At 40.1% G+C, this 240943-nt stretch overlaps 5 protein-coding genes and 1 pseudogene across 5 annotated transcripts; 3 read left to right on the top strand and 3 right to left on the bottom strand.

The window, feature by feature from the left end:
* The first annotated feature begins 1735 nt into the window (after positions 1 to 1735).
* On the top strand, positions 1736 to 2418 carry LOC128061779 (hypoxanthine-guanine phosphoribosyltransferase-like; annotated as a pseudogene).
* Positions 2419 to 12858: 10440 nt separating this feature from the next.
* LOC128061580 (histone H3.3C-like) lies at positions 12859 to 14879 on the bottom strand. Its single transcript, XM_052653952.1, has 2 exons — positions 14577 to 14879; positions 12859 to 12966 (listed from the first exon to the last, which is right to left on the bottom strand). The coding sequence occupies exons 1-2, from the start codon at positions 14877 to 14879 to the stop codon at positions 12859 to 12861; spliced, it is 411 nt and encodes a 136-aa protein (XP_052509912.1).
* Positions 14880 to 63578: 48699 nt separating this feature from the next.
* SCCPDH (saccharopine dehydrogenase (putative)) lies at positions 63579 to 92726 on the top strand. Its single transcript, XM_052653867.1, has 12 exons — positions 63579 to 63859; positions 65740 to 65852; positions 70914 to 70994; positions 73102 to 73231; positions 75680 to 75729; positions 81360 to 81490; positions 82430 to 82547; positions 83318 to 83437; positions 83529 to 83585; positions 89194 to 89305; positions 90751 to 90832; positions 92087 to 92726. The coding sequence occupies exons 1-12, from the start codon at positions 63670 to 63672 to the stop codon at positions 92190 to 92192; spliced, it is 1290 nt and encodes a 429-aa protein (XP_052509827.1). The 5' UTR covers positions 63579 to 63669; the 3' UTR covers positions 92193 to 92726.
* A 1094-nt stretch (positions 92727 to 93820) lies between these two features.
* Positions 93821 to 161655, bottom strand: LOC128061778 (kinesin-like protein KIF28P). The gene is made up of 23 exons (XM_052654146.1): positions 161403 to 161655; positions 153235 to 153429; positions 146266 to 146469; positions 143228 to 143263; positions 138039 to 138263; positions 135236 to 135390; positions 127618 to 127729; positions 126413 to 126480; positions 123872 to 123981; positions 120685 to 120791; positions 119454 to 119544; positions 117882 to 117936; positions 116263 to 116386; positions 114113 to 114257; positions 109908 to 110026; positions 109154 to 109261; positions 104116 to 104390; positions 102085 to 102219; positions 101073 to 101239; positions 100732 to 100838; positions 100325 to 100466; positions 99550 to 99743; positions 93821 to 93973 (listed from the first exon to the last, which is right to left on the bottom strand). The coding sequence occupies exons 1-23, from the start codon at positions 161607 to 161609 to the stop codon at positions 93821 to 93823; spliced, it is 3234 nt and encodes a 1077-aa protein (XP_052510106.1). The 5' UTR covers positions 161610 to 161655.
* Positions 161656 to 162711: 1056 nt separating this feature from the next.
* Positions 162712 to 236927, bottom strand: AHCTF1 (AT-hook containing transcription factor 1). Its single transcript, XM_052653496.1, has 35 exons — positions 236807 to 236927; positions 233394 to 233647; positions 229950 to 230130; positions 225245 to 225452; positions 223388 to 223504; positions 222002 to 222086; positions 220513 to 220663; positions 218595 to 218727; positions 218327 to 218508; positions 217865 to 217926; positions 217257 to 217385; positions 210924 to 211014; positions 209774 to 209863; positions 208476 to 208616; positions 207722 to 207826; positions 206762 to 206855; positions 205174 to 205297; positions 204962 to 205018; positions 203925 to 204071; positions 203186 to 203373; positions 194076 to 194220; positions 193864 to 193995; positions 193046 to 193196; positions 192436 to 192586; positions 191998 to 192105; positions 186046 to 186238; positions 183972 to 184175; positions 182898 to 183312; positions 177926 to 178049; positions 175927 to 176024; positions 174756 to 174964; positions 171425 to 173264; positions 166688 to 166821; positions 165540 to 165622; positions 162712 to 162901 (listed from the first exon to the last, which is right to left on the bottom strand). Exons 1-35 carry the CDS (start codon positions 236925 to 236927, stop codon positions 162712 to 162714), a joined length of 6837 nt encoding a protein of 2278 aa, XP_052509456.1.
* On the top strand, positions 187714 to 188527 carry LOC128061218 (ras-related protein Rap-1A-like). The gene is given in 2 exon segments (XM_052653497.1): positions 187714 to 187737; positions 187739 to 188527. Coding segments are annotated over 2 exon segments (561 nt in total). The 3' UTR covers positions 188276 to 188527.
* Positions 236928 to 240943: the final 4016 nt, after the last annotated feature.

Here is a 240943-nt window from a genome sequence, read left to right as displayed (position 1 = left end):
GGCCCCCAATCCCTCCCAGCATCAGAGTCTTTTCCAATGAGTCAACTCTTCACATGAGGTGGCCAGAGTACTGGAGTTTCAGCTTGAGCATCATTCCTTCCAAAGAAATCTCAGGGCTGATCTCCTTCAGAATGGACTGGTTGGATCTCCTTGCAGTCCAAGGGACTCTCAAGAGTCTTCTCCAACACCACTGTTCAAAACCATCGATTCTTCAGCGCTCAGCCTTCTTCACAGTCCACCTCTCACATCCATACATGACCACAGGGAAAACCATACCCTTGACTAGATGGACCTTAGTCGGCAAAGTAATGTCTCTGCTTTTGAATAAGCTATCTAGGTTGGCCATAACTTTCCTTCCAAGGAGTAAGTGTCTTTTAGTTTCATGGCTGTAATCACCATCTGCAGTGACTTTGGAGCCCCCCCAAAATAAAGTCTGACACTGTTTCCACTGTTTCCCCATCTATTTCCCATGAAGTGATGGGACCAGATGCCATGATCTTCGTTTTCTGAATGTTGAGCTTTAAGCCAACTTTTTCACTCTCTTCTTTCACTTTCATCAAGAGGCTTTTTAGCTTCTCTTCACTTTCTGCCATAAGGGTGGTGTCATCTGCATATCTGAGGTTATTGATATTTCTCCCGGCAATCTTGATTCCAGCTTGTGTTTCCTCCAGTCCAGCGTTTCTCATGATGTACTCTGCATAGAAGTTAAATAAGCAGGGTGACAATATACAGCCTTGATGTACTCCTTTTCCTATTTGGAATCAGTCTGTTGTTCCATGTCCAGTTCTAACTGTTGCTTCCTGACCTGCATACAGATTTCTCAAGAGGCAGGTCAGGTGGTCTGCTATTCCCATCCCTCTCAGAATTTTCCACAGTTTATTGTGATCCACACAGTCAAAGACTTTGGCATAGTCACTAAAGCAGAAATAGATGTTTTTCTGGAACTCTCTTGCTTTTTCGATGATCCAGTGGATGTTGACAATTTGGTCTCTGGTTCCTCTGCCTTTTCTGAAACCAGCTTGAATATCAGGAAGTTCACGGTTCACGTATTGCTGAAGCCTGGCTTGGAGAATTTTGAGCATTACTTTACCAGCGTGTGAGATGAGTGCAATTGTGCAGTAGGTTGAGCATTCTTTGGCATTGCCTTTCTTTGGGATTGGAATGAAAACTGACCTTTTGCAGTCCTGTGGCCACTGCTGAGTTTTCCAAATGTGCTGGCATATTGAGTGCAGCACTTTCACAGCATCATCTTTCAGGATTTGAAATAGCAACTATTTAAAAAATTATAGTTGGTTTATAATGTTGTGTTAATTACTGCTGTCTACCAGAGTGACTCAGTTATTCACACACATTTATATGTTATTTTCCATATTCTTTTACTGTATAGCACAGGGAAAGCAATTACTTTCTAAAACCGCAAAACCCCATTGAGGGAGGGAATATCCCCAGGGGTGCTCAGAAAAAGCAAATACAGAGTTGTTGGGAGAATACACATTTATGCAAATATTTTGGCTCATAATTTGATAAAATAACAAATGCCTGAAAAATGTTGACATACTCCCTTAGTTATATTTCTATGAATTTATTCCCATAAATAATAAAGATGGCCACAGTTAAGCCAGCAGAAAACAGTAGACACTAGGAAGAGAGCCGGGTGGGCCCTCTGGCTTCCCCCGCGCTGCCCCGCTGCCCCCTCGCCAGGTTGCCCTTGGCCCGCGCACCAGCCAACTCCGTTATGGCGTGCTGCAGCCCCTGCGTCATGATTAGTGATGAGGAGCCAGGTTATGACCTAGATCTATTTTGTGTACCTAACCATTATACTGAGGATTTGGAAAAGGTGTTTATTCCTCATGGACTCATTCTGGACAGGACGGAAAAGCTGGCCCGAGATGTGATGGAGGATATGGGAGGCGACCACATCGTGGCCCTCTGTGTGCTCAAGGCAGGCTATACATTCTTTACGGACCTGCTGGACTACATTAAAGCGCTGAACAGAAATAGTGATAGGTTCATTCCTATGACTGTAGATTTTATCAGACTAGATTTTTTAAGAGCTACTGTAATGACCAGTCAACAGGTGCCATCAAAGTCATTGGTGGAGATAATCTCTCAACTTTAGCTGGAAAGAATGTCTTGATTGTTGAAGATATAATTGACATGGGCAAAACAATGCAAATCTTGCTATCCTTGGTCCAGCAGCATAATCCAAAGATGGGTGAGGTTGCCAGCTTGCTGGTGAAAAGGACCCCTCGAAGCACTGGCTGTAGACCAGATTTTGTTGGATTTGAAATTCCAGAAAAGTTTGTAATAGGGTATGCCCTTGACTATAATGAATACTTCAGGGATTTGAGTCATGTTTGTATCATTAGTGAAACTAGAAAAGCAAAATACAAATCCGAAGCTGAGAGTTCAGGCTGAGTTTGGTAACATCTGGAATCCCATGGAAATCATCAGTAAAATTACTAAATCTTCTAGTTCTGTGGCCAGCTGCTTAGCAGAGCTTATTGCATGTATTTTCTAAGAATTTTATCTGTTTTGTATTTTAGAAATGTCTGTTGCTGCATTCCTGAATTCTTTTATTTGCAGTGAGCTTATAGACTGTCAGTTCCCTTTGAGGTGGATTGTTGTTGGACTCATGAATGAAAAATCTCTTAAACCACACCACTATTGAATAAAAATATTGAAGTTGTATCTGTGAGAAGCATTTAAAGAGGAGGATATGTTCATTTTTAATTGATATTTTAATTTTTATATACTGATAAAGAATAGAAGTGATTGAATATTATTATACCATTGTGTGTTTAGAAAAGTGAGAACCAGTGTTTTATATCAGTGACAGTATTTAAAGGTGTTATTATATCAGATAAACTGTATGTCCTGGAATTATCTTTGTAGGTTTCAGTTCAGTTGAGTTCAGTTGCTCAGTCGTGTCCAACTCTTTGCGATCCCATGAATCGCAGCACTCCAGGCCTCCCTGTCCATAACCATCTCCTGGATATCACTCAGACTCACGTCCATCGAGTCAGTGATGCCATCCAGCCATTGCATCCTCAGTCGTCCCCTTCTCCTCCTGCCCCCAATCCCTCCCAGCATCAGAGTCTTTTCCAATGAGTCAACTCTTCACATGAGGTGGCCAGAGTATTGGAGTTTCAGCTTGAGCATCATTCCTTCCAAAGAAATCTCGGCTGATCTCCTTCAGAATGGACTGGTTGGATCTCCTTGCAGTCCAAGGGACTCTCAAGAGTCTTCTCCAACACCACTGTTCAAAACCATCGATTCTTCAGCGCTCAGCCTTCTTCACAGTCCAACTCTCACATCCATACATGATCACAGGGAAAACCATAGCCTTGACTAGATGGACCTTAGTCGGCAAAGTAATGTCTCTGCTTTTGAATATACTATCTAGGTTGGTCATAACTTTTCTTCCAAGGAGTAAGCGTCTTTTAATTTCATGGCTGTAATCACCATCTGCAGTGACTTTGGAGCCCCCCCAAAATAAAGTCTGACACTGTTTCCACTGTTTCCCCATCTATTTCCCATGAAGTGATGGGACCAGATGCCATGATCTTCGTTTTCTGAATGTTGAGCTTTAGGCCAACTTTTTCACTCTCCTCTTTCACTTTCATCAAGAGGCTTTTTAGCTCCTCTTCACTTTCTGCCATAAGGGTGGTGTCATCTGCATATCTAAGGTTATTGATATTTCTCCTGGCAGTCTTGATTCCAGCTTGTGTTTCTTCCAGTCCAGCGTTTCTCATGATGTACTCTGCATAGAAGTTAAATAAGTAGGGTGACAATATACAGTCTTGACATACTCCTTTTCCTATTTGGAACCAGTCTGTTGTTCCATGTCCAGTTCTAACTGTTGCTTCCTGACCTGCAAACAGATTTCTCAAGAGGCAGGTCAGGTGGTCTGGTGTTCTCATCTCTTTCAGAATTTTCCACAGTTTATTGTGATCCACACAGTCAAAGGCTTTGGCATAGTCACTAAAGCAGAAATAGATGTTTTTCTGGAACTCTCTTGCTTTTTCAATGATCCAGCAGATGTTGGCAATTTGGTCTCTGGTTCCTCTGCCTTTTCTGAAACCAGCTTGAACATCAGGAAGTTCACGGTTCACGTATTGCTGAAGCCTGGCTTGGAGAATTTTGAGCATTACTTTACCAGCATGTAAGATGAGTGCAATTGTGCGGTAGTTTGAGCATTCTTTGACATTGCCTTTCTTTGGGATTGGAATGAAAACTGACCTTTTCCAGTCCTGTGGCCACTGGTGAGTTTTCCAAATGTGCTGGCATATTGAGTGCAGCACTTTCACAGCATCATCTTTCAGGATTTGAAACAGCTCAACTGGAATTCCATCACCTCCACTAGCTTTGTTCATAGTGATGCTTTCTAAGGCCCACTTGACTTCACATTCCAGGATGTCTGGCTCTAGATTAGTGATCACATCATCATGATTATCTGGGTCGTGAATATCTTTTTTGTGCAGTTCTTCCATGTATTCTTGCCACCTCTTCTTCATATCTTCTGCTTCTGTTAGGTCCATACCATTTCTGTCCTTTATCGAGCCCATCTTTGCATGAAATGTTCCCTTGGTATCTCTAATTTTCTTGCAGAGATCTCTAGTCTTTCCCATTCTGTTCTTTTCCTCTATTTCTTTGCATTGATCACTGAAGAAGGCTTTCTTATCTCTTCTTGCTATTCTTTGGAACTCTGCACTTATATCTTTCCTTTTCTCCTTTGCTTTTCGCCTCTCTTCTTTTCTCAGCTATTTGTAAGGCCTCCCCAGACAGCCATTTTGCTTTTTTGCATTTCTTTTCCATGGGGATGGTCTTGATCCCTGTCTCCTGTACAATGTCACGAACCTCATTCCATAGTTCATCAGGCACTCTATCTATCAGATCTAGGCCCTTAAATCTATTTCTCACTTCCACTGTATAATCATAAGGGATTTGATTTAGGTCATACCTGAATGGTCTAGCGGTTTTCCCTGCTTTCTTCAATTTGAGTCTGAATTTGGCAATAAGGAGTTCATGATCTGAGCCACAGTCAGCTCTTGGTCTTGTTTTTGTTGACTGTATAGAGCTTCTCCATCTTTGGGTGCAAGGGATATAATCAATCTGATTTCAGTGTTGACCATCTGGTGATGTCCATGTGTAGAGTCTTCTCTTGTGTTGTTGGAAGAGGGTGTTTGCTATGACCAGTGCATTTTCTTGGCAAAACTCTATTAGTCTTTGCCCTGCTTCATTCCGCATTCCAAGGCCAAATTTGCCAGTTACTCCAGGTGTTTCTTGCCTTCCTACTTTTGCATTCCAGTCCCCTATAATGAAAAGGACATCTTTTTTGGGTGTTAGTTCTAAAAGGTCTTGTAGTTCTTCATAAAACCATTCAACTTCAGCTTCTTCAGCGTTACTGGTTGGGGCATAGACTTGGATAACTGTGATATTGAATGGTTTGCCTTGGAGACGAACAGAGATCATTCTGTTGTTTTTGAGATTGCATCCAAGTACTGCATTTTGGACTTTTGTTGACCATGATGGCTACTCCATTTCTTCTGAGGGATTCCTGCCCACAATAGTAGATATAATGGTCATCTGAGTTAAATTCACCCATTCCAGTCCATTTTAGTTCGCTGATTCCTAGAATGTCGACGTTCACCCTTGCCATCTCCTGTTTGACCATTTCCAATTTGCCTTGATTCATGGATCTGACATTCCAGGTTCCTATGCAATATTGCTCTTTACAGCACCAGATCTTGTTTCTATCACCAGTCACATCCACAACTGGGTATTGTTTTTGCTTTGGTTCCATCCGTTCATTCTTTCTGGAGTTATTTCTCCACTGATCTCCAGTAGCATATTGGGCACCTAATGACCTGGGGAGTTCCTCTTTCGGTATGCTATCATTTTGCTTTTTCCTACTGTTCATGGGGTTCTCACGGCAAGAATACTGAAGTGGCTTGCCATTCCCTTCTCCAGTGGACCACGTTTTGTCAGGTTTCAGTAGTAATAACTATTCTCCTGTTTGTTCAGATTATTTCCAGTGAATCTTTGTCAAATGTTCCTTTTAAATACAGATCAATAAATGTAAAAAAACCTACCACTTTTTGATGGGCTTCCCTGGTGGCTCAGACAGTGAAGAATCTGCCTGCAGTGCAAGAGACATGGGCTTGATCCCTGCGTCAGGAAGATTCCCTGGAGTAGGAAATGGCAACCCACTCTAGTATTCTTGCCTGGAGAACCCCATGAATGGAGAAACCTGGCAGGCTATAGTCCAGGAGGTCGCAAAGAGTTTAACATGACTAAAGGAGTAACACTTTCACCTCTTTTGAACTCTTCAGTATAAAAATTCTTAAAATAATAACTATATCTTTAAAAGAAAAAAGATAGAAACATTTAATATCTAATAAAAATTGGTTAAATACAGACATTTTGAGATAGCAATCATAAAATATATATTTTAACAATATCATATGACAAAATGTCCAAGATACATTAAATGGGAAATTATTTTATAACATAGTGAATGCAAGAGGCCACCAAGTTTAGTTTGTACACACACAGGAATTTAGGCTTCAACAGGACTGTTCATTTAAAAGTGGTTGTCTCATGGTTGTGGAATAATAGGTAATCTTTTTCCTTCCGATACCTTTTTGTATTTTCCAAATTTCTCTAATATACAGATAATGCTTTTCAAACAGAAAAAAGTAAGTTTGAAATTAAAAAGAAAGAGGAGGTAACTGGAAGGAACAGCAAGGTCAAGAGAAGTGTGCAGATAAGAGAAGGTGTATGGGGAGGAGGGAGGAGGATGAGGGAGAGGAATGATTCATGGCTTGTGCTCCCCAGAAGAGGAGGGAGAGAGACCAAGGGCTCTGGGGCAGGCACCGACTTCTGCAGAGAAGAGCGGTGAGGGTGAGGGGACAGAGAAGAAAGGTTAGAAGGTGCCGGAGGTCATTCTGAGTGACCTAGTTCTTCTCCATCAAGTCAGTGGCTGAACAGGTGACCAGGAGGGGAAGAAAGTAGGTGAAATATGGGAGTCTTCCAGATATGGCTCAGCAATTGACCAAGAATCCCCCGAACCCTCAGGAAAGCAAGTAGACCCAGTTATGCAAATGTATGACCTGAGTCACCCCTTCCCCCAGAAAGATCACCTCCCCAGTGAGTGCCTGTGGGTAGCCCTGGGAGTTCATTAATCAGCATTTTAAATTGGACAATTTCTGTCTACACCAGTTAGAGTAGCTCAGCTTTTCACTGAAGTTGGGGTCCCAGAGGGCCGAGATGTTACCCCAGAGGGTCCTCCTCCAGGGCCATCTGCGTCTGGGATATGTGTAATGAGACTCTCTATCCACTAGAGGACAGAATTAACTTGAAGCACAGGTATGGCTAAGGAATAGGATGGTCTACAATTTATGGAACAAACTAGGATACTTTGGAGCTGTTCTACTTACTCCAGGACAGTAGATGCAAACAGGCGTTGTCCCAGGCAAACTGGGACATGTGGTCACCTTACTAATGAATCGAAGGGCCTAGAAGAAAGAAAATGATTGTTTTGAGGGAGGTAGAAATCTGAGGGCTGCTCATTTGCACAGGAGTGACCCCTGGGGGCCTTCCAAATAGCTTACAGTTACCCAAGGGCCTGAAATCACAGGGAGGATGTCAGGCTGTAAATACAAACGTTTGAATAGTTTCTCACAGAGGAATACACAGCTCTTTGTGTTTACCATCTCATCTTTCCTCTTGTTGTCCGCGGCAATAGGAGTGTTGCAGATAGGATCATTATAAGGCTTTTCAGGCTGTGCAGACATAAGCCCTGGAGTACTTGTGGGGAACAGTGTATGCCAACAAAGGTGTCCCAGTCTCCAGACAATGGCTTGGAAATATTAATAGTTTACATAAACATACCTGCCCATCCAGGGCAAGGATGGGTATGCTCTGAGGCTGGGCCAGGGTTGGGAGCTCTGCCTGCTGCATTCTCTCAGTGCAACAATAAGCTCCACTGGTCCTGGAACATGTGAGTTCCAGGCTTCCCACTGCACCCGAGATTGACCCTTCTTGGCTATTGTTTAAAACGCTGCAATGAACAGGTAATGACAGTTCCCTGGATCACCAGGGAAGTCCCATGGCTTCCTCTTTATTATCATCTTCCTCCACATGTTTCAAGAAGCATCCTAGGATTTTAGAGTGCTTAATATGCTCAATCACACGTCACTTCTCTTGGCCAGAATCTTGCCCTTGTTTGTTTATTACAATGCCAATAGCATTCCGGGTAACATTGTAGACTTCCAGATTTGCTGTGGTGACATTTGTGGGGCATTCCTTTTTGAACAATGCCCATTCCCTTGATGTCTGCAATATCAGCTTTCTTGTAGACTCACATGTATGTGGCCAAAGGAGCAATTCCATGTTTTCTGAAGGCCTAGGGTTTCCCAGGTGTCTCAGTGGTAAAGAATTTGCCTGCCAATGCAGGAGATGTGGGTTCCGTCTCTGGATTGGGAAGATTCTCCTGGAGAAGATGACAATCCACTCCAGTATTCTTGCTGGGAAATCCCATGGACAGAGGAGCCTGGTGGGCTACAGTCCATGAGGTCACAAAGAGACACGGCTGAGCAGCTGAGCACACACAGAACACACAGCAGGTGCTTCCCCTTCTTCCCTTTGTTTCGGTCATTTTGGTGAATCACTGGAAGATGGTGGTTCCAGCTGAAAGGCCAGAACTGTGTGCTTTCCTCTAAGTGAGGGTTCGGGGTCTTTCCCCACCCATAATCAAAATTGGGTTATTTCTCATGCACTTGCCTGGCTTTATAAGGCAGGAGTAGCAATGGTGACAATATCTTGACAAAGTGGTGAGGTGAAGTGAAGTGAAGCATTAGCCGCTCCCTCGTGTCCAACTGTCTGTGACCCCATGGACTGGAGCCCACCAGGCTCTTCTATCTGTGGAATTCTTCAGGCGAGAATACTGGAGTGGGCAGTCATTTCCTTCTCCAGGGGGAATCTTCCTGACCCAGAGTTCAAACCCAGGTCTCCTGCAATTCAGACAGATTCCTTACTATCTGAGGCAACAGGGAAGCCCCAAAACTCATGAGTAAAATTTGAAACCTATAAATTCTCCCCTTGGCTTTTAATTCTTTAGTACCTAAACAATTTTCTAAGTGTCTGATTCCCTATATTTGATACCTTTGACTTGAAAACCTGTGAATATGTCTTTTTCTACAGTAAGTACTGATTGATTCAAGTGGCCAATTGGCCAGTAACTCAGACAGTCTCTCAGTAAAGATCAACATTTTTGAAATTTGGAATATGAGGTTGTATTTCTAAAATCTATACCACTTACATGCATATATGACTGAATTACATATGAAAATACAACATATATTTATCTGAATATTTAATGTTACCAATTATATTTGTTCCATGGGGAAAATTTAGGTTCTATAAAATATTTATTGTTGTTGCTCTATTGCTAAGTTGTATCCAACTCTTTGTGACCCCACGGGCTGCAGCACACCAGGCTTCCCTGTCTTTCGCTACCCACTAGAGTTTGCTTAAATTCATGTCCTTTGATGCTATCCAACCATCTCATCCTCTGCTGCTCTCATTTCCTCTTGCCTTAAACATCTCTAGAAAATATATATTACCATAATCCTTAAAATATCAAATGAGGATTTTTTTTCCTGTAGTTTGCATCTGTGAGCATTGATCTCAAGGGAACAGTCAGCTATGCCTCTGCCAATTTGAGCTTTTTAATTGGCTAATTACTGATTCACTCATATTAGACAAATAAAATAAAGTAGAAGTTTCATTAGACAGTAATATAAAAAAATAATCATGCAAAACCATTGAATTAAAAATTAAAACAGGTTTATAGTTAATAAGTAAATGCATAGATACATGCATCTTTGTATAAGCTTCAACAGTACATGAACTGAGAACTTCCAGATGTCCAAGCTGGATTTAGAAAAGGCAGGGGAACAAGAGATCAAATTGCTAACATCTGTTAGATCATAGAAAAAGCAAGAGAATTCCAGAAAAACATCTACTACTTCTTCATTGACTATGCTAAAGCCTTTAATTGTGTGGATCACAACAAACTATGGACAATTCTTAAAGAGATGGGAATACCAGAGCACCTGACCTGCCTCCTGAGAAATCATTATGGAGGTCAAGAAGCAACAGTTAGAACCGAACATGGAACAATGGACTGGTTCCAAATTGGGAAAGGAGTATGTCAAGGCTGTATATTGTCAGTCTCCTTATTTAACTTCTATGCAGAGTACATCATGCAAAATGCTGGGTTGGATGAAGCACAAGCTGGAATCAAGATTGCTGGGAAAGTGAAAATGAAAGTTGCTCAGTCGTATTCGACTCTTTGCAATCCCATGGGCTAAACAGTCTATGGCATTCTCCAGACCAGGATACTGGAGTGGGTAGCTATTCCCTTCTCCAGGGGATCTTCCCAACCCAGGGATTGGAGCCAGGTCTCCCGAATTGCAGGCAGATTCTCTGTTAGCTGAGCCACAAGGGAAGCCCAAGAATACTGGAGTGGGTAGCTTATCCCTTCTTCAGTGAATGTTCCTGACCCAGGAATCAAACTGCATTGCAGGCGGATTCTTCACCAACTATCAGGACTGCTGGGAGAAATATCAATAACCTCAGATATGCAGATGACACCACCCTTATGGCAGAAAGTGAAGAGGAACTAAAGAGCCTCTTGATGAAAGTGAAAGAGAAGAGTGAAAAAGCTGGCTTAAAACTCAACATTCAGAAAATGAAGATCATGGCATACGGTCCCATCACTTCATGGCAAATAGATGGGGGAACAGTGGAAACAGTGACAGACTTTATTTTCTTGGGCTCCAGGATCACTGCAGATGATGACTGCAGCCATGAATTTAAAAGACGCTTGGTCCTTGAAAGAACAGTTATGACCAACCTAGACACAATTAAAAAGCAGAGATACTACTTTGCCAGCAAAGGTCTGTCTAGTCAAAGCTTTGGTTTTTCCAGTGGTCATGTATGGATGTCAGAGTTGGACCATAAAGAAAGCTGAGCGCCAAAGAATTGATGCTTTTGAACTGTGGTGTTGGAGAAGACTCTTGAGAGTCCCTTGGACTTCAAGGAGATCCAACCAGTCCATTCTAAAGGAAATCAGTGTTGACTATTCACTGGAAGGACTGATGCTGAAGTGAAGTACCAATCCTTTGGCCACTGGATGGGAAGAACTGACTCAGTGGAAAAGACCCTGATGCTGGTGAAAAAAAATGAAGGCAGGAGGAGAAGGGGATGACAGAGGATGAAATGTTGGATGGTATCACTGACTTGATGGACATGAGTATGAGCAAGCTCTGGGAGTTGGTGATGGACAGGGAAGCCTGGCGTGCTGTGAGTCCATAGAGTCACAAAGAGCTGGACACGACCAAGCGACTGAACTGAACTGATATCCTAAATACTTTCTGAGCATCTCCACGTGGCTCTCTGAGAAACTTCTCAAACTTAACATGCCTAAAATCTTACTTCTGATCTCTTTCTCTCCACTTCAACCAAAAATCAGCTGCGACCTTCTCTTACCTATCTTTTTAGCTGTTTAGGATAAAACAAACTTGGTCTCATGCTGAGGTAGGAGGTAGCTGGGCCCCTGGATTGAATAACTGGAGTTCGTCAAGTAGAGTGAACTTGGAGTTTTGTTTTCTCTGATACCTCAAGGACAAAGTTAATGGCAGGAGCTGAGCTCTGCTGGAGCACAGAGATGAGATGACCACATCTATCACTCCTGAGGTTAAGGAGATGTCCAAGACTGCACGTGTGTTTCCTCTGTTTAGACACCTTTCTCAGAACTATTCGTATGGCTAGTAACCTCACCTATGCTGTGCTATGCTTAGTTGCTCAGTCATGTCTGACTCTTTGTGACCCCATGGACTATATAGCCTGCCAGGCTCCTCTGTCCTTGGGGATTCTCCAGGTAAAAATACTAGAGTGGGTTGCCATGCCCTCCCCCAGGGGATCTTCCCAACCCAGGGATCAAACCGAGGTCTCCCACATTGCAGGCAGATTCTTTACCATCTGAGCCACCAGGGAAGCCGAAGAATACTGGAATGGGTAGCCTCTCTCTTCTCCAGGGCATCTTCCCCACCCAGGAATCGAACCAGGATTTCTTCCATTGCAGGTGGATTCTTTACCAGCTGGGCTACCAGGGAAGCCCCAGTAACCTCACCTACTTTATGTCTATTTTTTAAGTTCTGTATTCAGTTAGTTTTGGCTGTGCTGGGTCTTTGTTGCTGTGAGGGCTCTTTTCCAGCTGTGGTAGGTGGGGGCTACTCTCTAGCTGTGGTGCATGGGCTGCTCACTGGGGTGGCTTCTCTTGTGGAGCACAGACTCTGGAGCACAGGCTCAGCAGTTGTGGCACACGAGCTTAGCTGCTCTGTGGCATGTGAGGCCTTCCTGGATCAGGGATCAAACCCATGCCTCCTGCATTGGCAGGCAGATTCCTTACCACTGAGCCACCAGGAAAGTCTACGTCTATTTTTAAATGTACAGTTTTTACTGATTCAACCCAGACTTTACTTTTAAATGTTTCAATTTTCTAATAATAGCAAATTCAATTTCCTGCTTTATTCTTCCCTGTCACACTTATTCCTCACTAATGTCATCTGCTTTCATTATTTATTAACCATCTGCTTCCTCTCCACTCCCATTAGAACATAAATACCACAGAGACAGGGATTCCTGTTTATTTTTTACTTTTCTGTTTGTGTTTTGAGACAGTACTTGTTTCACAGTAAACTCAGGGATGTGAATGAGCACTTCCATCATAGGCTCAGGGCTACTCCAGCAGCGTCCCAGAGCTCTTCTCAGGCCCCCGTTCTCATCTTACATGGGTTGTGGCTGTCTCCTTTTTCCTACAAGCCATGGGAAGCTCTTATTCTGGGAGTACATTCTTGCCAGATTACTGTGCTGCTTGGACTCAAGGAATACAACCTGTTGAGTGGAAAGAAAATAGATTAAAAAATAATCAAGAAACTTCATCTAAGCCAGTACTCATTTAAGAAATCTTACAGAATGTTACAGGATGAGGCTGCTTTAGTAGTGCCCACTAGCCACAAGCGCTTCCTAGATGGCACACTGCTAAAGAATCCCCCTGGCAATACAGAAAATGCAAGAGACACAGGTTCAATCCCTGGGTGCAGGAAGATCCCCTGGAGTAGGAAATGGCAGCCCGTTCCAGTATTATTGCCTGAAAAATTCCCTGGATGGAGAAGCCAGCTGGGCTATGGTTCATGGGGGCGCAAAGAGATGGACTTGACTAAGCACACACACACACAAGCACAAGCACATACTGAATCACAGCCCTAAGAAAGAGCCTGAAGAAAGTAATGCGAAAGAAGAGCAGAGTCCAATCTGAAGACACCTTTACACTTTGCAAGGTCTTGACCTTTTCTCATTTCAGTAGCTCAATATCACTAAAATGACAATCCTTCTAGGCAGTTGCACAGCTTCTCTATCCTTAAAGTAAAACACAATGAAATAAAATCATACAAAGCCACCTTAAATTTTTAACATAGGAAATGAACTATTTGACCATGCAAAAGCCAAAACCAGGTCATCCCTCAGAAAAATATGTTTGTATTTTGTAATATCAATCAGCAAATACAAAAGAGTGAACAAAGACAGCATTATCATTTTATAATAGTAACCTAATTATTCATGGCATAACTTGTTTAAAAATTATCTATTAGAAGACAAATAACTTCTGTTCTACATTTTAAATTTCATTTTATTTTACATTTGGGTAAACTATTTTTTATCATAGCTTCAAATTTTACAAAGAAATAAAATTTAAAAATCAGTATTTACAAAAATGTGTTATAGCCGTTTCAGTATCATGTCAATATCTAATTATTGATGAGATAATCTTATGTTGTCAGTTAATGCCTGATGCTGCTGCTAAGTCGCTTCAGTCGTGTCCAGCTCTATGCGATCCCATAGATGGAAGCCAACCAGGCTCCCCAGTCCCTGGGATTCTCCAGGCAAGAGTACTGGAGTGGGTTGCCATTTCCTTCTCCAATGCATGAAAGTGAAAAGTGAAAGGGAAGTCGCTCAGTCGTACCCGACTCTTAGCGACCCCATGGACTGCAGCCTACCAGGCTCCTCTGTCCATGGGATTTTCCAGGCAAGAGTACTGGAGTGGGTTGCCATTGCCTTCTCCAAAACCTACAGAAAACATGCATCATGAGAAGCAAGAAATATCACTCGTCCCTTTTGCATATTAATAACTTGCCTTTTCTGAGTAACAGTGCTCATATTAACTGAGGTCTGTGAACGGCCACTTTTCCCATTCATCCTGAGTGAAAGATGGAACGACTTAAGCACAAACGCAACATATTATAAACAATTTCCTACCAAAAAAAGTCACAAACTAAGCCAAAGTATTTTACAGAATTCACTACAAAACACCATAAAAACTGTCTTCACTGAAAGCTCCTCTCCTGCCCCCTGCCCACTCCAGCGAGCCAACTGGGCGTCTTTGGGGCGTGATGGTGAAACTGCGCATGGATGGCGCACAGATTACTATCTTCAGACAAACCCACCAGGTACGCTTCGCTAGCCTCCTGCAGCGTACGGATGGCGGCACTCTGGAACTTCAAGTCGGTTTTGAAATCCTGGGCGATCTCCCTCACCAGTCTCTGGAAAGGCAGCTTCCGAATCAGAAGATGGGTGGACTTCTGGTAAGGACGGATTTCTCGGAGGGCGACGGTCCCGGGCCTGTAGCGATGAGGTCTTGTCATCCCGCTGGTAGAGGGGGCGCTTTTCCCGGCTGCTTCACTGACCAGCTGTTTGCGGGGCACTTTCCCACCCGTGGACTTGTAAACTGTCCTCTTGGTCCGGGCCATTTTCCTTGAGACCGCTGCCCAAGTCTTAGGCCACTTCTTCGAATGCGGCGCAGCGTCTGCTGCCCAACGGAGAGCCGAGCGAGGAGCGGAACCCCCTCCAACGAACGACCAAACTGCTTCACCGGGGTGTTCTTCCTAAGTAAATACTCTAGCCTTACTTACCCTGATGGACTGGCAGTTTTTTAAAGGTCAGACAAAACAAAAATCTTGAAGAGTATGAAATACTTTAGAAAGACTATGTATTCATAGATAGTGGATTGGGCTTAAAATATCATTGTCTTAAAATACAGTTATTTTATTGACAAAATTTTCTAAGACAGGTATCACTGAATGCCATTTGGGCATACCTTTTATGTGTAAAATACATTTCATCAATACATTTTATCTGTCACTTCAGTAAATAACAAAATAATAAAATACAGATTATTATTTGTTTCATGCAAAACAAATACTACACTTGCTTTCCATAGAAGTTTTTCTCAGTTTTCAAAATATTTTCCCAAGTTCAGTGGTTACAACAACTCTTTCTTGTTATTTTAAATATATACATGTGAAAATTGAGATTCAGATTAAGCAAATGTCTTGCCAGAGTTTTCACAACCATTTCTACAGAGCTAGTATGTAAGTTTGTATCAATTCACCATCAAATCTTATTTTCCATTTTGTTTTCAACTTCTGTTCTTATCAGAAAGTCTGGATCAAATTGGTCTCAGTAAATATGAAGTGTATTTCTTGGTTTGGTTATGTTTTTAGAGAATAAATTATGACTAAGCTAATGACTGAAAAAAAGCCAGTGACAAGATCTTAAATCTTATTCTTTGAATTTTATTTATTAATAAATCTATAATTTCAGCTTTGCTAAAGCATAATTGACATAAAATTGTAGAATATTTAAAGTGTATGTCATGGTGGTTTGACATACGTATACATGGTAAAAGAATTCTCATCTATCACTTCAAATATTTACCTTTTTTTGTATTTTTTTATTTGAAAATACAAATTCTACTCTTAACAAATTTCAGTTACAAATACAGTGTTATCAACTATAGTCACCATGTTTTACATCAGATCCTGAAACCTTATTAATCTCGTCACTGTAATCTAGTCACTGTAACATTTACCACCCTCTTGTTATTGCCCAGCCTCTAGCCCATGAAAATCATTTTTTCTACTCTCTATTTCTATGAATTTGACACTCCACCCCCCTCCCAGATTCCACATATATGTGATAGCATGTAGTCTGGCTTGTTTATTTTGTACAATGTCCCCAAATTCCATCAGTGTTTTTGAAAATGGAAGGATTTCCTTCTTTTTCATGGCTGGTTAATATTCCATTGAGTATGTGTGTGTGGCTTTTTATTCATTCATCCTTTGATGGACATTTAGGTTGCTTCTATAAAGAACCCTCCTGCCAATGCAGGAGACATAAGAGACAAGTGTTCGATCCCTGGGTCAGGAAGATCCCCTGGAGGAGGGCACAGCAACCCAGTATTCTTGCTGGAGAATCCAATGGACAGAGGCGTCTGGCAAGCTGCAGTCCACAGGGTCGCACAGAGTTGGGCACGAGGGCCTTACAAAGCATCACTATGAACAAAGCTAGTGGAGGTGATGGAATTGCAGTGAACCTGTTTCCAATCCTGAAAGATGATGCTGTGAAAGTGCTGCACTCAATATGCCAGCACATTTGGAAAACTCAGCAGTGGCCACAGGACTGCAAAAGGTCAGTTTTCACTCCAATCCCAAAGAAAGGCAACGCCAAAGAATGCTCAAATTACCGCACAATTGCACTCATCTCACACGCTAGTAAAATAATGCTCAAAATTCTCCAAGCCAGGCTTCAGCAATACGTGAACCGTGAACTTCATGATGTTCAAGCTGGTTTTAGAAAAGGCAGAGGAACCAGAGATCAAATTGCCAACATCTGCTGGATCATGGAAAAAGCAAGGGAGTTCCAGAAAAACATCTATTTCTGCTTTAGTGACTATGCCAAAGCCTTTGACTGTGTGGATCACAACAAACTGTGGAAAATTCTGAGAGGGATGGGAATAGCAGACCACCTGACCTGCCTCTTGAGAAATCTGTATGCAGGTCAGGAAGAAACAGTTAGAGCTGGACATGGAACAACAGACTGGTTCCAAATAGGAAAAGGAGTGTGTCAAGGCTGTATATTGTCACCCTGCTTATTTAACTTCTATGCAGAGTACATCATGAGAAACGCTGGACTGGAAGAAGCACAAGCTGGAATCAAGATTGCCAGGAGAAATATCAATAACCTTAGATATGCAGATGACACCACCCTTATGGCAGAAAGTGAAGAGGAACTAAAAAGCCTCTTGATGAAAGTGAAAGAGGAGAGCGAAAAAGTTGGCTTAAAGCTCAACAATCAGAAAACGAAGATCATGGCATCTGGTCCCATCACTTCATGGGAAATAGATGGGGAAACAGTGGAAACAGTGTCAGACTTTATTTTTGGGGGGCTCCAAAATCACTGCAGATGGTGACTGCTTACTCCTTGGAAGAAAAGTTATGACCAACCTAGATAGTATATTCAAAAGCAGAGACATTACTTTGCCGACTAAGGTCCGTCTAGTCAAGGCTGTAGTTTTTCCTGTGGTCATGTATGGATGTGAGAGGTGGACTGTGAAGAAGGCTGAGTGCTGAAGAATTGATGCTTTTGAACTGTGGTGTTGGAGAAGACTCTTGAGAGTCCCTTGGACTGCAAGGAGATCCAACCAATCCATTCTGAAGGAGATCTGCCCTGGGATTTCTTTGGAAGGAATGATGCTGAAGCTGAAACTCCAATCCTTTGGCCACCTGATGTGAAGAACCGACTCATTTGAAAAGACCCTGATGCTGGGAAAGATTGAAGGCGGGAGGAGAAGGGGATGATAGAGGATGAGATGGTTGGATGGCATCACTGACTCAATGGACATGAGTTTGAGTAAACTTTGGGAGTTGATGATAGACAGGGAGGCCTGGTGTGCTGCAGTCCGTAGGGTTGCAAAGAGTCGGACACGGCAGCTGAACTGAACTGAACTGAGGTTCTCATTAGTTACCTATTTTATACATGGTTCAGTTCAGTTCAGTTCAGTCACTCAGTCGTGTCCAACTCTTTGCGACCCCATGAATCGCAGCACGCCAGGCCTCCCTGTCCATCACCAACTCCCGGAGTTCACTCAGACTCACGTCCATCGAGTCGGTGATGCCATCCAGCCATCTCATCCTCTGTCGTCCGCTTCTCCTCCTGCCCCCAATCCCTCCCAGCATCAAAGTCTTTTCCAATGAGTCAACTCTTCGCATGAGGTGGCCAAAGTACTGGAGTTTCAGCTTCAGCATCATTCCTTCCAAAGAAATCCCAGGGCTGATCTTCAGAATGGACTGGTTGGATCTCCTTGCAGTCCAAGGGACTCTCAAGAGTCTTCTCCAACACCACAGTTCAAAAGCATCAATTCTTCAGTGCTCAGCCTTCTTCACAGTCCAACTCTCACATCCATACATGACTACTGGAAAAACCACAGCCTTGACTAGACGGACCTTAGTCGGCCAAGTAATGTCTCTGCTTTTGAATACGCTGCCTAGGTTGCTCATAACTTTTCTTCCAAGAAGTAAGCGTCTTTTAATTTCATGGCTGCAGTCACTATCTGCAGTGATTTTGGAGCCCCCCAAAATAAAGTCTGACACTGTTTCCACTGTTTCCCCATCTATTTCCCATGAAGTGATGGGACCGGATGCCATGATCTTCGTTTTCTGATTGTTGAGCTTTAAGCCAACTTTTTCACTCTCTTCTTTCACTTTCATCAAGAGGCTTTTTAGTTCCTCTTCACTTTCTGCCATAAGGGTGGTGTCATCTGCATATCTGAGGTTATTGATATTTCTCCTGGCAATCTTGATTCCAGCTTGTGTTTCTTCCAGTCCAGCGTTTCTCATGAGGTAGCAGCACATATATTTGGAGAAGGCAATGGCAGCCCACTCCAGTACTCTTGCCTGGAAAATCCCATGGATGGAGGAGCCTGGTTGGCTGCAGTCCATGAGGTCACTAAGAGTCGGGCATGACTGAGCGACTTCACTTTCATTTTCACTTTCCACTTTCATGCATTGGAGAAGGAAATGGCAATCCACTCCAGGGTTCTTGCCTGGAGAATCCCAAGGACGGGGGAGCCTGGTGGGCTGCCTGCTGTCTGTGGGGGTCGCACAGAGTAAGACACGACTGAAGCGACTTAGCAGCAGCAGCAGCAGCACATATATTATTTTCTACCAAGCTGGGAAGCAATAAAATTCTTAATTTAGAAATGTATTATTTTACCTCTTCTTTTGCGTCCTTGTTCAATCACTCTGAGAAACAGCAATTGGGATAGGGCAATCCTGAAGAAACTATGACACCATCTATAGTCTTGTTATACCTCACCAATGATCCATTTGCTTTCTTGCAGATTTTTGTGGTACATCAACAGTGATAGACATTTGTACTACAGCATTCCAAAACTCGAACATTACCTGCTTGTTTTAAACATGGCAATTCTCTCATCTTCTAGAATTTTCACTTGTACCAACGCTGGAGGTGGTGGTGGGGGGGGGGGGGGGGGGGGCGGCTGCTACTTACCTTTTCATAGCTAGATTTCATGACCTAACACAAGAATGGTGTGATTAGGTGTTAAATTTTGAGCCAGAACATATATTTAATCCTACAGTTTGGGGGTATCTAAAATTCTTTGTATAGGAAAGATTTAATTATATACTTTTACTCAACCCACTGGTGAAAATACACTATTATTTTAGCTCATTGACTACACACTCTTGGGTATACACAATGACAGGGACTTCTTTTAATGAAGACACGGAGACTGAGACATAATCAAGTCTACAAAGTTAGTTGCATTCAGAGAAAAAGAAAGTGAAAATGAATAAGACAAGGATTAATGTAATTTGATAGGTATATGCTCAGAGAGAGAATGTCACATTTTACAGTTGAATTCCTATTATTGCTGCTTTTCATCTGGAAAAAAATTTTAGTTGTTTGATAAACAAATGTCTGCTGCTGCTAAGTCACTTCAGTTGTGTCCAACTCTGTGCGACCCCATAGATGGTAGCCCACCAGGCTCCTCTGTCCCTGGGATTCTCCAGGCAAGAATACTGGAGTGGGTTGCCATTTCCTTCTCCAATGCATGAAAGTGAAAAGTGAAAGTGAAGTCGCTCAGTCATGCCCAACTCTTCGCGACCCCATGGACTGCAGCCAACCAGGCTCCTCCGTCCATGGGATTTTCCAGGCAAAAGTACTGGAGTGGGGTGCCATTGCCTTCTCCAAAACAAAGGTCTACTGACTCAGAAATAGTAAAAATGGTATTTCCACCAAGAATGAAACTTCTTTTTTTTCTCAACATATTCGTTTTTTTCTTCACTCTGAAAATTTCAATAGCAACTCTATTTGGGGAGGTCTTTTTTTCTCATATAACTTGTTTTCTTAATCAGAGAGTAATAATGTGTGGTCCTGGGATTCAATTTTTGAAGTAAAATGTTGACTCTGAAATGCCACACTTGTCCATGAAAACACACAACAGTCTGCACAGAGCAGGGCTGCCTTCACTCTGAAAGTTCTATGATGACTGGTTTCCATGGTAATGCGATGATGCACATCCTACCTTCCATTCCAACTGTCACTCCGTGAGCTGAGAGATTCAAATTTGGTGACAGATGAGAAGCTGTCACCCTCACACCTCGAGTGTTTGAGAATGGGAAATCTGAATTGTTATTTTGGAGGTACGTTTATATCAATACTCTAAAGGCAGGTTATTTCTTCAAATGGATAATTAACTTTGAGTGAAAATACATTTTTTTCTCACCTTTTTTTCCCATTTCTGCCACTGTAATTTTTCTATAGACTTATAAGTCTATTATACAGCTTTGTTGTATTACTTAAGGTATTTTTACAATTCTGCTGTCAAGCTGGCTGCCTCAAATATTTTCCTAAATTTAGAAAAATATGCTATTCCTAGTGCCAATTTTGTACACACTCTTGTAGAGCACAGACACAAAAAACATCACACAGCTCTCATCAAAGCAGGGGAATCTTGATGCTACCCCTGCGATAGACAGAAAAGGGGAATTACTGCTCAACTCTCCTGAGTGTAGATGTCAAAATCTGAAACCAAATATTAGCAGGAGAAATGTAAAAAGGAAAGCAACTGGACTTTGCAGGCAGGATTTCCATGGGTTAATAAGGACAAGATCACAGGCTGCTTGGGTGTTACCTGGGAGTGTGGTAAGAAGGGACAGTGCCATTGAATTTAGGAATGAACATTTGGCAACTGGTTCAGGGAAGGAGTGTCTGTCTGCAGTACTCAAAGATGAGTCCTGGGATGAGGTGTTCAGGCTGAGGATATGGAGGGAATGCTCAAAGGGAATATAGGACTGTGTCCCTGTTACTACAGGGTCTATAGAAGGATGAGTTTATAGAAACTGGATTTTGGTGAAGAAAGACTTGAGCCTCTGCCCATTCTCAGACAGGCCTTGGTCCAGGCTACTCAAACATATACCTAGATCTAAAGTCAGTGAGACATTCAGCATCACAGACTAGATTTCCTGAACGACCAAAGCACCTACCCAGACGGCCACCTCCCCAGTGAGTTCACATTAACAGCTCATCCAGGGTTGGTCAGCTAAAGGAAGCTAATTCTTGGCAGAGCCATCATATGGCATTTAGTTTAGCCTGTTCTGAACTCTGAGCCATCTTGAGAGCCAAATTGACCACTGGTGACTGGAGGTAGTCACCTGGTCATTGTGAAGGTGTCCTGGGAGAGAGCTGACGATGTGTAAATGCTGGGGAGGATAGCAGCTGTGGCAGCTGTCTTTCCCCTGGTTCTTCAGAGGGGCTTTGTCTGAAGGAAACTCCTCTATCATTGATCAGGGATTGAAAGATGGATGAAAATGCTGGATGAGATTTTGCATGGTTATCTTGGCTCAGACATCTCCGTAGGGTATCAACACTCACCAGAAGGAGGATTTGAGGGAGAGAGTGAGGGGGACTCTTGATTCAAGGCTCTAGGTCATGATCTCAGCTCTGGGTGGATATCAGGGGTTCAGAGATCTCTGTCCTCAAGGAACCAAGAACATTCCTGTCCTAGATCCACTCATTGTTGTGACTCTTGGAAAGTTATTCTAAACTGTGAAGTCTTCCACTGAAAAAATATGGATTATAGCCCCTGCTTTGCATTTGTCTTCCCCTGCAACTGGGCTGTCGCAGGGATCAGATGAGAAGATAATAGATATTCTCCATGAGCAGTAAAGCATCCTTCCTATGTAAAGTCTTCCCCATGTTTTGTTCCTCCTCATCCTAAAATTTTGACTTATCAATGGTATTTGGGGAGGTCTTTTCCTCTCACATAACTTGTTTTCTTAATCAGAGAGCAATAATGTGTGAGGCTGGGATTCAATTTTTGAAATGAAATGTTCACTCTGAAATCCCACACTTGTCCATGGGAACACACACTAGTCTAGACAGAGCAGGTGGACTCAGAGTGGGCAGAGATGCCTTCACTCTGAAAGTTCTATGATGACTGGTTTCCATAGTAATGTGATGATGCCCATCCTGTCTTCCATTCCAGCTGTCAGTCTATGAGCTGAGAGGTTCAAATTTGGTAACAGGTGAGAAGCTCTCACCTTCACACCTCTAGTGTTTGAAAATGGGAAATCCAAATTGTTATTTTTAGGTACATTATATTGATCCTCTAAAGGCTGTTCCTTCAAATGGGAGATTAACTTTGAGTGAAAATATTCTCCTCACCATTTTTTCATTTCCACCACTCTACATATAAACTTATTGATATAAATCTATTATTTAACTTTGTTGTATTACTTAAGGTACTTTTTAATTCTGCTGTCAAGAAAAAATTCTGTGTCTTAATTCATCAATTTTGTGCACACTCTTCTGGAGCAGAGACACAGGAACTGTATCACACAACTCTCATTGAAGCAGGAGAATCTTGATGCCACCCCTGCAATAGACATCGCAGGAAAGGGGAACAGCTCAGCTCTTTTGAATGTAGATGTCAAAATCTGAAACCAAATAATGGCAGTTGAAATACAGAAATTTTTAGAATGGAAAGCAACTGGGATTTCCAGGCAGGCTTTCCATGGTTTGATGAGGGCAGGATCATAGACTCCTTGGGTGTTGCCTGAGAGTGTGGTAAGGGACAGTGCCATCAAATTAAGGAATGAATATTTGGCAACTGAAGGAGGGAAGGTTTGACGTGGGGCAGGGTGTTCAGGCTGAGGACATGGAGGGGAATGTGGTACATTCCTGCCTCTACAGGATCTATAGATGGAGGAAATGTTTATAGAGTAGAGACTGGATTTTGGTGAAGAAAGACCTGATCTCCTTCCCATTCTCAAACAGGCCTTTGCTGGTCAACATGTACCTAGATAGAAAGTCAGTGAGACATTCAGCATCACAGACTAGATTTCCTAAACCACCAAAGCACCAGCCCGGATGGCCATCTCCCTAGGGAATTCACATTAACTGCTCACACAGCTTGCTCAGCTGAAGGGAGGATAATTCTTGGCAGAGTGGGGCACTTGGCTTAGGCCATTATGAAGCCATCTGATGGCTGATCTGAAGCCCTCTGATGCTCAGAAGCCATCTTGAGAGCCCTTCAGACCAAACAGACCACTCACTGGTCACTTGAGGCAGTCACCTGGTCATTGTGAAGGTACCATGTGAGACAGTGACAATGTGGAGACGCTGGGGAGGATGGCCACAGCTGGACTTCCTCTGGTCCCTTGTTGCTGTTCAGTCACTAAGTCAAGTCCGACTCTTTGTGACCCCATGGACTGCAGCACACCAGGCCTCCCCGTCCTTCACCATTTCCCAGAGTGTCCATTGAATCAGTGATGTTGGTCCGTTAGAGGGGATTTACTTGGAGGAAACTCCTGTATATGGATCAGGGATTGAAACATGGAGGCAACATACTGGAAGAGGATGTAGACAGTCATCTTGGCTTAGACATCTCCTCGGGGCTTCAAGTCTCACCTGCCGTAAACCTGGGGCGGGAGGATTTGAGAATGAGATCCCCTGGACGAGGAAATGGCAACCCACTCTACTACTCTTGCCTAGAGAATTCCATGGATGGAGGAGCCTGCTGGGCTACAGTCCATGGGGTCGCAAAGAGTCGGACATGACTGAGCGACTTCACTCACTCCACTCAAGGGGAGGGGAGCTCTTGATTCAAAGGTGCAGCACATTATCTCAGTCTTGGGTGCTTCTCAGGGATTCAGGGAACTCTGTCATCCGCAAGCAAGTACATTCCTGTCCCAGATCCATCACTCATCATAATTGTGACTCTTGAAAAGTTTCTCTAAATTTCAGTGTCTACCACTGAAAACATGGATTACAGCACCTGCTTTTTATGGCTTTCACCTGAAACTGGACTGATGTGGGGACCAGAGGAGACAGTAATAGATGTTCTTTGTGAGCTGTAAAGCATCCTTCCTGTGCCTAGGCTGGAGCGAAAGCTTCCCTCCTCCCTTGCTCTGGCGCCATCCAAATCACCTCTCTGGATTCAACCACTAGCACATGCCTAGCTTATTCTTGCAGGCATTCAATAAGTGAATACCCATAAAACAATCATGAAGCAGCCGTCCTTTATTTTTCTTAAGGCTTTACCTGTAATGAATCATTTTTGGCCACTTTACACAATATGAATATGTGGGTCATATTAACATTTCTACATCTCAGAGCAGGGAATTGGGGTACAGAGAAATCTGCATCACTTTCTCAGGTATGTGCTTCTAATAAAGGGGATTAGAAATCAGGTCGTCAGGCATGGTCACTGTGCTTTGCCGTATATCTAGAATGTCTCTGCTACACAAGGGTGTTTGCCCACAAAACCTAAAAGGCAAGATCTTCCTAAGTTCAACTTTGACTCTGGAGGCTCTGCTGGGCTGTCCGTTAATAAGGGATCAAAGACTGGCCTGTGAGCCAATTACTAGCAATTTCATTGTCATCTTCTGAAATCAAGGTAGTAGTTCTGTCTGCTATAATTCATTTTCCAGGATCTTGCTTCAGGAATGAAAGAAGAAATATTCATCTAATGTCAAGAAAATCACCCACTAGCTGGGCCAGAATAATCCACTTCTGGCCACATAAGAGGGTGCACCCTATCAATGACTCAGAAGAAGGTACTGTGAAAAGTGACTCTAAGTTCATTCAAGAGCGATTATTCTAGTTCATTCAGTGTTCCATATTTAAGAAAGAACCATACAAATTCTAAGCCATATTCTTCTTTTAGATTATTTGAAACTTCAAATTGACTGACTCAGTCGGTAATTTTATAACTATAAAGTGATGATGAATTTAAAACTCAAAATGCAGTTTATGTTTAATAGTTAAGATGGCCTCAGTCATGCTTAGACCTTAGCTGGTTTTTGAATATTAGCTGAAATAGATTTATCCCTGAAGCCACATTTCCAGATTTTTAAATGTTATTAGATATTATTTAGCACCAAATCATACTAAAATAAAAGTTGAACAGATAAAACAGAAAGTTCCCATATTCAGTCCCTCCAGATTCCCCTATTAACTATATTGAACATTACTGTAGTACATTTGTTAAAATCAGCAAAACAATGCTGGTACATTATTAATGAATTATACTGTAGTACATTTGTTAAAATTAGCAAACAATGCTGGTACATTATTAATTAAAAGTCCAAGTTTACATTAAAATTCACTCATTGTGCTGTGACATTGGGTGAGTTCTGACAAATATATAATGTCAGGTGTCACCATACAGATATCTGTACACCACTGTTCACAGAAGCATCAAAAGATGGAACCTACCCCAAATTTCACTGTGATCAATGGATAAATAAAATGAAATATATACTTGCAGTTAAATAATATTCAGCCAGAAGGAGGAAGTAAATTTTGAAATATGTTACATATTCAAACATAGATAGACTATATATATATATCAGTCGTGACATCAAGCAGGCACAGAAAAACAAAGTATTATTCCATATATACGAGGTAAACAGAATAGCCAGATAATCAAAGACAGAAAGCAGTGAGCACTAAACGTGGAACCATGGGTGAAGGCGGAGTTATTTCTGAATGGGTACAGAGGTTGTATAAGATATTATGAAAAAATTATGTACAGACAGTAGTGAAGGATGCATTGCATTGTGAAGGTAAGATCACTGAACTGACTACCTACAAATTATTACAAGGATAAATATTATGTATATTTCAAATATATATAAGAAGTAAAAAAAAAAATCCAATCAATAGATGAGGAACATAGTAGCAGCATGTGTGAAACTATCCTGTAATATTTCAGGAAAAATGGAAATTTGGCTGAGCTTTAAAATGGGCAGGAGGAGCCATGAGACACTCACACTGAAACAGCCTGCATTTTAGTGTGCCCTTTTTGAGACTGACTCTATTCAATTGAATATGTTCCCATGAACTTGAAAGCTGAAGGCTCAGTTGCTCATTTTTTTTTTCCAAGTTCCTCTCTTCTGTGAAAGTGTGAAAGTGTTGGTTGCTCAGTTGTGTCCAACTGTTTGTGACCTCATGGACTGTAGCCCACCAGGTTCCCCTGTTCATGTGATTTCCCAAAGAATACTAGCGTGGGTTGCCATTTCCTTCTTCCAGGGATCTTCCCGACCCAGGAATTGAACCCAGGTCTGTTGCCTTGCAGGCAGATTCTTTACGATCTGAGCCACCACTTAGCCTTCCTTCAGTCCACCTAGGAGGAGGCCTAATAGCAGCTCAGTCCATACTTCTCGCATCCACACACACCCTCCCCACGTCCATTCAGATAAGGCTTGCTGAGTAATTCCTGAGCAGCACCACCGACATCCTGACTCTTACTCTATGTCCTCTTAGCTCCCACTGAGTCCCTGTTGGAAGACCTGAACCTGCCCAGTGACAGGGCAGACGAGAAGGCCCCGCCTACCCCCAAGGTAAGTTCGCCTTTCTTTATCTGAGATAAAAATTTGCTTTGTTTCTTTTTAACTAATTCAGACATGAAATTGTGACACTGTACGTTAGAGATGACATATACAAACGCCTTGTTTGGGGAAATGCTGGATAAAAGTTTGTTATCAACAAATAACTGATTCAAAGAACATTTGAAAGATTGCCAGGATCAGTTACAAACTGAGCAGAGTGAGCATTTTCTTCTGCAGACAATATTCCTTCTTTTTTTAAATATAATTTCTATTTATTTATTTGTTTTTAGCTATGCTGGGTCTTCACTGCTGCGCAGGCTTTTCTCTAGCTGCAGAGAGCAGGGGCCGCTCTCCAGTTGCGGTGTGGGGGCCTCTCATTGCGGTGGCTTCTCTTGCTGCGGAGCACAGGCTCTAGGGCTCGCTGGCTTCAGTGCTTGCAGCTACCAGGCTCCAGAGCGTAGGCTCAATAGTTTTGGCGCCCGGCCCCAGCTGCTCTGCGGCATGCAGGATCTTCCCCGACCAGGGATTGAACTCGTGTTTCCTGCATTGGCAGGCAGATTCTTTACCACTGAGACACCAGGGAAGCCTGAAAATATTCCTTCTTGATAAGGATTTTTTATTTTTTTTCTGGTCAGCATGGACTTACTTGGAAAATCTTCCATGAAAAGCTCAAGCCTTTTCCAGAAGAGTCTTCACAGTTCTCTTTTGAGGAAACTGACTCAACTGTGGCTTTACAGACGGTTTCCTAAGGTCACCAATAGAGGGCAGACCTGAGCCCGCAGTGCAGAGGATGCTGTGACCTTCACAGCGTTCTCTTTTCTCTAACTGCAGGTGGATGGGACAAACGATGAAAATGCTACATGTGTTGGAACCACTCCTCTGCTGATAGGAAATCTAGCTGATGCTGACGAAGAAGGTGGGACTTGCCTGGCTGCTGGAATTGGAGAGACACTCAGCCCATTCTGGGTTGCTACAGGGAATGAGGGGTGGGGATGCAGTGAATGAAATTGATTTCCCACTGGGAATTGCAACGCACTCCCATATTCTTGCCTGGGGAACACCATGGACAGAAGAGCCTGGTGGGCTACAGTGCATGGGGTTGCAACTGAGCCTGCATGCAGCAAAGAGCAACCCCATGTTGCACAGTCCCTGGAAACTACGAGAATGGTTATCGGCTGTGGGTTTGTGTCTATAAAAACTGAGTGTCCCTGTGTGAGCCTGTTGGTGTGATTGTGAATCTGTGTGTGTGGAAGAGTGCCTGTTTCCTCAGGAGCTATTTCCCACTCACGCAGCACGATACACCTGTCAAGGTTCTGTTAAAAAAAAAAAAATCTCATCACCACTGCTCACTGTCTGTACAGTCACTCATTCTTCCCTCACACAGATGTTCCTGGAAATGTGGATAATATTCTCTCTCCTCGGATGGAGATGGGGCAGAAGATAAATGGCCCAAGCTCTTGACCTCTTAAAAGGAAAAGTCAAAATGGGAACCCAGGCAAGGGTTCCAGTGTGGACACTCTGGAACACTGACCTGTGCTTATCACTCAGCCACAGGATCATCAGTCCTGGGTCAAGAGGGGTCCTTGATTTTCAGACTATTTCATATTGAGCATGATCCCCATAGCTAGAAAACCAAAGGCTTCTTTTTTTCACTTTTTTCCTTTCTTCTCGCCTTTGCCTTCTTTCAGTCCACCAACATAATGCCAAACCACAGTTCAGTCTGTATTTATTAACCATCCTCACCCACACACACCCATCCCACTTGCACAGCAGTGAACTCTCTCTAGCTCCTGAGCACCACCACCAGCATGCTGATATTTACTCTGTGTTCTCTTAGCTCCCCCTGCGGACCTGTTGGAGGACCTGACTGACGACAGGACAGAGGAAGAGATCCCACTTACTGCCAAGGTAAGCTCCCCTTTCTTTACCTGAGATGAAAATGTTGGTTAATCTCTTTTTCCTTCCCAATCAAATTCAGACATCTGACAATGTTCAATATAGATGATACTTACAATTTCCTTGATCGGGGGAATGTTGAATGAAAGTCTATTACCAACAGATACTTGGTTGAAAGGACATTTCAAAAATGACAGCATCACTTACAAACTGGAAGATAGTGAGCTTTTTCCCCGAACATAATATTTTCCCACTGGAAAAAAAAAGTTTGTATTTGCCTGTCAACATGGACTTGGGAAGTTCTTCCATGAAAAGTCAAAGAGTTTTCTGCAGGTGTCTTCACTGTTTTCACTGGGGCCATAAACTCAACAACCTGTTTCCAATCTGGTTTCCCAAAGTCACCCAAAGAACTAACTGTACCCAAGTTCACAGGTTGCTGCCATCCCCAGAGGTCTAAATTTTTTTAATTGAATTATAGCTGATTTTGGAGAAGGAAATGGCAACCCATTCCATTATTCTTGCCTGGAAAATCCCATGGACAGAGAAGCCTGGTGGGCTACAGTCCATGGGGTAGCAAAGAGTCAGACACGACTGAGCGACTTCACTTTCACTTTCTATAGTTGATTTACAATATTATATTAGTTTAAATGTATAGCATAGTGGTTACGTGTTTTTCCAATTATACTGCATACAAAGTTGTTAGAAAATAATGGCTCGGGCTTCCCTGATGGTCTAATGGTGAAGAATCCACCTGCCAATGCAGGGGACATGGGTTCAATCCCTGGTCTGGGAAGATCCCACATGCTGCAGAGCGACTAAGCCCATGTGCCTCAACTACTGAGCCTGCACTATAGCGCACAGGAGCTGCTAATACCGAGCCCGTGAGCCGCAACTAGTGACGCAAACCCTCCTAGAGCCTGCGGTCCACAACAAGAATACCACCACAGGGAGAAGCCCACGCACCACAATGAAGAGAAGCCCTCACTCGCCACAAATAGAGAAAGCCTGCACATAGCAGTGCAGACCCAGCATAGCCAAAAATTAAATAAACAAATCTTTTAAAAAAGAAAAAGATAATGGCTCTAATTATCTGAGCTCTACAATACATCCCGGTTGCTCCTCTATTTTATACAAAGTAGTTTGTACCCTTTAAATTTGTACAACACTTGTGGCCCTGAGGAAAGGGGAACCTTTCCTTCTCCGCATCGGTAACCTCGTTTGTTCTCTGTTCTCTGTGAATCCTCACAGTGTCCTCTCCTCTCTCTTCCCAGGAGGATGCAAGAGCTGGTGAAAACCGTACGTATTCTGAAACCACTCCTCTTCAGAGGAGAAAGCTAAGTGATGAAGAGTGTGGGGCTGTCTTGCCCGCTTTGCTTGGAGAAACACCCTGATTCTGGGTTCCCACTAGGAAAGAGAGTGAAGGATTTAGTGAAATAAATGAATTTCCCGCAAAAAAGCGTTGAACTTGTGTAGTCCCCGGAAGCTGTGAGGTCACTTAGATGATGTTTGCTTGTGTGTATGAGGACTAACAGGCTCTCCACGTGTGAGGTTACGGGTATGATTGTCAATCTGTGTGTATAAATGTGTTGATTCCCCAAGAGCTATTTCCCACTTGCACAGAACACTCCTGTCAACTTTCTGTTTAAAAAAAAAAAAGCAACACCTCATTCTTCCTTCACTGCAGCTGTTCCCAGAGGTTTGGATAATATTCTCTCTCCTCAGAGAGAGATGGGACAGAGATAAACAGCCCAAACTCTTGACTTCCTAAAGCGAAAAGTCAAAATGGGAACCCAGATGAGGGTCCCAATGTGATGCTCTGGACCACTGACCTGTACTTATCACACAGCCACAGGATCATCAGTCCTGAGACAAGGGGGTCTCTGCTCCGTGTACATGCCTGGCAGCACTAGACTCTCCAGAGGTCCCAGACACTGCCCATCACTCTAAGGTGGCTCACAGAACCCAGGACAGCTGTCGGTACATTCAACAGCCAACTTGGGCAGAGTCAAGCATGTGAAACATACCCAGAAAGCCAGCACACTGTGCTCAGCTCACAGATTCTGAGAGGTGTGAGGTTCCACATAGGACAATGCAGGTCAACATCTTTCAGTGTTGGGGTCATTGTTTAGCATTTGACCAAACACAGCAAGAATGAGGGAGGTATTTATTGCATTGGATAATACTAGCACAAGCCCTAGAAATGCTAGAATCCTGTAAACACTCACCGATGGCACAGTGGCAAAGAAGTCTAAATGAATTTGTTAGTCCTGGTGCCCATCAGCTGTTTTACAAACCTCCTGCACAGCTGGGTTAGAGACATCAGCACTCACTCCAGCCTTCCTTTCTGTAATGAACTGTTCCTCTGGTTGGACGGCACATTGGGAGTGTGAACTGCCACCAACTCAGCGGACATGCACACATTGTTTACAAAAAGAAGACGGGGAAGAAAATGGCACATGGTTGATAGTGTCAATTTTTAAGCAGTAGGATCTTAGTATTTTTGAACATTTATATTTGATTTTCCTTCACTTCAGTTCAGTCGCTCAAGTTGTGCCCGACTCTTTGCGACCCCATGAACTACAGCATGCCAGGCCTTCCTGTCCTTCACCAACTCCCGGAGTTTACTCAAACTCATGTCCATTGAGTCGGTGATGCCATCCGACCATCTCATCCTCTGTCATCCCCTGCTCCTCCTGCCCCCAATCCCTCCTAGAATCAGGGTCTTTTCCAATGAGTCAGCCCTTCACATCAGGTGGCCAAAGTATTGGAGTTCCAGCTTCAACATCAGTCCTTCCAAATGACTGATCTCCTTTAGGATGGACTGGTTGGATCTCCTTGCAGTCCAAGGGACTCTCAAGAGTCTTCTCCAACACCACAGTTCAAAAGCATCAATTCTTCAGTGCTCAGCTTTCTTTATAGTCCAACTCTCACATCCATACATAACTACTGGAAAAACCATAGCCTTGACTAGACGCACCAATGTTGGCAAAGTAATGTCTCTGCTTTTTAATATGCTGTCTAACTTTCCTTCCAAGGAGCAATCGTCTTTTAATTTCACGGCTGCGATTACCATCTGCAGTGATTTTGGAGCCCCCCAAAATAAAGTCAGCCACTGTTTCCACTGTTTCCCCATCTATTTGCTATGAAGTGATGGGACCAGATGCCATGATCTTCGTTTTCTGAATGTTGAGCTTTAAGCCAACTTTCTTGCTCTCCTCTTTCACCTTCATCAGGAGGCTCTTTAGTTCTTTGCTTTCTGCCATAAGGGTGGTGTCATCTGTACATCTGAGGTTATTGATATTTCTCCCAGCAATCTTGATTGCAGCTTGTGCTTCTTCCAGCCCAGCAGTTCTCATGATGTACTCTGCATATAAGTTAAATAAGCAGGGTGACAATATACAGCCTTGATGTACTCCTTTTCCTATTTGGAACCAGTCTGTTTTTCCATGTCCAGTTCTAACTGTTGCTTCCTGACCTGCATACAGATTTCTCAAGAGGCAGGTCAGGTGGTCTGCTATTCCCATCTCTTTCAGAATTTTCCACAGTTTATTGTGATCCACACAGTCAAAGGCTTTGGCATAGTCAATAAAGCAGAAATAGATGTTTTTCTGGAACTCTCTTGCTTTTTTCATGATCCAGCGGATGTTGGCAATTTGATCTCTGGTTCCTCTGCCTTTTCTAAAACCATCTTGAACATCTGGAAGTTCATGGTTCACGTATTGCTGAAGCCTGGCTTGGAGAATTTTGAGCATTACTTTACTAGCATGTGAGATGCGTGCAATTGTGCAGTAGTTTGAGCATTCTTTGGCATTGCCTTTCTTTGGGATTGGAATGAAAACTGACGTTTTCCAGTCCTGTGGCCATTGCTGAGTTTTCCAAATGTGCTGGCATATTGAGTGAAGCACTTTCACAGCACCATCTTTCAGGATTTGAAATAGCTCCACTGGAATTCCATTACCTCCACTAGCTTTGTTTGTAGTGATGCTTCCTAAGGCCCACTTGACTTCACATTCCAGTATGTCTAGCTCTAGGTGAGCGATCATACCATCATGATTATCTGGGTCGTGAAGATCTCGTTTGTACAGTTTCATGTATTCTTGCCGCCTCTTCTTAATGTCTTCTGCTTCTGTTAGGTCCATACCATTTCTGTCCTTTATCAAGCCCATCTTTGCATGAAATGTTCCCTTGGTATCTCTAATTTCCTTGAAGAGATCTCTAGTCTTTCCCATTCTATTGTTTTCCTCTATTTCTTTGCATTGATTGCTGAGGAAGTCTTTCTTATCTCTCCTCACTATTCTTTGGAACTCAAATGGGTATATCTTACCCATTCAAATGGGTATATCTTTCCTTTTCTCCTTTGCTTTTCACTTCTCTTCTTTTCATAGCTATTTGTAAGAAATTTCTCAGACAGCCATTTTGCTTTTTTGCATTTCTTTTTCTTGAGGATGGTCTTGATACCTGTTTCCTGTACAATGTCATGATCCTCCGTCCATAGTTCATCAGGCACTCTGTCTATCAGATCTAGGCCCTTAAATCTATTTCTCACTTCCACTGTATAATCATAAGGGATTTGATTTAGTTCATACTTGAATGGTCTAGTGGTTTTCCCCACTTTCTTCAATTTAAGTCTGAATTTAGCAATAAGGAGCTCATGATCTGAGCCACAGTCAGCTCCCAGTCTTGTTTTTGCTGACTGTATAGAGCTTCTCCATCTTTGGCTGCAAAGAATATAATCAGTCTTATTTCGGTGTTGACCATCTGGTGACGTCCATGTGTAGAGTCTTCTCTTGTGTTGTTGGAAGAGGGTGTTTATCATAACCAGTGTGTTTTCTTGGCAAAACGCTATTAGCCTTTGCTCTGCTTCATTCTGTACTCCAAGGCCAAATTTGCCTGTTACTCCAGGTGTTTCTTGACTTTCGACTTTTGCATTCCAGTCCCTTATAATGAAAAGGACATCTTTTGGGGATGTTAGTTCTAAAAGGTCTTGTAGGTCTTCATAGAACCATTCAAATTCAGCTTCTTCAGCATTACTGGTCAGGGCATAGACTTGGATTACCATGATATTGAATGGTTTGCTTTGGAAACAAACAGAGATGATTCTGTTGTTTTTTGAGATTGCATCCAAGTACTGCATTTCGGACTCTTTTGTTGACTATGATGGCTACTCCATTTCTTCTAAGGGATTCCTGCCCACAGTAGTAGATATAATGGTCATCTGAGTTAAATTCACCCATTCCAGTCCATTTTGGTTTGCCGATTCCTAGAAGGTCGACATTCACTCTTGCCATCTTCTATTTGACCACTTCCAATTTGCCTTGATTCATGGACCTAACATTCCAGGTTCCTATGCAATATTGCTCTTTACAGCATTGGACCTTGCTTCTATCACCAGTCATATCCACAATGGGTGTCGTTTTTTATTTTCCTTATGACAAGCTAAAAGTGAATAAATATAATAGCGTGATTTGCCTCACATGGAATTCGGCTCCCCAGTGACGTTTGCTTTTAATCAAGTACAAAATCTTCTAGATGTGGTTATAAATACAGTAGCAGCAACTGTGAATCCAGGAGGAAAAAGTGATCTTGGAAGAAGATAAGGAGACAGTGGCATTTAGTTCAGCTGTGAAGCAGACAGCAGGAGTCACGGGATTCTGTCAGTGAAACAGAGCATGCGTTTTAGTGCTTCCTCTTTTACAGACTATTTCACGTGATTAGGTTCTCCAGAGATGGAAAGGCAGTGGCTCAGTTTTCATTTTTTTACTCTTTTGTCTTCATCATCCAAATTCCCCAAAGGCAGCTTAATCTAAACATATTAACCACCTGCACGCGCACAATCAGGGCTTCCCCGGTAGCTCAAAGGAAAAAATCCCCCTGCAATGCAGGAGCCACAGAAGACACAGGTTCAATCCCTGGGTTGGAAAGATCCTCTGGAGGAGGACGTGGTAACCCACTCCAGTTTTCTTGCCTGGAGAATCCCATGTACAGAGGAGCCTGGCAGGCTACAGTCCGTAGGGTCACAAAGAGTTGGATGTGACTGAAGTGACTGAGCATGCACGCACGCACGCATGTCCACACGATCCCAGCCCTTGTCCACATCAAGCCAAACTACTTGAGTAGCTTCTGATGAACACAACTAAGGTGCTGACAGTTTCTCTGTGTCCTCTTAGCTCCCCCGGAGGATTTGTTGAAGGACAGAGCAGAGGAGGAAGCTTCACCCATCTCTAAGGTAAGCTCACCTTTCTTACCCTGAGATAGAAAGGTTAATCTATATCTCTTTCCGTGGAATTAAGATACAGAAAACTGAGCATGCGCATCCCGGATGATGCATACAATTTCCTTGGGTGGGAGAATATGGAGTGGGAGTCTATTACCAACTCATGGTACTGGATTCCAAGGGGAATTAACAAATCAACAACATCAGCTGCACACTGTACAGTAGTGAGTTCTTATTCTTGCAGCAATTTTTCCTACTGGGAAAACAATCTTGTCACAGCCAAGACAAATGAACTTGGGAGACACATCCTCCAGGAAAAGTTCATGCCTTTTGGCCTGAGGAGGTTCGCTCTGTTGCTGGGTTCCCTTGACTTTGCTAGTCTTTCCCACCTGGTTTCCCACTGTCACCAAATGAACAAAACCCTGGGCAAATGGGCTGCAGCGTGATCTGATCCTCACAGTGTTTTCTCTGTAATTGCAGGTGGTCTCAGTAGAAAGTGAAAACGGTATGTATCCTCAACTCACTCGGGGAGAAAAGTTTAGAAGGTGTGAAAGATGGGGCTTTCTTGCAGGTTTTCCTGTGGAGAGCCACCTGATTCCAGTTTCCTGCTGGGACTGGGAATATGGGACCTGGGGATGGAATGTGATTTTCCAGGTAAAGAACTGAGGCCAAGAATTAGCATCCCAGGAGGCAGCTGTATAAATGGCTAGGTGATGTCAGTCTGTGTACATAGGTGTGAGAGTGTCTGTATATGAATTCATGTGCTGTGACTCTGTTGATGGGCACTTGCATTGCTTCCATATCTTATCTTTGTAAATAAGAACTCAAAGATGAAGCTAGTGGTCTCAGGTGTGGAAACAGCATCAAGATCCTTGGGCATGACTTGAAGAGGAAACACTTTAGAGGAGCAGAAGGAAGACAGAAGAAGGCACCCAGGCCCGGTGGTGATCAGGTGTTTGGTTTCAAGATCAGGAATCGGGGGACAGCACCTGAGCCCAGTCAGGCCCTCACGTAGGATGCTCTTTGGGATCCTTCTTGATTGGGGATGAGAAAGCACAGGGCCGTCTTGTTGGAGTGAACACTGGACAGGCATTTTCTCTAAGACGTGCGAGAGGAACTTTCTCCTGTTCTGTCCTTGTCTCCAGCTGCCTTTGTGACACGCCAGACACCTTCCATTTTCCTCTTTCCTTCCTTCCCCCCTCTTTCTTTTCTTTGCATTTTATTTTCCCTTATTTTTAATTGTGATTTAAAACACATAACATGAACTCTAACATCAAGCTGTTCGTGTACCGTACATTGTTTTTAACTATATGCACATTTTCGTACAGCAGATATTTAGAACATTTTCATCCTGCAGGACTTAACACTCCCATTTCCAGTTCCTCCTGCTGCTGGCAACCACCCTTCTACAACCTGCTTAGGAGTGTTCTTTCAGATACCCCATTTCAATGCCTCATACAGTATCCGTCCTTCTGTGAGTGGCTTATTTCGCTTCAAATAGTGTCCTCTCTGTTCATGATGCTGCAAATGACAGGATCTCCATCTTCCATGAAGGCTGAATGGCACCTCATTGTATATATTCTCCACATTTTCTTCCTTAATACATCTGCCTACGGACCTGGGGCTGGATTTCTACCTCAGATATCATGTATAGTATATAGCGTATAGTGCTTCAGTGATCATGAGATTGCAGATCTGTCTTCTGGATGCTGACTTCTCTTCCTCTGGATATATACCACAATTGGGATTCCTGGATCATATGATAGGGTCTGTTTGTAGTTTTTTGAGGAAACTTCATACTGTCTTCCATAATGGCTGTATCATTTTATATTCCCTCCAACAGTGTATGAAATTTCCAATTAACCACATCTTCACCAATTTTATTTTCTTAAAAAAATTTTTTTAACTCACACGCACATCTGAATGAGTGTGAGGTGATACCTCACTGTGGTTTAGATTTGCATTTCCAGGATGATGAGTGATGTTGAGCACCTTTTCATATGTGTGTTGGCTATTCATATATCTTCTTTGGAGGAATGTTTATTCAAGTTTGTAGCCCATTTTAAAACAGAATTATGTGTCCCTTATGATGCAATTGAGTTCTAGTAGTTTATTATATATTTTGGATATTAGCTCCTTTCTCAAATATTAGATTTGCAAATATTTTCTCCCATGCTGTAGGATGTCTTTTCATTCTGTTGATTGCTGAAGAGACTATTCTTTCTCCATTGTACAGTCTTAGAACATCAGTGAAGGTCCTTGTTTCAGTATGTAAGAATGTTTTTGAAAGCTGTTCTTCTGGTCCATGGGTCTGTCTGCCTGTTTTGATGCCATTACCCCCACTCTTTTGATTGCTTCGACTTTGCATATATGTTTTGAATTCAGGAAGTGTGAAGCCTCCATCTCTGTTCTTGCTATCAAGATTGCCTTGGTTCTTTGGGGTTCTCTGTGGTTCCCTACATATTTTAAGAAAAAAAATTCCCCTTTCTATAAAATGCCATTGGATTTCTGTTAGCTGTTGCAGTGAATCTGTACATCACTTTGGGTGGTATGGAAATCTCAACAATATCAGCTTCCAGTGTATGAACTTGGCATTTCATTCCAACTTCGTTTTCTGTTCAGTTGCTAAGTTGGGTCTGACTCTTTGCAACCCCAAGGGCTGCAGTGCACCAGGCTTCCCTGTCCTTCACCATCTCCTGGAGTTTGCTCAAATTCATGGCCATCGAATTGATACTATGATTCCAGTTAGTGGCTCTTATTTAATTCTTCCAGCAATGTTTTGAAGTTTTCTGTATACAAGTTGTTTACCATCTTAGAACCTTTGTCCTTGACCTCCTGACCCTTCCAGAGCTGGGGTGAGAAGGATGGGTTCGTGATTCAAGGGAAGTGTCCACCCTCCCCCTGCCCCTCCTCTTGGATTATGTCCAGCACAGGTGCACCGGGCAAACTCCAGCACCTCAGCTTATATGCTCCCTGCTAGGAATTCATCTACAACCTAGGTGTTGACATTACTGTTTGAGTGTGCCCCCAAGGCCTCAAATGGGGCTTCCCCAGGGCTCAGCAGTAAAGAACCCGCCTGCAATGCAGGAGACATGGCAGGAGCTGCGAGTTTGATCCCTGGGTCAGGAAGATCCCCTGCAGAAGGAAATGGAAACCCACTCCAGTATTCTTGCCTGGAAAATCCCATGCACAGTCCATGGGGTCGCAAAAGAGTCAGCATGACTTAGTGACTAAACAACAACAACACAAAGGCCTCACATAATTCCTGGCACATGTGGATGAAAGCAGGAAATATAAATGAATGTTCAGATCAGACCAACCAACTACTCTGCAACAAGGAAAAAAACAGGAGAGGGGTGGATGCCCCTTCCTCATCAGTGTATTTCACAGTTCAGTTCATCTCAGTCGCTCAGTCGTGTCTGACTCTTTGTGACTCCATGGACCGCAGTATGCCAGGCCTCCCTGTCCATCACCAACTCCCAGAGTTCACTCAGACTCATGTTCATTGAGTCAGTGATGCCATCCAGCCATCTCATCCTCTGTCGTCCCCTTCTCCTCCTGCCTTCAATCTTTCCCAGCAGGAGGGTCTTTTCAAATGAGTCAGTTCTTCACATCAGGTGGCCAAAGGATTGGAGTTTCAGCTTCCACATCAGTCCTTCCAATGAATAGTCAGGACTGATTTCCTTTAGGATGGACTGGTTGGATCTCCTTGCAGTCCAAGGGACTCTCAAGAGTCTTCTCCAACATCACAGTTCAAAAGCATCAATTCTTCGGTGCTCAGCTTTCTTTATAGTCCAACTATCACATCCATACATGACTACTGGAAAAACTATAGCTTTGACTAGACAGATCTTTGTTGGTAAAGTAATGTCTCTGCTTTTTAATATGCTGTCTAGGCTGGTCATAACTTTTCTTCCAAGGAGCAAGTGTCTTTTTATTTCATGGCTACATTCACCATCTACAATGATTTTGGAGTCCAAAAAAATAAAGTCTCTCACTGTTTCCACTGCTCCCCTCATCTATTTGCCATGAAGTGATGGGACCAGATGCCATGATCTTCGTTTTCTGAATGTCAAGTTTTAAGTCAACTTTTTCACTCTCCTCTTTCACTTTCATCAAGAGGCTCTTTGAACTAACCTCTTCACTTTCTGCCATAACAGTGGTGTCATCTGCATATCTGAGGTTATTGATATCTCTCCTGGCAATCTTGATTCCAGCTTGTGCTTCATCCAGTCCAGCATTTCTCATGATGTACTTATAAGTTAAAAAAGCAGGGTGGCAATATACAGCCTTGACATACTCCTTTCCCTATTTGGAACCAGTCTGTCGTTCTATGTCCAGTTCTAACTATTGCTTCTTGACCTGCATACAGATTTCTCAGGAGGCAGGTCAGGTGGTCTGCTATTCCCATTTCTTTAAGTTTTTCCCATTTTCCACAGTTTGTTGTGATCCACACAGTCAAAGGCTTTGGCATAGTCAATAAAGCAGAAATAGATGTTTTTCTGGAACTCTCTTGCTTTTTCAATGATCCAGTGGATGTTGGCAATTTGATCTCTGGGTTCCTCTGCCTTTTCTAAATCCAGCTTGAACATCTGGAAGTTCACAGTTCATGTACTATTGAAGCCTGGCTTGGAGAATTTTGAGCATTATTTTGCTAGTGTGTGAGATGAGTGCAGTTGTGCAGTAGTTTGAGCATTCTTTGGCATTGTATCTCTAGAGCTGCTCTATTCAATGGCAGCCACTAGGTGGGTGTACCTGTTCACAATTAATTTAATTCCATCAATAACTAATCCAATCTATTAAAGGGAAACAAAACATCCAATTACTTAGTCATACTAGTCACATTTCAAATGCTGGAATTTCTGGTTTGTAAACTTGAAGGTAAGAACTACAGATGAATTCCTGGAAGTGAGACGTTGAAGGGTTATTCTTCAGCTTCTCCCTATTTTTGAAGGTTTACAACTGTGCCCAATGTCTTACTGAAGATCACTGAGTTCACAGAGCTCAGGGAAGATCTCAGAACCTGGAGGAAACCACAGGGTTTCTCTGTGTGATCCAGAATAACATCAAGTTAAGCAGGAGAAATGGGTGGGCCATCCTTCCTGATAACTTTTCTACTCATATTTTTGTTTCTCAGAATGCATTTTGGAAAGCATATATGACAGTGGAAATGAATGCAACACAGGTAGGGAATGACATTCAGGTAGGATACAACTTGAAAGAGCTCCCGGGAACACTTGGGTTACACTTGCTGTTGAGGAAGACGTAGACAACATTGAAAAACAGGAAATATATGTAGAAATGTCCATTTCATATTTTAATATTAAAAGTAAGAAGGATTCTCGCCACGAGCTCTGTCTGTGCTGTGATTATAATTGCTTATCTTCCTTTGTGGACTTCCCTGATGGCTCAGTGGTAAAGAATCCATCTGCAAGGCAGGAGACGAGGGTTCGATCCCTGGGTGAGGAAGATCCCCTGGAGGAGGAACTGGCAGTCCAGTCCAGGACTCTAGCCTGGAAAATCCCACGGACAGAAGTGCCTGGCTACTTAGAACCCATAGGGTCATAAGTAGTTGGAACATGACTGAAGTGACTTACCACACACGCACATCTTCCTTTGTATGCAAAAACCATCTTTTCTATAAGGACTGCTCTTTCCTTTTGGTCACTGCCAATTTGAAAGACTGGTGTCTGATGAGTACCCAAAGGGTATCGTGCACAAGAGATTGTGGTTTTGTGTTTATCACTGGCCTATGTGGCATATAATCTGCTGGGACACAAAACTCCTGTAGGTACTTGCCCCTGGACACCAGGTTCTTCTACTGAGTGTCAGCTGTTGGACCAGAATAAATTCTCTCCCTCTACAATTTGAGAATTTGTGACTTGTATGCATGAGCTCAGGAAATACTTACAAATGAATGATCATATCAGACCAGCACACTACTCTGCAATAGGGAACAATCACAGGAAGAGCAATAATAGCTCCTTCATCTTTGATACTCTAGATCTGTGTTATACAGTGTGATAGCCATTAGCCAGAGGTACCTGTTCACAGTTGTCTACTTCAATCAATAATTAACTCACTCTATTAATATAAAACATGAAACTCATCCAATTGCTCAGTTCCACTAGGCACATTTCAAGTTTGTTCATACAGTTGGAATTTCAGATTTGTAAATTTAGAGGGAAGAGCTCTCATGGGGTCTGTAGAAGTGAGAAGTTCTGAGGTGCATCTTCAGAATCTTTTTCTCATATGGACTTTTCAACTGTGAGCAATGTCTTGTCGAGTGGTCTGACTCCATGGAACCTAAGGAGGACATGAGAACCTGGAGGGAAAAATCAGGGTGATGCTCTGAGACCCACAGTAACCTCAAGTGAAGTAGGAGAAACGGGTTGGTCACACTTTCTAACAACTTCATCACTCATGTTTGGGTTTCTACAGACCAGATGCTGGACAGCTCATGGAGCAACCAGGATGAAGATGCTACAGGTAAGGAACAACACTCAGGTAGGGTCTGAGAGGAGAGGGGTCCTGGGAACACTTGGGCTACACCTGCTTGTTTGGAGACTGAGGAAGGTGGATGTGAAATGGGGGGAAATGTTAAAATATGGGTAGAAATCAGATTTGGTGTGGGTTTTTTTTTTTTGTATTTTAAATGAAAAGTGAAAGTGTTAGTCACTCAGTTGTGCCTGACTCTTTGTGACCCCATGGTGTGTAGCCTGCCAAGCTCCTCTGTCCATGGAATTCTCCAGGCAAGAATACTGGAGTGGGTTATCATTTCCTTCTCCGGGGAATCTTCCCAACCCAGGGATTGAATCCAGGTCTCCTGCATTGCAGGCAAATTCTTTACCAACTGAGCCACCAGGGAAGCCCTTTGTATTTTAAATATGTCAGAATAAATGGAAATGTGTCCATGGTCTTTGACTGTGCTGTGTCTACAATCATCTTTTCTGCCTTTGGTATGCAAAAAGTATTTACCTATGATTTTTCCTGCTTTTGTTACTGCCCATTGTGATTGGCACCCTGAGGGTATTATGCATGAGAGATTTTGGTTTTCTTTGTTGGTCTATGATGCACATAATCTGCTGGGACACAAAACTCTCATTGGCACTTGAACCTGGACACCAAGTTCTGCTGAGTGTGAGGAGGTGGACGAGAAGTCTCTCTCTCTGTACTTTTGTGGCATCACATTCTTGTTCTGCCCTCACTGTTCCTCACGTAGGATCCATCCTCTGGGGTTACTGCGTATGCTCCAGTATCCTTGATCTCATCTCCGCCTCCTCACCTCACCCAAGGCTTGTGTCATGAATGTTCATCCATTTCTGGGATGTCCATATTCAGTGGCCCCTAGAGACACTCCCTGGCAGGCAGGAATTCTGGTGGACTGTGTGCAGAGGCTGCTGCTTGCTTCGCACACTGCCGACCTTTGTCGCCTGTGACTGTCTAGGTCTCAGGACAGAGCTTCAGGATAGCAAAGCCAGAGAGGGCCCTGCTGATCTTAGATCCCTCTGCTCCAACCAGACATACCTCTGTAGAGGCCCCAGCCTCTGTTACGCTCATCCTGTGACCTCTCCTCAGGCCTGCCCTGCTCTGTCCCCTCCGTCTCTGAGGTTCAGGGCCAACATGGGCAGGAACGGTGTATTTGTGCAGGACCTGTGTTGAATCATTTTCATGTTAAGGGAATTTGGACTACTAACTTTCCCTCTGATTTGACTCTCATCTTCTGTAAGGGGCTAGGAGATCTATGGGGTTGGTATGAGGATTAAGTATCTCCCAGGTGCCTACAGTCACCCCAAGCACAGGACAGTCGCTTCTTATGTGGACTTAGTTGCGCTTCCCTCCCATAGGGACCAACACAGTATCAGGCCCATGCCTGCTACTCCATGGAGAGGATGGATTGCCTAGTTGATCCAACCATCCTAGCTGATCCTAGTTGAAACACCCTGATTGAAGAGGGTGGCGGTATACCCATGGACATTCCTCCAATGTGCCCGTACTGGAGAACTATATGATTGATGGAGGGGGACAGGAGAAAGGAAAGAAGCACTAATTTTTAAGAGAGAAATAAGGAAAGGGAGGAGTGAGGAGGAGGATGGAGAGAGAGGATGGCAACTTCATGCACAGAGTTGCTGAACACAGTGGCTGCCTGAAGGAGGAACAGGATGACACAGGCCTTCATTTGTGGTCACATGTAGGGAATCTGAGGGCTGCAAAAATATGTGAGAGGTCAGAGACCCACTCCTTCATTGCAGGGGAGAAACAATTGATGCCTTGGGAGGACCATGGACATAAGAACAGAAAGGATTCTGAGAGCAGGCTACATGATCCCAGGAGCATCAAGGCCCCTAGTTCTCATATTGACTCTAATTCTCTGCTTTCTTTTCTCTTGGCCACCACATCGTTGCTGCCCTCGGACACTAGAATACTACTTCGAGTCTAATGAAGAATCAGATCAGGAGAGCAACAGTCTGCATGTAATTTATTTCTTTCATCTCTTTTCCATTTTCTCTTTTTTTCTAATCATAAGCTCCTCTTTGTAGCGCTTTCTCATCCCCACTTTGGATGATTCTTGTCCTGAAGGATCTGGTCTCATGCAGGCACATGTGTCCTGGGGTCTTTTATAAAATCTCTCTGCAGCCCTCCTCCCCTACTTTCCTAGCATCCCCCTGGCTCCTGACCCCACTTCTGCACCATTGAATCTGATGGAGCTACTCTGAGTGGTCCAGGCAGGAAGCTGGCTTTGAGTCAGACTCCTTTGAAATCTGGCCCTGCCCTGGGGTCCCCAACATGGGTATTCTGCTGCCCTGGACAGCTCTGGACACGTGCAACCATTTTCTTCCCTCCAGATGTCAAGATATCCTCTGCTTCTCCTCTTAAGAGAAGCTGTTGGGTCTGCAGTCAGTGAAGAAGAGGACAGGGAGGAGGAGACATAAATATGGAGGGTGGGGATGAAAGGTAAGGTACACAAGTTCTCCGTCAAGTCCCTAACTTACTGGATGGCATTTTGGGAAGACAAGCACAAACACTGAGGCCGCTGCTACTGCGAGTGACACAAACATGGAGAGAAGAGGATTGTAATGATTCATGCAGACAAGCGGAGAATGCTGTGAGCTGAGCATATCTCCTAGGGGGATTGGTATCCTTTCACAGAAGACCCCGAGGTTCCTAGGTGTTGTTCTCCAGTAGCTCTCACTTTGGAGGGGAGGAGCCAGCGTGTGTGTGACTCCAGGAGATGCAGTTCAAACTGTTTCTTTGTGAAGAGCACCACTGGAGTGGTGCATCATCGCCACCTGCAGGACCTCGTCCTGCCCTTTCAAGCCCCCAGTGTCGGCAGCCCAGAGCACCCCACTTAATCACTAGGTGACGGCATTGACTTCCTCAATTCCAAAGGTATGGAAAAAAAAAAGAGTGAAGAAGACAGAGGCACCCCAGCGCTCAGAAAGCGGGACAGCCCCACCTGCCCAGCCTGGCATCCCTGTGGTGCTTAGTAGGCCCGGCATCAAGTAGAGGACACTGAAGGATCTCAACCTGAGTGGCAGCTGTCCAAGCCTCTGGGGAGGCCCGGGGAGTGCTTAGGTCACCCTGGGGGACCATTTCTCAAACTGGAGTTTGCAGTTCTGTAGATTCTGGTCTATGTGTCAAATCGCCACTAAACACCTGAGAGCAATTCAAATCAGGGTTCACCTGGGATGAGTTACAGGGCAGGATTCAAGTTACTTTGTGTTCCTTTTATTTATTTGTATTTATTTTAACGTGAATATCACTTGTTTTATTACACTTTAAAAAGTAGTGTCTTCTATAAATTTTTCATGTTGCAATATAGCACTGAGATAAATCCATGTTTTTATTACCACAACTTAATGATTTTTTAAATTAAAAGCACAGGCAAAGCTTTGCTGGGGGCTAAGAATCATTGTCCTTTTGTTGCTAAGTTGTGTCCAACTCTTTGCGACTCCATGGACTGTAGCCCACCATGCTCCTCTGTTCATGGGATTCTCCAGGCGAGAAAACTGGAGTGGGTTGCCACTTCCTTCTCCAGCGGATCTAGAAGGAATGATCAGGGATAAAGGGAGCTGCCCGTGTCTCTGCCATTTCCACTGGGCAGATCTCACAATTGGTGGTATTGAGTGTGGGCTGGAGGGGCAGGGTCACCCCTCCCACCTGTGTCATCAGACCCCCTGCTCCTCACAGGTTCCAGGGGAGAGGCGCCCAGCTCTCTTGCCCCAGAGCCCCAGGCCTTCCCCTTTCCTCTGCACCAGTTTCACTGTCCAGGGACTTGAAGGCTACCCAGACAAACGACCAATTCAATTGCTCCCACGGGACATTCATATTCCCTCTCTGCTGACAGACAACACCTTCAGCAAAGAGCAGCAAAGAGACCCCAGTGCCCTGTGGATCTGACCTCTGGGGAGGTCAGGACCCGAAGCTACTCACCCGGCCTGCGGAGTCTGCTGGCTCCTGCACGCTCACTACACACACAGCCCAGGGAGCCTTCTTCCATTTGTCTGTGAGCCTCCTCAGTGATTCCAACCCTCGTGTTTGTGTTGCAGGTTCTGCTCTGACACCTGTGAAGGCCTTGACCTTGGGGCCTCATCCTGGGCCTCAGAGGGGAAGGAAGCAGTACAGAGTCAGGAGGTTTCCAACTGGACAAGGAACAGGGTCGGCCTCACTGCTCATCTCCTAAGGAACCTAATTTAGTACAGCTTAGTGTTTTTTTTTATTGTATAGCTTTAGTATTATGTTCAGACATATGTTTTATATATGCTGTGGAAGCTTTCTCTATTAAATGACATTCATCTATCTAGTTGCTTTTCACATATTTTCCTATAAAAATCACCCTAATCCGAGGTAGCTCTAAATGAATTGCTGTCTTGCATTCACCCTCGTGTCCACCACCAAGGTCACCCCCTCTCTTATGTCACCGTCATTCAGTCTTCATTATATCAGGTGACTATGAATTTAGTCCATACCATCCGTCCTGATGTGTCTTTCTAAGGATTCTGTTTTCTGAAGTCTGTTCATTCCTTTGATCATGGGAACAGTATTTCCCTAGATCTTTCATGATGACTTGAATGACAGGGCCTTTGATACCCAGTTACTTGCCTGCTAGAAAATTCATGACTCATCATTTCTCTCCTTGAGCAGTTCAAATACATTGCTCTACTTTTTTTCTGGCACAGAGTATTTCTCTCCAAAAAGTTTCATTGAATTCTGAATTTTGTTCCGTTATATGTCACGTGCTGTCTTGTTCTAGATGCCCAAAAGATTTTTGTTTTTCTTTAAAGCCCTGTAAGTTTGTTAGAATATCATCTGCCTTTAGTCATTACAAGTGAATGCACATTGTTCTCTTCAAAAGACAATTTAAAAGTTGTTTTTAAAATTATCAGAAAAATTTGGACAATAATGCCTAGTATTTGCTTTGCATCTTTTATTGATTTTTCTCTTTCCGGTCCTTGAATCTTGCAAATGTCAGATCTCTTATGATTATATTTCACTTTTAACACACTCATGAAATATTTTATAAATTTTTGCTTAATTTCTTTTCCAGAAGTGTTTTTAAACAGTGTTTAAGCTCTACCTCCTTACTGTTTCATTTCTTACAAGGCATTATTTGACAGCAGGTTTCTGTTTAAATTTCATTTACGTGTGCTTTTCAATATTTTCTTATTCTTTCGGGAGTTTCATGTCTTCGTTTCTGAGTTTTCTTAATTCTGATCTATGATGTACTTTTAGTGTTCATTATTAATTCATAGCATCACCAATGAAAAGAGAATGGTCACACCCATGAAGAATTGCTAAGCATTTGTGTAGGGGTTCATTACTCCAAGTCCTTTTTTGTTTGTTAACTGAAGTACAGTTGACATACATCCAGATACTTTCAGCTGTGCAACACAGTGGCTCCCTATTGCTGTACAGAACAAAATGATCAAGCAACAGGACTAGTTACCATGTGCTGTGATACAAAATTACCACAATATTACTGACTACATTCCCCATGTTGTATATTTCATCCCCTTGACTCATTTCTTTGGGAACTGGAAGTTTGCAGCTCTTAATCTCTTTCAACAATTTCTTTATCACTCAATCCCACTTCCCCTTGGCAACCAGTTGTTTGTTCTCTGTATCTATGAGTCTGTCTTGTTGTGTTTCTTCATTTATTTTGTTTTTTAGATTCTCACACATAAGTCACATCATATGCTATTCATCTGTATCCATCTGACTTATTTCACTTTGCATAGTACTTTCTAGTTTCATCCATGTTGTAGCAAATGGCAAGATTTCATTCTCTTTTATGGCTGAATATCATTCCATTCCATGAGTAACCACATCCTCTTTATCCATTCATCTATCAATGGACACTGATTGCTTCCTTATCTTGGCCAGTAAAATGATGCTGCAATGAACACAGAGCTAAATATATCTTTTCAAATTATTTTTTTTTCTTCAGAATACCCAGGATGGAATTGGTGGACTGTATTGTAGTTCTATTTTTAATTTTTTTGAGAAAACTTTATACTTGATATGTTACTTAAGATATTGCCTAATAATGCAGCCTACTATACTTCACCTCATTCTGTAGCTCTTAATGAATATTTCCTTTTTTTCTTTACTATTATATTTTTTAAAAGTAGAAAAAATTTTAGGACATATTTTTTAACCTGATTCATACACATAATTTGCTGAAACTAGGAATGAGTTCATGAATTTTTTTGAAGTTCTGATGTTTCTTTACATTCCTATACCTAAAGTTGGTATTTTTTATAACTATGATTTATTGAGAGTGACACTGAATGGTACACATATACAAACTCTAAAACCAACTTTAATAAAAAATTTACATGTTGATTGCAAACCAAATTTGTTTCTGTGTTAATGGATTGACTGAGAGGATAAAGGCTGTAATGCAGAATTATAGAGAAAAGAAAGAAAATGTTGGAATGCATGGAAAGGCAGATTTCTTTGCAAAAGAACAGAGAGAAAAAATTTTTTGTATAAAGAAGGAAAATATCCTGCTGTAGCATTTGGTGGAAAGAGTATTTTCCCCATCTTAAAAATCTGCAATTTAATCCCAAGAATTAACAAATCTGGGCTTCCCTGATGCTCAGTGGTAAAGAATCTGCCTGCAGTGCAGGAAATCTAAAAGACGTGGATTTGATCCCTGCGTTGGGAAGATCCCCTGGAGGAGGGACGGCAACCCACTCCAGTATTCTTGCTTGGAGAATCCCATGGACAGAGAAGCCTGGCAAGCTACAGTCCATTGATTGCAAAGGGTCGGACATGACTGAAGTGACTGAGCATGCGTCACACGCCAAGAAATCTATAAATTTATATTTAGTTTCTGACTTTGTTTTTCTCTTTAAAGAATATTAAATATTAAAACTTATCTGTATATTTGATGTCAATAAACTTATACTGGCTCAGATATAACAACGTGACTCACAAACTTCTTTGGAACTAATTGTGTTGTCATCTTGTTATCCAAGCTGCTATGAACAATGTATTTTCAAAGAAGACAAAATACACATAGATATTATTATAGCTGAAAAAAATGAGAATCATTCTTGCATTGTATTTAGTAGATAATTCTAAATTATACTCTCTATTATGGACTAAAATTACAATTAAACCTGAATTTGTGATGATTTCAGCACTGACCAAAATGACTAGCTCACTGAGGTCACAGTGGGTTGTGTTTTGGTCAGGATACATATGTGTGACTATAAAGAAGCAATGTCTGGGTAAGGGTTATAATAATTAACATGGAAACATTGTTTGAAGGGTTCTGTTGGCTTGTTTGGTCTCTGATCTAATGCCTTTTTGCTAAAGGCGTATGTGTGTTGACAGAGTTAAAAGTCATAACCCTGTTGATAACTTTTTATCATTGATGTTTGGCAACTTTTAAGCATTTTTACACTTCTCAGTGGGCATTGGGATGGAGCAACCTGCTTTGTCTGGTACTTAATGCTCATCAATTGTACAAAACGCCTTGTTTTTTCCTTTCTCATGGTGTGTTCTACTTCACTCTGTCCTGTGAATCCCACAATCCTAAACGTTTTCAATGCTGACACTCATGTCCTCATGATTCAATCTTACCTTATTTCCTGAAGGAATATGTTGGGGAGGCAGGGGAGCACTTGGCCCCCAGAGTTTTCTCTTGCTGTCTCTTGACTCCTTATAAACACTGTAACAAATATCAAAAATAGCATTCGCTATTGTACAATGAATCTTGCCAAGTAATAGGAAATATTAAACTTTGGAGGAAAACATAAGCAAAATATCTCCTTACTTTACCATAGAAATATTTTACATATCTTGGTAGTCTCATTTAGAATTTTTTTAAAAATTGAAATATAATTCTCATATCATGAAGTTCACCATTTTAAAGTGTACAGTTCAATGGTTTTTAGAATATTCATTAGGTCCGACGTTAAAAAAAATTTATTTTTCTGCTTCATTTTCATTTTGCCTAATTTTATCTTCATATTTCTGTGCTTGCATGTAGTTTTTACATTTATCATTTTAATTTGGTGTTACCACATCTTCAGTTACATAGCCATTCTCTATTCATTGGACATGTGGGCATTCTATTTCTAAAATTATTACAATTATTAATCTCATGAATTTACAATAGTTATAACATTAATTTTTTCAATATATTACTAAAATATTAAGTTTAAATTAATATTTTGTATAATTATTAATAATGATAATACTACCTTAAACAGATAAATCTTTATTTTGAATCATTTCTGTAAGAATATACTCAGAGGTATTAGTTATTGAATAAAGGAATGTGATTATTTTTAAATTCTTTAAATTCTTTTCCTTAACTCTTGCAATAAACTGAAGATGCTAACAATGTTTGCGTATATCCGTATTCGATACCTGACCAGTATTAGGTTTCATTATCTCATTTGTTTTGCCAAATAAAGTGGTATAAAATGGTACAGTAAACTAATTTTAAACGTAATTGCTTTAATTACGAGAGAGGAAGCACTCTTCTGTACAATGATTGTAGGTATCTAAGAATTGCCCACATGTGATAGAACTGTTCCCATCATATCACACTGCTGCTCAATAACCTACAATGCCTAATCTAAACACAGCACGTAAAAGACTGACGGGCTGCCTTATTGCTTCTAAATCCAAATCTAAGTTAATATTTCCCCAGCACAAAGTCATTATTTTGGGTATTGTGTCACTTACGGATTGAGTGATTCTCAGTTCCACATTATTCATGGTTTGGGACTAGCCTGTGAAGCCATGAAATTAAAAGAGTCTTACTCCTTGGAAGGAAAGTTATGACCAACCTAGATAGCATATTCAAAAGCAGAGACATTACTTTGCCAACAAAGGTCCGTCTAGTCAAGGCTATGGTTTTTCCTGTGGTCATGTTGGACATGAGAGTTGCACTGTGAAGAAAGCTGAGCACTGAAGAATTGATGCTTTTGAACTGTGGTGTTGGAGAAGACTCTTGAGAGTCCCTTGGACAGCAAGGAGATCCAACCAGTCCATTCTGAAGGAGATCAGCCCTGGGATTTCTTTGGAAGGAATGATGCTAAAGCTGAAAGTCCAGTACTTTGGCCACCCGATGCGAAGAGTTGACTCATTGGAAAAGACTCTGATGCTGGGAGGGATTGGGGGCAGGAGGAGAAGGGGACGACAGAGGATGAGATGGCTGGATGGCATCACTGACTCGATGCACGTGAGTTTGAGTGAACTCCGGGAGTCGGTGATGGACAGGGAGGCCTGGCGTGCAATTCATGGGGTTGCAAAGAGTCGGACACAACTGAGCGACTGAACTGAACTGAACTGAACTGAGCTGTGAAAATGGATCCTGGTCTTTAATTTTTCGTGAGGCGCTGGCGCTGAAGTTTTGTCAATAGAGGGGGCCAGAGAGACAATACAGAAGAAAAAGGACTTCCCCGGTGGCTCAGACGGTAAAGCGTCTGCCTGCAATGCAGGACACCCGGGTTCGATCCCTGGATTGAGAAGATCCCCTGGCGAAGGAAATGGCAACCCACTCCAGTACTCTTGCCTGGAAAACCCCATGGACAGAGAGCCTGGTAGGCTATAGTCCATGGGGTCGCAAAGAGTCGGACACGACTGAGCGACTTCACTTCCACTTTCTTCAGGGTGCTTACTCAGCAGCTTTCCGGCACCTGCGGGGACATTGTGCACTGGGCCCCTCCCTGCTCTGCCCCGCAGCCAGCAGCCCCCACAGACCCCACCTCCCCAACTCCATCCTAGGTGTCTCCACACTCCCATGCAGTTTTATAGTAGAGTGCCTCTAGTGATCAAGACAACTGCCCATGAACACTTTTCCTTCACACTTCAGAGTGTAGCTTTCTAGAAACTTCCACTGACTGGCACCAACAATAACTTCTCTACCATTTGGTGAGTCACAGCTGCACAGATCTGGGAGGGGAAGCTCTTCCTTGGATGCTGCTTCTCTTCCTATGGGTACTGGCTGTTCTTTATATCTGTTATTTCTATACTGGTTAACGTTCTCTTTATTTGTTACTAGTCAATCCCTCATTGGCCACCTGATGCAAAGAACTGACTCATTTGAAAAGACCCTGATGCTGGGAAAGATTGAGGGAAGGAGAAGAAGGGGATGACAGGGGAGGAGACGGTTGGATGGCATCACTGACTGGATGGACATGAGTTTGAGTAAACTCCGGGAGTTGGTGATAGGGAAGCCCAGGGTGCTGCAGTCCATGGGGTTGCAGAGTGGGATACAACTGAGCGACTGAACTGACTGACTGTGATGTAGAATTCTTTACCTTGAACTTTTCATGTTAGGATTGCACAGTGATTTCTCTCTCCTAATTGGACCCTGATGGATACAAATACTGACATGTGCAGGCAGTAGTTGGGAACACCAGTGAGAGCTGCTTGACAGCAACTTGTAGGTGTGTAATTGACTGGAAACAATACATGAGGAAATAAGCATGTATTATTACATGTAACATAATAATCATCCTAACTCATTCTGGGGTTTTAATTTTCATAACAAATTTATCCAGAGAGAAGTAATTATTCCACCTGGGGGGGGGGGCGGCAAAGAACTTTTAACTTGTGATGCCAATATATTTTCTGCATTATTTTGATATTTTCTGCATTATTTTGAAGCCAACCTAGAAATTGTATCATTGCATCTGTAAAAAAATTCACTTGGCATCTCTACAAGTTTTTTAAAAATTTAACTACAGTACCATTGTCACACTTAAGAAAAATAGCATCAGCACTTTAATACCATCAGATATTCAGTGTTCAAATCTTTCCAATTGGCTCATAAATTTTTTCAGATTTTTTAAAATACATTTAAACATTTGTTTCAGTAAGTGTTGATGGAATCATTGGATATCTGTATAAAAATGAATGTTGACACTCTATCTGACACACACACACACAATTAAGGTGAATCACAGACCTGAATGTGTAAAGGAAAACAAAGTTTTAGATGAACACATAGATTAGGCGAGGTTGTCTTAAACAGAACACAAAAGGCACTAACCTTAAAAGAAAAATGATAAACTGAGCTTCATGAAAATTAAGAAATTCTGTTCAGGAAAAATACTATTAAGACAGTTAAAATGAAAGCCACAGACTGGGAGACACTTTGCTTTCTTATCTCTGATAAAGCACCTCTGTTAAGAAAGAACTGCGAGTCACTAAGAGACACACAACCCAATTTAAAAACTGGCAAAAATATTAGGATCACTTGGAGTCCCTTCAAAAATACAGTTGATCTAAACAACATGCTACTTAAAAACCAATGGGTCAATGGTGAAATCAAAGAGCAAACTTAAAAATACCTCGAGACAAACGACAGTGAAACCACAGCCATACAAAATCTGTGGGATGGAGCAACACCTGTCCTAAGAGGGAAGTGCAAAGCAACACAGGCCTTCTTCAAAAACAAGGAAAACTCAAGGAAGCAACTAAGCTACTACCTAAAAGAATTAGAAAAAGAAGAATAGACAAAGCATAGTCAGAAGAAGGGAAATAATGAAGATCAGAGAGGAGATAAATAAAATAGAGATTAAAAAAATAGAAAATAGTCTAAAAAAACTATTGTGTTTTTTTTTTTTTTTTGAACAGATAAACAAACCTCTGGCCAGGCTCACCAAGAAGAAAAGAGAGAAAACCCAAATAAACCAACTAAGAAACCAAAAAATACGAGTGCCCATTGTACTATCACTGTTATAGCTTATCGAGGCAAACACTATCAATAGATGGTAACACCACTGAACCAAATATGCATACAGTCTCCAAGTCTCTCCTCATAGATCATTTACCAATGACAAAGGAAAAAAATGAATCTTTCAAGTTGAGAATTAAGGCAGATATCACCTAATCAAATAATTAAACTTAACATCATCGATAAGACCAAAAAGTTGGGGAAAGGGAATGCTTTGAACACATTCTTCACAAGTGAGAAAATAACTACTCTAAGCAAGTGATCAATAAAAAAGGTGATCTATATCAATAATTATCATGTAAAGACAAAATTTAAAACACAATGAAATGCTATTATATGCCAACCAGAATGACTTAAACATTTAAAAGACCAACAATACCAAGTGCTGGTAAGGATACAGAGCAACTGGAACATTCTCTTAAATTACTGGAATGTTAATTGAAATAGCCACTTTTGAAAACTGTCTAGCAGTATCTACTATAGGTAAACATATACCAACCTTGTAACTCAGCACTTCACCCCTAGATATATATCCAGGACATGAGGACACAAAAGCAATTAGATATATGTACAAGAATGTTCATCACAACTATTGAGTGAAAGGACAAAGGTTGTTGGGGAACAAGATAGCGTAACATTATTACATAACATATTATCAGGGCTTTCTAGGTAGTGCAGAGATAAAGAACTCTCCTGCCAATGCAGGAGATGCAAGAGGTACAGGTTCAATCCCTGGATTGGGAAGATCCCCTGGAGGTGAAAATGGCAACCCGCTCCAGTCTTCTTGCCTGGGAAATCCCATGCACAGAGGGGTGTGGTGAGCTATGGTCAATACGGTCACAAAAAGTTGGAGATGATTGAGCATAGTAGCATTTGGCTCAGGGAACAAGTGTCTTCTTTGAGACATCCTTTTTCAGTTGGCTTCCAAGATGGCACACTCTCCTGGTTTTATCTGTACCACTCTAGTCCTTTCTCATTCTCCTTTGCTGATTTCTTTTCACCTTCCTCCCCTCTAAATCCACACTGTCCAGTGGAACTTTCTGAAATTACAGAAACGTCCTCTATGTGAACTGGAAAATATGGTAGACATGTGTGGCTATTGACGACATAAAAAGTGGCTAGTGGGGGTTCCCTGGTGGCCTAGTGGTTAAGATGCAGAACTTTCACTATGAAGCCCAGGTTCAATGCCTGGCCAGGAAATATTCTGCATGCTGCTGGGCCAAAAAACAAAGCAAAACCTATGACTAATCTTTAGAACAGAATTTTAGATTTAATTTAGTTTAAAATTTAATTGTAATAGCCACATGTGGGTAGAGATTATTGTATTGAACAGGGTAACTCTAGAGAATGGTGTGCCCCAGGGCTCAGTTCTTAGTCCTCTTCCTTTTTCTGCCTATACTCATGATCTCAGTACACCAATAATTCCAAACATATAACTCCAGGCAGATTCCAACCCTGAGCTGCAATTCACTGTTGCTGTTGTTTAGTCACTAAGTTGTGTCTGACTCTTTGCAACCCAATGGACTGTAGCCCACCAGGAACTCAGTCGCAATAGAGAATCTCTAATTGCTTACTTGACAGTCCTCACCTGGATGTAACATAGACATCCCAAACTTAACATAACCCAAACTGATGCCTTAATAGCTACCACCATCCCATGCCAGCACAAATCTTGAGCCCCACCCCTAATTTTTTTTGCTCAAAAACCAGAAACACTGGTTCTGTCTTTATTTTAAATTTTCGTATTTTGTTCATCATGGATTTTTGCAGTAATTTTCATTTTAAAAAATAAATTAAAAAATGGAATAAAGACCTAATGGTAAGATCAGATACTCTAAAACTCCTAAGGGAAAACATACAGAACAGTCTTTGACATAAATTGCAGCAATATTTTAAAATGTTTTCTTGATCTGTCTTTTCTTTGGAAGGAATGATGCTAAAGGTGAAACTCCAGTACTTTGGCCACCTCATGCAAAGAGTTGACTCATTAGAAAAGACTCTGATGCTGGGAGGGATTGGGGGCAGGAGGAGAAGGGGACGACAGAGGATGAGATGGCTGGATGGCATCACTGACTCGATAGCCGTGAGTCTGAGTGAACTCCTGGAGTTGGTGATGGACAGGGAGGCCTGGCATGCTGCAATTCACGGGGTCGCAGAGTCGGACACGACTGAGCGACTGAACTGAACTGAAAGCAAAAATAAACAAATGGGACCTAATTAAACTTAAAGGCTTTTTCACGGCAAATAAAACCATTAACAAAACCAAAAGACCCCCTCCCACAAACACACACACAGAATGGGAGAAAATACTTGCAAGTGATGCAAGCAACAAGGGGTTAATTTCCAAAGTAAACAAACAGCTTGTACAACTCAACAACAACAAAAACAATCCTATCCAAAGAGGATAAGCAGAAGACCTAAATAAGACATTTCTCCAAAGAAGACATACAGATGACCAATAGGCACATGAAAAGATGCTGAACATCACTACTTATTAGAGAAATGAAAATCAAAACTATAATGAGGTATCACTGTCCCTCTTTTCTTCTTTGTTGAAAAATGGCTTTAGTCTCCTAGACCTTCTCTAACTTTCAAAGAGCAGTTACTAAATAAGGAAGTAGGAAACAGGGAAAAAAAGGAAAAGCAGTCCAGCCAGAAAATTAATGACAGCTTAAACAATTCTTCAGGGATAAAACAAAGTCATAGTTCTTCCTCAAGGGATATATATATATATATATAAAACAATCTATGCATATTTTGGGTTATTCTGCAGAAACTAAGCCCCTCACCCAGGTGGAGGATGGTGCCTACATGCTGACCACATTATGTAGACCCCAGACTGAGTGGAACCAGAAAGCTGATGATTAAGATTCCCAAAACAGCACCTTGTTACATCAACACCAACCAATCAAAATTAAGTCAATGAATTGCAATACTCATCCCAAATATCACCTTTCAAAAGCCTGCCTTGAAAGCCATCAGGGAGTGTGGGTCTTCTGAGCATTAGCTGCCCATTCTTGTGTGGTCCTCTACACTGTGTTGTACGGTGTGACTGCTTTGGCTTTGTTGCACATGGGCAAGCCAACCCAAGTTCAGTTTGGCAACAATATGAGAGTCATATGTGTAACTTGCAGAGCTGTAAATATTTGTAAAGTGTCTGGCATGTACTTGGTACATAATAGGTAGCTGTAATTACTGTGAGTCCTCTGGAAATACAGACCAAATATTCTAACTGCCCGTCTTACCAGTAAACTGGCAGTGTGGTATGCAGAGTTTCCTAATAGATCAATGTTTCAAAATTTGATCTTTGTAATACAAGGCTCAAAGGTTGATTGGAGAACTTCTGTTCGCTACAGCTTAATAGAAGTCTCTACTTGCTGGCAGCAAAAGCAGTGTCTAAAAGGGACACGCATGGTTCCCATCACATAGTAGGCTCTCAGTTTCACACAATGTTAATATTAGGGAGTATGGCTTTTTTTTTTCAAGTATCACTTGCACTAAAAATGACAGGTAGCAGTACAAAAGTATCAATTCAGTACTCTATAGATGGTGTGGTGGTCTCCCGCGGGCCTCAGCAGGAATGTCACGTCATTTGCTGAAGACAGAAGCACCTGTGAGATTTCTATGCTGTCCCTGATCTCTCTGAAGGCTCACTGTTTTCACTGTTGAAGGGTGGAAAGCTGTTTGACTTGTCAATTGGCAGGTAGATACAGGTAAAATGTTTCTGAAGGATTAAGTTTTTGAGCATATGGGAAGATTAAGATATTATGTATTGCTTCATGGGATGTTGTCTTTACAGTCTTTGTTTTTTTTTTAGTTTAGAAATAGGCAAATTGAAACAGACTGCTCATGATACCTCAGGTCATTATTTGAGGATGGCACTGCCTGACCAAATTACATCACCTATAAGAGGAGGTACATTCATTTCAAAATAGAAAATTATCACTGCTTAAATACATATATGCTTTATCATACTTTTATTAAATAAGGGCTTGTCATCAGGTCCTATTATCTTTTTACCCAAAGGAAACGCAGAAACCAGAGGTTGAATAATTAGCCTGTAACAAATTGATTCTTTGACAGGGTCAGGAAAATTAGATTCCCCTCTATTAAACTGATCTTTAATTTTATCATCAAAGAGCTTTTTCCAGACTTCTCTTGCTTTCTACAATATTCTTGATTCCTTCCTTTCCTTTTTTTTTTGTACAATGCTTCTGGTGATATGCTGGTGAATATGAACAATCTCCTAAGGGAAAACTCAGGATTTCTAGTGTTTCCCAGTTTTCATAATGTGAATACACCCACCATGGCTGATTTCAAATTACCAATATGGCTTCAAGTGGCTGACAAAATTTCTAAAAATTTAATAACTGATCTTATTGCACCATTGGCTACTTCATTTGTTAAAAAATAATAAAGCACAGATCTCTGAGGATTTGTACAAAGCACTTTCATTAACAGACATATCTTTAGATTAATTGTAGAAAAAAGGAGGAAATCATACATAAAAATAAAGGGAAGAAAAAAAAAGAAATAGTTACTTTAGTTGGTAAAAAAACACAAACCTTAATTTCTTTTGATTTGTTATAAGATCAACCCAAACGAATTCCTTTTCATTGAGTCATTCCAGCAGGATGGGGAGAGGTTGGTGGAAAGGCTGGACCTGTGTTGCACCATTCTGCAGCTTGCAGTATGCTGAGAGCGCAATGTGTTCTAAATGCCCATGAGGGAATTTCTGACTTGGATTTGTTGCTTTCCTTGCCTTCTGCTTACATTTAGAGGCATAATTTACTCACTGGAGCTCAGCAGGTAATTCTGGCAATCAAAACACCTTCTAAACGACTCCCCATCCTTCTGCCCCTTCACATTTACCCAAAGCAGCCGCACCATGTCCTCAGATGGGTCGTGTCCATACCTGCTTTCTGCCTGCTGAGCTCTGGAGCGCTCAGGTGATGCACAGAACAAGTTGGTTTTTCTCTTTTTTCAGCTGCAAATGGACCCTTAAGATCCTCTCAATGTTCCTATATTTATCATTCTGGTTTACTACATCCAAGATGAACAAAGCCAGATACTAGTTAATGTGTAAGGACAGATTTTAATCAGTAATACATTATTACAGCTGGGAAAAGAGTCCAGTGTAAACTGAACTCAACAGAGGTGTCTGGACATTTAAAGAGATCAGGAGGGAATAGGGAGGGAGATGAACTCAGTAGAGTCAGGGGAAAAAAAATCACAAAAAGTGGTAAGCAGTTGGTCTGTGTGCCACCAATCTGGGCTTGCTAATCAGTGTTTACTGAAGTCAGGCTCCTACCCTTCCACTGAGGCTGGGAGACAAAGGCCCTGTCTTCAGGTGTCGGCTGCAACACATGGTACATTATTTTTGCAGCCCTGATCTTTCTCCTGCAGGCACTTTGAGGGAGTGTAGTGTCATCCTAGGGCTGCATCCTTGAGCTGTTATAAACTATGTCAGTGTTTGCCCAGGTCTTTGTAGGCCAAGGTTGAAGCCTAGTTGTGAAGAGGGCTCAGAGGAATCTGGCTAGAATTTGGTCAAGGAGAAAAGCTTTGTTACCTAGCAACCACTCACAGCTGATGGTCAAGGAGAAAAGCTGTTACCTTGCAACCACTCACAGCTGAATTCTCCCTTCTCACTCCCCTCCCCTGCTGCTTCCTACCCTTCACCCCTGAGCCTCAGAGGACAGGGTCTCCATCTCTGTGAAGGTCAGCAGCCTTGTCCACAAGTCAACCCATCTTCTGTTGTAGGGGGAAGCATCTTCCCCTTCTTCTTGGTGCTATGTTGGGGTTGAAATGAACCTCTATGCTGGTCCCTGGAGAGAAGGAATTCCTTGGAAATCAATCAGATAGAGGATTACTTTAAGAACAGCCTGAAACCTCCTACACTGTTGGTGGGAATGTACATTGGTGTAACCACTATGGAAAACAGTAAGGAGGTTCCTTAAAAAACTAAAGACTTGCTGTATGATCCAGCAATCCCACTCCTGGGCATATATCTGGACAAAACTATAATTTGAAATGATACATGCACCCCTATGTTCATAGCAGCACTATTTACCATAGCCAAGACCTGGAAACAACCTAAATGCCCATCAACAGATGAATGGATAAAGAGGATATGGTACATACCTACAATGGAATGCTACTCAACTGTAAAAATTAATGAAATAATGCCATTTGCAGCAACTTGGATGGACCTAGAGATTATCATGCTAAGTGTAATAAGCCAGAAAGACAAATACCATGCTATTATTTATACATGGGATCGAAAGTATGACACAAATGAACTTATTTATGACATAGAAGCAGACAAATATAGGCAACAGACTTTGTGGTTGCCAAGGGGAAGGGGAAATGAGAGAGGGATGGACTGGGAGTTTGGGATTAGCAGATACAAATTATTATATATAGAATAGATAAAGAAACAAGATCCTATTATATATCACAGGGACCAATATTCAATATCCTATAATAAACTATAATAGAAATAATATGAAAAATAATATTTATATATATATATATAGCAAATTACCTTGCTGTACACCAGAAACTAATACAACATTGCAAATCAACTCTAGTTCAATAAAGTAAATTTAAAAAAAAGAAAAGAGCTGACCTGGGACTGCTCAGTTCAGTTCAGTTCAGTTCAGTCGCTCAGTCATGTCCGACTCTTTGCGACCCCATGAACTGCAGCACACCAGGCCTCCCTGTCCATCACCATCTCCCAGAGTTCACTCAAACTCACGTCCATCGAGTCAGTGATGCCATCCAGCCATCTCATCCTCTGTGTCTCCTTCTCCTCCTGCCCCCAATCCCTCCCAGCATCAGAGTCTTTTCCAATGAGTCAACTCTTCACATGAGGTGGCCAAAGTACTGGAGTTTCAGCTTTAGCATCATTCCTTCTAAAGAACACCCAGGACTGATCTCCTTTAGGATGGACTGGTTGGATCTCCTTGCTGTCCAAGGGACTCTCAACACCACAGTCTTCTCCAACACCACAGTTCAAAAGCATCAATTCTTTGGCGCTCAGCTTTCTTCACAGTCCAACTCTCACATCCATACATGACTACTGGAAAAACCATAGCCTTGACTAGACAGACCTTTGTTGGCGAAGTAATGTCTCTGCTTTTGAATATGCTATCTAGGCTGGTCATAACTTTCCTTTCAAGGAGTAAGCATCTTTTAATTTCATGGCTGCAATCACCATCTGCAGTGATTTTGGAGCCCAAAAAAATAAAGTCTGACACTGTTTCCACTGTTTCCTCATCTATTTGCCATGAAGTGATGGGACAGGGACAGTGGCTGGGAGGAGCTACCCCCCATCCAAGGAGCAGTGGTTGCGTGGGCACAGGAAGGCCAAGAGGAGCTACTCCATGTTCAAGGTCAGGAGGGGCAGCAGTGAGGAGATACCCCTGGTACCAGGTAAGAGAAACCCAAGTAAGATGGTAGGTGTTGCAAGAGGGCATCAGAGGGCAGACACACTGAAACCATAATCACAGAAAACTAGTCAATCTAATCACACTAGGACCACAGCCTTGTCTAACTCAATGAAACTAAGCCATGCCCTGTGGGGCCACCCAAGATGAGCAGGCATGGTGGAGAGGTCTGACAGAATGTGGTCCACTGGAGAAGGGAATGGCAAACCGCTTCAGTGTTCTTGCCTTGAGAACCCCACGAACAGTATGAAAAGGCAAAATGATAGGATACAGAAAGAGGAACTCCCCAGGTCAGTAGGTGCCCAATATGCTACTGGAGATCAGTGGAGAAATAACTCCAGAAAGAATGAAGGGATGGAGCCAAAGCAAAAACAATACCCAGTTGTGGATGTGACTGGTGATAGAAGCAAGGTCCAAAGCAGTAAAGAGCAATATTGCATAGGAACCTGGAATGTCAGGTCCATGAATCAAGGCAAATTGGAAGTGGTCAAACAGGAGATGGCAAGAATGAACGTCAACATTCTAGGAATCAGCAAACTAAAATGGACTGGAATGAGTGAATTTAACTCAGATGACCATTATATCTACTACTGCGGACAGGAATCCCTTAGAAGAAATGGAGTAGCCATTATGGTCAACAAAAGAGTCCAAAATGCAGTACTTGGGACTGCTCAACACAAGAGCAAATCCTTCCAAGACTCCCATCACCATAGATGGGTTTTGCCTGCTTCTGAAATTCAAATAAAGGGAATCGTACAGATGTATTCTTTCTTTACCCAACTTTCTTTATTCAAATTAGTGTTTATGAGATTCATTCATATTATTGTGTGTAACAGTGGACCAAAAATCCCATCCAGGTGGCAAGAGGAACTGGCCTCAGCGGCAGGACTGCAAATGATCAGGGTGATCCCCACAGCTGCTCCCTAGCCCCTTCTCAAAGCCAGCTCCTGTTCCTTTTTAAAAAATTCTGATTATAAAGGTAATGTACTTCCTGTTTAAAACAAAAAGTTTAGGGACTTTCCTGGTGGTCCAGTGGCTAAGATTATGCACTCCCAATGTAGGGGGCCCAGGTTTGATCCTTGGTGAGGGAATTAGATCCCACATATGGCAACTAAGACCCAGCACAGTCAAAGAGATAAAAACAAAAGTTATTGAAGTATAAATAGGTTAAAAAGTGAAAAGTACAGGTCCCTTTCCTCCTCCATAATTCATAAAAACCCACTCCTCAATAATTATTGCTATTACTATTAACAATAACTAACATGTATTGACTATTTAAGATGTGTAAGGTGTTTTTAAGCATTTTACGGTTCTTTTTTTTAAAAAAAATTATTTATTTTTGGCTGTCCTGGGTCTTCCTTGCTGTGCAGGCTTTTCCCTAGTTGCTGAGAGCAGGGGCTTCTAGTCGTGGTGCCAAGGCTTCTCATTGCACTGTCTTCTCTAGTTGCAGAGCACAGACTCTAGCGCATGTTGGCTAAGTAGTTTCCACTTCTGGGCTCTAGAGCACAGGCTCAACAGTTGTGGTGCATAGGCTTAGTTGCTATGGAACCCTGTCTCCTGCACTGGCAGGTGATTTCTTTACCACTGAGCCACCAGGGAAGCTCCCCCCACAGCTCTTTTTAAAAATAAAGATTTGTCATATATTCTGCTATTATTTCATATTCATACAGTCAACTAAAAATTGTCACTTGCCATCTGGTTCTATAAGAATGGAGTCACTAGCCTCTGCAATCACTAACCTTCAACAACAGCCCCCCCACCCTCCCCCAAAAAAACCACTCTGTGTTCTGGGAAAAGTCGGCAGAACAGATCTTCAGATAGTAGGAGATTTTATGAGCCCAATCTCTTACATTTTCTCATACCTAGAAAAGCACTAAAATCATTAACGGAGACATCTCTGCCTCTGAAGTAGCAGCAACCTTCTGCCAAAATGTGTGCTTGCTTCCCCTTCACTAAAGTCCCATATATACTGACTTCTCCCCACCTCTTCAGAATAGCTCCTCAGAGGCATCTGAGAGGCTGTATCCTGGACTATAGTCCTTAGTAAGAGGAGCTTCACCATTGACTGTGTTTTGCATCACCAAGGGGGGCGTCCCTCAGGTGACCGGAGGGCACTCAGACGGTGGAGGCGGAGCCTGCGGCAGAGGGCGCTGCAGAGTCGGCCCTGGGAGGGGGACCCATGTGTCCACCCTCCACTTCCACCTGGCTCAGCAGACACTCTCTAGGTAATGTGCTTCGTAACCAAACAAACAAAAAGATAAGGGTTTTCGGCGTGGGCAGAGTTCCTATCCATCAGTTCAGTTCAGCTCAGTCGCTCAGTCGTGTCCGACTCTTTGCGACCCCATGAATCGCAGCACTCCAGGCCTCCCTGTCCATCACCATCTCCCGGAGTTCACTCAAACTCACGTCCATCGAGTTGGTGATGCCATCCAGCCATCTCATCCTCTGTCGTCCCCTTTTCCTCCTGCCCCCCATCCCTCCTAGCATGTCTTTTCCAGTAAGTCAACTCTTCGCATGAGGTGGCCAAAGTACTGGAGTTTCAGCTTTGGCATCATTCCTTCCAAAGAACACCCAGGGCGATCTCCTTTAGAATTGACTGGTTGGATCTCCTTGCAGTCCATCATGTTTTGGCAAACTCTCGCTTTGAGCAGCCTCCTCTTGCCAAAAAAAAAAAAAAAAAAAGGAATAACTGGCTGCAGCCTACGGAGGAGCGAAAAGATGCGACACCTAAGGGATTCAGAGCTGTGTCAGACCATCGACGGATCGGAGGATAGCCACCGTCTACTCCCGCCAACCGGGGAAGCTTGGGAAGCACAAAGCCCTCGCGGGCAGCTCTGGCGAACACACGTGAGGAGTGGGCGTGGCAGCCCCCCTGGGCACCCGGCGACGTGGGCGGGGGCGGGGGCGTGGCTGTGGCTAGGCGGCGCGCGCGGGACTTCGGGAGCGCGGTGTGCAGGCGGCAGAGACCGCAGCGGCCGCGGCAGAGGCGGTTGCTGCGCCCGGTACTGTGGCCGCTGCCTGAGGCGCAGGCGCCGTGGGCTCAGCCCGCCCCGGGCCTTGCGTCGCTGTGGGTTCGTCATGGCGACCCAGCAGAGGCCTTTCCACCTGGTGGTGTTCGGCGCCTCTGGCTTTACCGGCCAGTTCGTGACCGAGGAGGTGGCGCGGGAGCAGGTGTCCCCGGAGCGGACTACCCATCTGCCCTGGGCCGTGGCGGGCCGTTCCCGGGAGAAGCTGCTGCGAGTGCTGGAGAGGGCTGCCATGAAGCTGGGTAAAGGGGGCAGGCTGGGACGTCCCGGGACCTTGGGCTCGGCCCCGCCGCCGCGGCTCTCACCCCCCACGAGCCTCCTTCTCCCGGCTGAGGGGTTCCCGTCGCCTTAAATGAGCGCTTCTCTCCCTTGGGTGCCCCTCGAGGTTCCCAAACCTGCTAGAGGCCAGGAAGAAGAGAGCGATGCTTCACATGATGTCAGAGCTTTCCCCCATTTCCTAAAACGAAAAGAGAGAAATCCCCCCTTCAGTTTCTCCCTTAGGGAATCTCCCGCTGGCGAAACAGGAACTTTAGTTTTTCCTTTCTGCTCCCTCCCCGTCTAGAGCCAGGGGTACCTTGTACCCTGCTTCCAGCGTTACAGGGCTGGAAGTTCTAGGTACTTGATCGGATAGAACAGTAGAGCACTGGCTTCTTCAGCATTGTTTGTACTCTGCCGCGTTTTGGAAATGGGAGAGAAAGCTTAGGACTTTTAATGATAACATTGTTGTGGTTTTAATTTTTAATTTCATTTTTGCGTGTAAGAATTCTCCAGCAGTCCCTCTATTAAACCTTCCCCAATTTTTTTGGTGTGGTTTTGTTTTGGGCATTTACTTGCTCCTTCTGCATTGATTGAAAAATGTTTTTATTGAGTGGTCTTTTAAATGTCAGGTCCTATTCTAAATGCTGGGATTCAGATGAGGAGAGAGTCACATACACACAAACACCCATGGCCCTTGGGTTGCAGGGAGACCTTTAGGTTAGGAGTCGGTTGCTTTTAACTAATTTTCCACCCTACTGCCCCTTCATACAGACAAACAGCACCTGTTAGAGTTCGGGATATTCTTCATTCTTCTGTTTAAGCTTCATCTCACTTCCTGCTAATTCTACACAGAGTCCTGTTACGGTGGGAATTTGGAACCTATTTTGTTTGTGGTTTGTACAGGAGATACCATGTAGGCTGACTCTTCTACAATTCTCCTGCTACCACTACCAAGTACAGAATCTTTCCCAAAGAGCTTTCTGGTCTTTACTTTTCCAGAAGAAATACTTTGATTATTAAAATTTCCTTTTAAAAATTCCTCCTTTTTATTTTGTTCAAGAAGATGGTACGGATACAGCCTAGTTGGCTACCATTTACAATGCACACATCAAGTTACTGCAGGGAATACACCTTGATTCATGAAACCTTTGTACTCTATTGATTCAGTTTATTCCAATTATTTCCTTATTATGAACCTAAATGTTCTTCCCTAGACTGTGTTTTACACTTCAGTCCTCTTTTGTTTCATTATGTTAATGTTAACTCCCTTCCACCTGATAATTTTATCATATGTAGTTATTTAATAGTTGATAAGAAACTGCATTTATGATTCTTCCTGGAGAGGAATACAGGAAAATCATCTTCTGAAAACTTGTAAAATTGGCATTTTACATAGAGTTGTCATTTACACATTCCTTATGTTAGATTTTCTTTTAAACGTTAAGTTGTTTTATTAGGGAGCTTCTTCCCCAGTGGCTCAGTGGTAAAGAATCCCTACAGTGGAGCAGACAGGGGTTCGATCCGGAATATCCCCTGGAGAAGGAACTGGCAACCAACTCCAGTATTCTTGCCTGGGAAATCCCATGGACAGAGGAGCCTGACAGACTACAGTCCCTGGGGTCGCAAAGAGTCGGACACGACTTAGGAATTAAACAACAACAATGTGTTTTATTAACCCTTCGTATTAACTCCATTTACCTCGTAGTCTTTTCCCTTTTTTAAATTACCTGTTTAAAAACAGTTTTGTTTGAGAGGAAGAATTAGCTCTTAGTGCGTTTGCCATCACTGGTTATTATGAAAGGAAGATCTGGGAGATCTAATACTATACTGGGATTTGCCTAAAACGATTTATTCTTTATTTCAGGAAGACCGACACTGTCATCTGAGGTTGGAATAATAATTTGTGATATCACTAATCCAGCCTCACTTGATGAAATGGCTAAACAGGCAACAGTTGTCCTCAACTGTGTAGGCCCAGTAAGTAATCTGCCCTTCTTTGTATCAGAACAAAAAAATCTATTCATTTCTAGCAGAATCTGGTATTTTGTATTCCAGAGAAACATAAGGGCAAGGAACAGAAGAATTGATTCAGGACGTTAACCCCTTACGAGGAGTTTTTACTTCTCACGAGAAGCAAATGAATATGACCAAAGTCTCCTGAAAGAGGGAGTGACACTAGACTCTAGGATTGTTGCTGTTTTATTTAGTGGCTACATGTGGCTACAACACATAACTGTTGTGTGCTATATGCCCCTTAACTAGAAAAATGAGCAGGTACCCACAATCTGCTTTTTATTTATTTTTAAAATTGCATTGTGTACTGCTATATAACAGTGTATATGTCAATGCATGTACAAAGAAAGATGTTTTAAAAGGACTCATTCATGTATTCAATAAATATTTATTGAAATATATATATAGAAAATACACAGAAAATCTCTCATGAAGCTGATAGTCCAGTGAGGAGACAGAAAAATATGTTATAATAGTGGGTAAGTGACAGGTGCTTTGAAGAAAAATACAACAGGGAAGAGAGAGAAAAAGATTGGCACACCAGTCTCTGTTGGGTGGATGGTCAGGGAAGGTCTCTATAGGAACTTTGCAGAGAGACCTGAATGCAGTGAGGGAATAAACCGTGTGTGTATTACTTTGCAGAGAGACCTCAATGCAGTGAGGGAATAAACTCTGTGTGTATTGGAGGGTAGGGGGTTGCAGGGAAGAGCAAACACAAAGGTCGTGAGATGAGCATGTTCTTGGAGAGACGGAGGAATGTGAGAGAGGCCAGTGTAGTTGGGCGTGAACAGGGCAGAGAGGTGAGGAGTTAGATTGGAGAGATACCCAGCAGCTAGGTGGTTAGGTCTGAAAGGTCAAGGTTGGGGGTTTGGATTTTTCTTCTAAATATGACAGTTACTGAACGATTGAAAGCAGGTTGACATAATTTGATTTATGGTTTTGAAATTCTTTGGCTTCTGAGAGGAAAAATAGATGGTAGGGAACCAAGAGTAGAATGATGCAAGCAAGCCAAGGACAGGGTAGGAGTGTTAGACGGGGAGAGAAGTGGTTGAGTCCAGATATTCTGACAAGAGAACCTCAAGCAGCTGCTGTTGGCCTGAATGAGAAAGAGATACTTGTGGTCTGTGTAACATGGTGAATGTTGGTGACATTTACTGATCAGAGGAAGCAATCCTAATTGTCAAAGCATTTAGGAAATTGTTCATAATTTTGTTAAGTGAAACCAGAAACTTTTTGATTGTCATAAAATATGTTTCTGTTGTTTATTTCAATTTATTTTGTTCTTGACTAGCTTAGAATATGGCTCTGTGATATGTTGCTTGAATCACTGTCTTATATACATCCTCAAACGAACTTGTCCCTCCCTCCCCATACTCTGGAAAGATCCGAGCCCTGATTGGTCCAGCTCCCTGCTTACTCTTTACCTGAACATGTGTAACCCAGTGTGGCTGGGGAAAAATGCATCGTGATGCTGACTGGTCCCACTTAAAATATGTGATTACAAACCTCATGTGCAGTCTCAGTACTTCCCGCAGTTCTGTTTCCCTAGGCTATTTTCTCTTCTATTCTCTGAAGCAACAGTTTTATAACTTCTTTTTTCTCATACTTTTGACATCCCATTCCTTTTTTCCTTTTTTCTCACTTACCTGGTAACTTTCTTCCTTTCTTTGTCTCTTTCTTTCTTTCTCCTTCCCTTTCTCCCTCCGTGTCTCCCTACCTGTTGGGAGAATTTATACTCCCTACTTCCCTGCATTATACCTTGACTTTGCCTTACCTCCTTTTATAAGGAAAAACTGCCCCTGCTTCTGTTGGGCACCATATTCAAAGACTTTATAGTTACAGGTTTATAGTTACATGTGTTCTTGTTATCATCAAATTTTCCATCTTGATGGATTATTCCTCTCAACATACAAATGTGGGATTATATCTCTCATTTAAAGAAAAACTTCCCTAAGTTCTACATACCCTTACTCACATTTTTCTGCGCAAAACTCCTTGAAAGAGTTCTCTCTATTTATTGTCTCCTCTTCCTCACCTTCTTCTCTCTCCAGTCTTGTCAGGCTTTTATCCTTCGGCCTTCAATGAAACTACTCTGCCAACATCCCTGTCCTGTCAGATCCAGTTGTCAGTTCCCATTGCTCATCTTAGTCAAACCTCTCAGCATTTGTTCCAGTTGATCACTTTTTCCTTTCTTCATTTAGTTTCTAAATTCTTGCCCTTTCCTAGTCCCCCTCCCCCGCCCCCTAGCTTTTTATCCTCCTGTGAATGCCAGAGGCCTCAGAGCTTAAGCCTTAGAAACTCTTTTCTGTTTACATTTGCTGGACCATTTTTAAATGTGATTATGATTGTGGTAAAATGTATATAACATAAAATTTAGCATTTTAACCATTTTTAAGTGTACACTTTAGTAACATTAAGTACATTCACAGTCTTATAGAACCATCAGCACTTTATTTACAGAACATTTTTATTACCCCAAACAGAAAGTGTAACTGGGCCACTATTTTTTAAACCTTGTGAAATCAATTCAGTGGATTAAGACTAGGCAGTACAAAGAAAATAATCAGATAGACTGAAGTAGAAAATAGGATGAATTACACATAATAAAGGTAAATATTGGTTCATGAAGCTTTCATGTCAGGTAACATTTGTGTATGGAGTCACTATGTGAAATGAATTTCTTAGGGTCGTAGTCAGAAAGATTAGAAATCTATAGCTTTCAATACCGTCTGTATGCTGATGATGCCCACATTAACTTATTTCCACTGAAAACATACCCCTTAAACTGGATCTAATTACCTTCTGGATGTTTCCAGTCGGACGGTTTATAGTCTTCTCTAGCTTTTTGCCTCCAAAACATTCTGCTCCTTAACCGCTGCTCTGAAGCTTGTTTTTACTTTGTAATATGGATTATTCTCCCAGGGTAGATGCCAGTTTGCTAGTTTTGGTGTCATAATTTGTTTCTTTGAAGGTATTTTTTAACACCCATGTCTCTACTTTGTGAGGGTCTCTTTCGTGAGAACTAAATGATATCTGTGGAACTAATCAGGCATTTATAAACAAGCGGTATGTCAAAATAGACAGAAATGACTGAGTGAATACTTTTAAGCATTATTCTCTATGGTCTTCTGTGCTCAGAAGTGGAGAGGGGAAAACTGCTTTTGAGAGAAAGATGATGAATCTGATTTTGGATGTATTGAAACTGAGGTGTATGCTAGATATTTTTAAGTTAAGACAGGAAATATGTAATGGAATTATAATGAAATTATTTTCTGTAAATAAGTGATGAAATCAAGATGAAGAGAAAATAGAGGAAGGAAAATGAAACCTAAGAGAAATTAGTTTTGCCAAATGTTCTGTGCTTTTGTGGATCCTGAATTTCATGACAGAAGCTGCAGATGAGGCAACTTCATCAGTGAGCAGCTCTGAAGACAGGAGTTGGAAGTCATCAGCATACATATTTTAATTGAAATCCAGAAAGTAGGTGAGATTTTCTGGGGAGAATGTCTAGGGAGGCAATTCTCTACCTCTAATGTACATTGGAGTCACCAGTGAGGCTTATTTATAATGATGGTTCCTGGAGTCTACCCCAGAAAACTTCTTACTGGAGGGCATTGGGGTGGGACTGAACAACCAGCAGGCTTAATGAGGGCCCAGGTGATTCTGACATAAGTAACTTGAGATATTTGGGGGTAAAATAATCAGGAGGCCAAGGAAGTCACTAAATGAGTTTCAAATGGATGTGTGTCAATATTACCTAAGATGATCCATTGAGTACAGGAAGAAAATAGAGCTTTGACTTTTATGTATGTTTAAAAATGTGTATTAGTATAGTAATCCATGTCCATGATGTGTAAATAAATTCGTACGATTTAGTAGATGATGGATTTTAAAATCTGAACTTAGGTCTTGGTGCCTTGAAAGCCCTGGTTTGTTCCGCTGTGCTGTGTTGCCTCAGAGGTGAAGTGCTTCAGTAATTTTAGTGTTGGTTAGTGGCAGAGGATGAACTAGAACTTAAACACACTCTCCCAGTCCTGTCATTCCAGTGTTGTTTGCTGTTTTTAAGAAGGGGGAGAGAAGGCTGGGGAGTTAGGTAGAGAGGAACCTATAAGCTACGTGAAACGGTCCGTCCCTGCAGTGCCCTGTCTTGTCTTGTAAGTGTCCCTTTACCTGTTTCTTAAAGTCTAGAGGAAGCAGACCATCTCCATTCTCCATCTTTTGCTGTGAGGAATGAGAGAAGCAGAGGAGCTTGTTCTTCTCCTACCCTACCCTCAAAAGGAGAAATTCATCATGCTTCTTTTGAAATGGGACTGACTGATATATTAACTATTGTATAGTTTTAAAATGTGAAATTCCTTGAGTTTGAGCAACAAATAGTTTGGGAGATAAAATCACTCAGATTATCTACTGTGTCCAATATTAAACTTATCCCTTCCAAACCTCTTCATCCTGTTTTTCTTTATTTTGTCTAATACAGCCACTGGTTTTTGGCCTCCATGTCCTGCTAATCAGGAAGTCAGATCATTTCTTTTAAGTATATCTCACCCTTAGTAAATCCTTCCCCTTCCTTAGCTTTGTCCTTCATTTCTTACTTGCCATAAGTTTTGTTTTCTAATGCCACAGGCAGAGTGATATGCCTGTGCTATAAATTTTTCATCACTGTCCTATTTCAGATCCTCCAGGAGGGCTCAGCAATGCAGAAAAGATAAAGCTCAGTCTTGATGGCAGGGCACTTAGGGTCGTTCCTGATCTGGCAAAGCCTTACTGTTCTTCAGAAGTGAGCTCAAATGAGTCACTGATTCTGTGAAACTTCCGAGTTTATCTTAAGTTAGAGAGAATTCCATCAGTCCTTAATTTACATTGTGAGTGTCAGTATATGGCAGTTATATTATTTTCTAATTTTCTATTTAGACTATTAATATTTGATTTCTTGATAACCAAGACTGTACCTCCAGAACTCAATGGTATCCCTTCATTTAAGCTTGCCAACTAAGAGTAAATTGTTGGTTTTCTTTATTCTCTCAGTACCGATTTTATGGAGAACCTGTAATAAAAGCATGTATTGAAAATGGAACTAGCTGTATTGACATCTCTGGAGAACCTCAGGTATGTAAAATGAAAAGAGAACAGAATTAATAATACAACTTCTGTTCACATGAAAAATGGTGCAATTTTGCGGACATATTTTAGAAGGTAATGATTCCTCCCTAGCATTTAAAGATGGTATTTCAATAAAAGCTTGAAGGAGAGCATAGCTTCATTTTTTCTGAATTTGTTCCCAACAGTCTGATTTCTTTCAAAGCCTTTGTGTATAGTATGTGTTGATTTATATAACTACTGCATGCTGTAAACAGAATTAATTAAAATAAAACTTGCTCAGAGTCATACAACCATTAAGTTGAAAAGCTAGGACTTGAAATGAGGTTTGCCTGACTGCAGGGAGTGGAGTATTAGAAGAACAAAGCTACACTAGTTGCTTTATAACTATAATCTCCTATGCTCCTAGAATCTCAGTCCTGTCATCAGTGTTCCAGTATAGTATATACATACTGAGAGCTTATCAGTTGGTGATACTGGAAAGTGCTGAGAAAGTGTAAATTACCAAGACTGATGCAAGAAGTCAGAAGCAGGAATGTAAGAAAAACTGACTCTTACTTAAAATATTCTAGAACAAAGAAAATGGTGAAAAGCTTCCAAGTTACCTTGTAAAACACTATGAATGTAGTATCAAAACCTAATAGTGATCCAGAAAGTGTGTACACCGAAAAAGCAAATTTAAGTAACTCAGTTTAAAAAAAGGGCAAGGGAGGAAACAAGCAAATCTCCTGTGCAAAAGAATTCCGTGTAATTCACGTAGCTTCTGTGCCCTCAAGGAGGGTAAACATAACACCTGCCGCCTTATGTGTGGGCTGCACACAGTCACTTCCTTCCAGTGTATGGAAAAGACAAGCTTTACAGTGGAGAAGCTGGAGAACACTAGCTCAGCCAGGTATTCAGGGTCAACATCAACAGTGATAAATTATGTTGATAGTATGTACTCTCTTCTTTTAATTGAAGTACAGCTAATTTACAATATGGTGTTAGTTTCAGACGTATAACAAAGTGTTTCAGCTATATGTATTTTCAGATCCTTTTCCATTATAGGATATAGTTCCCTGTGCTATAGAGTAAATCCTTATTGTTTATCTATTTTATATTAGTGATATATCTTTTAATCCCATACTCCTAATTTATCCCTCTCTCCCACCCTCCCTCCTGCTTTGGTAACCATATATTTGTGAGATAGTATGTACTGTTGATATGACATCATGAAATGGCACTTTACTCCTGTGATCTTCCTCCCCAAAACCTATAACCTCACTATAGTAATGAGAAAATCATGAAATAAATTCCAGTAGAGGGACATTCTACCAAGTACCTGGGCAGTACTGTAAAGGTCATAAAAAGCTAGAAAAGTCTGAGAAACCGTCACAGCCAGAGGAACCTAAGAAGACATGACCGCTAAATGTAGAACAGTATCTTGAATGAGATCCTGGATAGAAGGAGGACATTAGGTAAAAGCAAAGGAAACCTGAACAAAGTATAGACTTCAGTTAGTAATAATGTATCAAGATTGGTTCTTTAATTATAACACATTAATGTGAAAGATGAAATGATAGGGTTAGCTGAGTACAGAGTGCCTAGGAACACTCTACTACTCAATTATTTCCCTGTAAATCTAAAATTGTTTTAAAAAAGTAATTATTGAAAAACAGGCAAAAGAATTTGAACAGACATTATTACCTTCTTGCATCCCCTCCTTTCTGACCATTCTTATCTTTCTGTTTACATATGTGCACAGATATATGTTTGTAATGATGTTCATCAGGAAGATGTGATTTGGGATAGCTTTGTTTGGCGTTCTTTGTATACTTTTATATTAATTTTTCATAATAGCAATTACTTTTACATTTAAAAATAGTTCTAAAAAATGAATTAATTCAGATCAGCATATCTCTCACCTGGAACAGAGTAGGTATGTTTGCTGAATAAGTGCCGACTATTTTCACAGTTAATGTTTTACTGCAGAGGCATCTTAGCGTTTTCACAGTTTAATTGCTTTGTTTTTTAAATTGTTTAAATTTAAATTTGCTTTTTAATTGCTTTGTTTTTTATTATTGTTCTAGATGTTTCTATGTAGGTCTGATTTAGATCTTTTGTCTTGAATCTTTAGTTTCTGGAACTAATGTATTGGAAGTATCATGAGAAAGCTGCAGAAAAGGGGGTTTATATCATTGGAAGCAGTGGCTTTGACTCCATTCCAGCAGATCTGGGAGTAATATATACCAGAAATAAAATGAATGGTAATTATTGATCAATAAGCAATAATGGAATTTAAAATAGAGTAATTTCATGTTGGTAATTGTGATGAACTCAAATCTGCTTGGGAAAAGAAACATAATTATTAATGGGTAATATTAAAACACATACTTTGTTTTAATATAACTGCATGTTAGAAAATGCTACTGACACTGTTGGTTTTTGAGGTATGGATAGTACTATAAGTGTTCTAAAAGAAGGAATTCTCCATTTTTTGAATCTAGTTATGGTTATAGTTGTGGAAATCTAGTTGTGGAAAAATCTTTTAGCAAGCATTATAAATTCAAACTTGCTTTGTTTAGGAATTACTATATCTTAAAGTATCATACTAAATTGAAAAGTTTTAATTTTTTAATGAACGAAGCTAGGAAGTATTGAACAAAGTTTTTGATGTCTTTTTTTTTTTTAGCTCATGTATAAAAATGGAGACAATAAGAATGGGAAAAATTACTAATGTAGTAAAACAATGGAAGTTACTAATGTCATATATATACAAAAAAATCCTTTTAGAAGATGATCTGAAGCCCATAAATCCAGTTCTGTATAAACCATTCTAGAGCTTAAAAAGATGGAATGTGTTCCAGTTTATGTTAGAAAGGTAGCTTTGAAACCGAAGCTCAACACATGTAATGCACATGTATACCATTTACTGATTTTAGATTTTAGAAATTGAGGAATAGAATATTTTCTTAACATAGTGAATGTCAGAAAGCAGCAGCTAACATCATACTTAATAATGAAACACTAGAACCATTCCTAATAAAGAAAAGGGCATGAATTGAATACTTAGTCTCCCAACCCGTGGATCTAGTATATTTACATTTATTAAAAAATCTTCATTTACTAAAAAAGCTTGGACTGTTTTTCATGATGTTCCTACATGTTTCCCATTGAGGTTATTCTTAAATATTTAGTAGTTGTTATTTTGGATAGGTCCTTTTTTACTTTTAAAGGAGAAATACTACTTTGAGATTTGTTTTAAAACTTTTTCTCAATACTGAAACCAAGGAGTCAGCATTTTAGCAAATACCCCAACTAATTGTTAATTCACGTGGTTCACATTTTATTACATACATACGTATTAGGTGGTGCATGTTCTTCCTGTGCGTAGGGTTAGATCACAGAGCCATATATTCAGGCCACATTCTCTTAACTCTCAGAATCCTCTCCAGTGAGCTAGACTTTAATGATCTATTTTTGGTTTTGTCAGATATTTTAAAGTTGCTCAATTTATGCCCTTCTCTTTGTTAGGAATGGTTCTAGTGTTTCATTATTAAGTATGATGTTGGCTACTGCTTTCATTGTGTTAAGATGTTTATGTGGCTTTAGTTCTTCTCTGGTGTAACATCGTCATGGATGACATAGTTATTCATTACCTTACTCATTGTCAGCTTTCAAAGGCCTCATGCTTTAATTTTCTCTTGGAATTAAAACTGGGAATACTGTCTCTTAAGAAATGGATGTATTTCATTTTATCACGTTTTGAGAATTCGCTAGCCCATTATGTTTTTCTTTTGCCTTACTGCTCTCAATAAGCTCAAAGACTAATTAAATTCTTAACCACTCTACATGTATGTTAGTCCTCATGGTTAATATAATTGATTTCTCCTCTTTTTTCCTGGCTTTGGTTTTCTACTTTTATTTTTACTGTCTACATTTTTATCTCAATTAAACAGCCTTACTTTCAGTATTTAATAAGCCATCACAAAGGCCCACTTTGGTAGGGTTTCTGTACATTTATTATGCTGCTAAGTCACTTCAGTCGTGTCCAACTCTCTGCGACCCCATAGATGGCAGCCCACTAGGCTTCCCCATCCCTGGGATTCTCCAGGCAAGAACACTGGAGTGGGTTGCCATTTCCTTCTCCAGTACATGAAAGTGAAAAGTGAAAGTGAAGTCGCTCAGTCCTGTCCAACTCTTAGCGACCCTATGGACTGCAGGCCACCAGACTCCTCTGCCCATGGTATTTTCCAGGCAAGAGTACTGGAGTGGGGTGCCATTGCCTTCTCCAACATTTATTATAAGTCACTACTAATGAGCCTTCTTGAAAGCTTTCATATTGGAAAATGGAAGAATTCCCATAGGTGTAGTTTTGAGAACTGGTGGGCTTCCAGAATGAATGAGCTAAATTGTTGCCTTACTGGAAGAGATTTTTTGCAGTGTCAGTTTGACTGCTAGAAAACATTTTGTGTGTACCAGCAGTTAGTTTATGTTAAAGTACTTTTTTTCTGATAATTTTTCTGGCTTTAGCTGCTGCTTAAATCTGTTTACAGTAACCTAATAATACTGTTAAAGCACAGATTTTCCTGATTATATCAGTTATAAGCTTAATAAAAATGTTTCCTAAATGAATAGGTATAGCTTATTATTATTTGTCCTGGGTTAATAGATTTTTATTTGATTTTACTTTTACCATTTTCCTCCTCTTTTAGGTACACTGACTGCTGTGGAAAGTTTCCTGACCATATGTTCAGGACCTGAGGTTAGTTTTTGTCTGTCACATGTTTTCTATGTTAATATGAAAAAACATTTTGGAAATGATACGTGCCTGTTAAAAAGATTTAGAGTAATTAAATTGTATACACAATTGTAATTTTTAGTGCATGGAAGTCACTATATTTAATTTTAAAAATTAAAGGTTGCTGAGAATTATTTTGACTTAAAATAGAATTTATTTAAAACAGTTGCACAATTCATTGTATTAGAATGAGCTATCTTCATCCAAACACTAAGCATTTGTCATTGTTATGTGGTGAAATGTTGTCACCCTAGAAAATTATCACCGTAGTGCAAATCAGTGCATTTTTATTATGTGCCTAACTTAGAGTTGGATGCTCTTGTGGCCCTACAGGAAATATATGATGTAAATGTAATCTTACTGAATTTATGGTCTATTTGGGAACATAAGATAATTGCATTTTGGGGATAGGACCATGTTTTGTGGTAGTACTTTTATTGCCAATAGTACCTAACCCAATTCTGTGTCTATACTTGAGGCTTCATAAATATTTGTTCTCTTTAAAACAAATACTCAGTATTTCAGGTGTTGTGTAATGCAAGTATATGTAATAGTGCAAGATAGTGTGACGTATAAAGGAACAACATGCAAACCCTTAAAGAGGTAATAACTTAGACTAGCAGGAGACAAGAATTGTTATCAAAGAGGTCAGGTGAAATACTGAAGGATTCTGAGACTGGGGAATACATCTACCTGGGAGGCCAGAAATCATGGAGTTTTTGGAGAAGCGGGGATATGGACTGAATTCTAAAGGCTGGTGTGAGGAGGTATAGATAAGGGGGAGAAGACAGTTTAATCAAGATGTGACTGTGGGATGGTGTAGTGGACGTTTTAAGTAATGGTCTGTTCCTTTGGATTATGGGTTCAGATTGGTGAACACAAAGAACTCTGTAAAACACGCTAAAATTTGTGTTACAAATAATATCTGCTAGAGTATGAGAGGGAAGGGAAGTGATAGTGGGACTGAGTAATTTGAGAGTGCCTCATAAAGGCCTAATTAAGTTGAACCTTGAAAAGTGAATAGCATTTGGAAGATGAGAGGCAGCAACCTAAAACAAAACCACAGAAATGAGAATGAAAGACATGCTTGGAACTCTGGGGAACATGAGTTATAGAAAGCCAACTCAGCCTGGTTTAAACAAAATAGAAAAGAATTTACTGATTCTTGTAACCAAATGTCTGCAGGTAAACAGTGTGGCTGGATCTGGATGTTCTGGATGTTATCAGAACTCATCTTTACCCCTTGTCCTCTTCGTGTCTCTTCAGTAATTCTGTATTCCTCAGTGTAGGCTCTCACAATGGTGGGGAAGTGCTGGCGGCCACAGATACACATTGTACTTAAGGTTCATGATCTCCCAGAAACAGCTGGCAGAGTTTGAGTATGCAAAATTAGGGAAGATTACTCAAGTATTGGGTTATTTGGTCATTCTTGAGCCAAACAGTGAGACCTGGGGTATAATGGAGTACTCAGATAGCCCACAGAGAAGGCAGTGGCAACCCACTCCAGTACTCTTGCCTGGAAAATCCCATGGACAGAGGAGCCTGGTAGGCTGCAGTCCATGGGCTCGCAAAGAGTCAGACACGATGGAGCGACTGCACTTTCACTTTTCACTTCCATGCATTGGAGAAGGAAATGGCAACCCACTCCAGTGTTCTTGCCTGGAGAATCCCAGGGACGGGGGAGCCTGGTGGGCTGCCGTCTATGAGGTCGCACAGAGTCGGACACGACTGAAGCGACTTAGCAGCAGCAGATAGCTCAGGCCTGGGTCATGGGCCTCTGGAGGGGGAATCATAGGGCCAAGCCCTTCTGAACACCATGGAACAAATTCCAAATAGGAAAGAGAGTTTTGTAAGTAGAAGACAGGGTAGCAGAATTAAAAATTCCCTGCAGGGGACCAGTGTAGAACTGACAAAAACAGATGTCCACTACAGGGAGATAATGAGAAAATAATTAGAGCCAAAAAGCAGAGGCTTCTTGAAAGAGCAGCAGGAGATGATCTGTAACACAAAATGATAATACTGTCTCCTTCATATAATTGTTATGAAGATGAAGTTAGTCAATGAATATAAATCAGAACAGTGGTTGGCAGTTAATAATCACTCAATAAATATTGTTAAGTCCTGTTTTTATAAGGACTCTAAGTTGGGGCTTGATCAGGACCAAAGATTTGAAAACATCATATTCAATGCAGCTCCTTCTCACTCCCCTTAAAGCAAAATATGGAGCCTTAATTTCCCAAGGATGGACAAAGATAACTCCCTTGAAGAAGCATCCCTTGGCCCAGAATTGGTTTCCTCCTGCTGCTTCTCCCGCTTTTCCCCTTAAGCTTTATTACTTTACATAAAAATTGAATCATAGACAATGTATTGGATCACAAAGCAAGACTCAAAGAATTTCAGAGGATTGAAATCATATTCTCAAGACAGTGCTGTCTAGTACATCTTCCCACGATGATGCAGGTTTTCCATATATGCTATATAACGACTTTCATACCTCCAGTACAGGTGTCAGCCCACAGCCTGCTCTTACATGGCTGCAAGCTAAGAATAATTCTAATATATTTAAAGAGCTATAATGGAAAACGAAGAATGTGTAGCAGAGACCATATGTGGCCTACACAGCCCAAAATACTTAGTTTGACCTTTTACAGAAATAGCGTGCCAGTCGCTGTTTTAGAGTATGTTTCAGGCTATAATACTATTACAGTCTAGAAATTGTACACTAGAAATCAGTGAAGAGATAACAAGAATTCAGTCTCTTCACTTGTTACAGGTTTTTAGGATTTTGCATATACTCCCAAGTCAGTTTTGGTAGTTTGTGTCTGTGTTCGTTTCCTAGGACTGCCATAATAAAGTACCACCAACTGGGTTGCTTAAACAAGGGAGACAGTGCTTCAGGCAGAAGTCTAGATCTAGCTAGCAGTCTGATCTAGCTAGAAAGCTGGACGTCCATGATCAAGATGCTGGCGGGCTTGGTTTCTTCCGAGGACTGAGGGAGCCCCAGGCTTTCTCCTAGCTTTGGGTGCTTGCTGGGGCTCTTTGGTGTCCTCTGTTTCTAGAGGCATCACTCAGACCTCTTTTTCATCTTCACATGATGTGTGTGCGTGTCCAGATCTCTCCTTTGTATAAGGACACCAGTAATTTTGGGTTGGGGGTCCACCTCCTCCAGTATGACCTCAACTAGTTAAATCTGCAACAACCATATTTCCAAATAAGGCACATTCTGAGGTGCTGAGGGTTAGGCCTTCAACATACAAATTTGGGGCAGGGACACAATTTGATCCATAACAGTATCTTTCTAAGAATTTGTTCATTTCATCTAGGTTATCTAATTTGTTTGGCATACAACTGTTCACAGTATTTCCTTATGCTCCTTTTTCTTTCTGTAAGATTGGTAATGCCACTTCTTTCATTCCTGATTTTAGTAATTTGAGCCCTTTCCCTCTCTCTCTCTCTCTCTCTGTCAGTCCAGCTAAAGGTTTTTCAGTGTGATGGATTTCTTTAAAGATGCGGCTTTGGTTTCATTGACTTTATTGTTTTTCTTTTCTTTGTTTATTTCCACTCGAGTCTTTATTATTGCTAGAAGACTAGAATAGAAAGCAGAAATATAAAAATCAGTTGCATTTCTATATACCAGCCACAGTTAGAAAATGAATTGTTTTGAAAAAGAAACCATTTATAGTAGCATTAAAAAATCAAGAACTTTAGAGGACTTCCCTGATGGTCCAGTGGTCAAGAAACTGTCTCCCAATGCAGGGGACGTGGGTTCAATCCCTGGTTGGGGAACTGAGATCCCACATGACTGACACAGGGCAACTGAGCCCATGCATAGCAACTACTGAGGCTGTGTGCTCTAGAGCTCGGCCCCCACAACAAGGAAGCCCGCACACCACAACTTGAGAAGCCTGTGTACTGCAACGAAGAACCACTGCAGCCAAAACTTTAAAACATTAAAATAATCAAATACTTAAGAATAAGTGATACAAAATGTATCAGAGTTCTGTGAAGAAAACTATGAAATGTTATTGAGTGATCTTAAAGAAAGCAAGAAAATATGAGAATCCACCATATTCATGGATTTGAATACTCGATTTTATTAAGATGTCAGTTTTCCTTCAATTGATTTATAATCCCGTATAATTCCAATCAAAATCCCAAACAGGTTTTTTTTTTTTTTTGGCTTGTTTTCTTTTAGTGTGCAGCTTGACAAACTAGTTCTAAAATGTGTATGAAAATGCAGAGGGCTAAAAATAGGCAACACTTTCTTAAAGGAGAATAAGGTAGAACAATGCTCTTGAATATCAAGTCAGAATGTAATATTGTCAGGGAGATAGCAATAGGTCAACAGAACAGTATTCAGTATTTGTATGCATTACAAAATGATCACCACTAGTTAATATCTATCACCACACTTAGTTAAAATTTTTTTTCTTGTGATGAAAACTTATAAAATTTCTCTAAGCAAATTTCTAATATGCTATATAGTATTTTTGTATACATTTAAAATTTTTAAATTGAGTATTTTTTAATCAAAGACACCATTAAGAAAATGTTAAGGTCAGCTGCAGAGTAAAAAGGTATTTCTAACACATGATAAATCCTGACATCACAGTTTTGAACAAAAGAAGCAAAACTCAAGAAATATACACTATATGATTCCATTTCTATAAAATTTAGAAACAGGCAAAATTTACTACACTGTCTAGAAATGAATTCTTAGGTGGTAAGACTAAAAAAAAAAAAAGAATTTTTCTTGATTATCACAAAGGCAGGAAAGGAGGAGGACTTTCTGGGCTTAAATAGATGTTAGCCTCATAATTACATTAAATTATGCTTTTATGTTCTGTGCACTTTTCTATTTTTTAGCAAAATAAAGGGTTTTTTAAATGAGATGTAATTTTTGTCTTTTTAATGGCTTATTTGTATAAGAAGATACTCTTAGGTTTTTAAAAAATCCGTTTTCCCCTGATTTTAAGAAATCTTTGCAAATAGGTCAAATTGGCTAGGCGCAGATTGAGAACAGTTTCACAAATTAAACTCAGAAGACTTTTAGCTCTGTTTTAGTTTTAGCAAAACAGAAGTGATTAATCTGTAACAAAATGGAAGTTAGATTGGTATCTCTCTACCTTTCAGTTTCATCAAAGCTATTATGTGAAAACATGAATCTTCTGATGGTTTTATAATTTCTTTTTTCCTGCTTAAAGCAATCAGTGATAGTTAAGTGAAAATGATGAAGTGAAACTCACTGGCTTGTTAAAAAAAATATAAATAATGGTAGGAGGAAAGAAAAAAGGACATATGTTGTAAATATGTAGTATGTAAAAAGGTGTAAACAGTGAATATGATTGTACTAATGAATGTTACTGCTGCTTATCTGGTCATAAAAATTCATCTCAAGATTATTGAATTAGAGATTATGCCTTGCTCAAATAAGATGAAATGTTCTTTGTACTAATTAGAAATGACTTGGTTTTACATTTTAGTAATTATCCCTTAAGACATATTTCTTAATATTTTAATTTTTTTTGAGTGTAGTTGATTTACAGTGTTGTATGAGTTTACATGTTTCTTTAACTCTTGAATTATTTTGTTAGGGCTTGTCCATTCATGATGGTACCTGGAAGTCAGCAGTTTATGGTTTTGGAGATAAGAGTAATTTGAAAAAACTACGAAATGAGTCAGATATGAAGCCTGTCCCAATTGTTGGACCAAAATTGAAAAGAAGGTATATTATCACAAAATCTGTTCTTCAGTTTATCTAAGCATATTATTGTTTATCTGACTGTTAATAACATATGCTATTAAAAAAGCCTGGAGACTTTTATAGTGAGTTCACTGTTATTTTCAAAGATAAATAAAATATAATTAATATGTTACACTAAGTTTAACTACTTCATATATAATAATACATTTGGATTCTGGGAAAAATTAGTTTTATGACTCTTCACCATCAGTATCAAAATTAAACATCAGTTAAATTTTATGCAATAAAAATGTGATGATCTTATGTATATTAATAAATATATTAATAGTGTTTACATGTGAGAACCCTGAACTCAGAGTTTGGCCATTGAAATGAGTGTTCTTTTTATTGTTATCTGGGGAAATTGTTGGGGTACAGAACATGGTTAAATTATGTATGTGTTAAGTGCCCATGGTATGAAGAATACTAGTGTTCTAACTTGTCACTTCGGAGAAAGCAACGGCACCCCACTCCAGTACTCTTGCCTGGAAAATCCCATGGACAGAGGAGCCTAGTAGGCTGCAGTCCATGGGGTCGCTAAGAGTCGGACATGTCTGAGCAACTTCACTTTCACTTTTCACTTTCATGCATTGGAGAAGGAAATGGCAACCCACTCCAGTGTTCTTGCCTAGAGAATCCCAGGGACGGGGGAGCCTGGTGGGTTGCCGTCTATGGGGTCGCACAGAGTCCGACACAACTGAAGTGACTTAGCAGCAGCAGCAGCAACTTGTCACTTATTTGGGTGCAAGTGTAAAGAACAAAGGACGAATACTAAAGTAAATTTTAATTAAGAGCAGATCTGCCATCATTATTGTTATCATTAATTGCCTCAGCAAGAGTTAAAGTTTTTATTCAGAAATTTACCAGTTAAAGTTGTGGTCACTGTAAATGGAAAAGATGGAACATGGGTCTGTCTTGCAGGTGGCCAATATCTTACTGCAGAGAACTCAGCAGTTATTCCATTCCTTTCTTGGGAGCAGATGTGTCTGTTGTGAAGCGGACTCAGCGTTACTTGCATGAAAATTTAGAGCAGTCACCTGTAAGTGTATATGATTTATTTTTTAATAAAGAGTATTCTAGTTTGTTTCAGTTCTTCTATCAGTTTAATGTAGGATTTTTATGTTTATAAATCCAAAAAAAGAAAGAGTTGAATAGTGAATGTTTCAGTTTCTGGGAGCATAAAGAATTAGTAGTGTAAAGCATTTTGCATTTTATGGGGGTGGTAATAGCTTCCTCCCACAATTCAGATCTGACCTTCTGGATATGTTTTTTACTTGAGACAGTAGAAGCAAGTTCAGTGCAGGAAATCCTGGTGTTGTAAGCACCCAACAGTCCTGTTGAGAGTTTGAGCTGCTAGAATACTTTCTGTTGCTTATGGAGGTGTCTGGGTTCTTCTCTCTTCTGTCCTTGCTACCTCTGGAGTCCCATCCTACTCCACTGGTGAGAGAAGTCATTATTCCCACTGCCCAGACTTGAAACTATTTCAAGTTAAAAAAGAATTTCTCAAACAGGTTGTAAGTGGAGTATACATTCTATAATGTATAATTGTTAAACTCAGGTATATGATTATGAACATTTCATATTGTATTCAAGGAGGGGGAGCTAATTATTGTTTGCAACAATTCCTTTTAAAAAATGTCCCTCTAGTGTCTGTTTTCTGAACAAGCTTTTAGAACATAACACATTCATAAAGTGAAAACTGCTTTCATTTGATATTTCTGACTATAGAGTAAGTTATTAGTAGCTAACATTTTTGTATTACTTGGTCTAAGAAAGGCATAACATCCTGATTTTATATTCTTCATCTAGGTTCAGTATGCTGCTTATGTAACTGTGGGAGGCATCACTTCTGTTATTAAGCTGATGTTTGCTGGACTCTTCTTTTTATTCTTTGTGAGGTTTGGCATTGGAAGGCAACTTCTCATAAAAGTAAGTAAGTTTTTATGAAATTAAACCTATAGAAGTATTTTCTATGAATTTAAAAAAATATGACTAAAGGTTTTGTTTTTTTCCCCTTTAGTTCCCATGGCTCTTCTCCTTTGGTTATGTTTCAAAACAAGGTCCAACACAAAAACAGGTAACCCTTTCCTTTGTATCCAGATCTCTAAAGTAATATTTTTCTTTTACTTTTCCTCAGTGCAGTGACAATAATAGCTAAGACTTGATGAAGCACTTACTTTGTTTCAGACATTCTTATGTTCTTTATATACATTAAATTAGTCAATCTTTTCAAACACTCCTTGAGGGAGGTGTTATATCCATTTTAGAAATGAGGAAAATAAGTAACAGAAGTAACAGAGAGGCTAAGAAATTTGCCAAAGTCCTGTAGTAAGTAGATGGGCAGGCTAGAATGAGAACTGAGCTGTTTGGCTCCAGAAATTGTGTTCTCTTTGCATCATGGAAATTTCAGATTTTTTACTCTTCAATCTTACTCCTTCATTGTCTCATCCTTTTTACCTCCTTTGTCCCCCACTCCCAAGTGTACTTCCTTTTTCCTCTTTCACACACCCTGGATTCCCATGGTAGATAAATTGAATTGTCACCTGTCCAATATCCTCAATACGACTGCTTTAGGCATTTAAAATATAACGTGTAAAATCTGAACTTCTTTCCACCAAACCCTCTTCTTCCTTTTTGTTTCCCATCTCAGTTGGTGGCACTATCATCTGCCCAATCAAGAATGCAGGCATCACTCTAGATTTGTCTCCAAATCCATCACAACTACCTTAGTTCCTTCTCCCTTCTCTCCTGTCTCCCTTCTCCGCCACTTCCTTCTAATTGTGGTAAAATTAAAATACGCATGACATAAAATTTCCTATCTTAACCATTTTTGTTCATCAGGGATACAGAAGGCTGATTGTATATACCCTGTTTTGCTTATCCACTCATCTGTGCATTGACATTTGTATTACTTCTGTCTTTTGTCTATTTTGAATAATGCTTTTATGAAATTGAGTGTGCATTAACATCACTGAAGAGCTTTCAAAAAGTCCAGTGCCCAAGCCACATTCTACACCAATCAAACCTGAATCTCCGATCATCTGTTTTGGGTTCTCTCCCAAAGTTGAGATCTCTGCTATGAGGCCTCACTTCACACCTACTGAATCAGAATATCCAAATGCCAGAGTCAAAACATATATTTGAAAAAAGTTCCCTGAGTGATTCTGATATACAAAGTCCCAGGTGTAAAAGTCATTGCCTAAGCAGTAAATCAGGGAAGTATTTTAAAGAAGGTGATAACAGGGTCAGATTTAATTGTTTATTGAAGTGTAGTTGATTTACAATATTGTGTCAGTTTCAGGTATACGGCAAAGTAACTTAGTTATACATATATATTTTTTTCATGTTATTTTCCATTATAGGTTATTACCAGGTATTGGATGTAGTTCCTTCTGTTATACAGTAAATCCATGTTGCTGATCTATTCTGTGTGTAGCAGTTTGTAGTTGTTAAACCCCTACTCTTCATTTATCTGCCCCCCTTTCCTCTTTGGTAATAGTAAATTTGTTTTCTATGTCTGAATTTGTTTATATTTTGTATCAGTTTTTAAATTCTACACATAAATGATATCATATAATATTTGCCTTTCTCTGTTTGACTCATTTCACTTAGTATGGTATTCTCTAGGTCCATCTGTGTTGCTTCAAACAGCAATATTTCATTCTTTTTTTATAACAGTAATATTTCATTGTATATATACATATTAGGGGCTTCCCTCATAGCTCAGTTGGTAAAGAATCTGCCTGCAGTGCAGGAGACCCAGGTTCATTTCCTGGGTCAGGAAGATCCCCTGGAGAAGGAATTGGCAATGCACTCCAGTATCCTTGGCTGGAAAATCCTATGAACAGAGGAGCCTGGCGGGCTACAGTCCATGGAGTCACAAGAGTCGGACACAACTTAGCAGCTAAACCACCACCACCACCACCACCATACATATCACATCTCCTTAAACCAGTTGTCTGTTGATGAGCACTTGGATTGTTTCCATGTCTTGGCTATTATAAATAGGGCTGCTATGAACATTGGCATCCATTTATCTTTTGAATTAAAGTTTTCCTTTTTTCTGGACATATGGCCAGGAGTGGGATTGCTGGATCATATGGTAGCTCTGTTTTTAGTTTTTTTTAAGGAACCTCCATCCTGTTTTCTATGGTGGCTGTACCCATTTACGTTCTCACCAATGAGAGAACATACAGTATTTATCTTTGTCTTACTTTACTTGAAGTCCATCCATGTCATCACAGGTGGCAGGATTTCATTCTTTCTTATGGCTGAATAATATCCCTGTGTGTGTGTGTATCACTACATTTTCTTTGCACATCAGTGGACATTTAGGGTGTTTCCGTGTCTCAGCTATTGTAAATAACGCTGCGGTGAACATGGGGGTACAGATATTTTTTCAAATTAGTGCTTTGGGTTGCTTCAAATAAATATCTGAAAGTGGACTTGCTGGATTGTATGATTTGCATTTCCCTGCTGATTACTGATACTGAGCATGTTTTGTTAGTCACCTGTATGTATTTTTTGAAAAGTGTCTATTCAGGCCCATTTTTAATCAGATTGTTTGGTTGAGTTGTATGTATTTTTGTATATTTTAAGTATTAACTCTTTATTGGATACATTTTTTGCAAATATCTTCTTCCATTCAGTAGGCAGTCTTTTTGTTTTGTTGATAGTTTCACTGTGCAAAATTCAGTTTAATGTAGTTCCACTTGTTTATTTTTCCTTTTGTTTCTCCTAAGAAGACATCCAGTAAAATACTAAGACCGGTGTCAAAGAACATACTGCCTATGTTTTCCTCTCAGGAGTTGTGTGGTTTCAAGTCTAACATTTAAGTTCTTAATCCACTTTGAGTTTATTTTTCTATATGTTGTGAAACAGTAGTCCAGTTTGATTTTTTTGCATGAGGCTGTCCAATTTTCCCAGCACAGTGTATTAGAGAGACTGTCTTTCCTGTTGTATGTTCGTGCCTCCTCTTTTGTAGATTAATTGAACATGTAAGTGTGGGATTATCTCTGAGCTCTCTATTCTGTTCCATTGATCTATGTGTCTGTTTTTTTTTTGTGCCAGTACCATGCTGGTTTTGGGGGGTTTTTTTGGCCATGCTGCACAGCTTACAGGATCTTAGTTCCCCAACCAGAGATTGAACCCATGCTTCCTGCAGCGGAAGGAAGCATGGCGTTCTAACCCCTGTACCACCAGGGAGTTCTCAGTACCATACTCTTTTGATTACTGTACTTTAGTACTATAATTTGAAATTAGAGAAGATGATACTTCCAGCTTTGTTATTCTTTCTCAGGATTACTTTGACTCTTTGAGATCTTTTGACTTCAAATTTAAGAATTATTTGCTCTCATTTTTTGAAAAATGCCATTGTCATTTTGATAGGTATTGCATTGACTGTGTAGATTTTCTTGGGTAGTATTGTCATTTTAACAATATTAGTTCTTACAATCCAAGAGCATGGTATATATTTCTATGTGTCATCTTCAGTTTCTTTCATTAGTGTCATAGTTTCTCAAGCACAAGTATTTTACATCCTTGATTAGATTTATTTCTTGGTATTACTCCTTTTGATTGTAAATAAGATTGTTTTCTTAATTTCTCTTTCTGATTGTTGTTAGTATATAGAAATGCAATAAATTTCTGTATGTTAACTTTGTATTTATATCCTGCAACTTTACTGAGTTCATTTATTAGTTTTAATAGTTCTTTTGTGGGATCTTTAGGATAGTCTGTGTGTAATACCATGACCTCTGCATGCAGTGACAATTTTACTTCTTACTTTCCAATTTAGATTCCTTGTGTTCTGTTTCTTGTCTGATGGTTTTGACTAGGACTGCCAAATACTATGTTGAATAGAAGTGGCAAGAGTGGGTGCTCTTGTCTTGTTTCTGATCTTAGAAGAAAAGCTTTCAGAAAAGCTCTCAACTTTTCACCGTTGAGTATGCTGTTGGCTATGGGTTTGTCATATGTGGTCTTTATTATGTTGAAATATGTCCCCTCTATATACACACTTTGTTGAGACTTTTTATTATAAATGGATGTTGAATTTTATCAAGTGCTTTTCCTGTGTTTGAGATGATTATATCATTTTTATCCTTTATTTTGTTAATGTGGAATATCACACTGACTTATTTGTGGATGTTGCACATGTTTGCATCCCTAAACTAAATCCCACTTAAGTATAGTATGTGCTGTGCTGTGCTGTGCACAGTCACTTCAGTTGTGTCCAACTCTTTGCGACCCAATGGACGATAGCCCACCAGGCTCCTCTGTCCATGGGATTCTCCAGGCAAGAATACTGGAATGGGTTGCCATGCCCTCCTCCAGGGGATCTTCCTGACCCAGGGATCAAACCCATGTCTTTTATGCCTCCTGCATTGGCAGGCGGGTTCTTTACCACTAGTGTGACAGCCAGATCTTAATTATAGCTTATGGTCCATTCAATGTATTGTTGAATTCAGTTTGCTAACATTTTGCTGAGGACTTTGCACAGGAAGCTGAGGCTTCCCTGGTGTTTCAGTTGGTAAAGAATCCCCCTTCAATGCAGGAGACCTGGGTTCAGTTCCTGGGTTGGGAAGATCCCCTGGAGAAGGGAACTGCTACCCACTTCAGTATTCTGGCCTAGAGAATTCCATGAACAGAGGAGCCTGGCGGGCTGCAGTCCATGGGGTCGCAGAGTTGGATACAACTGACTGACTTTCGCTTTCATTTTGCACTTATATTTATCAGAGATATGGGCTGTAATTTTCATTTCTTGTAGCCACCTTGTCTGGTTTTGCCTTTAAGTAATGATTGCTCCTTTCTGGTACCTACCTTACTTTTCTTTGTAATAATAAACTTCTCTATTAGAAGGTATGTGTGCTGTGAGGACACACACAATTCAAGACCCTGGCCTCCTGCTCAGTAAATATAATAATGCCCTCCACTAAGCTAACCCTGGACTTCTAATTCATGCTTCATATTGTTACTAGATCTCATGTGTGTATGTACACACACACACAGTCTCCCCCCCTCCCCTAAACTAAGCTCTAGAAATGCCATATATTTTATTTTATAAGTACTTTATGTCTCAGGGCCCAATATAATGTCTGACACTTGGTTTATACTTAATAAAAATTTGTTCGCCATGGCTTTGTTACTTTGTTTCTAAGTTTAGTGATTATGACAGATGCTTGGATAAATCTTCTATAATTTAATTTTGAATCAAATTTTTATACTTCTAAATGGAGCAGTTTTATGTTTATATCCTAGGCCCATATTACCATTACTTGCTGACTATTTTTGTCTTCTCACCTCAAACATATCTAAAGCCAGAGTAACATATTCTGTCCTGAAATAAACACTACCTCCAGCTTTTCCTCTGAAACTGCCTGTTGTAGTGATGCTGTTCCTTCAGCCACAGCCTAAGATTCATCTTTATTCTTCACTAAGACTCAGCTTTAGTCCTCACTACCTCTGTTCCCAGAACATTACACCAGTCAGCAACACTTACGGTTCTTCAAAGAGTTATTTTTTGTTCCATGCTTAGTTACAGATGACAGGATAGTCTATGTAATAGAATATTGATGTTATCTATTAAAAATGTCTTATATGAAGTATAATGTTGATAGAATGTTTTATTGTGTTCAAGGAGGAAATGACATATTTATTTAATAAACTCTTTGCTTTCTATTCCTCAGATTGATGCTTCATCATTTACTATGACATTTTTTGGTCAAGGATTCAGCCAAGGCGTTTCCCCTGTTAAGAACAAACCAAATATCAGAATTTGTACTCAGGTGAAAGGACCAGGTATTTCACATGTGACTTAAGAACGTTTGGGAGTTTTACATTGTCTTAAGCTATAACGTGGTGTACTAGTCATAATTTCTTTTTAAAATTTGTTTTAGAAATAAATTTACACAGTTATTTAAGTTAATAATGATAAATAATTCTGTCAAAAGGAGGATTGGAATTATTGGTATCATTCAGTTTTATTGTTGTATACCTCTCTCTGATTTTTTTTTCTTTCAGTATGATTCAGTAATTCTGAATGGAATTTTTAATATAAGAAGACAAGGGGCTGATTGATATTTGTCTGTTCTACTCTCATACTCAAGGGTCACTTAAAAGCCTTTTACTTATAACAGTAGTATAATTATAATCAAGGCTGTGGTCCAAGCTTTCTTTGGAGTCTGTGATCACCCTGACATTGCTTGTGAAATATGTGCACATGTGTGTTTTTCCAGGGAGGGTAAAAATTTTGATAGGTTGTTAAAAAACTGTCACCCCAAAACATTCAGTAACTAGTACTATAAATTTTAGAGAACTATACAGAGACAGCCCCGCTGTGAGTTACGTTTCATTACCATCCTTCCTAATAGATCACGGGCCTCTGTTGTACAGTTTTTAATCAAGCCAAATAGCAAAGATATCTTTGCATCTTGCATTTTTTTAAAATTTCTACTTGGGTTTTTAGGATAAGCTGTGTTCTTATTTGACATGAATATAAACACCAATGTTCTACTGGTTTATAGACTTCTTTTAAAGTTACTTCTTAAAGTTTGACTTCTTTGAGAGTTACTCAGTTGTCCTTTAAGAAACTGAGTCTGTTTTTTAAAGTGAAGTTTAGTGTATTTGATTGATAAAGGTCAGTTTAGTGTATGAGTTGGGCTTCCCTGGTGGCTCAGATGGTAAAGAATCTGCCTGCAATGCAGGAGACCAGGGTTTGATCCCTTCGTCGGGAAGATCCCCTGGAGGAGGAAATGGCAACCCACTCCAGTAGTCTTGCCTGGAGAATCCCATGGACAGAGGAGCTGAATGGGCTGCAGTCTAAGGGGTCGCAAAGATTGCACAGGATATGAATAAATCTAAGATCATTGGTAAGAGTGTTGGCTTGAGCTAGCTGCCCGCATGTGATTCTGGTTCAACCACTGTCTGACTCTGTGAATGTGAATGAGGTGCTTAACCTCTCTATGCCTCAGTTTCCTCATCTGTAAAATGGATATAAAATAGTACTAACCTTGTATGATTGTTAAGAAGATTAAATGAGTTTAATAGATTTAAAGCACTTAATACAGTTCCTAACACTTAGTAAGGACTGTATACATGTTAATTGTTATTTTTGTTATTTCATGAACAGAGTATTAAGGAAGTTTCTGTACACTAAGATATAAAATCTACCATTTGATTTTTCGGTGCTGTTGAACGTCTAGTTTATGGATACTTTCTTTTTCTTGATCACCTGTTTTCTGCAGAAGCTGGCTACGTGACTACCCCCATAGCCATGGTCCAGGCAGCCATGACTCTTCTAAATGATGCCGCTGATCTTCCTAAAGCGTGAGTCTGGTTTTCTTCCAATTTAAAGATATCTTTTCCATTTATGTTATATTTTAGCTTATTTTAGTTCAGTTTTCAGGTATTGGGTTTACAGTATCTTTGATCCAAAGAGAGAGATGAACTTAAAATCGTAAGGAAGTTCCTTACTGACTTCTAGGAACAGTGCAGAAAGAAATGAGAGTAGAAAGAAGTTGAGAGCCATGTAATTTGGCTTCAGTTCCTTCAAAAAATAACTCAGATCCCAAGTTAGCTACTCAAAAAAAGGTCCCCGTAGTTCAGTGTTATTGGCAGGAGCCCTTAATCCAGGCTGAATGATTCCCAGCTGCCAGGGAGAGCCGTGATTCATGGCATCCTGGCTAGATCATTATTAAGTACACTGTCTTCCTGGAGGATTTAGCTGTTAGCCTAAAAGTAGGCCAGCTTTACAAATAAGCATAGGCTTGCAGGCCTAGAAACAAATCAGGTATGACCTGAAACTAGTAAATAATAAACATAAAAATTATATAAAGTGAAACTTAATTACATTTTCTTCAAATATTTGTATACCCTTTGAAAGTATTTAGCATTTTCTGAATGGTAGCCATTAAATGTTAAAAAAACTTCTTTTTCATCCTATTTGTCCTGTTTATGCTGCATTAATAATTGATTGCCTAAGTTTATTCTGTCCATGTATGTATTTAGAGGCTTCCCAGGTGGCACTAGTAGTAAAGAACCCTCCTGTCAGTGTAGGAGACAGAGACATGGGTTCAATCCCTAGGTAGAGACGATCCCCTGAAGAAGGGCATGGCAACCCACTTCAGTATTCTTGCCTAGAGAATCCCAGAGGAGCCTGGCAGGCTACAGTCCATGGGGTCGCAAAGAGTTGGACACAACTGAAGCGACTTAGCACACATGCATGTGTATGTTTAATCTTCCTGAGTCTTAGGGCTGACTTTATAAACAGCAACTGCTACTTGGGTTGATAACTCTCCATGTGGCCCTTCCAACACACACACACCAGTTTGTGGAAACAGTCTCATTATCACTGAACCAGTCTAGACAGGTTTGCTAGGTACTAGTTTCCTCTTAAATAATAGCTACTTGCTCACTTGGCTGGTTTTAGAAATGGAACCAAAAACAGTCCATGATGAAATCAAGAATCGGATTTTTATAAGTTTTGCATGGATTTGATAGCTGGCTGCCCAGCAGGTCATCTAGCAGAGGAAGGGGCTGGAGCTGGGCACGGTGCACTGTTTTCACCTTGTTGTCTTACAGGGGTGGAGTCTTCACGCCCGGAGCAGCTTTCTCCCGAACAAAGTTGATTGACAGACTCAATGAACGTGGCATTGAATTTAGTGTCATTAGCAGCACTGAAGTCTAAACATTTGAATAATTAATTGAAGTCATAAAATGTATGAATTAACAGCTTTTTAATTTGGTATGTTGAAATGCTTCTATAAACCTATCTGACTATATGTGGAAAAGATTGTCAAATCTAAAATATGTATACATTAAAGCAGGAAATTGTACTAGCTTACCCTGAATTTCAAATCTTAGCTGATATTTGTGATTTTATTGCTCTTGAGAGAAAACTTAACATTTGACTGACTTTTTCATTGAAGAATTCATGGTCATTTTTTATAAGTGAGCTGGCAGATCAGAGGATGGGATGGTGGCTCTGTCTGTGTTGCTGACACACCCCGGCTGGTGGTCATGTGAGATAGTGGCTGCTGTTTTCCTTGTCATGGTATCAAATGGGATCTCACTTTCCCATGAATTTCTCTGCATAGTGTAGGCCTTTGCCAAATGAAACTGCAGTTTTTGCTGTTTTAGCCTAGTTTTTCACCCATCTGCACTGACTGATTTTGGACTCTTACCTAAAGTTTAATAATAAAGGATTGTCAATTGAACAGTGGATTTGTGTTTGGACATGTCTGTGTAATTGAGTAATGGTAGAAATGTGCTTCCCAAGTGGTCTGTGTCCTGCTAATAACTGGGTTATTCATTTTCCCTGGTTCTATACCTGTGGTTAGTTTGAAAGATGTAGCTGGTAAATTTCTACTGAGTTTCACTGCCTAAGCAAAACTTTTCTCTAATTTACTTTTTATATTTAACTACATTTTCCACTGAAGCCTAAAAATAAGGCAAAGACTTTTCCTTTTGTAATCATACCATAAACACAAATCAGTGTTCTATTACATTCATCATGTAAAGAGGACAACCATTTCCTTTATGGAATTTCTACAATACAGTGAGAGGTATGAAGCTGATAAGAATCTCACTCATGTTAGGAGGCAACTCTGTCTCTTTTCTCTTTCATGCACTGGAGAAGGAAATGGCATCCCACTCCAGTGTTCTTGCCTGGAGAATCCCAGGGACGGGGGAGCCTGGTGGGCTGCAGTCCCTGGGGTCGCACAGAGTCGGACTGAAGCGACTTAGCAGCAGCAGCAGCTGTATAAACTGTACAGAAGAAAGAGGGTCTTTAACTGAAAGAAGAACAAATAAGGAAAGAGGCTTAGAGAAGGGACATGGCTTGCTTCAAACCGTAGAACTGATTAGTCATGGATTCAGCTCCAGACAGTCGATCCTCTTGCTCAGAGTGCTGACCATTCACTGCTCATATTTTCTACCTCACCTTCAGCCTGAATTCATTTTTACATGATTTTAAATCAAATAAAAAGGAATTTTGCTTGAAAGCAGTGTAATAGGTTGAGTGAGTGAGAAATGGGTTGACTAGGTTGAGTCCACAATTCAGCTCCGATAGCCAAGTTAATTAAATAATCTTGACAACTCAAAGCGCAAATGTTTTCAGTTGGTGTATCCTCTGGGAAAGATTGAAGGCATGAGGAGAAGGGGACGACAGAGAATGAGATGGTTGGATGGCATCACTGACTCAATGGACATGAGTTTGAGCAAGCTCCAAGAGTTGGTGATTGACAGGGAAGCCTGGAGTGCTGCAGTCTGTGGGGTCACAAAGAGTCGGACAGGACTGAGCGACTGAACTGAACACTATTCCGCATGCAATAAACATTCTTTCTTCTGTTTCACTATAAGAGCAACATCATTTTTCAGTTTCCACAAGCTGGATTCAAGTAGGTCCCCAAAGTCCTTTAACATTTGTGACTGTTGGTGTACAAATGGCCGAAGCATTTGATCATCTTCCTAAAAATAAATGAAAGAAAAAAAATGATATTGTTGTCAAACCCCAAATTCATATGCCCAATGCACAGTGAAGCCAAACAAACTGAAATAGTGGAGTCTGGAGCAAAGAAGCTTGTATTAGTTGAGGAGGCGCCAACTCTGAAGATGGGAGACCTAGGCTCATCTCAAATCGATCCTACTGGCTGGCCAGGGTGCAAGGGTTTTAAAAGCAAAAGTAAAGGGGGTGGGGGTGGTATGTGATTTCAGCTCCCCTATAAGACCTCAGTTGCAGACTTCTGAGCATCATCTTGTAACCTGAGTCTGTCATTGTGATTGATCTGTGTGTCCTAGCAAACTAGTATACCATGGTCTCGTGATCCCTTAACTTCTTTTGGAGAGAGAGCAAAAGCAATGATGGTTATTTACCTCATGATGGCTCAGGAATTCACTTCTTAATTGACCCAGTGTCACTAATTTTAAGACTGCTTGTGTTGCAGGAAGGGGAACCTCTTCCAGGGCCAGAAAGTGGACTCTGGTCTAATACTCAAATGAATTGTCAGAGGAGACACATGTATTGACAAAGCAAGAGATTTTATTGGGAAGGGGTGCCTGGGCAGAGAGCAGTAAGGTAAGGGAACCCAGGGGAACTGCTCTGCCACATGGCTTGCAGTGGGTTTTATGGTGATGGGATTTAGTTTCCGGGTTGTCTTTGGCCAATCATTCTGGTTCAGAGTCTTTCCTGGTGGTACGTACATTGCTCAGCAAAGATGGACGGCAGTGAGAAGGATTTGGGGAGGTGGTTGGACACATGGTGTCACCTTTTGACCTTTCCTGAACTATTCCAGTTGGTGGTGGCTTATTAGTTCCATGTTCCTTACCAGGACCTCCTGTCATAAAATAACTCATACAAATGGTAACTATGGTGCCTGGCCAGGGTGAGTGGTTTCAGTCAGTGTGATTCCTCCCACACTTGGGGCCATTTGATAGAGCATTATCTCCACAGTTTGGGGTCATAAGTCAACGCATTGTTTTAAGCTGACAATCATGGAAAAGATGTTGCTGGGCTTGTTTTTCCTTTGTGTCTGTGTTCCCTCGCTCCCCTAGTTAGTAATTGCTTGAATCTGCTCTTTGGAACTCAGGGAAGGTCTAGGAGAGGAAAGTCTTTTTCTCCAAACAAGAAGCCAGGAACATGGATGGGATGTGTACTCAAAAGGGCCTGAAGTGTCCTGATCAGTTTCAGTCTTAGTAGACTCACTTCATTATAGTAAAAGGATGGTGCGTGTACATGAGGGGGTGCCCAGTCAGGTCTCTCTTTGAGCTGGAAAGCTGCATTTGAAAGCTGCTACCAGAGGCAACAATTCACCTAGGAGCAGGTCTAGTTTAGGTAGCCTGCCTAAATGACCCTTTCAGTTCAGTTCAGTTCAGTCGCTCAGTCGTGTCCGACGCCATGAACCGCAGCATGCCAGGCCTCCCTGTCCATCACCAATTCCCGGAGTCCACCCAAACCCATGTCCAGCGAGTCGATGATGCCATCCAACCATCTCATCCTCTGTCGTCCCCTTCTCCTCCAGCCCTCAATCTTTCCCAGCATCAGGGTCTTTTCCAACGAGTCAGCTCTTCTCATCAGGTGGCCAAAGGATTGGCACTTCAGCTTCAACATCAGTCCTTCCAGTGAACACCCAGGACTGATCTCCTTTAGGATGGACTGGATGGATCTCCTTGCAGTCCAAGGGACTCTCAAGAGTCTTCTCCAACGCCACAGTTCAAAACCATCAATTCTTTGGCACTCAGTTTTCTTTATAGTCCAACTCTCACATCCATACATGACCACTGGAAAAACCATAGCCTTGACTAGATGGACTTTTGTTGGCAAAGTAATGTCTCTGCTTTTTAATATGCTGTCTCAGTTAGTCATAATTTTCCTTCCAAGGAGTAAGTGTCTTTTAATTTCATGGCTGCAGTCACCATCTGCAGTGATTTTGGAGCCCAGAAAAATAAAGTCAGTCACTGTTTCCACTGTTCCCTCATCTGTCTCCCATGAAGTGATGGGACTGGATGCCATGATGTTTGTTTTCTGAATGTTGAGCTTTAAGCCAACTTTTTCACTCTCCTCTTTCATTTTCATCAAGAGGCTCTTTAGTTCTTCTTCACTTTCTGCCATAAGGGTGGTGTCATCTGCATATCTGAGGTTATTGATATTTCTTCCAGCAATCTTGATTCCAGCTTGTGCTTCCTCTAGCCCAGCATTTCTCATGATGTACTCTGCATATAAGTTAAATAAGCAGGGTGACAATATACAGCCTTGACGCACTTCTTTTGCTGTTTGGAACCAGTCTGTTCCATGTCCAGTTCTAACCATTGCTTATTGTCAACAGGGAAAATTGGTGAGAGAATCCAAATATTTGGGACTGGCATAATACTGTAGATGTTCTGAAGTTTGCAAAGGACCATGTGGGTGGGGATTCTCCCATCAATAGGCTTGACTGATATGGTTCCCCTGCCCCATAGGAGAAGGGACTGCAGATAGCCCTGTGGGCCAGGGCGCCTGTGAGCAATGGTAGAGGAGGTGACGGTGCTCACAGAGATGGGCAGGGGGCAGGTAGTGTGTCATGGCATCTCCTTTTAGTTTCTGTTTCCCTGATGATTAGTGAAATGCCTACTCAAAGACTTAGGCCTTTTTTTCCAATGTGTTTTGCAACGTGTTGTCTTTCTTATTTTAATAAATATGTAGTTGTTTGTTTATTCTGGATACTAACATCACCGACTCAACAGACATGAGTTTAAGCAAACTCTGGGAGATGGGGAAGGACAGGGAAGCCTGGTGTGCTGCAGTCCATGGGGTCACAAAGAGGTGGACACAACTGAGTGACTGAACAACAATACAAATAGGTTCCCCCAGGTTGTGGCTTACTTTTTACGTTATTTTCAGTGTCTTTCACCACAGTAGTTTTTCTTCCTTTCTTTATTGTGAGCTGAGCCCTGAAGAATTGATGCTTTTGAACCGTGGTGTTGGAGAAGACTCTTGAGAGTCCCTTGGATTGCAAGGAGATCCAACCTGTAAATCCTGAAGGAAATCAGTCCTGACTATTCATTGGCAAGACTGATGTTGAAGCTTCAGCTTCAATCCTTTGGCCACCTGATGGGAAGAACTGACTCATTGGGAAAGACCCTGATGCTGGGAAAGATTGAAGGCAGGAGGAGAAGGGGATGATAGAGGATAAGATGATTGGATGGCATCACTGACTCGATGGACATGAGTTTGAGCAAGCTCCAGGAGTTGGTGATGGACAGGGAAGCCTGGTGTGCTGCAGTCCATGGGGTTGCAAAGAGTCAGACACGACTGAGCAACTGAAATGAACTGAACTGAACTGAACTGATACATCCAAAAGAGTGCCCCAAATGTATGCATAGGTACAAATTAAACACGTTTGCTCAAGAAAACACTCTGTCTCTTGATTTCCTCCTGGTTATACCCATTTCCCCATCCCCAGAAGCAACCACTAACCTAAGTCGATCATCATTTTCTTGCCACCTAGAATGCAGCCCTAAACAGCCCTATATTTTGCCTGTTTTCTGGCCACTTGTGCCATAATTTACTTATCTTCTGTGGACGTGCATTAGGATGTTCCTATTTGGGGAGCTATAACAGAAAATGGTTAAAATACCATCTTATGCATATATGCGTGGGTTTCTACAGGATTTTTCACCTGGACCACCATCTGAACCACAGAACAGAGAATGACTTGAAAAACTGTCTTCCCAGTTCTCTCAGGAATGGTTTGTAACAAGGACCATTCCAGATAGGTAAGAGAAAATTAATTCATTACATACATAGCATGTATGTAATGAGAGGTGGTTCAAACTTGAGTCGAAGGCAGAATAATCTAGCTGCTGCTGCTGCTGCTGCTGCTGCTAAGTCGCTTCAGTCGTGTCCGACTCTGTGCGACCCCATAGATGGCAGCTCATCATGCTCCACTGTCCCTGGGATTCTTCAGGCAAGAACACTGGAGCGGGGTGCCATTTCCTTCTCCAATACGTGAAAGTGAAAAGTGAAAGTGAAGTCGCTCAGTCGTGTCCAACTCTCATCGACCCCATGGACTGCAGCCTGCCAGGCTCCTCTGTCCATGGGATTTTCCAGGCAAGAGTGCTGGAGTGGGTGCCGTTGCCTTCTCTGATAATAATCTAGAGGGCTCATTAAAGCACAGTTGACTGGGCCTCACACCCAGAAATTCTGACTCAGCAGGTCTGGGAGGAGACCCTGGAATTTGCATTTCTAACAAGGTTCCAGATAATGCTGCAGCTGCTGACAGTGTGAGAACCACACTTCGAGAACCTCTACCTTAGGGCATGAGGGCGCAGTTCTCTGCAGAACCAGTTTACTCTGTGGAGAAGAGGAGATGAATTGCAGGCTTCTGGGAAGGTGAATCTTTGACTTTTATTAGATAAATGGCAACAATTTTTAAAGTTTTTATACTGATTTATGGGCTTCCCTGGTGACTCAGTGCTAAAGAATTTGCCTGCCAATGCAGGAGACCTGGGTTCAATCCCTGTGTCAGGAAGGTCCCCTGGAGAAGGGATTGGCAACCCACTCCAGTATTCTTGCCTGGAGAATTTCATAGACAGAAGAGCCTGGTGGACTACAGTCCATGGGGTCCCAAAGAGTTGGACATAATTGAGTGACTAACACATATACACACCCATCTGGTGGTTGTGAGAACTCAATAAATATAAAAACACTTAGTAAGTATTACGTTGTTTTTAGTTGCCAAGTGGTGTCCAACTCTGCAACCCGCTGGACTATAGTCCTCAAGTTTCCTCTGTCCATGGGATTTCCCAGGCAAGATCCTGGAGTGGGTAGCCATTCCCTTCCCCAGGGTATCTTCCTGCCCCAGGATGGAACCCGTGTCTCTTACATCTAACCTGCCTTGGTAGGCGGGTTCTCTTCCATTAGTGCCACCTGGGAAGCCTCCAAGTGTTATATAAATGTTTGCTATTATGACTATTACTTTTTATCCCCCTTTCCAATCTTTATACCTTTTATTTCTGGCCTTGCTACACTGGCTAGAACCTAAAGTACAATGTCAAAAAAAAAGTGAAGATAGCTGACATCTATGATTTACCATTAAGATTATGCTTCCTGTGTGTTTAAGACTGCCTTTATCAGATTAAGAAATGTCCATTTTGTTCCTAGTTTACTAAGAGTTTTTATCGTGGGAGGATGCTGAATTTTATCACATGCTTTTTCGGTATCTATTGAAGTAACCATGATTTTTCTCCTATAATATCTTAGTGTGATGAATTATATTTCTTTGGTTTTATAACAATAAAGCAAACATGCACTTCTGGGATATTCTATATGTCGTAAAGTGCAGGAATCTCAATCCTGCAGGGGCCACAGATGAACCAACCAGATGTACACTAAAGTGGAAAATGGGAGCAGAGACGGGCAGGAGCCGGAAAGCAGCAGATTCAGTGTTCCCGGCCTTGGCCTGCTCTTCAGCAGCACACACCCACCCCCCTCCAGAAATGCCGTTCTAGCCAAGAGCTACATTTGATGGAAAGATAATCCTTTGGCTCCATGGGTGCTGGGTACTCACAGGAGGTTTATAATGTCCCAGTTTGAGAAACTGCCCTCTGGCCACATTCATGCTTTGGTAGAACACCTTAAGAGCTCTGGCAAATTCTCTGTCATAGCTGGCTTGCTGGGTGGTGCACATTTGATTAATCTCTCTGGCTGCTGGCCCTTGTGCTGTCATCCAAGTGATCTTTCGGGTACTGGAAGGCTGATGTGCTGAAGGTGGAAGATAAGAGAACGTTTATTTGTTCATCTCAAACCAGTCAATCCTAAAGGAAATCAACCCTGAATATTCATTGGGAGGGCTAATGCTGAAGCTGAAGCCCCAGTACTTTGTCCACCTGATGTGAAGAGCTGACTCATTGGAAAAGACTCTGATCCTGGGAAAGACTGAGGGCAGGAGGAGAAGTGGGTGGCAGAGGATGAGATGCTCGGATGATATCACAACTCAATGGACATGAATTTGAGCAAACTCTGGGAGTTGTGAAGGACAGGGAAGCCTGGCATGCTGTAGTCCACTGGGTCTCAAAGAGTCGGACATGACTAAGTGATTGACCAACAACTATTTATCCACATATTTATATATTTAATTATCTTGGTGGCATTGTACTACATCATCATTTATCAGGTACCAGTTGGGATCCATCCAAAGAAATCTTACAAGAAAAAAATGTTCTGCTTTTTTTAAAAAACTGAAACAAGATATTAACTCATTTAAAAGCTCATTTCTTAGAAAATATACATCACAAATGTAGGAGTTTAGAGAAAGTCTAAATAAGATTTGAGTGGCCTCTCACCTTGTTGACTAGAACTGGTTCTCTCAATAGATTCTTTAAGAAGCACATTTTCCTCTCTGAGGATTCTGTTTATGTTTCTGAGCAGTTCCGTCTCCTGTTCTAACTTGAGCAGCTTCAGATAAAGCTCTGGTATCTGGTTTGACTACAGAAACAAGTTGGGTTAGTCTTGGGTGCATTATTTGCATATCCTTTGAGACTGGCCGTTGTTCCTATCTTATGAAAACTGGACGGGGTGCAGTGAGGGGTGGGTGGTAACCAAGATTTAAGACCCTCAAGATACACAGGAGTAAATCAAGAAAGAGGCTTTTTAATGGGAGGGAATATTGATCCCCAAACAACTATTATCTGAGATTTTTTTTTTTAGTCATCTGTGACATCTATTTTTAATGTGACTTAAATAAACACACCTGACCTGTATCCATCACAGTGGAAATTTTCTTCGTGTCCACCAGGATGTGGCCTTCACCTGTAACCATGAGGTCCAGCCGAGAGCAGCTCAGTTCAGCGCAGCCTTCTGTAGTGTGAGGGAGATACCATCAAGGAAAGAAATGTCTCATCCTCCACTCGCAGTGTTGTGTGAGGAGGTTTAAACCACATAATCAACTGTGGACTAAAACCCAGAGGCTCAGGAGAAGACAGCTCTCAGCCACTGCTGTCAAGACCCTGACCACCTCCCTCTGCAGGGAGATATACAACATGATATCTGATGGAGGAATGCACCATGCAAAAGGGGAGGTAAGCATGGTACCTTGAAGACCCCATAAATCAACAATGAGAGCATTTGTCTGTAAATAATTCAGAAACTCCTGAGATGCATTTAAGGTTGTAAATTGGACAGTCTCGTCAATTTGGGGATTCACAATTTTCCATACAGGCTTGGTATATAAGGTGTGTGGAAGATCATAAATTCTGTACCTGAGAAAAGAACAGAAAACATAACTCAAAACCATAAGGGATACATTTCTAAAGGAAACTATCAGATAAGCCAAAGAGTTGTAGCCTGCTTTGTTGAGTTGATAAGGCGTGCATGCTCAGTTGTGACCAATTCTGCAACCCCATCGATTGCAGCCTGCCAGGCTCTGCTGTCAATGGGCTTTTGCAGGCAAAAACACGGGAGTGGGTTGCCATTTAGTTGATAAAAGATGACCTACAATTGATTCTCCTGATTGCCACCCCCAACATCTCAGCTATTCAACATAGATATCATCATTACATAGATAATACTTACTAAAAGTCTAACAAAAAGAGAAAAGGATTGTGATACTTTCTACTTAGACAATCTAAAGTTATTAATTTTCCACTGTGGTTTGTTTTTGTCCTTCAAAATCTCGCTTCTTTATTGTTTCATCTTTTAGTATCCTTTTAGCCCAATTAGTTTAAGCATATTTGGTGCCTCTATCATATAGTCACACACAGTCCTTTTGTTTCTAACTGAAAAAAGAAAATAATCCCAATCATCCTACTTTGATAACACAGATTTACTAGATGTTCTTTCTGATAATTAAAATTCCTGACTCTTGGCTTCAATTACTTAGAAGAATCAGTACATGTTGACCTGTACATAGTGACCGGGAGGGACATGTAACTTCTCCCTCTGTTAAGCAGAAAGAGGAAATAGTCATTTGGGAGTTGAACAAGCAGAAAAACTTAAGCAAATGTCACAATCAACTCATTCTTAAAACTTGAGGAAAGGCTCCCTCCCACCAGGGCACACAGGCCGGGTGGTTCACATTCAGCAGCTCGGTGGGGCAGGCTGGTACCCCATCTGAACACCCCTCTCCACATCTTCCTTTAGCCACTTGGTGCCAAGGCACTGCACAAGGCGAATCTGGAAATCCATCCTCTTGCCCAGCAGGTCCACTGGGTCAGTAACCACATCTTCCTCACCACGTGCTCTGTAAACAAAAGAGGTAAACATTGATCACAGGTTAACCTGGGCCCAAGCAAGTGAGACTGATGTCAGTGAAGATTACATAGATGCCTTGTGTGTGTCAGTCACTCAGTCATGGTGGACTCTTTGTGACCCCATGGACTGCAGCCGGGCAGGCTCCTCTGTCCATGGAATTCTCCAGGCAAGAATACTGGAGTGAGTAGCCATTCCCTTCTGCAGGGATCCTGACCCAGGAATCGAAGCCGGGTCTCTTGCATCATTGCAGGTGGATTCTTTGCAATCTGAGCCACCAGGAAAGCCCTGAGAGACAGCAAAATTCTCTGAAGGAAGGATGGGTAATATTACCAGCTGTAGAATTCATTCATTCAAGAGACATATCACAAGAGCCCACTCTGCTCTTGTACTTCAAGATATGGACTTTCTCAAAGAGGAGACGGGAATATAACAGCTTCTTGCAATAAATGCACCCAGGTGTGGATGCCAGACTGCCACTGAAGATTTAGGTAGGCTCCCCAGTGGGCAGAGGGGCTGCCACCTAGAGAAAGCCAGCTGGCTGGCCACAGGCAGCCTCTCCAGGTGTCATTCTCCTTGTGAACCCTTCACAGTCCAGTCAACTCCAGGCCCACAGGCTCAGAAACCAGTTTGGACAGCTTTCCAACAGGGTACTTCTCTCACATCAACTGAGCTCACAGAGATTGAAACCTGTAAACTATAATGCCACTTTACTAATTCAGAGTGAGAAATACAACCATCAGGCAGCCTAGGAGCCTGGGGTAGCAAAATGCCCAGGAAGTTACTTAGAGTTCAATAAAGACAGCGAGGCACTGGTCATCTTAGTCTTTTAGTCACAAGACTTGGCAGTTTTGTTGCTCATTTGTTGACTGTTTCTTCTTCAGAAAGACAAAAAGTTTGCATCAGCTAGCCCCTGAGGACACTGGCACCAGACCAGGCCTCCTGCTGGCCTCTTTACTTAGAATTGCTAAGAGGTGTGAGCTTTCCTAAAAACTCTCTCAACTGCCTTTGGCCCAGAGAGAGGAAACAGGGAGACAACCTGTGTGTGTGTGTTAAGTATCTCAGTCGTGTCCGACTCTATGTGACCCTGTGGACTGTAGCCAGCCAGTCTCCTCTGACCATGGAATTCTCCAGGCAAGAATACTGGTCCCTTCTCCAGGGGGTCTTCTTGACCCAGGGATCAAACCCATGTCTCCTGCACTGCAGGTGGATTCTTTACTATCAGCCAGCAGGGAAGCCCCAGAGACAACCCGAGGGGACAGTAAAGGCTATACAGTGGAGTTAGCACAAAGATCAGATAACAGCTCAGATTGGGGCCACATAAGTAAACAAAGATACCGCCGTTCCTTCCTTGAGAAAAGGAACAAAGAAATTAACAGAGCCTGTCCAGGGAGGCAGGGTGAGCTACAAAATCAGCTTCCTGCTGCTGGCGCTTGGGCCTGGTCAGCAGGGCTGAGGACTAACGCTGGAAAGAACAAATGTGTGTGGTGGGTCCCAGACCTCACAGGCGCCAGGAAGGGCGGGGGAGGGTGGAAGGTTCTGCGGCACCCTTGGCTTCTCTACCGACCCAGATCTCGGCTCGTGTCCGTGTTTCCTCCTACTACAGTCCTGCCTCTGCAGGGTGTTCTCATTCCTCTGGTCCTCTAGGGCAGTGTGAGCTGCTCAAAGACTGCTGGACATGGGGTTTTAAATAGTACAGGTCAGCTGATTTGGCTGCCTTGGCAAAATCAGATATGATGAGGCCAAATTATGAATGAACGAGCTCATTTGTTTGTCTCAGGAGTGACCTCTTCAGGGCACCAAGTTCTCCCCTTCCAGGAGAACTCAGTCTTGGTGTGAGTTTTCTGTGTGACCCAGAACTAGACAAGAGGGTGGCGGAGATACCCACTGTCCTGTCGGGGAGCAGGGGTTTATGTGGATATGCAACACTGCCTCTTCCAGCCCGTCACAGTTCAGAAATTCCACTTGTTCCTCGTACTTCATGCAGTAGGCAAGGGACTGGAGCCAGATGTGAGCGGAGCCCAGGTGAACAACTTCGACAGGATCCCAGAAAGGGTCATCTTCCTGGGCTACCTGGCTGTCTTCTCCATCAAGAAAACGCTGGTAAAGTTCCTCCATTAGGAATTTCCTATTGATAAATTTGGCTTTTGACCAAATCCACACCTGGAAACACAAAGGTACATCATCAATATTTGATTCCACCTGCTGCTCTAACAATTCATTTCTATGGTTTTCCCAGCGTGCTCTCTCTGATGGGTTGGGTTTTGGGTACCCAAGACCAATGACAGTCTCATCAGACTCAGCTTTGGTGAGGATCTTCAAGAGCACTACATTCATTGCTGACCTATCTACTTCAGCTTTGCTGGAAATGACTTAGAGGAAATGACGGACTTAGAGAACACTTTCCCAGGAGAAATGAAAGTCTGAGCTTGTGGTATACAGAAGAAAGACCTTCAGAGATATTCTTGTCCCAGTCTCTGGAACCTGTGAATATGTTATCTTACATGGCAATTAAGTTTCCTCATCAGCCGACCTTAACATAGGGAGATTAGCTTGCATTATCCAGATGGGCCCAGTGTAGAGGGGGACAGAAGAGAAGGTCAGAGAAAGAGAGACGGCAACAGAAGCAGGGTCAGGGATGCTATGTGGATAACTTTGAAGATGGCCATGAGCCAAGGAATGTAAGTGGCTCTAGAAGCTTGAAAAAGCAACAAAACATATTCTCCCCTCAAGCCTCCAGAGAGCAAAACATCCCTCCTGACACCTTGCTTTTAACCCAGCAACATCTGTGTTGCACTTTTTACAAATTCATTTATTTATTTCATTTATTTTTGGTTGTGCTGGACCTTCTTTGTGTGGACTTTCTCTAGTTGTGCTGAGTGGGGGCTACTCTCATTGCGATGCATGGGCTTCTCATAGCAGTGACTTTTCTTGTTGCAGAGCACAGGCTCCAGGCACGCAGGCCTCACACAGTTGCAGCACCCCGGCTCAGCAGTTGCAGCTCCTGGGCTCTCGTTGTGGCTCTCATTCATTGCTCCGCAGCATATGGAATCTCCCCAGTCCAGCGATCAAACCTTTGTCCCCCGCAGTGGCAGGCAAACTCATATCCACTGCACCACCAGAGAAGTCCTGTGTTGGGCTTTTAACCTACTGAACTAGAAGATAATAAATTGGTGTGCTCACACCCAGTGAGCAGAAAATCCAGGAAAAGAGCCTGGCACTGGTCTGTCCCCTCAGTAGGTGAGGGACAGGGCCTCGTACCAACAGTGATTAATGAGACAGTGGACAAAAGCATAAGCCAAAATAAGAAGAATTCCAGGTAGGCAGAAAATTGCTTGATGATAAATGCCACATCAGAAGTGGTTACCAGGAGGCGTGGCCTCCACAGAGGAGTAGGAAGGTCCTGAGCTTGCCTCCTCCTGTCAGCACACCAAAATTAGAACTATTTACGGAGCAGCTGTTGGTGAGGAAGAAGTAAAGATTAGCAGAAAGGATCCCTGGCAACTAAGAGGGAACCACAAGAAGATGGGTAGGAGGGGCAGAGACACAACATAATCAAGACCCACCCCCAGGTGGGCAACTCACAAACAGGAAGATGATTATCATTACGGAGGTTCTCGCCAAGGAGAGGGGTCTGAGCCCCACATCCGGCACCCTGGCCTGGGAGTCCTGCACTGGGAAGACCAGCCTCCAGAATGTTTGACTTTGAAGGCCAAGCTGGGCTTGGAGAGAGTTAGAGGGCTGTGGGAAATGTAGACTTCACTCTTAAAGTGAAAGTGTTAGTCGCTCAGTCGTGTCTGACTCTTTGGACTGTAGCCACCAGGCTCCTCTGTCCATGGAATTCTCCAGGCAAGAATACTGGAGTGGGTTGCCATTCCCTTCTCCATTCCCGGGATCGAACCTGGGTCTCCTGCACTGCAGGCAGATTCTTTACTTTCTGAGCCATCAGGGAAGCCCCTCACTCTTAAAGCGCTCATGCAAAATCTCACATGCTCCAAAATCCAGTGGAGAGGTAGTAATTGGAAATATGCCTGGGTCAGATCCCCTGGCTGATCTTGGAGAACCTTCTGGTCAGATCCCCTGGCTGATCTTGGAGAAACTCCTGGAGAGACAAGAGGCAACTGGAGCTCCCTCGGGGGACACAGATGCTGATGGAAGCCTTGGGAAGGGCGGGGAGGGTTGTTCTACCAAGAGGATACAGGTGCTGACAAGCACTGGTTTGAGTCTTGCCTCTAGTTTATTAGGCCTGGGATCTGGCCCTGTGTACCAGCTAGTCAGCACCAGTCCTAGGTTACCTTAGGCCAAGCAGGCAGTGGCAGGGGTACAGCCCCAACCACCAGTGAGCTGTTTCCTAAGGAGCCCCTGAACCCCCAGCTTCTAGGGGACCCAGCCCTATCTACCAGAGGGCCCAGGCCCCAGCCCTGCCCAGTAGTGCACCAAAACCAGCTCTAGGTTCTGCAGGACCATGCAACCAGAGCCTGCAGGACACAGCCTCACCCACCAGTAGGTCCACAGCAACTCCAGGACCTGCAAGACTCTGCAGCCAGAGACCTAAGACCTGGCTTCACCAGCAGCCCAGCACTAGCCCTGGGGCCCCATAAGCCTCAACCCAGCCCACCAGCAAACCCACAGCAGCTCTGAGAAACTTGGGCATCTCAAGAGCTGCCTCAGGATCCAGCTCCACTCACCAGTGGGCTGACACCAGCAGTGGGACACCCCAGGTCCCACAAGCAGCCATGTCAGGAACTGGTCTCACCCACCCATAGGCAATAGTAGTACCGAGACGCCTGGCCCTGCAAACAGAACCCAGCTCCATGCCATTCATCAATGGGCCAGGACTAGCCCAGGACCCCTGGGCTCCACAGCCAGTCACCTCATTACCCAGCCCCAGCCACAAGCCCCTGGCAACCTCCAAAAAGCAGGCCCTAGAAACCAACCAGACCAGGAGGCAGCCTTGCCTACCAGACCACCCACAGTAGTCATCCCACTACAACAGAAGGGCCACACAGCCCATGTGGGAGGCACCCCTAGAGCATGCAGCTCTGGAGACCAGAGGGGAGGGCACTTCTGGGACACATCGGATGTCTCCTACAAAAGGCCACTTCTCCAAGACTGGGAGATGTAACCAACCTACCAGACACATAGAAACAAAACAGAAAATTAGTCAAGATAAGGCAATAAGGAAATATGTTCCAAATAAGGGAATAAGATTAAAAAAACAACACCAAGAACAAAGTGAAGTGGAGATAAGCAACCTACCCAATATAGAATATAAGTAACCATCATGTTGTTCAGTCGCTCAGTCATGTCCAACTCTTTGCAACCCCATGGGCTGCAGCACGCCAGGCTTCCCTGTCCCTCACCATCTCTCAGAGCTTCCTCAAACTTGTGTCCGTTTAGTCAGTGATGCCATCCACCATTTCATCCTCTGTTGTCCCCTTCTCCTCCTGCCTTCAATCTTTCCCAGAGTCAGGGTCTTTTCTAATGACTCAGCTCTATGCATCGGGTGACCAAAATATTGGAGCTTCAGCATTAGTTCTTCCAGTGAATAGTCAGGGTTAATTTTCTTTAGGATTGACTGGTTTGATCTCCTTGCAATCCAAGGGACTCTCAAGAGTCTTTTGGTGGCTCAGAGGGTAAAGTGTCTGCCTGCAGTGCGGGAGACCTGGGTTTGATCCCTGGGTTGGGAAGATCCTCTGGAGAAGGAAATGGCAACCCACTCCAGTATTCTTGCCTGGAGAATCCCATGGACGGAGGAACCTGGTAGGGTATAAGCCATGGGGTCGCAAAGAGTCAGACATGACTGAGTGAGTAGAGAGAGAGAGAGAGTTCAAAAGCATCAATTCTTCAGCACTCAGCCTTCCTTACGGTCCAACTTTCATATCCGTGCATGACTACTGGAAAAACCATTGCTTTGACTATATGGACCTTTGTCAGCAAATAAAGATGCTCAAAGAACTTCATTGCCGCTCAAACTTTTCTCTTGCTGCCGAGAGCGGGGGCTACTCTGGTTTTGGTGCATGGGCTTCTCGTTGTGGTGACTTCTTTTGTTGAGGAGCACAGACTCTAGGGCGTGTGGGCTTCAGTAGTCTTGGCACATGGGCTTAGTTGCCCTGGACCAGGGAACAAACCCATGTCCCCTGCATTTGGACTACAAGGAAAGCAAACCAGTCAATCCTAAAGGAAATAAACACTGAATATTCATTGGAAGGACTGATGCTGAAGCTGAAGCTGTAATACCTGGCCACCTGATGCGAAGAGCCGACTCATTGGAAAAGACCCTGATGCTGGGAAAGATTGAGGGCAGGAGGAGAAGGGGATGACAGAGGTTGAGATGGTTGGATGGCATCACCCACTCGATGGATACGAGTTTGAGCAAGCTCCAAGAGATGGTGAAGAACAAGGAAGCCTGGTGTGCTGCAGTCCACGGGGTCACAAAGAATTGGACACAACTGCGCAACTGAACAACACCACCTGCATTGGCAGGTGGATTCTTTGCCACCAGACCACCAGGAAAGCCCACCTTCTGGAGTGTTAATGAAAGTGTGCATTTTCTCATTGCTCAGAATGGTAGCCCTCTCTCTTGGGTACTCACACGAACACCATTTTCAGCTGGTGTTTAGGCTCCCTTCGGGTACTAAAACTTTGGAGTCATGATAAAAATAAATAGAAAGTGTTCACTGCCTGCGGGTGGGAAAGATCCCAGGTCTCGGTGTTGTGTGGGATAGAGGAACCAGAAGGGGAAACTCGGAGGGTCCTCCTCTCCCCAGAGTCGGTCCCCCAGAATCCCACTCATACTTGGAGCCTATCTTGCCCCTTTGCTGGGACTCCACAGGCTGTAGCAGGTAAAACTAACCTGTATCCCTAGGAAACCTGCTCAGAAGCCCCTTGTGGAGTCGCACACCAGCCCCCAGGGGCAGCCTCACCTGATGAGTCCTTTGACGGGTTACCTTCACCGTGACCTCTTTTTGTAGGTCACAGCCCCTGGAATCTGATGAAGCTAAATTCTTCACCTTCAGCTCCATATTAAGTCCCTGGTAAGAAAAACACTTTTCACTAAATAATTTTACATTTCTCAGCACATACCATCTTTGCAATTTATTTTTCATCCTCTCCACACTCGGACTTTCTGAAAGAAGATGGTCCACCTCTTGCTCCTTGGAATTTCCATCAAGGGAAATGACAAAGCACCCAGAATCTCTCAGCAGCATCCTGGAACTATTTCATGTGTAAGCCTCCCCAGGGTGACTGAGTCTTGTGCAAGTTTCCTGATGACTGAGATCCTGTGTCACCAGGGAGTGAGTCCGAACCCAGGCCTTCTCTGGGGCAGAGAAGCCATCAGGGTGCGCGCACCCAGAGCAGGACTCTGGAGGACAGTCTGGGGTGGGGTGGCCATGGTGGGCAAGCATTGCTCTGGCGTCTTGGTGGTCCTGGAGCACGGGGGACCAGAGGTAGAAGGAACGGACTCGAGGCTGGGAATGGGGAGGCCTGGGGTGTTGACTGAGGCCCTGTCACTAGCTCACTGTGGGGTCTCGGGCAAAGCACCTGCCCTCTCCAGGCCCGAGGGTCTGGCATGTCTACACCATGAAGCCAATTCGGGACAGTGGGAAAGAGACACTCGTTGAATCTGTCCTCTAAGGTCCTTTCTAGAGCTGAGATTTTACCATTTTCTGCACTTACCTTCTTCAGCTCTTTGCTCATTTGATTTGCTTCTGCAACCAGTGGCATCAGTTTGACGTAGTCCTGGAACACAGCCAGGACACTGGGGTCTGCTTTCCCATCCCCGCTGTTCATAGCACCTAGGAAAGATCGGAGAGGGAGGGGAAGTCACTCACTGGCTCTGGGATACTTTTCAGCCTTGAATAAACCTGCACGCTCCTTGCTTCCTTCGTTCAGTCATTCATTTGACTGTTCATCAAATATTTATATTTTAAATTTATAAATGTGTAATTTTTTTAAAAAACAAGAAAGAAAACTAAGTGGGGAAGAAAAGTTACTGCCTCCCTTGCTCGTCTCAACCCATGAATCTTGGCAGCATTGTGACAGGAGGTTCCCTGCCTCTGATTTTCAGACTTGGTCTTGTGTCCTTGACCCAAGGTAGCTCCAGACTGTCCAGTGAGGAGGCTGGGACAAGAATAATACAGCTGGCTAAAGGAAGATCTGGGAGCTTCTCCTGAAACCACAGCTGGTACAGAAGCAACTTGTCCTTACTTCTGTTTGGGGTGGCTTAGAGGAGGGGATCATGGACACGATGGGTGAGCCAATCCCCCCTGCCAGACCCTGGCTGGTGCTGCCTCCTGTCAAGAACTCTCAGTTATTTAGGGATTTCCTGTGCTGAGGTCTGACTCCACAGAATTGCCCAACAGCCACCTTGCTGAAGAATCAGTCTTTGCTGGTGTTAAGCACCTTTGACCAGGGTCAGGGCTTGTTCAACCTCACTGTGCTGCCAGCCCTGGGCTGGAAAATTCAACCCTGTAAATGAATAAATGAGTATATAGGGTGTCCAGGCTTGGTATTAGAGTCTTATTGACTTGTTTTGTTCAATAACTTACAGACAATGAACAAAGAGGTCATTTTCAAATCCATTTATTTTGCTAGAATTCTGAAGAGAAACCTTTGGTGCAGGAAAAAAGGGAGGATCTATTTTGCACATACGTAGGTGCACCCACGGCACTCTGCTCGTGGGTTTATAAGACAAGTTTGCACAGGCGCGATGTGAGATGCTCCACCTTTGGGAGTTCAGCATAGCCAAAGACCTCGGTGGAGCCCACACTCACCTGACTGAGCAGGGTTGGGGGTGCGGGTGGGCAGCAGGTGGGCCCTGGAACCATGGCCTCCCCTGAGGGGAGTGATCTGGGGTCTGGAGATGAGAGGGGAGGCAAGGTGGTCAAGAACCTCCATCTGAGGCAAGGGAAGAGATGAACAAAGAGAAATGACAAAGCTCCTGAGTGTTCCTGCAGACAAGGACTGCCAGGTTGCTGTGGGGGAGTTGAAATACAGCAGCAGCTAGAGGGAGATGTAGCTAGAGGGAGCTAGAGTAGCTAGCGGAGAAGGCAGTGGCCCCCGCTCCAGTGTTCTTGCCTGGAGACTCCCAGGGACGGGGGAGCCTGGTGGGCTGCCGTCCACGGGGTCGCACAGAGTCAGACACGACTGAAGCGACTTAGCAGCAGCAGCAGCAGCAGCAGAGTAACTAGAGGTCTTTTCTCCTTGGAAAAGACCCTGAGGCTGGGAAAGATTAAATGCAGGAGAAGGGAACCACAGGGGATGAGGTGGTTGGATGGCATCACCCCCTCGATGGACATGAGTTCGACCAAGCTCCAGAAGTTGGTGATGGACAGGGAAGCCTGGCCTGCTGCAGTCCATGGGGTCACAAAGAGTCAGACAAGACTGAGCGACGGAACTCAACTGAGGAGGAGAAGGGGACGACAGAGGACAAGATGGTTGGATGGCATCACGGACTCAATGGACATGAGTCTGAGTAAACTCTGGGAGACGGTGAGAGACAGGGAAACGTGGCGCGCTGCAGTCCATGTGTTCGCAGAGTCAGACACGACTGAGCGACTGAGCAACAACGAAGGGAGATGGGGGTCCAGGTAGGGCTTTGTAAGTTTGTTTTTACAGCAGAAGATAGTGGAGCATATTCGCATGTGACGGAATGATCCATGGACAGCCTTTAGTGATGCAAAAGAGAAGGGGCTTTTCACAGACAAATGCTTGAGATAGTGAGAGGGGAGAGAATCCAGAGAACAGATGGAAGAAAACTGACAGACGTATTATGTTTGCCCATCCAGGGAAAACGAAAATAAACTCTGAACTGGAATTGGCCATATGAGTATGAACTTATGGTTTTATAGAACAGGTGAAGCTATAATATGTGTGGGGGAACACAGGTATTAATGTAGCAGTTTGCACATGTAGCTCCAGATCTTGATTTATAAATGTCATTCTTTACCAAAAGGAATCAGGATCCTTGGGGGAAATGACTGACAGCTGAGCTGGGACTGAAAGCCCACAAGATGCACCTGGAACATTTCTGATGCCAGAAAGTAAGCTAGTGCCTGATGAGGAATGTCAGGAAGACACAGAATTCAGCTTGAAGGGGTGCCCACTGACCAAAACGAGGATAGTTTGCACATCAAAATGAATTACGAAAGCAACAGATAACTGATTGAGTAAAACAGGACTCTTGAGTCCACACTGACATAACTAAATGAATTAACAAATCAACAGATAAAACATTTCTTATAGTAGCTTTTTGTTTTTTTCAAATAAAGGTAGAGGAAATTGTGAAGCTAGAAATTCACCATTTGACAAAAATTCATACTAATCATCCAATGATCAAAGGATGATAAAACTAGTGGATGAAATTGTAATGAGGTATAGGATATCTACATATCAAAGTCTCTCCCCATAAAATATTAATTGAAAAGATAGGATTGCTCTCAGGTGGCCTCAGCCTGCAGTGGCTGGAAGCGGGACTTCAGTTCCCCGACCAGAGATTGAAGTGGGGTTGTGGGGCTGTGGCGGTGAGAGCACCAAATCCTCGCCACTAGACCAGAGGACAGTGAGCAGGCCCCTGGCCCTTCAGCTTTTCAGAAGAGAATTCCCACAAAGGCAGAAAGAGTTCTTGCCTGGAAAATCCCAGGGACAATGGAGCCTCGTGGGCTGCTGTCTCTGGGGTCGCACAGAGCCGGGCATGACTGAAGTGACTTAGCAGCAGCAGCAGCAGCAGCGAAGTAAGTAAAGTATTTATCAGGAAGGAAAAAGAGTACAGTACATGTGGATAGTGCTGGGAAAGATTGAAGGCAAAAGGTCACTCCCCTTTGAACCTTTAAGGAGCCTTTCTGCACATATGTGGTCAAGGAAGTCTTCTGACTTCGAGAATGAGAAATATGTGGTCGGGGCAGAGTCCCGCCGCCTCTCTTAATTGTCCTGTTATTCTCTCCTGGAGTTTTGGTCCACAGGGAGTGAATCTCCAGTCACTTAACCCTGGGGTAGCATTTACCTCTTGCCTCAGGATAACTCATATTACAATGGAGAAACCTGGTAGACACCACCTTAACCAAGTGATCACAATTAACGCCACCAAAAATGGACAAACTGACACCAGGTGCCTTCTGATGCGAGGCACAGAGAATACATCATCACTTTGCTGGCATTCCTGCCAAAAACCTATCACCTCGATCCAATCATGAGGAAACATCCTAAATAGGTAAAAATGACTGGTCTTTACTCTTCAAAAATGTCAAGGTCATGAAAGACAAAAACAGACCTGGTGAATTGGTCCAGATTAAAGGAGATCAAAGAGACATGACAACTAAATGTGGTCCTGGACTGGACCCTGTATCCCAATTTTTTATAAGGGAGGTATTTGAAACAATTAGGTAAATATGCATGAAATTCATAGATTAAATAATGGTATCAATGTTAATTTTCTGATATTGAGCATTGTACTGTAGTTATTAAGAGAAAGTCCTTTTCCTTAGGAATAACACAATGAAGTGTTTAAGGATGCTCAGTCATGTCTAACTCTTTGCGACCCCATGAACTGTAACCCATGAGGTTCCTCTATCTATGGGATTCTCCAGGCAAGAATACTGGAGCATCCTTCAATTCTCCAGGCAATGCCGTGCTCTCCTCCAGGGGATCTTCCCGACCCAGGGATCGAACCTACATCAGCATCTTTACCCTCATAATTAATTTTATGAATTAAGTAAATCTTCCACATGTGCTTACTCTGTATGAAAATCATACCTTAATTTTCTAAACATTGTATTTTGACACAAAGATTATTTTCTTAAGGAAAGCAGGATTGCACACAAGTGAAAGCACTGCTTTCACATCTACCCATGGAAAATGCCAGAAGCCTGGCCTGGGCTGCTTACCGAGCTTATCAGCACTCACGCCCTCAGCAGCCGCTCTCTCCAGCTGGAAAAAGTCATAATCAAATCTGCTCAAGTCCTCACTGCCTCGCTCGGAAGGAAACCCAATGTAAAGGTAGGCGCTGTTGGATCCCAAAATAATCCGGTCCTAGGAAGGAGACAATGCGCTCAGAGAGAGGAGGGCAGAGTGAGTGAGGTCAGCCTGCTCCTCTGTGTGCATCACGGGACCTCGTGAATCCCCAAGCAGGGGAGAGACCTGTAAATGAGGAGGGAAGAGGGGCCTCTTGCTTTTTCGTGCTTTCGTTGACTAATCCTTTATTCCGCACTCTCTGTTAGCCACTAGAGGAGTCAGTGGGGACTAGACAGACCCATCCCTCCCCTCCAAGACTTGATAAACTAATGATGTAACCACAGCCTGTGCGGGATGGGGAGGAAAAGGGCAGGGCTTCCACAGAGTGTACCGGGCTAACTCACACTGGGGATCACAGAGCATCTCTGGGAAGGTGCACTATTTAAGGTGACACAGCTGGTAAAGAAGCCGCCTGCCATGCAGGAGACCTGGGTTTGAGCCCTGGGTTGGGAAGATCCCCTGGAGAAGGGAAAGGTCCCCAACTCCAGTACTCTGGCCTGGAGAATTCCATGGACTGAATAGACCATGGGGTTGCAAAGACTCAGACACGACTGAGTGACTTTTCAAGAGTGCTAAGTTTTGGTGAGGCTGAGAAGAGTACTGTTGACCAGAGCCTGGAAGGTCTGAGCATCAGTCATGTGACCAAGGGAAGCCCAGGCAGAGCAGTGAGGCCAGAGAGGCAGATGATGGGCCCGCTCACTCTGGTGTCCTAAAAAGATGGGTCAATGAAGGATTTCCAAGAAAGGAGTGGCTTGCTCCAGTGTGCTAGTCTAAAAGGATCTCTGTGTAGAGGAGTGGAATGGGTGGGATGAGGGTGGGGGGAGGCTCCAGAGGAAGGGGTTTTATATATATAATTATGACTGATTTGATGTATAGCAAAGACCAACCTAGATAGCATATTGAAAAGCAGAGACATTACTTTGCCGACTAAGGTCCGTCTAGTCAAGGCTATGGTTTTTCCAGTGGTCATGTATGGATGTGAGTGTTGGACTGTGAAGAAAGCTGAGCACCAAAGAATTGATGCTTTTGAACTGTGGTGTTGGAAAAGACTCTTGAGAGTCCCTTGGACTGCAAGGAAATCCAACCAGTCCATTCTAAAGGAGATCAGCCCTGGGTGTTCTTTGGAAGGAATGATGCTAAAGCTGAAACTCCAGTACTTTGGCCACCTCATGCAAAGAGTTGACTCATTAGAAAAGACTCTGATGCTGGGAGGGATTGGGGGCAGGAGGAGAAGGGGACGACAGAGGATGGGTTGGCTGGATGGCATCACCGACTCGATGGACGTGAGTCTGAGTGAACTCCAGGAGTTGGTGATGGACAGGGAGGCCTGGCATGCTGCGATTCATGGGGTTGCAAAGAGTTGGACACGACTGAGCAACTGAACTGAACTGAACTGAACTGAAAGACCACCACAACATTGTAAAGCAATTATTTTTTAACTTAAAAAGTAAAATAGAAGGCTTTCTGTGGCTTCAGCATGGATAAGGGACAGGAGAGGGGTCTGGAGCACCTGTGCTACCGGCAGGGTGGTGGGGAGATGCGGAGAGCCCAGTGTTGGCAAGGTGCTGGCAGTCCCTCTCCAGGGCAGATTTTTTTTCTTCTTAATATTCATTCATTTAGTTGGCTGTGCCATGTCTTAGTTGCAGCATCTGAGATCTAGTTCCCTGACCAGGGATCGAACCCTGCATTGGGAGCTCAGAATCTTAGCCACTGGACCATCAGGGAAGTCCCTCCATGGCAGGTTGTTAAAATCTAAAATATGTAGCGTTAGAGCTGGAAGGATCTTGGTGAGCACCTAGTTCACCTCTCTCTGTTTTGTAAGCAAGGTCCAGGGAGGTGAAATGACTTCCCCCAGACACTCAGGGAGTTAATATCAGGTCTCCCAACTCCACAGCTGTGACCTCTTCATCACTGGGACACGGTGACAGAGGGACAGAAGGGGCTTAGCGCCCAGCCCTGCCGGCCTCACTCCAGCTCTCCTGGTTGGACTCAGAAAATCCTGTGGCTCCGCAGGGGAGTTTACCAAATGCTGCAGCTTCGTCTTGGTCGTGATGGGCACCCCGTTAACGATGACCTTACATTTGCCGTATGGAGTCACCATCACTTTACCACCCGAATTCGTGAAGGAAGCATGTTTATCTGAAATTCTAAAAGGACAAGAATGTGTCTAAGTGACCAAATAAATCACAATTTTGGTGAACAGTGTAGGTAGTTCTTTCTCATTTGCACAATCAGGTAAGGCCTACAGCTGCTAGGGAAGTCTGATGGGGCTCCTGTGTGCTCAGTGGGTGGAGGTGGAGAGGTGGGTGTGAGGGACCCTGCCTTGAGCAAGAGGGGAGACAACAAAGCAATTGTTCATTAGTAGAACCAACCCCCACTCCCAATTCCTCCCCACCCTCCTGGGGCCAGGAGACACAGAGTCAAGCTGGAGCCCGCAGGGACTCACAAGTCGGTGGGACGGAGTGGAGGGAAATGGAAAGAATGGTGTTTCAGAGGAGACTCTTGGGAAAGAGATTTAATAACAAGCCTACATATCGCCGAGAAGTTTAGGTCTGTTTCTTGGTCTTTATCTACACAAATCCAGACCTGAGATGTTACAAGATTTGGGGCCAGTACCACAGGCATCAGTCTGGCTCCCAACAAATGTCACCTGTGTGACATGATTGTGCTAGAATGTCCCTGGGCTCCTTGGCTGCTGTGAATGTTTGAGAAGCTGAGACACACTCAGGCCCAGGGGTCCTCAGAGCAAGGTTTTAACCTAAGCTCAGCTGCAGTTCAGCCAATTCCAGACCTGTGGGTTTGGGGACCAGGGTCCCCACAGGAAGTGGTCTGGAAAGAGGGATGAAGGGATCCCCAGGAAGAATTGGGGGAAAGGGGCTAGAGGCCATCGGTCAGGGTGAGTTAGTGCCAACAGGCCCCTCCCTACTGGTCCCTCTCATCACCCACCCGCCCTCTGCTGCCACCTCACACACACACCCACACACAAGGGCTGGGGTGGGCTATGGTGGGCTGAGGTCTGGCACAGGGGACTGGTCAGTAATGCCCCGAGTCTACTGGCTGGAAATCTGTGGGCAGTCATGACACAGTGGGGCCGGAATCGGGGGAGGAACACTGGAGCAGCAGCCTACCCCGGAGAGAGGCCACAGAAGTGCAGCCCCTACTCTGAGTTTACAGACCTGCCTTGGGTGCCTCGGGGAGGGATCAGCTCCAAGTCTGGGCTTTGTGTTAGTCCAGTTGGCAAAGGCTCCGAGCACAGAGATGCCTTTGCTCTTGGTGGTGAGACCACAAAAGGCCCGTGCCACCGTACTGGGCCTGTCCTCTTAACTCTCTATTTCCTGCCCCCATCTGCTCAGGTCCATTTGTGAGAATAAGTCCCTTTCTCCCAAGACCAGATCCAAGAAAACAAACTGAGCCCAGCAAGAGGGATTTTGGTGAGAGAAGAAAACCGTCCCATGTGATCTTCCATAATAAGTATTAGAGTGGGTCCTGAGATACATCTGGTCAGTTCTCATCTTTGGCTGTCTGGCAGGGCTTGTGGCCTGCCTGCCCTGACAATGACTAGATGAATTTTGAGAGTGTCCTCTGGATGCAGTGGTCTCAATTCTGTAATGCTGGACAAAGGTGCTGAGTCTGTCCACTTACCCCAAACCTTGAAGAATAATGGCGTTTGAAGCTGCCTGACCAGCATCACATGAACCTGAAAAGAATTAAAATAACTTTTTTTTCAAAAATTTTCAGGATTTGATCTTAGTAACTTATCTGATGTTTGGGAAGTGCCATTTCCTCTCCAACTGGATCACTTGAAGGGATTCTCTCACTGTGATTTTCAGTCATGATGGTACATGGACATCACCTTGCCTGGGGGATAATTGCTTTAATCTCTGCCTTTTTGGTGATATTCCCAACTTTCTGTTTGTTTGCTTAGGAAAATATTTTTTATTTAAGAATGTGTCATTTATGTTAACATTTAATGGATTTATTATTGTTACTTTAAATAAATTTTAATTAATTTTTATTGGAGCATAGTTGGTTTACAATATTGTGTTAGTTTCTTCTGTGCAGCAAAGTGGATCAGTTACACATATACACGTATCTACTCTTTTGTAGGCTCTTTTCCCATGTAGGTTATCACAGAGTATTGAGTAGAGTTCCCTGTGCTATGCAGCAGGTTATTAATTATCTAGTTTATATGTAGTAGTGAGTATATGTCAGTCTTGATCTCCAGCCCCAACTACTGTCCTGCAAAAGCCTCTCCTGTCCTGAGTGTGCATAAGGCTAAAATGCAGAAGACAGATGTGACCAAATACTGGTGCCATTTTCCAGTGGATGAATGGATAAATAAATGTGGTAAACACATAAAATGGTGCATTGTTCAGTCTGAAAAGGGAGAAAATCCTGATACATGCTTCGATATGGATGAAGCTGGAAGACATTATGCTAAGTAAAGTAAGCCAGACACAAAAGGACAAACACTGTATTTTTCAACGTACCTGGAATGGTTAAATTCATAGAGATAGGAAGTAAAATGGTGGTTGCCAAGGACTGGGTGAGGGGCTAACAGGGAGTTATTGCATAATGGGGACAGAGTTTCAGTTTGGTAAGACAAAAGAAATCTGGAGATGGGTGCCGGTAATGGTTGCACAGGGCTTCCCAGGTGGCTCAGTGGTAAAGAATCTGCTTGCCAATGCAGGAGATGCAGGACACGTGGATTTGATCCCTGGGTCGGAAAGATCCCCTGGAGAAGGAAACGGCAACCCACTCCAGTATTCTAGCATGGCTAGTCCCACGGACAGAGGAGCCTAGTGAGCTACAGTCTATGAGGTCACAAAATGTCGGGCACAACTGAGCAACTGAGTGCGTGCACACATACGCGTGCACACACACACACAAAATGGTTGCACAACAATGCGAAGGCACTTAATGCCACTGCACTGTACACTTAAAAATGGTTAACATGGTGAGTTTTCTGTAATGTGTATTTTACCATTAAAGAATTTTAAAAAGAAAAAGAAATATGCCCAGGGGCAAAAGGCACGAACAGAACCAGAATCAACTGCTGAGGAGGTGCCAGGTCAGTTAACATCACTCTATAAATTAGAAGGTCCAGGCCCAGAAAATTTGGTCAGAGACCTTACGAACCAAAGACAGCAGGCAAGTGACCCTTGACCCTCTTCCCTCTGCCTTCCCATGGTGTGAGTTGAGAGGGGTAAGTACCAGCCTGAATGAAGTGCTTGAGAACCCCTGTGAGCTGTGGGTCTTCATTGACGTTGAGAAGGTGGGGGAAAGTTTTCATCATCTGCTGCTCCTGGAGGAGAAACAGAGAAGGTATCCTCACCAGATGGGGCAGCACAGCACAGAGGGCAAAGTTCCTTCCCATCCACTGCTCCCAGTCCTCCAGTGACCTCATCACCTAAAAGGTGCTGATGGCAAAATGGGGCTGTGGCATCACCCTCTCCTGGTTATGAAAATGCATTTCATTCTTCAATACAGGTAGTGATTGGTATTGTGATTATAGAGGATTGACAGTCAAATGGAACTGGAATAAACTATATGGGCACAAGGAAAGCTTTGAATCCCGAAGTTCTAATAAAGAGGATGAAAGTTCTTCTGGTTGCAACTATCCACACAAAACAAGAGTCCTAGGTTCTTCACTCTGGATCCCTCTTGACTCTTGCAGCCAAGAGGCACAAACCCAGGTTACACAGGAGGTTATTTTCTTGGCATTTCTCTCTGCCATATGCAGCCACATTATGCCCACACCTCTAGAGTCCTTGGACCCTAACTCATCCTGACCCCCTGCAGCCACAGACCTCCACCCCACTCCACTCCCAACACTTGAGGCTCCCATTTATTCTGGCTCCAGGAACCTTCCAGAATCTGGACTGGATCCCTCCCACCACTGCTGAAGTCCTCCAGGGCTAGCCCATGACTCTGGAGCTTGTCCAGAGCCTCATAGCTTTGGGGAGTAAGGTTATGGGAGGGGTAGTGTTGACGGAAGGCAGAGAAGACATCTCCCTGGCCCAGGAACAAAGTTCACATCACAGCCCATTTATGATCTGGAGTTGGCAATGAATGCCAGACCCATGGTTCAGGATCACAACACAGTCCCCAGAAGACAATCACATTCCTCAAATTCTCCCCAAATTCTAATTTTCAACAGCTTTGAATTCTATCCTCAGCCTCATGCATCAGAGGCACCAAGGCCTCTCTGCTTCCTTCCTTTTCATGCCCTGCCATTGTATCCCCAACTCTGCCAATAATTTAAAGTCATATGTCACATATCACTTGTCACAATCGCACATTACACATAATAGGTATACTATCTGATTACCCAATTATCCTCCTGTCAGCAGTCCAGGTATCACTGAATGTCTGGTTAAGGTGCAAGGCTGCCCCATCCCCTTCCCAGGTAGTCGGCCTCAGCAGGTAGAGGTGGTGAGCTCACCTGGGCAATGGCCACATAGTGCTGCTGCCATTCCCACCGGGCCTGCTCCAGCTGGTTTGCCCAGCTAATCTGGTCACAGGGAGGCCCAAGTAAACAGGCTGGAAGCTCTGGAAGGAGGGAGGTATTTTAAGCAAGTGAAGGCCAGCTTTAAGGTTTGCAGTGTCAAAGGTGAGGCGCAGAATGTTGCCATTCTGTTCTGAGTCAAAACAAGGGACTCTCAGCAGGAATGGGAAATGGAAATGCACTAACAGCCTGGAAAGTGCTGTAAAGAGAAGGATCTTCATAGCAGCACTAGACACAATAGTCATAACATGGGAGCAATCTAAATGTCCATCAACAGAGGATAAAGAAGATGTGGTACACATATACAAGGGAATATTACTCAGCCATAAAAAATGACATCATTTGCAGCAACATGCATGGACCTAGAGATTATCATAAAGACAAATATTAACATCATATAGTATCACTTATATGTGGAATCTTTAAAAAATGATACAATTGAACTTATTTACAACACAGAAACAGACTCACAGAATTAGAAAACAAAGTTATAGTCATTCTTCCAGAAAATTGCAGAGGAAGATAAACTTCCAAACTCATTCAATTTTTTTTCTTTAATCTAATTTATTTAAACCCCATCCTGAACCCTCCTCCCACCTCCCTCCCCATCCCATCCCTCTGGGTCATCCCAGTGCACCAGCCCTGAGCACCCTGTCTTATGCATCGAACCTGGACTGGTGATCTGTTTCACATATAATAATATACATGTTTCAATGCTATTCTCTCAAATCATCCCACCCTTGCCTTCTCCCACAGAGTCACCATCACCCTAATACCAAAACCAGACAAAGATGCCACAGAAAAAGAAAACTATAGGCCAATATCACTGATGAACATAGATGCAAAAATCCTTAACAAAATTCTAGCAAACAGAACATATTCCAACAGATTGATTTGGCTATTCAAGGTTTTTTGTATTTCCATACAAATTGTGAAATTATTTGTTCTAGTTCTCTGAAAAATACTGTTGGCATTTTTATAACAGAATATATTATTGTTATATTACAGAATATTTTATAAAAGAATATATTCCAACAACATATTAAAAAGATCATCCATCATGACCAAGTGGGCTTTATCCAAGGGATGCAAGGATTCTTCAATACTTGCAAATCAATCAATGTGATACACCACATTAACAAATTGAAAGATAAAAAACGTATGATTATCTCAATAGATGCAGAGAAAGCCTTTGAAAAAGGCTGACAAAATTCAACATCCCTTTATGATAAAAATCCTCCAGAAAGCAGGCATAGAAGGAACATACCTCAACATAATAAAAGCCATATATGATAAACCCACAGCAAACATCATCCTCAATGGTGAAAAACTGAAAACATTTCCCCTAAAGTCAGGAACAAGACAAGGGTGCCTACTCTCACCACTACTATTCAATGTAGTTTTGGAAGTTTTAGCCATGGCAATCAGAGAAGAAAAAGAAATAAACGGAATCCAGATTGGGAAAGAAGAAGTAAAACTCTCACTGTTTGCAGATGACATGATTCTCTACATAGAAAACCCTAAAGACTCCACCAGAAAATTATTAGAGCTAAACAATGAATACAGTAAAGTTGCAGGATATAAAATTAACACACAGAAATCCCTTGCATTCCTGTACACTAACAATGAGAAAACAGAAAGAGAAATTAAGGAAACAATTCCATTCACAATTTCAACAAAAAGAATAAAATACTTAGGAATAAAGTTACCTAAAGAAACAAAAGACCTATATATAGAAAACTATAAAATACTGATTAAAGAAATCAAAGGTGACACAAATAGATGGAGAAATATAACATGTTCAGGGATTGGAAGAATCAATATAGTGAAAATGAGTATACTACCCAAAGCAATCTATAGATTCAAGCTACCAATGGTATTTTTCAGAGAACTAGAACAAATAATTTCACAATTTGTAAGGAAATACAAAAAAACTAGAATAGGCAAAGCAATCTTGAGAAAGAAGAATGAACTGGAGGAATCAACCTCCTTGACTTCAGGCTATACTACAAAGCTCAGTCATCAAGACAATATGGTACTGGCACAAAGACAGAAATATAGATCAATGGAACAAAATAGAAAGCCCAGAGATAAATCCACGTACCTATGGACACCTTATCTTTGACAAAGGGAACACTTTCTAATACCATGAAGTAAAGTGAAGTTGCTCAGTCGTGTCCGACTCTTTGCGACCCCATGGACTGTAGCCTACCAGGCTTCTCCATCCATGGAATTTTCCAGGCAAGAATACTGGAGTGGGTTGCTATTTCCTTCTCCAGGGGATCTTCCCAACCCAGGAAACAAACCCGGGTTTCCTGCATTGCAGGCAGACCCTTTACCCTCTGAGCCACAAAAATAAACTCAAAATGGATTAAAGATCTAAATGTAAGACCAGAAACTATAAAACTCCTAAAAGGAAAACATAGGCAAAACACACTCTGATGTAAATCATAGCAGGATCCTCTATGACCCACCTCCCAGAGTAATGGAAATAAAAGCAAAAATAAACAAATGGGACCTAATTAAACTTAAAAGCTTTTGCACAATAAAGGAAACAATAAGCAAGGTGAAAAGACAGCCTTCAGAATGGGAGAAAATAATAGCAAATGAAGCAACTGACAAGGAATTAATCTCAAAAATATACAAGCAACTCCTGCAGCTCAATTCCAGAAAAAATAAGCGACCCAACCAAAAAATGGGCCAAAGAACTAAACAGACATTTCTCCAAAGAAGACATACAGATGGCTCACAAACACATGAAAAGATGCTCAACATCACTCATTATCAGAGAAATGCAAATCAAAACCACAATGAGGTACCATCTCACACCAGTCAGAATGGCTGCTATCAAAAAGTCTACAAACAATAAATGCTGGAGAGGGTGAGGAGAAAAAGGAACCCTCTTACACTGTTGGTGGGAATGCAAACTAGTACAGCCACTATGGAGAACAGTGTGGAGATTCCTTAAAAAACTGGAAATAAAACTGCCATACAATTCAACAATCCCACTGCTGGGCATACACACCGAGGAAACCAGAATTGAAAGAGACTCATGTACCCCAATGTTCATTGCATCACTGTTTACAAAAGCCTTGGACCTGCGCTGACCCCTGACTCAGTTTACCTGCCATTCTGCAGTTTCCACACCCGAGTAGCAGTCTGTCGTTCTCTCCCCTGGACTCCCTTATCAGGGTGGAGGTGTTGACAACAGCTTTGTTCCGGATCTTCTTAGCCCTGTGCAAAGGTGGACACACACTCAGGCCCTGGGTCTTTCACAGCTGGAGCAATACTACCAGAGCACTGGTGGGAAACTGGTCTTAAATGGTCAAAATGGGAGCCTTTCACTTCCTAGTAACTTGAGATTCCACTGTGTAAGTTTCCAGTAAACCACTAAGACCAGAAGGGACTCAGTGACATCCAGGGCTCAAACATGAGCCACTCAGCCCAAGCCTGGAGTCCACCCTCAACGTGTTCTGGGCCCCAAACACACTCCCCCAGTTGGGCTGACTTGGTTAGTGAAAATCTTCAATCTCTACTGTTGCTGTAACAACACAAACCCTGGAGGCTTCCAGCGACTGCTCTGCCATGTGTGCCAGGCCAGGAGTGGGCTTGGACTTTGCCTAGTTCAGGGTCTCCAACCTCCAGGATCTAAGGCCTGATGATCTGAGGTGGAGCTGATATAATAACAATAGAAATACAGTGCACAATAAATGTAATGTGCTTGACTCATCCCCAGACCACCCCTAATCCCCCACCTCTCTTGACCCCCGGTCCCTGGAAAAATTGTCTTGCATGAAACTAGCCCCTGGTGCCAAAAAGTTGGGCACCACTGGCCTAGTTCACTCCTGGCTAGTGCTGCATGGGACATAGTTATGCTAAAACATGACTTGTTCTTTACCTGAAATTCAAATGTAACTGGGCATCCTATATTTTCATTTGCTACATCTGGCAACCTTACTTCTTTCCCCGAGGAACAGGGTTTGCAAGGCTTGCCCCCAGTCACAGAGACCACGACAGATCCAGGCCTGGAGCCCAGGACCCCTGGGGATCATTTTCTACTTCCTCGGCATCGCACAGTCTCTCATGTAAAAAGTGCTAGCAACAGTTTAGAATTGACAAATGGAGAGAAAATGAACATTCTACATAATACTAAGGGCTTCCCTGGTGGCTCAGACTGTAAAGAAGCTACCTGCAGTGCAGGAGTCCTAGGTTTGATCCCTGGGTTGGGAAGATCCCCTGAGGTGGGCATAGCAACCCACTCCAGAATTCTTGCATGGAGAATCCCATGGACCGAGGAGCCTGGTGGGCTGCAGTTCATGGGGTTGCAAAGAGTCAGACATAACTGCGTGACTAAGCACAGCACAGCACATAATACTAAAGGCAAAATTCAACCTTAAGTTCTGAGTTTGTAGCACAGATGTTGGAAGAAAATAGAGAAAAACAAATGGAGCAAAATGATACTGAGGCCTGGCAGTGAGAAATGAGAATGCAAGGGTTTGTCCCTAAAATGCAAAGGCCTTTCCCTAGAGAAGAGGCCAAGGAAAAACTGAGAGAACTATGTGGAGACATCACAACAACTGTCATTTTGAGCTTCAGCCCCATGCCAGGCAGAACTTGGCCAGGAACGGTTCTTGAACCATCTCACATAGTCTTCACTCAGCCCAGAGAGGGAGGTATCACCTCCTTTAGCATGTGAGCTCACCAAGGGCAGGGAGGTTCAGGTCTCAGAGAGAGTAGGGCCAGATTCTGTCTGACACACTGGCCCGTAGACCTGACAAGTGATGTATTAGAATAGGAACCAGGTTCATTTCACATGCCAGCTCCAGTCACCTGGAACACTGGCCGAGAATTCCAAGTTCCTGAATGAAGCTGACGGGAAAGCTGCAGAGGGGCATTCTCTACGTCGTCCACGCTGAATGGGATGGAAGGGTGGTGACGCCATGGGGTTCCAACCCCTGGTTACAGCCTCCCTCTCCCCAGACCCTCACTTTCCCAAAAGGGTCAGGGGAAGCAGGCTTCTGCCTGCCTTGAAAAGCAGAAATGGCTCGGCAGAGCCTCCTGCCAGGACTAACTGACAGGAGTGGGCTTGCTTTCTGGGCCAAGTGGGAAGGCAGGAATGTGTGTGGACAGCCCTTCCCTGGGAGGAGCCACCTCTGCCCTGCTGTGTGAGGCCTGGAGATATGAGACACAACAGAGGGAAAGGGGCAGGGCCCAGAGGTGGTTCCCAACTTGGGGAGCCTCTTACATGCTCATCTTTATCATTAGCACAAAAAATCCCTGCCTGCCGCTATTCTCTACCTGTGACCCATAGGACAAAAAGAGAATCTGTGACTGGCCATGCTATTTGACAGAAAAATGCAGGGAGACAGAGAACTGAGCACTTCAGGGGTGGGTTCAATTCATCCTCCCATGAATTTGAGCCTGTGGCTCCTCCCCCATCCAAGACTGCAGTGACAGAATGCGAGGCTAGGAGGGCCCTGAGCCCCTATTTCTGTTTCTTCTTATTTATTTTATTTTCTTTCCCTCTTCTCTCACAGATCATTTTTTTCTTCCTTTTTCTGGACCCTTTCCCAAGACACCAGCTCATCAAGTTTAAAGGCACTAGAAGAATTTGCCAAATTTAGAACTTAGAACCACTATAGATAATAAGTATTCATAATCGTACCTTTCAGCATATCTTAGTGTTGATAAAGTTTCCTCATAGCAGATGTCAGCTGGACTTATCGCTGCTATCTGTAAACAAATATCCTTTTCAGATTTTGTTTTTTATACAGGATATATAGCTATTGTTGGGCTTCCCTGGTAGCTCAGCTGGTAAAGAATCCACCTGCAATGCTGGAGATCCTGGTTTGATTCCTGGGTCAGGAAGATCCCCTGGAGAAGGGATAGGCTACCCAGTCCAGTATTCTTGGGCTTCCCTGGTGGCTCAGATGCTAAAGAATCCCTCTGCAATGCACAAGACCTCGGTTTGATCCTTGGGTTGGGAAGATCCCCTGGAGCAGGGCATGGCAATCCACTCCAGTATTCTTGCCTGGAGAATCCCCATGGACAGAGGAGCCTGGTGGGCTACAGTGCATGGGGTCACAGAGAGTCAGACACGACTGAGAGACTAAACAGACAGCACATAGCTATTGTTGATTTTACACAGCTAACATTCATGGAATATCTTGGAACTTGTGGTTTGTTTAAACTTTACAACTCAGAAAACTGAGGCTTAGATAAGAATAATGGCACCCATAACTGGCAGAGCTGGTACCTGAACCTGTCCTGACTTGAACAACTGTGCCGCTAACCTCTGTACTACGCAACCCTCGGCACTGAGTCCCCAACAGATTTCCTCAGGACTTTAAATGACAGTTGAATGGTGGCACTGCAGAGACTGATAAATAAATCATTACTGAGTACCCACTTAAATGGTTTCAAATCTGGTATTGACTTCAGCTTAACTGTTCTAGAATTCAAATGAGAAAATAAACTTTTTGATGAGCTGGAGGTGGGCAGGATCACTGAGAGTGAACAGGAGGGAATGTGACTGCCCATGGGGCAGCTCCTAATCTATGGGCCTGGAGGCCATGATTCAGAGCATAAGGGCCTGATGAATAATCATTTACCTTTGTTCAGCTTTGCAACTTTTAAAGCTTATTCATTATATTTCATTTAATCATCACAATCACAGTTTCAAGGCGATATCGTGATCTTCACTTTAGGAAGGAAGGAAATGAGGCTCCACAGTCAGTGTGCTGAAACTGAGAATCTTGTCAAGAACTGACAAGATTCTTGTGAAGAGTAACTTTAAGAATAATAACGATAGCAATCATGACAGCTGCGTGAGTCTAAACAGTCTAAAATGTGGTAGGAAAGTCACTATACCAGAGTAGTTCTGCTGTTCCCACCCAGAGCTGACTGGAGCAGTTTGGTCAGTACAGAGTCTCTGTAGGGAACATGGAGGACTTTCTTCCCCATGGCGGCATCAGCCAGAGCACTAAGTGAAAAAGAAATAAAAAACAACAGAAAGTTTTAAACATATCAAAAAGAAATCTGCCTCTTTGTGGATGAGTCAGAAACATCCCTCAAATATCCTTGACAACCCCATATACCAGATATGATATTAAGGAACATCCAATAGTTGATATACCTTCTATACAAAGATATTGGCATATTGCAAGATAGAAGCAGCTGGCTCCTTCTCCAAGGTCAACCCTGGGGAAATCATAACAAAGAGGAAGGCCCAGATCTGGGGCTCTAACACAGTAAACCGGAGAGGGCAATGGCACTTCACTCCAGTACTCTTGCCTGGAAAATCCCATGGACAGAGGAGTCTGATGAGCTGCAGTCCATGGGGTCACTAAGAGTCAGACACAATTGAGCGACTTCACTTTCACTTTTCACTTTCATGCATTGGAGAAGGAAATGGCAACCCACTCCGGTGTTCTTGCCTGGAGAATCCCAGGGATGGGGGAGCCTGGTGGGCTGCCGTCTATGGGGTCACACAGAGTCAGACACGACTGAAGTGACTTAGCAGCAGCAGCAACACAGTAAACCTTGGGAGGAAAACCCAGAGCCTGCAGAGAAGGGTCTTTTTGTGTGTGTACAGAGAAGGGTTTTGACCTGAGGGAGAGGGTGGTAGGCTAGCAGTGTGGAGACAGGAATGGGGAGTAGATTTAAGTGCTTTCTGGTCTTTCTCTCATACTGCCTTAGGAAGATCTCATAGAGTTAGGACCTGATAGGCTACAGAATCAAGTAAGAGTGAATGAGAGGTAAATGTCACTCAGGGTACTTCAGAGGAAGTAGTGTTGGCATTGAAGAGGGTGGGGAAGAGGGAGGAAATCCCATCCCTGATAAATTATAACCACAAACAAAGAAAATAAATCCAAAAAATTAAGATACCAGGTTTAGAAAATAAACAAAATGATCATCTAGAAAGGATTAGATACAGCAATTGACATTTAAAACCCTATGGATAAGTTCAACAGCTTAGTTCAGTTTAGTTCAGTTCAATCGCTCAGTCGTGTCCAACTCTTTCCGACCCCATAAATCACAGCACGCCAGGCCTCCCTGTCCATCACCAACTCCTGGAGTTCACACAAACTCATGTGTATCGAGTCGGTGATGCCATCCAGCCGTCTCATCCTCTGTCGTCCCCTTCTCCTGCCCTCAATCCCTCCCAGCATCAAAGTCTTTTCCAGTGAGTCAACTCTTCGCATGAGGTGGCCAAAGTATTGGAGTTTCAGCCTTAGCATCAGTCCTTCCAATGAACACCCAGGACTGGTCTCCTTTAGAATGGACTGGTTGAATCTCCTTGCAGTCCAAGGGACTCTCAAGAGTCTTCTCCAACACCACAGTCCAAAAGCATCAATTCTTTGGTGTTCAGCTTTCTTCGTAGTCCAACTCTCACATCCATACATGACCACTGGAAAAACCATAGCCTTGGCTAGACAGAACTTTGTTGGCAAAGTAATGTCTCTGCTTTTGAATATGCTATCTCAGTTGGTCATAACTTTCCTTCCAAAGAGTAAGCGTCTTTTAATTCCATGGCTGCAGTCACCATCTGCAGTGATTTTGGAGCCCCCTCGAAAAAAATCTGACACTGTTTCCACTGTTTCCCCATCTATTTCCCATGAAGTGACGGGACCAGATGCCGTGATCTTCGTTTTCTGAATGTTGAGCTTTAAGCCAACTTTTTCACTCTCCTCTTTCACTTTCATCAAGAGGCTTTTGAGTTCCTCTTCACTTTCTGCCATGAGGGTGGTATCATCTGCATATCTGAGGTTATTGATATTTCTCCCGGCAATCTTGATTCCAGCTTGTATTTCTTCCAGTCCAGCATTTCTCATGATGTACTCTGCATGTAAATTAAATAAGCAGGGTGACAATATACAGCCTTGACGTACTCCTTTTCCTATTTGGAACCAGTCTGTTGTTCCAGGTCCAGTTCTAACTGTTGCTTTCTGACCTGCATACAGATTTCTCAAGAGGCAGGTCAGGTGGTCTGGTATTCTCATCTCTTTCAGAACTTTCCACAGTTTATTGTGATCCACACAAAGGCTTTGGCATAGTCAATAAAGCAGAAATAGATGTTTTTCTGGAACTCTCTTGCTTTTTTGATGATCCAGTGAATGTTGGCAATTTGATCTCTGGTTCCTCTGCCTTTTCTAAAACCAGCTTGAACATCTGGAAGTTCACAGTTCACGTATTGCTGAAGCCTGGCTTGGAGAATTTTGAGCATTACTTTACTAGCATGTGAGGTGAGTGCAATTGTGCAGCAGTTTGAGCATTCTTTGGCATTGCCTTTCTTTGGGATTGGAATGAAAACTGACCTTTTTCAGTCCTGTGGCCACTGCTGAGTTTTCCAAATTTGCTGGCATATTGAGTGCAGCACTTTCACAGCATCATCTTCCAGGGTTTGAAATATCTCAACTGGAATTCCATCACCTCCACTGGCTTTGTTCGTAGTGATGCTTTCTAAGGCCCACTTGACTTCACATTTCAGGATGTCTGGCTCTAGGTGAGTGATCACACCATCGTGATTATCTGGGTCATGAAGATCTTTTATGTACAGTTCTTCTGTGTATTCTTGCCACCTCTTCTTAATATCTTCTGCTTCTGTTAGGTCCATACCATTTCTGTCCTTTATCAAGCCCATCTTTGCATGAAATGTTCCCTTGGTATCTCTAATTTTCTTGAAGAGATCTCTAGTCTTTCCCATTCTGTTGTTTTCCTCTATTTCTTTGCATTGATTGCTGAGGAAGGCTTTCTTATCTCTCCTTGCTATTTTCTAAAACTTGGCATTCAAATGGGTATATCTTTCCTTTTCTCCTTTGATTTTCACTTTTCTTCTTTTCACAGCTATTTGTAAGGCCTCCCCAGACAGCCATTTTGCTTTTTTGAATTTCTTTTTCTTGGGGCTGGTCTTGATCCCTGTCTCCTGTACAATGTCACGAACCTCCATCCATAGTTCATCGGGTACTCTGTCTATCAGATCTAGTCCCTTAAATCTATTTCTCACTTCCACTGTATAATCATAAGGGATTTGATTTAGGTCATACCTGGGTGGTCTAGTGGTTTTCCCTACTTCCTTAAATTTAAGTCTGAATTTGGCAATAAGGAGTTCATGATATGAGCCACAGGCAGCTCCCGGTCTTGTTTTTGCTGACTGTATAGAGCTTCTCCATCTTCGGCTGCAAAGAATACAATTAATCTGATTTTGGTGTTGACCATCTGGTGATGTCCATGTGTAGAGTCTTCTCTTGTGTTGTTGGAAGATGGTGTTTACTATGACCAGTGCATTTTCTTGGCAAAACTCTATTAGCCTTTGCCCTGCTTCATTCCATACTCCAAGGCCAAATTTGCCTGTTACTCCAGGTGTTTCTTGACTTCTTACTTTTGAATTCCAGTCCCCTATACTGAAAAGGACATTTTTGGGGGGTGTTAGTTCTAGAAGGTCTTGTAGGTCTTCACAGAACCATTCATCTTCAGCTTCTTCAGCGTTACTGGTTGGGGCATAGGCATGGATCACTGTGATGTTGAATGGTTTGCCTTGGAAATGAATCAAGATCATTCTGTCATTTTTGAGATTGCATCCAAGTACTGCATTTCGGACTCTTTTGTTGACCATGATGGTTACTCCATTTCTTCTAAGGGATTCTTGCCCAGAGTAGTAGATATAATGGTCATCTGAATTAAATTCACTCATTCCAGTCCATTTAGTTCACTGATTCCTAGAATGTTGACGTTCACTTTTGCCATCTTCTATTTGACCACTTCCAATTTGCCTTGATTCATGGACCTAGCATTCCAGGTTCCTATGCAACAGTGCTCTTTACTGCATTGGACCTTGCTTCTATCACCAGTCATGTCCACAACTGGGTATTGTTTTTGCTTTGGCTCCATCCCTTCATTCTTTCTGGAGTTATTTCTCCACTGACCTCCTGTAGCATATTGGGTACCTACTAACCTGGGGAGTTCCTCTTTCAATATGCTATCATTTTGTCTTTCATACTCTTCATGGGGTTCTCAAGGCAAGAATACTGAAGTGGTTTGCCATTCGCTTCTCCAGTGGACCACATTCTGTCAGACCTCTTCACCATGACCCATCCATCATGGGTGGCCCCACACAGCATAACCCCACACTAGCCAATCTGATCACATGTACCACAGCCTTGTCTAACTCAATGAAACTAAGTTCATCAGTAGACACCGTGATAATTGAATTAGTGAACTAGAGAGTTCAAAAGAAATCTAGATTGCAGCCTGGAGACATAGAGATGAAAAATCAGAAAGATAGGTTAGGAGACATAGAGGACAGGAAAAGAAGATTCAAATAGGGTAATTGAAGTTCCAGGAGAGAAAGGAGAAAAAAAATATGCAGAATCAATATGTGAAAGATAATGACTGTGATTTTTTTAGTGTTGATGAAAATCACTATCATAGACCTATGGAGACTAAAAAATTCCAAGCAGGATAAATAAACTGCAACAGAATTAAATTGCAGAACACCAAATAAGAAGAGCTTAAAAGCAGATAGGGAAAAAGATTGTCTTCAGTGGAATAGCAATTAGGCCAACAACAGAAAACAGTAGAATGGTATCATTAATAAGCTGAAAGAAAATACTACTTATCTAGAATTATATACCCAGCAAATTATCTTTCAAAAATGAATTGAAATAAGAAATTTCAACCAAACAAAAACTAAATTTGCTGTCAGCAAATGGTCATTAAGGGAAAATCTAGAGAATATTTCAATTAGAAAGAAACTGATTTTATATAGCAGCTCTGAAGTTTAAGAAGGAATGAATAAAAATAATTTTAAAAATAGATAAATGTGAATGAACATTAACTGTATGAAACAGTAATAATAATATTTGGTGGTTAAAGAATAAAATTAGAATACATGTCAACAATGACATATGTAAGATGGAGATCTTCATATTATCCCAGGATGTGTGTGCTCAGTTGCTCACTGTGTCTAACTCTTTGCAACCCCATGGACTGTAGGCCACCAGGCTTCACTGTCCATGGGATTCTCCAGGCAAGAATACGGGAGTGGATTGCCATTTCCTTCTCCAGGGGATCTTCCTGACCAGGGATGGAACCTGTGTCTCTGGTATCTTCTGCACTGGCAGGCGGATTCTTTACCACTGCACCACCTGAGAAGCCCATTATCCATGAATAGGTTGAAGTATTTATAATTTTTAGACTTTGACCACTGAACAGATGAAAAAGCCAGGAAATAGTTAGAAAAAAACATGTTGAATTTTGACATATGATAAAGGTAGCATAGAAGATCACTTGGAGAGGACAGACTATTCAACAAATGAGACAAAAAAAAAAATTAGTAATCTGTAAGGAAAAATAATGAAAAGGATGCCTACTTTACACTATACACAGAAATCAACTTCAGATAGATAGGGTTTAAGCACAAATTTTTCTTAAATAAGACACCGAAAAAATGCAAAACATACACCATAACTTCTGCTCATCAATAGACATCTTTTAAAAAGTGAAAACACAATCTACTAACTGGGAGAAGATACTTATGATACATATACCTGAGAGAAGAGTAATAAAAATATGTTTAAAACATCTACAGATCAATGAAAAAGACAGTAAATAAATAGAATAAAGGGGAAAACATAAGAACAGGTATTTTTTTGCTAAAAAAGAAATCAAATGTTGTTCAAGCTTGCTAGTAACCAGGGCTCTCAAGACCACAGTAAAGTGTGTTTGAAAGTGAAAGTCGCTCAGTTGTCTCTGACTCTTTGCGGCCCCGTGGACTGTACAGTCCATGGAATTCTCCAGGCCTTTCCCTTCTCCAGGGAATCTCTCCAACCCAGGGATAGAACCCAGGTCTCCCGCAATGCAAGTGGAATCTTTACCAGCTGAGCCACCACAGAAGCACAAGAACACTGGAGTGGGTAGCCTATCCCTTCTCCAGGGGATTTTCCCGACCCAGGAATCAAATTGGGGTCTCCTGCATTGCAGGCGGATTCTTTACCAACTGAGTTATCCCAGAAGCCCAAAGTATGTTTATGCCCATTTAACTGGTAAATGTCAAGAAATCTGACAACATCAAGCCTTAGAAAAGATGTGGATTAATGGGATATGTTATACATTGCCACTGGGAATGTTAACTGGACTAACAACTTTGGAAAACAATTTATCACCATCTAGAAAAATTAGGCATTCACACACTTTATATATAAAGCACAATAATTTCAGTTGCCGATATAAAAAAAATCCTTTAGTATATTGATACTCGGTGACTTTATGAGAATGTTCATAGTAGCACTATTTGTAAAAGCCAAAAACACCCAAAACAAAACAACAACCCTGGAAACAACCAAATTAACACTTAATATGAGAATGAAGGAATAAATTGTGGCATATTTCCACAATGGATGACTACATAATAATGAAAAAGAGCAAGAACACGGACGCTGTAACAACTGCTACTGTAACAATGTGGATAAATCTCATAGACACAATGTTTAGTAAAAGAACAGAAAATAAATTAACTAGAGCCACACATAAGATAGATGGATATTGTTAATAACGTTGAATCTAAAAACAAACTATACTCCTGGGTATATACTAAAGAGAAATGAGTAATTATTTTCCCCAAATTATATGTACAAGAACGTTTGTAGCAACTTTATTCATAATAGTTAAAACCTGGAAACAAACTAAATGCCCATCAAATAGAAGAATGGATAAATAATGGTATATTCCTACGATGAAATAATCCATAACAATGAAAAAGAACTAATAATTGCTAAGCAAAACATCATGGATAAGTCCCATAGAAACAATCCTTAGTGAAAGAAGCCAGATATAAAAGACAATGATCTGATATGTGATTGCATTTATATGAAAATCAAAACAGCTAGGCAAAAATAAATCTTTGATAGCAGGTTGATTTCTTTTGTTGGGATTAAAAGCCAAAGAGAAGGCATGAGGGGGTTTTCTGGGTTTTGGAAATGTACTATATCTCAGTCTAGTCATTAATTACATAGATATATACATATATGAAAATCCATTGAGCTGAACATTTAAGATTTGTGCACTTTACTATAATGTAATTTATACATAATATTTTACCCTTTCATAAAATTAAAAAATCAGTGCTACTGAATATAATATTCACGTGTGATAAAATAAGAAAAGAAAGAAAGAGGGAAGAAAGGAAGGGGAGAAAGAAAGTTGGGGGGGGGAGGGACATACATAAAACAAAAAATTCAAGATGATGGTCACCTCCAAGGGGAGCAAGATGGTGATTACCTCCAACTGTTTTTTGGATTTGGTGGTAGTTTTATTAGTGTTTGTTATTTCATCTAAAAGCAATTAATTAGTTTAAAATAAAATCTAGGAGAAGCCAGAAATTAACCAATGATGCTAGCTGGTCATGAACCAAGGGTTATGATTAATCTAAATTTTGATATTTGAGGTCATTTTTATGGCACAAATAAGTACCTGTCCACTGATTATTTACCTGATGACATTTCCTAAATTGGTTAAACTTAGGTTAACCCGTGATCCTTCCCGCAGTCTGTCTCCTTCTGATCCTGAAGATTTCTGCCTTTCACTTCCAGCTAAATCTACCAAGTTAATACTGGACTGTTTGGAGAGGTCTCTGTCTAGGAAAACCTGCAGGAAAGCACCACAAGTAATGCTATTAGAGGGGTAGCAGGCTACACGAGAAGTCAATCTATTTTACATTTACATTCTGAAATATTTTTCTAATTGTATTTCACACTCAAAAAAGATATAATAAAATTTGCAAGTTAAAATGCCATCCTCTTTACAATGACATTTTACAATAACATTATTAGGTCCAAATATCTCAGTTGCCCCTTCCCTTCTGTAACATTATTTCCAGTTATGTATTAGATACCAATTATTGTCCTAATATTTCTGTAATCATTTTTTTTTCTGGCCATGTCAGGTGGCATGTGGGATCTTAGTTCTCTGACAGGGATTGAACACGTGCCCTGTTCAGTGGAAGTGCAGAGTCCTAACCACTTCCCAATCAATAAATATTTTAAAGATACTGTGAAATCTGAAAAATAAGTAGCTGTTTAGGATGGTGTAGTCATGTAGTGGAAAGAATGCTACAGGTTCTCTTGCTGTCATGTAACTGTGAGCAAATGATTTAACTTTTCTGAGCTATGATTTAACTTCTCTCAGTTGTAAAATCGGGATGATAGCATATTATTGGGATGTTATGAGGATAAAGTATAATAGATGTAATGGTTCTAATCATGCCTGGCATACACTACTAGGTGATAATATTGCTGCTGCTGCTGCTGCTAAGTCGCTTCAGTCATGTCCGACTCTGTGCGACCCCATAGATGGCAGCCCACCAGGCTCCGCTGTCCCTGGGATTCTCCAGGCAAGAACGCTAGAGTGGGTTGCCATTTCCTTCTCCAGTGCACGAAAGTGAAACGTGAAAGTGAAGTCGCTCAGTCATATCCGACTCTTCGCGACCCCATGGACTGCAGCCTACCAGGCTCCTCCATCCATGGAATTTTCCAGGCAAGAGTACTGACACCAATTAACAGAGTATGCTTGTTTCTATCCAGTTAATTTTGTCTCCTACCTCTAAAATATCAAATTAAAAAATAGCCCAGAAAACCATTTATAAAGTCTATGAATGTAACACTTTATATTCATTGTAAATATAATACATACAAAGTCTATGAATATAGAATGAATGTTACATTCATATAAAGTGAATATTATATTCATATAAAGTCTATCAATGTAACATCTTACCTACATTGTAAAAATCAAGTGAATAATAATTAAAAGTTTACTTGTGTGCTTAGTTGCTCAGTCCTGTCCAACTCTTTGTGACCCTATGAACTGTAGTCTGCCAGGCTCCTCTATCCCATGGGATTCTCCAGGCAAGAATACTGGAGTTGGGTAGCCATTCCCTTTTCCAGGGGATCTTCCTGACTCAGGGATAGAACCCAGGTCTCCTGCATGGTAGGAGGATTCTTTACTGTCTGAGTCACCAAGGAAATTTACAGAGTTCTTTAAAACATAATATCTTGGGCTTCCCTGGTGGCTCAGTGGTAAACATTCTACCTGCCAGTGCAGGAGACATGGGTTTAAACCCTGGTGTGGGAAGATCCCACATGTCATGGGGCAACTAAGCCCATGTGCCTCAGCTATTGAGCCTGTTCTCTAAGCCCATGGTCCACAGCAAGAGAAGCCACCTCAATGAGAAGCCTGCATACCAACTAGAGAGAAGACCCTGCTCATATCAACTAGAGAAAAGCCTGCAGAGCAACGAAGATCCAGCCCAGCAAAAAATAAAATAAATACAAAGTTTAAAATGTAATATATTTTTTAAAAAATGTAATATCTTATCTAAATTTCCCAACATTCCTACGAGGATAACTGTCTCATTTTACAGACCAAGAAGCTGTGACTCAGGAAAGGTAAGTTATTTCCCACGATTTCAGAGCTGGTAAATGGATTCCTACATGGTCTAGTGTTCTTCTACCAATCCTGGCTAGAACAGGACAATCTTCATTTATTACTATTTTATCTATTACTAGCGCTGTGGCATAGGAGAAGGAGGTGGTAAAATTGTAGCTAACTCTCATGCTTACCCAGGCTTTATGATAACCATTTCTGAGTCAAATTGTCCATAATTGTAGCTATCATTCCCTACATCATTCCCAACCAAGGAGAATGGAGGAGGAAAGTATGCTTTAGCTTATCAAAGATTCTTGCTAGTGGAGCATTACATGGATGACGTGGTTTCAAAGGCTTTATCTTGGACTTGCAAATTTCAGAAAGACACTTCAGTATCTGGTTGTCCTCTAGGCCCATGGACCTGAAAGCTGACCATCATTATATTGGTGATGCATGGAAGGACTGTTAATAGGAATTCTCCATGACAAACCACAGACTCACTCTCCTATTTCCACAATTCCATCAAATTGGGGGTCAAAACCTGTTTCTCAAAGTATGTAATTTACTTGAGGGAAAATAGCCTTTAGCCCTACAGGCATTTCTGGGACCTTACTAGTGACCCTCTATCAGTAATGGGATCACTTAGGCCAGAGTGGGGCATGGATGTGGCGGTAGGGAGGCAGGAAAAGACAAGTGTTTTACTTTCTCCTGCTTCTGACCCTATAGTCTATGTTCGGAAATAGCTGTCTTAATCCATAGATCAAATCTAAAACACTCCATAATACTCACCAGCCCATAATGCTACTGGGAACACATCCCCAGACCCCCTTGGTGAGAGGTGGGGACACTGGTATCCAGTTGAATCTCACCTGTTTGAACTGAATGGTGATGATCATGTGAGACCGGCTGCTGCTGGCATTCATGTTGGTCGAAGCTGTGGTCCTTATTTTTGCCCCTTGTTCCATCAGTCTTTCAATATGGGCATAGTTCTCACAAGGCACTGACTTCAGACCATCCACATAAAAGCCCAGCTGTTGGTCCTCCCTTACTCTTAACCCTCCAGGTTTCTTGATCTTGGATAGCAAATCTCTTACCTGTGGTAAAACAAGTAACGCAAACTTCAGGAAGGCACGAAGTTTTGTTGACTTCACTGCTATAGCTCCTCGTAGAATATAGTACATGCTCAGTAAATATATATTGGATGAATAAATAAATGTTAAAGTTCTGTAGGTACCAGACAGCCTCATGACTTACAATAAGTAAGAAACAGAGAAATGACAAGTAAGAAAATAGAGAAACCTGTTGTAGTTAGTGAAATCAGAAGCTTTTTTTTTTTTTTTTTTAAGGATTTCAGTTTTATTATTTTCAAGTACCTACAGCACTTCAGGGCTTCTCTGGTGACTCAGACGGTAAAGAATCTGCCTGCCAATGCAGGAGGCACAGGTTCAGTCCCTGGGTGTGGAGGATCCTCTGGAAATGGCAACCCACTCCAGTATTCTTGCCTGGAGAAACCCATGGACAGAGGAGCCTGGTGGGCTACGGTCCATGGGGTCGCACAGAATTGGATATGACTGAGCGAGTAAACAACAACAAGAGCAATTCAACCAGCCTGCAAACTCCCTGAGGGTGGGAGTTGACTAGTAAATCCTAACATAGCTCCTGACACATAGTAGGCACCCAGTGAAATGCTTCTGGAGAGAACAGTGTAACCGGAGCTAAGTTAACAAGAAATGTTTAATACATTGCATGTAGGATATTGGGGGAACTGCTTCTGTAGCATGAAACAATATTTAGTTGGTATCTATAGTTGTCTGACTTTAAATGAAAGTGAAACTGTTAGTTGCTCAGTTATGTCTGACTCTTTGTGACCACATGGAGCCTGCCAGACTCCTCTGCCCATGGCATTCTCCAGGCAAGAATACTGGAGTGGGTAGCCATCCCCTTGTCCAGGGGATCTTTCTGACCCAGGGATCGAATCTTGTCTCCTGTGTTGCAGGCAGATTCTCTACCATCTGAGCCACTGAGGAAGCCCCAGTGGTGATTTTAAAGCATTTGTGGTTGAAAATATTGTTCTCTTATTAACCTAAGTATGTTCCTAGAAATCTTGTTAACTCTTGCAGTTGATTAGAAACTCCTTTGTAGATAACACAAAAATAAATTATCTCTTTCTGAATTGTCACAAATTTTGTATCACAAAATAATGAAGTCTTACTTTTCTAAGAACAGTGATAAATGAAACTTAATTAAAAGTTCATAACATTCAAAGTACCTAATGTTCTGCCTAGGTTAAATCATGCTGCCACAAACGCCACCACTCTGAATCTCTACTTCCAAGAAATTTATCTAACCCAAACAGGATTTGCTATAGGCAAACCTAACACAAGAATATAGGTAATTTTTTGGATCTCATTATTATTATTATTATTGGAGAGTTGTGTGATGTCACACTTAGACCATGGCCTCAGGTGAAAACCCATGGTGCATTTCCCCCCAGAAAGCCACTTCTGCCGGGGCACAGCAGGTCGAGCTATGGGAACCTGCTAGAGCCTGAGCCTCTGCAGAGGGGAATTGGTGTTACATGGTGCAGTGAGGTCTGGGCTGGGAATCTGACCTGGGTTCTTACTTCTGGTTCTGCCTCCAAACTATGAGAGCTTTGGGAAGTCTCCTACACTGCCAGTTTTTTTCTCATAAGAGGAGGGGAATGGACTAAATGATTTCTAAGATCTCCCCCAGCTCAAATATTCTGTAGCTTTAAGTCCTAGAGTCAAGTTGCTAGGGAACCACTGACAGAAACCACCAGCCTCGGCCAGGCACAATGATAACCGCTTGCATGAGCTGTCTGCACCAGGAGGTCCCTCCTGATAAGGAATTTGGTGCTGGCGCAGAAAACTAACTGGGAGAATTCAGGAGGGGCCAAAAGGAGAGAGCAGACACCACCCCATAATATGCCTTACTAACCTCCCAGAATCCTTCATGCTGGAGTCCATGTTAGCTGAGAGATGCTCACACCACAAGGAAGGACTCTGAGTTAGGCCAAATATGGGCCAAGCAAGATGACTGGCCAGAGACAACCTGGAAACTAAACCCATCACCACAACACCCAAGACTGCCAGCCACGTAGCCGAGCAGTTCTCCTGGATCCCCTTACCCTGCTGCTCTCCTCCCAGGCACCCCTTTCCCAATAAGGTCTTTAGCTTTGTCCTATGTATCTCTCAGATAATTCTTTTCTGAGGGCTAGATAAGAACCCGCTCTTGGCCCAGGAAAGGGTTCCCCTTCCTGCAACAGAGGCAAGATCACACACAGACTGAATTCAGGCAAGAAAAGTTAGGACAGTGGACAGAAGAGCCAGAGATAGGAAGACATTGAAATGGTGACAACTTCTGCCTTAGCTAGAAAGCCTTTCCTATAACTTCCACTGAGCAATATAAATATAAGAAGTGGCATCTAAGGCTGAAGATATGTCTGAATAGGGCTCATTAGAGAAGAAAGATAAGTAGGTTTAACCAGATAGAATGGAAGTGTGAGGGCCCAGAGATGAGGGCAGTTCCTGACACTGGACTCTCCAGGTAGTACCTGGAGACTGAGTCAATGATGAGACCTTCCTCACTCACTTCAGCCCCTACGGGACTCTCCTAGCTCTGCTTCTATCTGGCACTTCTCCAAATACAACTTCACTCTGCTGCTAGAGAGATCTTCTAAACCCAAGGCTGATTTTCTTATTTCCTTGTTTAGAATCTTTCACTGATGCTCCATTGCCTACCAAAGGGCCTTTGCCTTCTGGCAACTGATGTTTAGCTCCCTCTCCTGATGCTTCCCCATTCTCACCTGCCTGCATGCCTCTAACTCTGGTTACCTGGAGCCCTCACTGTTCCCTTAAACGCCATGTGCTTTCACGTGTCCCTGGACTTGCTGGTACTAATCATGCCACCTAAAATGCCCCCAACCCTCCTCCTGGCTCACCAAACTCATTGCATCTTTCAAGATCCAGTCTAACTCCTCTGTTTACAAAGAACACCAACAATCGCAGGTAGTATTAGTTGGTCTCTCTTCTATGCCTTTTTACCATTCATGCAGCATACATGATATATTTTATTACTGTCTGGAGAGGATGTAAAATCTACCACCAAGCTTCTCCATGGCAGAAATCACATCTTAGGTTTTATTCATCCTCAGAGTCTAGTATGATGTCTGAAATATTAAAAGTATCTAATAAACTTCACTTAGACTATTGAAGTACTACTGGAAAAATACCAGACTCCAAGCTGGTAAGACATGAAGAGGTTATAAGTATGTCCATGTCCTTATTTTAGAGATGAGAAAACAAAATTCCAGAGAGATTATCTTCATTAATAGGTTATCAGTAGGGGGCCCACAACAGGATGCCATTTCCCTGTTTCTTCCATCTGAACTTGGTAACGAAGTGAAGCTGCCTATTTGGTATGAAATAAAGGAGTCATACTGCCTTCCAGGCCCATCACTTTGAAAGAAATAGAAACTTAATCAGTGACCTTAGAATAACAACCCACTTGAATTTGCTATCAACCTTCAACAATAATAAATGGCTCATGGAAGCATATGAGAAACAAAATGGGTATTTTCTCTCCTTAATATAAAGAGAAAAACATGGGTGGATTTATTCCATCAATGTTTATTTAGCAATGATTAAGTGCAAGACTTTGGATAATGCTTGGAGTTATATAAGAAATCTTAGGATATGAAACTGCCCTTAAGAAACTTACAATTATAGATACCTTTGTGAATTTATCCATTCAGCAAACCTTAGGGGCATCCATTTTAAACCAAATATTATACTGCCTCTGATGCTGCTGCTAAGTCACTTCAGTCGTGTCCAACTCTGTGCGACCCCACAGACGGCAGCCCACCAGGCTCCCCTGTCCCTGGGATTCTCCAGGCAAGAACACTGGAGTGGGTTGCCATTTCCTTCTCCAATGCATGAACGTGAAAAGTGAAAGGGAATATTATACTAAGTATTGCAAATAGAAAGGTGTAATCCTTTGCTCTAGAAATATAAATATGGAAATAAAATTTTATAGTATAAGGGCAAAGGGAAAGGGTAGAATGAAAAAGGACTTTCTGAATAACTAGTATTTGCTCAGCACTACGTCTCAATGTGTGGTCTAGTTTATTGTATTTATTTTAAAAAATATTTATTTATTTGGCTGTGCTGGGTCTTAGTTGCAGCCTGGGGGATCTTTGACCTTCCCTGCAGTATGCAGGATTTTTAGTTGCGGCATGTGGGCTCTAGTTCCCTGACCAGAGATCAAACCCTGGCCTCCTGCATTGGGAGCGTGGAGTCTTAGCCACTAGGTCACCAGGGAAGTCCCTGGTTGTGTCTTATTTTAAATTCTCTGCTTTATAAATAAGCAATCTGAGCTCTGAGACAAAGTAATTGTTCAAAGTCACAAAACTAGTAACTGAGAAAGCAGGGATCTGAAACCATATTCCAACTACGATCAGATTTGCTAAATTATGTGAAATTCAAGCCTCAGTGTCTAGAAACAAAGTTGTATTGGTACACAGCTCATTTACCCTTCACTTACACTTCAGCTATGGCCGTTTTTGCTCTCTGAGGGGAGAGTACAGTAGTTGTGATAGAGACTTCAAGGCCCTCAAAGTCTAAAATACTTCCTGTTTGTACTTTGAAGATAAAGTTTGCCAACCCTCATGCTGAAGCCAACTGCTTTAGAATGTATAGATAAGCTGACATTTGAACTGGACCTGAATTTCAGTGGTTTCTCTAAGACCAGAGAAACCAAGAAGGGTATTCCAGGCAGAGGAAGGATAGATGTAGGAGAGAAGGACATACTGTGGAAAGGGAGAAAGGTTCTATGTGGCTGATGCAAGGAGTGTGTAGAGATAGAAGGACATAAGATGAAGCGGAACCTAGCTAAAATGAGGTAGGTTAGGGCTGGATAGCCAATGCCAGGCTAACAGGTGTTGACTTATCTGTAGGATGGATGAGGGGGAGCCCCTGCCATTTTTTAAGCTGCAGAGAATCGCTTAGAATTGTCTGTCAAAAAATGTAATTGTTGTTACCTGTTCATTGTAAATTTCCAGCATGCTGAATGTAACCTGTATAGGAAAGAGCATAAAGTAAATTAAGATTCTCTTGAAACAGTCACCTTTGGGAGAAAAAAAAAAAAAGGACTATGGAAACAACATAAATGTACAACAAAGGAAAAAGCTAAATATTAAAATAGTGACACTCAACGTCACATGCAATATGAGATTCTGAAATAATTTTAATGACATGGAGGAAGTTCTTAACATAAACTAAAAACAGATACCAAAGTGTGTGTGTGTGTTGGTCTTGATTGTGAACAGGAAAAAAAAAGCTTTTTCCTTATTGTTCATTCTCCAATCTGAACATATGCAGAGAAAAAGATTGATCTTTACCCTACCATGCATTTGGAGCTACGTTAGCCAATCTCCTACCTCCTAAACAGAAGCTTGGAGGAAGCTCAGTGACTCTAGTCTAGAGAAAAGGCTCTGAAATACTGACATTTTGCCGCCACTATACCCTCTTTGGGAAAAGCTGGAGAGCAATGCAGGAGACCTGGGTTCGTTCCCTGGGAAGATGCCCTGGAGAAGGAAAAGGCTACCCACTGCAGGATTATGGCCTGGAGAATTCCATGGACTGTATAGTCCATGGGGTCGCAAAGAGTCAGACACGACTAAGCGACTTTCATTTCACTTCACTTCATGAAGATAAAAGAAAAAAAAAAAATTGTGCAGTCGTCTATTTTGGCTTTTGAGCAGCGAGCAGTTAGCCCACTTTTGGTAACAATATCTCATTGTGGTTTTGAGCTTCATTTTCCTAATAATTAGTGATGTTGAACATCTTTTCATGTCCCTATTGGTCATCTGTATATCTTCTTTGGATAAGTGCTTATTCAGGTCCTCTGCCCATTTTTAAATTGGGTTGTTTGTTTTTTTTGCTGTTGAGTTGTATATGTTCTTTATATATTTTGAAAATTGACCTCTTATCAGATGTACGATTTGCAAATATCTTCTCCCATTCAATAGGCTGCCTTTTCATTTTAGTGATGGTTTCTTTCTCTGTGCAAAAGGTTTTTCATTTTATTGATCCCATTTGTTTATTTTTGCTTCTCTTTCCCTTACTTTTGAGTCAGAGCCACAAGAACACTGCTAAGACTGATTTCAATGTGGTTACTGCCTAAGCTTTCTTCTAGAAATTGAATGGTTTCAAGTCTTACATTCAAGTATTTAATACATATTAAGTTAATTTTGTGTATGGTATAAGATGAAGTGCAGTGTTAGTCACTCGGTCATGTCCGACTCTTTGCAACCCCATGGACAGTAGCCTGCCAGGCTCCTCTGTCCATGGAATTTTCCAGGCAGGAATACTGGAGTGAGTTGCCATTTCCTTCTCCAGGGGATCTTCCCGACCCAGGAATTGAACCTGGGTCTCCTGCATCACAGGCAAACTCTTTACCATCTGAGCCACCAGGGAAACCCTATGATATAAGATAGTGGTCTAGTTTCATTCTTTTGCATGTGACTAGCCAATTTTCCCAACACTGCTTATTGAACAGATTCTCCTTTTCTCACTGCATGTTCTTCACTCCTTTGTCGTAAATTAATCATCCATGTATGCATGAGTTGATTTCTGGGCTCTCAGTTTTGTTCTATGGATCTCTGTGTCTATTTTTGTACCAGTATCATACTTTTTTTTTAATTTAAAAATTTAATGAATTCTTAGATATTTGAAAATATAATTCCAGAGAAATTATTTAAAAGCCTACCATTGAAAGAAAAAGATAAAATCAGAGCAGACTTCATAAAAAACACTTTTGAAAAAGTGAGTAATTGACATTAAAGAATACTGTATTATTTTTCACTTTTAAAAAACTTTTTGTTTTGTACTAGGGTATAGCTGATTAATCGGAGAAGGCAATGGCACCCCACTCCAGTACTCTTGCCTGGAAAATCCCTTGGATGGAGGAGCCTGGTAGGCTACAGTCCATGGGGTCGCTAAGAGTCAGACATGACTGAGCGACTTCATTTTCTCTTTTCACCTTCATGCATTGGAGAAGGAAATAGCAACCCACTCCAGTGTTCTTGCCTGGAGAATCCCAGGGACGGGGGAGCCTGGTGGGCTGCCATCTCTGGGGTCGCACAGTCGGACACGACTGAAGCAACTTAGCAGCAGCAGCAACATAGCTGATTAGTAATGTGGTCATAGTTTCAAGTGAACAGAGAGGAACTCAGTTGTACGTATACATGTATCCATTCTCCCCAAACTCCCCTCCCATCCAGGAGGCCACATAACATAGAGCAGAGTTCCATATGCTATACAGTAGGTCCTTCTTTGTTAGTATCATACTTTTTTGATCATATAGTTCTGTAGTATAGTTTGAAACAAGGGAGTGTGATGCTTTCAGCTTTGTTCTTCTTTCTCAAGATTGTTTTGACTATTTGGGATCTTTTGCAGTTCTATACAAATTTTAGAATTATTCTACTTCTGTGAAATTTGCCATTAGACTTTTGATAGGGATTGTATTGAATCCGTAGATAAATTTGAGTGGTATGGGCATTTAAATAATATTAATTCTTCCAACTCATGAACATGGGCTGCGTATCCATTTATTTGTGTCTTCATCAGTTTCTTTCATCCGTGTACAGGTATTTCACCTTCTAGGGAAAGTAAGAAGCTATGTTAGGACAATTAAGAAGCAAGATAATGTTCTTAATTTAGAAATAAAAATAAATTAAGAGGAGAACACACCTTGATAGAAGAGGGGAGCAAAGGGAACCGGACACTTGAGCTGGCTAGGGTTTTGTGTTATAAAACTCCACAGTGGTCTCTTCTTATTGTTGGCATTTAAGACGTCTCTCAAAGTGCCTTTAAAAAATTTTTTTCCTGGGTTTGCCTCCATAGAACCACAAAAATTCAACATTTTATTTGATTTTGTAATGATGTAAGGATTTTGGTATGGAAAATGAACATTATCCTGAAATAGATACGCTGATAACTTCCACTGGGGGCAAGGAATTTCCAAAATTAAAACAATTTTTTTTCCTTAAAGAAGCGATTCTAGAATAATACATACCTGGTATTCTCGATTTTTGTCCCGGTTCTCAATTGCTTGAAATAGCTCTTCGCACACATTTGGAATGATACCCTTGTTTGCACCAAACCCAATCATGGAATAGCTTTTTCCAGAGCCAGTCTGCCCATAGGCCAAGAGAGTAGTATTATAGCCTTGCCAAGCACTGTCCAGAATTCCCCTGCCAAGATCATGAAAAACCTCCTTCTGGAAAGAAAATTGCAGGTATTATGTTCAGCACAGACTTCTCACAGTACTTTAAAAATCTAACATTCTGGTTTTGATGAGTTCCACCTTACTTAGTATCATTCAACTTACTTGAAATATAACTCAGATGCTGTCTTAGAACCAATGGAATAAAGCTGGAAACCAAAAAAGGATTTGTCACTTTGGAAGATACTGATCACCATGGGATCACCACAGATCTTCAACTAGCTAGTACCCGTCAGTAATGGACTTGTGTATTTTACAAAACATGGACTAGGTCTTTAAAATTCAGCTGTTAGACAAAAATTTCAAGGCTCCAAGGGACACAGACCAGCCAAAGTGTTTTCTATTGGGTTGACCAAAGTGTTCATTTGTTTTTTTCTGAAAGATGGTGGTAGTATCCCTTAATAGTCTTTAACTTCATTTGAAACAATTTTGTTACATTGCATTGTGACAGCTGTCATCTCACTGTATATTTAGAAAAACTTATCAGAAATTGGTGAATTTTTGTATAACCATTTTAATATTGAAGATGGAAAAATAAAAGCAACATTTTGGCATATTGTGCATATTATTTCAAGAAAAATAAAAAAAAATTATGCAGTGTACGGAGAAGATGCTGTGACTGATTGAATGTGTTAAAAATGGTTTGTGGTTTCCCTGGACATGTTCCTTGGTTGAGTAGACCGCTTGAAGTTCAAGGTCAACTATCACAATTGCAGTCTTTTAAAACTGTCTTTTAAAAACTGAGATAGAATTGACACATAACATTAAATAGTTTCAAATGTATAGCATAATGATTTGATACATGTATTTATTGAGAAATTATTACCAGAAGTTCACACCCATTACTTCACAGAGTTAAACATTTTTTTTCTTCAATGAGAATATTTAAGATCTAGTCTCTTAGCAACCTTCGAATATACAATGTTGGATTGTTAACTCCAGGCATACCTCAGAGATACTGTGGGTTCAGTCCCAAACCATCACAATAAAGAAAGTAATGCAGTAACGTGAGTCACACAATTTTTTTGGTTTTTCAGTGCATAACATAAAAGTTATGTTTACACTATACTGTAATTTATTAAGTGTGTAATAGCATGACATCTAAAAAAAACCAATGGATATATCCATTTAAAAATATCTTACTGCTCGAAAATGCTACCCATCATCTGAGTCTTCAAGGAGTCATAATCTTTTTGCAAAAGTATCATCAGAGATCACTGATCACAGATTACGATGAGAAATAGAAAGAAAAAGTCTTAAATATTTGGGAAAGTTACTAAAATGTGACACAGAGACATGAAGTAAGCATTGTTGGAAAAGTGGCACCAATTGACTTAGGCTTGCTTGACTCAGGACTGCCAGAAATCTTCAATTAGTGAAAACAAAAACAAAATGCCCAAATACTGTATCTGAAAAGTGCAATAAAGCAAAGCACCTGTATAATCACCATGCTATACATCACATCTCTAGGACGTGTTTATCTTACTGGAAGTTTGTAACTTTTGATGATCTTCTCCATTTTCACCCATATACCAGTCTCACCCCGCTCAGCTCCAACCCGGAACACTAAGCTCCTGCCTCTGGAAACCACCAATCTGTTCTCTGTTATCATGTTCATTTTAAAAAATACTCCACATTTAGTATTTCTTTCTCTGTCCAGCTTCTTTTACTTAGCATAATGTCCCCAAGGTCCATCCATGTTGTTGATGGCATTTCCTTCTTTTTTAATGGCTGAATGATATCCTATTGCCTATATATATATGTATATATACATATATATTTCTTGGTGGCTCATATGGTAAAGAATCTGCTTGCAATGTGGGAGACCCAGCTTCGATCCCTGGGTTGGGAAGATCCCCTGGAGGAGGGCATGACAACCCACTCCAGGATTCTTGCCTGGAGAATCCTATGGACAGAGGAGCCTGGTGGGCTACAGTTCATGGGGTTGCAAAGAGTCGGACATGACTGAGTGACTAAGCACAGAACTGCATATATATATATATATATATATACACACACACATTTTCTTTATCCATTGCCTTGATTATTGTAGATCTGTTGGTTTCAGTTCTTCAAATTAATGTTGGCTACTGTAAGTCCTTTACAATTCCATGTAAATTATTGAAATAGTATAATTTCTGTAAAAAGTTACCATTGGCATTTTGATTGACATTTTTTTGAATCTGTTGATCAATATGACTTCTTAATAATGTTGAGTCTTCTGATTTGTCTTCCTCTTCTTAATGTTTTTATAGTGCACAGATTTTGCATAGATTTTGTAAATTTAACCAACTATTTCATGGTTTTGATGTTGCTGTAAATATTTCACAATCTTACTTACAATTCAGGTCAGTTCAGTCGCTCAATTGTGTCCGACTCTTTGCAACCCCATGAATCGCAGCACGCCAGGCCTCCCTGTCCATCACCAACTCCTGGAGTTCACTCAGACTCACGTCCATTGAGTCCGTGATGCCATCCAGCCATCTCACCCTCTGTCGTCCCCTCCTCCTCCTGCCCCCAATCCCTCCCAGCATCAGAGTCTTTTCCAGTGAGTCAACTCTTTGCATGAGGTGGCCAAAGTACTGGAGTTTCAGCTTTAGCATCATTCCTTCCAAAGAAATCCCAGGGCTGATCTTCAGAATGGACTGGTTGAATCTCCTTGCAGTCCAAGGGACTCTCAAGAGTCTTCTCCAACACCACAGTTCAAAACCATCAATTCTTCGGCGCTCAGCCTCCTTCACAGTCCAACTCTCACGTCCATACGTGACTACTGGAATAAACCATAGCCTTGACTAGACGGACCTTAGTCGGCAAAGTAATGTCTCTGATTTTGAATATACTATCTAGGTTGGTCCTACCTTTTCTTCCAAGGAGTAAGCGTCTTTTAATTTCATGGCTGCAGTCACCATCTGCAGTGATTTTGGAGCCCCCCAAAATAAAGTCTGACACTGTTTCCACTGTTTCCCCATTTATTTCCCATGAAGTGATGGGACCAGATGCCATGATCTTCGTTTTCTGAATGTTGAGCTTTAAGCCAACTTTTTCGCTCTCCTCTTTCACTTTCATCAAGAGGCTTTTTAGTTCCTCTTCACTTTCTGCCATAAGGGTGGTGTCATCTGCATATCTGAGGTTATTGATATTTCTCCTGGCAATCTTGATTCCAGCTTGTGTTTCTTCCAGTCCAGCATTTCTCATGATGTACTCTGCATAGAAGTTAAATAAGCAGAGTGACAATATACAGCCTTGACGTACTCCTTTTCCTATTTGGAACCAGTCTGTTGTTCCATGTCCAGTTCTAACTGTTGCTTCCTGACCTGCATACAGATTTCTCAAGAGGCAGGTCAGGTGGTCTGGTGTTCCCATCTCTTTCAGAATTTTCCACAGTTTGTTGTGATCCACACAGTCAAACGGTTTGGCATAGTCAATAAAGTAGAAATAGATGTTTTCCTGGAACTCTCTTGCTTTTTTGATGATCCAGCGGATGTTGACAGTTTGATCTCTGGTTCCTCTGCCTTTTCTAAAACCAGCTTGAACATCTGGAAGTTCACGGTTCACGTATTGCTGAAGCCTGGCTTGGAGAATTTTAAGCATTACTTTACTAGCATGTGAGGTGAGTGCAATTGTGCAGCAGTTTGAGCATTCTTTGGCATTGCCTTTCTTTGGGATTGGAATGAAAACTGACTTTTTCCAGTCCTGTGGCCACTGCTGAGTTTTCCAAATGTGCTGGCATATTGAGTGCAGCACTTTCACAGCATCATCTTTCAGGATTTGAAATAGCTCCACTGCAATGCCATCACCTCCACTAGCTTTGTTCATCGTGATGCTTCCTAAGGCCCACCTGATTTCACATTCCAGGATGTCTGGCTCCAGGTGAATGTGAGTGATCACACCTTCATGATTATCTGGGGCGTGAAGATCTTTTTTGTACAGTTCTTCTGTGTATTCTTGCCATATCATTCATTTCCTATTAATTGCCTTATTGCCCTGGCTGGGGCCTGCAGTGGATGTTACATAGAAATAATGAGATTGAACCTTCTTGCCTTGTCCCCATTCTGAGGGGCAACACATTCAGTGTTTCACCATCAAATGTGATGTTACTTATGTATTTGAGGGAAGTTCTACTTCTAAGAGGCTCCCTCCTATTTTATTTGCTGAGAGTTTTTATCATGACTGGGTGTTGAATTTCGTCAATTGCTTTTTCTGCATCTGATCATACATTTTTTTCCCCTCCTGGTTCTGTTCATATGATGAATTACATTGATATATTTATATGTTAAACTGATATTAAGTCCCATTTTATAATGATGTATTTTAAAATACATACTGTTGGATTCTATTTGCTAAAATTTTGTTAATAATGTTTGTGTCTATGTTCATGAAGAACAGTATTGATCTGTAGTGGTTTCTGTAGTATTTGGCTGGGTTTTGGTGTAATATTGGCTTCAAAAATGAATGGTTCTTCTATCATCTACAAGATTTTTTCTTTTTTTCGGAATTATCATTATTTCTTCCTTTAGTAGAAGTCACAGAAAAGTCATCTGGGCTTAGGTTTAAATTTCCTTAATAGATATAGGGATACTTGAGTTGTCTAATTTTGTGTGGACTTCAGTAGATTGCATCCATTTCATCTATGTTGTTAAATTTATTGGCATTAAGTTGTTCATAATATTCTCTTATTATTTTTTAATGTCTGTAAGATATGTAGCAACGTCTGTTTTATTTCTCATCTTCATATTTTGCATCTTTTCTCCTTTCTCCCAGGTTTTGGTTTCATTGATTTTTCTCTATTATTTTACTGTGTTATATTAGTCTTTTTTAATCCCTTTCTTGCTTTTTCTATACTTTTCTTTTTCTAAATTCTTAGGTGGAGGAACCTAGACTGTTGATTTGAGATTGTTCTCTAATATAATCACTTAATGCTCTAAGCCCTGACTTGGCTGCATCCCACAAATTTTGATAAATGTTTTGATTTTCATTCAGTTCAAAATATTTACTAATTTCCTGTATTCTTTGTTCCCTGACCTATGGATTATTTAGAAGACTGTCATTTTCTAAATATTAGTGGAGTTTCCTAATAACTCTCAGTCATTCCTTTCTAGTTAAATTCCATTGTGGTCAGAGAAGATACTTCGTATGATTTCAGTTATCTTACATCTATTGGGACTAGTTTTATGATCCAGAATATAATTTACCATAAAGTTCCATGCTCACTTGAAAAAAAGTGTGTAGTGCTGTGGTTGAACGGAGGGTAGCAAAATTGTTCTATAGTTGTCAGTTAGGTTGATGATATTATTCTGGTCATCTGTAATATTGATTTCAGGTTATTTGCTCTATTCCTCAGAAAGGAGTGATGAAGTCACCAATCAATGGTAGATTTGAATATTTCTCTTTCAGTGTCCACCAGCTTCTGCTTTGTGTACTTTGAAGTTCTGTTAATAAGTACATTCCCACTTAGGATGGTGTGTATGAAATATTTCTTGTTCTGAAGTCTACTTTGTGTGATGTAAATATAGCACTGTAGTTTTCTTCTTCTTAGTGTTAACATGAGTATCTATTTATTTATATTTAAATTGTATTTTGTCTATTTGTGTAGACAGATATGGGCTTCCCAGGTGGCTCAGTGATAAAGAACCTGCCCACCAGTGCAGGAGATACAGGAGATTGAGGTTGCATCCCTGGGTCAGGAAGATTCCCCTAGAGTAGGAACTGGCAGCCCGCTCCAGTATTCTTGCCTGGAGAATCCCTTGGACAGGAGCCTGGCGGCCTCAGTCCCTTGGGGTTGTAAAGAGTGGGACGCAACTGAGCATACAAGCACCTAAGATGACGTCATTGGATCCAGCTTTTCCTATCAAATCTGATTATCTGTACCATCTAATTGGCATGCTTATTTACACCTGATAAAATAACCAATGGTTGGCATTAAATCTACTATCTTGCTATTTGTATTCTGCTTATTTCATTTCCTCTTTGTTTTTCCCTCCCACTCTTTTCCTGCCATGCTCCAAGTTTTTCATAATTTCATTTTCCCACAGCTGACTCATTAGTTATACTTTTTTTGTTAGATTTCAATTTGACAGAGTATTTTTAGGGGTGGTTTAATAAAGGCATAATCTTTGAGCTGAGTTTTCAAAGATGAGTAGGTAGACAAGAAGAATAGAAAGAAAAGGTTGGGGAGGAAATGAACAGAGCCTCAGTAACCTGTGGGAAAATCTCAAGCATACATGTAACTGGAATCATAGAAGGAATAAGGGGAGACCAAAAATACTTGGAGAAATTATGGTTGAAATTTTTTCAAAGTGGAAATTACAAACACATAGATTTATGCAGGTTAAGGAGCTCTATCCACATTGAAATGACCACTTTTCCTTTGTACCCCATTGTATCCCACATATGTTATTATAGAACCTGTAACATTTGAATGCACTTTTTTGCCTGTCTCCCTACACCAAATTCTGAGCAACTTTCAGGCAGAATAGTGTATGGCACATGGTAAATACTCGATAAACCAAAATTCTCAAATGCTGAGTGGCACACAAGTTTGGCTTATTTTGCTTATATCAGAGAGGAAAATATAACTGACTTGACCAATATTCCTTTTTCGAAACATGTAAATACATCAAAAAAATAACAGACTTAAGTGTCTAAAGAATTTTTTAGGCAACAGCTATACTTTTGGACCTCATAAAAAATCAATGTACTAATATATTGTTAACAATTAAAAAAAAAAACTTCCATTGATGCTATTTTAAAGTAATTTACCTGGCCTGCAAATTTACCGCCAGGATCAGCTGAAATAAACACACCATCTTTATCCTTTTGAAATCCATTGTGAGACCAATATGCCAGGTCAAAAGTAAACGTCTTCGTATGTTCTGGATTCTTAGGGTCTTGTATAATGGTGGTGGTCCTGGAATGCATGGAAATCACACATTTGCTCCCAGAATTCTTCTCTCTCTATAGTCAAATCACAAATTTGAGTCAATCATTACAGTTTCCCTGTCATCCAATTTTTTTGCAGGTCTTTACATCTAGTAAGAAATTAAGCTAGTAACTTACTGTTCATTCATTTTGTTCTCTGATTATTCTTAGCAGCTGTTATGACAATAGTTGCTGTTATGGGTCCTCAGAATTTTTGAAAGGCTTGTCTCTAGTCATATTAACCTTCTGAGAATAGCATATCTAACACTCAACTATGCTAATAGCATAAACTATAGCATCAGAGATCCATTCCCAACATGACAACATAAGACGCTCCACTGTCCCACTCTCCAACAAAACTGTAAAAAGTAATAATTAAAAAAATGAAAATGAAAAAAAAAAGGAAATGGAAATGGTTCTAAGAGCAACAGCCAATGAAGAAAGATCTATTCAAGAAATGTATCAAAATTTGGTAAGAAAGGAGTCCATGGTGTTTAAGCAAGACTACTCCTTCTCTCTCCACTGTCAGCTCAGCCAAGGAGAGACAACTCCAGACTGCTGGAGCTGAGAGCACAGGGCTCCCTTTCTCCCTGGGTCCCAGGAGGAGGGATTTCTTCCTGAGAGGAGAATGTCGGCTTTTCTCACCCTGCCCCCTTCTACCTGTGACTGAGGCTTCATGTGGGAAAGTATGGGTGAGAGGTGGGAGCTCCTTCTTTTACCCAGTTTCCACACATGGAACAGAGACTCTGCCTTGGTTGCCACGTGCTGAGAATCCTGGGGTGCTGATCACACTTGCCCTGGCTCCCGAGGTGGTGGTTCTTTGCCAGGAGAGACAGGCTCAAACGACTGCAGGTTGCTGTTCCACACTGACCAAACACTGGGCTTCTAGAGCAGGGCCGTCATACAGAGTAGCTTCCTTGTGTCCCCACCCACAAATCCAGAGCCCTGGTTTAGAGATCTTGCCTGGGCACTTAACCTCTTCCCAAAGGAACTGACTTCATTTGCCCCCTTATAGTTCAACACTAAGAGCACTCTTAAGAACAGAGGTGGCTGTGATGAAGGGCAATTCGGATATTCAAGGTAACAGGTTAAAGCACAGGTTCTCTGGTTTGGCTTCTCTGGTGGCTCAGATGGTAGAGAATCGGCTTGCAATTCAGGAGACCCGGGTTCAATCCCTGGGTAGAAAGATCCCCTGGAGAAGGAAACGGCAACCCACTTGCCTGGGGAAATTCCATGGACAGAGGAGCCTGGTGAGCTACATGGGGTTGCAAAGAGTTGGACACAACTGAGTGACTTTCACTTTTTTTTGGTCTGGTTTGCTGGGGAGGAACCCACCTGGACTCAGAAAAAATATCAATCGCTGATCTCAGAAACTAATCCTTTAAAAGGAACCGGAATTTGACTGAAATAGTTTTTAGAGCAATTTATGCCCCTGCTCATTGTTGAAAACAGAGCAATCGGTTGGCAATCAGTGGACTTCACAGTTTGGTATGGTCAAGAAAGAAAGGGGGCCCTACAAAAACTGTCACCATCCCATAGTGACCAGGTAGGAGATAAGACTTCACTAAAATAATCCAGCCAATCACTAAACAAACATTGGGGAAGTTCATACAAGTAGTCTTGTTCAGGCTTCAGAAGCAGCAATAGGTCTGACTGATCAGAGGCCCTGAAAGGAATTACATGCCAAACTGCTGACTGGCAGGAACGCTGAAAGTAGGTCTTGAGAACCAACAGTTAAGGGAATAAATAACATGGACGGGAATGAGTCACAAAACTTCCTGGGCCTGGGGAATCTGGCCAGTTCCCAGGGATCAGTGAACATTCTGAGACTGACAACTAGAAATATGAACATTTAACACAATAGCCAAAGCTGCATATTTGCATGTAAGCTGAAGACTACCAGCCAGCCTGCAGCTTGGTGATAAAAGCAGGACTCCTTTGGATGGCACTCTCAAGTCTCAGCCATGGAATGTACCCTCAAACTGGGGACTCAGATTGCTGTTCCAGGGACTTCCCAGTGTTCCTTAACTCTGGATTAAGTAGGGGTTCCCCCAATTTGGTGATGTATATGGATATGTATTTCCTGCTACACTGCTTGTGGATCTTCCAACTGGGGCCGTGGCTTGAATCTGGATGTAGTGTTTCCCCAATCTGGTGATGTATATATATTTATCTCTTGCTATATTGCTTGTCCTCAAACTGTAACTTACTATTAATATAAGAAACTTCCTTAATTCTTGCCTACTTAAAGACAAAGTGGTTATTTTGCCAGTGAATCCTCTGAACCTGAAAGTCCTTCAGCAGAACACAAATCTTTTGGCAAAACAACAAATAAACAAGCAAATAACAATAACAAGCTAAAGAGGAGTGGGAAGACCAGCACTCAGATTTGCTATAATGCATTACCTAAAATGTCCCGTCTGCCTAATAGAAAACTGTGCCTGCAAAAGAAATAGGCAAGTAAGATCCATACACTGGAAGGGACGCTGGCAACAGAAACTGAGAGTGATCAGATGCAGGAGTTAACAGAAAAGTAAAAACCATAAATATATTCACAGCACGGAAGGAAACCAGATTAAAGAAATAAAGGAAAGATTATAAAGGAATAATATAAACAATTTATTACATTAGATAATTCAGATGAAATGGACAAATTCTTAGACACCAAGTACGAAATACTCAAGAATAGACAATTTGAATAGACCCATAACAAATGAAGAGATTGTAGTAAAAACAAAACAGTTCATGAACAAATGGCTAGACTGCTTGATTCTATCAAACATTTACATAATACCAATTCTTCACAAACTCTTCCAAAACATAGAAAAGGGAATACTCCCTAACTTATGTTTATGAAGCCAGTATTACCCTGATACTAAATAGAGACAGATATCTCAAGAAAATGAAGCTACAAACCAGTATCTCTTGTAAGATACTGCAAGAATCCTCAACAAATCATTACTAACGTGAATCCTGCAACATATAAACAGAATTATACACCATAACCAAATGAGATTTATCCCAGGGATGCAAGCTTGGGTTTAATATTTGAAAACGTTTCTATTGTTTCAGTTTTATGACTTTGACATCCATGAGTTCATAGGGATAGCGAACAACTTATCGTGCATATCAACCAATCTGAAGGCCACATCCCAAGCCTTTATCTAATCCCTTTATCTAATTCACACCCCACCCCAGTGTTCCTCCTAACTCACATTACCCCAGCACCAGGTACCTGACTACTAGGCTGCACCTGACCTACTGAAGTCTAGAGTCCATGGAAACTACACTAACTATCCAATCCTGAAATTGCTCAAACTTGCCTACTGTGCCGTGCCCATTCCTTCCGGTGGAAACCACAATAAGGGTGTGGGACAGGCATCCTTTCCTCCAGCCTTTCTGACCAACTTTGATACTTCCTTGTATGGCTACATGGAATGCTCCCTTCTCTTGAAAATTATAAGGCAGTGATCACTGAATCTGTCACCTTATTGTATCTGATTAAAACAAATCTTGGGTACACTTTAAAATAATGATCAATGTAATACTTCTCAATAGAATAAAAAAATCACATATCATCTCAACATGTAGAAAATGAATATGACAAAAGTCAACACCCTTTCATGATAAACACACTCAAAACACATCAGCAACAGAATGGGACTTCCTCAATCTCATAAGGGGCATCTATGAAAAACTCAATACTACTATCATACTGAACAGTCAAGGCTATTACTCTCTAAGATCAGGAAGAAGACAAGGATTTCTACTCTTGATGTTTCTATTCAACATTGCATGGGAGGATCTAGCCAGGGAAATTAAGCAAGAAAAGGAAACAAAAGCATCCAGATAGGAAAGGAAGAGGTAAAATGATAGCAATTTGCAGATGACATGATCTTAGAAAATCCTGAGGAATCCACTAGAAACTATTACAACTAGTAAATGAGTTCAGTAAGGTTGCAGGATGTAAAATCAACATACAATAATAGACTGTTTTATACACTTTAAACAATTTGAAAATGAAATTAGGAAAATTTCTAGTACTACCACAAAGAATAAATACTTAAGAATAAGGTTAACAAAAGAAGTACGAAACATACCCTGAATACCTCAAAACATTATTGGAAGAAACTAAAGATCTAAAATTTAGAAAAATACCCCATTTCATAGATCGAAGGAATTGGCATTATTGCAGGCAGATTCTTTACCATCTGAGCCACCAGGGAAGCCTATTATTAGGAGAAAAATCCCCAAACAGATGTACGTTCAATTCAACTCTATCAAAAGCCCACTTTCTTTGTAGAAATTAACAAGCTGATGGTAAAATTCATATGGACCTGACAGGCATCCAGAATAGCCAAAATCTTCAATCTTCAAAAAGAAAGAAGTAGGAGTCACACCAATCTCACAATTTAGTACAACCGACAGTGATCAAGAGTCTGGCACTGGCATAATGACATACATACAGATTAGTGTAACAAAGTGGAGAGTCCAGATACAGATCCAAACGTTTATGATCAACTGATTTTCAACAAGGCTGCCAAAGTGAAGAATGGCCTTCACAAGGAATGCCACTGGGAAAACTCGATGGTCACACACACAAGAATGAACTTGGATCATTACTTCACATGATATATAAAAAGCAACTCAAAAAGGACCAAAGACCTAAATGTAAGAGCTAAAACTAAAATAGAAAATATAAATCTTCATGACATTGGAGTGGGCAAAGAGAGATAAGACACCAAAAGCACACTTTTAAAAAATGGATTTCATCAAAATTAAAAATGTCTGTACTTCAAAGGATAAAAAGGTAACACTTTGAATGGGAGAAAAATTGCAGGTTGTATATTTAATAAGAATTTGTAACTAGAATATGTAAAGAACAGCTCAATATAAAAAGATAAACAGTCCAATTTAAAAATGAACAAAGGATCAGAATGGACATTTCCCCAGGGAAGATACACTAATGGGCAATAGTACATGAAAAGATCCATGACATCATTAGTTATCAGGAAAGTGCAAATCAAAAAAACATGATGTACCACTTCACACCAACCAGAATGGCTGTAATCAAGTAAGTTAAATGTTGGCCTGGATTGGAGAAACTGGAACCTTCATACACTGCTAGTAGGAATATAAAATTTTCTAAGTAGGTGCAGCTGCTTAGAAAAGTCTTGACAATTTCTTGAAAGATAACAGAGTTATTAAACGACTCAGCAATTCCATGCCTAGGTATATAACCAAAAGAAATGAAAACCTGTGTCCACACAAAAATCTGTAAACAAATATTTATAGCAGCATGATTCATAACAGCTAACAGTGAACAGGTGGAAACCACCCTGACATTCACTGAGGAATGGATGAATACAATGTGGTATATCCATACAATGGACTATTATCCAGCCATAAAGAAATGAACTTTTGATACAACACAGATGACACAATATAAAAATGTCGTATCATATGATATGACATAGAGAAATCTTGAAAACATTATGCTGAAAGAAGCCAGCCAGTCACAAAAGACTATATAATCCTATTGATATGAATTGTACACAACAGGGAACTATGCAGAAACAGAGATTAGTTTAATGGTTGTTTAGGACTACGGGAATGAGGTGATTAAAAACGTTATAAATCTGATCGTGGTGATGGTTGCATCTGTGAATATATTAAAAGTCACTGAATCATACACCATAAGTGAGCTAAATGTGTACTATGTAAATTATCTCAATAAAACCATTTAAAAGGTGGCTTAGATGGTGAAGAATCTGCCTGCGATGTGGGAGACCCATGTTCAATCTGGTTGGGAAGATACCCTGGAGAAAGGAATGGTAACACACTCCTATATTCTTACCTGGAGAATCCCATGGACAGAGGGATCTGGTAGGCTATAGTCTATGGGGTTGCAAGGAGTCAGATACTGAGTGACTAACACGATGGTGAAAATAACTATAGCAGCTAATATTAGAAGTACTTACTTGTCAAATGTCGTGCTCAGTAATTTACAGATTACTTCACCTAGTGTTTCTAACGGCAATCCTGTGAGGTATCGACATCTCTATTTTAGACTTAAGGAAATCAAGGCTCAGAGCTTAAAACCTTGCTCAAAGCCACACAGTAGGTAAGGGATAAAGTCAGGTTTTGAACTCATGTTCATCTGACTTCAAAGGCTCCTGACAGTCGGGACTTCCTTGGTAGTCCAGTGGTTAAGAATCCACCGTGGGGGACATGGGTTTCATCCTTGACCCATCCCGGAAGATCTCACATTCTGCCAGCAACTAAGCTTGTGTGCTAAAACTACTGAGAGAGTGCTCTGCTGCTGCTGCCAGTCCCAACTACTGACGCCCACAGGTCCAGAGCCATGCTCCACAAGAAGCCACTACAACAAGAAGTCCACACGCTGCACCTAGTAGCCCCAACTTGCTGCAATTAGAGGAAGCCCACACTGCAACAAAAAGCACAGAAACGAAGAGCCCATGCAGTGCAACAAAGACCCAGTGTGCCCCCGGACCCCCAAAGGCTCCTGACAGCCACTGTGTTACAACAAAGGAAGTCTCATAAAGTCGGATCTCTGATCCCACAGTGAAAGCAAGACTGGATATGAAGTTAGAAAACTAGGCAGGGTCTAGGTCACCAAGGCGGTTTAATAGTTGTCCAGATGTGATCCAGAACTACCCCAAACCATTTCCTGAATTCATTTTCTTTCTTCCTACTATTCCAGTCTAAGATAATCAACTTTGGTGGTAGATATGAATCAAAGGGGACCTAACTATGTAATTGTTTTACTGCCCATTCCTATATCCTAGTTAACTGTCCTTCAATGTGGTCATTTAATCACAAGTTAACTCTTTGACGTGTTTTGAATCTGTTCCCTGAGAAACTATGCCACTTTAGAAACCTTAATTAGGGGCTATGCTAAAGTGAGACATAACCACACTTATGTCTAGTTATAAAGTTATCTAATCATATATCTGCCTGATTCCTCAAGTATTTTCTGCAATATAGAGGAATGTTAAGGGACAGGACAGAACTGATATCAACTGAATATGTGCAAAGCAATATTTTGTATTAATGGATGAAAGCAAAAGCAGCAAACTATACAAGTGGGAAAGTAGATGTAATATGAGGTCATCACTACATTGTATCCCATTCAGAATCATTATCAAATAAGCCTTTCCATGTTGTTTCAGCATACTCTTATCCAAATCTTATTTATCTCCTTTATGACCATTTCAAATTCTTCTAGTTCCAGGAAGTCTTCAAGTTCTGTGCAAGCAGAATGAACTGTACCCAGTCTTTCTCTGGGTATCAAGATGATTCACCTTACCATGGTACATATTGCTACAAATCATTAACATACATAAGACTATACGCTCCTAGAGAACGACGACTTTCCTTTGCATCCTCAGTTCCTAGTTCAGTGTTTGATCCACAACAAATAAGCAAAAGTCCACTGAATGGATCAACTGTTCACAATTATCTTGAAATTCAACTACTCCATTGATAATCAAAGATAGACAATTGCTAAAGGTCCCAGAATAAGTATAACTCATATTTTATCCTAAAATGTTGTAGCAAGTTTAATGACTGGTATTTTTGTAAAAAGTTATACAAATACAATTATACATAAAAGCATATAAAATACATAAGAGGTCATTCAGAACTGAAAATCTGTTTGATTATGAGCTGTTGTTTCGGGGGCGGGGATAAAAACACATAGCACATGTCTATATTCACCAAACTGCATTGGTTTAAAAAATTATTGACAAAACATTTTTCTTGTCAATTTTTTATTGTGCTACTTGTGCAAAGGAATGAATTGTTTTCTGAATTATGTTTAATTTAGATCTTTAAATTAGTCATTTAACAAGTTCATTTAAATAAATTTAATATTCGGTAAAGGACAAGCAGCTTCAATACAAGTTTGATAATTATTATTTTAAAAATTAATAAAATGAAAGTCATAGTCAAACTTTCAACAAGGCAACGTAACATTCATCACTAACCTGACTAAAAGGCCGCACTCGCACTGCTACTTTCACGCTGTCAGTACTTGGCATAGGCATTTTCAGCATTTTCCCAGTATTCATATTGTTATTTGGTAGAAAAATAATGTAGAAGGTACACCACTTATGCTTCACACTGAAACACTGAAAGCTTAGCCAACAAAAGCAGTCTGTTTCTAGACAATCAATTATTAATGGTCCATTCATTACACACTATCAATTACCTGTTATAATTTTACAATACTGATTTATTGATGAATTTTATAGCCCACATCAAGTATCACCACTTAATTGCACACAGTCACATTGCAGAAACAGAGTGGTTTTTCTTTTCCTTTTCCGCATCTACTCACACTCTATCCATCCTCAATACTCTGTGCCTGAGGTCCTATGAGAATTTGTCATTTTAAAACCTGAATAAATGTTAAGGGATTTCTGTGATTCAGTAGCAAGCTCCTTCACAGCGAGAATGTTTGTAAAATTTGTTTAGACTTTTCATTCTATTAATATTAGGCACATACAAAGTGCACTGAATAGCCAAGAAACAGCTTTTTTTTTTTTTTAAACATTTCCTTTCTTACTACTCAAACCCCTTTAAGAAGTTGCTAGTGAGCAGTGAACCGGTCAGTCTAACCTGGATAATTAGTCTCTGAATAATTAAGAGACTTTAAAGATAATAGCCTTTAAACTTGCTGAACAAGAAATGCCAACATTATATTTAATCAATGCATTACTTGGAAAATCACTAATTTGAGGTAGAATACACAAAATATGTTAAACTACAAAAAAGTGGCAAAATTACATGCCCATAATTCAATTTCAACATAGTAACAGCCTCCCTCAATTTAAGATTAGAAGTCTTAATCACAGAAGCAAAGTGCATAAATTATAAAACAGCAACTTAAAAAAACCCAACAGTTCAGTCATCTTCAAACTGGTCTAATACTTTTAACTATAGACAAAGAAAATGGAACCAATATCTACTAGCATATAAAATCATTATTAAAACAGAAATCCCCTCTCAAAAATCTAACAGACACAGACTACTGTAAAGTATACTTTATTTAACATTCCAATAAGCCATATTTACATATTATATAAATGTATGAAGTCTTATTATAAAATAGAAAAAACTGCCTGGACTAAAAGAATCACACTCCATATGGAGTTACTTTACTTATTGAAGACATTGTTTACAAAAATTTACAATAATTTATATAAATTATTTTCTTCCAAATTAATGATTTTTAATAATCCACACAATTCTGATGACTTTACAAATAGGTGTACATTAAAAAACTTGAAAAAATTACAGCATTTTTCTGCGTAGAACTTGCTTTGGAAAAGAAGACAACTTCTTCCTGCTCCTTCCAACAGTTTTTCCTGTTACTTCTGCAGTCTTTCTTGGTTTGCTCTTGACTCCATCAACTGGGCTTGCCAAGGGAGAAATCAGCTTAATTTCTACTGGGGGAGGTGACCAACTTTCTTTTTCTGTGTTTCTGAAATAAAGATATAACTCAAGTAAGAATAAACATATAGTATAAAATGTAGTCCACTTCCCAATATATGAAGAAATCTTAGGTATTACCTTTTTCTAGTGCTTTCATTTTATAAAGGAGAAGTAAAATAAAACTTTAGTCAAATAAACTAAGGTGAAGCAGAGTTAAAGACTCACATGATAGAGATTATCCTTTATGTTTGGGATCCTCAAAACAATTACTATTTGAATTTTCATTTAAATATTTCATATGTATTAATAAATACTACTGGTTTACAAGGAAGGGCCAAATACCAGTAGTCGGTCCATAAGAAGGAGAGCCCAGTAGGTCCATAAAATATATGAGAAATGGGAATTCTCAAATACCAGCAATTAGAAACTATGTATGTATTTCATAATATGAAGCAGTTTTCCACATATACACAAAGCCAATTTAGTGCTATTAATTATAGTCAAAAGCTCTCATTAAATCAGTTTTTAAAGATAAAATGAATTACTTTGTACTTTTATGAAATTCAACCGTATCTAAGCAAAATATATCCAAAATGGGAGTAATTTTGCGATGAAGTTTTAATTGCTAATAGTGACATAATCACAGGACTTTTGTGTTTTTAACGACTTTTATTGATAGTTTTATCACTTTTCACTAAAGAAAAGGTGAAACATTGCACTCCCCTCCCCAAATTCACTGTAAAAAATACAAAGCTTTGTTGAGCATTCAACTACCCCCACCCTACTGTGCTTAGTCGCACAGTTGTGTCCAATTTTTTGTAACTCCACTGTCCATGGGGATTCTCCAGGCAAGAATACTGGAGTGGGTTGCATGCCCTTCTCCAGGGGATCTTCCCAACCCAGGAATCAAACCCAGGTATCCCGCATTGCAGAGGGATGTTTTACTGTCTGAGTCACCAGGGAAGCCCTTCACTCATCCTTTTTAAAGGGATTTTCATGCTATGTTAAAACGCATATTAAAAAGCAGAGACATTACCGACAAAGGTCTATCTAGTCAAAGCTGTGGTTTTTCCAGTAGTCATGTATGGGTGTGAGAGCTGGACTCTAAAGAAAGCTGAGCACTGAAGAATTGATGCTTTTGAACTGTGGTGTTGGAGAAGACTCTTGAGAGTCCCTTGGACTGCAAGGAGATCCAACTAGTCCATCCTAAAGGAGATCAGTCCTGAATATTCACTGGAAGGACTATGCTGAAACTGCAGCTCCAATACTTTGGCCACCTGATGTGAAGAACTGATTCATTTGAAAAAACCCTGATGTTGGGAAAGACTGAAGCTGGAGGAGAAGGGGACGACAGAGGATGAGATGGCTGGATGGCATTGCCGACTCAATGGACATGAGTTGGGTAAACTCCGGGAGTTGACGATGGACAAGGAGGCCTGGAATGCTGGAGTCCATGGGGTTGCAAATAGTCAGACATGACTGAGTGACTGAACTGACCAACTTTCATGCTATGTAAGAAAGTCACCTTCTGCAGTGAAATCTAGATGGTGATTGCAGCCATGAAATTAAAAGATGCTTGCTCCTGGGAAGGAAAGGCATGACCAACCTAGATAGCATATTGAAAAGCAGAGACATTACTTTGCCAACAAAGGTCTGTCTAGTCAAGGCTATGGTTTTTCCAGTAGTCTTTTATGGATGTGAGATTTGGACTGTGAAGAAAGCTGAGCACCAAAGAATCGATGCTTTTGAACTGTGGTGTTAGAGAAGACTCTTGGGAGTCCCTTGGACTGCAAGGAGATCCAACCAGTCCATTCTAAGGGAGATCAGTCCTGGGTTTCTTTGGAAGGAATGATGCTAAAGCTGAAACTCCAGTACTTTGGCCACCTCATGCGAAGAGTTGACTCATTGGAAAAGACTCTGATGCTGGGAGGGATTGGGGGCAGGAGGAGAAGGGGACGACAGAGGATGAGATGGCTGGATGGCGTCACCGACTTGATGGTCGTGAGTTTGAGTGAACTCCAGGATTTGGTGATGGACAGGGAGGCCTGGCGTGCTGCAATTCATAGGGTTGCAGAGTCGGACACAACTGAGCAACTGAACTGAACACCTAAAACTAATACAACATGCTGTAAATAAACTATATTTTAATAAAAAAGTTCAGTCACTCAGCTACATTAGTGACATTTTAAGTGCTCGATAGCACGGACATACTGTGGTGTTGGAGAGTCCCTTGGACTGCAAGGAGATCCAACCAGTCCATTTTAAAGGAGATCAGTCCTGGGTGTTCTTTGGAAGGAATGATGCTAAAGCTGAAACTCCAATACTTTGGCCACCTCATGCGAAGATTTGGCTCATTGGAAAAGACTCTGATGCTGGGAGGGATTCGGGGCAGGAGAAGGGGACGACACAGGATGAGATTGCTAGATGGCATCACCGACTCAACAGACATGAGTTTGGGTGAACTGTGTGAGTTGGTGATGGACAGGGAGGCCTGCGTGCTGAGATTCATGGGGTCGCAAAGAATTGGACACGACTGAGTAACTGAACTGAACTGAACTGAGTGCATACAGATGCCCCAAAGAATGACCTTTTTCTGATGAGCTTCATTTCTCTTTTTTGAGTCTCTACCAATATAATTTTAAGAAACAAAACTGAAAATAAAAATTACAGCCTAGAAAACGTCTTACTTGCTTGCTTGTTTTGTTTTTGCAGTCCTGATTCTTTTCACTTGTTGCTTTCCCACAGTTTCAGTTGACTGACCATCCCCTTCCTATGGGTTAAAAGTTTTGAAAGATCAACATTAGCTAATTAAATATTCAAAATTTAAACTGAAAAAGTTCTATCCTGAGTCAAAGACTATAGCCAGACAGTGCTAAATGAATTTAACCTCAATAAACAATCAAATGGACCCTGTGTATTTTTTTGGTAGAAACCTCGGTCATCCAGGACAGCTTATTATCCCTCATCCCCACACATTCAATTCATCCCCAAATCTTATCAGTCTTATTCTGGCGTCTTTCCATTGTCCACTGCAGTGCTCCACTGCCTCTGTCCAATTCCAGGCTCTGAGTGCTGCATAAGGCTTAGACCACCATCAAATATTTTCTCCTCCCTAGGATTCATTTTTCACTGAAATTCCTTAAAACATGCACATGGTTATTTGCTAGCCTGTCGACAGCCCCAGCCCCGCCCTCATGCACGGTCAGGCTTCCGTGCTTTTGCATCTGCTGTCCTCTTCCAGCAGCGCCTGTCTCCTTTACCTTCTGTCTGCAGCATTATCTGAGTATAAATGATTATCATGCTGTGAAGTAATTATTTGTATTTTTGCCTCCTCAATTAAACTGAACTCCTGAAAAACAATGAATCTGCCTGAATTATTTTTGCATCTTTGTCACTGCATAGTAATGGCTCATAGCAGATAATTCAAGAAATGCTCACAAATTAAGATTGGTAAATATAAAGGTTTCATGCTCATACTTAATCCATAAACTATTTTAAATTTAGAGTTACATGCAACTAGTCAACTCTGACACACTCTCTCCAAGTGTGGTCTGTGGATGACACTCCATGGGGTCTGTGACCTGCATTTTAAATAAATACATTCAAATAATTCTTATGGGACACTACAGTTTTAAAACCTTTCCCCTAATAGGCAATTTCAACCACAGCTGCCAATAATACACCAAGAGTAATATACCAATCTATCTTAAACCTAGGATCCCCAAAAGGTAATTCTGGTCTCGTAAACACCTGCTGTTTTTAAAGAAGTTCACCTAGGAAGCACTGCTTAAAAAATAAAAAGCATTGCATACAAATAAAATCATGCATTTCTTACCAGTCCATCTGTACGTTTGGATGTATTCAATGGGTTTTTCCGCCTGGTCCTTAAAGCAGGAGGTGAGGAGACAAATTGAGAAGGTAAGTCTGAAACTAATTCTTGCAGCTGTGCAGGAGCCTCTATTTTTTTAGCTAAAGAAAGGTAGAAACAAAGAACAAAACACCATATATATATATGTGCATTATATATATATATACATACATATAAATTCAACTTACAAAAAAAGTTAACACTTGTGAAGTGTGATTAAGGGAAATAATGCAAGGCATGATAAAAGAGGTGAGGTATAGCATATTTGAAGGTTTGATATAAGGTGAAATGAAGGTTTGTGGCAAGTCTACTATCGGTGCCATTTTTCCAACAGCATTTGCTAACTTCATGTCTGTCTGGCACATTGTGGCAATTCTCGCAATATTTCAAACTTTTCCACTATTAACTATATTTGCTATGGTAATCAGTGATCTCTGACTGACTGTTGCAAAAAGATTAGACTCACTTAAAATTCAGATGATGATCAGCATTATTCTTCCAATGAGCGCTTTTTAATACTACCATACACTTAAAAGACTGTAGTACTGTGTAAACATGGTTTTTATATGCACTGGGAAACCAAAAAAATTTGCGTCATCTGCTTTACTGTGATATTCGCTCTACTGTGATAGTAAGGAACCTAATCTGCAAACATTTCCATGGTGTAACCTGTTGGTGTAACCTGAACTACTTTGTTCCTTAACTCCTACTTCTCCAGCTCCAAGGTTTTTATTTTAAAAAGCGGTTTTGTTTACAAAGTAGAGACTCAAACTCTTTCCTTTCAGCTCATTCTGAGCCAGTTGTTCCAGGCAAGAGGAAGAAGAGAAAAGTCCACAGCATAAAAGGAAAAAAGCAAGCAGAGAAAGTTAATAATATAGAAAAAGATTGATAGGAAGATATTCCACAGAAAAACAGAAACAGTTTAAGAATTAGTTGAAAATATGTAATTAAAAATATTTATCACATTCTTGTCTCCATATTAATGGTGATTAGCAATGAAATTATGGAAGTGGCAGGGTACAGCTGAACCAGTCTGCCAGAAGTTAAATCCTAGCTTCTGGATTTATAAGCTGTGGTACCAAAAGCAAGTCACCTAAACCTCTCTGTGCCTCAGTTTCTATAATATTCATAATAGTGCTTTAACATTACTGTGAAGATTAAAGATTAGAATAATGTTAGTATATGCTAAGTGCTTTATAGATGCTTGCATGTTATATTATTATTTAAAGAACATAAAGCATGTAATTCACCAATCTCTGAAAGAAAATTCCCAAATTATAGAGTTCAATATTATTTCATCTACTAGGACAATCAAGAGTTCTATAAAATGCCAAATTCTGTTCTTAAAGCATGTGATTCTTAATAAAAGAAAAAAGAGGAGTGAGGTCAGAAATAAACGTCCTCTCTGCTCCCAGCTAACAGGTGGCATAAACGGCACTGGTAGTAATTCTCCTCTTTTGTAGGTTAAAAAACAGACAGTTCAGTTCAGTCACTCAGTCGTGTTTGACTCTTTGCGATCCCATATGATACATTCTATTTTTCTCCTTCCAGGCTATCTGGAGCAACAGCTTCTTTGGCTTTTCAAAGACAAACTCATATTCCTCACTGAGTTTCCCTCTGCACCCAAAGGAACAAAAATGTATTATCACATGCAAAAATGTTTAGCTCCACATTCCTTCCATATGCTTCTAACAGCCAGACAAGAGTTGATTATATTTATTTGTATGTCAATTTCTTGCCCACTTCTGTAAGCTTCCTGGGGTAAAGTTCTGATGGCCAGACTTAAGGCCTAGGAAGTTCAAAAATCCTATAGATTCAGTCCTACAGTAATGTACTGGTAAACAGCTTTCTAGGAAAAAAACAACAACAACAACAACAACAAAAACACAGCTCTGACTTACAGCATTTGCCTATTTCGGTGCTATAAATGTTCCATGGTTGGCTCAAAAAAATTTCCTGAGTATTTAGCAATTGGCTCTCATCAGCCAGCGGGTATGGGCTCCAAGACACCACTATTTACTCATTATCTGGGTGTCATGGGTGCTCAGTTTCAATTTCTTCACTGTGGAAAAAAAGAATGAACAATGGTACCTAAACTACGCTGGGTTATACTGAGAATCAAATGAACTGATAAATGTATACCCTAGTACAGACTCAGGCATATAAGCAAACCCTTCTTAAATATCTGCTGCTGAGTAATGGAATTACAGAAAAGCTACTGAAATCTCAAACTGTACATTCTTTTCAGCTAGTGATTCTAAGATATGTGTTTCTTTGACATGTTTCAATTAAATAGAGGATGGCCTCCAGCTTTCTAATCATATATTTCTGTATCCACTCTTCTCTGTACCTCCTGCTGCTGCTGCTGCTAAGTCGCTTCAGTCGTGTCCGACTCTGTGCAACCCCATAGACAGCAGCCCACCAGGCTCCCCCGTTCCTGGGATTCTCCAGGCAAGAACACTGGACCTCCTATCCCTCCCTAAAAAAGTAGGTAGGCACAAGGGACAAGAAGGAATTTTAAGAGTGTAGAACCTATAATCTAACAGCAAAGTAAGAACGCAGATGAATCTTGGCAGCAATTGCATTGTTAGAGTAGTGAATACACACAAGAACCCTACAGAGTAGGCATTATTACCTTCACTATGAAGATGAGAAAACAAGATTCAGAAAGCTAGTTAAGAGGCAGAAATGAGAGATATAAGTCCCAAACTTCTTACCTCTAACTCGTCCTAGGAGGTGCTCATTTTTAATACTAGAAAATCTGAAAATGATTCAAACACCTACCAGGAGAATGTTTGAGCTATCTGTGGCACAGAAGTGAGTTGAAATGCTACACACGTGAACTTTTACACATTATCAATATGTAAAAAACAAAACACAAAACCAAGAACACTCAGGGTTTTTGAGGCTGTTTTCCAGTACCTGAAAAATGCTCATGAAATAAGCAGCAGGTGGGAGGAGTAATATGTATACATACACACAAACTACTGTGCATTGGGTTTTATAAAAAAAACAAACTATATATCCAGCTAGAAGGATATACAAGCAGATGTAAACAGTGGTTAGTGGTCCTCTAGATAGCTAAATTAAATATTTTTAATTTCTAATTTTCTGTGGCAGGCATCTATTATTTTTACTATAGAAAAAAGTTAGTTAATATGTATATGGATGAAGAATGTTAAGATAACAAAGATCAGAATTATTGAGGTGTTTGGCTATGACAGTCATGAGAAAAGTATAAAAAGAATTGTTAAATGACATTCTTCTACCATTCACTGCTCTTCTTCATGTTAACGTTTATCTAACACAGTAGCTTAGTAGTTAGCTAAAATCTCACATATTTGGTCATTTCATTTTCCTCCATGGAAAGACAGGCATAACCACACTTTCCTAACAGGCATAACCACACTTTGGTTTCCTAATAAACCAAAATAAAAATCAAAATGTATTCAAAAATGGCAGATGGGATGGGAAAAAGGAATTCCTAATAACTACAGATTCATTTTTAGAACAAATGATCAAATCTATGGCAAAGCATCCTTTTCTAGGCTCTTATGCAATATAACAACTTACACGAATACAATATATTTAAAGAGGTTTTTGCACAGCGAATGCTGGAGACAAATTTTAGTTTGTGGATTTTTAAATGACTCATCTTTCCTTTGTCAGGAGGCAACTATACAGGATGTTCACCAATGCATTAAAAAATACATGCAAGAGTTTAGTACAACAACAGTCACCCACTTTACTTGCAAGTCCCTAATCTGCTTTATCAGCACCTTTTTAGATCTTTTTTCTTAATTGTCTCCCTCACTGAATTCTGCCCAACAAGAAATCTTAAAAGCACAAATATACTGTGTATCTGTGTATGTACTTATGCATATCTCTGCTTTACACATGGGCTTCCCTGGTGGCTCAGGTGGTAAAGAATCTGCCTGCAAGACAGGAGACCTGGGTTCAGTCCCTGGGCTGGGAAGATCCCCGGAAGGAGGGCCTGGCAACCCACGCTAGTATTCTTGCCTGGAGAATTCCATGGACAGAGGAGCTTGGCGGGCTACAGTCCATGGGATGGGAAAGCCTAGGCCACGCCTGAGCGACTAACAGACACACTATACATAAAGAGTAAGAGACTTCACTCCTGCTGAGACGATATGAACTATACCTATCAAACAAGACAATTAAAAGCTCGTATCATCAGTGAGGGAGGTCGGACATGTAGCCTTGCCAGTTCATGGACAACAAGAAATATGGACTTAAATAATTTCTGCATCATAATCAAGATAATCTACTGCTACTTCCCTTCAAAACAATTTGAAGTTGTGGACATCATTTGGAATATGAGACAAAAATGAAGGGTCTATCTGGGGAAAAACCAAAACCAAGTCACTTATGATATAAGGACAGAATGAAGAGAAATGATCCTACTCTAAAAAAAATTACACCTATGTAAGATTTAAAAAGTCACAGTGAAGCAGAAAATTCTTGAATCTAAAAATAAACTTTAAAATTAAAACACTAATATTTTACTATTAAAAGATCAAAGTTTTTTTTCAGAAGGGAGGGGAATTCCTTGTAACTACACATCATTTTTAGGAGATATGATCCAATAGTGCCTTAAAATCTAATCATTTTTGAACCGATTTAAGTTTAAGCTGAAGACTTTAAATGAAATGGAAATTATTCTTCAAATAGAAATAAAAGTACCTTTCTCTTTCCTTGGAATCTTTGACACAGGAGGAGAAAATAAAAAAGACTCATTTTTTGGTTCAGAAAGGTCCGGCAACAAGATGGCCTTGCTAGACCTAGTCCGTGTACTATGGGAAGATCTAGTCAGAGCAACTGTAGCAAGCAATTTTTCTTCTTGGTCATCTGGCTCTTTGTGTGCCATTTCTTCTTCATCTATGCACTTTTCTGGTATTGAACGTAATGAACGTTTTTGGCTTTGGTTTTGAGTCCTTTTTGTAAGCTTCTTCTTAGAGCTCATCACTGCAGCAAGTTCCTCATTTGGCATGAAAACTGACTCTTCTAAAGTTGGTTTTCCGACATCAGTATTTTCATTTTTCGCTGGGGTGTTTCTTGTGGCTCTCCTTTGGATCCTGAGACCTTCTCTCTTCTTGAGACTTCCTGCTTCTGTAACAGCCTTAGATTCTACATCTTCAGGTGGATTGATTTTTCTTGGTCTACCACGTTTCCTAGGTGTAGCAGGCGTACCAAAATCTGCTTGAATAGTCAACTGGGAGGAACCAAGTTTGGAATCTTCTATAACATCCAACGCACTAACTTCTTTCTTTTTAACCCTTTTACTATGCTGAATAGGCAGTTGTTGTTCAGCGGACTCCCCCTCTTGTTTATATTCTACACTTTCAGAAGCTTCCAAATGATTACTTCTCAATTTTCTGGTACTTCTGCTAGGACCTGCTACTTTGCTGACTTTCAGATCATTTATAACCTCAACACTTTCCAGATTTTCTACAGATTTAGTTCTTCTAGGAGTCCTTTTTGTAGCAGATGAAAGCTTAACTTCTTTTCTAAAAGAACTTTCTTCAGTTGCTGCTTCCAATAGCTGAGATGATTTTAACCTTCTTAATTCCCTACCTGGAGTAATAACTTGTAATTCTTGTTCCACAGAATTAGCATTTTCTAATGTGTCTTGATTAACACCTTTTTTTCTCCTTCCTCTCCTAGGAGTAATAGAATTTTGAGGTATTTGCTGGTTATGAGATACTCCCTTGTCATCAGAACAGGCACTTTCCAAAGCCCCTGCAATTTCTTTTGTTTTCCTAGTTTTCTTTGTAACTGAAAGCCCCAGCATCTCAGGAGTAGCAACAGCTGCTGGTTCTTCCTGTTGTATTGATTTGACATTCAGGTTTTGGACACGTCCTCTCTTGCGAGTTCTGGAGGAAATCATGTCATTAACCTCGCTGACATTTATAGTCACTGTACTTGTTTCCTGAACAGTCTTAGTTGTAGAGTTGGCCAATTTGGTGGAACACACGACCTTTTGGCTTATTAAAGGTATGTTTTCTTGAGTGGACTGTTCCATTGTATCTGAAGTAATTTCTTTACTTCTTGTGTCTTTAATTACATCTAATAAATTTTCTGCAATTGCTACTTTAATTGGTTCAGGCACGTATGGTAATGTCTCCACCCTCTGGGACTCCTGATCACTAGTTACGACAGATGGCAAATTTGCAACATGTCTGTGATTAGCACTTTCCTCACCGCATACATGTTTTTCCTCAGTGGCTGCATTAGCTGCTTTAGCTAACACATCAGATGCTGCAGAATCATCTGTCTCTACTTCTCCTTCTTCACCTTCCAAAATCAAGGTAAAGTTGCTCTGTGCCACAAAATGCTCTCCATCTACCTCAGCAATGTCACACTCAGCCGAGTCTTTATTATCAGGTAAGTCACAAAACTGTTCCTCAATGGTATCAAAATTGTATTGAAGCTTAAGAGTTCCTGAGGGATACAACTCATTAAATGAAAGATTCCTAGCCTCTTGTCCTGAATCTTGACCTTCAAGCTTTTCATGTTCAATTACCTAAAATGAATTAAAGATAAGAGACTGTTAACGTATATATTTTAACCTAAAGCATAAATTTTTTAAAAGACCATCTCACTCTTGGTGTATGAATTGTTAAACATAAGCTACATCAATATGGCATATACTTATGGGTTTACTTTATTAAAATAGCCATTTAAGCAATCAGACTTTCTCACTCAGTCAAAATAACTAGATAGAAAAAGATCGAAATTCTGAATGGAATTAAAGTAGAAGTCTACATTTCCCTGGCTAAAAAAGACAGTCTTAACAAAAATGTTAAAAATTATTATGATGCTAACAGTTGCAATAATTAAGGATTTATTCTATTCTCACTCAAGGAAAAAAAAATGAACCGGAGAAAAAGAAACAACCCCCAAACTATGTTCTAATGATAATCCCCAAATTACCTAACTAACCACACTTCCTAAATAGCATGATCCCCATAAGGTTGAAGAAGAGTTCACCTACATAAGCTCCCTTGGGCTAGACTCAATCCTCTTCCCTTTGCTGGGGCTGCATAAACCATGAAATTCCTAAGGCTTTCAAGTTCAGTACCTCTCTTGCAAGGGTTTGGTGGAAGAAGGAATGGTCCTTGCATTTACCTTTTGGTAAGGGAAGGGGAGAAAAAGGAGGAGGCAGAAAGTAACAGAGAGATCTCCTGACCAAGAAGGTAGAACATTACCACCCACCTAAACAATGACATTTTCCCACTACCCACACATTCACTGAAAGACTGGAAATACCCAGAAACGAGGATTCCCATTTACACTATGCCCACAAATTTTATTAGCTTCCTGGCTGAAGGAAAAGGGGCTATATCCATCTAATTCACAGTGAGAATACTCATGAAATTGAATATGGATAACGAAGACATTTTTATGAGTTAAACTTCCCAACTACTATACAATCATAAATAATCAGAAGAGATTATTTGTCTTTACCTTAAATTCACTTATCATGCAAAACTTACTTATTGATAATAAAATAGATCTGGTGGGATTTTTAGGAAATGTAAGTCATATTAAATAGCAAAAAAAATCCCACCTTTCTGGAGTATATAAGAATTTAAACCCCAGGCAGCAGAATATCATTTTCCCAAAAGTATGAAGGGAGGGGAGATGGTAGAGAATTCTATTTAACTGTACTCAACTATCTTCAGATAGTTTTGATGTCATGCATGTTTCAAGAGTAGCTAATATTTGTTTTCATATGGCTAAAAGACCTTTCATTTGAACTGGATACTGAGTGAAAATTATTAAAACTGTGACTTCTTTAACACAGTCTTTTGGTCTTCATGACACCAATTTCTTAAAGGATGATCTCTATAATTCCACAATGTATTTTATATACCTTTTCAAACACAGATTTTTATAAAGGGATTTCTATATAGTAGTGAAATACATGAATACATTACATTAGAGCTATGGTTTGAAACCTAACTAAACCAACACTGAGACTGACAAAGAAATAGAAAATTATTATTTTTACATGAATTTCTTGAGTATCAGGAGGATCATCAGAAATTGGAGCCTTTTCTCCTGGTAAGTCAAAACTTGCTTTTAGTACATCAACTTCTATTTCACGATCTTCTTTTAAGTTCAACTCTACTTCCTGGTCAAGCCTATGTTCAGAGACCCCAGGGCTTTCAGAGGTAACAGGCCCAGATCTTCCACTATCACCAGGGACTTCGGTTACGGCTGGAAAAAAAAAATGAGAGTTAATCTTCCATGTTTGAAGCTAAACAAAAAAAAAGATATATACACAACTGGGGAAGCAAACAGAAGGGGAAAGGCTGCACTGCACTTAATGTTTCCTTGAACAGCTGTCAAGAGTGTCAAAACGTTTCTAACGTCTTTGAAGAGGAAAAGCCTATGAGGATCTATACAATACTTCTCCTTCATCAGTATCCACTCACTCAGTTTAGACAATACATATTTGCTTTTCAAAAAGATAAAATATAAACAATAAAATATTAAAAACCTGTGCACACCTGTTGACCTAGCAAGGCCATGTTTGGGAATCTATGTGAAAGAAATACTGACACAGAACATGCAAAGATGTATACACAGTAATATTCACTGCAGAAATTAGCAAAACAAACTCATCTCTGAATAGCCAGTGTCTAACTGAGAGGAGACACTCAAAAAAAAAAAAAAAAAAGAAGGAAGGAAGAAGAAAAAAAATTCACTGGGGAAAAAAAGTCAAATGAATTCCATATATCTGTTAATCTTCCCTGGAGCAAATTCAGACATTTGTGATTATTTTCTAATAACACTAAGCCAATCTTGGCTGTAAGTTATCACAAACACAGAATAAATATGGAAGTAACCCTGTGTAGATACCTGAAACCCAGAAGGTCAATAAACAGGTATACAGTCTTGGGTGGGGACTGGTAATTTACTTTTTTCCTCTTTAAATATGTCCACAAAAACCATTCTAAGACCTTCTACTGTTAGAACTACAGAGTGTTTTATAAGCAACCATCTGCTCTGATAGCTACCACGCTTCCTCAGAATGCTATTTTTAGCTAGGGAAACAACTGGAGAGGCATAACAGATAATAGTCTGGACTGTTATCCAGATTCTTTTGCCCTAAGAAAAGAACACTTTTTAGACAAAACACTAAAGTGAAACCATTCTGAAGTCAAAATAATACATACATTTATTGTTACCTGCTCTAATTGCAGAGGTACAGGTTTCAACAGAGACCAGTCCTTCGTCTAAAACAGGTACTGTGGACTTCAGGGTGAGGGGTTCCCTTCAGGAAGAGAAACATATACTTCAGTGTATAAGAAGATCCATCTCTTCTGACCTGCTTTAATCCTACCCCAACTCCTACTTTTAAAGCCAAGGTTCAGAGACTATACAATGCACGTACATTCTGAATAATACAACGATATAATTTACAAGTGAATTTAGAAACAAGTAATGTTGTATTTATTTTTCTTATTTTCTAGTATTTTACTTTGTTGAAAACAATGGCATAACGTTAAACTACAAATAAAATGATTTTTAAATGCTGGTCGGTTAATTATTGGTGGTCACATTCTTCAAATAAATCCATCAAATATTATGGACATTTTCCCTATATACTTAGTAGATTCACTATTTTAAGGCCAACTGGAAAAAGTATGATAAATGACTTAGAATGGGAGACCAATGTAACCTCTATTAATCTACTTGACAAAAGTTCTACAAAGAGTTGACAGTGGTCCCTTTGTATTCTGAGGTGGCCTTCCCCTGAAGCCAGCTAAAGCATGCTGATTTTTAAAATGGGACAAATAAATTATAAAGTTCAAGAAAAAGTATGCATTTGGAATATGTACACATTTATTTATAGGTATATTTGTAAGACTTATCTCAATCACAGTGTTTACAGTAAAGATAACCAAGAACCAACAACAAAATAAGTTTACATTTAAAAAGAACTAGCTTGCCAAGATGTTGAAGATTCGCCTAGATTGTCACTGATGAATGCCAAATTTCTGATCAAGTGATTGCTTTTTGATTTGTTGTTGCTGTAATCCACTGAACCCCTTATAATTTATACTAATTTTCATTAAAAATTTTAAAACCTTAGAATTAAATAACAATCTTGATGATCCTTTCATACTATTTCTCCCTCCTTTTCCATGAAGGACTGGCAAAGATTGTAGTTATCACGACTTCTCTCTCAGAAGCGAAGAATATGACTGAGTTAAATGTATGAGAGGTGACGATTATAATACTGATTTTTTTATGGGTGGTCTGTGAAATCACTCTCAGAACTTACAGTGAAGCATTTACAGTATCTTAAATTGTCATGTTTTATGTGGGTTAATCCTAGTAAATTATACCGTTACAACTTCTTGATAAATGAAGCTGCAACTTTTTATTGTGTTCTCTACAACAGCATTACTCCAAAGTGCTGATATACAATGTGTCCAGTCTTGCAATGAGATAAGGAATTTATGCCAGAAGGTCAATCAATTACCTCAATGATTAGTTCAGCTAACTTCCAAAAAGGCTATTGATAAGTATGTGAATAGAAGCTGCTATCTTGTTGCAGACCATAAAGTCTTCAGCAACCAGCATCAACTTTACTAGTCCACACTTTAAGTAGCATTGTCCTACGTCCCTAGTATGCTGGCTGAATGTGTAAGCGCCAAATGAAACTGAAGAACTGGGAGCGTAATAGTTCAAGCTGTCACTGAAAATCAACAACTTCTAACTTGAGTCTTGTAGCAACCAAATGGCAAGGATCAATACTGCCTCTGAACTACCTCCCTTATGGTCTGCCTTGGTGCTACAGGATACATACCAGGTTACTGAGACCACGGAAAGCGGGAGAGCATGGAAGAATATGTGGCTGTAAGTGAAACTTCTGTTTTTCAACAGAAATAATATTCTTTGGTGATTCTAAAGAGTTCTGCCTCAGTTTATCATGTCTCTATATGTTTAGGAAACCATCTGGTATCATTTCATTATAACTACTAAATAACACTGAGTTGTGCAAATGAATTTCTTACATAACAGATACAGTACCAAAATGGAAATGACAGAGACAAAGAAAGATCTAAATAAGAGTTAATCTATGCATGGAACAAATATCAATATTTACTACTATTTCACAGCTTCATTAAACTTTATCAATATTTGAAATTTTCTCTATAAACTTACTCTTCAGGGACTGATGGTATACAAAGAGAAGCTTCAACTCCTTGAATGGGGCTTAAGTGATTTAATTCTGAAAGTACACCCTCCACAACTAAGCCATCCTTTGTTTCTGCATCTTCTAAAGTGCCTGTAAATAATACAGTTAAGAACATATTTATTTACTAAATGTTTAGCAATTACTTACAGTCTTGGCTTATTACTTTTTAGTAAGTTGTTGGGTCTGCTTTTTTGTATACTTTTAGTTTATTCCTTTGGCATCAGACTACCAGTTCCTTTTAATTCTCTGAGCATAGGCCAAACCCCACCCCAACCCCCTCTTTCATCTATAACTAATACTTTTGGCTTAACAGGTTAGCAACTAGCTGAGCTAGTAAGATTCAAATCTAGCTGATTTCACTCTAAAGTCTGTGCTATATAATCCCCCCCACAAAACAATAAAAATGTCTATTTGAGACTGCCTCATCATTTTAGGACTAATCAATGAAAACACTATATTCATTGGAAGGACTGATGCTGAAGCTGAAGCTCCAATACTCTGGCCACCTGATGTGAAGAACTGACTCATGTGAAAAGACCCTGAAGCTGGGAAACACTTAAGGTAGGAGAAGGGGATGACAGAGGATGATGGGATGGATGGATGGCATTACTGACTCAATGAGTCTGAGTACTGAGTAGCCTCCGGGAGTTGATGGACAGGGAAGACTGGTGTGCTGAGGTCCATGGGGTCGCAAAGAGTCAGACATGACTGGGCAACTGAAATGAGTGAAAATACTGCCAATAACATCCTCATCGAACAGTTACCATTCAAATATTTTAGTGGAACACAGCACATCAAAAGAGTATGTGAACTTCTAAAGATATGCTTATTTACAAAGACAGTCCTAAATTCTTAGATTATGATTATACAGTGGAAGTCACAAATAGATTCAAGGAATTAGATTTGAGAGAATACCTGAAAAACTATGGATGGAATTTCGAGACACTGTTCAGGAGGCAGGGATCAAGACCATCCCCAAGGAAAAGAAATGCAAAAAGGCAAAATGGCTGTCTGAGGAGGCCTTACAGATAGCTGTGAAAAGAAGAGAAGTGAAAAAGCAAAGGAGAAAAGGAAAGATATACCCATCTGAATGCAGAGTTCCAAAGAATAGCAAGGAGAGGTAAGAAAGCCTTCCTCAGTAATCCTTGCAAAAAATACAGGAAAACAATAGAATGGGAAAGACTAGACCTCTCTTCTAGAAAATGAGAGATATCAAGGGAACATTTCATGTAAAGATAGGCTCGATAAAGGACAGAAATGGTATGGACCTAACAGAAGCAGAAGATAAGAAGAGGTGACAAGAATACACAGAAGAACTACACAAAAAAGATCTTCACGACCCAGATAATCATGATAGTGTAATCACCAACCTAGAGCCAGACATCCTGGAATGCGAAGTCAAGTGGGCCTTAGGAAGCATCACTACAAACAAAGCTAGTGGAGGTGATGGAATTCCAGTTGAGCTATTTCAAATCCTGAAAGATGATGCTGTGAAAGTGCTTTCAAAATACCAGTAAATTTGGAAAACTCAGAAGTGGCCACGAGACTAGAAAAGGTCAGTTTTCATTCCAATCCCAAAGAAAGGCAATGCCAAAGAATGCTCAAACTACCACACAACCGCACTCATCTCACATGCTAGTAAAGTAATGCTCAAAATTCTTCAAGCCAGGCTTCAGCAATACGTGAACTGTGAATTCCAGATGGGTTTAGAAAAGTCAGAGGACCCTGAGATCAAATTGCCAACATCCACTGGATCATCAAAAAAGCAAGAGAGTTCCAGAAAAATATCTATTTCTACTTTATTGACTATGCTAAAGCCTTTGACTGTGTGGATCACAACAAACTCTGGAAAATTTTTAAAGAGATGAGAATAGCAGACCACCTGACCTGCCTCTTGAGAAAGTTATATGTAGGTCAGGAAGCATCAGTTAGAAGTGGACATGGAACAGGCTGGTTCCAAATAGGAAAAGGAGTACGTCAAGGCTGTATATTGTCACCCTGCTTATTTAACTTATATGCAGAGTACATCATGAGAAATGCTGGGCTGGAAGAAGCACAAGCTGGAATCAAGATTGCTGGGAGAAATATCAATAACCTCAGATATGCAGATGACACCACCCTTATGGCACAAAGTGAAGAACTAAAGAGCTTCTTTATGAAAGTGCAACAGGAGAAAGAAAAAGTTGGCTTAAACCTCAACATTCAGAAAACTAAGATCATGGCATCTGGTCCATCACTTCGTGGGAAATAGATGGGGAAACAGTACAAACAGTGAGAGACTTTATTTTGGGGGACACCAGAATCACTGCAGATGGTGACTGCAGCCATGAAATAAACAGATGCTTGCTCCCTGGAAGAAAAGTTATGACCAACCTAGACAGCATATTAAAGAGGAGAGACATTACTTTGCCAACAAAGGTCCATCTAGTCAAAGCTATGATTTTTCCAGTGGTCATGTATGGATGTGAGAGTTGGACTATAAAGAAAGCTGAGAGCCAAAGAATTGATGCTTTTGAACCATGGTGTTGGCGAAGACTCTTGAGAGTCCCTTCTATTGCAAGGAGATCCAACCAGTCAATCCTAAAGGAAATCAGTCCTGAATATTCATTGGAAGGACTGATGCTGAAGCTGAAACTCGAATACTCTGGCCACCTGATGCGAAGAACTGACTCATTGGAAAAGACCCTGATGCTGGCAGGAATTGGGGGCAGGAGGAGAAGGGGATGACAGAGGATGAGATGGCTGGATGGCATCACCGACTCAACGGACATGGGTTTGAGTGAACTCCGGGAGTTGGTGATGGACAGGGAGGCCTGGCGTGCCACAGTCCCTGTGGTCACAAAGAGTCAGACATGACTGATCAACTGAACTGAAATTCTTAGAGCAATTAATAACGCGTTCAGTTCAGTTCAGTTGCTCAGTCGTATCCGACTCTTTGCAACCCCATGAATCACAGCACGCCAGGCCTCCCTGTCCATCACCAACTCCCAGAGTTCACTCAAACCCATGTCCATTGAGTCGGTGATGCCATCCAGCCATCTCATCCTCTGTCGTCCCCTTCTCCTCCTGCCCCCAATCCCTCCCAGCATCAGGGTCTTTTCCAATGAATCAACTCTTCGCATGAGGTGGTCAAAGTATTGGAGTTTCAACTTCAACGTGAGTCCTTCCAATGAACAACACCCAGGACTGATCTCCTTGCATTCCAAAGGACTCTCAAGAGTCTTCTCCAACACCACAGTTCAAAAGCATCAATTCTTCAGTGCTCAGCTTTCTTCACAGTCCAACTCTCACTTCCATACATGACCACTGGGAAAACCATAGCCTTGACTAGACGGACCTTTGTTGGCAAGGTAGTATCTCTGCTTTTCAATATGCTCTCTAGGTTGGTCATAACCTTCCTTCCAAGGAGTAAGCGTCTTTTAATTTCATGGCTGCAGTCACCATCTGCAGTGATTTTGGAGCCCCCAAAAATAAAGTCTGACACTGTTTCCCCATCTATTTCCCATGAAGTGATGGGACCAGATGCCACGATCTTTGTTTTCTGAATGTTGAGTTTTAAGCCAACTTTTTCACTCTCCACTTTCACTTTCATCAAGAGGCTTTTTTGTTCCTCTTCACTTTCTGCCATTAAGGGTGGTGTCACCTGTATATCTGAGCTTATTGATATTTCTCCCGGCAATCTTGATGCCAGCTTATGGTTCCTCCAGCCCAGTGTTTCTCATGATGTGCTCTGCATATAAGTTAAATAAGCAGGGTGACAATATACAACCTTGACGTACTCCTTTTCCTATTTGGAACCAGTCTGTTGTTCCATGTCCAGTTAATAATGTGTACATTTATCAAATAAAGACAACATTAGCCCCAACTTCACTGGATTCACATTTTAAGAAACCTTAGTTCAGCTTAGGCAGAAAATATTTTCCCAAAAAAACCACTATGACACACATTTTTACACTGGTTTTACAGATTTAAAAATAGGAATTATCTTTAAATAAGCTTGTTAAATCTGTGCAGTAGTAATAAAGATAAAAATAGACAAGAGTTTTCTGATCCACCAATTCTAAGCAAAGTTTCTCCCCTTTCTTGTGTTCCACTGGTTCCTACTGTGTCTCCCAGCATAGCATTTATCAAACTGCATTGTACACACTTGTTTGATTTAATCCACAATCGACTCCAGTCATCTTGCCTGGATAATTCCATGGACAGAGGAGCCTAGCAGGCTACAGTCCATGGGGTTGCAAAGAGTCAGGCGTGTCTGAGCAACTATCACTCACTGACTAGACTTTACATTACATGCAGGCAAGTGCCACGTCTCCTTAGTTTATCCTTACCATCTAGCACATTTTTATTCTTTATCCTCTACTTTATTTATCCTTAATACCTAACACACACACAAAACAGGACCCTGTCCATTGCACAAGATTAGGGGCTCAACCATTCTTTGATAAATGAATATAAAGACAATAAATTCATGGGTCTTTGAACATTTATTTTCACTTTCTAGCGATTATTTTGGAGGTAGGGATGGAGAGCAGAATGAACTTCCTGTTTTCTAAGCAGCTTTCTAGAAAGTTGAGGCTGCTGGATAGATAAGTTAATGTAGTCTGTAAAGGTAGTATTATTATTTCTCATAACTATAGGAAGACCTTAAGTCACACTGATATTTGACACTGCTTCCTTAATCATTACTATTCTTTTCTAAATTTCATTTCCAAATGAAAATAGAACACACATTAAATTCTCCTCAAACCTCATACATATTTATAATCAAAGTTTGTAAGTGGAAAGAATAAGATATGTGTACTATGGCTAGAACCTACTGTGCTATGATCATGTAATTATTTAACCCTGTTGCTTTTCTTCAGTAGAAAAACTTCTACTCCAAATTTTACTGAAGGATATCAATGGCCATTTTTAATATCTGGGATGAGTCCTTACCCATTTGTTTCTCTGGCTCTGGAGGAGTCACTCCTGGTTCAAATGTATTTTTATCACTGTTCTTCTCAGTCTGTTCAGTTAAATTAGTAACCAGTTCAGTGGAAGAGCTCACTGACTTAGAGGCTATCAAAATATCTTCAAAGTCTTCTGGTAATGGAGCATCCTGATACTCTAAGGTAGTCTGGTCTGATCTGGTGGAAGTATTGCTATTTTCTACGCTCACATCCAGTTTCTCCAAACTTTGTGAAGTTGTATCCTGTGATCTGGCATCCATTTCTTGATGCTCCTTTTCAGGGATATCCAGGGGAAAAGATGTTGTCTTATCTTTGTTCTTCAGCCATTCAGTTTCTGCTGGAGCTCCACATTCATGTAAAGACGCAGCAATACATGTTTTTGCTTTGCTGTCATCTGCAGTCTATCAAGTAAAGATTTGGAGAAAAAAAATTTTTTAAATCAGTTGAGTCTAACTTGTCCATCCCAATCATACCCATCCTTTCCATGCTCTGTTATCTCCAAATTCTTTTCTCCATCAAAATTTACTTACTCTAAATTCATTCTCCTCAGACTGAGGACTAAAAGTTAATGACTGCTAATGATTCTCTAATTGGTAATAGATCAGTACTTCCAAAAGACTAAAATACAGGCTAGGCAAGATGCCCAACAACCACCAATGGGCTCCGATTAACCTACAGAGAAGCTCTACAGACATACCCTCCCAAACAGACAACTAACTAGGAGCTTACTGAGAGCAGCAGTGCAATACAGGTTACAAAACAAAGACAGCACAAAACAAACAAAACCAGCCATGGACCTTAATCCCAGTCTCGTTTCTTCCATCAAGTAACTATGTGGTTATAGACAATTTAACTTGGTGCTTCTAGCCCTATTTTCTTTACCTGTAAATGACAGGTTTGGCTTAGCCAAGGCCCTAAAGTCTCTCTCTGAATTAATGTTTTCTGATTTTATGACTATCTGCAAGACTGTATATAAAAATCTATAGTGATATCATTTACACTGATAGGAGCTTAATATATTATTAAGAAGTCCTTTCGTTCCAACTATTATCAAACTTACTCCAGCAGTCCATTTCGTGGTTATGCCTTCTTCCATGAACGAAATTCTAGTTTCTTTGAGTCGTAAAGGAGGACTAAGAGATCTTCCAGGCGACAGAGAGGGAGATGCTAAAGGTGTCGTTCGAAGACCAGACCTTAGGATGGACTGAGGAGTGAACTCGGCAAATCCAGAGGAAGTAACCGACATAGCCAAAGTCTTAGCTTTCTATGACACAGAGTAAATGGAATTCACCGTTAGTGTTTGTAAAAGACACTTACATAAGGACAGACAGAGCCAAATGAGTGGCAATGATGGCTATATTCTCATCTCAATAAAAACATCAATAAGTATTATTATAGATTACTGGAAAGAAAACAGAAAATTCTACTCAGAGCTTTCTATTTATAAGGCTACAAAACATAAAATTGCATCCATAATCATTCTAAACCTTGATTATTCCTAGGTTTAAGTTCAACTTAAAAAATAAAGTGCTGATAGAAGATAAATTATTTAACTATCGCTTAGAAAAACTTTAGAAGGTGAAAGAGATGATACTGTGTGATGAAGAGAATCTAGTTTAATTATAGCAAGCTAATCTAAATTACAGAGAAGGCAATGGCACCCCACTCCAGTACTCTTGCCTGGAATATCCCATGGATGGAGGAGCCTGGTAGGCTGCTGTCCATGGGGTCACGAAGAGTCGGGCACGACTGAAGCGACTTAGTAGTAGTAATCTAAATTAATAAGATTGACTTTAAGAATGTTTTAGAAAAAATGTAATTCCATTACATGAATCCAATAGTAACTGACTGACTTATGAGAATTCTGATGGTTTACTACAATGATTATAAATAATTAGCAGAGGAACTAGTTAGCAAAAACAATTTCCTCACTTAACCTCTCCTCTAAAGGACTCGTAAACAAATTACTGGATCCTATTAGATTATTAAGTTCCATTAGATCCATCATAAGATTATATTGATTTTTTCCTAGATTCTTTTTGGTAGCAGGTACAAAATTACTCCCTCATTTAATTTCATTTGAACTTAATTGCAGATTATATAAAGTATGAGTGTTTTTCTATAGAAGAAAAAGGTTAGAAATACTATGCTGCTGCTGGTGCTGCTAAGTTGCTTCAGTCGTGTCCGACTCTGTGCGACCCCAGAGACGGCAGCCCACCAGGCTCCCCCGTCCCTGGGATTCTCCAGGCAAGAACACTGGAGTGGGTTGCCATTTCCTTCTCCAATGCATGAAAATGAAAAGCGAAAGAGAAGTCGCTCAGTCATGTCCAACTCTTAGCAACCCCATGGATTGCAGCCTACCAGGCTCCTCCGTCCATGGGATTTTCCAGGCAAGAGTACTGGAGTGGGGTGCCATTGCTTTCTCCGAGAAATACTATACTGGATATTAAATATTAGGAACTTAATCTTAGCAACCACCTTTTCAATTTCTTTTAATAGCTATTTTAGGAATAGGACTTATTGAAGTATCTTTTATCCAGTTTGAAAAATAAGAATTCCTTGGCTTCACTTTAAATGCTGGATATCCAGAAACAATTAAGGAAAAAATAATGAAAAGTTCTGGGACTCAATCCAGAATATCAGACAAGGAACTTGCAGAGAACATATGTGAAAATGGCTTTCCAACAGGAAGGTAAAAATCCACTATTACCAGTCATCACAAGTTTAGCTGTGGTTTCTCTGCTAGTAATTTATCAGAAAGGGTGAAGGAAAAAGCAATTTCCTACCAACAGTAGGAAAGAGTAACACTTTATAATTTTACTGAAGGAGCTAGAATTTAAAATACAACTTTAAAAAATGTTAAGAATGAGAAAGTATTTGATGAAGGAATAGCAAAATGGTATCAGAAAAAAAAAACACACAAGAACATGAAAGCATTTTTCGAAGAAAAAAGGCTAATTTATAATATAGTAAGCATTTGGAAACATATCCACAGAAAAAGGGAAAATAAAGGCTTAAAACCCTATTACCCAGAGATGCTGATTATAAATAGTTTCATTTTTCTCTGCTATTTATAAGGAACTTCCTAGCTTCACTATGAATACTAGATGCTAGATGCGTAATATAATACTTACCTTAACAACAAGAGGAGTTTCAAGTAAATGTAATTCTGAAGCCCTGGAGGCATTCTGACGTGATCCTTTTAATTGTGAACTTACTGGCAATGAACTAGATGCCAGGGACCAAGGAGATCTTGTGGGGCTTTGCTGAATAAACTCCAAACACTGAGAGGGCTGGGGGACAGGATGAACAACCAAATCCAGCAGTCTGTAACCACAGTATACATATAAAAAGAAAAATCCTGGTAACATATTTTGAGTTATACTGAAGAAACAAAAAGAATTAGTATCCCATTTAATTATGCAAACTTCTATATTCACTGGTAAATATGATAACCATATGAAAATATAAATTCAGACAAGTATATTACTATCTGTAACGCCACCCTTAGTTTCAAAAATCAGAATTAATTCAGTAGTGAAAAAAGAGAATTATGAAACCTAGATAGCAATTTGATCATGCTCCCACTGCTGCTGCTGCTGCTAAGTCATTTCAGCCATGTCCAACTCTCTGCGACCCCATAGACGGCAGCCCACCAGGCTCCTCTGTCCCTGGGATTCTCCAGGCAAGAATACTGGAGTTGGTTGCCGTTTCCTTCTCCAATGGAGTAGTGAAAGTGAAGTCGCTCAGTTGTGTCCAACTCTTCGCAACCCCATGGACTGTAGCCTACCAGGCTCCTCCATCCATGGGATTTTCCAGGCAAGAGTACTGGAGTGGGTTGCCATTTCCTTCTCTGATCATGCTCCCCACTTCCTCAAAAGGAGTTATAGCCCTCCTCCCTCCCTTAACCAACTGAGCCCCTCTATGTGCCAACTATTTATTTTCAAATGAAGACAAACAGTTAATGATACAAGCACTCAAGAAAACAATGTAACGCTTCCCTAGCAAGCCATTCACAGCAATTCACTTTCATCAACATAGAAATTCCTTTCACCTACATGAAATGTACATAATGAATACTGGTTTATTTACCTTTACGGTTCTGATCACTACACTTAGCAACCAAAGGAAATGTTAATTTTCTCAAATTAATGAGGTCAGTAGCAAAACAGAATCCCAGGACTATACTCAATGGTTTCTTTTTCTAGTGTCCTGCACATTTTTATCATATGATAAAAATGATCTCACAGATGACTTGTATTAAGTATGCATAGTCCAAACAGCTTAAAAACCTAATTTACAAATAAATAAACTTGAAGGTGAAATTTTCAGATTACGATTTTTGTGGACCATTTATAAACATACGGTCACTACTTTCCCAGTTTCCTAATAGTTTATTTTATGGCTACATTCCTAGCAACAAAAACACTACCTCAAGATGCCTATGTGATTCAGCTGAGAATAACCAGAAAAGTAAGTTTGGTGCCCAGAAATAGTAATTTCTTGCTGCTATGCCTTCTTTGCCATTCTATCCTTTAAGTTCAAGAGTTTTACTGCAAGAGATGGCAGACCAACAGAAATCATAGGTGCTGAACTTGGGGGCGGGGCCTGCATGCTGCGTGCGTGCGCGTTCTGGAGGCTCCGCCGCCGCTGCTCTCGAGGCCGCTACCGCGTGGAGCAGGAGCAGGAGCCACGGCCGAGAGGAGGCGGGGGGGGGGGGGGGGGGAGGAGGAGGTGGAGGAGGTGCCGGACGGGGGGGGGGGGGGGGGGCGGGGATTGTCAGTATTTAAACAGACCACATCATGCGTGAGTACAAGCTAGTGGTCAGTGGTCCTTGGTTCAGGAGGCATGGGGAAGTCTGCTCTGACAGTTCAATTTGTTCAGGGAATTTTCGTTGAAAAATATGACCCAACGATAGAAGATTCCTACAGAAAGCAAGTTGAAGTAGACTGCCAACAGTGTATGCTCGAAATCCTGGATACAGCAGGAACAGAGCAATTTACAGCAATGAGGGATTTGTATATGAAGAATGGCCAAGGGTTTGCACTAGTATATTCTATTACCGCTCAGTCCACGTTTAATGACTTACAAGACCTGAGGGAACAGATTTTGCGAGTTAAGGACACAGAAGATGTTCCAATGATTTTGGTTGGCAATAAATGTGACCTGGAAGACGAGCGAGTAGTTGGCAAAGAACAGGGTCAGAATTTAGCAAGACAGTGGTGTAACTGTGCCTTTTTAGAATCTTCTGCAAAGTCAAAGATCAACGTTAATGAGATATTTTATGACCTGGTCAGACAGATAAATAGAAAACCACCAGTGGAAAAGAAGAAGCCTAAAAAGAAATCATGTCTGCTGCTTTAGACCCACAGTAAGCAGCAGCTCTGAGCCAGATTACAGGAATGAAAAACTGTTGCCTAATTGGAAAGTGCCAGCATTCCAGACTTCAAAAAATAAATCTGAAGAGGCTTCTCCTGTTTTATATATTATGTGAAGAATTTAGATCTTATATTGGTTTGCACAAGTTCCCTGGAGAAAAGAATTGCTCTGTGTATATCTCTTGGAAAATAAGACAATAGTATTTCTCCTTTGCAATAGCAGTTATAACAGATGTGAAAATAAATATACTTGACTCTAAAATTTCCCCTCAAACTCATTGCAGCAGATAACTTTTTTGAGTCATTGACTTCATTTTATATTTAAAAAATTATGAAATATCATTCTGTCATTATATTCTAATTAAAATTGTTTGTGCATAATGCTTTGGAAAAATGGGTCTTTTATAGGGAAAAAACTGGGATACTGATTTCTATGGCTTTCAAAGCTAAAATATATAATATACTAAACCAACTCTAATATTGCTTCTTGTGTTTTACTGTCAGATTAAATTACAGCTTTTATGGATGATTAAATTTTAGTACATTTTCAAAAAAAAAAAAGAAATCATAGGTGCTTCAAAACAACTTATTATGTGGTGGGAAAATATTTACAGGAAGTAAATATTTTCTTCCCCTAAATACAGTATCTTTGCATTTGTTATTCTGTACTAAGCACAGCTCTGAGATTTCTACCAAACCAAAAATATTCAGTCAGGTTGCTAGACATTTCTTTCTCTGTTGTCTTCTGATTCTTCTTTCCTTCTCTACTTCATTTGCATTCAAATTATATATCTGTGAACTTTTGCTCACTTTTTTATTGAGCTATCCCAAATAGGTATTTTGTTAAATGCCTTGCATTAGGCTGAAATTTATGTTTAAGGTGCCTATTTAGGAAAGATTATTTCTCAGAAGCAAGGTCTGTGCAACAAGTGGTATACCTCCTGAGTAAGAGCAAAATTCTTGTACTAACAAGACGATGTGTTTAAGTTATATTTTAAAAAGATATGAAGAAAAAAAATTTTGACTGTTTTCTGAACAAAGTGTTAAATATCACATTAGGTCTTTTATTTCCTCAACAACTTTTTGACCATGATCCAAGTAGGTAATGCATTTTAGATTATACACATATAGAAAACATGAATTACATAAAATGGCATTTAGCCTTATTATATTCAGTGCCCATTGATATTATCTATGCTAAGCCACAATCCATTAAATTTTACTTACACTAATGCACACCCAATTTGAAAAATATAGAAGCAAGAAGTGGAATGACTTTTATAAAAGGTAAATATTCACACCTCAATCAGCTCAATTATGTGTTAACACTGGCTTTAAAGGATTCTCATAATAGTCCTTAGGCCTTTAGTAGGCCTGAACACTTATTATCTCTCCCTTCTTGAATTGCAGACCTATTCAATGGTAAAGCAGCTGCCTACAATAAGGGAGACCAGGGTTCAATTCTTGGGTCGGGAAGATCTCCTGGAGAAAGGAAATGGCAACCCACTCCAGTATTCTTGCCTGGAAAATCCCATGGATGGAGGAGCCTGGTGGGCAACAGTCCATGGAACTGCAAAAAGTCAGACAAAACTGAGCAACTTCACTTTCACTTTCAAGTACAAAGGAACTGAGATAAAGTGACTTGTGGGAAAAAACCAAAACTATTGGTAAAAAACCATGTCAGTGATAATGACTTCTATTTGAAGCAACCTTCTCACCATCTCCTTATGGTAATAAAGGAAAAGAACCTCAATTTAATAAAATCTAACCCAAAAAAGGGAAAATCCTTTCATAATTTGAAAAGATATCCATTATATACACTACAAATGGGTTGAGCCCAGTTGTTTTTACGTTATTAACTTATTCTGGAATCAAGATTGCCAGGAGAAATATCAATAACCTCAGATATGCAGATGACACCACCCTTATGGCAGAAAGTGAAGAGGAGCTAAAAAGTCTCTTGATGAAAGTGAAAGAGGAGAGCGAAAAAGTTGGCTTAAAGCTCAACATTCAGAAAACGAAGATCATGGCATCTGGTCCCATCACTTCATGGGAAATAGATGGGGAAACAGTGGAAACACTGTCAGACTTTATTTTGGGGGGCTCCAAAATCACTGTAGATGGTGACTACAGCCATGAAATTAAAAGACGCTTACTCCTTGGAAGAAAAGTTACGACCAACCTAGATAGTATATTCAAGAGCAGAGACATTACTTTGCCGACTAAGGTCCGTCTAGTCAAGGCTATGGTTTTTCCTGTGGTCATGTATGCATGTGAGAGTTGGACTGTGAAGAAGGCTGAGCGCCGAAGAATTGATGCTTTTGAACTGTGGTGTTGGAGAAGACTCTTGAGAGTCCCTTGGATCCAACCAGTCCATTCTGAAGATCAACCCTGGGATTTCTTTGGAAGGAATGATGCTAAAAGCTGAAGCTCCAGTACTTTGGCCGCCTCATGGGAAGAGTTGACTCATTGGGAAAGACTCTGATGCTAGGAGGGATTGGGGGCAGGAGGAGAAGGGGACGACAGAGGATGAGATGGCTGGATGGCATCACAGACTCGATGGACGTGAGTCTGAGTGAACTCCAGGAGATGGTGATGGACAGGGAGGCCTGGTGTGCTGCAATTCATGGGGTCGCAAAGAGTTGGACATGACTGAGTGACTGAACTGAACTGAATTTATTCTGAGTACCTTTATTCTTAGTATCAAAACTATTTCAACAACATTATGTCATTTTGTCTTGGATAAATTGTAAAAAGTCAAAAATTTTCAACAATTATGGTCATATTAAAGAGAAAGAATCATTACATTAAGAGATAGTTGTACTCTGCTATTGATGATCATGAACACTTCTCCACTCTCCAATGCCTTAAATAAAATAAACAATCACAGTTCCATCTTGGATACAAAATTTCAATTTAACTATTTACTACTCTAATAACCATAGGTTTAAGAAATAAAAGTATTATTGTACTAAAGCCACTTAAGACATTTTAGTAGGCTCAGTTAAACAGGAGCAAGTTTTTAGAAGCCAACCAAGATTAGCTGGGATTTACAAAAAATAACCTTCATTCTTGGGTCTGAATCAGAGAAATTAAAGAAAACAAACAAATAATTTATTTTGCTTATGATTTTAATACAACAAAGTTTGCTTTTCTTTAAGCAGTCTGAAATCATTAAGCGAAAATTCTAAGTAGATTATCAGCTGATGTAAAATTCCTTAAAAGTACTATAAAACTGCCCAAATTATTTTTTTTAAAGGAAGCATTAAAAAACTCCTTCAATAATTTAAAACAGTATTTATGAAGACTTCAAAGATAATTTTAAAATTATAGTGTAATTATTAAGTATCATCTCACACTGGTCAGACTGACTATCATCAAGAAGTCTTCAAATAATAAAAGCTAAAGAGGGTATGGAGAACAGAGAGCCCTCTTACACTGCCGGTGGGAATATAAATTGGTATAGTCACCATGGAAAACAGAATCAGGCTTCCTTAAAAAATATATAATGGACATATATATAATATACATATATATATATATAATGGAATTAGTCAAAAAAGGAATGAAATATTGCCATTTGTAAGCAACATGGATGAACCTGGAGAATACCATTACTAAGTGAAGTAAGTGAAATTAAGACAAATACCCTATCAGTGTAAGTCTTGTCTAACACTGTCTTTTAAAAGTGATTAAATAAATTCTTACCTAGAAATTCTTTGTGATGCCTTTGTAATTGGTGTTCCAACAAATGCCTCAGGCAGCTCTGGATCTGGGAGAGAATATGCTACAGGAGAGGGTTCCTCTACATTAGGACTACAGAGAAAATAAAAATTTAACTTTTGATTATGTATCACAAAGAAGACTAAATTATCAATACAAACACTGTAAGAAGGTGAGGTTAGATGGGAAGGGGACTATCTTTTTTTCACCATGTATATTCTGCTTATTTACAAATAACAATGAATATAATTGGTTTCAAATTTAAGAACAAAGAATATTCTTCTTGCAAGAAAAGTAGACAACACAAAGCATTTTTCCTACATACATTAATAAGCTCTAAGGCTGGACTGTTTATGAATGCAGCTGATAACCCAGGGAAGATTAGCAAGCAGCATTATTGTAAAAGGTGTAAGAAAAACATACCTATTGTAGACAGAGATGCTATTTTCAGGTTCATTACTTGCCCAGATCTCTCCAATTTTAGATAACACATTATTGATGAAAGTAGATCTTGTTAACACAGTCCCGGTTACAGCCTGCTTTGGAACTGCTGATAATGGTTTTGGTCTAGAAACTGTGAAACAAAAAAGGTAGTATTTAATTTCATCTCTAACACCAGGATTTTAAAGTAGATAGACTAATATGGCAAAGTGATTGGAGAAAACAAAACATGAGTAGTTCAATTATATTTGGTTTAGCAATATATGTGCAGAAATTTAACAATTTTGGCTTTTAGGAGATGGTGAGATAATTATTCTACATGTTTTCTAAAAGTCAGCAGTCTTCAAATGAAATCAAAAGAGTTCTGTCACTCTGCACTAAAAAAACTAGAAAGTTTAAAAGTTCTAAGGAAGCTTTCGCTTTCTTGGAGTAGAACAACCAATAAAAAACCAAACAAACAAAACCACAAAGCATCACTGTGATGAATCTAAGCAAAATTGAGCTAAACAGAAGATAACAAAGGTTTCAGAAGATAATCATTCAATATCTTTTCTAGCACAATATTTTAGGACATTTTTCAATGAAATCTTACCTTCTCGAAAAACTGATGATGCTGACAGATGGTAAGGCTTTGCTCGCTCAATGGCTAATTTTCGCTGGACTCTAGGAAGAATTTTCCCATATTGGTCTATTATAGAATTTCGAGTCACTGATCTCTCTCGCAAACGAGGATCACGATCATTCTACAGAATATAACATAACTGGTAAAAATTTAATCTTCAAAAATGTTAGGTGCTATGTCTATTATTTACATTTAAAATATAATTATGAATACACAAGAATACCTTCCTCCTTTCTACATACCCATTCTTCCAAACCAAAGACGTCATACACACAACCTAACTGCTTCATCAATTCTTACCCATCAATAAATTCCAAGTCTCTCCTTCCCAGCCTTGATTATTTACAACTAATAAAACCAATGATTTTCATTTACTAAGCAACATGTTCCATCACACACACCTCTGTGCATCCTCACAAAAGATACTATCATTCTACAATTAAGGAAACCAAGGTTCAGAGTGTGTCCAAGCACACAGAGCCAATGAGCAATTAGTCCAACCCCTAAAGTCCATGCTTTTTGCACTATTTATTTCCTACTGTTTTCCTCTACCAATTGCTATTTTCCCTGAGTGAGTAAAGTAGTTAGTCTGGCAAGACTGTGGGCAGATTCCTTAACAGAAATGGCACATATAAAAGAACTGGATAAGTAACAACATCCTGTTTGTCAATTCTGCTACAGAAAGTGAGGATTTTCTAAATTTAAGATTATACAAAGCTCTTCTATAATGAAGTCATCTGTTTTCCCTATTCTCTTGTCCCCCCATAATAAAACAAGTTCAACTGTACCATAAGATTAATCTTCAGAGTCTGGTTCAGCTTCAAGGCAGGAATATAATTGGCACGCTGCAAATGGTGAACTAAAAGGAATTCATGATTCTGAACACTTGCACTGGACTGTAAAAATCTCACCAAACACTCCTAGAAAGAAAAAAATAGATTTGTAAGCTACTAACTTATCCTAAATTTCCAGATATAAGTTTACACTGACAAATCCTTACCTGCTCAGTGTCTGTGAACGGTAGCTTCAATAAATCCTCCATTAAGCCCATCTCCTGACAGACTTCATACGTATGCTTGAGCAGCTCCTCTATATTCAACCTATTAGAATGTTGTCGCAGTAAAGTCCAGGCCTCCACCATGCACCTGAAATCAATATTTATCAAAGTTTAGTTTTAGAAAAGCTATTTAAAATGTTCAAAACAAGACATCCACCTGAAGAATCCCAAAGATACTTTGTGCATGCATCTTAGTCGTGCCTGACTCTGCGACCAACATGGACTGTAGCCTGCAAGGCTCCTCCGACCATGGGATTTCCGAGGCAAGAACACTGGAGTGAGCTGCCGTTTTCTCCTCCAGGGGATCTTCCTGACCCAAGGATCAAACTATCTCCTGCACTGGTAGGTGGGTTCTTTACCAGTGAGTCATCTGGGAAGCCCCAAAAGATACTATGTACATATTATTTAAAAGTACTTTAAAATTTTATTCAATACTAATCACTGTGAAGTAGTAAAGAAAATAAGGCAGCTTTAAAAACTTTATCATGGAATGTTGACTATTCCATGTTATTTACTGACTATTCCACTGAAAATAAAAATCAAAATTGTTTTTGGACAGAGAATGGTTTTGAGAGTACGAGTTGTCTACTCTCATGACCACGGTAAATGGGAGCTGCAGCTCACTGTCGATGCCCAGCATCGTTAAGAGAAAATCACACTGCATATAGTTAGCTTAGGAAAAGACCAAAATTCAAACTATGGTTACTACTTCATATATGCATACTGCTTTACACCATTTTAAAGTTGAAAAAATTATAAGTTGAAGCATCGTTAAGTCAGGGACCATCTGAACCCAAGAGTTCAAGAAGACAAAAATCTAATGCAATCTGGACAGAACTGAAATATTCAAGTGAGATTCTTAAGAAAGTGACACTGAGCATGAGAAGAGTAGAAAAGAAAATGAGCAAAGACCTAGAGGCAGAAACAGCATATTGTGTTTATGGGAAAGTAGAAGCCTTAGCTTAGCAACTCTTCTTAGTAAGATTTCGGCTTATCTACAGCAAGATCTGATTAGAGAACTTAGGTCAAATCAGACAGTTTTAGAAACCAAGTGGGGCTGCTGAAACATCCTTCTGTGAGCAATAGGTCATTAAATGAAGCAATGTGTCTCATGATACACTGATAAGTAAAAATCAACATGAATATTAAGAATTTCTAAAAATTAACCAATAAACAAAGCCTGTGAGTCTTTATGTACTTATATAAATAACAAAATGTCTTGAAAGACACATACTAAGATTAACAATGATAAGTCTCACATGTAGAATTTTGGGAAGGGCTGATAAGTGTCAAAGCAGAAGCAGGTGTAGAATAAAAAATGGCAAGTAGGTAGGAATAATTTTCTAAAAAAAAGTCATCATTCCTAATTTCAAGTGAATAGGTAATTTTGATTTTAATAGTCCAGTGGCTAAGACTCTGCGTTTCCAGTGCAGGAAGCCCAGGTTCCATTCCTGGTAAGGGAAGTAGATCCCACATGCCACAACTAAGACCAGGCACAGCACCCCCTACCAAAAGCTTTAACAATAGTTTTTATTGAAATAATCACAAAAATTGAAATAACGACTTGCAAATAAAAAACTGACATGCATAAAAAACACAGAATACATGAACCAAGTTACAGCAATTAGTATTCATAATGAAAATGCATCTGAGGAAATTTTAGCAGCACTGCCCTAGACTTTCTGTATATACAAAGTTTCTTGGGGAAGCAAATCCCACTGTTCGCAGTTCAGGACCCTAAAATTTTTATTGTTTGACTAGAATATTTTACATATTCTACAAAACTTATAAAAACAATAGTGCAAATAAGTAAAACATTTAGGGGTATTACCTAAAAATCTACATCTGAAATTGCCTTGCACTCCTTTTTCTACCAGGACAGGCAAGACAGTGTGGTTGTTATAACCTGAGTATCTAAGAGAGGTAGTTTTTTCCCCCAAAATAAAAAATCTGGGAGTGTTAAAAATGAGCACACCATTTCCACAGAAAGAAAAATAGATAATGAAGATGAATGAACATCTAATCATTAATTTTAATATAAAGAAATAGATGAAGTGGGTATCTGTTAAATCTGATGTAGGATGGGTACATGGAATTTTCATCGTACTATAGTACTATTCTACTTTTGCGTATTCTGGAATCTGCTTACAAAATGCTTGAACCAAAATAAATTTCAGCTGCATCAAAAATTTAAATGATAAAACAAAAATCACAAAGTAGTAACAGAAACAGCGAGAGGATTAAATAATATTGAAATAGAAGAGACAGTCATAAAACATTGGCAACTCTAATTTCATAAAACAGCTCTTCATGAAAAGATGCATTCTACTATTATAGTGAGACTAATCACATTAATATTACCATTTTCACCAATCAACTGGATAAATGTCTAACTAAAGGGTATAACACAAAGTGAGACACACATGGAAGGTAATATGCCTTATCAAAATTAAAATTGCAAATATCTTTTCACCCAGTTGGAGAGGAAATGGCAACCCACTCCAGTATTCCTTCCTGGAGAATTCCCTGGATGGAAGAGCCTGGTGGGCTACAGTACATGGGGTCACGAAGAGTCCAACACGACTGAGTGACTAACACTTACACTTTTCACCCAGTAATTCTACTCCCAGGATTTTACAAAATAAATTTGCACTTGTGTAAAATGGGTGGTTACTCATACATCGCAGTGTCTGAAATGGCATAAGATTAAAACCACCCAAATGTCCACTAAGCGAAGGCAGTTAAACAAATCCTGGTACATCCACATAATGAACTATCATGCAATGATTAAAATAAGGAAGCTCTTCATGTACTATCAGGAAATGAATTCCAAACTAAATAACTTTTAAAAATAAGCTGCAGATGGATGACAGCATGTATTTTTTAAAGGGGGGAGGGGTGGCAATGACATACATGTGTATTTGCTCAGTATGCCCCAGAATGTCTCAGGAAAGAGGCACTAGAGATTACTAACACTGTTTGGGTACTGTGAGGAAGCTTAGGTGGCTGCGAATTTACTGTGTATCCTTTTGTAATTTTAGAAAAAAGCATGTAAATATCTTACTATTCAAAAAACAAAAAGAACCATATTCTTGCCTCTCTTCTCCCAGCCTATATACATACAGGCTTCCCTGGTGATTGAGATGGTAAAGAATCCACCTAGAATGCGGGAGACCTAGGTTCAATCCCTGGATTGGGAAGATCACCTGGAGAAGCGAACAGACACCCACTCCAGTATTCTGGCCTGGAGAATTCCATGGACAGAGGAGCCTGACAGACTACAGTCCATGGGGTCGCACATATATAAAATATTATATATATGCTATATATAATACGTGTGTGTATGTATATATATAAACCACACACACATATATATACTTATTTTGCTGCAGGAGGTCTTAGTTACAGCACACAGGATCTTCATTGTGTCACGTGAGATCTTCAGAGCTCACAGATTCTCTAGTTGCCGCCAAAGGGGTTAGTTGCTCTGATGCATGTGGGATCTTTACTCCCCTACCAAGGATCAAACCCATGTCCCCTGCACTACAAGGCAGATTTTTTAACCACTGGACCATCACAGAAGTCCCTGGATATGTTTCAAGTTTTCCACTTTAAAGTATGATATCCACTCCCAGTGAGCAGATATACGAGGTAAGAGATTAATTTATTTATGATTTATCAAAAACTAATCTAATAACAGTAAGCATACCTGAAAGCAAAAGACAAATGATAGTATATTTTTCTCAGTTTCTCCCATAGCAGGAGAAGGCATAGCTACCTCCAACTTCAAGAAACTGACGATCCATTTTGGGCCAACACTTAAACATAAATTTTAAAATAAGTAACTCTCATATGCCCACTACTCTCCTGCTCCTCATGGCAGGAAGGCACGACGCCAATAAAAGCAGTAAGAAAATCACCTCAATTGATGAAAGGCTAAAACTAGCATGCTAACAGTAAAGTTAAGAAATGTATGGGCGTTCTTGGCAACACAGCAAGAAGACAGCCTTAGATACACTCCTGTGACAGGCTCTAAAAATGACAGCTCAAATATAAACAGTCTTTTGAAATGGATCATAGAGATCACAATGAAAAAAAATTCAGAAATGTAAACAAGCAACTACTGATTTCCAGTGATTAGTGTAAAAGTTAAAATATTAGGAAAAGATGAATCATAAATAAGAGAAAGTTGTTGTAGCTATGTTAACAATTACTCGTGATGATTATTCCACAATAAGAGGTTCAAGTCATTAAAAAATAACAATTTAAAACTCTTATGTACCTAATACTATATTCAAAATACAAAAAGTTAGCAGTATTACCAGGAATAGACACATAAGCATTAGAGGAGGCAACATGCAAACGTTTCTTTCTTATTCATTTTTTTAAGTTTATTTTTTGGTTGTGCTGCAAGGCATGCAGGATCTTATAGTTTCCCAACCAGGGATCGAAGCTCACTCCCTGTCCTGGAAGTGAGGAATCTTAACCACTAAACCAACGAGAAGTCCAGCAAACGTTCCTTCAGTCAGTTCAGTTCAGTCGCTCAGTCATGTCCGACTCTGTGAACCCACGGACAACAGCACACCAGGCTTCCCTGTCCATCAACAACTCCTAGAGCTTACTCAAACTCACGTCCATCAAGTAAGTAATGTCATCTAACCATCTCATCCTCTGTCGTCCACTTCTCCTGCCTTCAAACTTTCCCAGCATCAGGGTCTTTTCCAATGGGTCAGTTCTTTCCATCAGGTGGCCAAAGCACTGGAGTTTCAGTTTCAGCATCAGTCCTTCCAAAGAGTATTCAGAACTGATTTCCTTTTAGAATAGACTGGTTGGATCTCCTTGCAGTCCAAGGGACTCTCAAGAGTCTTCTCCAACACCACAGTTCAAAAGCATCAATTCTTCAGCTCTCAGCTTTCTTTATAGTCCAACACTCACATTCATACATGACTACTGGAAAAACCACAGCTTTGACTAGATGGACTTTTGTCAGCAAAGTAATGTCTCTGCTTTTTAATATGCTGTCTGGGTTGGTGATAACTTTTCTTCCACAGAACAAGGGTCTTTTTATTTCATGGCTGCAATCACTATCTGTAGTGACTTTGGAGCCCAAGAAAATAAAGTCTGTCACTGTTTCCACTGTTTCCCCATCTATTTGCCATGAAGTGATGGGACCAGATGCCATGATCTTCACTTTCTGAATGTTGAGCTTTAAGCCAACTTTTTCACTCTCCTCTTTCACTTTCACCAAGAGGCTCTTTAGTTCTTCTTCACTTTGTGCCATAAGGGTGGTGTCATTTGCATATCTGAGGTTATTGATATTTCTCCCGGCAATCTTGATTCCAGCTTGTGCTTCCTCCAGCCCAGCGTTTCTCATGATGTACTCTGCACAGAAGTTAAATAAGCAGGGTGACAATATACAGCCTTGACGTACTCTTTTTCTTATTTGGAACCAGTCTGTTGTTTCATGCCCACTTCTAACTGTTGCTTCCTGACCTGCGTAAGAGTTTCTCAAGAGGCAGGTCAGGTGGTCTGGTATTCCCATCTCTTTCATAATTTTCCACAGTTTATCATGACCCACACAGTCAAAGGCTTTGGCATACTCAATAAAGCAGAAATAGATGTTTTTCTGGAACTCTCTTGCTTTTTCCATGATCCAGCAGATGTTGGCAATTTGACCTCTGGTTCCTCTGCCTTTTCTAAAACCAGCTTGAACATCTGGAAGTTCACAGTTCACATATTGATGAAGCCTGGCTTGGAGAATTTTAAGCATTACTTTACTAGCATGTGAGATGAGTGCAATATCGTGGTAGTTTGAGCCTTCTTTGGCATTGCTGTGAAAACTGACCTTTTCCAGTTCCGTGGCCACTGCTGAGTTTTCCAAATTTGCTGGCATATTGAGTGCACCACTTTCACAGCATCATCTTTCAGGATTTGAAATAGCTCTACTGGAATTCCATCACCTCCACTAGCTTTGTTGTAGTGATGCTGCCTAAGGCCCACTTGACTTCACATTCCAGGATGTCTGGCTCTAGGTGAGTGATCACACCATCGTGATTATCTGGGTCGTGAAGATCTTTTTTGTAGTTCTTCTATATATTCTTGTCACCTCTTCTTAATATCTTCTGCTTCTGTTAAGTCCATACCATTTCTGTCCTTTATCGAGCCCATCTTTACATGAAATGTTCCCTTGGTATCTCTCATTTTCTTGAAGAGATCTCTAGTCTTTCCCATTCTGTTGTTTTCTTCTATTTCTTTGCACTGATCACTGAGGAAGGCTTTCTTATCTCTCCTTGCTATTCTTAGGAACTCTGCATTCAAATGGGTATATCTTTCCTTTTCTCCTTTGCTTTTTCACTTCTCTTCTTTTCACAGCTATCTGTAAGGCCTCCTCAGACAGCCATTTTGCCTTTTTGCATTTCTTTTTCTTGGGGATGTTCTTCCTCCCTGTCTCCTGTACAATGTCACAAACCTCCATACATAGCTCATCAGGCACTCTATCAGATCTAGTCCCTTAAATCTATTTCTCACTTCCACTGTATAATCATAAGGGATTTGATTTAGCTCATACCTGAATGCTCTAGTGGTTTTCCCCCCTTTCTTCAATTTAAGTCTGAATTTGGCAATAAAGATTTCATGCTCTGAGCCACAGGCAGCTCCCGGTCTTGTTTTTGCTGACTGTATAGAGCTTCTCCGTCTTTGGCTACAAAGAATATAATCAATCTGATTTCGGTGTTGGCCATCTGCTCCATGTGTAGATCACATTATGGAGTCACAATGCAATTAAGAGAGAAAAGAATTTTTTAAACTATATTTGTACATTAAAGCATCTAAATAATTAATATGGAAAGAAAAAAATCATAATGATAATTAAAAATACTTAGAAAAAAAATCATAAAAATTGTGGGATGATGCCAAAGTAATATGCAGAACATTCAGATTTACATTTTTATGTTAGTAAAGATAAAAGGTTGAAAATGAGACACCAACTTGAGTTAAAAAGCACAGCAGAATGAAACCCACAGAAAGTGGAAAGAATAAAGATGATTATACCTATACAGAAAGGTTTTCCAGCTATATTGTACTTCTATTTTATTAAAACTGAACACGTAATGTTAAGACCTGAAAATCTGAAACTGTTACTTTGAGGCTATCGTGTACTGTGCATCATGATTACTTTTAGGAAAATCTATTTGCCATAACTGTGATGGTATGTCCATAAAGAAAGCTCGTATTAACTGAAAAGCTACCAGCATAAAGGTTTCACAGAAAGAGAAAGATGATCTGAATAAAGAAGAGGTGGTAGAGGATATAGGCAGGAGTTAGGCTGGAAAGTTAGATAAATGATGCAATGATGGCTAACTCAAGAAGGTTCAATATACTATCCTTTACTGGGCTTCCCTGGTGGCTCAGACCATAAAGAATCCCCCTGCAATGTGGGACACCTAGGTTCGATCCCTGGGTTGGGAAGATCCCCTGGAGAAGGGAACGGCTACCCACTCCAGTACTCTTGCCTGGAGAATTCCACAGACAGAGGAGCCTGCCAAGCTACAGTCCATGGGGTCTCAAAGAGTCAGACACAACTGAGCCACTTTTACTTTCACCACCATTTACTAATGATTTACTACTTGCAACTGCAATAGTGCTTACGCCATTTAACTAAACCTCAACATGTTGCAAAGCAGTCATTATTAACCCAGGAGGAAACCTGGGCTCAGAAAGGATAATTTAACTGCTTCTGATCGTATTTCAGAATGTAGCAGAATTCAGGTATAAATTCAGATCTATCTGAGTCCAAACACTGTCAACTGTTACAATCAGTAACTATTCCAATATTGTCATTTTAAAATGTAGATTAATTAATATAAATTCACACAACAGCTAGAAAACCGAACACCACCTCAGTAATTATTTTAAAAATTTATTGAATTTGAAAACATGTTATCTCACAAATGGCATTCTGAGTGGCCCTTTGTTTTAACTTCTGCATTTACTGTAAAAGACACTTAATGATGCTATTTTTCTAGAGACTAGATAACCAAGGCTTTACCATATTTGAGAAATACAGTTTTGAAATTACATTATATAAAGGTTGCATTATTATAAACATTATCAAGTACTAGAACTCTTTAACCCATTTATTAAGCATTTATGTTCTTTAGCTTCTTTAACTTTTTGTTCTTATATTCATTCTTGATTTGTTCAGCTGAGCCAAATACTTTAAGTAGTTTAGCAGTTCATTACTTTTGAGGACATTGTAAGTTTCAATGTCTAACAAGTCTATTATTAAATTGCAGATCTGTCTGAAATGTAAAGATCCAATCCTCTCTCCTCAAAGCCGTATGGTTCATAAATGACAATTTGGGGTGAGAAATGGCCAATTTTTAAATATATAAAGAAAATATAAAATGAGTCAACCAGTAAGATTCAGCAAAAAACCAGTATGAATTAAATAAAAATAGTTACAATCTAAGAAGTTCCAGTCCCAAACAAGTTTCCCAACTACCTGGGTATTAAGAAAACCCAATAACCAGACCACTGTATTCCCAATCATGCCACTTAATTGTCAGTTAGCATATACATGGCAAACATAATTATTAGAGCAGCTGTGTATTGCTATAATGCAACAGCAAAGTTAAAGAACTGCAACACCCAAGCAATCAAGACTAACAAGAATATCAGAGTACCGTCACTGGAATATACCATCAAAGAATATAATTTATTAACTCAGCATAAACTTCATTCTTTCTCTATTTCTGGCTGCTTCTCGGCATAATCAAACCTCAACTGTCCAAGGAGAAAACTGTCAATACTGCCAGGTAGAAACCAACATAATTTTTAAACCTCAGTCTGATTTCCCCTTTTACTCATTACTTCTTTTATTCATCTTATTCTAGGTAAAAGGTGCTTTACATTCTTCTCAATGATGAAAGATGAAGAACATAAGAATACTGTGCAATGCAACCAAGTCAAAATATCTATTGCTCTATTTCACCAGTTCCATTTTATTAATACATGGCCAAGAGTTCAACTGTACTTTCGAAACAGGTACTCACCTATTAAAAAGCAGAACAGTGAGGTGAAGGATAACATCTCTACCACTGGACACTGTTGGCTTCATCGTCTGAATGTACCTGAGGGCCTGTCTGTGCTCGCCCTGACTCATAAAGGCTTCAATCATCTTTGAATGTTGCCATGACACAGGTTTTGCAGTAGCTGGGTGAAACAGCAGATCCAAACCACTCTGCAAAAATGACAGTGAAAACTGGTGAATTAAATATAACGCTTTGCACTTTGAAAAAAAAAAAGGGCAATATACTAAACCTACGCAAATTAAACTAAAACCAGTTTAAATATATCTGAAAATATCTACTTTACTATATATTTTATTTTAAATAAAAGCCTTATCAAAAGCCTCATACTTTTGAGATCTTGTCAAGTGAATATATAAAATCTTTCCATCACCAATTTCATACATCAATGTCAAATTCTGGCTTCTCTGGTTCACCCAACACACCAAATATATCTGTAACATAAAAATCACTATATTTGCACTACTGGTAATTGTTTGTATGTTTCCTTCTTTAGACAATAAGGCTCTTGGGGTTCTAAACTATTTTATCTTTGTATATTCTTGTTGCCTGAAACGGTGCTTGGTGAAGGTACTGATTAAACTAAATCCTTAAAATACCTCCGGAAGTAGACTATGTCATATCTTTAATATTAAATGTATTTTTCCTGAAATTCTAATAGCTTACAAAAGCTTAACATTCTAAATGAACTATACAGACTTACCTCATAGTCATTATGATCTATCAGCCAAAATCCTTGAATAAGTTTAACCTGGCCCCAAGAAATGGCAAAGGCAGTTGGAAATGATTCAATGGAAGTATCCGTTTTGTTTGGAAAGGAATACATAATATCAAGTAGCAAATAAATAGTCTTAAAAAAAAGAGGATTAAGGACAATAAACAAAAAGAAAAACTCCTACATATATATCTGCAATAGGTAACAATAGAAGATATCAGAAAAAAGGCTTAAGACAGTTTTATTAAATGTCAGTAGAGCCAACCCCACAAACCTTATTCATTCTGTATTAAGTACCACCACAAAGGTACATTGTCCCCTGGAGGAAGAAATGGCAATCCACTCCAGTATTCTTGCCTAGAGAATCCCCACGGACAGAGGAGCCTGGTAGGCTACAGTGCATGGAGTCACACGCGACTGAAGCAACTTAGCACACAGGCACCACAAGGAGATGAACTAAAGCATACTTTCTTCACTGAAGTTAGCAGATTAACAAGTTTAAGAAGCAAAGCCACAGATGAAATTCCAGTTATCCAACAAACCCTGGCAGTTTAAGCAAACACATTATTTATTTCATAAATTATGAATAAAACTATGCATTTTGACTAAGAAATAGACATTAATACAAGAATCTTATTTAAGAGACCACAAGGCCTACCTAGGTAATTTAAGCTAATGCATTAATTAATGCATTCCCATCCAGCACATAAAATCTCATAGAGAATGACCACTTGCTAGCAATGTTCTAGAGCTGTCTTTAACTTCGGGAATGTCTTGGACACATTTGAGTCTGATGAAAGCCAAGAACTGTAACTCTAGAAAAATAAACATAAACATTTTGCACAGTTTCAAGGTTAACGGAAGACCATCTGAATCCAACCAACAGGTCCTGGATTAAGAATCTCTCCTTTAAAACAAATTCAAATGTGAAATTGAGATTGGATTAGATGCATAAGGGTCCTATTACTCTGACATCGTATGATTTTGGTAATATGTGCATTACTTGATAAAATTTTAAAGGATACAACAGAATGCTTGCTTGCTTCAGTAATGTTGTCTAGTAGGTATATGTCAAGTAACGCCTATTAAAAAAAAATTTAGTGCATTTTACATATTCATTCATTTACGTCCCTTGTTTTTCCCAAGCCCATGCCAGGTATGAAAAATCCAATTAAGCATTCCTCCCTCTCCCAGCCCAACTTTTGAGACTAAATGATATCATGTTTTGCAAACCTACATGTAGACTAGTAGGAGGGTATTTTCCTGTGCCTCCTTCATCCCGTTTCCACAACTTCTCTACTCGATCTCCTAACTGAGAAATCATTCCATCAATCATCAAGCAATCAGGGTTCCACTTCCCTCTGCAATAAGGGCAACATTAAGGATATTGAGCATTAGTGCTAATTATTATTATCAAAACAACCAGCACCAAACTCTTAAAAGTAATGATCTCAACTATCAAAGGCAGAAGAAATTTGAGGACAGGATCCCATCATGAGAAATCCGGACATCAAGTAAAGTTAGTCAGATAAACCCTGAAGAAGCCTCAAGTTTGGTTATTAGCCAAGTCAATTAGTGAAGGTCAGGTTCCAGGGGAGAAAGTGGTCTAGTCAGCAAAATGCTGTTTACTTTATACCACCTTGAGCAAACTACCAAAGAGCATGACATCTCAGTAGAGAGAAAGTAAATACTGTAGTTCAAAGCCAAGAAGTTTCACTTTCAGTTTTATCACCTGGACTAGTTTTTAAACCTCATTAATCCCCTCCTAATATATATTATTGAGCACATACAGGTGATAAGCAGATACTGACCTTGTCTGTTTCCTCATCTAATATTAGTAACAAAAATAGCAGTTACTACCTATTGGATGAAATTTTCTTGAATAAGGCATTGAAAGAAGTATCTTGCATATATTTTATTTCATCTTTGTATTTACTTTATATTGACTTTATAATTTGTGACAAATAGGATTAGAAAGTTTATCCAACCTGCTCAAGGACATACACTTAGGAAATAACTGATCTAGAAATTTTAAATATACCTTATAAATTTCCCAAGTCTATGCTCACTATCCTAGATTAGTTATTAGTTATTCTAGTCTAATCCTAGATTAGATTCTGGATCCTCTAACTATGCATAACTTTATACAGGTTTCCAAGTGATTCTGACAACAAACCTGAAATCAGGGTTTGGGAATAATTGCTCTAAATGTTATAATCCACTCCACAATTCTGTCATTCCAACTTGAGGAAGAAGGCTATTTATAATTCCAAGGTAGAGTCATGGCTGTAAAACATTACTCTTTTTTTCTTTTATTACTTTTATATCTTTATTTCAAAGGACCCAACCACATATGTATTTAAGGGGAAAGGGGAGTTTATATTTAAAGAAAACAGAGATAAAGGCAATAAAGAAAAAAATGGATGAAGTGCTGAAATGCAAATGTTAATACAAAGAATGTAAAATAACTAACATGATATTTTCAGCTTTAATTACAGTTGCTTCAAGTCTTCTTCTGAATAAGAATACTCAGGAAAAATGTATACTTAAATTATAGAATCTCCTCCAATAAATCAATCATGTGGTAAACAGATTTAGGAAATAATAAATAGCTATATTCAAATTCTAAAATAAAGATGTAAACAGTAGGTCAAGGCAAACACTACAACTAAAATAGTAATGCTGGTTACAAATTCATATACTTTACTGAGAATTCCACCCCTTTAATCTTTTTTTTATAACATAATGAATTCTACTCTAAGAAAGCTTTGATTGCTCATACAAGTAACTTGTAAATGGTTTTGAAGGCTCTGGATGCACTGTACCTTGATGAGCGCTCACACCTCTGCCGACGACTGGTGTAGTAACTCTGAATTACGGGGTAGTTGTAGCAGAACCTTGACAACTGCACGGTGTCATCTAGATGTTTCGTAAGAGTTGGAAAAAAGCTAGTAATATTTCCAAAATACTTGCCATAAACTTACATAATTGATATTTTACTACAATTTTATGATGTTCTTTAAATTGCAGGCTTCTTAAAGTAATAAAAGAACACTGCACACCGCTTTAGTAACAGATGCATAAATGAGAAAACTGAGTGTCTCAAGAAAGTCTTGTAACAACAGGATGCAGTTAAAGACCCTGGAAAAACTATTTCAGAAAATTATTTTACTCCCTTAGGCACAAATGATAATCTAAAAGTAAGCAAATTCACTATCTGTTCAAGGAAAAATCTAAGAGAATTATGAAAGAATAAGATCAACAGTAATTATGCACAGTGGCAGATACACTTCTAAGTCTGTGAATCCTGGAAATACAAGAAGTTGAAGGTGTTTGTTCTACACAAATGTATTAAAAGTCAAATTCTCTAATTCCTGGTATTAGCATGAATTATTAGATAAAATGGGGTAAGTAATTGATGGCAAAAAGTATTGGTGAATAACCATATTAATAGAACCTTGAAGAGAAAAAGATGGACAAATTAGATTTTAACCTCATACTTCTATGGATCTAAATCATAGCTGGTGATATCACTGAACTCATCTTCAGAAGCCATGTTTTGTCAAATGTTCTTTTTTTTAACCCAGCAAACATGCATGCAACACCTGTCTATCAGGCGTGGGTGAAGCACTGACGGCACAAAGAGAATGCAAGGACAGAAGGCAAGAATGAAAGAAAACACAAGAGAGCTGCAGAAGAAAGGAAACCCCAACAACAGGACAACAGAATTATAAACATTTAAGAAGAGTTTCCATTAATATTTATAGACTAAGGAAATATTTTACCTAAGCCCTCTGGTAAAAGGCCAGAATGAGAGAACCAAAGAACCACTTGTGCATATTGACAGATGAGCTGGGTGACCATATACTTATTGCTTAAATCCGTAAGACCTGTGAAGAGTTGAAATCAGTTGTTTAGTTTTCAGTTTATCAAAAACAAATGAAAAATCAAGGCACTCTATAGTTTTCAAAAACAGTAACTACTTGGTGATTTTAAACAATATGCATGTATTTTTAAACAAATTTAGCTTGAACAAATAATCTCCAAACTGCTAAACTAACTCAATGACTAAAATAGACATTTTAAGTAAATATGCTTCCATATTAGCTATACTCCCATTTAGCTAATTTCAATAATCAGATCTATACATTAAAACTAGTACAGTATCATTAATACAGGCTGTTCAAACCAGGCCTTTATATGAAACTGGCTATTTTGTTTCAATGGAAAACCAGAGGAGAAAAATGAAGACCACCAACTCTATGCATAAAAACTTATATATAAAATCTAAAGTTCTACCACTAATACACTGCCTTAACAATCCTTAAATCCCCAATTTCCCAACCTTATTTAATCATGAACTCATGGTTCATCTAATAACATCCGTAGCTTTTCATTTGGAAAAAAAAAAATCTAGCATTTGAGAAATAATGGCCTCTTTGCCCAATAATCCATCTAACACATAGGAAATGTATTCTGTCCCAAAGTCAAGAAGCAAAAGTCAATGAAACATTCATTTACGTAAGACAAGGAGCACACCTCTCTCAGTGATGTCGTGGGCCTCAGTTGCAAAACAGCTTAAGACTGTACTAAGATTGCTAAGAAGTAAATGGCACTGCTGGAGAGACTGTATAGTTTGTGGATCGATGAAACGACATGAACCATCAAATAACGGTGTACCTTTCAGGAAAAAAAGACAAGATTTGACACACTAAATCTTGACTTAATTAAAATAATAAATGCAAAATATCTCAAATTCGTTTAATCATAGAATTATTCTATACATTATCAGATTTAAAAAGACAAGCTTCAAATGACAAATATCCTCAAGGAATATAGAAAGGACAGCTACAAATTCTATTTTTAAAAAAAGCAGAATGAGGTGAGCAGACAAAAGTGATAAAGATTCAACTTCAGATTTACTAGAAATCAGTACTATGTTGCTGTGTGATTATTATTTTATAAGAACTCTTTGTTCCACCTCTAGTCTTTGAAAAAGTGAGACACTGAAATTAAGATCCAGAGACTTAATACAATATAACTGCATGCTTGCTATAACGTATTGTAGACTTGGCTGTCCTCTCATTTCAAGCTTAAGGCTGAGTTCACAAATGCATTTTTGGACACAATTTAGCGACTAAACAACAACAAAAACACTATACAGAACCCTATATCCTATCAAATTTTGTAGGTTTAAAAAAATCCTCTGCTAAGAATAACTTTTTTTAAGGTCCAATTTGTTCACTCATCAAGACAGAACAGTAATAACAAATGCACATATACTTCTAAATAAACTTAAAATTTACTTTCATGCACAGGGCAATTACATATTACCTTTAATGTTTTTGCACTAGTTGGACATAATGGGTTTTTAATATTCACAGCATTATTTTAAAACTCAAAGTGTACAACAGACTAATAAATAACTTGACATGACTCATGACATGTTAGTAGAAGACAAGAGGTGATTTGAGTTTTTGCCCTACTATTCCGCTTCTTTATATTCCTAAGTATTTCAAATAGAAAATGAATAAAGCTCAGAGGTTAACTGGCATATTCTCTTTACTCCGTCATCAGCATATCTTATAAATTAAATGCCTAACCTTAAAAGATATGATATAATTCTGAAATTTGTTACTGTGAACATGCCTAACATGTTGCCAATTTAAACAATCTGCTGCAAAATCTTGACCAAAAAATAATTTTTTCACTCTAATATAAAACGAAATAGTTTCTGGGACTTCTTCAAAGAGCCTGCAACTTCAAAATAATTAAAAATTTATTGTTATGTACTCAAAACATAAACCAAGACTAGTTTTTTTTTATATAATACTTACACAGTCTGTCAAACTCCTCTTTTGTGAGAACCACTTTATTCCATGTCCATTCAAGAACAAAGCGTAAATTAGCAGCAGAATTTGGTTGTTCTTATTTGTAAATATGAAGGGAAAAATGAAGAATGGTTACTAATTACAAAAAAAAAATAGAAACTTTTCAGTGAAGAAACCTGACAAAAACCACCCTAACCAAGTGAGCGACGTTAACATCAATACTGATGGAGACAAACTGGTTGCATCTGTGCTCAGGGTATCACATGAGGGAGCACGTCCATTTACGTGATGCTGCTATGAAAAATGTAAAATCTAAAACTAATCATGAGGAAATATCAGCAAACACAACCTGAGAGCAGGCTACAAAATAATAGGCCCATATTCTTTCAAAATGTCAATTTCTTCAAAGACAAATGCTTAAGAATTACACAATATTATGAGCGAGTAAAACAACATGAAAACTAAATATAGAACATATTCTGGACGGGATTCTGAATTCCCTCTCCCTAAAAATGTTACAAAGGACATTATTGGGGCAATTAGTGATATTCCAAATAGAATCTACAGATTAGATAATAGCATGTATCAATATTAATTTTCCCATTTTCTAACTCCAAAGTGTTTTGGTAAGTGAATATCCTTGTTCTTAGAAGGAAACATATTGAAATATTTTGAGTAAAGAAGCATGATGCCTTCAACTTATCAAATGGTCAGAATAAAAACAACATGTGTGTGTGAAGTGTTTGTTTGTAAAGAGAGTAATACATACAGCTTGAATCCCCAGAGAACTTTTCTGAGTGAAAAAGAGTCAACCCTAAAAGGTTACATACTGTCGGATTCCATTTATGGACACTTTTGAAATGACAAAATTATAGAAACAGACAATAAATGAATGGGTGCTGGGCATTATGGGGTGGGGGCTAATGGTGGTAAGCATGGCTATCAAAGAGGGAGAAGAGAAGTCCTGCATGTGATATAATACTAGAGACGTGCTACATCTCATCATTCATGGGGGATAAGGGTACACTGTGAATGTCTTATAATTGCATGTGAACCACAATTATCTCAAAATACAGTTAACTTAAGCCCCCCCAACAGTAAATTGACAATTTTAAAACTACAAAGCATTTTCAATTGTTAAAAATCATAATCTTACCTTCTGTTATCCATCTTTTGATACACCCTGTCAAAAGTCCCAGAGAACTTGTCTGGATTGCTGCTGACAATATAGCTTCTAACTGTTCTTCCTAAACCATGTTTTAAAAAAAGAAAAGAAAGGATATGTGATCAGAGACAGAGGTATCAAGTTCTAGCTCACAACACAAAATTTTAAAGGATTAAAAATCATTATGATTCTCCAGGATGGCTATACACAAAAAAAAACAACAAGCACTGGTGATGGTGTAGAAACTCCTCACACACTGCTAGTGGGAATGTTAAAATGAGACAGCCACTTTGGAAAACAGTCTGTAGTTTCTCAAAATCTTAACTATAAAGTGATCATATGACCCAGTGGTTTCACACTTAGGTATACACCCAAGAGAACTGAAAAACAAACACACACAGAAACTGTATATGAAGCATTATTTCTAAAGCCAAAAATGAAAACAACCAAAATGCCCTGAAACTGAAGAATGGATAAATAAAATGTGGTATATCATACAGTGGAATATTACATAGCCATAAAACGGGGTAAAGTTCTGATATGTGCTCCAACATGGATAAATCTTGAAAATATTGTTCTAAGTCAAAGTCAGTCACAAAAGGCCATATATTATTTGATTCTATTTATATAAAATGTCAATGGCAACCCATTCCAGTATTCTTGCCTGGAGAATCTCATAGACAGAGGAGCCTGGCAGGCTACAGTCCATGGGGTTGCAAAGAGTCGGACACAACTGAAGTGACTCATACACACACACACAATATGTCTAGAGCAAATACATCTACAAAGACAGAGTAGATTAGTGGTCACCAAAGACTGGAAGAAAGGAGGAAAAGGAATTGACTGGTTTCAGAGTTTGGAGGGAGGTGATAAAAACATTCTGAAATTGAATGTTGTGATAGTTGCACAACTCTATACTAAAAACCACTGAACTGAATTATAGGAATTAAATCTCAACAAAGTTTTTTTTTATACTTTATTTATACTTTATTTAAGAATCTATGTAAATTTTATTCATTACAACAAATATTTTTTTAAAAAGGAATCACAGGAATAAATAGATGCGTTAAACAGGAATAGAGAGAGCTATAATATGATAAAGATACCCCAAAACTATAGCATGATTCTAAATGGAAATTCAATAGAACAATTTACATTAAAATCAAGGACAAAACAAGGATGTCTGGTAGTGCCATTATTTTTCTATAATTTGTAGAGGTTCCACCAAGTGGTGTAAGAAAATAAAGTAATAAACTGGGGGGAGGGGTGCAGAAAGCCTACATTTGCTGATTACACGCCTTGAAAATCTAAGAGATTCTAATCTAGCCAAGTATTAATAGCATCAAATGAATATACAAAACCCAACTCTATTTCTGAATGAATATGGGGAAAATGGTCTACTCATAAAAAATGCCATAAAACATTTATGGATAAAAAGAGAAACTCACAAGAAAATAACCATTAACTCTTATGACAGATGTAAAAATAAACCCTAAATAAATGGAAAGATACAAATGCCAACTCTCCCCCAAATTAACATGTGAATAAAATGCTCAAAAGACTTCCAACAGGAATACTGGATAAAACCATCTTATAATTAAAAGAGTAAGTGCCAATGAATTTCCAAAAATTATAGATTAAAAAACGAGGCTGCATTTTCAAATATCAAAGCAATATATTAAAATGGTATACAAATGGATAACTAGATTTATGAGACAAGATAAAAACCTGGAAATAGAAGCCAGTTGATACGGACATATAATATCAGATAAAGGCAATATTTCAGTAGCATGAGAAAAAGATATTTTGGGTCCTGTTTCACAAATGATATAACACAGCTAGACTAATTTATTTGACACACAGAAAATGAGTTAGAGTCTTAAAGAAACATTTAGGTGTTAAATTTTAAGCCTGAGTCAGAGCTATAAAATGCATTTGACTATAAAAACATTATTTTGAATGTGGTAAGAGATATCATGAAACAGTGAAGAGCAAACAAAAGGGGTACTATCTGTAAGATTTATGACAGGATAAATATCTACGTATTTTATAAACAGTTTCCATAACAACCCAATTAGAGAAAAAGTAAAGCCTATCAATATGTAATTCACGGAAAAAACCCTGCTAACAAATATATATATGCTATCATTTTTTTATTGCATATGGTGGGATAAAGAGATACAGGAAAGTATACATATCAAAAAGTCCATATACCATCCATACAACTAACAACTAATTACCAACTGGACACTGATGAAACTGGTCCAAGTCTAGATTGAGAATATTTCACAGAAGCCCTGTCTCCTCCTACCTAATCAAAATAAATTTCCATTCACTCCTCCCATCCTCTATGGTAACCACTCTAACATTTTGAAGGAATCTCTTCCTCGCTTTTTTTCCTTCATCTCTACATATCCATTACTAACCAATTCAGCTCAATTTGGTCTATTTCAGGAATAAAGGTTTTAAAAAGATACATGAAAAAAGTCAACAAAATGCCAATATTTGCATGCCTCCACATACTTTAGTCTATTTTCTAAACTGAAATTATTCAAGTTTTATCTATATAAGGGAAGGGAAAGGGAAAGTCGCTCAGTCGTGTCCAACTTTTTGCGACCCCATGGACCGTAGCCTACCAGGCTTCTCAGTCCATGCAATTTTCCAGGCAAGAGTACTGGAGTGGGGTGCCATTGCCTTCTCCAGGGTTTATCTATATAAGTGGAAAGAAACCAAGGGGACGGATTACCAGATTCAAAATAATCACAAAAAGATATTAAACGCTATTTGACTAACATGGCTGAATGGTTGAATTACAGCTAATTTTTGCTCACTCTTTCTTATTTATTTGTATTTGGCTACGGGGTTCTCCGCTGCTGCGTGGGTTTTCCTCTAACTGCCACAAGTGGGGCTGCTCGCTGGTTGCGGTGCTTGGGCTTCTCGTTGCAGAGTACGGGCTCTGGGGTGCATGGACCCCGGCAGCTGTGGCACGCGGGCTCCGCAGTCGCAGTTCCCGGGCTCTAGGCGCAGGCTTCAGCAGCTGCGGAGCACGGGCTCTAGGGTGCACAGACCCTGGTAGCTGTGGCACGCGGGCTCCGCAGTCTCAGCTCCCGGGCTCTAGAGCGCAGGCTTCAGTAGTTGCGGACCACAGGCTTAGCTGCTCCATGGTGTGTGGGATCTTCCTGGGCCAGGGGTCAAACACGTCTCCTGCATCGGCAGGTGGATTCTTATCCACTGCACCACCAGAGTAACCTCTCACTTTTTCTTTTTAAAACTAGATATCATTGCATTTAACTAAGTTTCATGATATAGAATAGGGGGGATCAGTATTAATTCTCTAAAATAAAAAAAATTAGACGGAGACTTAAAGTGCTCCTTAAGGATGATGAACACTAATACTAATTTGGAGCCTGTGGCAGGAAAGGATAATTTCCTGACCAAAGGGTCCTATGAGCAAGGGCCACCAAGACAAAATTTACCTAAGGTTTTTTAATGAACCCAATTCAGAGCTCTGTTTATGTAGAAGACAGCTTATAATCTGTTACTGACTTACTTAACATATGAAAAGAAAAGAACCATCAAACATTTAAGTATAGCCACCAGATCAAAAGGCTTCCCTGGCAGCTCAGATGGTAAATAATCTGCCTGCAATACAAGAGATGCACGTACAGACCCTGGGTTAGGAAGGTCCCCTGGAGTAGGAAATGGCAACCCACTCCAATACCCTTGCCTGGAGAATCCCATGGGCAGAGGAGCCTGGCGGGCTATAGTCCATAGGGTCGCAAAGAATCAGATATGACTGAGCAACTAAGTAACAACCAGATCAAAAAGACTAAACTAATAAAAAATAACTCCAGATAAAACAGGCATAATATAGGGAACTAAATAAAATCTGAAACACAGAGCTAAAAGGTATTTCATCCATAAAATAGAACAGAATACTACCAAAAAAGAATGACCAAAGAGTAAGAGCATGTAAAATTTTAGAACGGGGCTAAATTTTTTTAATCTAAAAAAAAGAAAATTAGATGAAAACATCTCCCAGAAACCAAAATCAGAGGCAAACGATACACAGTTGGAAAGCAAAGATAAGCTAACATAAGACCAACTAAGGATAGTGAATATTTGTCTAAAGGAGTTCTACAAAGAGCAAAACCAAACTGAAATGTTGATATCCAGTCAGTTCCTCATCAACTGCAGATAGGAAACATTTAGGGGTGGGGGAGAGTACAGAAAGTTCCAAAAAAACAAAACTTGAATTTGAGGTGTGCCAGCAACTATTGACATGCCATGTATGTTGTATTAAGTACTTTAATCTGGAGATGATTTAAAGTACATAGGTGGGTGTGCACAGGTTATATGCAAATACCATGCCTTATTATATAAGTTAATTGCTGCTGCTGCTAAATCACTTCAGTCATGTCCGACTCTGTGCGACCCCGTACATGGCAGCCCACCAGGCTCCCTGGTCCCTGGGATTCTCCAGGCAAGAACACTGGAGTGGGTTGCCATTTCCTTCTCCAATGCATGAAAGTGAAAAGGGAAAGTGAGGTTGCTCAGTCATGTCTGACCCTCAGCGACCCCATGGACTGCAGCCTTCCAGGCTCCTCCGTCCATTGGATTTTCCAGGCAAGAGTATTCGAGTGGGGCGCCATTGCCTTCTCCAATAAATTAACTGAGCATCCTTCAATTTTGGCATCTATGGGCGTCCAGGAAACCAATTCCTCATGGGTACCGAGGGTTGACTGAACATGACTACATGGTCAATATTTGCTCAGTACAGTAATACAAAAGGGAGGAGGGAAGAAAGGAAAAAAAAAATCCCGATAATAGATTGACTATTTCTCTTATTTTCATGACATCAGGTATTAGAGTCCAACTGTAGGTGTTAAACCGTCAGCAGCAATATTCACAATTCATCTGATATTTAAAAGGGTCCTTCCCTAACAATTCATTACACTACATATCTGCAATTATTTAAATAACTTAATTCAAACATTATTTGAGGGGAAAGAGTTATTAAAACATTTTCTCTTTCTCCAAGGAAAAATGACCCAGGGTTTGTTTACTTTCAGCAAATACCAAGTTAAAATGTTGAATTACAAGTTGTCACTAGACAACACTGTTTTAAAATGTCTCCTGACTGGTAAAATGTATTGTGACTCTAAAACCTGTGTGGATTTTACAATATTTTTATTTATGTATCCATTGGGAAATTACGCTTGGCTTCCATGACTAAGTCTGACTCCCGTAACTCTCTTGTGTTTTGCAGAAACCTGCAATCTTCACTAACAGGCTTTCATAAGAGCAGTTTTTATAGAGCAGTGGTTCTCAAACCATCAGAAATCACATCAAGGGCTTATTAAAACAACTATGACTTCTACTCATGACATGCCTGATGCATCCATGATGTTTCCTAGCCTATAGTTCAGTCTCGCTCAGTCATGTCCAACTCTTTGTGACCCCATGGACTCACAGCACGCCAGGCTTCCCTGTCGATCAACAACTCCCAGAGCTTGCTCAAACTCAAGTCCATGGAGTCGGTGATGCCATCCAACCATCTCACCCTCTGTCGTCCCCTTCTCCTCCCACCTTCAATCTTTCCCAGCATCAGGATCTTTTCTAATGAGTCAGTTCTTCCCATCAGGTGGCCGAAGTATTAGAGCTTCAGCTTCAGCATCAGTTTTTCTAATGAATATCCAGGACTGATTTCCTTTAGGATTGACTGGTTGGATCTCCTTGCAGTTCAAGGGACTCTCAAGAGTCTTTTCCAACACCACAGTTCAAAAGCATCAATTCTTCGGCGCTCAGCTTTCTTTATAGTCCAACTCTCACATCCATACATGGCTACTGGAAAAACCATAGCTTTGACTAGATGGACCTTTGTCAGTAAAATAATGTCTTTGCTTTTTCATATGCTGTCTACACTGGTCATAGCTTTTCTTCCAAGGAGCAAGAGCCTTTTAAATTCATGGCTGTAGTCGCCATCTGCAGTGATTTTGGAGCCCAAGGAAATAAAGGCTCTCACTGTTTTGTTTCCCCATCTATTTGCCGTGAAGTGATGGGACCAGATGCCATGATCTTCGTTTTTTGAATGTTGAGTTTAAAGTCAGCTTTTTTTTCACTAGCCTATAGACCTGGTGTCAAGTTATACCTATGGGATCCTGCAGGTATGAATTTTAAGCCAAATCCAAGAACCACAGCTACTGACATGCAAAGCTGGCATTACACTACTTAACTTTTTAAGAAATTATCTAATAGATTTTTGTTGTAATAGAGAGCTAATGACATGATCCAAAGAAACAACAAGAGTTTAAAATCTCTCACCTGACTTAAACTGGAAGGTTGAATATCAACAAGTCTTGGTGAGAGAAGGCCAGCCACAAGACATCGATTATAACCATCAGGAATGACTTCATTGAGAGATGGTCCTGATTTCTTTAAAAAAGTCAAAGTCTATAACAGATTGATTAATAAGATATCAGTCACTAATCAACTCAAATAATCAAATTTAAGAATAACTAATAAACCCATTACCCTACTTTACACTTAACAGTATGAAGAAAACTAAAAGGCCCTGAATGAAAATTGTGGAAGACTACATTTCTGTACTTCTTGCAAGGAAAAGAGCTTATAAGTTCTTGAAGTAACCAATGTTTGTCAGTCACAAATACTACTACTGATAATGGTATTTTAAACTGCTTATATATAAGGTAACCCTGTTATCTTCTATAAAGCTGTATAAATACCCTAGTACCTCTTCCTAGAAAGTTGCCGTCAATAATTGATGCTACGAGCCACTATCTCATATACCTAGCAGAAGCTACCTTTTAAGATGAAAGAGTAGTTTATATAAATAACACTAAAGTTTAAATCCATGGTCTGACTTCAGCTCAAGAAGAAACACTCTGTCCAAATTGTTATTTCTTACTCACCTCCTTCTGAAAGCCAGTACAAGTTATATGAACAACTCCTGAGTTTAACAAACAAGTGGCATCTAAAAAAAAAAAGATTTAAAAATATCCACTTACATGTTATATTTGGCATGGTATTAGTTCAACAAAATTTTTCCTAAGAACAGATTACTAGGCAAGGCATGGTATTACTACATACAATAAATTTTAAAATAATCTGTCCCTGTATTTCTATCCTAACAAGACACCAAACCTTATCACAAGTTCACCTAATATGAAACAGTTAATGTTTTACAGCAAATTCAAATATTGATCATTTTTCCATAAAACATACAATCATTAAATTTCTCGTGTACATACATCAAGTTAACATAGTAACTTATCCATACATGTTAACTAATAATGAGAAATGAACAATAATACACTACATACATACTCTTACATGTTATTTTTCTCAAAAAGTAATGTTAAATAAATACATACCAAAATTGTAAGTACTTGGGTTAAAAAACTGCTCAGGAGGTGGATATGAGGGAGGAACTCCTCGAGTTAAACTTCTCTCATGTACTAATATATCCAAGATGTGATGTGGAGAAGTCCTACTTACAACAGCATCCAGTGACCACAATGCAAAATAAGAGCAATTATGCAGATATTCTCCTGATCTAAAAGAAATTTTATACAATTATTAAGTCAATAAACTTCTACACATAAAAATTCCTATAAATATAAATACATAGAGAAATCATACCTTAACGAATCTGGCATTTGTGCATGGTACCAACGATTTATGTCGAAAAGCCCCAAATATATAGAAGGCTTTCCCTGTCCATATATATTCACCTGCCAGGTAAAGACTGAAACACTGGTGTCAGGAGACAGAGCTAAAAGAGATAATTTTTAAAAACAGAATAAATAATCTCAAAATAAATACAACAAATATAATTAGGAAGATTTTCCCATAAATTAAGACGTTTAACTCATATCTGATTTGTTAAAACACATTTCTATCATTTATTCTGTAACAAGAAGTTCATTCACTTCTATCTTGACTGTTTTTCTATTTCAAGAAGACCTTATTAAAATGTATTCATCTGAAAAACAGTAACTTTGGCTTGTCTTCAGTTAACAGTTTGGCAACTTCAAGATGCTGTAAGGAGAAAGTAGAAAATGATTTGAATGAAAGTTCTCCCACAAATAAATCATTGCTAGTACCAGAGACTGTGTGTGTGTGTGTGTGTGTGTGTGTGTGTGCACACAGACGTGTGCAAGCTCAGTCATGTCTGACTCTTGAAACCACGTGGACTGTAGCCTGCCAGGCTCCTCTGTCCATGGGATTTCCCAGGCAAGAATACTGGAGTGAGTTGCCATTTCTTCCTCCAGGGGATCGTCCCGACCCACATCTCTTGCTTTGGCAGGGGGATTCTTTACCTCTGAGTCACCCAGGAAGCCCAGAGAATATCAATACTTAAAATGGATGCCTTTGGGCTTTAGGGCTTAATTCTGTAGAATTCTAGCTGAGAAGGATTGATCCAGCTATATGCTAAGGCAGTGGTGGTAAGGGAGAGAGACAGGTACCCAAGTGGTACGTGGAATGGAAAGATAGGAACAAAGATGAGAGACCAATAGAAGGAAAAAGGGAAGTAAAAATCCAAGACATAACTAACAGGAAATATAAAAAAGATATGAGTGCGGAGTAAGAGACAGAGTTACATAAATTCTGTTTTGACATGTTTAGTTGGATATGAAAAATGGGGACAAGGACAGAGGAAATCTCTAGGATGAAAAAGCTATACATGAGAATAAATCCCAATAGGAACAAGCTAAACCAGGGCCCCACTAAGCATTCCCAGAACTGAATAAACCTATCATGTTGTCCCATTCAATTCTTAACCACCACCCTTTGCAGAAGGTATAAATGTATTATTCCACTCACAGATAAGGAAACAAAGGCTTAGTCACAAATGTTAAATAATTTGTGAAAGGACTTCCCTGGTGGCTCAGATGGCAAAGTGTCTGCCTCCAATGCGGGAGACCGGGGTTTGATCCCTGTGTTGGGAAGATTCCCTGGAGAAGGCAATGGCAACCCACTCTAGTACTCCTGCCTGGAAAATCTCATGGATGGAGGAGCCTGGTAGGTCACAGTCCATGGGGTAAGAGTCGACACGACTGAGAGACTTCACCTTCACAACTAGTGACAGATCTGGGATTTGAATCCATGTTGGATTCTAAAATCTATGCCATTATCATTCTGTCACAATATTTACCAGGAAGAAGGGATGACACTAGAGGAAACAAAAAATTCAAGACAACAAAACATGTTTGCTGTATATGTCTCACAAAATACAGAAGTAAACATTATTCAGAGACTACTCATACTAGTCACAACTAGAGACCTTTCTGAGTGTGTCTGTTTTGAGAGCCAGATCAGAATAAAGAGGTTGCTCATTTCCTTAATCTATTCAATTCCTGGGTTCTACACATCACGATCTGGAGAACAAGAAATACCTCGGATCTCACACAGTCCTAAATAAACCCCATAATTAGTATTCCAACTTAACTGCCAGGAGTACAAACTCTAGAAACCAATACCTGTCATATATCTTAAATCAAGACAAATCTTAAATCAAGCATTCACAAGATATATAATAAAAGTGCTTTAAACCAACCTTCATTCATGCTTTCCTCCCTGTCACCATGAGATCGAAATTTCTCTATACTCTGGCATCCCAAAAGTTTGGTATTACCAGTCTGTCCCCTCAAAGGAAACATGCCACCTGTGAGGTCCAGTGTGTATCTTTCTTCACAGTACTCCAACCCCTGAAATATAAAATGTACACCAATCTATGTCTTAATAGGATTCTAAGAAAAAGTTAGTTATTCTAAAATTAAATGTTCAAGAATTTCCACACAATATAAAGAAAACAAAAAGGTGAAAGACTGAAGAGAACCAATTACTGAAGAAAGCGTTAAAATTTACACATGGGATAAAACACAAATAAAAAGGCTAATTTTGTTTCTCAAAAATAATTACCAATAAATCTTCTAAAGCTGTTATCAAACACAGGAACCTTCATGCATTACTGGTTGGGGTATAAATTGGACCTAAGCAATGAAATTACAAACACATATTCTCTAAAGCAGCAAACCTACTTCTTTGTTTTCATTGAAGTTCTTGCTCTAGTTCTTAAATTTTTATTCACTGATCCCTGTAAGAATCTGACAAAAGCTATGAAATTTTCTCTAGAAGAATGCATAGTTTTCCCTTGTTCTCCATGAAGAACTGGTTCTGGGACCTTCTTCCAATATCAAAATCTGTGGATGCTCAAGTCTCTTACATAAAATGGTGTAATACTTGGATATAACCTATGCACATCCTCCTATATACTTTGAATCATTTCTAGATTACTTATTAATACCTAATACAATGTAAATGCCATATAAATAGTTGCTGTGGCACAGCAAATTCAAGTTTTGTGTTCTGGAACCTTCTGGAATTCCTCCCCTTCATATTTCTGATCCAAGATTGACTGAATCCACAGATGTGGAACTGGAGAGTTGGAGGAGGGGGGCTCGGGGACAACATGGACACTGTGATCATAAAAATACCACACAAAATTAAAGGGCTTCATGAATTCCCTAAAACCCAATCACACACCCTCAAGGACGAGGTTAAAAAGCCTGTTCTAGAGAAAGTATTGTGACAGCTAACCAAATATGGTTATTTGGTTATTAACAGCACTTCACTACTTCTCAAGAATTCAGCCAGAAAAACAGTCACTTAAAATGCTAGATGCATTTATCCTCTCTTACAAGTGTAAGCGACCAGACTATAAAGTCTACCCTATGGCTTACTGCTTGTTATATTAGAGCAACAAAGTGGGGTTATTTTTCCTGGCTACCAACTAGGCCATAAGCTTCAGTCTTGTCTAATCTCCTCATTCTAGAGAAAAATTATACCTGAAGATTTTAAGATTGCCACCTTGGTAAAATACCAGTGTCTTGATCCCTAAATCTAATACTTTTTACATTATATTATGAAGACAGTATTAACTTGAATAGAAGAAAAGATTGTAATATCTCGATAGCTTAAAACAAAGACTTAAAATAGGTAAACAATAAACAAAACTGATACTATCAACCGGTATCACCATTTACCTCATATAAGATTTGTCCTGAAGCCAAACACTTCCTGTCACCAAAGGCCAGCTGAAGCAGATGCAAACTCAAAACATCCCCTTCACTGAAAGAAACAGAAATTACCTGAGAAGAAATACTAAATACCATATTAATGCATTAAATACCTCTTATTGCTCAAATAAATTTAATTTGCATACAATATTGAGTGCATGTGACAAAACTGAGGTTACTATAAAGAATTTAGTTTTACTTGGTTGTTTTCACAAAATGTAGTCCTTTGACATAATAGCTGATTTAATTTTTATTGATCCTAATTAACTTAAGCTTATGTTACTTGCATATTTTAGGTGACATCTTACATGACTGAGACTATAACGTTACTCAAAATTCATTCTTTCTCCCCTTCTTCAATACGTGTGCTTTAGTTAGACAGTATTGGAAGAAAAAATAAATGGGATACAAAAATTGTTGAGCTAAATGTCCTTTCTTATTCACCACAGGAGTCTTCACAAGGCACATTACTCAAGCTGCTGCCAGCCCACATCACACTTGGATGGAAATATGGACCTAATGAGGACTGTTCCAATAGCTGTCTCTATATTTTTATTTCGATTTTCCTCCAGGATTGACAGAAGTGACAAATCAATTAATTCTCCTTCACTGATGTACTAAAGCTTAAGATAAAACCTCAAAGTGAGGAACTCTAACACAAAAACCTAAGTTGACAAATTTCAGGTATCTAGAATTTAAAGCAGAACGGCCTTGGGAAGAGAATGTACTGGGAACACCAAAGAAAGCACTAAACATCAATGAAAAATAAGAGAAAATCAATACTTACACTGTTCCAGCACTGGAAATGAATGAGCTTAACCAGTTGGAAATTAAACTGAAAGATTTCTCAAAAGCTACACTGAGATAAAATTAAAGCTTATGAAAGAGAAGGCAAAATTAACCAAATTAACCTTAGGAATACACTGCAAAAGGCAAGTACAACAGAAGAACTAGAGAACAAAGTAGGGATACATAAAAATGAGAGGCATATACAATAAAGAGAAAAAAGGAATGAGATTATAAAAGAGGAAAAATGTTCTTATGAGAGAACACAGAAGACCATAAAAATTGTCTGAGGAACAAGAAGTTGCCTACTAATGTGTTATCAGCTTACTCTCTGAAATATATATTACATCCAAACAAGTCAAGCAAACACAATTTCTTCTTACTGATATCTCAGACTTACTCAAACATATAGGACCTTTTAAAGTCATTTTAATGGCAACTTACTAATTCATTGAATTATGTGGCTCTCATTAAAAAGAGGCAATATAGCACAAAGCTTTGCAAAAGAAATTAACTGCCATGCCATTCTTGACAAACATTATTAAAAACCACATTTATCACATTTACCTATCTTGTGTAGACTGAACAGCCCAGAGGTAACAGCAATTGCGAGGATCATTTTCAGGTTCTTGAAAAGTGACAGCATATACAGGAACTCTTCCACCTTCCAACTGTGTGTAGTATCTGTAACAGGCACAAAAATCAGTACACTTCATACTTCTTCTAAGTTACAATTTCATGAAAAAGGAAGATGATGCCTCATGTACGAATTTGGGTTACTGCTCTTACAATCATCTTATCTTCAAAAACACACAGGGTACAAGACATCAAGAAAATGAGCATGGCACCCCGTTTCCCAGGTAGAACTGGGAAGGGTTAGAATCACTAAAGCACGAACTATTCCTTCCAGTCATATAAATGTATGCCACTACGTACTGTTCCCCAATAACAGGTACTCTAGAAAGAGATGAAATACCGCCACAACACTCCAAATGCTACAGCTGGGTCAGTTTCCCATTACTACAACAGAATGAGTTAGAATCTGAAGACGTCTCACAAATCCCTTGAAAAAGCATAATTAGTGAAGAGAAGAGAGTGTCCAAGAAAATCCTCTAGAAGCCAGGTTCTCCAGGCACTCCTTTGTGAGCAATTCAAAGACAAGAGCTGATAAAAGGGAAGACAGTGAAGATGGAATTCCCATAGGAAGCTACTAGGCAACAGCATTATCACTTCACCACAGGCTCTGTGCAGAAAAATTGAGTGTGAGGAAGTACAAGGACAGTCAGTGTTTACTTTAGGGGCTACTGATACCTCAGTATCATCAAAGAACCAAAGGTTAAAAAAAAAAATAGGTCTGGTATATATACATTGTTATTTTCTATCTCTCTCTCTGGCACTTCAAACTTGGTAAACATTTATAATCACTCAAACACTGCCAAGTAGGTACCAATTTGTTGGTGAGACAAACTGAGCAGACGGTTTGGAAAGGTGACTATTTTGTTGACTCATTTGAAAGAAGTTACTCAAGAAAATATTCCAGTATTACTTGGAAGAAAAAGGAAGAAATATTAAATTGACAACTTAAAGGACAAATAGGTATCTATTTAACTCAATAGAGATATGATTTAAAACCTATAGTGCCTTACCTCCCTCAATAAAGGGAGGTAATTCAATAATTCAATAAATAAAGTTAAATTAATAAATGGATTCCTCGGCAATTTTAATAAAGAGTTAATTAAAAAGTATCAATACAATTATATTTGGGGGAAGTTTTTGACAGCATAAATATTTTAAACACAGTATTTTGTAATTTTCTTAAAAAGTCTTTACTTTTTCTGTCAACTGAGAACTACTAACTACCTTACACATATGTTTATGCAGAAAAGAACTTCTGAAAGAATTCATGCCAGATATCTTAGTAGTGTCAAAGTTTACTAGCAAACTGAACTCCACAATGACTAAAATGCCAGGTTTGGGGGTTTTTTTTTTGGCTGTGCTGTGCAGCTTACAGGATCTTGGTTCCCTGAACAGGGATTGAATCTGTGCTACGGCAGTTAAAGTGTAGAGTCTAAACCACTGGACTAGCAGGAAATTCAGCAAAATTCCTTCTAAATACATTGATTCAACTTAAATTGATGTGCGAGAAGGAAATGGCAACCCACTCCAGCGTTCTTGCCTGGAGAATCCCATGGACAGAGGAACCTTGCGGGCTGCAGTCCAGGGCATCGCAAGAGTTGGACACGACTGAGTGACTTTGACTAAGTCACTCCTTTTTATACTAAGTCATGTTTTCATGTAATGGAAACTTATGCATTCAATCCTTAGTCTACCCTATCTTTTCCTGTTTATGCTAATCTTTAAATATTAGTAACTGAGTATATTCAGAAAGAAATTACTAGTAAATAATTAAAAAGTTGTCCTTACTCTTTTTTCATGCTTTTCATGTTCCAAAGTGCTAGATAGCCATCAGAAAAACCTACAGCAAGCTGATTTGTCCGGTTTATGTAACTAAGGGTTGAAACGGCTGTTCCCGATGGGCTGACTAACTGAAAACACAGATGGCGTCCTTCTCGCATCACATTCTCTCTGATGTGCGGTACTTCAGCTGGGATGCCAGTTACAACTTCGAGGTCTAAAAAATAAATTGGACAAGTAAGATTAACAAACTATAAACAGCATAAAACCAAGTACGTCACCCAATATTCAATCAGCAGCTGAAAACTACTGGGGTCAATTAAAATAAGATTAGTGATAACAAAGCATACTGACTATATGAACTAGCCACCTTTATTTTAAATCTTATAATTTTCAAAACACATTTAATTGTGTAATATCTTTAAAATCTCACAGTACATATCAAATGTTACCCATTTTAACAGAATTAATTTTCTCGAGGTTTCCCTGGTGGCTCAGTGGTAAAGAATCCACCTGCCAATGCAGGAGAGAGAAACGGGTTCAATCCCTGATCTGGGAAGATTCCCTCATGCTGTGGGGTAACTATGCGCCACGACTACTGAGCTTGTGCTCCACAGTTACTGAAGCCTGAGAGCCCTAGAGTCCATGCTCAGCAACAAAAGATGCACTGCAATGAGAAGCCTGTGCATCACAACCAGAAAATAGCCCCTGCTCACTGCAACTAGAGAAAGCCTGCGCCCAGCAACAAAGACCCAGCACAGCCAAAAACAAATAAGTAAATAAGAAATTAACTTCCTTAACAATCATAAATAAAGCTGATGGTTTCTTTATTCAAATTTAGGAGTAACAACCTAAATATTCCCCTCGGAGAATGGCTGGTTCTCCGATGAGGCTGGTATATCCTGTGCCAGAAATCTAGGAAGCTATCAAAATCTAAGGTGATGTGTTAGATTCGATGAAGGTGCCTTCGTTAGCAAAAACAGGACACTTTTGAGAACAACAACAACAAATAATGAAAATAAACGAATAAAGCATATTAAGTATTATGTAAAACCCCATGAGTTTCTACCTTCTTTACTTATAAGAGACCTTACTGAACCACTGAAAGTAGCTGAGTACCAGCTTCTTACTTGGAAAATCAGTACTTAAAGAAACGGTAACGTATGCATTTATTCTGCCTTTTCTGTACAAACTGTATTTCAAGATAAACAAATACACCTAGTTAATGAAAAAATTCTTTTTAGATTAACAGAACTTTAAAAGCATTTTTGCAGCCCTTCTGAAATAAGAGATCTAGGCAACAATGTCAATGGAGAAACAACTAATTTCAAATATGATTTTTCAACCTTGGCCCTATTAACATTTTAGGTCAGATAATTCTCTGTTGTGGGGGCTGTCTTGTGCTTTATAGGATATTAACAGCATCTTTGACCTCTATCTACTAGATGCCACTTCTCTCTCCAGTATTAACAGCCAAAATTATCTCTAAACACGACCAAAAATCTAGAGGGCCAAAAAACCAGCCCCAGTTGAGAACCACTGGTACAAAGGTTGATGGATCGTGCTGTCATCACCTAAACCCACTGATCACTAAATATAAAACAAGACACCATGTGCCTCCTGATGTGAACCATTATGAAATACCCAGCACTTCTGAAAGATACCTGTCAAATGTTAAATCTGAATCTAATCTGAGCTAACTTAATTTACAGAAAATATAAAATGTAAATAACACCACGTGAAGATACATAGATCATTCCAAAGTAATATCTTCAGCAAGACAGTGGAACTAAATATAAATAAATGAATAAGGAGAGGATAGAGGAAAGATTGCTCTACATTTAAATATACATGAGATGCAAACTGTCAAATGTGTTTGGACCTTGGTTCAAACAATTCAAATGCAAAAAGATGCTTTAGAGAAAATCATAGTAATTTCATTATGGACTAGTAATTAACACTATATCAAGTAATCATTAATGCTTTTAACAGTGGTAAATGGCATCATGATTAGTAGTAAAATAATCATTATTTGCTTTAAATTAATAGACTCAAAGAGAGAAGGGAGGAAAGGGAAATAGAACAGATGCACATACGGTAAATTTTGAAAACTAAATTGAACTTAGGTAACAGGTTTGTGGGAATTCTTTTATTATTCTACTTGAGAATGTCCCAAATGTTTACATTAAAAAATTCAGGCTCATTTACTGCTGTAACTGTTGTGCAAGAGTAGATTCCCTCAATGCTGTTAATGAAGAAGGAAAAAATCCTATCCATCCTGCTTCTGATTTTTTCTCCTCAGAAAATAGCAAATGATAAAACTATGCCAAAATAACTAATCTATTCAATGGAATACTGTAAAGTTATTCAAGAAAATAAAGCAGACTCTTTATGTAGGGATGTGTGTAAAGATGTATAAGAAACTGTTAAGTTTGGAAAAGTTACAAACAGTACTTACAGTATGATAAATCTTAGGAACTTCATTTTCTATGTTATGTGTTTCAGTGAAGTCTAAATAATTGTAATCATAAATTATTTATGTAAAAAAAAAATATACATTTTGCTTAAACTCCAAAACTCAACTTTTTCTATGCTATAAAATTCACCAGCTTTCTAATTCTCATAACTGAGAAAAAATTCACTATAAAATTAAAATTATAAAATTTCACTATACAATTACTCTTGTGTGGAAAGGAACGACTGACTACTGAAATAAAACATGTTTTCAACTCTACTATTTCAATCTGTTGAGTTTTAACTATAAGTATAGGTATTTTAATTAGCCTTACAACTATAATGATATACACAAAACACACTCTGGAGCAAAACTCCATTAAGATTATTTAATTCTTTCATCAATTTTCTACAAAGAGTAGCTAAATCATTTCTAATAGTCCACAAATTCATTTTTAGTTACTGTCATTCTTACTAATCAATTCTTTTCATTTAAACTATACCCAAGTTTTATTAAGATCAATCAGACCTCAATATCAGATTTCAAGGCGTAGTTTCCATCACTATGAGAACTTCTTTCCCTTAAGTGCATGTGGGGCCATTATTTCTACCAAATCAAACTCTTCCACATAATATTTTGCAGATCTATATTTTCATCAGATAATCTGGTTCTTCAATTTCTTGTCAAACATAATTTTTACCAAAATATTGTAGTTTTAATCCGTTTTATTACATACCAACAGTTCTTAATAGTTATACTCATTATTATATGTTGGGACAAAATATTGATTATTTGTATCTGTTTCTTAGCTGATCCAAAAATTAAAAGATCTGCACTAATATTACAGGACTATTTTAAAAATCAAGAAGGTCCTCAAGTTTAAATAGTCCTTTCCTAAAACCTTATAGATAATACACTTCCCTGATGGCTCAGAGAGCCTGATAGGCTACAGTCCATGGGGTTGCAAAGAGTCAGACACGACCGAGCGACTTCACTCACTCACTCACTTAAGTTTTTAGGTTAGCTTTTCTTCCTATATAAACCAATCAAGAGTAACATAAATCACAAAAACAAACTACTACTGAAGAGAAGATTTATAAATATATGCACAGTACTAAAAAACAAGGGCTTCCCTCTAGCTCAATGAGTTAAGAGTCTGCCTGCAATGCAGAAAATCTGGGTTTGATTCCTGGGTTGGAAAGATCCCCTGGAGTAGGAAATGGCAACCCACTCCAGTCTTCTTGCCTGGAGAATTCCAAGGACAGAGGAGCCTGGTGGGCTACAGTCCAGGGTGTTCCAAGAGTTGGACACGACTGAGCGACTAAGCACAATAGCACCAAAAGAGGAAACTGTCTCTCTACATTTTATAAAAAATCTGTATTTATTTATTCAGTTTTGGCTGTGCTGCATCTTCGCTGCTGGGCGGGCTGTCTGGCGGTGGGCACTGGCCACTCTCTGGTTGGATGTGCCGGCTTCTCAATGTGGGTAGCTTCTCTTGGTGCAGAGCACAGGTTCTAGGCCCAGAAGGCTTCAGTAGCTGCGGCACGTAGGGTCAGCAGTTGTGGCTCCCAGGCTCTAGAGCCCAGGCTCAACAGCTGTGGCACATGAGCTTAGCTGCTCTGCAGCATGTGCCATCTTGCTGGGTCAGAGACCGAAGCCCTGTCTCCAGCATTGGCAGGGGGGTTCTCTACCAGAGTCACTGCCCTCTCTTTACTTACTAATTAATTAAGCTTTAGTTCTATTTCAAGATGCTATTTTGTGAGGGAAGACTTTTAAATTACTATTGTTTTCTATCAAATTACTTTATTAAATTACTGTTGTTTTCTATCAAATTACTTTATTTCTATCTTGGGCTTACCACAGGAACATAAACAGTATGCCAAAAACAGTATGTCAGATCCTACATACTTGGATAATTTTATATTGTCTGATAAGGATCAAGATTTTATACCTTTCAGCCCTTCTTCTGGTATTTACTCAATAACCTGAATGATGTTATTTAGTTGTGTATCTGGGAACATGTCTCTCTTTCAAGAACTACTTTAGTCTATAAACACTTTATCAATAAAACATAGTAACTCATGCAAAAAATATCCATGGCACGCAAAACAATAAAACAATACAAGCAAACAATTTTTAAAAAATAAACAAGTTTTTGACTCTTTTTTTTTTTTGATTATTAAAAAAAACCAATCCAATGCATCAGAATATTCAGGTGCTCAATTTTGGGTTTTAAGCCAGGAATGACTAATTAATTACCTGATGCCTCTACTTCATTCTGACTGCATGACAAGTCATCCAAACATAGATCAATAAGAAGGATCTGTCCAACGTCAGTTACCACAGCTGCCACACCAAACAGCCATCGCAGACTTGGGTGTAAATGCTGAGTGCTTGCACTGGCTCCTCCATGATTAATTATAGGTTCAATAGCTGTTACCTAGAAAGCAGAATGTATCATTTGTTTTCCTCAAACAAACTGAGAAAACACAATTAAAAACACAAGAAACAAATTCTGAAGTTAAAGCAGGTTACTAGTTATACAGATATTAACACTTCCAATACAGAAGCACAAATCTGCATTTGATACCTGTGAATCTGAGAAGCATTATGAAACCTTCAGATGTAAGAATTACAACATGCACTTGGAACAACAACTGATGTTTACCTAGAGTTTACCATATTCCAGACATTATGCTAATCAATGCACGATAACCCTTTGATATTAGACTATATATAGTTACACCCGTTTAAAGATGAAACACTCTGAGGCTTAGAAAATTTAGCTGAGTTACTCAAGTAACACAGTCATTTAAGCCATTAAAATTCAAACCTAGATCCGTCTCACTTTAAAACTCTAAACCAGCTACTGTAAAAGTATATATAGCTTCTTCTCCAAAGAAGACTAAAAATAAATCATTCCAGAAAAATTTACTGTTTACGTTTATTTTTTTAAGTCCTTTTTATGCCATAAAGCCTGAAGAGGTCTAACCTTTAAAAGGACTACATTATAATGGACTTCACACAAAGCTTTCATACTAATTGGACCTCTGAGTTTAACATGGGCTGAAATTACTTAAAGAAAATCATACTGTAATTACACTGTGGAGTTCTACTTTGCCTTTTCACCTCATGAGTCAAATTTTCAATGTCTGTACCTAATAGTCTGTATTTTAGTTTACACTTAGCTTTCCTTCTGTTTCCTATTGATTCACAGAAATTAATTTGGTACGATACTTGATAAATAAGTATTTGGTGATTTCTACTATAATACTGATGAACATCCTAGAAAGAAAAGAGAAAATTTGCTATCAGTGGTTTATGTGTTAATGTAAGGTTAAAGTTTGTTTCAGGCTGTAATCTATTATTACAGACAAAACACTGGCTTTCTAAGTATTTCATTAGTACACAAAACATTCTTTAGTGTTTCTAATTCTGAAAGCTGTAATTTCATGGATTATCTTCCTTTTCTGAATTATGGTAATAATGTCTATCATACTGAAGTATGTTTTCTGTAATTCCTTCAGTGAAGGATAAGTAATCTGCATTCCTCATATAAATACTACATATGAAGCTACTGATAATGCTACCTTAAGTAATTTTAAGGGTAGTTAAAAGCAAATTCAAGAAGGGATACTGTGCCTTTATTTAAAAGAATAAAGTCAGCTGACTGAATCCTTTTGAAGCTGTCTGTCACTCCTCTCCCAGTCTTTTCCTTCCCCTATATTTCATCTGGCATCAACCACTCACCCAATTAGAAGTCAACAAGTTCTGTCCATGTCACCTCTGGAATACACTTCTGCAATCTGTTCCACAGATTTCTTATGTCATTTCCTCAGTGCAGTTCATCATCCTTATTTACCTAAACTACCCAACCAAAGGGCTTTTTACACTACAATTCTGCTTTCAATTAAAAATGTCACCTACAGACTTTAGAAGGAGGCCTCTAACTGCACAACTTGCCATTCACAATCTCAATCCTCACCATCTCTGGCTCCCACTTCCTCCTCCTACTCTTCCCTGCCATTCTACATAAGTCTAGTTTCCCGAAGGTTCCATATACTGCGACTTTTTACATGTTGGGTCTCTTAGCCTGAAATGTCCAATCTTTTTGAGTAGAAGTCATCCAGGTGTTCTTCATGTTCCGAGTGCTAAAATGTATTAAAGTACTTATTTATACTATAATCCTATAATCTGTCTTCTCCTACTAGACTACAAGCCTTTTTGGACAGCACGGACCAGGTTCAATTTATCTACTTATTTGTAAAATCTAGCACATAGCCTGATTTACAGTAAGCACTCAATAAACTGCCAAATAATTCTGTCTTTAAAATCATTATCACTGGCAAGTACATATAAGGTATCAGGCTATAAATTATTTCAGACTTTACATTAGCCCACTGGGTCTGTTTCTTCACTATAAAAACATTATCTTTTGTCATTAAGCTCCCTTTTAAGTTTAAAATTCTATTCTATGACTATATGCATTACATATATATATATGCATACAAACCTACATATACTTTTGTGTGTATCTAAGTGCATACTTTTTTCACACAGGCATCTACTCTTCCATTATTTTTGACTGTGTGTATTTGTGAGTGTATACATTTTCTCACTATGGAAAAAGAAGAGTAATAAGTTTGAGGAAACAACTCAATTTCTATCATTACTACCAGATAAGATATCTGGCATATAGAAGGCATATGTATGTTAGAATTAACAAATGTGAATATAAAGAAACCCACGATTTAAATGTACATTAGTCAAATCAAAAATGGTAATAAAGACATACTTCCCATATTACTCCAAGGCTCAAATTAAAATAGAAAAAATTAAAAAGGCAAGGAAAAAACGTCATAGTAATGAATACAGTATTTTTATAAATTTTCAGTGTCTTCATAAAACAAAACTGGAAGAATAAGACTTAGATGATACTTGTCCTATGAAAGATTAGAACACAACATGTCATTTTTACTTTGTAATTTTCTAACCAAATATAAGTTATAATTTAAATTTTACTTACGTATAGCTGACTTACAGTGGTGTGTCAATTTCTTCTGTACAGCAAAGTGATTTAGTTATACATATATATATTCCTTCTACATATTCTTTTCTATTACAGTTTGCCACAGAATACTGAATATAGTTTCTTATGCTACACAGCAGTACCTCGTTGTTTATCCATCCTATAAATAATAGTTTGCCTATGGTAATCCCGAGCACCCAATCTTTCCCTCCTCTATTCTCCCCTCAGCCCCTCTGGCAACCACAGATTTGCCCTCTCTGTCTGTGAGTCTGCTTTTGTTCCACAGACCCTTATGGTCTGTGCCTTTTAGATTTCACATATGGTATTTATCTTTCTCTTTCTGACAATCTGCTTAGTATTAAAATCTCAGGGTCCACCCATGTTGCTGCAAATGGCATTATTTCATTCTTTTTGATGGCTGAGAAATATTCCACTATGCATGTATATATACATATATCTTCTTTATCCAAGGAAAGTTTCACTTTAAATGTTATGTTGTTTTGATAATATTTTTAACCTCTTTAAACATTTTAATGAAAAATAACAAACTTACAAAAAGTAATCTAAAATAAATGTATACAGCTCAATGAATTTTTACAAAGTGAACACACCCATGTAACCAGCAGGGGTTTAGTTTTGAAAACAGAATGCCATATATCTTAAGCAGTACCTACCCGTCCAGGAAGAACAACTGCTTTAACCACTCTTGATAAACCAAGGTCATAAAGACAGAGAACACTCCCTTCTGCTTCTTCCAATCCAATTAACAATCCAGTTCTCTTCTGCCAAGAGAATTCTTTCACAGCTAGGACTACAGGAGGCTGTTCATTTACTCCACTGAACCTATATGCAGACAACCGCTCTCCTGTTAGAGAATTCACTACCTCAAGTTGTGGACCACAGGCCAAGCAAGCAAGTCCATTTTTCCCTAAAAGAAAAAAGAAATTTAAAATTTTGCTTATTTTAATATTGTATACAACAAAACTAAACAGCAGTAAGCTCTGTTACATATATAATCTATAACTCATTATCTTCAAATTGAAATCTAAGCATTTATAGAACAGTGTCCTCAAAACAGTAAAATAAATTGAACTACTGCAATAAGAATCAAATAACCATTCAGTAAAGGTACGATGCTATATGCTTAAATATGACTATGCCAAAGCCTTTGACTGTGTGGATCACAATAAACTGTGGAAAATTCTGCAAGAGATGGGAATACCAGACCACCTGACCTGCCTCTTGAGAAATCTGTATGCAGGTCAGGAAGCAACAGTTAGAATTGGACATGGAACAACAGACTGGTTCCAAATAGGAAAAGGAGTACGTCAAGGCTGTATATTGTCACCCTGCTTATTTCACTTATATGCAGAGTACATCATGAGAAACGCTGGACTGGAAGAAACACAAGCTGGAATCAAGATTGCTGGGATAAATATCAATAACCTCAGATATGCAGATGACACCACCCTTATGGCAGAAAGTGAAGAGGAACTAAAAAGCCTCTTGATGAACATGAAAGTGGAGAGTGGAAAAGTTGGCTTAAAGCTCAACATTCAGAAAACGAAGATCATGGCATCTGGTCCCATCACTTCATGGGAAATAAATGGGGAAACAGTGGAAACAGTGTCAGACTTTATTTTGGGGGGCTCCAAAATCACTGCAGATGGTGACTGCAGCCATGAAATTAAAAGACGCTTACTCCTTGGAAGAAAAGTTATGACCAACCTAGATAGTACATTCAAAATCAGAGACATTACTTTGCTGACTAAGGTCCGTCTAGTCAAGGCTATGGTTTTTCCAGTGGTCATGTATGGATGTGAGAGTTGGACTGTGAAGAAGGCTGAGCGCCGAAGAATTAATGCGTTTGAACTGTGGTGTTGGAGAAGACTCTTGAGAGTCCCTTGGACTACAAGGAGATCCAACCAGTCCATTCTGAAGGAGATCAGCCCTGGGATTTCTTTGGAAGAAATGATGCTGAAGCTGAAGCTCCAGTACTTTGGCCACCTCATGCGAAGAGTTGACTCACTGGAAAAGACTGATGCTGGGAGGGATTGGGGGCAGGAAGAGAAGGGGACAACCGAGGATGAGATGGCTGGATGGCATCATGGACTCGATGGACGTGAGTCTGAGTGAACTCCGGGAGATGGTGATGGACAGGGAGGCCTGGCATGCTGTGATTCATGGGGTCGCAGGGAGTCGGACACGACTGAGCGACTGAACTGAACTGATGCTTATATATATGCTTAAATTATCTTATTACTCCTTGTTATACTTCAATACAGAAATAAGGCAACTAAACTTTCATACAACTGTATGAATGACTAACTTGCCCAAAACCCATGGAGCTATGAAAACCAGAGCCAAAAGTGGATCCCAAGTCTCCTTAACTCCCAAACTCATATTTTTACTACATTATACATTAAGAATTAAACTACATGTTACAGGAGTTAGAAAAATATAACACATATTCTGTCGCTTTAAAGTTCAAAATCTAGGAGACAAGATATAACTAGTATAATAGGAAACACCAGAAGCCCTTTATGGCCCCTGGCAAGTCTAGTCTGGATTTTATTCTGCATGCAATGTAAAGTAACTGGATTTTAAGCAGGGCAGTGACAATCTGATTTATGTTTTTAAATGTCAGTCCAGCTGCTAAGCAGCAAATGGAAAAAAGCTGGGGCAAAGCAGAAGTAGGGAGATGATAACCTATGCCTGGTTGGTGGCTATGAATAAAAAAAAAGTGGACTGACTAGAGATTCATCTCAGAGGCAAAACTAAAAGGATTTGCTTGCTGATGAATAATATATAGGAAGTGAAGAATCAAGAACGAGACCCTGGAATTTCTCCTTCAACAGTTAGATGAACAATGTAACTTTTACTACTAAGTTGAGGCCTGGCCTGCTGAAGTCCATGGAGTCACAAGGAGTCGGACATGACCAAGGACACAACTGAGCGACTGAACTGAACTGAATCACGCATCTAAATAGGTGGCTGTATATCCTAGACTATAGCTGATAGAAGTTATAGTTTTAAAAAATAGCATGGCACAGGGGGGTCCAGAAAACATGGGTTCAAAGCTCATTTTTACAACTTGCTTTCTGTGTACTGGGACCAAATTACTTAACCTATTTGATTTTCAGTTACAAAGAAAAGTGCGTAATTAGAAAAACCTAGCACTCCCTCAATGAAAAGTTGTTATGGCGCCTAGTATGTAACAAAAGTAGTGTTATTACCTTTAATAGTCAAGAGAACAGCTCCATAAATAGCTAAATTACTAATCTATATGTTTTACTGTCTTTCTGCTAGGAAGGGTGGCTATCACACTCATTTTTAGAGACGTCTGCAATATATTTCACTAGACTGAAATCCATAATTTAATGGTTTGGTATAATTCTCTGCTATATTACATAGTTTAAACCATGATCATTATTAAGACATTGTTCAGATTAATGTAATTAAGAAGTAAGACTTCCTGAATATATTTTATCACCTAGGGCACTACAGGCCTCCCTGGTGGCTCAGTGGTAAAGAATCCACCTATCAGTGCAGGTTTGATCTCTGGGTGGGAAAATACCCTGGGGGAGGGCATGGCAACCCACTCCAGTATTTTTGCTGGAAAAATCCACGGACAGAGGAGCTTGGTGGGCTACAGTCCATGGGGTCGCAAAGAGTCGGACATGACTGAGCATGCACACACAGGGCACTACAATCAGCCTTTTCTACCCTTACGATTATTTAGGTACTAATCTAAACTCATCACCAGTAAAACTGCCTCATTATAAAGAAAAACCAGCCATGCATTATTTCTACTTTTTAAATGCAGATACTCAATACTAAAAGGTAACAAATATATGGTATTGTAATAAAGAAAAATGAACTATAATATCCCAGGATATTCTATGAAAATGTGCTCAAGTAGGTAGAAATTATTACATATGTAGTTGTAGATGTAATATACTTACATATAAGACCACTCTAAGCAGGTTCTGCTTTTTTTTCTTCCACATTAAAGGAGTCACAATATATGTTTACTATTATTTATCTTACACATCAAATAAGTAAATTTTCATTAACATTATTTTACCTGCAGCAAACTTTCCACGAAGCACAGATTCTAATGTTATTTCATCTTCTCCAAGGGCTTGGATAGTCACTTCTGGGAACTTCAGAAGACCACTAGTCACCTGCGCTGTTAGGTCTCGCATACTTCCACTGCAAATAATTTTTAAAGTAAGATTATTATGATATATTTGTCGCATAAGACATTTCATCATCTCTAGCCAGAAGGAGAAAAAGAAAAGAAAAAGAAAATGATAACATACAAAAGTAAATAAACTGAAACTAAAATCTGATTATGAAATACATATTATGTGCTTCTAGGTCTGGGATATTCTCTAAGAAAGTATTTCCCAAACAGCCTGAAGAGAGTAAAGATTCTTTAAACCAGATGTCCTAAGGATATACATGAATCCTACACAGGTTCTTTGAAGACTGGGTTCAATTTAATTAATCCTATTGCTACATTCACTCTCAAAAAGCACTTCACACACAAAACAGGATAAAAATGATATTGTTTTAGAAAAATTACCACCACAGTAAAACAGGAGAAAGTCCAGGAAAAATGCCAAACTCACAGTAACCTCAGGAATTGAGTGTGGTATATGTCTTTAACTGGATAGAAAAAAAAATTGTCTTTCATTTCCAGTATACAGAAGACTAGAAAGTCCTAAATGACTTTCCCACTTAAACAAGAAAAAATGATGGCTGAACTATGAAAGTATCTTTTTGAATGATTACTGGCAAATCCAAATGTAGAAACAGTAGGAATTTTGCAAGATATATAAGCTGGCTTGGATCTTGAAGGTTAGCTACTAAATATAGTCCTGGTGACCCTAATCTTGTTTTGAGCATCCTAAGGTCCAAAGGAAAATAACCTTAGGGCTAACAAAGCCAACGGAAGCTAAGGGTCTCCCCCCGAACCCCAACCCCATTAAACTCCATAGGGCTGTATCATCCATCAGCATATAGGTGAGTGATAGAAACACTCTCTGTGCAGGAGAGGGAGCAGTTCATTTTGACCACCACTGAAAGTTTCTACACAAGAAAAAGAAAATTCCCCTTCATACAAATTAGTAGCCAGAATTCAAGGCATGGTACTAGAAAATACTCTGGTGAAAAATATCATATAAAGTAGTTTCAGGCTGGTAATGCTCCAAGCAACCCACAGAAACTACTAAATATTTTCTGGAATCTCAGAGGAGTTCTCAAAGATGAAGTTTCACAGAAAATGAACTTACAGTCAAAATAACAAAACAAGGATATCATGATCAATAGCAAGCAGAATTAACCTATCAAAGACTTCATTCAGATACTGAAATAAGAGAATAAAAAAAAGTATGTTTAATAGGTTTAAAGAAACCAAAGATTTAGCTTGCTAATGAGGAATAAACTAAAAATTACAATGAAAATTGGTCAAATAGATTTGGGGAACAGGGGAAGAACTGCTGGAATGAAAAATGAAATAAGTAAAATTCAGAACTCAAGGGGGAAAAAACCTCAATGGAGCAGTGAGAATGTAGCAGCTACAAAGCAACAATACGGACCAACATCAAGGTATATTAAAAGTAGAGGAAATACATGCAGAATTACACTTACAACTGAGCTATTAGGGAAGCCCTACATAAAGTTTAAAAGACTGCAAAACTAAACAAAATATTGTCTAAGAATACAAACTCATGTAGCAAAACTGAATAAAACACAGGATACCATAAACACAAAGTGAGAGGAGAGACAGGGGACTGGAATGAAGAGGAATACATAAGGGACTTCAAGGAATTAGCTTTCTTTTTCTAAAACGTGGTAGTGAGCACATAGGTATTCTTTGTACCATACTTCTTTGTTATTTACAAATATTCTTTTGTACCCACTCAACAAATAATTATTTTGTACCTACTTAAGTCAACGCTGGGCTGGAAGAAGCACAAGCTGGAATCAAGAAACATCAATAACCTCAGATATGCAGATGACACCACCCTTATGGCAGAAAGTGAAGAAGAACTAAAAAGCCTCTTGATGAAAGTGAAAGAGGAGAATGAAAAAGTTGGCTTAAAGCTCAACATTCAGAAAACAAAGATCATGGCATCATGGCAAATAGATGGGGAAACAGTGGAAACAGTGTCAGACTTTATTTTGGGGGGCTCCAAAATCACTGCATATGGTGACTGCAGCCATGAAATTAAAAGGCGCTTACTTCTTGGAAGAAAAGTTATGACCAACCTAGATAGCATATTTAAAAGCAGAGACATTCATTACTTTGCCAACAAAGGTCCATCTAGTCAAGGCTATGGTTTTTCCAGTAGTCATGTATGGATGTGAGAGTTGGACTGTGAAGAAAGCTGAGCGCCGAAGAATTGATGCTTTTGAACTGTGGTGTTGAAGAAGACTCTTGAGAGTCCCTTGGACTGCAAGGAGATCCAACTAGTCCATTCTAAAGGAGATCAGTCATGGGTGTTCTTTGGAAGGAACAATGCTAAAGCTGAAACTCCAATACTTTGGCCACCTCATGCGAAGAGGTGACTCATTGGAAAAGACTCTGATGCTGGGAGGGATTGGGGGCAGGAGGAGAAGGGGACGACAGAGGATGAGATGGCTGGATGGCATCACCGACTCGATGGACGTGAGTTTGAGTGAACTCCGGGAGATGGTGATGGACAGGGAGGCCTGGCGTGCTGCGATTCATGGGGTCGCAAAGAGTCAGACACGACTGAGCAACTGAACTGAAGTCAACAAAAACAAACTCAAAAGATAAGAAAAGCTGTAGAGAGAAAACTGTAGCACAAGAGACAGAAATGAGTATTTAAAAGTTACAGACTATATAGGGGGGAAAGAATCTAATGTATGTTTATTCCGAATCCCCCAAAATATAATACTAACAGTAAGGAAGAGACAATATTCTAAAAGACATTTCCCAGATTTGTAGAGACAAATTCTCTGAAATCAAGAAGAGTATTAATTCTAGATCAAATAAAAATAAGTGACTTTTCAACAACAGCGGAAATCGGAAGTCTGGAATATGTTTAAAATTCTAAGCAAAAATGGTTGTCAACATATAATTTATATATCACTGAAATCATCCCCCCAAATAAATATGAAAACACATTTTTTGACAAAAACTTTAAGTTTTACACAAACATATCCTCCTTAAACGGAATTCTAAAGGCAGGTTTCAGATAGAATAATGATCAAACACAACTTCTAAGATACAAAAACAATGATGTGTCAAAGTAATGGTAAATAGATGAACTGTAATAATTATAATATGCTAGTAATGGACAAACAGGTCACGGAAACAGGGTAATTTAGATGCAAAACCACAAAAATTTAGGTGATATTTGGATATTTCAAACCAGAGCATAAGTATGGACTACTCAATTAAAGTTACTGAGACAATCTGCTACTCATTTCCAGCAAAGAAGCTACACATTGGTAGAGTAAAGTTATACAAGTCATCCACACACATACTGCTAAACACTCCTCTAATATCTACAAAATGAATAAAAGTATATGTGTATGTGTACAGAATGAAACAGTACAGAAGAAAAAAGATTAGTTAAAAAATCCATAGCATCTGAATATTCTTCAGTTTGGAAAGGAGTAAATTAAAAGGGTGAATATAGATAATCCGAGAAAAACACCAGATCAAAAAGCCTCTCATTACATACTATATACACTGGACCTCCTAAATCTTCTCCAGCAGATATTCCCAACCCAGGAATTGAACAGGGGTCTCCTGCATTGCAGGCAGATTCTTTACCAACTGAGCAATCAGGAAAGCCCTGGACCTCATTAGAGTGCCATTTTCCAGGGCACTGTGCTACTTTCCTGGGAGAAAGGCATTAATGTCCAAAGGAGAGTCCCTGGCTGGAGAATGATATCAACCTGGTACGAGTCATTTTACAAGGTACAAGGTTCCCAAGCAGGGACTACACACAATTCTAACACTCAGCTCAAGCCATTCTCAGAAAATAAAATCAATACTACCAAACCAAAACCTATGGCAAAACAATAGTTAACAAACATCATTAAAAGACAGGGCTTCCCAGGTGGCTCAGTGGTAAAGAATCCACCCGCTAATGCAGGAGACGCGGATTCAATCCTTCGTTGGGACGATCCCCTGGAGGAACAAATGGCGAGCCACTCCAGTATTCTTGCTTGGATAATC

Source organism: Budorcas taxicolor, chromosome 16, assembly GCF_023091745.1.
Source record: "Budorcas taxicolor isolate Tak-1 chromosome 16, Takin1.1, whole genome shotgun sequence".
NCBI classification, from domain to species: Eukaryota; Metazoa; Chordata; class Mammalia; order Artiodactyla; family Bovidae; genus Budorcas; species Budorcas taxicolor.
The sequence above is the reverse complement of the archived record's forward strand: the minus strand, read 5'-3'. Positions and strand labels throughout refer to the sequence as shown.

Bases quoted from the DNA above. Each gene is read 5' to 3' on its own strand.
- LOC128061580 (XM_052653952.1), bottom strand. From the start codon at position 14,879: ATGGCCCGGACCAAGAGGACAGTTTACAAGTCCACGGGTGGGAAAGTG. The intron at 12,967-14,576 runs GTGGGTTTGTCT...TCCACTCAACAG, and splicing joins AGGCTAGCGAAGCGTACCTG to GTTGTATTCCTTGAGTCCAA.
- SCCPDH (XM_052653867.1), top strand. From the start codon at position 63,670: ATGGCGACCCAGCAGAGGCCTTTCCACCTGGTGGTGTTCGGCGCCTCT. The intron at 70,995-73,101 runs GTATGTAAAATG...TTGAATCTTTAG, and splicing joins ACATCTCTGGAGAACCTCAG to TTTCTGGAACTAATGTATTG. The intron at 82,548-83,317 runs GTAAGTGTATAT...TTCTTCATCTAG, and splicing joins AAAATTTAGAGCAGTCACCT to GTTCAGTATGCTGCTTATGT.
- LOC128061778 (XM_052654146.1), bottom strand. From the start codon at position 161,609: ATGAATGGACCATTAATAATTGATTGTCTAGAAACAGACTGCTTTTGT. The intron at 135,391-138,038 runs GTGAGATTCAAC...GCTTTCCTGCAG, and splicing joins TCACCATTCAGTTCAAACAG to GTTTTCCTAGACAGAGACCT. The intron at 109,262-109,907 runs GTAAGTGCAGAA...TTTTCTTACCAG, and splicing joins TGAGCAAAGAGCTGAAGAAG to GGACTTAATATGGAGCTGAA.
- AHCTF1 (XM_052653496.1), bottom strand. From the start codon at position 236,927: ATGCGAGACCTAACAGCGCAGGTGACTAGTGGTCTTCTGAAGTTCCCA. The intron at 230,131-233,393 runs GTAGGTACTGCT...TCTGCTTTCTAG, and splicing joins CAGTTGTTCTTCCTGGACGG to GTAACAGCTATTGAACCTAT. The intron at 205,019-205,173 runs GTAGGTTTGCAA...TTTTTTTAATAG, and splicing joins ACCCTCCTACTAGTCTACAT to GCGTTACTTGACATATACCT.